This window comes from Pristis pectinata, chromosome 8 (genome assembly GCF_009764475.1).
Source record: "Pristis pectinata isolate sPriPec2 chromosome 8, sPriPec2.1.pri, whole genome shotgun sequence".
In the NCBI taxonomy this organism is placed as follows: Eukaryota; Metazoa; Chordata; class Chondrichthyes; order Rhinopristiformes; family Pristidae; genus Pristis; species Pristis pectinata.
The window spans coordinates 32,081,618-32,357,397 of NC_067412.1; the positions used below are offsets into that span (position 1 = coordinate 32,081,618).

Sequence of the window (275,780 nt, forward strand, 5' to 3'; positions counted from 1 at the left end):
GCTGAATATCCACCAATTGGGATGTTCCAAGTTTCAAATCCTGGGGTATATAATCAACGGTTTGAATCATTGAAGTGGTGGTAAAAGTACGCTTGACTGATTGGGAAGGAGATCCTATTGACACTAGTGTACCAAACTTTGCTGACAATAGGGGGTAGATAAAGGCAGAATTAGGGAGAGGACCCACTTGCACCAAGTTTCACCCTGCACTTATCTTGCATCTCATCTTTCCAGTGTGTCATCAGGAATGCAGTATTGCTTCAGGGGATCTGCCATACCATTTAAATCCTGCACTGAAGTGTCAATGCAGATCATGTATTCAAATCTTTGCCTGTGGGGCTTGAACCCACCTCTCTCTGACTGAGAGATAAGAAACCCACTAAAGCCATGAGTGTATCTTGGAGACCATGTGTTCCTATGCGGAGCTAATTAGATTTGAAGGAATACTTTCAGTACAATGCAGAAGGGGTTTCAGATGGAATCACTGTTGTCAACCACAATGCATCACAGTCCAGGAGCAGAGGGAGAAGTTGGGATTTTTGGCACTGGCAGAATCCCCACTGTTTTCTACTGGAGAGCAGGGCTTCTCTTTGTTTTATCTCAGATTAATACAGTAATTTTGTTGGGCTGAGTGGAATTCTTTGCTCTGCCATGGCCTGTATAAAAGGAAGGAAAGCTGCTGCTGGTTCCAAGATTGATGGCTGACCCTTAAAAGGAATTCAGATTTTAGCACCCGATCACCTGACCTAGATGTGCCAAATGCCATTATTCAATTAGCATCCTTGGCATCCAACACTACTGCAATGCTAGTGTTGGGAACCATATTATATCACCCTTCATTACAACTCAATATTTCTGCCTCCATGTAGTGGCTAAATTCATTGTCTGCCATTGCCAATATCACAAGCAGAAGCTGTTGGGGAACCACAGAACTATTCCCTGGGGTCTTTTTATCCTCAATTGCTGAGAGCAGGCAGACATGAAGTATTGTCCCTGAACATGTACTGTCACCAATGTACTGTCCTGCTCAATTAATTTCCATATGTATTTTTGGACTGGGGAGGTATTTCTCCTTGTACTATGAGAAGCAACATCAAAATATTTTCTGAATGCATTTGCACAGTCATCACACAAAGCCACCAGAGCAATCCCTCTCCTCTGCACTAAAAGGTATTGTTAGTTGTTTTTAATTGGTATTTAACTTCAGTTTAGCTTGATAAATGTTGTAAAAAGTGAATCTGCTCACTAAATTAAACACTCAATAACATATGCAATGGTGTAATTCGCATGCTGGTCAATTAAATCACATGAAACTTTGCTTGCCCAGTTTTAATCTATTCAGTGTGGTGCTGGTAGGAAGTTAATTCTCAACTGAAAGTGCTATGTGGGAAAAATATTGATTCTTGTAATTGCTTGAAATATTATAGACCTTACTGAATGTCCTATCATATAAAAGTAATGCTCCCTGTAAGGAACTATAATGAACTTTGGCTCAGATATTATCTCTATTGTTCCAATAGCATTTTATGGACATTTTGTTGAAACTTTATTCCAGTTTTATTTGAAATTTTATTTTCTATTAAACTAGTTAACAGTAAACTTGCTAACAATTAGAAGGAGATAAGAAGCCATCCTTAATCTGCCATAAGGTGCATACAATTACCATCAATTGAATCCATTTTTGAACTCCTCTGGAGTTGCAGATTATACAGACTGCCCAAACTAATTGAAATATTTCAAGGCACTCCTGCAGCGTACCTTTGGTGAGTGTTATGATATCAATATTTTAAATACCTCTCCCAACCTGGCATAAGCTTTTTTTTTGGTGGGGGGTGGGTTTGGACATGATGGTTAAAATTAGGGTTATATTGACAATAGCTTTATTAAGGGCAAATTGCACCCACTAGAAACTCAGATGAAATTGCTCAAAATATAGTTCACTCATAGCTTTTGAAAATGGCAAAAGGACAAGGATCTCAGCCACACCTTAGATCTGAAATAAACAATATAAAATCCAGCCTATTTTCATCTACCCCCTTTTCACTGGCAACAATCATCTTTTATTTAAAATTTTAAGTATATAACAATGCCAACATTTATAAGAAACAGATTTCAACCAAAATCATTGGAAGTCTTTATATATTTTAGATAAATCAAAAATAAATGAATAAAAATTACAGATATGACTGGCCACACCTTCTTACCTGTAAATCAATGTGGTCATCTATGAAGAGGGTCTTGAGTAACTCCATATTATGAGTAAGTTTATAGTTCAATGAAATATGATGTGCTTTGTGAACAAAAGTCAAATCTTCAATTATCTAATTGAAATATAATCATATTTGCAATGGATTAATGAAAGCTTTTTCTCTGGATATATTCAATGCATCATATTAACATTAGGGGCCTGTTGCACCTCTTATAATAATTGGATTTATACTCTATAATTCAGGTAAAAGTATGTTAAATTGCAACAGTTTCTCATGATACTTCAATGATGATGTTACTTTATTGTTGTCATTAATAGTAAGGCGCCCACAAATTTCAAACCTGCCACACGTGAAACAAGTCACAGGTGTTGCAAATGCATGATCCTCAAAGGATTCCTTCTTATTTTACCTTTGTCACGAACCAGCAACAAAAGAAACAAACTGAGCATGATTCAGTGTTAAAAACTATTTTATTAATCACTACTTATGATAATACGTAAAATAAAAGTAAAAATGTTAGTATGTTAGAATTCAAAAATGTTAAACCTTGAACGTTAACCCCAAAACTAAACTCGTCGTGTGTGTGTGTGGCAAAGTCCAAAAACTCCCAGTTCAGGAATGGTTCTTAAAGTTCAGTTCCGCAAGCCATAAGGTGAAACATGATCAACGGCTTCTTCAACAACCACCGTTGTCTGAAGATAAGACGTAGATGTAGAGAACATAGAGAGAGTAATTACGAAGTCCAAATGTTCCACGATGGAACCCAAACGACACTTCAGTGTTTACTCGGTAGTGACTTCCTCACCCCGAAAAGCATCCGAATCGTGGTCGTCCACACACAAATACCTGTTTCCTTCTACAGGTCAGCAACAAAGTGAACTCCACCGGATTACTTCCAACTTTCATACATGGATTTCTGTGGCAGACACAGTTATTGTTTCTCATCCATCGATAGAGAAAACTAGCAGGCTGGTGTCTCTCTCCCTTCTCTCTCTCTTCTCTTCTTCTTCTTCTTCTGCTTCTTCAACAACATCATTACGTCCTTTATCTTCTATTGACGTAAGCACGCCACACACACACACACACACACTCTATCTTAAAGGGACATTCACTGAGTCCGTAACACCTTACATACCTTCTCCCTCACAAAGTCCTGACCTTTGCTGATTTTTCTTTTGCCTTGTCAAATTCAAATCCAAATTGCCTCTCTATAAATTCTTCTACAGCCTCACTCTGCCTGCAGTCCACTCCAACTTTTCACCCTGTTCACACACTGGTTGCTGGTACAGCTTTTACATGCCTTGTGCTCGAGCCGGACTTCAGCACTACCTTGCTTCATTCCTGCTCATATTCAGCAATTTATAAAACCTGCTGCTCTACTACTCCTTCACTAATTGCCTTTTATTTCTCTCCACTTCCTTTTTGTGCAACCTCATTTGTGAAGCATTTGGAATATTTTTCTTTGGTAAAACCATCACGTGGCACCTGAGCAGAAAGTTATATTTGTATAACTATATGTTATAACTTGATGGGGCTGCAGAGCTAGGCTGATGGGGGATTGCTAGAGTTAGTAATGATCATGTGGGGCATTTCAGTATAAGGCAGCTGGAAAGGAATCAATAATTTTTCTGCCATTTAGGATAAGAACCTATGCAGAGTCAGGCATGAACAAAAACAATTTGGGAAAATGAGCTGATCTATAAAATAGGGAACCCTTTATCATGATACCTAATTATATTTTGAGTGACCACAATAATGTTTTCTCTGTTACTTTCCTAAATAAATAATGTCAAAGATTTATTATTGAGGGAAATCATTTTCCCAATAAATGTTCTAAATGCACTTTTCACTATTGCTGCTATTGATGTTTCAATTAGCTTTCTTGTCATAGTGCAAAGTAATTATCTGTCTCATACTGCAAACCACAGCACCAAATTAATGATAATTAACCTGTGGGATGATGTCATGGTAACCTTACTGAACGAATCATTGTACATTAATGAACACCGATAAACTTAGAAGAATTCAGAGCGGGCACTTTTGTTACAACTAGCATGTTCACCTTTGTTTTCTGAGATACTAAGGTTATACATTATTAATAAACAAACAAAATTTGGAATAGTTGGTACAGTTTTGCAACATTGAGTAGACTTCTTCTCCACTTGGAATCAGTGCTTAGAACTGTAATACCTTACCTGCTTGCTGTCAACAATAAATCGGACAGACCGCTTGTATGTGTCATCCTGTCTCTCAGCTGTTAATACGACAACTGTATTTCCTGGAATTCCAAGCTGTGTGGCTCCTTCAATGTTATGTAGCAAAGAGGCATCGATCTCATGTTTGTTCTTGATGGGGAGAAAGTGTCAAAATTACTATTAGTAATTGTACGCCTTAGTCATTATATATAGTTTTTGTAGAAGTCCAAAGAATTTAATAATGTTTCATAGCTATGATATGGCAAATGATTCAGTTTAATGTTATTAACTGCAAATTTCATTAGTGGATTTTATAATTGTGTTTTAGTTGCAGTACAATATAATGCCCAACATTTAAATATCCTCCCCCCACTGAACAATTATGTTTTTTCTCCCAACTCATTTTTTTATTTATTCAGTCCAGTTTAAATAAACGTGCCATCGAGAAGACATGATTAAAACTGTGTGGAGCACTTACAGCACCAACCATTAGAGTCAGTTGACCTTCTAGCTTGGTTTGATCAACATTTATCTGCATCTGGGACTCAAAGCTGACTCCATTTACAACAACATAAGCTGATCCATCGATCTTCAGTGGCGCTCCCAGTTCCTGAAACAGATAATGGTTACTAATTACTGATAATTACATAAAAGATATCCATGTGTAAATCAGACCACCAAATGAACCCAGAGGACTTTCCTCAACAAACAAGTCCTCAAGTGAACTCACAAAAAAGTCAGCCTAGACATTCTGTTGGTTTGCACACTTCTTACGCACTGTGCAATAGTATTTATCTAAATCCTGATCACTAAGCACTATCAGATACATTGTGTGTGCATTGAGAACTTCCATTAATTGGGATGCCTTCCTTCATGTACGTTACACGAGTTAATGCCCCCATCCCCACCAACCTTCCTTGATCTAACCAAATGCAGCCAGAGTCTTCCATGGCCCCTTGGATCACTCCTTCACACTTCTGACACCCACATTGATCCTCTCCCTAGTAATGCAGATCTGCTTGCTGAGTCCTTGATCTTCTTTTGATGCCTTCCCTGAATTTCTCCTCAGCCCCGTGATCTTGTCACTGTTTCCCAATTATCTTCCCACTTCTGTTCTTCCTGAGCATCTCCCTAGTCCACTCTAGTCCTCTCCCTGGCAACCACAGTCATTCCCTGCCCAAAACTTCCCACCATGGTGATATTCTCCCAACCCCCTTTGATCTAAGCCCAACCAACTCCCTCTATGACAGGGATTGCCGAGGAAAGGTCTAGTGCCTACAAGGCTCAGTTTAGCTGGCTCTGCTGCACACAACTCTTTAGCCATTGTGTGTGGCAGAATATGAGGCTTTCCCAGCATCCAGTGAAGGTGCTACCACATGAGACAGAAATCTGATGTACTGGGTCCTGGCTGCCAAAAGAAACTTGAAGTCAGCTCTTTAAGACTCTCTGCCCACTCTTACAAAGTCAGTGACAGCCGTCATTTGGAATCCAAAGTTAAGCCTGGTAAGACAAAAAGAATCACCAGGAGGTCAGGATCAGTCAATGAGCTCCAAAGCAGAAAAGTATTTCAAAGCAGATCCTTCCGCAAAAGGCATCCAGATCATTGTTGAATTCCCATTACTGCTGCCCTGCCCTAAACCCACAGCCTTAGTGGGATCGGAAGCAGAGTTAAGCAGCAGGTGCCAGTGTAGCAGACCAGATGGAATTATATCCTTAGCTTTGCAGTATAGATGTATAGTCATATTGTTAATTTTTAGTAAGTTGATCAAAGATAGGAACCCTCTGTATACTGAGGAATGGTCAGTTTTGTGGTTAAAGGAGTCCAGAAAAGGATGTGAACTTCCCTGAAGGTGGCCTGCAGAGTTTGCAGCAGAAGGTGCAGAAGCAGGAGATAACCATAGGAATGGAGAGGGCCAAAGAGGCAGAGCTGAGACACTTTCCTCCTGAGCCATTGGTGTGTCTGAAGGGTTGAAAGACTTCTGCCTGCTGTTGTTGCAGGGGCCCCACAACCAGGAGCTTTTTGTACTCTTTCACCCATGCAGCCACAGCTACCAACCTCTATAAGTTGAACACCATACCTAAATTCTCGCCAGAGGAAGATGTGCCGTCTCTGGGAATCATCAGACGAAAGCTAATAATCTGAACTTCGAAAAGCAGGTGGCTCTGGTCATACTGACTGACCAACACTCAGTAAGGGGTGGGAGAACACAGAAAAAAATTGGGGCCTACATATCAAAACTTTAAGTGAAGATGAATGTGAGTAATGAATACAAATTAGAACTGCTTTCAGTGTATGCACAAAGGAAATATATTTCATTTAAATTTTACAACTCTAATATTTGTAATGAATCTGCAGACAGGTTATTAAGGTAATAAATACATGATGACTTAGAAGCTATTCAAAATATGACAACATTTTAGGAGAAGTTGTCTGGGGCACACAACAGTTTTGTTTCAGACTCTGAAGCCGCAGTATTTTACATCTCATTCCAAGTCTCAAGGCATTTTGTGCCTTGGAATAGAATTGACATATCAGACGGAGCACAGACAACATTCCTGTCTGTCTGCTCCCATTGCACAGAGTGGAGATTATGAAGTAAGTGGGTTGGGGTGGGAGGGGAGATGACTTCAGGAAGGGCCGGTTAAGAGGGGATGAATAAAGTCACAAGGAGGAGAGGTATAGATTGGGTGGCAGGGGGAGGGGAAGTGGTTATGTTAACTCAGCATCAATTGTCAACTGTTTCTATTAAATACGTTCAATAGCCTCAAAGCACGTATATAATTGGCACAGAAGACTGACATCAATGTCTGAAATCGCCTTGCCCATGTACAAAATATGTGATCGGTTTCTGATAAAATTATCTCGCTTAGTACGCAAAAACACTGTGCTAATTTTCAGACCAACTTATTTCAGTGATGCAGCAGAGCGACCCTGCTTCCTGTTAGTAGTGCTGACCCTTGCTGGGAGTTGGAGATTTGCATAAGATTGGACTAAACAACGAGGCATATTTGCAGTTTCTTGTGGGGAGAACAATCTTCTGATGTAGTACTGAACAGGAATAGCTATAAAAGTAAACCTTAAACCCCAACAGCCTAACCTATGTGTAGAATTGTCTGGGGCTTCATTTCATTGATGGGACAGCACATGAATAGAAATTTCCAGTGGCACTGCCCTATGTTCTGTTCAAGGCCTGCTGGTACTATCACTTATTATAGTATTTTGTTAGACAAGAGCCAGAAGCTTAGATATCAACTCCCATGGAAAATTAAAATATCTCCCTGATTCAATATTGACAACTCATTTAACAGAATAGATTCTGTTTACTGTAAATGCAATAAAGCCTCATTAGAAATCCATTGCGTTCACAAATAAGCTTCTAACACTTAAACAATCAGGAAAAAAAAACATTAATCATACCTGCAGTTTTTTGCATTTATTATCCACCAAAAAGTTTATTTCTGTTTTATTTTTCACTTGAAGACCTCCACTTGCTAGAAGATGACAGGTGCCCAACTTCAAATCCAACTCAAACTCGGATTTTGAGCGTTTTTCTGCTGTAAACAAGAGCTTGTTGTGGGCTGGAATTCCCTCCAACACTGGCAAAGTGTGTTCAAAGGTGGCTTCTATGTTGACTTTTGGGTCACATTCTGACCTTAGCTCCAAGAAAGCACTGTTGCCTTCTAACTGGATGCTGGCCAGAAGTTCTCCTTTACAGCCATCAATCTGAATGGATCCATTACATTGTGAGTGGGCTGGAATCATGAAATTCTAAAAAAGACATCTTTGGTTATTACTGTCCTAAAGCTTGTTTGTTGTAGACATTTGTATGAAACAAAAGTCTTAAACTTTTTATGAAATGGATGATCACAGGGACATAAATTGCATCATGAGAGTAACTTATCCTAAAATCTTAAGTCTAGTATCATTCAATTATAAACAGTAAAACTTCTTGATCAAGCAACATTGGCTCCCGTTTTCCAATGTGAATACATGCAACACTTTGGGATTGGGTAAACCTTCTGTGATTAACAAATTCTACTGGAAAATATTAATGACTTTTAATAAATGTAATCAATGTATTTGATACGTGCCTTCAATGCCGCTTTCCTAAAATGTTAGGGTGTTACTTCCTATACTATTATTGTACCAGAAATAAAAATGACCTTCAATACATTCAATACATTATGGAATCATTAGGCACACAAGGATACTTTTCACCTATTTTGTGATATGCTGACTCTTCAGAAGAACTTCTCATTAGTCCTACAACCCAGCTCTTCACTCAAAGCCCCTTTAAAAGCTACCATTCAATCCACTTCTACCTCCTCTTTAGGTAGTGCATCCTAGATTGTAATACTTTCTAGATTGTGAATAACTATGTAATCATTGGAGACTGAAATATCATTGGATTATACCACAAATAAATACTTAGTTCCAACAGAAATTAAAGACTTTGCTATTAACTAACATTGTTCAAAGTTTGAAGGTTTTAGGTGTCTGGATTTAATAACATTTTTTTATAGCATTCATACACACATCTTTATTAGTTTTTTTTATATTGTTTTATTTTTCTCATACACTGAATTATGGTTCAGTGAATAATATGAGCCAATTGTTATACCCCAGGAGTGCTGTTCAGATCCAGGACAATCAGGCCATTAACAAGATCGCACCTCAGAGACACTATCAAATTGTTATAGTTTAATTTACCTGACATTTAGGATTCCTGTCAATGAGAGGGGACTTCTTGACCTGGCCTCAAATTGAATAGATGTACATGAGCATATGTTATAAAGACTTTACAAGCACTCGATAACTATGCTCAAACAATCTAATTTGCCTGACAACAACTAAGCTTCATGATACTCCAAAAGATGTTTTATGTAAGAAACTTCAAAGGCTTTCGTATGGTTATTTAATATTTCACTTTAACTGAGTTTTACCTGTAGAACTTGGCAATCTGTTTCTGTGACCCACATCCACTCTGCTTTTGCACCAGGACTCAAGTTACCATTGGCTCGGAACTTGCAATTTCCAGACTGCAGCAAGAAAGAACCATCCATTTTCGCTCCCTTTGCAGCAGACAGAAGAATTTGACTCTCGCTGGGAAGGCCTTGGCTACTCAGCTGTGGAATGGAGTGCCTTAGGAGGCCCTGCACTGTATACTTGGGATCACATGATGTTTCCAGATGTAACTCAGCTGTTTTATCATCATTGAGCATGTTTGCTTTTATTGCAACATTGCAGCTGTTGATATCCAAGGAGCCGTTAGTCTCCAGATTCAGCGGAACACCCACTCTCTGTGGGAAAATGAATTAAAGTGTTCATTTAGATATGCATAAATCATAAGATCAGAATCTACAATATAAAAAGTGGACAATCTATTCTGGCAGAACTCTGTTTTTATAATAGATTTTATGATGGTAGGAAAATGTTTCTTGCAGTTGCAAGTAACCTTTGGGGCCTAAATATCTTCACCGTTCTGGTAGATGTCCATCATAACTCTGGAGTGTTAAATGGCTGCAAAATTCATCAGTGCCTACATGTACTGGAAATTAGTTTGGAAGTTTGCTGCAGACTTGTTTAGGGGTGGAGCCTTTGCATTGTGAATGGGTGGGGTTTTTATGTCTTTAGGATTCCGACATCCTTAGATTAACAGGCCAGGTTGAAGGTTGGAATGCATGAGAAAAGCCCTCCAGAAGGCTACAACTGGGACCTATAAGGGAGGGAAGTACAAGTTGAGATCATGACCTGGACCCCCTCTATCCAGATTGGATAGTCTTGGAGAGTTTGGTCCTCCGGTAGCAGGGGTGCACATGCTTCTTGCAGATGAGATAGTTTATCACCAACCCTTAACTTCTCAACTAGAAAACACCAAGATTGGTTTGATAAGAATGACCAGGAGATTCAGGAGCTAATTAAGCACAAAGGCAAGAGATGTTTTCAGATTGGAAATTTTACCCTAGCTCAAGGAGAAAAAAGTTGAGAGGGAACTGAAGGCCAAGATCCAACAAACAAAAAAACTAGTCACCTAAAGAGAAGGCAGGAGGAAAGAATACAGACAATCCAGCCACTGTCTGAGAACACAACATGCATGGATTCTCCAGCATGATGAAGACCATCAATGGCCCAAGCACCCAAGGGTCTACTCCACTAAGATCGAAAAACGGAAGAAAGCTTACCACTGACAGACTGTTAACACTTGATGCAGACCCTCCCAAATAACCTACCCACCCAATCCATTTTTATTCCCCTCAAGCACTCACCTAATTCTTTTTGAATGTTACTATTGAAATGGCATCTACCAATGGTTCAAGCGGTGCACTCAGTATCAGACAAGACATTTGTGGAAAAAAATTAAGATTCGCATCACCTCTGATTCTTCAGTGAGTCACCTTAAATTCATAAATTCTGGGTCATTAACTCTTCTGTCACTGAATTCATTCCCTCCTTATTTAGTCTGTCAAAAATCTTCATGATCCTGAACACCTTTATCAAATTTCTTAGCCACAAATAAGTGCATTATATTAACCAAATGATTTGTAGAACTAGTTAAAAACATGGAAATGAAGTGTTGCCTGGGAAAAAAAAATGTTCTGCATTTAACTCTATTCTTCAAAATGAAAGTATCAACCATTTGGTAATTAATTTTAAGAGGGTCCCTTTTTCATTTAGAATGCAAATTAGCAATTCTCTGTTCCATACCTCAAGGGTGGGGCATCTGTTTATTAGAGAAGCCGACCAGTTGGTTTTTATTCCCTCCTTCCTCTCACCGGGGCCATTGAAGTCACCAACCGCTCTTAAGCTGCATTCCCCAAATGAAAACTCAAGAGATGCCTCATGCGTTATCTCACTGCTTGTTCGGATCAGTAGTCTGTTATCCACTGGGACACCCATGATGACTAGTGAAGGAAGAGAGTGCCTGAAACCAATGTCAATGCTGGGGTTCGATGTCCATATTGTTTGCATTTCAATTAGGGCAAATTTGTTGTCCATTTGGAGGTGGCCAATGAAATCTGCTTCCAAATGGTCTGTCCTCATTGTGCCATTCAGCGAGAATCTTGTTGGCATTGCATTCTAAAATATGAAATAAAGAAGTTAACTTTTCAAAAAAAAACATGCTTGTTTAATTGAAGTCTGAGTCAATATTTTGCAATGTTTTAAAGCTTCATTAAAATGCCAAAAGTTCAGCACTTGAAAATCATGAACTTCATGACTGGACATTAATTATGTCCAATTTTAGACTTTTTAAACAAGCAACCTTATTCTCACACTTTCCCAAAGGAAACAGTTGAGACTACTTTGACACATATCTTAATGGATTTGGGTAGCACTTATGACAACATAGATTTATGTTGTCCGTTGCCAAATCAAAATTTCTACAATTTGGTTGCTGTGGCTCAGAAATGTGAGAAACAGCAGAAACAGTGCTCGGATATGGCAAGCAATAGGCACATGTTAGTGGTTTGCATCAGTATCATTTTCAATACATGCACCTACATTAATGTTGGAAAGTGATTCCAATATATAAATGGAAAAATAATCTACTTATCCAACATATATACCAGTTCATTCATCAAGCATACCATACTTATGGCATTTGTTGGACATAGAAACATCAGAATTAGGAGGGATAGGCCTTCTAGCCCTTCAAGCCTGTTCCACTATTCATGAAAATTATGAGTGATCTTCTACCTCAGCTCCATTTTCCTGAACCTTTCCCATATCCCCAATTCTTTTAACATCCAGAAATCCATCAGTCTCTGTTTTCAAAGAACTTACTGACTGAGACTCCTATAGCCCAAGCAGGGTAGAGAATTCCAAAGATTCACCACCCTCTGAGTGAAGAACTTTATCCTCATCTCAGTCCGAAGTAGCCTACCTTTTATTCTGAGACTGTAACCCCTAGTTTTAGACTTGTCAGCCGGGGGAAACATTCTCCCTGCATCCACCTTATCCTGTGCTGTAAGAATCACTTCTCATTCTTCTAAATTCTAGAGAATGCAAGCCTAATCTACTCACTTTCTCCTCATACCATCCCAAGAACCAGGCTGTTGAATCATTGTTACACTCAGCCTATGACAAAGAGATAAGGAGACCAAAAATGTACAAAGTACTCCAGGTCTGGTCTTGCAGAAAGACTTCTTTACTTATGAACACCTAATAATTGTTAACATACCTTTTGCCTTCTTAATTGCTTGGTGCAGTTAATTTTCACTGACTTGCATACAAGAGCACCTAGGTCCCTTTTAAGATTAACATCTCCCAACCTGTAACCATTTAAAAAATAACCTGCATTTCTCTGTTTTCAGCACCAAAGTGAATGGCCTCACAATGTGCCACATTATGTATCAGCTGCAATGTTCTCACTCACTCAACTTGTCTATACTTCCTTGAAGCTTCTTTACATTGACCTTCCTACTTTCAATCCAAGCTATATCATCAGTAAATGGAAATGTGACATTTGGTCACCTCAGTCAAATACACATTGCGAATAGCTGCGACCCAAACACCAAATCCCTGCTACTCATAGTTTGCCAAGCTAAGAAAGATTAGTTTATTCCCACTCTTTGCTTTCTATCTGCTAACCAATTTTCAATCCATGCAATTATATTTCTGCCAAGTCCATTTGTCCAATCTTGTTGACCAACCTTCTGTGTGGGAACTTATCAAAATGTAAATGCACAACATCCACTGGTTCCCCCTGATCTATTCTACTAGTCACATCCTCAAAGAACTCCAACAGATTAGTCAAACATAATTTCCCTTTCATCAATCCATTCTGACTCAGACTATAGGAGCTCCCATAGTGCTAAAAGTTTGCACGTGACAGCATTTGAATCAGCCTGTGCTTTTACGTTAAGAAGGAAGATTTCTATAGTTGGAAAATCTAAACTAGTACCCAGTGGGAAACTTTCACCCAAATTCTTGAGAGCAATTTAGCAGCTTCAGCCGTTCAAATCTGATTTCTATCTAAGTTGGCAAAGATCAGGGAGGATCAGGTAAAATGGTAGCAGGAATGTAAATCAAAGCTGGCAGTCATCTCTGCCAGATAAGTACTGATGAAATGAATATGAAACATTAAAAGATTTAATTCTGATGTACATAAGTACAAATATTGCACGCAAAATTGTTTCATTCTGTGACCAAATGAAACCAGATGATCAAGTAGTGTTGGTGAGCTTCATGTTTAATTGCAGTACACACACACAGCCGCTTCAGTTTTAGCCTGTTAGTTTTTAATGTATGAACTGCCCGATCACAGCTTTGAATGTAGGCCAGAACAAAGGAGAAATGAAAATAATAAAAAAATATTGAAACAAGTGCATTCATTTGGGCACGTGTTTCCTTCTACCTCTAGGTAGGGGCACTGATTGTCAATTTCCAAGTTCCACTTTGTAAAGGTGCCCCTGGTAAGCTGGCCATTTGCAGTAACTCTGCAGGACCCTGCCATGGCTTCCAAACTGATGTCCATGTTGTTATCAAATGTAGCTGCTACTGCAATTATCCTGTTGCTGTCAGGTATTCCCAAGCTTCTCCAAGTCGGAACAGCATGTTGGAGGAACAAGTCCAATCTATTTCTTCTGCCCCAAATTGCCCTCAGTTTCAGTGCAAAAGGCTTTGCATCAAATATTACAGTTGTAACCATTCCAATGGAATTACTTCTGAAATGTGCCACACCCTCCAAGTGTATACTTTCAGGAATCTCCAAGGATTTCAATCGCCTCATTCTCTGCCGCATAGTCCAAGTTAATGTAGCTTTGTTCTTGAAGGCAAGGAGCTTCCCACTTGTATTGAAATAATTTTCATTGTCTTGCAGCTCCAAGCTACCCGTGTAGAGGTTCTCTTTAACCTCTCCACCTGCTTGGAAGGCAAACCTCTTTTCTCTTTTAGTTCTCCCACTCTTGACCTTGTGTTCCCATTTGATTTTGGCACCATAGGAATCAGTGCATTTTGTAGTAACAGTCAACATAATAAACATATTTTTAGACAATGCCCGAAGTGATCCTGTCGAATCACATCCTTTTGGTCTCACCAAACCTCTAATTTCCATAGAGTTATTCAGGGAGTTACTACCTGGCCTCAAGTAGGAGCCCATCCAGTACCACTTAAGATGTGGTTTATTTGAAAAAGTACCATCAGTTAAAATTTTATGCCCATCAGCTGTTAGTTCAAACATGGCCATTTGTTTACCTGCATCGTTATTGTAAAAGGTCATCACTTGTGTATCACTTGGGAATCCCAGAGACTGAAATAACTTGAAAGTATGACGAAGTCTTGCTCTTAACTCCTGTCTAGGTACTAAATTCATGCAACCTTCGAAACTAAGACCCTGCTTGCTGTGCCTAATTTCTAGGACTGAGCAATATTGGTGGCGTCGTTTTGTAAGAGAAATCTGTACCTCAAAAGGTTTAATGCCAACAGTTCCAGAACAGTGTCCCAAAAGCAGCTTATGGGAAGCTTCTCCACTGCAGTTTACCTGAAAAGAGAAAATATAATAAACAGATAGCTTATTAAAATGAGGAAGAAAGCATAACTCATTAATGAGAAAGTAGTCCTGAAGAACAAAGACACTCTGTTGTCTATTTGTTCTATCAAGTACGTTTTCTACAACTTGAGTTTTCTAACTGAAGTGTCCAACCTTGAGATGGTCCCCATGCGATCCCAGTCAATCTTGACTTTATCAAGTTCTCTACATTTCTATGTCTTCAAACTAACAAAAAAAGAACCTGCCTGATGGTACTTCGTTCTTTAGGTTAGTCAATACTGACAGGCTTGAAAAGAGTATGCTAACATTTCTTTTCTGCAAAAATCCAATTTGTTATCCCTTCTCTGCCTCCCCATCCTCAGGTACCTCTCCCACCCCAAATGTCTACACATAACCGTTTGGAAAGCACTGCACTATAGGACCTGCAATAACAAAGTCTCTAAAAAATACGCAGGATAGTTAAGTGCAGAGCTATGTTGCTCAAGACCTTTGCTGCTGACAATGCAGCTTACAACACACAGTCCTGATACATTTTACAAGTGCTATGATAGCATATAATCAATGGTAGTATATACTAGTGTTTTTCACTATTATTTCAGTAGTATTTCACTGTTGGGTGTGCATGCTACTATATTTCATAATTTCACCAACAGTATGAATTATAACTACAATTTACGATATTACCCTTGAGATCATGCACACCATTACCACTGTCCACTGATAGAAGCATGTTCTATCTTATTTCACTATACCAGTCCGCACTAGTTGCATTGAGAAAAAGTTTGCTGCTTCTGATTTGAGCCAGAAATGATTGAAGTGAATGTACACATTACCACAGAAAGGTTTGTACCATTTCTACTGAAAATGCCAATCAAAATGTTCCATTAAATTCTAAAATATACAAATAGTTTGGCCTCATAAATGAACAGCTGTGCTGGGGGTTCCTGAATTGGGCCCAACTTTTGCACAATTTTGGCAATAATTTCTTTTTATTTTTCAATGCTATTGGAAGCTTAATTGAAATGGGAATGAAAAAAACAATTCATAAAATGACACAAGAAAAAAATAGACGTTGTTTTTAGAAGTCAAAATAAATTTGATTAACATTTAGCACTTTATTACATGCATGGACCTGAATGTGTGTTGATGACACTTGAGATAAAAGATTCAAGAAGTGCAGTAGTCTGGTCTATTCCACATGATATTCACAGCCCTACCTGAATTGTTGCTGGTATTTGATCAGACAATGCTGTTACATCATGGTTAAATGACAAAAAGACCTCCCCTGTTCTCATGGTGCTCCTCTGCTCTATTTCTGCTCTGAGGTGCTGTTTCTCTAATCTCATATTTACATTGGCAATGTATCCATTTCTCAGATTCTGTTTAGGGAAAAAGACAGGCATTTAAGTTGAGGAATAAAGAATCTAAAACTCTTTCTTTAAAGACCAATACAAAATTGAATTGTGGACACAGAAGACATACAAGGTTAAAAGAATCAAGGTTTTTATAAAACAGAGGACAACATATATGGAGTGAACAAGGTGCCTCATAAACTAAGCTCGTAAATTCTCACCTTGGATCCCAATGTTTTGCAACTGAAGTAATAACTTTTTAAATTATTATTGCAGAGGGATCCAAGAATATTGCAGGCAGTTAATTATAGTTTGTATGCCTCCAATATATAAAACTAATAACTAAGAATAAGTCATAGACAAGGATCAACAATATTGCAGAACAGTTTCACACTTTTACCCACTGGATAATTTGCTTCTTTGTGGGAGCTGACAGTTTCCTAATGAATGTGCTGACATTCCATATATGGATGTAGTGAAGAGGTTCATGCCTATAAGGTCCCTTTAAGGAGGTTCATATTTCGGTGAAGTTATACAATTACTGACACATTACACTTGGCCCTTTATTTATACAGCTTCTAATTTGGACAGCAGCATTTCCCTAACAGCATACATATTTGTTCAGTTTAGCACCAGAAATACTGAGTTAAGAATCAACATCGAGACCAAATTATTGTTCTCAGGGTGGTTTGGACAGGAAGATATGGACCAGAGATTTATTTTGATTTTCTCCACTGAAAATATGTGTGTGAAGTACCAAATATAAACAATTACATTCCAATATAAATGGCACAATTAGTTAAGACAAAAAATAAAAGTTTCTACATTTATAGTCTGAAGTTATAATTATCTAACTATGCAGACATATTTATGAGTTGTAATATAAAGGCACATTATAACATGGCTCATTAATAATGTGCCCATTTGCTACACACCACAAAATTAAAAAAAAAAGAATAATTCTCTGAGAATATGTCAGAGAGATGCAACAACAAGTTCCTTGCAGTGTTCCTTGTGTGGAAGTGACACTAGAGTACTTCACAATAAGGAAGAAATGGACAATGAGTACGAGGAAGACGCAGAAACAGGGAGCTAATAAGATGGAAAACCAAAAGCATGGTCATGGAGGACAGAGTTGAAGAGGTTTGGAAAGAAGAAAGAGAGCTGGTAAGGTGGAAAAAACCTGGCAGGCAAACCCATATTAAAGAAGCACGGTCACCAAATTAACCACAGCAGATACCAAAGCAAAATGCAGCAGATACTGGAAAGCTGAAATAAAAAACAGGAAGTATTGGAAATACTCAGCAGGTCAGGCAGCATTTGTAGAGAGAGAATCAGAGTTAACCTTCCAAGTCCATGGCCCTTCACCAACAAGCTGATAATTGTACAGAAAGTGGGGAGGATGGAGGGAACAGAAAGGAAGATCTGTGATAGGGCAGAGAACAAGAGAGACTGAATGACACAGACGATAGTGGTGCTGGCTGAGAGGGGCTGATGAAGGCTGAAGTTAGTGTAAATAGGGGGAACCATAATTAAGTTTGTTGCATCTGCAGGGGTGGAGAGAGTGAGAGGCAAGGAAGGCTTGTGTTTGGTGAATTGAGGATGTATATGGGAAGGTTAGATAAGAGACGACAACTTGTATGGGTCAAGGCACAAAGTGGTTTCAAACAAGCCAGCATTCCGGAATCTGGAAAGCTCAATGGAACTGAGAGAATAATGTTGATAATGTGAACATGGGTCCTATTGGAGGTGAGGACATGGGCTGAAGCATTTTAGTGTTGAACAGTGTTAAAGGTTGATAGAGGAATTTAGACAGGAATAAATGGAGAAGCCTATTTTTGTATTTAGTAAATAACTACACACAAACTGGAGAAACAGACTTTGAAATTTACAGGAGGTAATATTTGCGCTCGATGAAAAACACGATGATGCTGGAGGAATTCAGCAGGCCGGGCAGTATCCATGAAGAAAAGCAGGCGGTCAACATTTCAGGTCAGGACCCTTCTTCAGGACTGAAGATAGGAAAAAGGGGAAGCCCAAAGTGTAGGAGGGAAAAGCAGAGCAGTGATGGGTGGACAAAAGAGGGGAGGCGGGGTGGGCACAAGGTGGTGATAGGTAGATGCAGGTAAGAGATAGTGATAGGCAGGTGCAGGGGAGGAGGGGAGAGCAGATCCACTGGGGGGTGGGTCAAAGGTTAGAAGAGAGGAAAAAAGGGGGATAGAAAAAAGTGAGAGAGGCTAGGAAAGGGAAGAGAAAAAGAAACATGTTTGGGGGGGGGGGATTGTGGGGACGGGGTGTGAGCATTACTTAAAGTGGGAGCATTCAATGTTCATGCTGTTAGGTTGCAAGGTTCCAAGATGGAAAATGGGGGTACTGTTCCTCCAGTTCGTGCTTGGAATTCTCCTGGCAGTTGAGGAGGACGAGGACTGACATATCAGTGATAGTGTGGGGGGGGGTGGGGGGGGAGTCGAAGTGACTGGCAATGGGGAGATGTAGATCACGGTTACAGACAGAGTGCAGATGTTCGGGGATCTGTCCATAACCGCGATCTGCATCTCCCCATTGCCAGTCACTTCAACTCTTCCTCCCACACTATCACAGATATGTCAGTCCTCGGCCTCCTGCCAAGAAGAATTCCAAGTGCAAACTGGAGGAACAGCACCTCATTTTCCATCTTGGAACCTTGCAGCCTAACGGCATGAACATTGAATTCTCCCACTTTAAGTAATCCCCACACTCCATCCCACAACCCCACCCCCTAACCACGCTTCTTCTTTTCTTCCCTTTCATAGCCTCTCTCTCTTTTTTCTACTCTTTTTTTTCCTCTCTCTCCTTACCTTTGACCCACCCCCAGTGGATCTGCTCTCCCCTCCTCCCCCGCACCTGCCTATCACTATCTCTTACCTGCATCTTCCTATCACCACCTCGTGCCCACCCTGCCTCCCCTCTTTTGTCCACCCATCACTGCTCTGCTTTTCCCTCCTATATACTGGGCTTCCCCTTTTCCTACCTTCAGTCCTGAAGAAGGGCCCTGACCCAAAACGCTGACTGCCTGCTTTTCTCCATGGATGCTGCCTGGCCTGCTGAGTTCCTCCAGCATCATAGTGTTTTTCATCTAGATTCCAGCATCTGCAGTCCTTTATTTCTCTAATATTTGTGCTCACCTGATAGTGGTAGCTGCCAATGGATGAGAATGGGAGACCAAGTTTTTCCAGTTCCTCCACACTGTGTAGAAGACAGGCAGTTAGCTGGTAAATGGGAGTACCAGTAAATGTTCTTTCCATCTCCATAGAAGCTTGGATGTGTTTACTGCCACTTTGTATTTCCACTTTAACTGCACGATTATTATTCACATGGTCATAACTGAGAGAGAGCTCTCCATCAGAAGGTAAACCTAATCATTAACACTCAGAATTAATCAGTTGGCCATATATGGTGACTTCTGTTGAGGCACAAGCACTTTTTAAAGCAAAGTCAGGATGCATGTGAAGGAACTTATTTGACCTAAGGGGGCTCACAGCTATATTTAATATGACATTAACATGTGAAGATTCTCTTTCTAAAGTCACTGTGGGAATCAGAACCACAAACTTCTCAGAGCCTCAGGACCCTGAGCCCAATTGCTGGCTACTTCTGCCCCAGGTAAAATCAGTTTATATATTGCAGAGTGGGATTGGAATAAGGGCTTCCTGGTCTGTATAGTTCATTGCTAAAAGGGGCAGTGCCATCACCAACTCAGGAGGGAATTCCAGCTCAGCTTGACAAGAGACAAAGGGCTGCTTGCTGATAATCTTGGAAGTGTTCCCAGCAAAAGTTTCAGCTTTCAGAGTGGGGGGAGAAAAGGAAAAGGAAATTAAAATGAATTAACAAAGTAACATGAACACACAACTGATTGTTCATAGCTGTAAATTCCAACACTTGAACTGACAGAGAGGAATTTGAAGGTCATTGATACATGCCCCTACTTATGGGGCCAAACAATAATATAGAACTTACTTTTTCACTTTTAAAAATCCATGGCGATCCCATTACAGGAATAAATAAAACTTGCAATCCTACTGTCATGTTGCTATGTTTTAATCTGGGGAGACCTTGTCTATTTTGAGATGGAAATTCTTCACTGTTATATCCAATGATAACCAACTGTAGGTGGGGCTGAAACAGGCTTGTTCCCAGCAGGGGTTTTCTACAGGCCACTAGTGACATCATTCTCATGACCCCAGCAGCTGAGCACAAAGGTACTCTGTGGAGCAGATGCAATTAGCATCTGGCCACTCAGCTCCACCCCAAACAGTAACACAACCCCATTCATTCAAATACAGTTACTAACATTGATTATAAAGGTGAATGCATGTAGATTCTTAATTTTTCTTTGTTTTTAATTATTTTCTAGCAGTTTAAGATATTTTCAAATAAACTCATTATTTCTTTTAATTATTTAAATCCATTTGAACTGCTTTTAGATGCCTCTAATGGTTGGAGACATTTAGCATTTATAAAAAGGATCTTGACAGCAATGAGGCACCAGGTAGTTCTGTGGGCAGGGGCTTGTGATCTGCCACCCATGGTCCATGTCACTTGGCCAGGTGTCATCATGGCAGAACAACCTCAAGGCCAATTATTACCACAGAGCCATGGAAGCCAAGTGTGGCTACAGGGAGAGCACAATGGGCAAACATAGGCTGGTGCTGCACCCAGCACATTGACTTCTAGCTTCATGACAGATGGCAACATGGTTTACAAGCAAAAATCATTGGCTTAACAACATCAAGTCAATAGAGTTCACAGGATTACATTATTTTACTAGCAATGGAAAATGTTGCTGCACAGTATCATAGAGTTGTACAGCACAGAAACAGACCCTCAGCCCAACGAATCCATAACGCATCAGGCACTGTTGTGAGAAATCCACATGGATGTCACGTGACAGTAACGACACTGACCCCCGCTGACCGGAGGACAGCATTGCTCCTCTGATCGGAAGTGATACTACTGTCAATCAAAGTGCGGCTCCACCCACCCCTCAGGTGTGAGAGTACCTTTTGCACCTGAACCTGCCTGACCAGTATCCTTTGTCTCTGAACCTGCTGACCATTGGCTGTGGCAGGAACCTTTGTCTTTGACTTCCACACCATTGGCTCGTTCAAATCATAACAGTGAGGGTCCACCCAGCCTCCTAGCACCATAAAAAGGGCTGTGTCCACTAGCCCTTTCTCTTTTGACGACCCCAGGAGTAGTGAGACAACGCTGCAGAGGTCATTGGTAAGAGTGCATCACCACATGGTCAGGGAGCGTTTCACTCAGACCCTGGGTAGTATTAGAGCCAATGCTAGTGTGGGACAGGCATTGAAGTGTTATATCCTGAGGTTGTACACTGTTACTGTGTGTGTGTGTGTGTGTGTGTGTGTGTGTGTGTGTGTGTGTGTGTGTGTGTGTGTGTGTGTGTGTGTGTGTGTGTGAGAGAGAGAGAGCGCGAGAGAGAGCGCGAGAGAGAGAGCGAGAGAGGGAATTTTACCCCAGATGCGCTTCCCCTCACATGTTCGTGGTATCCTGTGCATGAGTGAGCATGTGTCTGTTCCCATCCATTCTGTCCCACGTTTGCCTTTGTGATTAAACTAGTTTTGGTCTACAAAGCTCGTTTCCAGAGTCCTTGATCCTTAAGACAGTTAAAAGAACGATTTCACACAACAGGCACCCATTTATACTAATCCAACATTAATCCCATTTTTTATTCTCTTTGCATTCTCGTCAACTCCCCTCAGATTCTATCACTCACCTATACGGTAGGGGCAATTTTACAGCGGCCAATTAAACCACCAATCTGCACGTGTTTGGGATATGGGAGGTAACCAGAGCGCCCAAAGGAAACCTATGTGGTCATAGGGAGAACATACAATTTTCACACAGATAGAATTGGAGGTCAGGGTCGAACCCAGGTCACTGGAATTGCGAGGCAGCAGCTCTATTAGCTGCACCACCCTTGATCTCGTAAGGGTGGCAGACTAACAAAAAAGTTTCAGGTGAACTGCAATTTGAGAGACTCAACATAACTGAGGTGAGGTCCCAATCAATCTCCCCATAAGCATTTTGTGATGTTAGATCATTGATCTGTAGACTCACCTGGGGTATTACAAAAACACATATGGAAAGAAGACTTTCTCTGACCAATATTTCCGCCTGATATTTTCATTTCATTAATTGTGTGGGAAGAGAATGAACTTTTGCACACATATCAAAGCATATATGGACTGAGAAGTTTAGTAATTTGACAGTGTTATCTGTAGAACATTTGGCCGACAGTCCATTTAGTTGACATTTCGTCTGCTGGCTGGACTTCCAGAGGCAACCCTATCTGGAAGCAATAGCTAGAGAGTAATTGGAATCTTTAGGAAGACTGGCTTCAAAATTCTTGGCATCTGGAAAGCCACATTAAATTGACAATGTACAATGGGCCAAAGATGTTTTTAACAGTCTGCTGCTGCAAATTTATACAGCACAAGAGGCCCAAGGTTAATAAACGTCTCGTCATGTAATAAGGCATTATCTTTTGTATTTTATATAATAGGTTTAATGAACATTGAAAGCAGAGTTATATTTTGGGAACATGCACAAAGGTAGTTGGCTGTCAACTGCCTCTAAAATCACATACCTGTAGTTATCAGTTCTTCCAGGTTGTGAGTCACTTTGCCAGTGACCTTGGTCTGGTTTGCTTTGGTGACCTGTAAAAGCTGGAAACATATTGTTCTATCATCAGTTTGCCAACAGGCCTGGCCCAGTCTTGATTCTTGTCCCAGCTCCAGCTGTCCCTTAAACTCAATCATTGCTGGGATTGTTGTGCTACCATTTTGGGTCAATGTGAGAATCAATTCATGGGCAGCAGTGCTACTGAAGGTATTGATATTTTGAAGGTGCAGCCTGTACAGGATGCCTCCAATTTTAATTTTCAGGTCACCTGCAATGGGCCATAAAAACAAGATAAACAATTAAAGATAGTGTCGAAAACAAACAAACAAATAAATAAATATTCTTAACAATTGGGCTGAAACAAGATCATTGCGGCAAGGAGAAAGAATAGGGCAGATCTTTTCCTGCCCAGAGATTGCTGGTTGTCTGTCCTTGCACTGTAATGGTTTTTCTCGCTTAGTCCTTTATTGAGAGGTCAGGTCCCTGCAGAAGGGTGTAGCCCAGGGTACCATTCGTTGGTGGCTCTGCTGTGGCACCACGACCAGGTTTACCGGCTGTCAAAGCTGTCACTGAAATTGGATGTTTGTAAATGCCTTGACATTCACGCATATTCAAAACCAACCAGGAAATATCACAAAATAAAAATAGTAACAATTTGAAATTATTTTAAAAAAAGCACAAAAATTACACACTATAAATATTGAAATTCACTGAATAAAACAAATGAAAGATGCCCAAAAAAATTGACCTGGCAGTCAATTTCTCCCATCGATTTGAAAGGGACTGCTTTACGGTCATCAGGTTTAACTTTGCACAGGCAGACTTCCCAGAGTTTGCAGGGGTTCATGCTGCACTGCAGGGGTCCACGAGAAATTTGTTGGTGCAAGACAGGGCAGCCAGCAATACAGGTGGCAGGTCAGAAGATGCCACTTCCAGTTGAAGCCTGCACCAGCAATAAGACTTACATGGAGAAATGTAGCGAAGTCCGACTGAAGTGCCAGCAACTGAGCAGAAGACTGAGCTCAATATTTTTGTCCATGATTCCTTACTTACCCTTCAACTTGCTTACTGTAAAATTGGATTTAAAGCACCACATTCAGATAAGGGCAATATCCAACTGCTGAAGCTAATTTTCAAAAACAAGACTGTAGAGAGATCTGCATTCCTTTGAAGGGACCAATTACCTTTGGTACACAGTTCTGTTGAAAGGACATTGACCTCAATAGTAACTCTGATTCTCTCTCCATAATGGTTTTCCTACTTTTCTTATATTTCAGATATACAGCATTATCAGTATTTTGCTTTCATGTCCTCAAGATATATATAAATACATTTGATAGCTAAACTCATCAAGATTGAAAACACTTCCAGAAACAATTGTGGTATCCAAACAGAAAGATTGTTTTTGATCCAAATTGGTCAGGATAAAATAAGTGACAGCCAATGGGTTGAATGTCATAAGGAAATAGGAATGAAATAATAGGTATTATCAAATTGTATCTCTAAATTATACATATAGGCATACATTTCTTAAAAGGGTCTTATGATTTGCTTTTGGTGTAAATGGAGCTTCTATAAATCTCCAGACAATATTATTGCTCCAATCAGGGGAATCCATGGTAAAATTATCAACAATGGACTGAGTATATGTTCTCAAAGGGACCTAAGGTATTGCTCAGGGGTACTGTACTAACTCAATGTAACTGCACTGTGTAATAAATTGACCTGTACGATCGGTATGCAAGACAAGTTTTTCACTGTACCTCAGTACAAGTGACAATAATAAACCAATACCAATACTGGTGACCTTCTGCCAAAAGTTACAACTAGGATTTTGGAAACCCCAGTGCACACTCACTCCTGTATATTTACAGATTTATTGGTGACAACAACTTTAACTCATGGGTTATTCTTGAGCATCACTGACTGCTTCAGAATGGCTTTGTGTTCAAAGGAGCTTGCTGATATGTGGCTAGATGTTTTTGGTCTGGTTATGAGTTACATGCAAGTTAAAGAGGAGACGAAGAAAAATATTTTCACCCAGAGTAGTAGGGGGCTGGAACTCACTGCCTGAATGGTGAGGGGGGGGGGGGGTGCGTGGGAATGAGGCTGAAACTCTGGTCTGTAGTCTTGTAGGTTCTGGCACATCAAGTACTGATCTAAGTATCAGTTGACATGACAGAAGGATTTTTGTTTCTACCATGCTTTCACGCAAAGTTCCAGGCACCCAGCACTACAGGAATAGTTTATTTCCTCAACTTCCTTCTAATACTTCTAACCAATTACCTTAACTCAGTTCCTCCTAGTTATACACTACAGTGCTAAGAGAAATAGGTCCTCCTTACCCATTCTATCCAGATCTCTCACTTATCTTTATACACTAATTAAACCTCTCCACAGCCTCCTCTAACCAAAGTAAACAATTCAGCTTTGCCAACCTTTCCTCAGAATTGAATTTCTCCAGTACTTGTAAATATTCTGTCTCCTTTCCAATGCTTTTGCAACCTTCCTGCTACTTGATCAGAAAGACACCAGAGTCAGAAATCCCATTGGATGAACCTCACTTCAGAATGTTATGGACCTTGGGAATGGAGTTTCCTGTGGTATTGTTTTGTATGGATGCAGAGGACATAAAGTCAAGGTTGATGATTCCCTAACACCAGGTCTCTAAGCAACTAGGTACTAACTTGGAGACTTGTATTGGTGAGTTTCACAGGGAAGAGGGGAACATTCCAGGCTGGGATCTGGGCCCGGAAAATGTTTAAAACAGCCCACTGAAACAGGGCTTGCCAAGGTCAAAATCTGTAATTTTCAGGCTAGGAAACTGTGTTCCCAGGAGTCAACATCATCCTTTAATAAATATCAGGACCCCAAACCCCTCAGCAACCAAGATGTTCATGGCAAGCTGATTTAGCTATCTTGATTATTATATTTATTGAGTTTTCCAAACACATCCTACAGTGTAAACCATCACAACAAAATGATACAAATGAGAAAAATGTTTACAGATTTCATCAATACCATTACCACAAACATTTCACTAAATATCAAGACGAAAAAATAAAATAGAGCCAAAAATTGAAGCTACTCAAAATCAAATCACTTGTACAGATTCATACGGATTTCCTTTAAAATGAAAGAACTCTGTTCTAAAAGAAAATTGTAAGCAGGCAAACAATTTGAAGCTTATTCAAATTCCCACATAACTAATTGCATATGATGAAACTATTCAAATCTGGGATTGTTTGATGTGTGGAACCTAATATACAAACACAAAGTGTGCAAGCATGGGAAGTGAGATCAATTCATATTATTAGCTCGAGCTTTCATTTAACATGATATTATTTAATTCCAATCATTTATTAACCCAGATATTTGTGGTTAACTACAGCAGTAATCTTTAGGAATGAGGTGGTGATGTGAGCAATAATGAAGTCAATAGAAATTTTTTTAAAAATCAGGAAAGATGCTAAATGAGCAACCAACTGACAATCAACATTTACACTGTTCTATTCAGTCAAATTTAGACTTGCATTTGAATGAATTACAAGGAGTTACAATTAAACTAATCAATGGTATGTTACAATGCTTCTGACTTAGTACATTTTTATTAAAGTCTATTGCATAATGTTCTTATTTATATACCATGCATCACAGGAGCTCAACCCATCCATTCCATTGTTTGCCATGCTTCTATGGTAAAGCCATGGATAAGGCTGCAGCGTAACACAGTGTTGATGATAGGCAATATTGTGGTGGTAGACGTACTTGGTCTTAATGATGGATATGGTGTGGGGTGAGAATCATATATCTGAATTGAACTCAGCACAACAATTCTAAGTAAACAGATTCAGCCTTACTAAATTGCCAGTCATGGGGCAGGTTCTGTGAGAAGGCACAGACTTAATGGTCATGGATGAAAATAAGGTATTTTCTGAACACTTCTAAATATTTATCACTAACTCCTCATTATGACACAAAGGTTAGCCTTTTTCTTTGGTGTTTCTACATTGCTACCTTGTGTAAAATTGCTTTAATCATTTGTGTAGGTCATTGCCACAATGATCTTGTTTCATCCCAATTACGGAAGCCTGACCTAATTTCCACCTGGAATGGGCAAGTACGTGTTGGGTTCTAGATGTAGGAAGATGAAATTGGTTATATACAAAGGTCAGTATCTTGTACAAAGACACAAGATCTCCCTTTGTGAAATGTATGGCTATGCAAGTGACACTATTGTTAGCAATAAAGCACAATGTGTATCTGATGTCAGAGGTGAAGAATGAAACAACTGGCTGATATCCAAAATTACAGAAATCCAACCTGTGCAATATAAAGTACAAACATACAAGTCAAAACAGAAGAATCTTTAGGGCAGTAATAAATAGTGTAAACAACTGTTGACAAATTACCTTTATTGGTATTATTCTGTTGTTTTAGAACTGCATCCATGTGCAGGAATTGTGGGATTTTCAGCCCATTAATCATATTGTGCTGGACAGTTCCGGTCAATGACATGAGCAAACCTTCCTGGTACTCTTTCAAACCCATCACATCTACCTCAATAGCTTTCTCATCAAACTGTAGACTGGAAACTAGTAAGAATCTAAATTCAGGCAAAATTTGTGTGTTAGTCCATCAGTGACAGATAAAAAATTCAATAAATCTGCAAAATTTAACACGTTTGAGCAAAGTCTACACAAACATTTTTAAACAGGAGGTTGTGAAGAGTGATGATTTCTTTTTATGGATCTACCATAATAATTAATAACCTTTTCTTTACCAGGTAGAGGCTCGAAAGATGAGGAAAACGCTCACTTTCTTGTTTTGAACTTGCATCAATCTTTTTCTAAATATGATTCAGATTTTTTCCAAAGTTGGCATGTTTTATTAATATGCAAAATGCAACTGGCATAAGACTTGAAACAGATTTCCAGAAGGAGGCAAAATTTCAATATTTGCATTGGGAATTTCCCATAAGACTGCACTTAATCATGATTCCTAAATAAATGGCTCAAGATTTCTACACTAAGGACCAGAGGAAGAAGATTAGGACTTGGATAGGACAGCCTACAATTGAAGGTTGGTGGACATGCATAATGAGATGCTAGAGGCATTGTCTAGCCTACCTGAAGGCCTGATCCTCTTCCATCAGGCCGGCCTGCTTAGTGACCCCAACCCTTATTCTCTTTTTAAAAAAAAAGAAATGCTTTTGAGGATTAAGATCCTGAGGGATGATATGAAGAGGATGTTTCCTCTTGTAGGAGAATCTAGAACCAATTAAAAAGAAAGGGATCATCATCTTGTGTACCCTGTGCTCCATATCAAGTCAGAGATGAGGCAAATTGTGAGGATTGAGAGTCTTTGGAATCCTCTTCCTCAAAGGGCTGTGGAATCAGAGGCTTTGAGTATTTTTAAGGCAGACATAGATTCTCGATAAGCACTGGGGTGAAAGATTGTTGGAAGTAGACAAGAATGCAGAGTTGAGATTGCAATCAGATCAGCAATGATCTTATTGAATAGCGGAACAGACTTGAGGGGTAGAGTGGCCTACTCCTGCTCCCAATTCATATCTTCCTATTCCTCCTTATCAAATCAGAAGAACAGCCACCAATGCATCCATTTCTGCTGAATGCAATCTGCAACTTGGTCAAAGCACTCGCTGTGGAGTTCAGAGAAAGTTATTGGCTTACTCTAACCAATCATCATAGTTCCTTTAAACAAGCTTCATGGTAAATCAATCGCCAACAAACCTGAAAATCTTTGAGGACCCTTTCAAGCCATGTGGGACAAGTGGAGATTCTTTATGGGGTGAAAAGGTTAGGTTCCCCATCAGCGCATAAACTGGATTAGAACATAGAACACTACAGTACAGGCCCTTCAGCCCACAACGTTGTGCCAACATTTTATCCTGCTCTAAGATCTATCTAACCCTTCCCTCCCACACAGACCCCTCTTTTTCTATCATTCATGTGTATATCTAAGAGTCTCTTAAATGTCCCTAATGTACCTGCCCCCACAATCTCTGCAGGCAGTGCATTCCACGCACCTACCACTCTCTGTGTAAAAAAACTTACCCCCGATATCCCCCTTATACCTTCCTCCAATCACCTTAAAATTATGTCCCTTCGTGTTAGCCATTGTCGCACTGAGAAGGAGTCTCTGACTGTCCACTCGATCTATGCCTCTTATCATCTTGTACACTTCTATCAAGTCCCCTCTCATCCTCCTCCTCTCCAAAGAGAAAAACCCTAGCTCGCTCAACCTATCCTCATAAGACATGCTCTCCAATCCAGGCAACATCCTGGTAAATCTCCTTTGCACCCTCTCTAAAGCTTCCACATCCTTCCTATGATGAGGAACACAATACTCCAAGTGTGGTCTGATTAGAGTTCTATAGACATGCAACATCACCTCGCGGCTCTTGAACTCAATACCCTGACTAATGAAGGCTAACACTCCATATGCCTTCTTCACAACCCTATTGACCTGTGTGGCAACCTTGAGGGATCTATGGATGTGGACCCCAAGATCCCTCTGTTCCTCCACACTGCTAAGATTCTCATGGTCTACCAAATCACTGCTGCATAAGGAGTAGTATTACTAGCTCCCTATTCTGCATACTTCTGCATAATCATTGCAAGAGTTATCATGCTACCCAATTTGCTGAGTTGATTTATAGTTAAATGAACACTGGTGATTCTTAAAGTAAATTGGAAACAAATACCAACACCTATTGGTGCTATGGAGCCCATTCTCATGGGCAAACTCTTTAAACATCAGCACAGTTCTGAATCTTTTAACTGAAGTTCTGAAAAGCACATTGAAATTTCTATAGCATAGACCATGCACATTTTACCTTGACTTGTATGTCTCCACTGTTATCTGAAATTGGCTGTTCACAGGTCCAGCCAGCAAGCTCTGATGAAGAGCAGCTTTAATGCCCAGAATCCCGATGTTCCTTTTATTCTCATTCACAACATCAAACTCTGTTACCATTAGGTCTTTACCATTGGAGTGTAAATAGAATGTGCCATTGTAATTAGTCTCATCATAATTCTTTGCTGTTGCATAGGCCTGTGTTTATACAGAACATTTCCAGTGTTAAATTAGATTAAAATTAATTAAAAAAGGTTTGTAACAATTCATATTAAAGGAACTAACTCTTGTTTGTTTACTGCACAAACCTTAATTTTTGTAAATTGATCTGCAAAATATACTGCTCAATTATTTTGTTAGCTAGCTACTCACTTACAGGTTAAAGACCAACAGTATATGCAACCCCTTATCTATTTTTAAGAATTTTACTTGTTCTCACTCAAGTGTGCAACAGCAGACTTCCATCTCATTGCCATTATCAGACCTTGCTGTACTGCTGTGTGCTGATTAGCTCTTATACTGTATTTGCCTACAAAGAGTGAGTATATATCAGAAGTATTTATTATCCTTTACAGAAATCATAGTATATTCATTCCACAAAAATGAGTGGGAGGAAAAACAAGTTGGTTCTGTTTCTATCCTAGAATCTTACCTATTCCATTCGCCTTTCTGTGTGCTTCCCAAACAAAAGTCTACTCAGGGTATTTGATACAGGGCATGCAAGGTGGTTACCTGGAAAGTGTATGGTACTGCTGATCGGTAGGGGTGACTGAACTCGGAATAAACTCGTATCTCATTGGAAGAGCCATTCATCTGAACAGAGAACTAGTTGAATGAAAAAAAGTCAATAATAAATCACCTTTAACAAATTAACAAATAATTCTTAAAAGTGTATTTTACTATGCATTTTATTACTGAAGGTGTGTTTTAATGTTAAAGATTTCATAAAATAGATCAGATTCACTATTTATTATTCTAACAATTATAATTCCAGCAGTTAAAAATATTCTATATCTCAATAAATTATCCTGATAGAAAAGTCTTTTTGAAAGACATATTTTATGCAATAAAATATATTTTAACAAATCTTTTTTTTTGTAAGGTGTTTAAGATAATCAAAATTGGGGATGTGAATAAACTAAACTAGCAACTGAGAAACCCAATAAAGTGGTAGGATGTGTAAATGGATGGAAGGTAATTCTCTATGGCTTCAATTATGCTTTTAAATACTTTGCAGAAATTTGCCACAGAGCATTGTGGAGGAGATGGCAGGTTGAGTAATGACAGTGTTCTGATGTACCAAGTTAAGATTCAATCTTTGATTCAATAAAGGGTTGATGGTGAATGGAAGCTTAGCTATTCCACTCTGGGGGTAATAAAAGAAAGGGTTGTCTACATCAGTCTAATACATGCCTCTGTGGTAAAACCACAAGGTTAGGAACAGATATCCTGTCAAAGGAGTATGATTAGAGAAAGCAAATCAATGTAAAAAGTTACAGAAAAGAAAGAACGAGATAATCCTGTGGTGGGTTATCTTCACTGAACCAAATGATGTTGAAATATTACCCCGATGATTCATTCAGCGCTGAATGCACCATGTAATGTACTGAGCCATTCACATCAGGAAGATCCTTTGGTCTACGTGTAGTTTGCCATTCTCACAGTACTAGTACTAAAAGTGGCTTTGATGGATCTGGGCCGGGAAGCAAGGGGGCAGTTGCAGGGAGTGGGAATTATTATTCACTATGCAGTAAATTCATGCATATTTTTACAACGGAGAATATGAGAACTAGGAATGATCTTAAATAAAACATTCACAATTTTAAAGTGTACAAACATCATGATGCTTCACCCACTCATAAATATAATAGTAAATGGACAGTACCTCAAACTGACAGTGAGAATAAATAGGCAGTTGGGATTTAATCAGTTCACATAGTGGATGAGAGGTTGTTTTGGACTGTAAAAAGGAGCATTAGAGAAATGATTCTATCAGCATATTCGAGGGTGAATTGGATATGTTCCTGAAGTGGGACATGGTTGAGAATTATGTGAAGTATTGTTCCCTGACTATCCAGTTGAATCGCAATGGGCTTGCGCAGTCCTCATGCTCCTGTATTGGGCAAGTACAAGATGCAGTGTAATGAAATTATTCAGCAGCACTCATTCCCTAAACCCACATAACAGAAAAACAAAGATAAAAAGGCATGCTTGAGGCATGCATTGCCTAGAAATGGTCCACAAAAGATTCGATAGACTGAAAATATTGAGGGCACCATAGGTTGCAGGTTGCATAGTCTTGCATTCTTTCCAGGAAGCAGAGGGTTAATCAGCTACTGTAAAGATTTAGTTGCTACCAGGTTTTCTTATAGATATCTTATAGATATAAAAACATTCTAATGTTCAACCAACATTTTGCCTCTGACCTGCGAGGTATCCAGCTTATTGATGGCAAATTTGCAATTAGCTCCATAATTAAAACTCTCATTCTTGCTCTGCATCATGAACAATTCCCCATCCAGTATTAATGTATGTGGAACTCGTAGCTATACATCAGAAAGAAATCAGCAATTAGATACAAATAAAATTTTAACTATTTTGTCAATACTGCCATTCCTTGATGTAATCTCGAGAAAAATTATCAAAAGTGATATATTGAAAATGAAAAAGTGAGGCAAAATTCCTTGTGAGAATTTCGGCAAAATGTATGGAGTGTGTTGTACTATTTGTAATAGCAAAAGATAAAATTGTAAATCAAAGGCATGTACCCCAACGAATCAATGGTGCTACAATAAAAATTTGTAAGCTGAATGTTCATAAATTGGGGAACACTTACATCTGGCAGTGCCTTAACAAACCAAAATAACATTATTATAGGATCCCAGTATACCTGTAGACTATGGTCTGTGTCAAAGTGTACAAGATACCAAAAATCTGTGTCAGTTGATTTATTCTGATATTGTCCATGAAATGTCAGAGCATCTCTTTTGTTGATTTTCATTGTTGCTTCTGCCTCAAATGTTGCCTGTAGCACAGATCATTCCAGATATTAGTACTTTCATAAAGTAATAAATGCAAATCAAAAACAACATATAAAAGAAAAATGAAGAAAACTGAGATTTAACCCTCCGCTGTCAGTGACCCAACTAAATATCTTCCATGAGACTAATTTTAAATACTAATAAAAACAGTTACAGTGATAAAATTATTCAAACAGGACAATAAACATCTTACTCCACACAGTTAACATCATAGCTTAATTACCATCAGCAAATAGTAATTTGCACTTTCCTGCCACCATTATCTTGCTTGTTGTTCTAATTTAGCTGCCAACATATTTATTGAAAATGAATACTTCTGTTAAGATTGTAGACATAGGAACCTCATGTGAATGTTAACTATCTTTTCCATTTTTAATCAATTGTAATTTCCAGGCTCAGACTTAAAAAATGCAATTAACTGATTGCACTGTATTTGGAGTACTGTGCTTGGTTTTCATAGTCCTTTCATCTACCCTACCCCATCTGCCAGGTCTTAGAAAAGGCCCAAAGAAGATTCACAGTTTAAAGAACCTCAACTGCTCAGGATGGCTTGTGGATCGATATACTGTAACTATTAAATTTACAACAGACTGCTCTAAGTAGTCACTTCCTAGAGGTCTACAAAACAATGAAAGGTCTGGACAGGAGGTTAACTGAGAGATTAGTCCAGGTCACTGATTGGGAAGGAATATTGGAGATCTGCTCCATCAATCTCTTTCAACATCTTGTGAGCCTAGGCCAATCTTACCATAGAATCACAGTGTCACAGAAGGAAGCAATTCGGCCTATTGAGTCAATGCCATCTCCTTCCAGAAAAAGCCTATCAGTCCCTTTCTTATGTTCTTTCCTCAAAACCCTGCAAATTATTCACTCTTACATGTAAATCTAATTTCATTTTGAAGGTATCAGTATCCACCACCTACACAGGCAATGAATTCCAAACTATAAATACACTTGCTTTATAGTAAAAGTTCTTCCTCACGTCCCTCTTGCATCTTGTGCCCATAATTTTAAATTTGTGTCCCCTGATCTTTGAACCTTGCTCAATATTTGGTTATAGGACAGCCCCCTCATCTTACTTATCAAGCTAGTGAATCAACACTCCATCTTCCTTGGGTATAGAAATATAAACACAAGTGACACTTGCACAATCTCACTGAGATTTATGTAAGCACTCCAACCCCAATGTAATGAAGATGAACATCCTATTTCCTGATTGCTTGCTGTTCCTTCATGTCTACTTGCTGTATCCTATGAACCAAGCACAATATCCCTCTGTACATCAACATTTACTGGTATCTCACCAATCAAATTGTCTTCTGTTTTTCTATTCATCCCACCAAAGCATGTAATCTCACAGTTTACGGCATTATATTTCAGTAGCCACCTTTTTGCCCACTTGCTTAACCTGGTTGAAGTTTTTTTGAAGGTGCCGTGCCTCTTCACAAATCACCTAACTTGTCACAGTTCTGATGAAAGGTCATCAACTTGAAAATTTCAATAAAAACAAAAAGTACAGAAAAAACTCAACAGGTCAGGCAGCAGCTGTGGGCAGAGAAACAGAATTCAAAGACCGTTCATTAGAACCAGAAAGGTGAAAAAACAAGTGCATCTTAAGTTGTAAAGAGGGATAGGGTGGAGGGAACAAAGGCTGGTGATAGGGAGATCATGGTTGTCGAGGTGACACAACTGCTGTTTTATTGGTTTTCTCTTTTATTTCAGATTCCCAGCAATTTCAATACAGGTTGTCCCCAGGTTATGAATGCCCAACTTATGGACACCCCTGCACACAAACAAGCTCCCAAAACATTATTAAATTCAAAAATCCGACATACGCCCAAACGTTCGTTCCTACTAACAGCAGAACTAGTCTCCTCTCTCTCTCTCCACCTTTCGTAATTGTTCTTTCTGATCAATCTCATGTGCTTTTGATGCTGTTTGTTACAATACTGTGGCAGTATGGTTATCATGTCGAGAGAATTTATTGTGCTTTTTCCGACGTGGAAAAAAATCGATCTATGGATGTCTGTAAAAATGGAACCTGTTTGTTACCTGGGGATGGCCTGCATTCTGCATCTCACAGTTCCAGCATGTATTTTATCTTTCTACTGTCTTCATTTATCTTTATCTATTTACACCCCTCCAGACAGATCAACTACAAATAACAAGCATCCCTTTCTTTCTCTTAGAAATCCACCAAAAGCAATTGTATTACCTGGACAATTGTGATCTCTGCCCTATTGCAGACATTTCATTTCTTCTCTCCACCTGCAACTTAAAACACACTGGTTTTCTCAGTGCTGAAGAACAGCCTTAGAAATGAAATATTAAGTCTGTTTCTGTTTTTCCATAGATGCCGCTTGACCTACTGAGTATTTTCAGGATTTTGGTTTTTGGTTTATTTCTTCATTTTTTTGAAGCGAGTTTAATGACCAATTAATGCTGATATGCAATAACTTATGGGAATATGCTATATTCACTCAGCTCACATTGAAGATGCTTACCTTGTCCAGAATTCATGGTGATCCCTTCCTTGCCACAAGTTACTGGCTGGTTTGCACAATAACAAGTTCAAGCATTGTGCACACATTGCTAACATTTTTAGCAAATTCCAGGCCAGAATGTTTTAGAATTTCTATTTATAAGGCCATGAGGATACTTCGGTGGAACTGCAACCTTTGTAGATTCAGATACCCAGGAATTTACAACTTGTTACTTGCCTTGTTCAGTGCTATGTCACCTTTCAGTTTCTGTTTCAAAATCTAATTGGAAATGCATCATCTTAAAAAGGATCAGAAGCATCTTTACATTCCAAGGATAGTGGAAATTTAGAATCCTCTACCTCAAATGACTGTGGTTGTTTTCAAACCATTTATAGGTAAGGGTATCAAAATACATAGATGTACTGTAAGAGTGGTGGGGGTCTATGGAGTTGAGATTCAGACCAGCCACTATCTAGTTCAATAGTTGAAAGGCCTAATCCTGTTCCTATGTTTTGCAGCTGAGCATAGAGTTATCTGAGCCATACTCACAACATGGTCGGTCTTCGTTTTGACACAGACTTCCATGTTCTTTGGAATTACTTCACCACTATAAGGATGTGTTAAACCAACACAAACCTGAAGAATGAAGTATTGGAAATACTTTATCATACATTAATAATGCATTTAAAGAAATAGAACTAAATATCTTGTATTCCAAATATTATGCTACTAAAATGTTAGTGTTAAAAAGAACCCAAAAACTGTGTACATGTCCTGGGGCTAGAAATAGCAACTTGAAAGTGAAGAGTAGATTGAAATTAGTGAGAGATCCCCAAGATTTCTTACTGTGTCAGGCTCACAACACACAAACACAAAAAACACTATACAATGAGAAAGGAAAAATCCTTTCAACCAATCTCTATTCCACACTGCATTGACAAATCATATAACTATTCATACTAATTATACTTCCCACAATCTGCAGAAGCAAATGGCTGTTTAAAATTCTGAGCCAAAATAGTTCATCTCTGTGGCAGTACAACATAAGCACATTAAAAAAAGACACAATTAATTAAATTATAGGAAAAACTGATTTTGGCTAAGGAATATTAGTCCAGGCACTTAGTTAGTTGTGTTGATTTTATTTCTTACAAATGGTTTTTCAGGCTGGTATCCAAGGGTAAGTGTGTGAACAGTTTCCTCTTTCTCATTCACCAAGGCTTTTACTTCCAAAGCATAATGCATCTTCCGCTTATCCACAGTGAAAGTCTCCTGTAGGAGGGTGTTCTGCGGAATTGACAGCTTAAAAGGGTGTCTATAGAATGAAATAAAGCAACAAAGAATGAATAATTAGATATAAAAGAGAATGAATGTTGCATCAAAATTTGCCTTATAGACAACAGCAGTTTTAATGATCACTGTTTCATTAATTTGTAAACTGTCCATCAATTTGCAGGGAGGTAATATTCTGTGAATTATTGATCACCAGAAATTGCTGAATGATTTGAGCTGCCCTATGATGCCCTCATAAAACCTAGAGCTCCTTCCTAAACAGCTCAAGGGTAAGAAATTGCTACACTTACATGGTGATTTACATGTTAAATACTACAGGATGAGAGGGGCACAATTCAATTCTGTCAGGTCTCTTTTAGTAATGAGGTGCATGATCTTCTAAGGCCATGCAAGCTCTACGAATCATAATGGAAACAAACAGAAAATAAGGAATCACGTTCTTGTAATTAGTACATTGTTCCAAAAGAGTTAGAATAGTTTTAATGTTTAATTTCTTTTCCTTACTCCCCCATTCTGACTCTTTCTAAATCTCTCTCTTAGAACAATCCATTTTCTCCCTTTTTATTTCTCTATTACTTATATTCACACTGTTCCTCTACTTCTTTCCCCATTACTATACTTCCAAAGTATCTTCAGCTTTAAGGCACATTGGGATGTCCAGAGATTTTGAAAGGTGTTACTGAAAATAAATGAAAGCCACTTTGTTTTAATTCCTTAAAACGTCATTGGTTCTGGAGCTAGGCTGTTGGCCACTGAGGCTTTGGATGCCTGATATCTTCACCAAACCCTTAGGAGCTCAGTCCACTTGAGCACCTGGGTCAAATATTTTTTGAACTGACGGATGATCACTAGCTAATAAGCCAATAGCCCTTGTGAACAGCAATAGAGAACTTTGTGACTGAAAGCTAATTAGCTTGTAACTGTTATTTTATCTGCTTCTTTCAACCTTTAAAATCTCTGTCCTGGCAAACTTTAACCAGTCCTAGAATTATTTGACGGAATCTTATCTGACAGCAGAAGACTGAACCATCCTGCAGTATTTTAGTTCCATTTGGATGCTGACTGAGCAACATTGACAGTGTGGGCATTTCAGTGCCAGTCCATGGACCCTGTAGAAGCCTAATTGTCTACATATCACCACACTGGCAATTGTACTGCAAAATACAGTTGCTTAATTGACAATAGTAAATGATCCCAAAAATGTTCCCTGCAAAGCTTTCCCAAATGAATCCTATATAGATACCTCACTGACATTGTGAAACCAAATTCAGATCAGAACAGCTATCACCTAAATTGGATTGATGCACGGTTCTGGAATAACATCTTCTCCCTCTTCAGCTCCTCAGTCTGTCCGATCAACTGCATCAGCAAAGGTGGGCCCTTACTGGTGGTCCAAAGGGCTACCACTGATAGGATTTTTCTCTTCTTTGACTGTGAGTTGACAACAAATCACAAGATGGTTAAAGAGTAATGAGTTCTCTTAAAAATCTAGAGATCCAGATGTTTCCTGCAAATACTTCACGGACATAACTTGCCAAACCTCAAGTGATTCAAATGTTCTTGCCAAAGACACAAAACCAGTCGATTTGATTTTGCTTTTGACACAGGAAACCACTTCAGTGTTATTCTGTCAAAGTGCATCTAGCTTAATCCATTTGAGGTTGGAAACATCAATAATGGCAATGTACAACTAAGAAAAGGTACATTTGGACGAAACTGGTTTATGTAAGGAGTAAACTACTCCAGACTGATTGGATTTAATCAGAGAATTGGCTCTGAATCACTAACTTTACAGTGTGTTTTGAAGACACATTCCAAACAACATAAAGGTCAGAATTATTGATTATCAAAAATGATTTTCCTCAAGAAATTCCTGCCCTTTGACAATTCTGTTCTTGGTTGCATCTTTTCAGAAGGAAATGTAGGATAGACTGGGTCATTAACCTGCCCATGATTATTCAGCAAAATGATAAATGCGTCCACAAGAAATTTTGGATACCTCAAAAGTGACAAGTTAGGTTACAATCAAAAGTAAATGTGGAAGCTACTATCTTTGTATCAAATGGTTAAAATAGTATTTTGACGTTAATTTTAGCAAGAGATACAAACAATAGGAAAATGTTAATCCAAAACACCTGTATTATGCAGTTGGAATAAACCCATGAGGCACTGGTTTCAACCAGTGAAAAGTAAATTTATGGCTGACACCAGGTGTTATCCTTCATAAAGATGCTGATAAACAGGGAGTTTCCAGGGAAAGTGGTGCTAACTGACTCAATTGTAATGTCTATGATAGATAGGAAGAAATATTTTGGAAGTGACAGGACAACACTCCACACTCCCTGTCAAATACACTCCCTGCAAATACATTCTGCCCCATCTCAGCACGTAAAAACTCACCTCCTCTCTGCTCACATAGCTAGCTGTGAAATTAAGCATCTTCTTCTGATGCTTTATCCAAAACCAGAAGGTTTTGAGTTTTTCTTTACTTTCCAGAAGGATCTTATTCTTAACTGGCAGGTTCCAAAGTGTGACCACCTCACTGTGGCTCCTGAACAGACTCTCTGTGATGTATCCCACAGTAGATGCCTGAAAGAATGCAGAATGTTTTTAGTAAATGCACCTATTCATACCACAGCTAATAGTAAAGCTCAGTTTAATGGTCTTTTGGGTCCGATCAGTTCTGCAGTATAAATACCACTGTAAACAAAAAAGGACAGATTTATAGCTGGGGATAAAAAGAACAGTTTAGGAAAGTAAACTGGTTCAGTGAAATCTGAAAATTATGGACAGCTTAGATTAGTTGTCCTTCCTTCTGCAGTCTTTAATTTTAAAATATTCATTGTATACAAAACAGCCTTGGAGATGGAGAGACTTCAATCAGCACCAAATATATTTCAACAATGCCAAGAATTCAATTCCCACTTGCCAGCATTAAAATCTGTTCACTTAGAAGCACTGCAACTTCAGTAATGACCTCTGTTTCTTGGTTCTACTTGCTAGCAGAGCACATTAGGAGAATTTAAAAAAAAGACACATGTGATGATGGATATGTTTGAAATTTCTCAAGGGAAGTCCAGCAATGGTTTGAGAACCTTTGGAAGGGAAAAGGTGACAGGTCACAGTCTGTGCAGGAATGAAACTGCAGCTTTCTGGCTCCACAGAGTCTGCAGGTGGACTGAGTGAAACTGGGACCCTTGGGTCTGAAATTCACTCTGAAGAGCAGCAGAGGGGATGAAAGATCCTGGGCAGGCATCAAGCTTCATTTCCCAAAGCCAAAGTTCCATGTAAGGAACAGATGCAGCATGGTTTGTTCAGAGTCAGGAGAGAAGTAGTTATCATCTGTTACTGGGAAGATGCTGGAGTCTATAATCAAGGAAAAAATATTTGGTCATTCAGAAAAGCTTAATGCAATCAAACAAATTCAATATGGTTTTAAGAAAGAGTGATAATTGGAAGTTTGATCAATAACAGGTAAGTGGATTTGTTTCCCTCCTGCCTCTGCATACTTGGAAAATGACCACCCTGCTTTAGAACAAGGGGGGGGGGGGGGGCACAGGCTGTGGTCTGCAACATGAAGCATGGTAGTACAGGCCTCCTCTCTACTATCTCCTACCACTGCAGAGAGTGAAAGCTGCAGCAGAAGTGAATTGGGAAGAAGACAGTGCTGGGTGACCAGTCATGAGCAGTGAAGGAAAACTGAAGAAGGGCCTACTTGGAGGAAGGTGTACTCCTTGGCTGGAGACATTTAACTAATGCTGGATAAGCCCTCAGCATTCCAGCTAAGGCCTGCTTCAGTGTTCTTGTACACCTTGACTGTGTGGTAAACTTTTGCAAACAGTGCCAAGGAAGAATTTTACACCCTAGTGTTTGCTTGTTGGTCTCCGCATGCTCGCACGCCACATACGTGGAGAGCTTACAACACTCTGCCCTTTGGACTCGAAATTAGAGCTTCATAACCAAAGATAATCCTGCCTTAAAATGTGAACCTCTTTAAATGTGTGCCAACTCCATTAAGTTTCCTTCTAATTATATAAATCAAACTTCCTAATTGTATTCTATGTTGTCAACTTGCAAGCTAAAGTTCTTAATCTGAATCAGATTTATTATCACTGACATATGACATGAAATTTGTTGTTTTGCGGCAGCAGTACACTGCAAGATGTAAAATCTATAAATTACAGAAATAAATAAATAGTGCAAAAAATGATGAATGATGAGCTAGTGTTCATGGATCATTGAGTGCAGGTCTTCAGGCTCCTGTACCTCCTCCCTGACAGCAGTAATGAGAAGAGGCCATGTCCCGGATGGTGAGGGTCCTCAATGATAATAATACTTGCAGTGGGAAAATATAGCAACTCATGTTATTAATTCAGCATTTATGGCATACCGCCAATGTTTAACAGGAAAAAATGCAACTCTTTTTCTTTGTATACATCAGATCATTATGTCACAGGAGGCGCTTGATGTAATCTCAATGGTGAACACCTGAGATGATTATCTAGAGTTAAAGCTAGTTTAAACATAAATAAACAAAATTCAAGTGAAATTTTTCCACTTTTTTTTCCATTTTCAAACATTCACCTCTTATTAGATCCAATAACAAACCTCCATTCCTTGGGTGAGAACATGGACAAATAACCCTTTCAAGCTGTTCCTCATCTGGCCCCAAATGTATCAAGGTAGACTTTGATTTCATCAGGCTAGATTCTGAGTTTGGTGGCGATTGCATGCTACCGGTCATTTGCTATACTTGGCACTTGCTCTCAGACTTTTATCCAAATGCCAGAAATATCAGCCAAGTATCCAAAACATGCACCACTCTCCATAGGGCACCTGTGACCTATATGTACAGGACTGGCACTTCACCACATTATATTAAAGGAAGTTTAATACCCAGGAAAGTCAGAGGCAGAAACTGTCACTTTGAATGTTCAATTCAATGTTATATAGGGTATAGAAAACAAATCAAGAAAGGGAAAGAAAGATCAATTGAAAAAGAGAGGAAAATGGAAGGAAAAGTAATTCATGTCTGAAGGAATGATGCACCAAATTTGTGAAAGCTATTTTCAGATCAGAGAAGGTATTCGAGTATAATTCAGACAGAGCTTGCTATTAAATAGGCACTCACATTGGATGGACAACTCCTAAATATTTCTGGGATTTTTAGTCTGTACCTATTAAATAACTGCAACAGTGTGATGTTCCATGCACTGAAATGGTGAGGCAGCCAGAGAGATAACATTACACATAGTTATTGTAGGAGTGGGTCATCTTCCTTACTTAGATGCTTTATGGTGGTAGTCACTGGAAAAGGCTGCCTCATATCCATTATTATAATTATAATCCTCACCATTATTTCTATGCAAAACCTAGCCCACTATTTGCAAAGAAATCAGGGAGATATGAATCAACCATCAGATTAGTTTGACAACAGAGAACCATAGTACAAACCTCAAAGCAAAATGAGGCTCAGACACACTTGCATTCCAATAATAAACTGAAATCTGTAATACCGTGCATCCAAAGGATCAAGTTCAATATATGTACACAAATTGAGTAGTTCCTGAGTTTAATCGCTACCATAAATCATTCAGAAGGTACGTGCACAATAATATGCACATGTTGTGAGACTGTTATCTCAAGTGATCATGGACTTTAAAGAGGAGAGAATGGAAACGATAGCTAACCTTTAAGTAGGTGGTGCTGGGAGTATGAATATGGATTCTTCCTTCCCTTTTGTTGCCTTTGTTCTTGTAGTAGGTGTAGATTACCAAATTCTTCACAGATATAGCCTTGGCTGCTGTAATTTCTACACTTGATTGGTAAGCACGAACGTGAGGTTGGTTCAGCTTGTGTGAAGTATGGAGATAAAGCCAAGGAGTATCCAGCTTTAATGAACCTTACCAGAAAGTGGGGGAGAAAGAGATTTACATTTGAAGAAAATTGGAAATTACCAATGAATCCAAATGAGCCTGGCTGATGTTTAAAAGCTTGAGATTTTTCTTACTGTTGGTGCATTTATCTATATCGTTTCTGTAGTATTGCTGCATAGACAGATGCCATGAAGTACCGAAGACCTGTCTTAGAGCTACCAAGAGATAAGCTGACAACTCTAAACCAAATATAGAATTTTTTCTCCAGAAAATGTGTCCAGAAATTCTAGCGAGTCCTAAAAGGGAGGAGAAGGCAACAAAGGCCTGGAAAAAAGTTTCTGCTGATGAGCTGAGGCAAGACCAGAGTGGGATGATGTGACATGGCTGAAATAGGCAGTCTTAGAGATGACATGGTCAACCCAAGCCCAAAAATGACAGCAAAGTTTCCAGCCAGGGAGAACGAAGGTGATGGAAGCTAAAGAACAGAATTTTGTGATGAATGTGACGGCTTAAGTCTTGTCAATATTTAACTGAAGGGAAATTTGCCTCATTCAGCACTGGATGTTGGACAACAGTCTAGCAATTTGAGTCAAGAGTGAGGTGATGAGGCAGAGCTGTGTGTCATCAGCATACACATGGAAACATGCTGCTGAGGGGCCAGTATGTGGATAGGTAAATTGGAGGGAGCCAAGGATTGATCCTGGGGAGATAGCAGAGAGAACAGTGCATGCCTAGAAGAGAAGGCATTACTGACGATTCTTCAGCTTTGTATAAAATGATATGAATAAAATCCAGCCATTCTGCTGCGTGGTGTAAGAGGTGACAGAGAATTCCCTTTCCTCCTATCCTATCTACACCTCTCCTGAGTGGTGTAAACCTAATCCACAGCTTCTCCTGCTCCCTTACTGATTGAGCAGGAATGTGGCTCAAACCCTTTAATCATATTCTGTCATTAGACGGCAGGCCCGGTAGTGTAGTGGTTAGCGTAACGCTTTACAGTGCAAGCAACCCGGGTTCAGTTCCGGCCACTTGTCTGTAAGGAATTTGTACATTCTCCCTGTGTCTGCGTGGGTTTCCTCCGGATGCTCCGGTTTCCTCCCACATTCCAAAGAGTATGAGTTAAGAAGCTGTGGGTATGCTATGTTGGCGCAGGAAGCATGGCAACACTTGCGGGCTGCCCCCAGAACACTCTACGCAAAAGGTGAATTTCACTGTGTGTTTCGATGTACATGTGACTAATAAAGATATCTCATCTTAGCTCTACTTTCAGCTGTTTCTCACACACATGGTCCTTCCAGCCAACAAGGAGCCTTTACAACATTTTTAAGATTTCTATTTTCCCAGGCTTTCTGTCCCTGGGCCTTAGTTAAAATTGCTTGTGCATCCCAACGATGCCATCAGGAGGTGAGACCTCCATTTAAATTGGGACCACGTTCCAAACAAGTACAAGTCATTTGCTGGAGGTCAGGCCCCCCCAAAAAAGTGAAATACTGAAATGTGACAAAAACCACTTCACACTCTCTCTCCATCTCATTCTCAGTGACCCCAAACCCGTGTTTGTACTGCTCCTCCAGGCATCTGTGAGTGTAAAATCAACTCTTTATTATTCCAACCTGATATCAATACCTAAAAGGAAAATGTGCAATAATTTTGGCTAAAGTAAATTTAAAAATTACTCAATTTTTCTCAGAGAATTCATAAACTGAACTCCAGATCCAATGATTCTAAACTGAGTGATAATTTTGCATTTAGTGAAATTTCTAAATCTAAAAAAAGTGTCACAGGATAATACTTACATTTGATGCTGTTTGTTTTTTTTTTATTTTTGGTGCACTGACAGCTTCTGTTTTGGCTCAGGGTCAAACCAAACCTCTGCCTTGGACTAACTTCAAGTTCAAGCACATTTGAAGGTATCCATTCACACATCTCACTCATGGAATTGAACATGTTACTTCAAACATTTATCTGACTTGTCACACATTTCTCATAAATTATAGGACATTAATAGTGAGAAAGTATTCTGCATCAACATCTCTGCCAGAACCAGGCACAAAACTCATGATATAGGAAGAAGGTAGTTACCCCATCAATCACTGTTGACAATTAAGGCAAAATGTTTGCTTCACTTTAGCTAAAAAAGATTGATTAATTATTTTCTGACTGTAAATTGAATTATATCCTGTCAGTCGTCAGTTTATTATGTTCTCTGCTTGTAACCTACCAGCTTCTAATCTTCCTACCTTCCCACTTCCTTAAATTAGGTTTTGAGGTATCCTTCCACTGAAGTCCTGCCTGGAATGGGATCTTGTCGTTGTAGAGTACTTTGGCTTGTGTGTTGCTCTCAGCGTAACCCTGCAGCAAGTGGGAATGCTGCAGTTGTGTCTTGTAATTAATTTGTTTTTCTGGAATTTGCAAGGTGAACTAGATAACAACAAAAGAATTTGGAAGCCGTTAAAAAAAGTTAATGAAATGGAAACTTTGACATTCACAATGTATGTCAGCATTTTGTAACTTGTTCAGAAAGATCCAGTAGCCTAGAAGTTGTCCTTTGGCCCAAAAAGGAACGTTAAAAATCAATGATGCACAGTGGACTATATACATTGTGAATGTGGGGCCCCTAGCTGTACAATTCGATTGCACATGATGCCTAAAGAGCCAACCTTCCATGGTTAAATGTGTGCAAAGCCCTTCTCTCCACTAGCCCCAACATTGGGAGTAGGCTGAAATGGGGGGAGTGGAGTCAACAGGCCATGCACACACAGTTTATTTTGCAGAAATGACATCAAAATGAGCTTTGAGCACTGAATGACATCAGTGCACATGTTTGGACATTTCAAGGTGTAAGCCCTTCACTCACATAAAGGACCTGAACCAATATGACATGTTAAAGGGATGTACGAAAAGTGAACGCAATTAGATTAATGATCAAATTCCTTTGCATACAGGGAATCCTTTTACATAAATTATGATTTTAAAATTGTATCCACTACTTGGCCCAATTGATAATTCAAAAAAATACTTCAAGCATTGGATTACCGACAAGCTGGTGGCATTTCTGAAATTTCAACCGTTGGGACTGAATAATTGCAATGTAACCCTGATTCACCTCTGGGTTGATGCTCAGCTGGCAAGCAGGGAGGACTCATGGTGGAATTCCAAAGAGAAATACTCTGGCAGTGCTACAATGAGCGTTTTGCTACAGCAACCAAAAGAGAGAGAAAAATTTAAAGGGTAAGAAAAATTTCCACTTTGCAGCAAGGCTTAAAGGGTGAGAAAAGACCCCCTTCCTTTGAAAGGGGGACTGATGATTAACCTGGGATCTTTAGTACTGCTGAAAGCAGCAGGGGAAGGCAAGAAACGATGGTTTGTTGGGGCTATGACATAGTGGACATGCATTAAATACCTATCCCAGAATGTACAAAGGGTGGGGAAATTGAGACTGCGACAAGAATTTAGCGGTGAGCTTCAGCGTCTGGAACTGACCAAACATTGCTGCTTTTCTCCCCAATTTTAGTTGTAATAGTCAAAGAAAATCCAGTGCAGATATTTGGTTGTTAGGACTACACGATAGTGAGTTCCTAATCGGTGTCACATTACAGAAAAATCCAGTGAAAGGTTTGTAAACACCGAGAGAGAGATGGTTCTAATGAGGTACTTCATTTCATCAAGTCATGTATTATTTAAGAAAAAGCAGCAACTTAAATAAGAAAAATTAACTTGGGAACATTTCGACATGACATGAATACCATGAATTCTGAAGACATAAACTATTGCCTTGATAATGGAAAGTCTGGTGTTTCAGTATGAGCCAACCAACAATTCCACAAGGTGATAATGCTGTCCCTTTGTTCCTGTTCTTGCTTTCCTCCAGGATTAAAAAAAATTATACAAAATTTAGCACATAGACGTTGGAACGTCATGATATTTTGACAATGCATTTCTACATAGCAAACATTAACTTAGTTCTATTAAATAGAATGATTAATAAAAAGGAACATCTTAATTATTATATAGGAATCATGTCCCATCTGGTGTAAAACATTAAGATTTTGACCTTAGCTCATCACATTGGGAAGCTCCTGTTGTCAGGATTGGCTGAAGATGTGTAAGTTTAGAAGGAGAAGTAAGCTTTTTATTTGCCACATGGGCAGTTTCTAATTTTATTGATTCACCGGACTTTCTGGTTAGGAACGATTCAATTCAAACTACCGTGAACCAACTCACCTCCATGAAGTAATTGGTTAAGCTGAGACTGGAGTCATTTTTAAACACTTGAGTGATGAAAATCTTTTTCTTATTATTTATCTCATCCCAGTGCCTCCCATAATTGATTTCGAGCTGTGTGTGAGTCCGTGATTCATTTTCCTCGTGTTGGAGATGAAGCTGTTAGAGTGCACAGATACTCCTTAATTCATTATCATGCATCAAAAGCAAATGACAAATGAGACAGATTGTATATTACTGAAACAGGCCGTTTAGCCCATGCGTGACATGGGAAATGAACTTCTATAAGGCTATTAAGACTTCGATAAGACTATTGAACAGTTCCCTTATACAATGAGATGACTCTTGACCTCAAATCTACCTTGTTTGACCTTGCACCTTACTGTCTACCTGCAATGCACTTCCCTGTAGCTGTGATACTTTACCCTGTATTCACTTATTGTTTTTACCTTTACTACCTCAATGCACTCTGTACTAACTCAATGTAACTGCACTGTGTAATGAATTGATCTGTATGAACGGTATGCAAGACAAGTTTTTCACTGCACCTTGGTACAAGTGACAATAATAAACCAATACCAATATTTCAAAGCACACTGATGCAAAGTTGTGCTTTGTTCTCTCTTCCCAAGTTTAGAAGGAGACCAGTAGAACCTGAATGGAAGATTCATCAATGGCCAATTTTCCAGCTGGAGCCAATGAATTTTAGAACAAATGTAGATGGAGCAAATAGGTAAGGCATTCATCAACTGCCATACTTAAACACCATTGGTTTGGAGTTTGGGCTGTTATATTGGAGTTTAACTTTCAAGGAGAGGAGAGTCATTGGACTATTTCCCAAGACTGTTGATCAGGACAAGGTCCTTGGTATGGTCTCTGGGTCTCATTCAATTCTCATACGAGAGAGCGAGAGAGAGAGAGCGAGAGAGAGGTTATCTTAAAGCAACTAGTGATGCTGAAACCCAAAACAATCCAATCTAATAAAAAAAACACAAAATCATTCAACAAATCAGGCACTGTTTGGAGAGTTTGAAACAGAAAGGTCATATCACTGACCTTTCATCAGAAGTCATTCTTTGAGCACTGAAATAGAGTCATACAGCAATGTTTAATGGGCATTTAGTGCAGCTTCTGCACCTAATGCATGTCTAGGTGCAGTTTTTGTGAAGTTAACAGCGATGGCGTAAATCAACCAGTAAATCGTGACAACTCACAATGAATGGGGCATCTCTTTCTTCCCACAAAGAGCCGATTTGCACATTTATAACAGTGTGCATCGAATAACCATTATTATTTCTTCAACAGATTCTGGCTAAGTATAACAATGAAAACTTAATCTAATCAAGTTCAGAACAAAGCACCCAATTGAATCTTGAAATCATTTTGCTTCTTACACCAAGTGACTGCCACAAGGCAAATTTCTGCCTTCACCTGGTAATTATATAGCAGAATGAATGGCATGCCTCTTAAAATTAACAGGGTCTCGACCCAAAACATCAACCCCATAGATGCTGCTTGACCTGCTGAGTCCTTCGCTCCAGATTAATTCTTGCTCCACATTCCAGTATCTGCAGTCTCTTGTGTCTCCAGATTGAAAATCAAATGTATTGGTTATCAGTGTCAATGTATTAGCAATGTATTGGTTAATCAGTTCTGTCAAATAACTAACCATGCAACAGAGGTGAAAAGTTACCCTGTAACTTCCAGACTACAATTGCATTACTAATGATCATATGATGTCTTAACAATGTAATTTTTAGACCAGACTGAGTAGAATACCTTATGATTATAGGACGTGATCTGAGTGCAGTGAAATTCATGTTGCACTTGGAGTTTATAAGTTTCCATAGGGTTCGCCTCTCTCTTAATTTTCTCAGCCATGTTACATTCATGCTGAAGATTCAGGGCATCACCTTGTTTAAAGGGAGACAAAATAAATAATATGTATGCAAATTCAATGCAGAGAAAAAGTAGATTTCACAATTGACTGGATTGGTTGAGATTATAGGTCTTCCCCAGGTTATGATAAGCTTCTCTGTTCCTGACAACTGCTTGTAACATGAACAGTTCGTAAGTTGGAAATAAACAGTTCAGCCAGCCTCACTGACTCAGTGGGTGAGCAAACGTCTACTCAGAGCTCCCAAGCTCTGCTCAGCACGGTTGTTGCAGCGTGGTGTGGGGGTGGGGGAGACAAAGCACATGGAAATGTCCTGTTCCCACCCAAACGCTCATTTGTATGTATGGCCTGTACATAAATCAGGTGTCCGTAGCCTGAAAAGGACCTGTAGTTAGTACAAGCTCTCTTTTTACTTCTAAGTTTATTGCCACCTTTCCATTGTACACAAGTTCACAACAACAGAACTACATAAGGTGCAATCCCTGACTAAATTTTCTTTCACTGACTATTTCATCTCATTATGGCTCTCCTCCATGGTCAGAAGCAGAATAAAAACATTGAAAAATGACCAATGGAATTCAAATTGCATTCATCATCTAGTGATAGCAATAACCTTCAACATCTTGTTATTTTTTAAGTGAAATTTTGGCTTTAAAGGGATGTGGATTTCGATTAGGGAGCTCATTTTAAGGCTATCCAGTTTGTACCTTTTTGAACAGAAATGTTTAATTTGCGTTGATGTCAGGACTAACCTTTGCAGCCACCTTAAATGGAAATGCATGCAGAATATTGAGCATCTCAATAACATCATTCCTGCTTGCCTATCAGCTGCTGTGAACGACAGGGCGGGAATGGTGAACACTGGTTGTTGGTTTGCACTGGCTGAGTTTCCAGGATTACTGGAAGAGGTATTAAGCACAGAGTTGGAGGCAGGTGGAGTTGACAGAGAGGACATAGTATGGCTGGAGCGCCTGCAAAAATATTTTCCTTTTGGAATTGCAGTCTCCAGTTTACTGCTCATTCAAAATTAGCCTCTTAGGGGTGGGCACTGCTTAGAGTGAACAGCTACATTCTGGTGTAAGCATGCAAGTTAAATGAAAGTTGGAAGCTGCCTAATCACCCTAGTGTGCAGTGGCTCTCAGTTCTCTTTATGGCAGCTACATTATTGAGCAAGCTGTGGGCTTTAAAGCTCAATAGCTACTAATAAGTAAGGATATTCCAACGAGTGTATTTCCAACTTTGAGACACTTTGAATCTTAGGACCATCTCAGATCATAGAGTGATAAGCTCTCCAGTCTAAAGGAAACGTTTATGGTGCTTTGTTAAGAATAATGAAGATCAACGTGCTAGTGGCTCAGATAGTAGATGTATCAGTAAAGTTCATGTCAAAAATACTGACAAGAAAGATCCAAAGTTGATCCCATCCCTGAGGTAGACCAGCAGCTGGAGTTTTATAAAGGGAAAACTTAGCCAGCAAAGATGCTCATTCGTTATTGCTATTCAGCATCCTCTGCCAGAACTGTCTGTACAAGTACTGAGAGGGCACAAATCAAAAATACTTATTCCCCTCCCTTAAAATTGATCCATGACTAATGGTCAGTGTCTAGCTTTGAAGCCAGAGTCTCTGGAAGTTTTCCTCACCATGACTCAGCTTTCAGAAGAGGCAGGACACAGATGTGGAAAAAAAACAGATGGCAAAAGAGAATGAAGTAAAAACACACAAAGATTACACTGTTGCAAATTTTGACAGAAACATCTGATTTAAATCATAGAGTATGTTATAAGAAAAAATAAGCTAACAACAGCAGGAGGCTGTTAGTTATATTCTCTGCTGGAATTCACCGTAAAGGCAATGACATGCCTGATCCCATTGTAATCTCTTTCACTTCATGCCAAGAGACACACGAAGATAATTTAAACATGCCATCTCCAGCTTTGACAGGCATGCACTTTGCATCAATGTTACATTACTAAAAGTTGAGGTAAAGTTGAGGCAGCTTGCATCATTTGCGTCCCATGTAGGAGAAAGTCGTAGAAAAACTGGATCAGATTAAAATATGGACAGAGGAGGAACTTAAAGTTTGCCAGAACTCACAGCAGAAAAGTCATTTGCTCCAAAGGGAACAGCCACAGAAAGCTGAGGAGGCACTGCCTACAATCATCCAAGCCTTCTTGGGGTGGACTGAGAGTACAGAATAATTGAATATGTTACAAAAGCAATATATAAAAACCAGAAACCAGGGCCAGTCAGTCCAAGGGTGATGATGGGGAACTTTTAAAGACAATAATCCATTCAAAATTAAATAGAAATTGGAAATAAAGATACCAGTTAATAAATAAAACTAGCATTGATTTGTTAAAAGCAAATTAGGTTTGACTAATTTGAATAAGGCATTTGATGAAGGGACAGAGAGAACTGATGAAGGTAACAGAGTCATAGAGTACAGAAACAGAACCTTCGGCCCACCGTGGCTAAGCCGATCATCAAGTACCTATCTGCACTAATTCCATTTCCCAGCACTTTGTCCATAGCCTACTATGCCTTAACAATTCAAGTACTCGTTCAGATGTTCCTTAAATTTTGTGACAGTACCTGCCTCCACCACCTTCTCAGGCATGCACTCCAGATTGCAACCACTCCCTGAGCGAAAAAATTCTTCAGATCCTCATTAAACCTCTTACTTATCACCTTAAACCTATGCCATCCAGTCTTAGATACCTCTGTCATAGGGAAAAATTTCTTATTATCTCCCCTATTTATGCCTCTCATTATTCTGTACACCCCTGTCAGGTAGCTCTCCTCAGCCTCCTCTGCTCCAAGGAAAAGAAACCCAACCAATCTCTCTTGATAACAGAAACATTTCATCTCAGGCAACATTCTGGTAGATCTCCTCTGCACCCTCTCCAGTGTAATCATGTCCATCCAATACTATTGTGACCAGAACTACACACAATATTCCAACTGTGATCTCACTAATGTTTTATAAAGTTGTACTAAGACCTCCCTCCTGTTACACTCTATGCCCTGGCTAATGAGGGCCAGCATTCCTTATGCCTTCTTCACCACCCTATCTACTTCTGGTGCATTCTTCAGAAATTGTAAAACTTGACCATAGAGGTCCCTGTTTTTCAATACAGCTTAGGGCCCTTCCATACATGGTGTACGTACTACCCTTATTATACCCCCAAACCCCCCAACATACATAACCTCACACTTATCAGGATTAAATTCCATCTGCCATTGCTCTGCCCTACTTCCCAGCTGATCAATATCACTCTGTAGCCTAAGACTACCCGCCATGCTATCAACAACACCACCAATGTTCATATCATATGCAATAATGAAGTTGATATGGTGTGAATGGACAATCAAATCAACTTTAATAAATAAAATCCAATAATCTTGTTGATACAGCCCAATAGATTAAGGTCTATGTCACAACAAAATGGACTAGGGGACAGAATGCAGAAAATAGTGATGAAAAGTTGTTTTTCCAGATTACAGAATTATACTGGCTTCAGGAAGAGAGGCTTGATTAGACAAAATGCCTAAGTTTGCAGTATACACAAAACTCTGCAATAAAGAATTACTTCAGAAGCACACATGAAGTCAAATGAAATGGGCAGAAACACAGCAACTGTCACTTACTGCAGAGAAGTGCGAATGATTCATTTTGCCAGGAAGAATGAGGATAGGAACTATAAAATAATTGGTATGAATTTAAAGCAAGTTTAGAAAGGGAGAGATCAATGGGACGTGTTGTGAAGGCAATCATGCACAATGAGAAGACCATTAGAAAGAAAATGCTTCTATAAATAGAGGCAGGGAGGAAAAAGCAAGCAAGTTGGGGTAAGTGATTTTTTGAAACCGATTAAAGTTTCTGAGCACCAAAGTCTAAGTCATTTAGAGATTTAGAGAAGTTGCAGAGAAAAATTATCATAATGGAGATGGTGAAGAAAGACTCCAACTGGGTGGAGAATCTCAGCAAATTGATCTTGGTCTCCTTAGAGCACAGGAAGTTAAAGGGTGATTTGATTTCAAAGTTATGGTTATGACAGAGTAAATAAAGAGAAAGGTTTAGAAATTAGAACATTTGAAATGCAGCTTTGATGGAGTGAAACAACAATTTGGGGGCATTTCATGCAACTCAAGAAATTCCACCACACATCTCTTGGCATTAGTCATACCTGCGCATCTGACTGAATTACAGCATCAGATGTATATCAAACTGCATCATTCCTCCCATCTCAGGATGAAACCACCTCCCCCCCCTCCCCCCCCCATACACTGATCTCAGTTCCCAACCACTGTGGCCCTGATCTTTTGATGACCTCACATCCTTTCTCAACCCTAAATGAAGATTCAATCGTCCAATGCCTCAATGCTCCAGTTTTCCTGATGGAGTCCTTGGCAGGAAAAGAATAGGTGAGGCTAGTTCAGTGGCATGCAAGGGTTAGGGCCTTGAGTGTTACTAAACCTGCAGTGACCAGGATATGACTGAAACTGTCATCAGAGTGCTACACAACAAACTTACCACAATAGAGCTTCTGGGCCAAAACTGATAAACCCTTCAGCCAACCGATGGTTCTTTACTTATACCAGTTTACTTTAAGGTTCAGCAATCTGCCTGGGAGAACCTTGCACTTTGAAACAGCCTCAGCAGAAATTGGCTAGTGGGTTTATCAGCAAAGAAGACAAATTTAAGTTAATTGGCAAACAACATGAGGAAAACTTAATAGTGAATTGTTATGATCTCATGTGCAGTGCATTAAGGGTAGAAGAAGTTATCCCTTCTTCAATAGGGACCATACCTTGCAGGATTTTGCACACTGTACCATTTAGTTCTGTCTCTCAGGATGAGATTACAATGCCAGCAGTAAAATGAGATAGTGCTGACATAATACTGTAAAGCAGATCCTAAAGACATATCTAAAGCAAGGACAAAGTATCAATGCACTCATAATTATACTGGGTTCTGTTGTAGATCTGAGCTGTTCAGGATGGGCAATGATGACAATGAGTAGATCCAGGTAATGATCACTCATTTACCAACATGAGCAATATAATCCCCAATGTATTTAGCATTCTCCTTTCAAAATCTGCCATTTCACTTCCCACACTTCACCATATGCAGTTGTCAGCTTACCAAAGAGCCCGTATCTTGCTCGTAGTGTTGAAGACCAAGTGGTTCCCCTTTGCTGCAAGAAACCAATTATCTGGCACCCCAGAATGCGTGGAAGGTAGGTGTCAGCCTCTATTGTGTACTGCTTTTGTTTCTCATCAAGTCTTTGCTCCAAATGAACTGCACAAAGACAAAGGAACAGACAAAATGTTATTTTCTTCCCCATGCATGGAAGAGTCACAGATTAGACTGGGTTCCAGCTGAGTATCAAAACTTATGTTGTATTTGTTCCGACTAAGGGTCTTTGCTTTGAAACATTAGCTTTGTTTCTCTTTCCATGGATGATGCTTGACCTGCTGAGTGCTTCTGATGTTATGTTTTTATTTCAGATTTCCAGCATCTGCAGTATTTTGATTTGCAATTCACAGTGTACTTATTTGGGTTGTGGGGTGCAAAGGGTTACCAGTGTCCTCTAATAAGGCCACTGATATTCTCAGCAGGAATTGGCGTGGAGCCAGTGAGAACAGATGTGCTGATTCAGCCGATGTTGGTCACAGGCTCCATCTATGAAGCCAGACTGATCACCAAAGAAAAACAAGCATTTTTATTGCTGCAATTGTATGGGATGTTAATTCCTTGTCACATCCCTTTGCTTTCAGCCTCCAGCCTAGCACAATTCCACTGTAGCATTTAAATCTAAGGACCTCTTCCTAACCTGTAAGTGGAGGTGTGGGTAAGAGATGGATAACAGTGCACGGTTACTCCAAGAAGAACACTATTCCTACTCCCACTACAAGGAATTGCCCTTGGTTGTGGGTGACCCAAAGCCCTTCCACCCCCCACCCTGCCCAATGAGTAGCAGTGTCCATAGATTGAAGAGTCTGTGAAGTATAGTTACCAGCTCACAGACACCTCAGTCTTTACAAAGGCCTACCTGTGCCAATTTCTTTTTAAGAAAAATTTTGTAGGAAGATTTTAATGAATATGAAGACAATATTCCACATTGGAGGGAGGAGCGTGGTCACTTTCATTCACACATTGTTCACTAATTTCAGCATGATCAACTCCTCTTATTACGTCAATTACAAAACATCGTGCCCTTTTGGCCCAATTTCTTCTGTTAAGTAATTCAAAGAAATTATGCACATTGATAACCCCATCAAGTGTAAGAAATTCAATGGATAAAGATGTGAAGGTGATTGACACCTGGAAGGGCCCAGTCCAATTTCCCAACAGGTGGAACCTCCACCAGTAATAATATCCATTGATGATTGGCCAAATATAACTAATCTGGAAACGTTTGTACAACTCAGTGTTCCAGGTTTTTTATCTTCCATATCTGGTATAAAAATCACCAGACACTGGAGGAAGCAGACAGTGAAGCTTTGCAGTGGAAACCCTCGTCAACACAAGTCTCCAATAAATATTTCCATTCTAGTGATAAAAGTCAGAAATAAGGAAAAATAGCCCATTACTCATCCTCTATTTATATCACATCCTTTTTATTTTTAATGAGAAGATTATGGACATGAAAGGGACTTCAATATCCTTCACTGAGCCACACAGAACCAAGTTAACTCACTGCTAACAGTGTACAAACAGCTTTGCATTAGACCATGTTGGACTCAATGCTAGAGGAAAACTGAAAAACTACACCTGCTGGAGGTCTGAAATACAAGCAGAAAATGCTGGAAACACTCAGCAGGTCAGGCAGCATCTGTGGAAAGAGAAGCAGAGCTAATGTTTCAGGTCAAAAACTCTTGGCTCGTACTCAACATTATTCAGCTCCTCTGAAACAGTGTAAAACTTTTAATTAAGAAAATAAAGGAAAGTTCTGTAAGATGCAAGTCAGAAATGGAAATGGAAAACACAGGAAGTACTAAGTAGGTTTGTCAGCAGCTGGAATAAAATAGGTTAATGTTTTGCAAGGAATCCTTCATAGCCATAAGTCTGGCAGCAGTAATACAGCAGGTTTAATTGACTAGGCAGAAGACGTCCGAATAAGTTGTCTGCCTTGCGAATCAGGAAGAGCAGAAGTGCAATCCTAGTCCAACCAAGGGGTACGTTTCCCATCCTAGTCTCAATGTCACCCACTAATCTCTGGGGAATCCCCATCATGAAATTCCCTACACACTCTCTGCAAGACAAACCCCAGCCTGCTCCTCCCACTCCAGGGAATTCCCTTCAGTCTCCAGTGAGGAACTGCTCCCATGGGCTCCCTGCTACTAGTTTCCTATTGCCACTCACCGACCAGTTAATCAGTCAGACTGGGTGTCAGCAGTTAGTTACTGTATGATGGCTAATGGTAACTTTCAGGGAAAATCATGAGCAAAAGTTATTTGAAAATCACCACATGACATGCTAGTACCTACAAAACAACAGGAATTGCATTTCAAAATTGTATGGAGTACTTGAGGTGTTTTGATGTTGAAGGCACAGTATAACCAAGAATGTTGTTCACATTCTCAACAGTTCCACAGCTACTGTAGGAGCTGGGAGTGATACAATGCATCTGTTCCACTCCCTGGAGACTGGAAGCAGGCTGAATAGAAATCTATTATCATTTCCATAACTGAATAATGATGACTTCATAAATCTAAATATATAATTTATATTTCTATGCTTACGAGACTACTTGTAATATAATGCCTCCACTTATCAACATAATTTGTTGCTTTGATTGTTGATCTAGAACGGGACTACCTAAAAAGTCCTTAAAAAGGGTCATACAAAACATTATTTTTGTGTCTTTCATTTCATCGCATAAGCTGTAAAAATCAGTTTTGGTAATCATATTTCCAAGTCTTTGGCTGGGCCAGAGAGTGTTCCTGTAAATAAGCGATAGATTTTTCCAATTGTACTAACCTGACACAGTAGCTGTCTCTTTCATTACATTGTTAAGTGATATAAGAAATGCTATTTTCTGTCCAGGGACTCTGGTTACATTGCCAGACAGTATTATAGGACTCCCATGCTTTGTAAATTTGGCTTCTAACTGGGAAAAAAACATCTGCTCTCCATCAAGATTTTGCAAGTTGGTCCATCCCTAGAACAAAAGTCAGACATCAAAAGACTGGGATATTGAAACAATGAGCAAGGAATTCATAAGCCCATGAGACATACATTAAAATGGCATTGTAAAGAGGATCTGTGCCAGACTGCCCCAATACCAGTAATGCACTCTGCACCCAATTGCAATACTCTACCGATTAGTGCACATTAAGTGCGAGTAACTAGGTGGCGGTGAGTCACCTTCTCGAACTGCAGTAGGCCTTCTGGTAAAGGTACTCTCACAGGACTACTGGATGCACATCCAACAAAGAATGATTGATTATAAATTTCAAGTTAGTATGGTGGAGGTCTTTGAGGGGAGCTTACAAGCGGCAGCATTCCTATGAGTTTGCTACCCTTGTCCTTATTGGTGGAGATCTTGTGTTTGGGAATGCTGTCAGAGTAGCCTAGACGAGTAACTGCTGTGCATTTTGTAAATGATACACAGGGGAGGCACTGTGGGACTGGGTAGTGGATAGGGTGCCAATCAAGTGGGCAGCTTTGTCCTGGATGATGCTGACCTTCTCAACTGTTGTTGAAGCTGTATCATGCAAGCAACTGGGGAGTATTCCATCACGTTCCTGAATTGTGCCTGACAGTGGAAAGGCTTTGGAATCAGAAGATAAATCACTTACCACAGCCTCTGGCCTGTTCTTGTAGCTACGGTTTTAATGTCACTGGTCCAGTTAATTTCCTCATCAGTGGTGATCCCCAGGATGTTGAAGGTGAAGAGTTTGGTGATGGTAATGCTAGTGAAAGGATAGCTAGCTAGATGGTCATTGCCTAGCACATTTGTGGCTTGAAGTTACGTGACATGGGTGGCACATACAGTAGAGCCTATTTCTGGTGCGGTCTGTGTGGAGTTTACATGCTTGCCCTGTGACCACATGGGTTTCATCAGAGTGCTCCAGTTTCCTTCCACGTCCCTGAGACTTGTGAACTGGTGGGTCAATTGGCCACTATAAATTACCCTTAGTGTGTAGGTGACTGAGAGCATCTGGGGATAGTTGATGGGAACGTGGGGAGAAAATAGGATTAATGTAGAATTAGTGTAGGTGCTTGATGAGCAGCACACATCCACTGGGCAGAAGGGGCTGTTTCTGTGCTGTATGATTCTATGACACCTATCAGTCTGTACTTCTAAAGCTAACCATTGCTGCAAGTCACTGTGCTGGACGGGAACACTTCAAGAAGTCAAGGGATCAACAGGTTGGGCGCAGACACCTTAGTTTACTGAGGCAGACTTTGAAATGGTGCTGGAAGTGATGAACACATGCCAGGAGGTCCTGCAGGTAGGGGGAGCCCTGAGATCTAAGGACACAAATAACGTACCAGAGAAAGAGGGTGGTCAGGAACATAACTACTCATGGTTATGCCCAGTAATGACTCCACATACAGGCTCAATTAAATTACAGCAATTCCCATCTTCCAACACAACCATGACAATACTGACATACCTCTGTTCTAACACTCATTTCACAACCTAAACACATGCAGCTATTCAACCATTGGAGGCTATTATACACATAAGTTGTAATACAATAATGCTCTTCCCTCTCTCTTGCAGGGCTAGAGACTGCAAGGGGACCTACTCTATGATAGGTCATTTAGAAGAAAGGGCACTGGAAATCATAGGCTCGGTTATCCCAGAGACAAAGGCCAAAGGTTGCTCAAAGATCACTAGGTGTGTCAGCACATTCATATGCAACATCCCTCTCACCAGTTCGTGTGCCCTATAGTATCCTGAAGCTTGTACTGTTGCAAATTGTCAATAATTCAGGAATATTTTACTTAACAAAACTGAAGTAAAAAGTAGACAACATGGTGAATACATTTGTAGATATTAGCTGCACTTCACTACTTAATGAAATTCAGACATTTTGATGTAAGAACTTTGTGAACAAAGGCTAAACTTGTTGAGTTGTCAAGTGCTCATGTCACATGGGCTATCTGTGCACTAGCACTCAGCGGATCACCCAAAGGCATAAAACATGATTCGGATGTTTTCCTTGAAGCTTAAGGCAATAAATAGTACCCTGCACATTCTGAAGCTGCAAGACTTAAAAGTCAAAAGTAAGGATCTGCCTTGATAATTGCCTGAATCCTGTGAGTGATTGTGGATGTGTCACAATGTGCAAAATGGGTGATCAAGTCCTTTGGAAGCTTGATGTAAAACAAAATTGGGTTGGTTTAAAGTATGTTTTCTACTATTAGCTGAAGCAATCTCATCTTATCATTCCTAAGGGGCAAGTCAGGAAGTGGGTTAAGAGGAATATTTTGTCCCTGCACATTTCCAGCACAGAGGGAGTGCGGGTGCACAGTCCTCTGTTATTCATTTTTTAAAATGAGATTTATGTTAATGTACTGTATTCATCTCCAGGGTCAGATGAACACATTCCAATATCTAAATCAGGACCTGAATCTCTTCGTAATTGGCAGCAGTATTCAAGGACAGATTTATGTGACTGTGCCCAATCGATGAAGTTTTCCACTCGTGGATTTAGACCTCTAAGTTAAAAGGGACAATAACAAGAACCTACCTTAACACACCAGGAGAACACATGAGCTGCACACATATATTTAAAACAAGCATTCATGCAAGTAACCTGCCAATTGTACCTTAACATAATACAAGTCTCTGTCATCAATGAGAACTTCAAGCTTTCCCGAGCGAGTGTGTTTTATTTTTGTAATTTCTCCTGCAAAATCAAAATCAAGGGCATTAACTGTGTGCATAATACTTGCCAGTATTGTATTGTAAAATTTTCCAGAGCCTTTTGCCAATGAGGAAACAGAAAACTATTTTTTGTAATCTATTTAAAACGTTATTGCATAGGTGTAGAGCTGAATCCAGCCCCAAACATGGCAACTTCCCAAGAACACAATTGCAATAAAAAAGCAACAGGACAAAAAACTATTCATTATTATAACCCAACTTTTCATTCAAAGAAACTAATTTGCAGGAACATGATCTTGTTTTAGAAAGGAACTGGACAAATATTTTACTCAGTTAGTTAGCACTATTTAAAACAATCCCAAAACACTTAACAATTCTGTTATTGTAAAAATCTGACACCAAACCTCATAAGTATTAGGAAAAGTGAGCCTGGTCAAGATTACTCAGCAGAATACTGGTGATTACAAGGATGAGTAAAAATGTAAATAACTTTCCTGAACATTGAAGGAGTACATCTACTTCCTTTACATTTTGCTACTGAAGTCAAAAGCTTTAGCATTTCTTCCTTTTCCCTGCCCTCCACACTTTTATTTTTTAATAATTAAATGACAGAGGAGGAAAAAAGCTCGCAGTTCTAGCTGAATGGTGCTGAGACCAGTTGAGTCATCATCATCAGCTCCTTCAATGTGTATACTGGGGATTGAATATCACACCTTTCCCTTTGGTAGGATTCTTATCTGTTGGGTAACGTACTTAGGAGCCATCTAGACTACCTCTGAGGTCATGGTCTTCTAATATTGCTAATATATTGGCAAGGAGTAAACAATTAGGATTTTAGTTCTACTGAACTTGATTACTCATATCACTTACACAAAATTTTAAGAATTCAATACATTTGAAGTTACAGCCCAGCTCACCAACTATTTTTATCATCTTCTTTGGATGAACAATTTTGGCTGATAGTTTCCGCTTGGAGTAGTTCAACTGAAAATCAATGGCTATATCCCTTTTGACATCTGACTGTGGGGTTCCCATAAAAAAGTGCAGTACAGCCTCAGCAGGAAACCAGGTGTTCTTCTGGAAGAGAAAATGTATTTGTCAAATAATTGGAGTGTTCTGTCTGCTTAGGCCATACTTAGGAAAATGGAAACAAGCATAAGTCATAAGCATGTTTCATAAGCATAAGAAACAGCAGTCATTTTTCAGTTAGTACTAATATTTTTTCAGTAAAATACTCGCAGATATTATATATTATGCCATTATTTTTAAAATCTTATTTAAGTTAAGGCAATGTTTACAGGATCTAAAAATGACAAATTAGTACAAGGTTATGAACATAAAGAGCATTAAATTAGAAAATATTGCAAAATAGAAACAGAAAATGCTGGAAATACACAACATGTCATGCAGAATCTGAGGAGGCAGAAGCAACAGGTGTTTGCTTTTTGAGAGAATTTCTCACAACAATCATCTCTGTAAAACAAGTAGCAATAGGAATTTCATATCCAAATGATAAACTGCCAACTCAGAGAAACCAGCAAATTATTAACAGTAAAATGTAACAGGATGTGAGTCCCTTACAAGTGTCAAAGAAACTAGCACTGCTGCACAACAACCTTTAAAACATACAAAATAAAAAACGTTCATCAACAATTTTACTGTGTTTTGAAACAGATAGCTTTTTGTCTTCACTACTAACAATCCGACTTGAATACATCCCAGTTATACTGCAAGCTAGCTTCCAGGTCCCCGCCAAAGATTTCTGATTGCCATTTTGAAAATGCAGTCATGCTTGAGGTGATGGGCAGTTACAACACAAACAAGCAGACACTTTAATAGCTTTCCTGGTGTCAGTTTTATTTTCCAGCTGCTCTGCCTTCTTACTCTCATAGCATGAGTATACACAAACATTGCCAGGAGTGAAATACAGCACGTTGCACTGTCCACTGCTCAGGAGGTAACTGAGGAATTCACTTATTTCTCAAACCATCAGCTTATTTTACTAAGTCAGTGAGCCACAAGTTTCAGTCAGTTTCTAGCCAAGTGATAAAATAAACTGGAACACGAATTCTTTCTCTGAAGTTTGAGCAGGCTGGAAAACATGCTCATTCCCTGCATGAAAATAATTCAAGTGAAAAGATACCTATGAACACAGAATTCAGAGGAAAACTTCCCAAGGCAAGCTAGAAATGGGCAGAGGGGATAAACATTCTTATTAAACTCTCCTTAGTGATTCCATCTTTTGGAAAATCACGTACATATAATTGCATAAGAGACAGGGAGGGTGGAACTCAACTTTGGATGGACTTACTGATGAAAACATGTTTGCTACTCTGCCTGATACTCCTTCCATTAACTATAAGAGTGCTGTGGTATAAGAGGGGTAGCCTTACTGTTTTCAGCATGAAAGAACTATTCAAAAGTCACAGAAGCTAAATTGGATAGCTCAAGAAAGGTAGTTAAATAACTGGAGTATATTAATTATCAGACAGGCAGTATGCCAAGTTCTTGCCTGCTCATTTCATTTCAGCTCCCAGCCAATACCAACTGCACTGTTCACTCCCTGCAAGCATTAGCAGGAGACAATATTGTGAGTGAACAGCACCAGCTGAACCTAGCCCGCACCTCTTAAATCTAACTTGCACCGCTTAAAGTAGAATTGCAATGAGGTTGATGGAGCTGAAGCAAGTGCTGGCAGGAAGTGAATATGAGCAAGGAAGCAGTGAATAATGGTAGAACATGGGAGAGAGTAAACTTTTACTTAGTTTGCGGGAGGAGGTAGAAAGTAGGAATGTCCTGTATCTGCATGGTGTCATGCTGCCCTCCGATCAGACACGCTAAAGGCAGGGAATGAGATGGGTGTGAAAATCAATGTCAGCAGACAAGCTGTGGGTGCAGTGCTGGATGCCCAAGACCTCATATACATGGTCAAGGTCAGTGACAGCAGCTTTAAATGCCAAATCCTACCAACAGTACCACTAACCTGCCCTATTCGCCATCTCCCCTTCCCACACCTTCCAAAAATATCCATCAAACAGGACCTCATGCACATCACAGCATGCACCTCCACACCATTACAGTCATATTTCCTGATAGATTTCACGATAGATCTTCCCTCTCTTTTAGGACAAGGCGGTGTTTAACCAGAGCCAGGAAATAACCAGAGGAGATAAGGCACCACTGTAGGTCCAAACTCCCAGAGAGAAGATGGTTCTGGCCATTAGTGGAGTGACAATTGCTGAACCCCAGGCCAAAGGAGGGGCTGAATTGGTTTAGGGCGAGGCCAACCTCACACCTGACCCTCTGCTTCATCTCACATTTCTATCTTAACCATTCTGGTCTCACTCAGCAAGCAAGCAGCACATATCCTCCCACCACTGCCAGTGATCTCAGAGTCATAGAGAGATACAACACAGCAAAAGGCCCTTCCACCCACTGAGTCCACGTTGACCATTAAGCACCCATTTTTACACTAATTCCAGCCTAACCTATTTTATTCTTCCCACATTCCCATCAACTCCCCCCAGGTTCTACCATTCACCAACACAACAGGGGCAATTTACAGTTGCCAATTAACCTACCAACCTGCATGTCTTTGGAAAAATGATGAAAAACACGATGATGTTGGAGGAACTCAGCAGGCCAGGCAGCATCCGTGGAGAAAAGCAGGTGGTCAACGTTTCGGGTCTGGACCCTTCTTCAGGCCTGCTGAGTTTCTCCAGCATCATCGTGTTTTTCATCTAGATTCCAGCATCTGCAATCCTTTGCTTCTCTAGTCTTATTGCATGTCTTTGGGATGTGGGAGGAAACAGGAGCACCTGGAAGGAATCCATGTAGTCACAGGGAGAATGTGCAAACTCCACTCACAGACAGTACTGGAAGTCAGGATCAAATCAGGGTCTCTGGCACCTGTGAGGTCGCAGCTCTGCCAGCTGCAACTCTTGCTGATACCTGTCAGCCAACCCACCTGCTCTCAAGAAGCCAGATGGTCCAGACCCAGATCTGCTCCATGTCATTCCCCATGGTAGACCACAGTCTCCTCCATTGAAACGCAATAGCTGTTATATCTGCTATGTTGCAATGACTGGAACAGAACCAGGTTTGGCTGAGACACAAGGTTACTGGCTATTTAGGAAATGCACACAGTTAATAGGCTGTGTCTTGAACATGGCCTGATCTACATTACAATTTGTTTCTGTACTTCATGGCAGTTTATTTTTGGATTATGGCCAAGCAAACACCTTGACAGACAGATTCAGAGAGAGATAAAACTAATGGCAAAAGATGAATAGAGTGGCACCAGCAGCCCACATTCAATCCTGACAGTTGTGTCTGTATGGAGTTTGCCCATTTTCCCTTTGATTGTGTGGGTCTTTGCTGGATATTCCAGATTCTTCCCGCATTTCAAAGATATGTGGGTTAGTCGGTTAATTGGTCACTGTAAATTGTCCCTAGTGGTGGATGCTACAGTCTAGGGAGAGCTGATGGGAAACTGGGGAGAATTGGTTACAGGGAAAATTAGTGAGGGGATTGGACTGCTCTGTGAGCTGACATAGACACAATAGGTTGAATGATTTCCTTCTGTGTTGTGAGGAAAGATGGAAAAAACATCTGCAGCTTCAGGTTAGAAGGAGCCAGAAACAAAACAAGTTTGTTTCTGAAATCATCTTGATGGCCAGCAATATTTTTTTCTTTACCCTGCTCTGATCCTGCAGTTCCAGCTGCAACAGGCAGCAAATGTCAGTGAGGACATCATGCAGATGTCTCATATATTGCAATCATTGAATACCCTGAGTACTTATGGCCTCTTCTCCCTCTCTCTTCCTGCATATTGTCCTCCTCTACATGCCCACTGTTCATTCTCCCAGTCATATCGTACTATAAGGGAATGCCTACAAATGAACTCATGTCTGGTAAGATTAGGTTTCTATGGAAGCCTTGAAGATATGGTGAAATCCTTCATCAGCTGTTTACAAAATACCATGCACATTTTTGCAATGTTAAACAACACTGGAAAGCATCATGCACAGGTAGAATCATGGCAACAGCCCGAAATTAACCTGCGACTCACCTTTAAATAGGTGATCATGATGTAAGTAGGCATTTTTTATTGCAGCCTAACAGGTATTCAGCTTTGAGACAAGGAGAGGCTGTTGCTGGGATACTGGACATCAAAATGGCAGCACTGGCATCAAGTCAGTACTGCGATATTATTCACACATGTATTAATACCCTCCCCAATACAACATCCAATACAACTCACTCACGTGCCCTGGCACCACAAACACCATTATGGAGCACAACGAACACTCAAAACTGTTGCTAATATTTCCAGTTTACACCTGAATTTTCTCTGGATGGATTTTGCACATGGATTTATTCAACATAATCTGCAATATTAGCCTTTTGAGAACTTTTTCAGGCTTCCCAAATTTTACATAACTGAACTCTGACAATAAAAGAAGCATTCTATCTGAGCTCTGATTTGACTTTGGCTTTTTATTTTACACATGGTGTTTAAGGAATTAAAAACTAATTCATTCAAGAAAATAATGTTTTGATAATCCATCAGTTGGTCGTCAACAATTTCCAGCTTCTGCAGTTTTTTTACCCTTTTTCTGTTTAAATTTTGTTTGGCTCCAGCTATTGTTTTCCATGCAATTTAAAATTAAGTAATCTATCTGGATTATTGAAAGCAGAGGTTGGGTGTAGACGTGGATTTGCTGCTGTGGTATGCCTGATAAAGCGTTTGTGAATTGGTGCCTGGAATTATTGGACACTCATTCCTGGTCACAATTCCTAGGAGTAGAGGCCCATTCCCGGCCCAGGGATGAATCTCAAGGCAATTTTTCAATTCCCTATTTGCTACAATATTTTGTTCAGCTCCTTATCTTATTTTCAACTTTCCATTTGACAAAGGAAGAGGCCATTTGGCCCATTGAGACTATCCCAGCTCACAGAGCAATCCCATTCCCCCCATTAATTTTCCTGTAGCCTATTGTCCCCATATTACCATCAAATCCCCCAGATTCTACCAATTATCTGTACAGAAGCGACAATTTACAGTGGCCAATTAACGTACCAATCTTCATGCCTTTGGAATTGGAAAAGAAACTAAAGCACCCGGGGCTGGGGGAGCCCATGTTGTCACAGGGAGAGCATACAAACTCCACACAAACAGCAGTTAGAATTAAACCCGGATTGTTGGCCCTCTACCAACTGTGCCACCTTGCACTTTTGGGAGAAGTTGTTAGAGTTTCTGCTATACTTCCATTTCCTTCACTTTTATCTCTGTGAATGTCTGGAAAGACCTTTGGCAGTAGTCAACTTCACTGCCACTGATAATGAAGTGTGAATAATTGACTGCCCCTTCACGCTTGTGAGGAACAGAAGGCACATCAGTGCACATTTGCTGATTCTGATAGAACCCCTAATTATAAAATAAGAGCTCCAGGTTTATAGAATTATGAGAGGCATAGATAGAGTAGATAGTGTCTCTTTCCCAGGGTATAAACATCAAATACTAGAGGGCACAGCTTTATGATATGATATATGATATATCTTCATTAGTCACACGTACACCGAAACACACAGTGAAATGCATCTTTTGCGTAGAGTGTTCTGGGGGCAGCCCGCAAGTGTTGCCACACTTCCGGTGCCAACATAGCATGCCCACAGCTTCCTAACCTGTATGGAATGTGGGAGGAAACCAGAGCACCCGGAGGAAACCCAAGCAGACATGAGGAGAACGTACAAACTCCTTAAAGACAGCATCGGGAATTGAACCCGGGTCACTGGCACTGTAATAGTGTTACGCTAACTGCTACACTTTAAGGTGAGAGGGGGTAAGTTTAAGAAAGATGTGCAAGGCAAGTTTTTTTTCCCCCCACACAGAGAGTGGTAGGTGCCTGGAATGCACTGCCAGGGGAAGTGGTGGAAGCAGATACGATACTGGTGTTTAAGAGGTGTTTAGACAGACATGTGAACATGAAGGGAATGGAGGGATATCAATCCTGTACAGGCAGATGGGGTTAGTTTCTTTTGGCATCATGGTTGGCACAGATATTGTGGGCTGAAGGGCCTGTTCCTCTACTGTACTGTTCTATGGTCTACGTTCTATTCTGAGCTGAACCTAAGTCTGAACGTCCTTATGCACGTTTGTTCTGTGAGCTCCAATAAGCAGGATCAGGTCTGATAAGCCAGCTGCCTGCAGTGGTTGGTTCTGCAGAATGCACATGCTGTATTCAGGTGCTGGCTTTTCCTCAAACTCCTGAAGTACCAGGAGGCAGCAGCCACTGTTCCATGCAATGAAAATTTCTGCTCTGAAAGTAGAAACATTGTCCCTTCCTTGTCCAACTAATTCACAGTCTGCTGGTACTGAGGTCATTCATAACATTAATCCTGGTAAATACCTTTACCACTTTCCAGCAGTCTGGTTTACAAGCTTACTCAATTCTCCTTTATTTATAGGCGTCAGTACACTCAGGAAAGTACGGCCCCTTGTTCACAATTTACGGGCAATAATAGTTTTATTTTATAAAAGTGCTGAAAAAGCCTCTTCAACCATTCTGTGGTCTGAATCTTCTATGCTTGAACCATTTGCCCAATTTGAGTAGCTTCGACCTGAGCAACAGTGCAGGCAACAGACATGCACATCTCAATTTACAGCTTGATCTCATTTTTCCCCCACATATTCCAGAGGAGTAAAGGACAAGACACATGTTTCCTATGAAAATAATGCCCAATGTTAAGCCTTCCAGGAAAAGCCTATTAGTTAAGTAATAAAATTATTCTCATTGCTTCCCCTTCACATTTTTTAATCAGCCATGCAGGCTGTCCCAGGGTTACAGATGCCTGATTTATTGACATCCCTACATATGAAAGAGCTCCCATAATATTATTAAATTCAGAAGTCCAACATACATATGTACATTTGTTTTTATAAACTGCAGAACTAGTTTCCTCTCTTCCACTTCTAGTAATTGTTCTTTCTTATCAGTCTTGATGCCATGCATTACAATACTGTGGAATGGTTACCCTATTGAGTTATGGACATCTGTAAAAATAGAACTCATTTGTTACTCAGGAACAACCTAAACTATTAAGGTTCAAGCTATTGAAATGCTCCATACTAAATGGTAACTTAAACAATGGAATGTGTTGATACAAGAGAGAGCCCAAATTGACTGGAATAGGGCCATAGCGTCACTTTAGTCTCAATGTCATTTTAGTTTTCTTCTCCACATCAAAGAGAACATTCCTAAATTGGCAGCAATTCAATAACCAAATAATATGAATACTCGGAGTGAGTTAAGAGGCTGTAATCCTGTCCTAAGACCACAGATGATTACTTTTGACCATCAATGAATGGCATCTATCCATTTATAAGACATTTTAACAATATTGAACAGCAGTCTCATGATCTGCAAGCCTGCAAGTTGTCTGATGTAGTTTCTTTTGCAGTATCATTAGAAAGTAATTGTGGTGTTATAATGATCCTGATTTTAACTACCTCCATCTGTTGAAAATGGATGAGGAAATGGCTTTAATAATAACATGTGTTATTGTCCCATTCCATGGAGTCAAAGAGTTATACAGCACAGAAACAGGCCCATCAGCCCAATTTGTCCATGCTGACCAAGGTGCCTTCCTGAGTTGGTCTCATTGGCCCATATCCCTCTAAACCTCTCCTATCCATGTACCTGTCTAAATATCTTTTAAACATTCTAATTGTACCCACCTCTACCACTTCCTTCGGCAACTCATTCCTTTCTATCGGCTTCAGCTTCCTTTCAGTCATTCTCCCATTAATCTATTTGTTAACCAGGTTGGAAAGAGATTAACGATTAAATAGTAGGTTCTTTTTATAATATGAAAGTTGGGTCAAAAGATGCTGTTAAGAGGAACCAAAGTGTTGGGTAAGCAGTTTGGAGGCTGTGCAGGGGTGAGGCTATGATTAGAGTCAGGGCCTGGTTTGAAGGAGGGAGGAAACATGAAGGCGGTGAAGTGGCGAGGATAGGACGTAGGCCTGGTGAACGTGGAGGGGGGGGAATGAAGGGGAATCAGATTTGGGTCCTGAGCAAGTTTGGGGTAGGAGGGTCATGGCCTGAGGGAGATAAGGATGAGTTCGCTGTCAGGTTCTGTTGAGGATGCAGTGAGTGGGTGTCAACATGTGGATCTGAGCACGAGTTGAGTGATGGGGCAGGATCTGCCTCTGAGCAGTGGTGAGGTTTGAGCAGGAGTAGCGAATAGAATGATGGAGTCATTAAAGCACAGAAAGAGACTGCGTGGCCCAACATACTCCTGCACCCTGTCCAATGCCCTATTGCACACCTTGCAGGTTGTGGTGTTCTGAAGGGCATGGGAGGACGTTGACAGGGTGTGAATAAGTCAGGATGCAGGATCATGCTGAAGACTGAGTGGTGGGGCAGCGTTGAAATCTGAGTGGGTGGGGATGGAGGGCAGCATTGGAGTTTGGACAGATGTGGGTGAGGTGCACATATTGGGAGAGGGTGGGCAAGGTTTGGGGTGTCAGGGTCTGGGCAGTGGTCGAGGCATAGTGCAGTGCTGGCTTCTGGTGCTGAAGGTGTGGGGCAGAGTCGGGCTCTAGCCACATCCCAGTCTACTCAGAGGCAGACCCTGCCCCACAACACTGCTCCATATCCCAGACTGTGGCCAGCGGGCTGGTGGGTGGGAGTAAAGGGCAGGGTAGGGATTTGTTCCTGGGTTGGAAGCTGCACGGAAGGTAAAGCTCCTTTTCCAGGTTATTCTTTAAGCCGGGAAGGGAATAAGCATTCCCGCTGGCCTCAACAGGAAACTTTTGGCCTCTCTCGCACCGTTCTTCCCCTTGTCATAGACCCAACCCCACCTGACACGATTGTGCAATGACCCCTCCCTCTCAGCCTCTTGGCCTTCCCTCCCATTCCCCACTGAGTTCCAAGCTTCCCTCCCCACTGCCAGGGACACTCATTGTATGACCTCAACAGGCGACTCTTGCTGCTTATGGAGAACAGAGGACTGCAGATGCTGGAATCTAGATGAAAAACAGTATGATGCTGGAGCAACTCAGCAGGCCAGGCAGCATCCGTGGAGAAAAGCAGGCGGTCAACGTTCAGGTCAGGACCCTTCTTCAGGACTCTTGCTGCTTGCCGGTTCTTTTGCCCACTGGTCAGACTGTCAATCTATCCAGGAGATTACAGCAACTTATTTTAAATGTGCTTGCCCTTAACATCAACTTGGCTCCCACATCCCTGACCAGGCCAAGCTTTTGACCTGTTACTGTAGTCCCTTGCACCCTCCCCACTGCCCCAGTTATAATGGGACCATTATAAACAAAGCTCACATTATGTTGGATCTTAATAGCTCTCAGGACAAAATTGTGCAGTCTCAGTTTATGGTATTACTGCAAATGCAGTAAAATTTATCAGCTGGTTTAAAGCAAAATATTATTCTTAGATTTGTTCCTATTTTACTTAAATACAGACTACTTAACTGTTTCCTTCCAATTCTCTAGACATTTCTTCCCCTTGGAAACTACAATTCGGTGAACTCAGTAGTGGAGTGGACAGTAAAACACCAGGTCTATTTCACTTGCATCTTCAAGCAACAGGGAAATAATTCACTCCAGTTACTGCAGTGATTTGGTGTTGAGCTACCCATTTGTTCAATGCAGTCACCTTCAAAATAATGCAGAGTCAGATCTGGGGCATAAAACTGGTAGTTGCTTTGGTTGGCACTTCTTTTTTTGCCTAGTACAGAAGGAGAGAGTTACCTGTGTGACGTAGGAGTATGCTGCCTCCAGCAGATACTGCTGCAGTCCTTTGTCACGTTTTATTAGCATAACTGACGCTTCGGCAGGGCCAGACAGTGGAAATGCAGGACCAGTAGTTCCCGTGGGATATGACATTTCAGAACAAATCTGCCATCCAATTTGTCTGGAAACTGCATTGGAAAACAAAACATCAGTCATAAGCAACGTGTCGGCAAAGAAATAAAGTTTGGGAACTGAGCATTTCCATCGTGTTAACTTAAAAGTCCCAGAAAATGTATGCTTCAGCAAGGGCAATGCTAATGAAGAAAATGTTTTAGATGTTTTTGCCAAATAGGAAACCACAAAATGGCTGTTTTGCCTGAAACCACATAATAAAGTGAGTATGTTTCTTCGCCATCAATGGGAGGGAGAAACTCTGCTGAAATCTGGCAAGTGTTGGTGCTAACCAAGGGGTCAGCAGCAGGAGCAGTGTGCCACACTTATAGCCTTAGCACCATGAAGATGGCTGGCTTCTGGCCGACAGAAGAAGACCTCATCCCAAAATTCCTCAATGCTGGGAAAGTAGTTGAATATTTACCAACATCTTGCTGTTCATAAATCCAATCCTCTCCCTCTAGCTTTTCAAGCCTACTATATCCATTATCCTTCACCCCCATATCCACCCCAATCGTACTGATTCTCTTTCTGTGCAGACCCTCACATGCATCCACCATTGCCCCTCACCCTCACCCTTGAGCAATTTCAATGCCTCTACCTGACAATCACCATCATGCATCGAAACATAACAAAACAATCACTCTTGAGTGTCCCTTCCCTCCTCTGATATAGCAGGAGAGAGCACAGAATACAAGGAAAACAGACTGAACTGCGATAGTCCTCCACAGATGCTAGCCACCAGTTTTGGGATCCTTAGTCAGAGAACGTGAGGATCTCCCGGCTACACGATGACATAATGCCATATCAACCACCCACGCCCCACACCCCAGAGTTCTGAATCAATTTCAAAAGCAGGAGTGACATGGTCAGATCATAATGATGGTTCAACATGCATACTTCTCTAAAGGTAATTCAAACTTGTGGCCACTGCCAGGGAATTCACCATGCAGAAGTTCATGGATCTTGCTTACCACTGATCAAACATAACCTTCAGCAGTGTCCATACATGTGGAGGAACAGAGGAACTTTGAAATATATGTCCACAGATTCCTTCAAGGATGCAGGAGATAAGGTGTTTAAAAAGGCACATGGGGCGCTTTGCTTTATTAGTTGCAGCATGGAATAAAGAGCAAGGTGGTTATGCTAGAACTGTACAGATCATCGCCAGGTCCCGTTCGTGCGAACTGTTCAGAAACCAAACAGTTCACAAGTCCGAAATGTGGCCGCGAACCATGTTTACAGACGGTAAATCCATCCCGCCAGTCTCCCAAACACTTGTTTGTATGTAGGGGCAGTAAACAAGTAGGGCATTTATTTGTAAGCTGAGGAGGACCTTTATGCAACACAGGTTAGGCCACAACTTAAGTAACATGTACATTTTGGTCACCAGATTAGAAGAAAGATGTGGTTGTACTGTAAAGGGTACTGAGAAGATTGCTCCTACTACAGCACAGTCCAGATTTTCTTTTACAAATAAAATGAAAGGCTGAAATGCTCTTTTAATGGTCAAAAACCTTCCAATGCTTCACTGTACATTTCAATAAACTGTGTCAATGACTAGTTGGGCTGTGTTTTCTATGTAGTTCCAGTTAGAGACCCACAGGACATTCACCACCCTGCCTCAGCTCATCAGCTGAAACCCTCATCTTCTAGATTGGCCAGCCTACCTCATCCTGCCATTTGCAAACCTTAGGCTACTGAAAACCCTGAAATCCATTTCCTGAACAGCACTGAGTCATATTTACTCATCACCCATGTGCTAGCTGACCCTATTACAAATCCCAGTTAAGCATTACTTTAATTTTGAGCTTCTCATACAAACGTAGCATTCTGCAATTGCTGGAAATCTAAACTGAAACAGAAATTTCTCAAGAAAGCAAAACAGTTAATCTTTCACGCCATCAGACAGATCTGGTGAGAGGTCATCAGCATTAACTTTGATCACCTCTCTCCACGGATACTGCCTGGTCTGCTGAAATTTTCTCCAACATTTTCTGCTTTCACTTTAAATTTTCAACCTTGCTTGCAAATTGCTCCCTAGCTTTGTAATCTCTACCAGTTTACAAGTCTCCCCACATCCATCACTAAATAATTCCTGTCACAAAGAGTGATGATACAGTACGGAACCTAATGACCATCCCTAATTGGAAAAAAATAACAGAGCTGGGTATCAAGATGGGAAGCAGCAAAAAACAAAGATTTTCTCCGGACAATACTGTGCAGGATATACCTTAAGAAGGAGAATGAATAAGGAGGTTGAGAAAGTAGTAGGGATAGTTGTCCCATCCATTCATGCAAGAGAAAGTCTGTATATCGAGCCATCTAACTGACATCATTGCACTCTATTCAGGATAGTGAGCTGCGTAAATAACCAGAGAGCACCAGGAGTAGAATGGAACTGATGGTTTCCTCTGCATTTCATATAATTCTTTAATGCTATTGGCCTCAGGACAGAAGATGATCTGTGTTTTAGTCTCTTCTTCTGATCACTTATTGTTACCTAAAGAATTGCTTTCTTTGGAAGTAACAACTTTAGCTTCCTCTAATTGCCTGCTGCTGCACCAGAGGTGTGGCACAAACAGCATTTAGGCCACAAACAAGTTGTCCAGCAAAATTATGACACCAGGTTAGGAAAGGCTCCAAGCATATTCACTTCTCATTCTCAATTTAAACATTTCCAAAATATCTTAATTTATGAATTTCCTGCTTAGGAGTTTTCTTTTACTGGGAAACTGTGAGTAATCATTGTCAAAGTCAAGGGTTCATATACAGCACAGTGAGATGTACATGCACAGTTTTCTTTTACAGATGAAACTGGTGTGTACAGTCCTTCATGTTCCAAAATTTCATAAGCTAGGCCAGAAATCTCAAGCTAATTACAGTACTTTCTTCTATCTAATCCACATTCCATAATGAAACCCTAGCATACTCTAAACAAAAGTGACTGATTATTAGCAGAGCAGATTTGCTGATACAGTAAATAAACAATGTCATACATATAAAGTGAAAAAAAACACGTGTTTCTGGTTAAGTGTACGGTTAAGTCCTGCACTGAAATAAGGGACTGTTCTTCTGCCAGACTCCTGTTGTGACAGTTGGCATCTATCAAGATTAATTCTTATTATTTCCAGAAACACAGCTGCAAACCTGTTGCCATGTAGTTGGAATTACTGTTATATAAACTGAAGATGGTGGTAATGAAGGAACAACAAGATTCTAAATCACAGTGCGTTTATATTGTATACTGGAGACTTTTCACTGTCTAATACTCTTGGACTGCTCTAGTTCTAAGCACGGAAAGGAAACAAATTGTTTATCTCTGTGTTATTATATCAGAAATCTGTGATTTAAAAATAATATCAGCAACAGACGACTGAGAATGGACTATTTAATCCAATGATTAAGGAGGCATCTTACCTCACAAGTACACTTGATAGTCCAGACTAATTTGCAGCTTTTAATTAGGTTTGGCAGGGAATTATCTTTTATTGGTGAGCATTGATAAATATTAATTTTCCTTCCCACTCACAGGTAGAAAAATGTTTCCATTGTTAATATTCAGAATTCACCAATAAAATGACCACCATACACACACCCTTAAGGTGGACCAGAGAACCAAAAGAGATTATATTTGTATTTTTCAGTATTTTTCTTACAGCTGTAATGCAGCTGCTAAATGAGCACAATAATTCAAATATGTATAGTATACAATGCTTTTTAATAGTTAATTATATAAAGTTTTTAATGGTATGCCATTATTACCATGGAGACACAAGAGACTGCAGATGCTGGAAACATAAAAAAGCTGGAGAAACTCAGTGAATAAACGATGTAATACATATAGGTTTTGGGTGGAGGCCCTTCATCTGGGTTCAGGTGAAGAGTCTCGACCTGAAATGTCGACTGTTCATTTCCCTCTGTAGATGCTGCCTGAACAGCTGAGTTCCTCCAGCTTTTCTCAGGTGGCAATGAGGAGGCTTACAGGAGTGAGCTAGATCAGCTGGTTGAGTGGTATCACGACAACAACTTCGCACTCAACGTCTGCAAGACCAAGGAACTGACTGTGGACTTCAGGAAGGGGAAGTAGGGGGAACTCACACTAGGTCCTCATGGAGAGGTCAGCGGTGGAAAGGATGAGCAGCTTCAAGTTCCTGGGTGTCAACATCTCAGAGGATCTATCCTGGGTCCAACACATTGATGTAATCATGAAGAAGGCTCGCCAGCAGATCTACTTTGTTAGGAGTTTGAGGAGATTTGGTATGTCACCAAAGAGTCTTACAAATTTCTATAGATGTACGATGGAGAGCATTCTGACTGGTTACAACACAACCTGGTAAGGATGCTCCAATGCACGGGATTGCAAGAGGCTGCAGAGGGTTGTCAACTCAGCCAGCTCCATCACAGACACAACCTTCCCCACCGCCGAGGATATCTTTAAGAGGCGATGCCTCAAGAAGGCAGCATCCATCATTAAGGACCTTCACCATCTGGGACATGCCCTCTTCTCGTTACTACTATCAGCGAGGAGGTACAGAAGCCTGAAGAACCCAAACCCAGTGATTCAGGAACAGCATCTTCCCCTCCGCCATCAGATTTCTGAACAGTCCATGAACACTAGTTCATTAACCTTTTCTCTGCACTATTTATTTATTTTTGTAACTTATAGACTTCTATGTCTTTGCATTGTACTGCTGCTGCAAAACAACAATCTTCATGTCAGACGTCAGTGATAATAATTCTGATTTTTGTGTGTTGCTAACATTAATACCACATTCCTAGCATTAAACAATCCTGTAAATACAAATCAATGAAAATAAAAGTAAATACCTAAAAATGTTTTTTATTTGTCAAAATTATTGAATGAAATAGAAATAAAATTCTGCCAAGCCTACTTCGAACTCACTCTCTGCTCAGTGTCCCTTTCAGTAATATAAAATGAAGTAAATGTTTTTGCTTCACTAGGTGATCATGAAACAATGCCTGCACAGAGCACAGGATAGAAAACTGGCTGGGAGTTATGTAAACCCAAAACCAAACCCATTGGAATTTCATCCCATTCATTTCAATATTAGGAAGTTGGTGAGATCTGTAATCCTACTTGTTTTCTGCCTTATGATGTTTAAAACCCAGCCAGTAAAGGCTAAATCTACAACTATATTTGTGTGTATAAACTGTATGAGGAAATTTATAGTTAAACCATCACTGTTTTGGGTAAATTCCAGTGTTAAAGCTTTGCCAAGAACCATTCATAAAAGAGATTATGCTCTTTGCTGCTTTAGTTTCAACAGTTTCACAAAAAGTAACTCTTAGCATGTTAAAGAGGATTCCCAGACAGTATTTAAACAATACTTCTAATAGTCAATAATAAGTGCAAGAAATAAAGAATGTGCCTATAATTAGAACCTTGCCTGGCATCAGGACATTCTGAAGCATTTTAAAACCAATAAATTAGTACTTTCTATGTGTGTAATACTGAAAGAAGCAGCCAGTGCATTCGAAGCAAAATGAAATAAGACCATAAGACAAAGGAGCAGAATTAGGCCATTCAGCCCTTCGAGTCTGCTCTGCCATTCGATCATGGCTGATTTATTTTTCCCTCTCAACCTCATTTTCCTGCCTTCTCCCCGTAACCTTTGACACCCTTACTCATCGCTCCACTTTAAATATACCCAATGATTTGGCCTCCACAGCTGTCTATGGCAATGAATTCCACAGATTCACCACCCTCTGGCTAAAGAAATTCCTCTGTTCTAAAGGGACACCCTTCTATTCTGAGGCTGGGTCCTCTGGTCCTAGACTCTCCGACTATTGGAAACATCCTCTCCATGTCCACTCTATCCAGGCCTTTTCAATATTTGGTAGGTTTCAATGAGATCCCCCCCCCCCCCCCCATCATTCTAAACTCCAGCAAGGACAGGCCCAGAGTCATCAAACGCTCCTCACGTGTTAACCTTTCATTCCCGGGATCATTCTTGTAAACCTCCTCTGGACCCTCTCCGATGCCAGCACATCCTTCCTTACATATGGGGCCCAAAACTGCTCACAATACTCCAAATGTGACCTGACCAACACCTTATAAAGCCTCAGCATTAAATCCATGCTTTTGTATTCGAGTCCTCTCGAAATGAATGCTAACATTTCATTTGACTTCCTTACTACAGACTCAGCCTGCAAGTTATCCTTTAGGGAATCCTGCACTAGGAATCCCAAATCCCTTTGCACCTCCGATTTCTGAATTCGCTCCCCGTTTAGAAAATAGTCTACACCTTTATTCCTTCTACCAAAGTGCATGACCGTACACTTCCCTATGCTGTATTCCATCTGCCACTTCTTTGCCCATTGTCCCAACCTGTTCAAGTCCTTCTGCAGACTCCCTGCTTCCTCAACAGTACCTGCCCCTCCACTTATCTTTGTATCATCTGCAAACTTGGCCACAAAGCCATCAATTCCATCATCCAGATCATTAACATATAATGTGAAAAGTAGCGGACCCAACACCGACCCCTGCAGAACACCACTAGTCACTGGCAGCCAACCAGAAAAGGCCCCCTTTATTCCCACTCTTTGCCTTCAGCCAGTCAGCTAATCTTCTATCCATGCTAGTACCTTTCCTGTAATACCATGGGCTCCTATCTTGTTCAGCAGCATCATGTGCAGCACCTTGTCAAAAGCCTTCTGAAAATCCAAGTAAATAACATCCACTGACTATCACCTCCCTGTGCCCACCCTGCCTCCTCTGCTTTTCCCTGCTATATATTGGGCTTCCCCTTTCCCTATCTTCAGTTCTGAAGAAAGGTTCTGACCCAAAACATTGACCGCCTGCTTTTCTCCATGGATGCTGCCTGGTCTGCTGAGTTCCTCCAGCATCATAGTGTTTTTCATCTAGATCCAGCATCTGCAGTCCTTTGTTTCTCTTTATCCACTGACTCTCCCTTGTCTATCCTGCCTGTTACTTCCTCAAAGAATTGCAACAGATTTGTCAGGCAAGATTTCCCCTTAAGGAAACCATGCTGACTTCGGCCTATTTTATCATGTGCTTCCAAGTAACCCAAAACCACATCCTCAATGTTCCAGAAAAAGCAATATCAATAACTATAGGCATTTCAACACTCCATTCTGAGGCACTTCAGAGAAATGTTTTTCCACAAAATTTGAGACCATGCCACACAAGGTTTTATCAAGGACAGATGAGCAAAAGCTTGGCCAAAAATTTTGGCTTTAAGGAGCATCTTAAAGGAGGTAGTGATATGGGGAGATTTATGGAGAGTATTTCAGAACTCTGTACCTTGGTATCTGTGGTAGACCAAAAGAGTATGATATTCACTGGCTCTGTTAAATTCTCCTGTTGTAGCAAAAAAGGAATCTTAGTTTGCAACACTAGTTTCTTTCCTTTAGATGGTACTTGGAATTGATATCCAAGTGACTTGTCATGGTAAGCAGAGGGTGTTTTTGTTATATTGGTTTTAGTGCCTCTTTAATGAGTGCTAGCAGTTAGACAGCTGTTTAATGAATGTCTGGATGGGTTTTTTTCACATTGGCCTCAATTCATTCCCTTTAGCAAACCTGATTACTTAGTAACTTATCATAGCGTAGAAAAAGACCATTCAGCCCATTGGCTTTATTCCAGCTGCCAATTGAGCAATCCCATCAGTCCCATTCCCTTCAATTGTTCTGCAACTTAATTCTCTTTCAGATAGCCAACAACTCCCCTTTGATCCTTTTGCCACCTACCTACACCAGGATGTAATTTACAGCAGCTAATTACTCTACCAACACATCTTTGGGAAGTGGGGGAAAACTGGAACACCCAGAAGGAGACAGTAAAAATTCCACACACAGCACCCAATGCCAGGATCAAACCTGGTTTCCCACTGTACCACCAACTTATCTTTTTTAATTGACAAACATGAAAAGGTTTGTAATAAAAACAGACCATGCTGGAAACACTCAGTAGGTCAGGCAGCATTGCGGAAAGAGATATAGAGTTAATGTTTCAGGTCAAAAACACTTTGTCAGACACTTTGACCTGCTACGTTAATTCTGTTTCTCTTTCCACAGATACTGCCTGACCTGCTGAGCTTTTTTTTCTTTTATTTCAGTCTTCCAGATTTTTACAAATAGGAAAGTGATAGGTAGAAATCTGATGTGGTTTCAAAAGATTTTCATGCACCAGGAGTCTCCATTTATCTGGGATTGAGTTTGCTACATTATGCAAGCCTCGTGCTACTTCTAACATCAGGCTGATTGAGCTGGAGGTGTCCTGCGCCTACATTCATCCTCATACAGTCCTCTCAGTTGGGTCACTCCAGTACTGCACTGTAGAAAGGGCTGCACTGAATAATTCTGTTCCACAACACTCCCTCAAAGTGAAGTGGGCCACAAACGCCAACTAGGCCTCAGATCCTGTTTCAAGTGTCTCTAATTATTAAAAAATGTTTACAAGTAGTTGAAATGGATTTAAATAACAAAAAATGTGAAAATTTTAAATTAATTATAAATAGAAAAAAAACGTTTATGCTTTTAATGAATGAACAGTGGTGCATAGTGAAATGAAAAATAAACAGAAACTCAGATTTTTGATGAAGATTGGCCATTGCATTCAGGTGAATGAGGCTGCACAAGGTGTTCCAGCAATGGCTGGTGCAGAGCCAAGGGGCCAGATGTGAAGTGCATCAGGGTTCTTAGCTTAGCACTCTCTGAAGCTGCCAAAGGACTTGGTGCTGAGCTCAGCGGTGAAGTAGGAGGTCACATGCACTGGTCTCTGACTTCATGTAGATGTCCAGCTTCTACACTGCATGGCCCAGAAAGCAGAGGGTGCTGAACAGTGGGCAGGTAGTGGTTGCACAGAAACAGATAGAGACAAACAGACACAGACACGAGTATGAAGTACACAGAGGTAGCAGTAATCCTTGCATAATGCTCATTTAACACATTCCACCTATCACCTGCCACCAGCCTGTGTCTCAAAACTGCACCATCTGTCTCCCCCACCTGGATTCATCTATCCATCATCCCCAATTTCACCTGATTCCACCTATCACCTACAAGCCCCTATCTCGCATCTCTTTCTACTGGCTATCTTCCCTCTATACTCTCAGTCCTGATGCAGGGTCTCGACACTAAACATCCACCATCCCTTTGCCTCCATAGATGCTGCCCGACCTGCTGAGTTCCTCCAGCAGTTTTATGCACCATTTTGGCTTTAACCAGGATTTTTCATTTCGATTTTCAGAAGTATAGGCTGTTTTTGAATTATAATCACGAAGTGTGGTCAACCTTTCTGTAAGGTGTGCACTGGGTCAACTTACATTCTTCTTCACTACATGTTCTTGCTTCTGTCCGATCAAGAGATCCAATAATTTCCTCCTTTCCACCTGGGTTTGCAGTGTAAAGTCTTGAGCTGCAAATCAATAGACACGGGCACAAAAGAAAAGTTAGCTGCTTTGCCCATTATTTGCTGATATCCCCACAACTATGACATGCAATACAATTCATCACTTCCTTTACAGGTTACAAATAGTTTAAAATTCCCCTGGAGAGTCACATTTCAAAATAATATAAGTAATAAAACAAATGGGGATTGGCTGCAACAGAGGCTCAGATTTTCCTTGTAGGGCCTAAGTGAGCAGGACTGCACTACAGAAGGTTTCATTATACTGTAGCTAAACTTGAAAGGGGTATTATAGTGACCTCCACTTGCTTTGTAAACTGTAGGAAACATCTGTAGAAACCTGATTGGCACTTCAGCCCAACAGGAGTTCACTAGTTATAGCTATTTTTGTGTGTGCAGGAGGAACAAAACCACAGATCTCAGCTGCAACAAGAATCCACGCATCCAGCCACTCCCCCAGGGTCAGTCCCAGTGTCCATACTGTAATGATGTTGCAGAGAGCCAGGGTACTAGTTTTCCCTGTCCAGTTCACCATCTCCAAGGGGCTAAAATATTCGGTCTGTTCTTTTGAACAGGAAGATGCCAGAGAACTACCCAAACGTTATACAATATAAGGGATGTTAAGCTTCCTAGTGTATGTTCTGTTCATCGGCTACTCAATAACCAGAGCCTCGGGTTATCTAGATTTGACATATTAGAAAGGAATTATGCCTAGTGTTGGAAATATCCATTAAGAACTGAAAACAGTGGGAAAATACTTGCAGGCCAGTCAGACATGATACAATGGTTACTGGGGCATGTGATATGCTGCTAAGCAAAAACGTTTAGCACAGATGGGTCTCTGATAGGAAAATTAGATAGGTGCTTAAAGCAGATAAAGATATAGTCTACAACAATTTTACTGTTATGTTGCTCCAGCAAAAAGCCACTCAGATACAATGAGCCTAGGGACTACCTTCAGCAATGAAAATCCTTATGGTGTCTTTGAGGTGGCTTGCGAAGTAATGTATCCCTAAAATGTTGTAACCTGACTTTCTATTACAGATGCAGATGAACCTGTTCTGTACTTCCAGAACTTGTGTTCTTTTTTATTCACTGAAATAACAATGTAGAGTGTTTTAGTTTTACTCTGCAGGTCAGGATGATAGCTTTCTTTTTTGTGAAGTTATTTTATACTTTTAATTAATCAAGATCATTGTGCCAGTCAATACATCAACCATTCTCTGGTGATGTATGGAGATAAGGAAGAAAGGAATGTAATGGGAGTCATTCTGCCAGATCCCTGGCCTTCACAGCCACTTCTGAATTATCTGCTGGAGGTACTGAATGAAACTATCTGTATTTGAGCAGCCAAGTGAAATACAAAGGAAGGAAGATTTACTGTCTGAAATCTTCAGAGTCTAGTGCATATCGCCTATCATTAAAGTTTGTCAGTATTGATATTCATTGTTCTTCAGGCAAGAGTGGGCAGTCAAAGGCAGTAGAGCAATTGATTACATTAAGGGAGATTAATTTTCCCCTTCAGCCAGCCTCATCCACAGGAATTGCCCCTCTGAGCTATCTGCACCAAAGATAGCGGCCAAATGAACCAGGAGTCAGAGTGTGAGAGACAGGTTGCACAGCCATCAAGTCACATTGGGGATCCAGGCTCTGCATCTGAAGCATAACCAACAAGCTGCACATTTGGTGAAAGATTAGTCATGTCATTCAGGTGAAAATCATCTTTGTGCTATCACCTGATGTCGATGATCTCCATTGTTTCCTGTGGTGTGTTGAGGAAAACTTTCAAATCTTTTCCTTTCTTCATCTGGATTCCACCATCTAGGCTTGTCAGCGTCCTCATTCCAGCCACCCACTCCAAACCAGCTTTACCGATTGTCCCATCAAGTCCCATGTGGGCAGATACATGAATATGAGCACTAAAAACAGAACACTATGAATGCCTTGTTAAGACACATCCTCTGTTTGAATTTCAAACAAAAAAAAACTTACAAAGTAGAAGCACTTTTGATAATAAGGACTATTCAGCATTAACTAATTTTCTAGCAAGGGCAATTCTTGATCTGGGAGAAATTATAAAGAGAGGTAATTCTTATATTTCCTTACAAAATAGAAGGAAGCCATTTGTCCCACTGAGCCTATGTCAACTCTCAGATCATTCCCATGTGTCCCATTCCTCCAATTTTACCTTTTTGCATGCTGTGTCTGTTTTTAACTCATTTATTTATTACTGGAAATGTGGTAATTTAAAGACTCTTTGAGCTTGGAGGCCAAACAGATCAAACCCCAAAGAGCCAGTCTTTGACTTGCCCCTAATTCCTATTGTTTCTAGATTGACAGACCTGGCCTGAAGTCAAAGTCACATGTTTAACTGATATCTCCCGAACTATGAAGGGAACCCTCTTAGTTACTAGTTTCACTGGAATATAACTTTATTTTAAAAAAGCATTTGGAATATGTATTAAAACAGAGCAATTTAACAATGGCAGACAAGTCCAGGTGACCTGTTTTAAAAGTTGAATAATTCAAAATCAAAAAGAATCCAAATGCCAGAAATATTAAATAAAAGCAGTGAAAACAGTAAATACTTGACAAATCAGGTAGCATCAGTGGAAAAAGAAGCAGAGCTGACATTTCAGATCAATGACCTTTCAGTTCTCTCTTTAGCTGGGTATCTCTCTTCAGCTGGGTATCTCTCTTCACAGATACTATCTGACTTGCTGAGTATTTACAGCATTCTCTGCTTTAACCTAAGTGCAGTTTTATGTTATACATGCCCATATACAATGAGCACTTAAAACATGCTACTACCAAACTCCTCCCACCAAAATAAAGATCACAAAGCTGAAATCAAAATGGAATTCTCAGGAAAGCCTAGATTCACTGCACCATTTAGCAGAACAAAATGAATGTTCAGAAGAATGAGAAGGGATTTTATAGAAACATATAAAATTATGAAATGGATAGATGAGATAAAGGTAGGAAAGTTGTTTCCCCCGGGAGGTGGACTAAAACTAGGGGACATAACCTCAAGATTCGGGGGGATAGATTTAGGACGGAGATAAGGAGGAACTGTTTTTCCCCCAGAGTGTAGTGAATCTATGGAATTCTCTGCCCAGGGAAGCAGTAAAGGCTTACTCATTAAATATATTTAAGGCATAGTTAGGTAGATTTTTGCGTAGTAGGGGAATTAAGGGTTATGGGGAAAAGGCAAGTAGGTGAATCTGAGTCCACGGCCAGATAAGCCATGATCTATTGAATGACAGAGCAGGCTCGATGGGCCAGATGGACTCTACTGTTCCTATTTTGTATGTCCTTATGAATATGTTTAATTCCCATTCCAATTCATCTGGTGAGATTTCATTGGCATCCATACCTTGGCTTGATAAAACCAGTGATGACAAAGTCTGTCCATTGTTTAAGGTCCACATTTCCTCTAATTCTAATATTGATGGCAGCAGATGCATTTACAGCAAGTTTAATCGGGAGGCCTGAAATGGATGAAAATGTCATCTCCTCAGTGGCTAGACTTGTCCTTCTGTTAAACTGAACTTCTTGACCCTAAAGAGAAAAAAAATGAATGAATGAATGAAATCATTGCACAGTACTGATGAGACCAGCAAGGAGGGAAATTATTATCAAGAACTTCCTCATAGATTCTCTGAACAGCTGCCATAACTTTGGCAGATACCCTGTTTATGCCAAAGTTACAGTTGCCAATTGAGAATAGCCACAAGGAGATTAAATGTATTTTTTTTATAACTGAGGTAAAAAGTTGATTAATCTTTTAATCTTCAAATAATATTAACTGCACCACTTAAAATGAATAACCAAAAATGAAAGTCTTCATTTACCTTCAAGAGTCTTATTGCAATTTCTGCCATATCTAAAGAGTATTGCTTTATTTGCATCCTCAAATCACTGCAGTCAAAGAAACTCATTTCATTTCCAAATATCTTCATGCTCAGTCCACAACTCAGCTTCTTCTTCCTCTTTTCCATTCTTTTCGTAAACTAAATCAGCAAAACAAGATTAAGTTCTTAATGCAGTACTCAAGTTAGAAAAACAGCTTAATGAAAGGACCTTCCTTGCAGAGAGTTTATATTTACAGCACCTTGTATAACAGTTGTTCCAGAGGCCAAACTGAGCCAAAATTCGCCGACCTAGATTTAGATGATTAGCATATGCTAACTCATGATCAAAAATCACAAACACCACTTGTATACTTCAAGTACAACTAGCAGGGGTTTATCATTGGAACTCAAGAGGGAAATGGGAGAGGTTTGTGATGGCTTTGGTATGTGCTTGGCTAGAAATTCTACTGTGCATGAAATGCACACTAAAATGAGAGACCCATACCAGTCTCATTTGGGGCTGCAGGGAGTGATTGTCCTGCATGCACAACACAAGTTGTCATGTGCATATGTGGTACAATTCACAGGCATTTTGCACAGTTACACAGTTTCAGGAGTTGCATGCAAAGCACAAATTTATCTGCAGGATTCCCCACCATAGCTGGAACTCTCAAGGCAGTGATTCTCACTGCTGGAAGTGGTGGAGCACTTTCAGGGGATCAGATGTGATTAGTGTTGAGGTGGACATAGGAATGGGCATGCGTTTCTCCAACAATGACAGTTGAGAGGCCCTCTAAAATTAGAAGGCCTCACCTGCAAAATGCTGAGAAATCTGATCCATATGAGTTGAAGCCATCTTTACTTTTCGATGTATGCTCCCCAACAATAGTGAAGCTAAGGTCTGTCCCTTTAAGTAGTGTCCGAGCAGATCTTCTTCATTCCATTAGGGCCTGCTTTCCTCATCAATGCTCTAATGGCCATGTGGTTTCCTAGCCACATATCCAAAGCCCAAATGCGTTAGCAACAACTGCAGTGCAACCTCATTCACATGCAGGGACCACTGTGCACAGAATCACATCCTTTAATGTGACAGCAAACACTGTCCATGCCAACAAGTGCCGAGCACTTTTGGCAACTGATGACAACTGCACAATTAAATTTCTAAGCCAAGCCTTAATTTTGCCTCTAAAATGGCTTGGCAATATATTTCACAAGGTAAGCTTTAATGAAGTTATGGTAATACTTGATTTGTGGGCAGATTCACTGAATTCTGATCCCTTTGGTTATATTCATCAGTAGATGCCACTCCAGGGATACCACAAGTCTGCCAGCCCAGGCCTCGAAATTTTTGTGAGTACTTTTAGTCCGTGCATGAGTCTCATTTGATCACAACTGTAAGGTCCTTATGAAGTTCAGCTTCACAATCTCTGGTATTTTATTGTTCTTCTTTCTCAGGATTCTCATTTCAAAGCTGGGTTTGTTTTCCTTGGAGTGAAGGAGGCTGAGGGGGCAGCTGATAGAGGAATATAAGTTATAAGGGGCATAGTGAGGGCAGATAGTAGCAATCTACCCCATTTCAGAGCCACCTAAAGTTGAAAGCCATTTGATTTAAGTTCAGGGTTACAGGTTTAGAAGAGAACTGAGTATTTTTTTTACCCAGAGGGTAGCTGAGAGTACCTGACACAAGTGGGTGATGGAGGCAGGTACTCTCAGAGCATTTGAGTAGCATCTAGATGAGTACTTAAATCGCTGAGGTATACAACACCACGAACCACGTGCTGCAAAGTATAGGTGGGTGCTCGATGGTTGGCATGGACATGGTAGGTTAAAGGGCCTGTTTTTCTGCTGCATGACCATATAACTATCAATTTATAGCAGACTTTCAAGTAAGTATTTTGATAAGTGTGTCCTTACCTTGGTTTCTATTTCATTAATTCTGTTATAGTCAACATTTTGGCAGCTTTTTTTTATCCTTCGAGGCTTGAGTTTCTCCATCTGATGCTTTGCTGCCTCTGATCTACTGACAGTGTGCCTTGGCACAGCTCCCTTCTTATTGAGAGGCTGAACAGAAAATTTAGCTGAGCTTTTCTTCCTCCATTTTCTTCCTGAATTCTTCACATGCTTGGGACCATCCATAAAAGGGGGTTGCTTGTGACCAAATATTTTCTGTGCAAGATACTCAGCATTTTCTACTCGAATGCCAACCTGTACATAAACAGGCAGAGAAAAAGTATAATGAACACTACTAAGGACACAAATTTAATGCCACATTTAAGTCTTATCTTTAACTGTACAAATAGTGATCATTCTAAAATGTACAGCATCAGTTTTGGAATCATCACAGATACACAATAGATGGAAATAAGGGGCTAGAAATTCCTGACTGTTAAAATCACACTTGCAGTCCATGAATGACATTATCTGCTTTAATGTTGGTGTTATTCTATAAATCATATAACGGGTACATATCTGAATTAATCCACTTTAATTGCCAACAGATCGCACATCCCAAAACACAGGGCCTCATGTAATAAGAATTTTGCTCTTTACCCTTTGAGTTTAACTCCAACTAGAAAGGGATTAACCATAAAGGACCTTCCACTTCATGTTTAGGGAAAATCCTGCGGAAAGCATCTGAAAAGCTGAAATACAAGAGCTTGTGCAAGATTTAAAGATCTCATTGTTTCTGAGATTTCATAGTTACACATTTCTCTGTTGATTCAAGTTGCTCAGAAGTTTTGTCACCCAGCGGGTGTTCCATTTTGAGTGGTTGGCCCTGGAATTTTGAATGGAGGAAATTAGCTGCAGAGTTCAGTTTAAAGCAGATACCTGCAGGAAAAGAAAGCAGGAGTGGTGGGCAATGGCTGTCAGTATTTGAGCTAGCCCTCGGAAGCTCTTTCATCTCATCCCATGCCCTTAATTGCCCAGATGCTGCTCGCATTCATGGGTGGTCACAAGAGGAGCAGCAATAGAAACTGACCGAATCTGCTCTTGGTTTTAGGGCAGACAGTGGGCTAGAGGCTCCAACCACCCCTATACAACCATCAACAGAGGACAAACAACACACTTCCTCCACCACTGAACTAGGGTTGGGTTTCACACGGAGGCACGCACGTTTAACGAAGCAATATTGATTAAAATTGCCTACATCATGCTTCAAGGACTTTTCTCTTCGCAAACTTGGCATGTTACCATGGAGATGTGACTCCAAGTGAGATTTTCAGGTTAAAAGTCAAGCCACAAGTATACCAGGTGAAATTTTGCAATACGTTTGTAGCTAGTGGCACTGCGTAGCAACCATTTGACCTTTCATAAGGCTAAACATTCATAAAACTGTCACATCCATTCATTGTACCTCTACCCAATCATGAGAAATGAGATAAAATTGGTTCTTGAGCAAACTGGGTACCCTTGAAATGTATTATACATTTTTGTACTGCAAATTAACCAATGAGGGGGATGGATGTGGATGCCCGAGCTTGTTGCAACACTTACTGCCATTGGTAGTGCCACTTGTGTATGAGTTCATTTTCAGATCACTTTGCAGCAGATGGAACAACCTTTTCCAAAGTCCCCATTGCAAATTAATGTTCCTTCAAAGGCTGTAGGCAAGTAGGATCTTGTCTTTAAGAGCATTGCAGGATGCACGTTCCTAACAAATGATAGATAGTGGCATTCCCACTGTGGCAGCTTGCCAATTGTCAAAGCTATTGAACTCTCAAGTGAAAGCAGCAAAAAGTAGGCAAAATATGACCAGTTTACCTTTACACAGTTCAAGTACATTATAATTTCACAGCATTGCTGATGAGCAGCAACAGTGAACAAGTTCCTTTTCAGCACCACAGGCTTGCAAAGTTGCTACTATATATTCAAACCAAGAACACAAACCATCATACTATAAGCACAGATAGTTAAAAAACCTGCATGGAATAGCCAAGTATTTTTTTATTTCAAAATTTCAAACGTATTCAAATGTTCCTGTTTTCATGAGAATTTAGATTATTCCCATTACGCAATGTTAGCATGTCATCAGTTACCATTCAAGCACAACCCTTGATGAAATAGTTCACAGGGTTTTAACACAGATTGCAGCTAATTAGCGTGCAATAGCAGAAGGGCTCTAAGCTGTAGCACTTCCACATACAGCCCATACTGCGCAGATTCCTATGTTATGCAGCTATTTGGGACGACCTTGACAAATGCACTTGTATCTTACTTCAAACCTTCATGGCGCAGACACATTCTCAACAGAGACGGGCAATAGCCTCATTTCTAGTGCAGTTGTCATGAGGGCAACATGTCATGTGGCCAATATTCTGAATATATAGGAATGATCTGATGGGGCAGGTCCTTTCTTACCACAACCAAACAAGGTCCTCGTGCTTATTTGCGATTTCTGCTGATGAGGCACTCTGCCAAATGACATAGATTGTCTGCTCAGGGAGCCACCCCACAGGATCCACCATCTCCTTTTCCTACAGGGATCTGATGCCATTTAGTGCAGCCCACTGCCTAATTGTGTAGGATCAGGGCTGGTGCCTCAGTTAAAGGTCCAAGGTTCCAGTTATTGTCTCAGTTGGCTTTGGACTTGATTGCTGAACGTACTTTGACAATTCTCAGCGAGATGTATCCAGATCACTTCCCAACTGAGTAGTGTTCCACTTTGCTGAGGACAGGGTGGGGGTAACATTATAAGGGTAGAATCTCTTATTCTCCCCGAGAAGTACATCAAGTTACCAAAAAAAATTAAGCACACTATGTTGCAGATGACCTTGCCATAGAAATCTGTCATAAGAAAATAACAAACAGAAACAAGAGTCCCCATATGACTGCTCCCCCCATTCAATAAGGTCATGGCTAATGATTTACCTTAGCACCACTTTCTTGCACCAATCCCATATCCTTCAATTCACTTGATGTTCAAAAATCTATTGATATCTGCCTTCAATACATTGAGCGATTGAACTTCCAGTCATCTTGGGTAGAAAATGCCAAAGATTCACAACTCTCTAGGCGAAGAAATATCCTCTCTCCAACTCCTTATCCTGAGACTGTTATTCCCTGGTTCTAGACAACACCAGTGATTTGACATCATTGCAGTCAATGGAAATAGATATCTGTACTGCTGAGAATGGGAACCATTCTTATAATGCATGGTTTTAACCACCATCCAAAATTAACTGATTCTTCCAAAGTCTCCATGCACTTCTTATCGAGAAAATACTGTTCCCTACTGTCATGCTTATACCACATTTTTTCCATCATAAATTCCTAATGTCTACATTTACAAAGGAAACTTGTCACTTTGGAATCGCCAGTAGTAGTTTGTGGCATTTATTTTGTTTCATAGTTGTCTACCCTGCAGTGACTTCCTGCATTCCAACCAAATCTAGTTCCTGCTTTCCAAACTGCTGGAAGATTTGCCATTTAGATATCACAAGGGATCAACAAGTGAAATTTAAAAGTACAGACTTCACTTAATCCTTAGATTTGGAAACTATGCAATGGAAAGGATGATTAAGCATCTGAGTATGAAGGTATTTTACTCCATTCTGTAGTTTTTGATTGCAATAGTAACAGGAACCTCACTAAAATGAAAGGGTATCTGTCAAAGTTACAACTGGAAAACTGAAACCTGCATGCTTTGGTGCACCAGGGAATATTTTGGAATGTAGGTGCTAAAACAGAATCTGTAGGCCTTAGATAAACTCTCAATGCCTTCAGATGAGAAAATAAATTGTAATAAGTAATTAATGGTTCCACTCATCACTGGATTGCTTTGCCTTTAGGGTAATAACTTCCATGTTGAATATGGATGCAAGGCTGATAAACTAAGGTAAATGATTACAAGTGGATACAAGTGTCTTTCTTTCTTCAAGCCACTTTATAACTGTTAGTGAGAGAGACATAAGCATTATAACGGAGGCAGTGATGTGTGATAGCCAGCAAACAGAAACAGGGATGGACCATTTGCTTGCTTGAGTTAACCAAATGGAGCAAGGTTAATCTGCATCTTAACATTGACGTAACTATCCAGCCCTTGTTACCCTAGGGCAGGCATGGTAACGTAGCGGTTAGTGTAACAATACTACAGCGCCAGCAACCTGGGTTCAATTCCGGCCACTGTCTGTAAGGAGTTTGTACATTCTCCCCATGTTTGCATGGGTTTTCTCCGGGTGCTCTGGTTTCCTCCCACACTCCAAAGACGTATGGGTTAGGAAGTTGTGGGCATGCTACATTGGTGCCAGAAGCGTGGCGACACTTGCGGGCTTCCCCCAGAACACTCTACGCAAAAGATGCATTTCACTGTGTGTTTCAATGTACAGGTGACTAATTAAAAGGTTATCTCATTTTTTTAAATCACTGTTTTGACTTTTCAGTTAATCAAGCCTCAACAACTGTTGGGGGGAGCAGAATTCCAGAATCTCCATCACTCCTTGTGCAAAGAAACGTCTTGACGTCAATACCGAGTGGCCTAACTCTAAATTTCACGGGACACCTCCTTGTTCTAGACTCCCTCACCACAGAAAAGATTCTTTTTATCTACCACGTTACCTTAACATATCTCAATTTGATCACAGTTTTATCTTCTGTATTCAAATCTGTCCTCACAGTTTGACCCCTCTGGCTCCAATATCATTCTGGTGGGTCTATCCTAACTCACATAAAAAATAAATTATTTTACCTGAAAAGTGCAGCACAGAATGAAATACCATTTTATTCTATTCATTCTCAGGATCTGGGAATTGCTGGTAAGGGCAGCATATTTTGCCATTACTAATTGTCCTTGATAAGGTGGTGATGAGCCGTCTTCTTGAACTGCTACAATCCTGTAGATCAATGAACTTCAACAATGTTCTAGGGCAAGGAGTTCCAGGGTTTATACCTAGCGATGATGAAGGACTGGCAATATATTTCCACCAGGACAGTTTGCAGCTTGGGAGAGGAACTTGCAGGAGGTGCTGCTCCCATGCACTGATGTTCTTGCCCTTCTTCCTGGTAGAAATTGCTGGTTTGGGAGATGCTGTTACAGTTGCCTGCAAGAGTAATTGCAGTGCATTTTGTATTGGCTACAGCCACTGTACACCAGGGATGGAGAGGATCAATGTTTAGGCAGGTTGATGAAATGCCAATCAAGGGGGTTGCTTTGTTTTGGATGGTGTTGTCTTTTGTTGAGAGTTTTTGGAGGTGCACTCACAAAGGCAAGTTGAGAGCATTCCATCACACCCGACTTGTGCCTTGTAGATGCCTCCAACCTGCTCTGGCAATATCATTAATGTCAAGAGTAGAGGCTCAGACTCTCTCTTGCTGGAAATGGTTATTGCCTGGTTCTTTTGCAGTGTGAATGGTACTTGCTGTTTATCAGTACATGGTTGAATGTTGTCCAGGTCTTGCTACACACTGGCTTCATCTGCTGAGGAACTGCAAATGGAATTGAACATTATGCAATCATCAGAGAACATCCCCACTTCTAACCCGAAGGTCATTAATGAAACAGCTGAAGATAGTTGGGCCTGGGACACTGCGCTACAATGATGCCTGGGGGCTGATATGATTGACATCCTACAATCACAACTTTATGTGAGGTATGATTCCAACCACTGAAATATTTTCCTTTTGATGCCTGTTGACTTTAGTGGGATCTAACCCACTAAATGCTGTAAGACCACCTTCACCCTTTTTGTACTCTAGTCCCTTTGATATAAATTAATTTCATTAATCTTTTTATAATTTTTTGTGCCTGGATCTCTGAATCTCTCTACTTTGTCCGCAGTTCTGACCTTCTTGCCATTTAGAAAATCCTCCGCTTCCTCTCTTTCTCAAGATTACCTGGGGAAGAAACATTATTCCATTTGATCAAAGGTAACTTGCCTCCAGGAGATTGACAGCGTAGCCCATCGCAAACGTGGTGAGATTTGCCATTGCTGAACGAGGCAAAAAGGACTTCGGAGAGAAAACAAGGGCAGCTTCTGTGTTTGCCCCAACAGAAAATGGTTCTGTAACAAATGAAGTGCAACAGTAAATGTTGAAAGTAGTTTTTTTCAATAGCATGATGTAGTTCAAGCTCATTCATAATTTTGCAGCATAAACATAACGATCTGGCCTCAACATCAGCATACAGGAGTTCAGAAAGTTCCAATTCTTACCAATTTTGGCAGCAAAGGTTTGGAAACAACTGTATCAGCTTAATGATTGCAACACAGTTGCAAGCATATGGCTCTTGATTCCTATAATTCATTTCATCAAATACTAATCTTGCATAACACAAGAACAGAAAATGCTGAAAATACTCAGTAGGTCAGGTAGTTTCTGTGGACAGAGCAACAGAATTAACATTCTCAAGACAATGACCTTTTTTCGGGAAGTTCTGTTTCATCAGTTGTGATAAGAGGCCATTGACCTGAAACATTAACTTTCTCTCTCCACACATGCCACCTAATCTGGTGTTTTTACTTCAGATTTCTGGCAACCATGGTATTTTGCTGCTGTGAGGTGCGTTTATGATAGTCCTTCTAACCACTCAAATTATTATAGTGTATAGAAGCCTATAATCCAGGAGCCAAAGTCCAGAATGCAGGTAGGATAACATTTACATACAAAAATAATGTATTAGTTATAGCTTCTCAACTTCAGCTGTAACTTCTTCTGCCTAGTTTTACTCTTTCCCCATCACATCAACTCATCTGGGGTGTTGTTAATTCTGGAGTCTTCTATACAGATATCAGAGCACCTTTCAGTACGGGAGACCTTATTATGCGTGTGACTTGTCTTTTAGAAGAGCTATCCAATTATTTTCACTTTCCTGCAAATATAATCCACATAATTTCGACCTGTACAATACTCTAAGGTACTGTTCTCCCAGGTGTGTCTTGAGAGTTAACAGAAGGTTTATCATAAATGATAAAGTAAATAAGATTTTTTTTGCAATAGCTGGTTGCATAATGTTTTAATTTCTGGGAATTATAAATTCAACACACAGACAGTGCATCTGGTTTATTGGCAAATGTTTTTGCATTACAAAGGGTCCTTTTATAATGTTTCTTCCACTGGGACTGCGGTATCCAAAAAAAATCTTTTGACTTGGAAACATATATTCAAGCTACAATACGCAAATCCAACTTCACAGCTAATTCCAAAAATTGTTACACCATTTTTTTTCCAAACATTTGCCAAATATAAAAAGGACAAACTGCATTTACTTATTAACCACTTGTTATGATTCTAAAGCTACCCAAAGCAAACTTTTAAATCACTAATTAGCCAGCATGACCATTAATTCTGCATTACATTTTTATACTGTACAAAATGATGTCACAGGTTCTGTGACCTCTACAAGTGGGGATGATACTTGAGTTAAAGTTAACAGATATCCCCTTTTAAAGTAATTGACATACACAGATCAAACGCATTGTCATTATACCTGATAGAAAAGTGGCATCCGTATATGATGAATATTTCCAGTGCTCTAGGTCAAAGTCTTTGCTGATGATATAATTGGGAAGTGATTCCCTCAGCTGCTGTTTGAGGGGGTCATTGGTTTCCATGAGCTGGGATAAATGGGTCCACACAAACGAGCCCACTGAGAAAACAAAGTTAATTGGTTAAAGAATGATTCACATCACACCACAGTGTTCAAACACACAAGCCACAGCTCAAAGATATATGATTCATTTACAGCAAGTTTATTGCAGGAATGTTTCCTCCACTCTCTGTTCCTGCTTAACAGCAGAAATATTTCAAAACATATTGACAATTCTTCTTATTAAATGGAGAATGATGACTTTTCAGTGACAACAAAAGAAAATTGTCACCAAAAATAAATCGCAGAGGTTATGTTGCTATCAATTCCGGTTTCAGAAATAAATTTGAAGTCAGTGCATCTTGGATCAATTTGTGCTAGATAAATTGATATTAGTTGTAAAATTATTCTTATCTGCATTTCACCTGACTTTTTAGCCATCAATAATCCAACCATACTGTATCTGTCATCCATACTCAGTGAACAGCAGGTAAGAGGAGGTAAAATAGAATGTGATATTCATCCATTCCTCTCTCCCCCCCCCCCCCCCCCCCCCTCCGATCTGGCCAACATTAACCTTAAACTACATGGCAAGTGCAACCAGACCAAGGCCACCAGGGGTCTGGTTAAATCAGCTCTGATAACTGTCAGGGTCTGATCTGTCATTTAACTGAGAGGTCTGCTTTCTTAATAGTTGGAAACATCTTGTAACTTTTCCACAATCATACATTTAAAAACTAGAAATTTTAGTTACTTTTAAAACATTACATCAGGTGGACCAGAGGGGTTGCCCAGGCTGGCTGAACCTACTGTGAACAGCAAGCGCAGCCAGGAAGGAAAGTTGGGCCACCTCTGTCCCAAGAATTCTTCCAGCTCTAAAATTCCTGCCCCACCCTTCACAACAGGGGACCCACCTGGAGCTCTAGTGGCAGGGCACTAGTGACAGGGCACTGAACAGTGGCTGTTCAGTATAACAGGGCAGCACGGTAGTGTAGCGGTTAGCGTGACACTATTGCCGTGCCAGTGATCGGATTTCAGACCGCCGCTGTCTGTAAGGAGTTTGTACATTCTCCCCATGTCTGCGTGGGTTTCCTCCGGGTGCTCCGGTTTCCTCCCACATTCCAAAGACGTACAGGTAGATTATCATGGGTTTAAATGTGCAGTGGGTTTAAATGTGCAGTGTGGACTCACTGGGCCGGAAGGGCCTGTTACCATGTTGTATAAATAAAGTTTTAAAGTTTTAAGAGGAGTTAAGGCCTGTGGCAGATCAACCATGATCACACTGAATGGCAGGGCAGGCTTGAGGGACCAGATGACCAACTCTTGCTCTTAATTTTCTTGTGTTTTTATATGGCCTTAAACTGCTGCTATTGAACACTGACAAGGCAGTAATTCCTATAGGGACCAGGTCTAGTGTATGGAAAATACCTGGGAGCCAAGATCTTTCCCAGCTTCAGCACACAAGACTGCAATTTGCTCTAATCTACAACGCAAATTTAAAATCAGGACCAACACATCAGCAACAACGTGTTATAAAACCATGATCTATTTTCTTAACAGTTAGAAACATTGTGTAACTTTTCCACAATTATGTGTTTAAAAACTAGGATTTTCAGTTGCTTTTAATACATTATTTCAAGTTACAGCGTGAAAGTTTGTAGCATACTTTCAATAAACTTGCCAATTAAATGGCATTGTTGAGAAGTTTTGATTACATCACTCATTGTCACAAACATGTCATTCAGTATAACAAAAATGGCCACTAAATGTTACTCCACCTAACATTGAGCATAAATCAATATTGTGGCTATAAAAATAGTACTGTTTCCATTTGTAAAAACTGAATTAGTAATAAGACAGCGTAATAATGATTTAACTGATTAGTAGCTCTTTCCTGGAAGTCTCATCAGATATATGTATAATGCTCTATTCAAATGCTTAACAGCAAATATCAAAGTGTGTCAATATTCCAACCTTGACTGGATCTTTCTTTCCGTAGAGTGAGGCCCACGATTTCAAACAGCTGATCACTGGGACATTTCATTAATGTGTAGTAAGCAGCAATTCGGAGCTCCACATCTTCATCCACTGTCCGATACAGCTGAACTAACACAGAGCGCTGAAAGCACAAACAGCATCAGCAAGAATGAAGAACTACATTAGGCAAACAAGACAAAAGGTCTGGTCACTTCAAGTAGATTTTGCATCAAACTTTGAATCATTATCGTGCACATTTAAAAAATAAACAAAATTTAATCAGAGCAGGCAAATTCCTCAGTGTAGGGATCTATAGATAAAAAGCAACAAACAATCTACCGGAGGAAGTCAGTGGGTTGAGCAGCATCAGTAGGGGGAAAGGAATTGTTGACACTTCAGATCGAAACTCTGCATCAGACCTGATGCAGGTTTCGACCGAAACATCAACAATTCCCTTTTCCCCTTACAAATGCTGCTTCAACCATTGAGTTCTGCCAGCAAATTGTTTGTTGCTCCAGGTTCCAGCATCTGCAGTCTCCTGTGTCTCCATAGATAAATAATCTGTTGTGAATGTTATCTTACATCAGCTTCGCAGGGAATTCTCCGGAAAGCATAAATAGAAGCAAGTCGCACTTGTAGCGGATTAGTTTTAGACTGCACACACTTATTCAGTGTCGGGATCAGAGCACCAGCAGCAAGACCTGCATTTCCAATTGCTTTCAAGGACATCAGCACCTGGGATTGCACAAAATCAATATTCATATTATTTTTGGCTCAGGTAAGAAACAAATATTAAACAGCAAATACATTTACACCAAAACAGAAAATAAACTATTTCTTTTCAGTTACATAATAGTTCTTGGGCTGAGTTTCTGTTTGGGAGAATCAATATAGATCGGAAATTTGGTCACACAGCTCACAATTTTCTAACCACTAATTTGTGCAGTTGGAAAATCATGTCTGACTTTCCAAGGTGCCCCCAGTGAACAAGGCACCACACTGACAGCATGAACTCAGCAAGTTACCTATGCTGAACTGATGCAGGTAATAAGAGGTTAGCATAGATTCCTGGAAGAGTGCTACTGGTGCTTGAGGTAAATATTCACCTGGATGTGGATGTGCAAATTACACAAGTACAAGAACTGGAATTAGTTTCTATACTAGGCTCTACAAAGCACTCGTTTTCATACAAGTAATTCTATGAGACAAAAAGAACAAAATGTTGAGAAATAAGTGAAATCTGCTTCAAAAGATTTTATCACAACATTTATTTTAAAGCCATCTTAAAGAAAGGGCACACTGTCCATTCATTTCTAGTATTTAGTTTGAAGTTACTTAGATTGGAAATCTCTTCTGTGGATTTTAATAGTTGCAATGGTATCACACTTCTTATTTCAAAATTTTTCACAGCTTTTTTTGTTAAATAACTTTATACTGGATATTAAGTTGGCATTTTAAAACAAAATCTAACCTATTTTAAAAATGTTGCCAAGCTCCAGAAATAAATCTTGTCCTCCTAACCCAAAGGATATAATGAACAAATTAGCTAGTAATCACCCTTCTAAAAATAACACAGTTGGTGATTGTGGGCATTTTTTGACTTCTGACAGAATGATAGAATAGCACAAGTGCAGCCATTCAGCCCATATGATGTGTGCCAACCCCTGTGAAAACCAAACCACTTTCTTCCATTCCTCCAGTCTTTCCCATATCCCCACATTTATTATTCTCCTTCAAGTATATAAGCAATTCTGTTTTGAAGGCTATTTTTGAATGTGTACCCACCACCGCTCCTTAACAGTCACTCAGCTAACAACAGGAAAATTTTACCGTCACTATATAATGAGATCTCTTTCTCCCCATAGGTTAGTTGCTGATTAAATTCTTATGACTTTTGTTGCAATTTCAAATCCTAACAATTTGTTGCACAGAAAGGTATTTGTTCAAGTTGTCTCTGGTTCTTTTGTCTATAAGCTTAAATCTGTTGTCCCTCACAATCAACTAGTCAGCAGTTGGAAATACTGGTGAGAAATGAGGATCCTAAGAGTGTCAAGGCTTATTTATAAATAAGTGAGAGCTTTGTGGAGTCTGGTTTAGAAACTAATTCCAGTTCTTGTACTTGTCTAACTTACACATCCACGTTCAGGTCAACATTTACCTTAAACATCACTAGCACTTTTCCAGGAACCTATGCTAACCTCTTATTATCTGCATCAGTGTATTTACCTATTTGTGGGCTGAATTCCTCCAGAAACTATGATAGGAAGGGAGTTTGTACACATAGACTGAACGTCTGCCAGGAAATACACTGGGTAGGTGCATCATGACAATCCTGGTACTACCATTTTGGAGTGTGATGGCCTTCTCTTAACCTCACATGGTTAGCTCAACATTTAAGCTGCACTATTTGATGAGATGATTCACTTTTTACTGGTTAGTTGCTAGTTAACTGCTAATGGTTGTTGAGGTGATTGTATAAGCATCTGGTGCTTTCTGCAAATACTTCAAGTCTGCAGGGTGTGACGTGGCAGGTGCTGAAGAATGTTTAGTTTATTTCAAGTCTCTTCTACAAGCAAGTTGTCGAGTGCATTAGTGGACATTCCCGTGGAGTACTGCAGAACGAGGAGAATAAACAGAGAGCAACAAAATTCCTTCCACTGCTAGAAAAGGGAGGTAGAGGAGGAGGTGGGGTGGAGTGGAGTGGGGTAGGACATATATCTTGGTATGTCTGCCCAGTGTCTTCAAGGAACTATCCTCCTATCTGAAGCTTAGAGAAGAATACTGTACATGACTTCAGCAGTTCAGTAAGGATTTCCTCAAAGAAAACAAAAACATACTCTGCAGATGCAGTGTTTTGCTTTTCCAGTGAGTATCACTTTCAGATTTTTTCTTTCTCCTTTTGTTTCTTCTCTCTATTCAGGTTCAGTTGTGTTCTTCTACTTACATCTCCTTTAGTTAGATCACGTGATTAATGAGGCTTCACCACCTTCCCCCAGCCAACACCACGGCAACTTGTGTCATTCAGTCTCACCCCACCCCTATCACAGACATTTCCCTTGTTCCCTTCACTCCTCCCCATTCTTTCCAATCTGAAACATGTTTGCCCTCTAACTTTTCTCAGTTGTGATGAAATGATATTGAACTGAAACATGAACTCTTATCTCCATCCACAGATTATGCCTGACCTGCTGACAACAATTATCCTAAGGGAAATCTGTTTGTTGCCACAGCCCCAAGTACAACCAACAGAGCAGGACAAGGACTGTATTGTTAAAGTGACCACAGTGACAAACTTTTCTCAGTCATCTTTCTAGGCCGAAGGTGGAGATATTTGGAAAATCTGGAAGTTTGCCATCCAGTGTTGTGTAAGAGAAGTCACTGATGCTCTCCATTCAAAGAGAGCCATGTTTCGTTCTCTGTTTTTTGGAAACCAACAGGCAAAAAGAAAACAATGTTTTGCTGGGATTGCAAGTTTCCTCTCTGTACAGGAGACCATTGACTGCACACATATTGCTCTGCAGCTGCCACATATCAAATCCACCTGAGACTGGAACTAAACACATTCCCTTGATGCCTAGTTGTGGCGTGACCACAGGTAACAAATTATGCAGTTCAATGCTGAATACCCAACAACAGTCATTGTTCCTTCATTCAGTGGCAGTCTGCTGTGCCAGCTGCATTTAAGCTGCCAGTGTTAAGCCAAGGATGGCTACTGTGTGACAAGGGCTATCTGCTGATGGCTCCTATACACAATGCATGCATATCTGAGCAATGCACATTAAAAAAAATGCCATGCTGCCACATGAAAACTGATAAAGCAGACCGTCGTCTTGCTGAAACAAGGCTTCTGCTGCCTGGCCTGCTCTGAAGTAGCCCTACAGTACATAAGAAAAGGAGCAGGAGAAGGCCATTCGGCCCTTTGTGCCTCTTCTGTTATTCAATAAGATCATGGCCGATTTTCCACCTCAGTGCCACCTTCCCGCACTAAATCCAGATTCCTAGAACCCCTTAGTACCGGAAGATCTATCCATTTCTTGAATATACAACAACCTAGCTCTCGAGTAGATAATTCCAGAGATTCCTCAACCTCTGGGTGAAGAAATTTATTCTCATCACTGTCTTGAGTGACTGACCCTTATTTTAATACTCTGACCCCTAGTTCTAGATACACCAGCAAAGGGAAATATCAGCTTCACATCTGGAGTCTTGGAGAGATAAAGCATATAAACTGGCCCTTCGGCCCACTGAGTCCATGCCGACTATTAACCACCTATTTACACTAATCCTACATTAATCCCATTTTTTATTCTTCCCACATTCTCAAGTCTCTCCCAGATTCTACCACTCACCTACCTGCTAGGGACAATTTACAGTGGACAATTAACCTAACAATCCAAACGACTTTGGGATGTGGGAGGAAACCAGAGATGGGGGCCTCTGTCTGTCAAGACTTAACATCATGTCTTAACATCTATCCTGTCAGGCCCCTTAAGAATCTTGTATATTTCAACGAAATACCCCTCATTCTTCTTAATTCAACAATCCTTCCATAACTGAGCAATACGTGCCTTGACTTCACTGCAGAAATAAAAGCTACCCAAAGTAAGCATTTTGTGGGACAACTGCCAGCACCTGCTCCGGAGACAATGCACTTCTCTTTTATGAGGTGCAGGCTACTTTTAAACAGTGCAGGTCTGTCTTGGCAGATGCAAGCCACTCCTGACTTTGATCCAACAGCTGATGTAACCAACCAATCAAAGAGGCTGGCTAATGAACTCACTAAAGTGAACAGGTAGTGCAAAGTTATGTTGCCTGCATTTCAGTTTAACAGCAGGATAACTGAGCACTGTAACTCCTGTGCCCGCTTTTGGAGGGCTATTTAACCCTCGGTCTTTATTCTATTTACCCTATATGATTTCAAACACCTCAGTCAAATCTCCTCTTAACCTTCTCTGCTGCTTCTCCATTTTATCCTCAAATTTTTTTCTCAATAAAATGATAATGTTTATGAGATCTTGGAAGAACTGAGTCTGAAGAAGCTGCCTCAGTGTGCATATTTAAAAAGGCTAGTCAAGGAATATTTGCTACACTCATTTAATTCCAAAAACTTGGTAGAATAAATTTAGCCCATCTAACAGCTCAGCATTGAAGGTATTCTGAGGTTAGAAGACAAGAAGCTATTACACGACACCTTTAAGTAAACATCACTGGAATGTTTAGATTGTATTATTTAAATCAGAAAATGCCTTCACATTCTAAACATTCCATTATTTCCTCTACATAAGACATTGGCTTGGCCCACGTGTGCTTAGTAAGCATAAGCTTTTACAATTTCTATTTTTATCTACAAAGCAGTTTGGTTTCCCTGGCCTCTGAAATCTTGACAGCTAAAACCAGGAGAGGAGGGTTGTATCCACAAAGTTAATCCAAGTCAATCTAAACAAATTGCGAATTGATTTATGGAGCTGGCCTTTATGCAACTTTTGGGATTAGGCAAATTACACGATGCACTTATATATTTTTTTTGTCTTTCTTTATATATATATATATATATACACACACACACTTAAAAATTTTGAGCTATGGTAATTCTTCCGTTGGTAAGCACTGTTTTATCTGACTGCACTTGCTTATTATGACACAGGAAGAGGTAATTCGGCCCATTAGGTCCATACCAGTTTCCAGCAAAGGAATGCCATCAGTCCTGTTCCCCTTCTCCTTATTTCCCTGCAAACCTGTAATTTACTGTCTCTCACATGCCCAGCAACATGACCACTAATGAAGGTTAGATAAGAAAAAAATGATGGGCTGGTGCCTTACTAATATACTACCATTTTAATTTTTGTTGTACTTTACCATTTTGGTTGTAAATATGTACTCTGCATTTATTGAACATTGCAAATAATTCTTACATTTCTAAAATATATGCCTCTTAAAATTTGTTTCCTTAATGTGAAAGTCATGGAAAGCAACTCAAAGTAGTTTATTAGATTCTATTCTGTACACATGTACTTCAAATCCATGCATATATGGGAGCATTAATGGGTGAGGATTGCACATTGTAAAATATGAAGGCCTCCCTCCAACTGTTGAATGCAATATTTTCCTACCTCTAATAAAAAGAGAAAATGCTGGAAACACTCAGCAGGTCAGGCAGCATCTGTGGAAAGAGAAACAAAGTTAACATTTCAGGTCAAAGACCCTTTGTCTGACCCCTTTGTCAGAGTGTTTCCAGCATTTTCTGTTTTAATTTCAGATTTGCATTATTTGCAGTTTTTTAAAATTTTCATATTCCTACCTTTTCCCTTTTCTCAGACTCCCGTGCTTTACAGTTTCCTTGGACATAACTTTCCAGAATCTTCATAAACTCCTGTACCTCAGGTACTGCTTGACATCTTCTGTTTTTTGAACAAAAGTTATGAAGCAGTGAAGAAGTTCCAAGAAAGGTCTGCCTACTTGCATCTGGTGATTCCATCAGAGCCTGTAAATGAAAGTCCATCAGATTTGCAAGTCTAGGCACTTCACAGTAATTGAAGATTGATAGTCACACATACTATACTCATTCCTACTCTTCTTCCAAAAGAAACATACAGTTCAGTGCTATTCAGTCAATAATGCTGATTTGCTTATTTTAACTCGGTGCAATATAGTATGCATGTGATTAGTTTACTCTGTCAGAACATGCAAGCTAATTTTTCCAGTTCTGCACATTTGACTTTGTTCTATCTGTAATTCAACACACCCATTTGTTAAGTGCATGATGCTGTTGAGGCTAACAAAACATGTGTGAAATAAAGATTTAGAAGTTAGCACCAGGGAACATAACCATAAAATGACCGTGCATTATTGTGAAATTCCAAATGGCTTACTAACCACATTAATCCAAGAGAGTTTGTTAACCCTGTTTAGTCTGACCTACACACAGTACTTCAGCCCATTATATGGCTGTCTCTTCATGCCTCCATGATGGTCTAGCAAGTTGTAACAAGATATAAAATGATAATTAAGAGTGGGCAACTTTAATTGCCTTGATAGCATTGCTCCCATCTCATAAGGCAAATAAAAAACTATCGAATCTATCAAGCCCCAGACTACAGACTACTGCTTTCTCATGGCCACCTTTGAATTTAATCCAGTCACCCAGTGTTTTCTCACAAAACAATTTTAAACCATATTAAAAGTGTAAATCACTTTACAACTGAATTAAATAGAAAGCAACTTCTCACAGTAATTGTGGCGACCATCGATGCTGTAGGTTCTGGAATGAAAGCCAAGGACCACAGAAAGGTATCGGTTCTGTCTTTATCCAGCTCTTTAGACAGAATGATTTCTGTCAGGAAACTGATACATGCTTCGGTTCCACAAGCTGGTAAAGTGTCCACCAGAGGCTGCCTAAGAATGTACAAAGCACAGTATCAGTCAGTTAGACAAATTTTCCCTTCGTGGGCCCTATTACTGGGAATTTAGAAAGTATGTGTTTCAGACCAATCAGCCTTTGCTTTGGTAGAAAAGTACTCCAGTGACTTAATTCTTGTATCACACACCATTTCACTTAATTCTAGGTCTTTTTCTAAATGCTCTGAACCAGATGCTGAAAGAGCTACAGGTAACACTTCCTACAGCGCCACCACTTTATTATCAGCTTGGTCTTCTCCCACAATAGCACAGCTATGATTGGTTATGTTCTCATGTGGATCACTGTCAAACTAACCTGAAGGCACCAGTAATATTACTTTATAGAACCCAGTGTAAAAATGATTTGCAGGGTTTGCCCATCACCATGTAATGCTTTTCCAATCATTCATTTAATAGCTAAAAATCACAAACTGGGGATCATGGAAGCGGAAACCAAAACTTAAACTTCAGTTGCAGAAAATTTCCAATGGCATGGTACGGAATAGCTGACTCGGGTCAATTATTTGGTTTAATACCATGTAGCATATATTATTTAATTTCTGAAATGCAGCAATATTTTGTGTTTACCTCATCAAGATTGTACAGTCTAATTGAAATGAATTAGTAGATTAATTGCTGCTGGGAGGAATAAATTGCATATGAGGAGATGTTTGTAAATTCCAGGTTCAATGTCATAAGAAACCCACATAAACTGCCTGCCTCTCTTTCTTCTTTTCCCTTCCAGTCATAATATGGTAATCAAATACTATATTCACATATCTTTGCAGGGGCCAAAGAAAATAGAACAAGTGAAATTGATAAAATTAGTTAAACATAACTGTCCATACATCAGATAAGGCACAAAGTAAAGAAACTTTTCAGTAATAGTTCACACTCCCTGAGGAATCAAGTGCTATGGTTTGAATTATTCCCTCTTTGTCTCAGAGAAATTGTGGCATTGCTTTAACCTATATTACCTTGTTAATGCTGCACCTACACTGTAATTATCATGCATAACTTGTGAGTTTAATAATTAGTGCACAAATCCAGAAATTTCCTGTAAATAACATGGAGCCCAAGATTGTCTTAATGACAAAATATTTTTAAAAATATCAAGAGGCAAAAAATATCAAGGGGACCTTGCTGGAAAAATAACTGTAGCTAATGACGCATGATGTCACTAATATGCAAATTCAGGAAATTAAGGAGTATACATGAGTTTCAAATCTTCAGAATTTTCTTCTCAATTTTTACTCCACACTGCACAAACTCCATTCCATCCTTGGGCTCCATGTTACTTATAGGAAATTTCTGGATTTGTGCACTAATTATTAAACTTATAAGTTATGCATGATAATTACAGTGTAAGTGCTGCATTAATAAGGTAATATATGTTAAAGCAATCCACAGTTTATCTGAGACAAAGAAGGAATAATTCAAGCCATAGCACTTGATTCCTCAGGGAGTGTGAACTATTACTGAAAGGTTACTTTACCCTGTGCCTTATTTTTTCTCTCACCATCTGAAGAGCCTTTCCGTCTCATCTCAGATAAAGTTATCCTTTCAGTCTTAGAGTCATAGAGCAATACAGCATGGATACAGGCCCTTCGGCCCAATCAGTCCATGCTGACTATGGTGCCCACCCAGCTAGTCCCAATTTCCTGAGTTCAGCCCATATCCCTCCGAGCCGCGCACTCCATGTGCTTCTTAAATGATACTGTTGTACCTGTGTCAACCACTTCCTCTGGCAGCTCGTTCCATATACTCACCACCTTCTGTGTGAAAAAGTGGCCCCTCAGGTCCCTTTCAAATATTTCCCCTCTCACCCTAAACCTCTGCCCCCTAGCTTTGGACTCCCCTACCCTGGGGAAAAGACTGTTACCATCCACCTTGCCTATGCCTCTCATAATTTTAAACACTTCTATAAGTTGGCCCCTCATTCTCCTATGTCCCAAGGAATAAAGACCTAGCCTGGCCAACCTCTCCCTATAACTCAGGCCCTCTAGTCTCAGCAACATACTCGTAAATCTTTTTGATTGTAAAGGTGGCACTTTCCTGTAGCAACTCCCCATGTAACACTTTTAGCAGCTTTTATAAGACAAGATATTTATTCATTCGTCACATGTACATCAAAACACACAGTGAAGTGCGTTCCCCTTAGTGTCAAAATTGTAACTTTGCATTCCTCCAAGGCCTCTTATTACCTTTTTTTGATAATGTAGCGATAACAAGTATTGCAGTACTCCAAGTGAGGTGTCAGGTCCTGTACAGGTTTAACCTAAGTTTTCTGCTTTTCAAATTCTTGGAAATAAATCCCAGTGCTTAATTTGCTTCTTCCAAGGTTATAATAACCTATGTCTTTATCTTTACAGAGTTTTGTATCCTTATCACCTAGATCTCCTGGCTCACCTACCTGAGTCAGGCTCCTGTTATCCAATCAATGTGTGGTCTCTTCATTTTTCCTACCAAAATGCATCATCTCACATTCATATTGAAATCCATTTGCCAATTTCATGTCTGATCTGCAAATATTTAATATCTTCCCGTGTTTTGTTGCTTGTTCCTTTACATCAACAGTAGCTTCTATTTTGATGATATACATAACATTTTGAAATTATATTTGAATTTTAAGATTTGGTAAGAAATGAATAAGATAAACTTCCATGTACCCAATGTTTAATTGGAGGAAATTCTGGCATATTCCAAACTGGTATTGGATGAGTAATCTTCCAAAACAGAGGAGGCTCTGGCCAAAAAGGTGGTGGAGGCATAAAAACCACTGAAACCAGCTCTATGGGGGAACTGTCCATTTGCCTATGGACAGCACCACTAGAGGTTATTTATCCAGAAATTCAATCGCATATTGCTGTTTACTTTCAGTACTATGCAACTGAAAGTTAACATGGACAGAGGTGAAAGTAACTTAAAATTCATATCATTAACATTGTCACTTTAACTTATTTGTACTGAATGTGTTGGCCACTTTCTTGCTGGTACACCATGCCAGCCCACTTTTACCTCTGAACCTGGATTGAGTCACAATCTTGGCCGTCTTGTGTCATGAGTGTCATTCGGGAAGTTCTTCCTATTGTGAAACATCACTGCAACTTCAACACAATTTTGTCATCAGTACAGAGTCAGATATTCATGGAGGGATATGGCAGGGAAACAGGCCCTTCGGCCCACCAAATTCACGCTGACCATTGACTGCCCATTTATGCTAATTGCATATTAATCAGATTTTTTTATTCTCCCCACATTGACGCCTGTGTTTATGTCACTCCCTGTGTAATGTTCCTTTTAGAGCACAGCAAAGTGCATCTCCCAAACAGAAGACCTAAAACCCTTACCGTCCCTGCAGATGCCTGGGCCAGAGCACCTTGCTATCCACGAATGCCCATCTCTGAACACTCTTGGACAACGTGGTCTTGAAAATACAGTGAACTAAGGGACCTGCAAGGTGAGTAACACACTTACCTTTATCCTGGTCGGCATCGTTCCCCACCACCACCACACTTAAACAACTGGGGTCTCCAGAACCACTGATCTGCACCCCCATGCCCTAAAATTCCCCAGCCTTTGTTGCAGCTCCTCCACATCCAATAACTGCATTCCAGACTTAATTCCTGTTCTTCTACCAAATCATACCAACCTCTCCTATCTCATCACCCTCCTTTTCTTAAATGCCAAACCTCAGTCACCCTTCCCAAAACAAGAAGTCTGTATGATTCCACTCCCAGCTCCCAGCCACAAGAAGACTGGCCAAAAGCCCCTCCCATCCTCATACAAGTTGGTGCTGGAGCACCATCTATACCAGTAAGAACCCGATCCGAGGGTCCCCTAGTCACAGGCCCCCTCAGGTCACAACTAAATTTTGAACTGTTGTATCAACTATGAAAGAAGTTATTGTTTGACCTTATCTACACCATACTCATTCACTCTTGAGGTGGGAGGGTAGTGAACTTCTAGGTAAGTATCTATAGGCATGTGATCAATTTCCACACATCTGCTAATGGAAGTGAGAGGCAGAAGGTGGCAAAGGTATTCCAGAGAGGTCCTTGCCAGAATGACAATTGCTGAAGTGGTATGTCATACATTGGGACAAGAGGGGACAGAATCATTCTAGGGGCAATGATGGATGAGTGGATCATGGATGAGTGACAGTGGAAGACAGTTCAGTGATCAACTGCATTGAATACCGTGAAGCTGTGAAGGAGGATAACATATATTATAATGGATAATGTTGTTGTTCTCTGTACTTATAGTCTCAGAATTGCAGGCAGGACAGAAGCATAGCTAAAGAGGATTGTGGGAGAAATCAGTAAAAAGCTGGGTTCTAGTGATGCGTTCAAGGACTTTAGTGAGGAAAGAGAAGTTTGGAATCGGCAACAGTTGACAGAAATGAGTTTACCTGTAGAGATACGATTGGCTCTTGGGGACAGGGTTGGGAGTCACACTCTTAAAGATATCTGTTTGATACAAATATTTCTGGAGCAACACACAAATTGCTGGAGGACTCAGAGGGTCAAGCAGCATCTGTGGAGGCACTGGGATGGTCAACATTTCAGATTAAGACTATGCATCAGTCTTGATCCAGGGTCTCAACCTGAAACATCGACCCTCTGCCTCCACAGATGCTGCTTGACCTGTTGGATCCCACCAGTGGTTTTTTTTGCTCCAGATTCCAACATCTGCAGTTTCTTCCATCTCCTGAAATATTTCGGGGTTTGGCAAGTGTAAAGCATTGATACAGATATAACCAGGTCATACAAGGAAGGCTACTCATACACACAAGCCTGTTCCATAATTCAATTGATCATAGCTGATGTGGACCTCAACTCCAGTTACCCAACCTCAATAAAGTTGCTGCTTCATGTCTTGACAATCTGATTTAACCTGACATCCATAGGCTTTTTGGGGAATGAATTTCAGATTTCCATTTCATTTTGTTTCCTGCTTTTGCTTCTAGGTGAAAAGCAAAACACTTCAGGTGCCAGAAATCTAAAATAAATCCAGGAAAAAACAGTTGTTTGGGGCCCCAGTCAGGCACTGAAGATGACTTGGGTTCTGAGGCAACTGATGAGCCTTAATCTGCACTTGCAGACTCTGCCACAGTATGACGCTGCATTTTCTGTTATTATTTTACTTCTGGATGATCCAATTTTAATATCGCATTCCTCTTCCAGACTTCCTCCATCAGTGGAAATAGCTTCTCAGCATCTGCTACTTCTACTATTTTAAATAACTCAATCAAATCAACATTCTAAGATCAAGGGAATCCAACCTTTTAATCGTTCACATTATTCTGGTCCCAAGGTACCCTCCTATCTATGCCATCGAGTACCAGCTATCTGTAGATGCTGGTTAGGACTCATCAGCTGCCTCGGAACCCACAGAAATGGAGTGAGAGCATGTTGGCCTCAACCCTGAAACACGATCCAAGAAGAATGCTGGTGACTGGTTGGTTGAAAATTTGATGTTTTTGAGGCTGGTTGTCAGCCAATAATAGCCCATTTCTTTGAAACTGATGTGCCATAGAATCATGAAGTCATAAAGTTGTACAGCACAGAAACAGGCCCTTCAGCCCACCACATCCACACTGACCTTTTTCCCCCATCTACACTAATCCCATTTACTCTCAGTAGGACTCCATCCAAAATAAAGACTACAAGCCATGAAACAGCACCAGTTAGGAAAAGTATGCATTCCTGTGATTTTAAACAGTAAATGGAATCATACAACATAGGCAGAAAAAGAAAGTAATAAAAGTAGAGGAGAGTCAAGGAAAAGCAGCACAGAGGAAGGTACAGTGAGTAGTCACAGCTTATTTTTAATTTGGACTTGTAGTTTGATTTGTAATTTTTGGTCCTTTTCATTACTTCATTATCATTGTATGTAAGCTGTAAAATAAAACTGACTTCCCTAGACGGACTCACATTTCCTTGAACCTGCCAGCAGTTGAATGGGTAAAATTAGCTCAAAGTTGAAAATCAGTAGACTTTGCACACATTGTTTTCTAAATTCTTTGGATAAGCGCTAAGAACATGGTTGCACTTAACTACTTCATCTTGCGGTCTATGATGGCTGTACAACTGGTTGGTCCCTGGCCCATAACAATGCACTCTGCCAACAATAATGCACATGTTCCCAGATGAGTTCCAACTAGTCAGTGTTATCTATGAATGACTAACAGCAGAAAGTCTAAAACATAAGGGAAAGTCAAATAATTTTTAAGCGATGTCTCCTGGCCAGGATGGATTTTATGAATTAGTTGTCTTGGCACACACCTTCATGCAGTGTGACCATATATCAAAAAGTTGGATGCGTTGACCTCAGTGAATTAAACTATGTGTGCACACATAGTTCGAGCACGCATGCTCAAATTTCCATTAGGTTTTACTATGACAAGAAGATATGTGACTAGAATCCTACTACTCTACTCTGGTTACAGGTATCACTGACAATGATGAGCATTCACCAAAACTAAATGCCAGCATATTTTTTTAAGAGTCTAAATTTAGTTTATGAGGCTGGAATACACAGTTAGAACTGCTTTTTCTGAAAGACTGAACATTCTAGTCAGAATAGGTTTAGTTCAATGTAGGTCATACTTATCGCTGGCCTGGACAGTGAGAAATTTGATGAGGCTGTACACTGGGCTATACACTGGTATTATGTACAAAGATAAGAGTACTCAGCGATCCATCAAGTAGATGACTTCTTAAAAGTAAAACGACATTGGCCTAGATCTTCAAACAGCTGAGTTTATGGAGTAAAACAGTGCAGCGCAAACCACCAGCTCTTTGGCTGGGAAATCTGCCCAATGAACCAACACAAGTAATCCAGTCCTATTGAAATCGACAGGAGGGAACAACTGCTGGAGCGATGGCAAGGGGATCATTTTATTTTATGTAACAGCTGGTTTAGATGCATGTCATTGTGTTTTATTTAATGTTTTACTTGTTTTAAATTTTAAAAGGTCTTTTTTTAATAGTTCCTTGGTGTTTGTGAATGTCGAAGATAGCTCTTTGTTGCCTCCACCTGTCACCTCCCAGCCTCTGTTGCTATTTCCACTCTTTCCTCCTCAATTTGCCTGTCAGCCCTCCTCACCTGGATCCACCTATCATTTGCCAGAACTTGCTCCACCCCTTTCCCTCACCTCTTTATATTGGCTGTCTCCACTTTACTCTTTCAGCCCAGAAAAGGATCTCAACCCAAAATGTCAACTGTCCATTTCCCTCCACAGATGCTGCCTGACCCACTGAGTTTCTCCAGCAGCTTGTTTTTTTGCTCCAGATTCTGCAGTCTCTTGTGTCTTCAAAACATTCAATGTCAGTTCTAATAAAGGATCCTGGACCTGAAATGTGAACTGTTTCTCTTTCCACAGATGCTCCCTGACCTGCTGAGTGTTTCCAACATTGTCTGTTTTTATTTGAGGTTTCCAGCATCTTCAGTTATTGAGTTATAAAACATTCAATCTCAGTGACAGCTCTAATAGTTGGTGAGCCCAAGGACAGGACCTCACTGGCTGTCAAAGACATGGTGGGAGTGCAATGGACCACTTCTCGGAGAGTCCCTTGACTGCACCATGCTGTAAGGGGCCTCTCTAGTAAGCTTGGAGCCATGCTGCAAGGAATAGTGTGTTTCAAGGGATAGAAAACTAGCTTTCTCAGGTAAAAGAAACAAAGAAAGGACACATGACCACAGGACATCTAGAGGTACAACAGCCAATTAGTCTACAACAATGTTCCAGCAACAATTGTACACATGAAGAGTTAATCTCTTTTGCTGTCGGTTGAAAGGTAACTGTCAAAATGGTTCTGGTTGCAGGGTCATTAAGCATGTACGATTAAGGAGATTATCACAGAGAAGTTACTGGTGCAGATCGCATTTTCACTTCAGTCTTGACTTAACTGCTCATATCTCCCTGACAAGTGGCTTGGAACAACCACACAAATGCATGTACTCAGCGCCAGCAGGAAGAAATGGCTTTCCTTGAAAGGCCACAAACTTAAAAATATTTGGAAAACCTTGGACTGGATTTTCTGGTTAGCAATGAAGTAAGACTGTTGATCATGAAGAAAGGTGCCAATAAATATCTAAAGATCTAGGTGTGTGTGTTTCCTTTCCCAATGCCACTTCTTGTCAGCTACATGGAATTTTTGCCACAGAAACGTTGCCATATATGGCAGCTGATAGTCACAAAGAAGAAATGTCACCAACAACAAAAAGAATGTAAGAAGCGCAAAGTTTAACTCATTTTATACAGCTCAAAATAGAACTTGTTGGCATTGAACAGCTGGCTTTTGCCCCCCTATTAGAGACTCCAGTGCACACACAGAAATTCCAAATTTGTGGGCCACTCCACATTGCAGTTTCCTCAACTCTGCTCTGATGTTGGACTCCTTAACAGTCCAATATGTAGCCCAAGCCTGCTGTAATTTCCCAGTAGTTATACTGGGGAACCTGCACCAAGGTTGCAATCCATCTTTTGATGCTGAGACAAGTCCCTTCACCAGCTTTTACGCTCAATTCACTCTACCCAAACCCTCTATTGCACCTCCTGGCCAGACTACACACTCCCTAGCTGAGCGGACAGGCCAAGCTTTTCTTTCGCAGCCTCATCAAGTGAGAGAACAAAGTGAACCTTGTCAACTTCAGGAAGGCCCACCCCCTAAGCTAAGAGCACTCCTGCAGCTGCAATATGTGCCAGCACAATTCTGTTTGTGAACAGAGTTTGTTTATTTTAACCATGTATGCTTAGTCTTGTCTGCTGCCCAAGAACGGAAGGTACACCATTCTGAATCCATTTTATAAATGCAAGTCTCTCTTTCTTTCATAGTTTCTTAATGAATGATAAGTAGTCAAGTGAAAATTGACACAGGACATCTATCCAGCTTCATCTCTGCTATCAGTAACTTCCAGTGAAAATAAGAAACGTAGAATTGCAGGGAATATTCATACTCCACCCTCTGGTCAGTTGACCAGCTTGAATTCCCTGGGGATCGATCTTAGCTGAAAAATTGAACAGTTGCAGCTTGCTCAGTCAATTAAAAAAAAGGAAAAAGAAATTATTCAAAAGGTCAATTGTTAAATAATCTCTAACGTATCAAAAAATGTGTACCAGCTATAGAACCAATTTTCATCTTGCTGGGTTGAAAATATGGACATGTTTTAATGCACAGGCTGTGAGGTTTATATACCTAATTCTTCTTTATAAATCTTTAATTTTTTGCTTCAATCAGTGATACACTTGCCAGGAAATTATAAAGAATCCTTTATCATTTATAATTTGAGCCTTATGCCAAAGATTTGAATTCTTGGTCTGAGATAACAGTCCAATATTGAGCCAGTGCTGAGGAACTCTTGTATTTCCAGAGCTGTCGCCCTTCAGAAGAAATGTTAATTCATAAATTCTAGTATTTCAATGGCAGTATAGATCCAATTGTGTTAATTAAAGTGGAAATCACTAATATTTCTCCCCTAACCAATAGTGCCAAGAGCAAGTTAAATTGACTGCTTTTCCTATTGGGTTCTTGCTTTGTGACAATAAATAATTACTCTAAATAACTCTCTCCTTCTTACCTGTAACACAGTATCACTTAACTATTGGTTTAAATAACAATTGAAGCATTTCTTAAACAGAGTTAGAAGATAGTATAGTAAAAGTCAGGGACATGTGAGACTTTTCTGCTGCTGGACTGGCAGATTTTCTATAGTATTGGATGTTATTCCATTAATACCCCAACGCACTATAATTTCCCTTTTTTAATGTTGCACAGTATTACAATAAACTGTCCAATGAATCTGATAATTTTAAAAGGTGTGCAAGAATAAGGGTCCCGGTGAGCTTCAATGGACAGCAGGAACCAGGTCCCATATGAGTTTCAAGGGAGAGCGGAAAAGGGGCCCCAGGGACTTTCAGAGAAACACTGGAAATGTCACTTGTGAGCCAGACAATGGAGATTTCCAAATAGTCAAATAGTGGATTATTGGAGTTTTACTGTGTTGGTGATTTGAAAAGCAGACAGATGCAAAGAAACTTCGGTTCTCATCAGTAAATGACTCTGGGATTGCTTTTGTACTGATATCATCAGAATCCTTCCTATCAGGGTTATCATTGCAAGAAAGATGTCTATAGTGTTATCTTAACCATTAATGACTATAAATCGGGAAAAAATTGGCAATGCCTGATATTACAAATGTTTTTTCAAAATAAAAGGAGTATTAATGTTCTTATGTATTAAAGCTGCTGCAAACCATATGTTTATGAGAATGGAGAGGTGACCATCTTGGTTAGTTGCCATTTTCAACAAGCTTCCCATTTTTAAATACTGGAAAAGCATGTCTTGTAGTTAGACCTCCAGGTCTGATCCTCTGATATGCCTATCATGTCTGGTGTGTAGCTTCACTAAATATAACATGATGCCAAGAAAAGGAATCAGATGAAACAGAGACTAAATCACTGAGCCAAAGAGTCATAGAGAGATACAGTATAGTAGGAAACGGGTCCTTCAGCCCATTGAATACATGCCTCTCATTCTCATCAACTCCCTCACCAAATTCTATCACTCATCTACAATATACAGGGACCAAGTAACCTTTCAACCCTATCACTTGATCAATTGTTTATTTCTACTTATAGATCAAACATCTTTCTGCTACTACTAACTCAATCGTGCCTCCCCGTAGTCTTAGATTGAACAGGGCTTACCCAAGTTCAATTGAGGTTTCCTTGATGGTCCACCACTCCCTATACAGAAGAGGAAAAGTGATATAAATACTAATAGCTTCCAATGCACCCCGATGTGGACACAGCAGCAGAGCGGTAGCAATCATTCTGGTCAATGGCCCTCTCTTTGCAAACTCAGATCATGCCCAAGCCTTCAGTAGTCTGGTGGCTGGGAGAGAGCAAGTGAAATAGTCGCGGTACCAGCAGAGCTTTGGATGGTGGGGGTGTGGGGGCACATCAAGAATCAGGGCCTTGGATTCAGGGGATCATGAGGTAGCAGATTTGGGGTAAGAGGATGGGGTAAATGCTGTGTCGGGGGTGGGGGCCAGATGTTGAAGATAAATTGGATGGAATCCTGGTCCAGTGCTGTACTGGGAAGGCCACATTGTTCCTGAGAGTGCTCAGCGATGGGTGCTCCTGAGACAATCTTGTCCAAAGTTGCCTCCAATGCTCAGAAAGGAGCATTGCATGGGGAATGATGTCATCCCATAATCCTTTGAAAAGGAAATCACATCATGGGTTCAAGGGTGACTCACAGGCAAAAGGTCCCAGTCAAATTTCCATTGTGTGGAAAATTGACCTGAAATGGTAGTTACCGCCTTTCATTCCAGGATAAACATCTTCAATTGATTAATGCTGGAAAAGTACACCGCATTATGCAATTGAATGTCTAGACAATAACATTCCCGTTTTACCTTTTGGGTTTCCTCAGCTCCAGGTTTGTTCATTTCTTTCAATTGCTTTCCAGATTATAATCTTAAATATGGTTCTGTTGCTTCTATGTACACATGACCATAATACAGATTTGCAGATGTATACCACTATAAGCTCCCAAAAGAGCAATATCATCTCAAAAGCTTTCAGCTGACTGCCAAGACACAAAGCCAATAAGGCTGCATAATCATTTTTGTTTTTTCAATGCCAAACCAAAACTCCTCACTCCAAGAAATATAGACTGTTGCTGGTAGAATGTCTCAATGGCAGAGGAACAGCAGCTATGACAGCATACAACTATGAATACTGAATACCAGAAGTTAGGTCTCAGATAAGTCAAGTTGAACAGGGTGAAATGAATCACAGTAGTAAATTTGCTTGAGGAAAATCAATGGAAAAAATTGAAGGTAAGCACTTATAAGAAAGATATTTTGTCATTTAAAGGAAGTTATCTTTGAGCTGAGGATATTGTGCTGTAAATTTTCACAAAGACACTGCTTAATCTTCATTTCATTTTAATAATTTCAAAGAAATTTAAATTGCAATACTGACCCAGTGTCTAAACAGGGCAAAATAGGCTGAAAAGAACAAATGAGGAGATTGTTGTTTCAGCTGATCTGGCTCGGAGTTTACACTGAGAACCAGCTGACCTTCAACATTGATTATGCATTAATTAAAGCCTGTTAAATTGACAGGATTCCTCAATGGCTTTGCCAACTATGCCACCTTGTGAAACATGATGAACTCAGTCCAATTAATTGCATTAATGTATAAAATTATTTTATAACAAGATTTGACTCTTAATTTTTCAGCAGGATTTTCATTTCCCTGGCGTCTTATTCACAATACACCCAGGATTTAACTCTACTTCCTCTGAAAACAAACAACATTCAAACATTGCTTGTCCTCATTGAGATCTGTGATCTCCTGCAATCTCAAATATAGCCTCACATGTGTGTAGATTAATTAGCCGATGGAAGTCAGGATTGAGGCCACTCCCAGCTTCCTAGCCTTGGGATTCATTTCAGCCTCTGCTGCTGATCACTGCCACATCTCATAGTCTGTGTTAGGGAGGCTCCTCGCATTTTACATTACAGGAGGAAACTTCATCTACTTTTTCTTTGACCCGCAGGAGCAAGCAGAATGGGCACTGGGATTTGTCTGCATTTCAGACTTCTCAAAGCAGATAAACTGCATTCATGTTATTATCGAGCTGCCTAGCTGGAATTCTGAAGGGTCTTCATGATCCTCCTATGCAAAGAACATCCTTCCAGCCCACTGAGATCCCGTTGACTCCCTGTGATCACTTGTCCATCCATCCTGCCATTGTAGCATCCATTCATTCAGTTGCAACATCCCCTAGGGGCCAGAAGAGTGTTGCTTGTGCTGTGGTACATTCCTTTCAGAGATGGTTTCAGAGAAGGGGCCTGCATAACTAAGTGTCAACAGATCTAAGAACTTTCAACAGACCTATGGGGGACACCTCTCTGTAATTGACAATATTAGTTTCAATGTGGCATTGCATTGTTAGGCTTTAGTTCAGCACCTTCAGATCTACCAAATGAACCACTGAATAGTACTACACAGAAGGTCCATCGAGTCTGTACGAGTCCTTTTCAAGAACAGCTCAATAAGTTTCAGTCGCCATAATTCTTCAATTTCAAGCATTTGTGCAATCTACTTTGGAACTTTACAACTGAATGTGTATCCATCACCCTTTCAAGCATTAAAATCCACATCAGTTAACATTTCATGTGCAGATCCTTTGTCAGAAACCTGTGACTCTTACCAATCGTCTCTGCACTTGAACAATGCTCGCTGCCACAAGTCTCGAAGATCATCTATGGAAAGTCTCCGGAGGTCAAACACCAGCGACATGAAAAGATCTGCAGACTAAACAGATGAGAGAAACCAGGACTTTGAAATCTGAATCCATTAAATGTTTAATATTTCCATTAATGCCTGTGTGTGTATGACCTACTGTTAAAAGGATTGAATACAAAATGGAAATAAATAATTCCCAGTATAATTTGCCTGCTAATTTGGTACAATAGTGGAACAGGCAAATATACTGCAGAGAGAACTATACAGGCCAGGGTCTAGAAATCGCTTAGCTCCAGATCTCAGTGTCAAAATAGCATTGTGCAATTCTCAAAGCTTCAAAAAGATTGCAACATTCAACTGCATGGTTAAAGAAACTACATTGCTGGCCCTGCTAAAGAGCTCTAGTTGAACTTTTTGCAGCACTTAGTCATACAGCTGAGACCACTCTTGTGAGACCCTGATTCTTTTTTGACACTGGTCAGCACAGAGGGCAATGATACTCCTATTGGAATCCAGCTACCACTCCGCCAACCCCCACCCCACCGCCACAACTTCCTGCCAGCATTGTCTGTAAAAGGCCCCAGAGATTCTGCGTGCACTCCCGCCTCTTTAAAAGCACAGGCACATGCACACACATGTGCATGAATGTGCACAGACTCTGACACACACAGGACCATGCACCCTGTGTCTCCCTCCATTCCTCCCCATCAGTACTGCTTTGTCTATATTTCTTCTCCTCTTACTGCACTGACTGTGCCTCACCCCCATATCTATTCTCTCTCACTTTCACCTGCTCCCTCCCTCACCCTGGATCTCACCATGTCCCAATCACACATTGTCTCAATGTATTTGATCATGTTTCATCCACAGTGCAGGGATAATATTTAAAACATTATCCAAAATTAGGAGCTCAAATTGCCAATCACCTTTACTAATCAGACTGTAGGTGCTTTCCAGTTTAAATATTACTACTGTATAAATTCACAGAGGAATCACCCCCATCTGGTTAAATCTGGCACTGGGCATCTAAAACATTTTTGGCCTTGCCCAGCATTTGCCTAATGCCAGTGGGAACAAAGGCCAAATTGTCACCTTTCTATATCTCACCATTCTTGAGGGTATGAAACTGTTGGCTTTATACTGAGGCAGTATCAACTAGTAGGCAAACTGATGGAAATGGGAACGTGGTGAATAGGGCATAGGTGCCAATCTAGAATAGCTGAGCATAGACTGGAGATTGGATGTTATTATTTCACTTAATCTCAGAGGATCTCACCATCTCCTCCAGACCCTTCAGAAAGTCTCCCACAGCCTTTTCAAGTTGCTACCTGCTGGTTAGGCTGGTATTATGCCATCTGTAACTAAAAATTTCAAACAGGGGCCTGAAACAGGGTGTAAGATTGTTTGCACATTTAAAGTGCCCCTAAATAGTCAGGAAGGCTTCTCAGACCTGTCTGAGAATTGTATTGATTGGCCTCAGTTATCCAGAGCCCTAAGGCACCTCCCTTATTTTGGATCGGATGGTGGCAAAGTGGTAAAATTTATCTGACTAGCAATCTAGAGGCCAGAGTTCAAATCACTCCACAGAACACACCAAATTTGAATTCAGCTAAATGTACAGAATTTGGAAAAATTTGTGATAATAATTATGAAAAGTACAGAATTTTTGTAAAAAAATCCACCAGGCTCACTAATGTCCTCCAGGGAAGAAATCTGCCATCCTTATCCACTCTGGCCTTAACGCAACTCCAGACCCTCCTCAGGTGGTTGACTCTTAAATACGTGCCCTCTGAAATGGCCTACCAAGCCGATCAGTTGTTACTACCACTTTCTCAAGGAGCAAATAGGGATGAGCAATAAATGATGGCCTTTCCAGTGTTGCCCAGATCCAAATAATAAATAAATGAAAAAAAGCACCTTGGTTTTCTGATGATCAGGGAGGAACTGAGCATCTCCCTGAAAATCATCCCCATTTAAATTATATGAACATGTTACAGTTAGGTATTAATGCACCTTTATTTTATTATACAATTAATGTTACAATATGAAGCACATGCTTTGGTCAGAAACCAGCTTGAAGCTCATCAACACAGTTAAAATAACTCATTTAAGACTTTAAAAATCTTACCATGCATACAACAACACTGCTAAGAGTTAGTGACAATGTGTAGTGACAATCCTTTCATTTGTATAAAAAGGACATCTTAGTTCTGGGTGCTGATTGAACTCTCATACTAATTATTATAATATCGTATCTTTCATTTACTTACTTTTATTTACATGTGTACATTAAACAAGAGAATCATTGATTAGACTAAATTCAACCTGAACTTAATATATGTATCCATTAATATTAAAGTTCCACTTAAGCAGTACTGCTAATCCCATCTCCTCACCTTGTTCCCATATCACTTTAATCTCCATTTCCTTCACTGCCATTGTAACCTGGTACACTCTCTGCATCAACAATTAACTCTGGTAATATATTCTACAACCTTATAACTCCTGCGTAAAATAATTCCCTTGCTTTTTATCCTAAATTTTGTATATTTAATCTTTTATATATGTTACTTTGTTCTCAACCTATTAGATCAGTTGCCTTTGATCTATTCAGTCCCATCCCTTCATGATTTTAAATACCTTCATCAAATTACTTAAGTAGGTCACAGAGAAACTAGCTAGCAGGACCAGATTGTCGGGAAGGCTGGATTAATCCACAGATGTCACCATCAGATATGAATAATAACAAAATAGCTTAGCTTTTAAACTGTTTCACATTGGAAACTGATCATCTTTTATCCACCAGCTGCATTTAGTCCCAAGTCACCATTTTGCCAATTAACACATGCATCTCATAGAAACGATTTGAATTTTTTCTTTTAAAATTTCAAGCCATTGGGCAGAATATAACAATCTGTGGGCTTCTAAATAAAGAGATCCTTTATAGGAATACTTATTATCAATGGATTTTATTCCATTGGCCAGCCATGAATTTTAAAAACTGGATATACTGCACTAGAGTCAGAGTCATAGAGCACTACAGCACAGAAACAGGCCCTTTAGCCCACCTAGTCCATGGCAGCCTGGTTTTCTACCTAGTTCCATCTACCTGCACCCGGACCATAGCCCTCCATACCTCCTTCATTCATGTACCTATCCAAATTTCTCTTAAATGTTACAGTTGAACCTGCATGCACCACTTCCGCTGGCAGCTCGTTCCACACTTGCCCCACCATCTGAGTGAAGTAGTTCCCCCTTAGATTCCCCTTAAATATTTCACCCTAAACCTATAACCTCTAGTTCTAGTCTCACCCAACCTGAGGGGAAAAAGCCTGCATGCATTCACCCTACCTATATCCTTCATAATTTTGTATACTTCCGTAAGATCGCCCCTCATTCTCCTGTGCTTCAGGGAATAAAGTCCTAACCTATTCAACGTGTCCCTATAATTCTGGTCCTCAAGTCCCAGCAACATCTGTGTAAATTTTTTCTGCACTTTTTCAAGCTGATTGATATATTTCCTGTAGGTAGGTGACCAGAACTACACACAATACTCTAAATTTGGCCTCGCCAACATCTTATACAACTTCAGCATAACATCCCAACTCCTGTACTCAATGCCCTGATTTATGAATGCCAAAAGTTCTCTTTATGACCATATCTACCTGTGATGCCACTTGTAAGGAATTATGGATCTGTATTCCCTGGTCCCTTTGTTCTACCGCACACCTCAGTGCCCTACCATTCACTGTGTAAGTCTTACCCTGGTTTGTCCTTCCAAAGCACATCACCTTACACTTGTCTGCATTAAATTCCATCTGCCATTTTTCAGCCCATTTTCCCAGCTGGTCCAGATCACTTTTGCAAGCTTTGTAGCCTTCCTCGCTGTCCACTATGCCCACAATCTTGGTGTCATGCGCAAATTTGCTGATCCAATTTACCACATTATCATCTAAATCATTAATATTCTGTAGATAATAAACAACAATGGACCAGCACTGATCTCTGCAGCACACACTAGTCACAGGCCTCCAATCAGAGAGACAACCATCTACTACTGCTCTCTGGCTTCTCCCACTAAGCCAATGTTGAATCCAATTGACTACTTCATCCTGAATGCGAAGCGACTTAACCTTCTGGAGCAGCCTCCCATGCGGGAATTTGTCAAAGACCTTGCTAAAGTCCATGTGGACAATGTCCACCACCTTCCCTTCATCAACCTTCCTGGTAAACTCCTCGAAAAACTTTATTAGATTGGTTAGACATGACCTGCCATGCACAAAGCCATGTTGACTATCCCTAATCAGGCCCTGTCTATCCAAATACTTATATATCCCGTCCCTCAGAATACCTTCCAATAATTTACCCATGACTGACGTCAGGCTCACCGGCCTATAATTTCCCGGCTTATTCTTAGAGCCTTCCTTAAACAACGGAACAACATTAGCTATCCTCCAGCTCTCCGGCACCTCACCTGTGGCTAAGGACATTTTAAACATCTTTGCCAGGGCCCCTGTAATTTCTGCACTAGCCTCCCAAGGTCCAAGGGGACACCTCGTCAGGCCATGGGGATTTATCCACCTTAATTCGCCTCAAGACAACAAGCACCACCTCTTCCATAATCCAGATACGGTCCATGACCTCACTACTCTTTTTTCTCAGTTCTATAGACTCTGTGTCTGTCCCCAAGTAAACATACATGCAAAAAATCCATTTAAAATCTCCCCCATCTCTTTCGGCTCCACGCATAGATGACCATGCTGATCTTCAAGAGGACCAATTTTGTCTCTTGCTACCCTTTTGCTCTTAATATAGCTATAGAAACCCTTGGGATTCTCCTTCACCTTGTCTGCCAGAGCATGTCCTCTTTTAGCCCTCCTGATTTCTCTCTTAAGTGTTCTCTTGCATTTTTTATACTCCTCAAGTGCTTCATTTGATCCTAACTGCCTATGCCTGATATACACCTCTTTTTCTTTACCAGGGCCTCAATATCCCTCGTTAACCACGGTTCCTTAAACCTGTTAGCCTTGCCTTTTATCCTAACAGTAACATATAGATTCTGTACTCTCAATATTTCACTTTTGAAGGCATCTCTTTGCCGGAAAACAACCCATCCCAATCCACACCTGCCAGACCCCTTCTGATGCCATCAAAATTGGCCTTCCTCCAGTTTAGAATCTTAACCCTAGGACCAGTCTTATCCTTTTCCATAATTGTCTTGAAACTAATGGAATTATGATCACTAGATCCAAAGTGTTCCCCTGCACTCACTTCTGTCACCAGGTCTGTCTCGTTCCCTTACAGGAGATCCAGTATCGCATTTTCTCTAGTTGGGACCTCTACATATTGACTAAGGAAACTCTCCTGAACACATTTGACGAGCTCGATCCCATCCTGTCCTGTATTTGTATTTGAACGTATTGTATTTTAATGTTATTCATAGCAAAGTTCCTTTGCGGCAGCGTATGGATAATTCAGCAGCTGTACTGAGTTGTCAGCATTCAGTAATCAGGCATAAGACCTCTTCACGAATCCTAGTAAACCACAGTCTATCCAGAAAGCATGACTGTCATCAAATTACCCATGAGAAAACCTCTCCCCACGAGTAACACATCATAAGCGATGAGTAACTGAAATAATGTAGCTATTGTAGCGACTCACCGCACAGGCATCGAACCGGCTCCCGACATCGCAAACGTCGTCAGAGGCCCTGATCCATGATGGCGCGGGGCCTTCCTTCTTCCCCATCATCGGGCTAGGAAAACCCACGCGTGGGAAGGTCAGGTGACCTGCGCGTGACGTCAGCGCGGGAACTGTAGCGTGGGAAGTTTTCAGATATAAAAGGCGCACCGCGCCCCTGTCGTTCATTTGACTTCTAATTTCGAACCAGTGACTCTGTGTCTTCATTTCGTAGTGTGTAGCCAGCCACTACATTGGTGACCCCGACGGGCCCAAACATTTTTGGACCCACGATGTCTGCACAACAAGAGGTACAGGCAGTAGCCCTTAAACTGCCCACCTTTTGGACCCTCAGGCCCCGTGTCTGGTTCAACCAAGCTGAGGCCCAGTTCCAGATTCGTCAGATCACCAGGGACGACACCAAGTACTATGACGTGGTGAGCGCCCCTGACCAAGACACCGCAGCCCAGGTCGAGGACTTCATCCAGGCGCCCCCAGAGGAGGAGAAGTACGATAAGTTCAAGACCCTCCTTCTCGAGACTTTCGGCCTTTCCCGATGCGAATGGGCCTCTCACCTCCTCCACCTCGATGGGTTGGGCGACAGAACCCCCCTCTGCGCTCATGAACAAGATGTTGGCCCTGGCAGATGGGCACAAACCCTGCCTGATGTTTGAGCAGGCCTTCCTGGAGCAGTTACCCGTTGACATCCACCTGCTCCTGGCGGATGCCGATTTCAGCGACCCCCAGAAGGTGGCCGCCAGGCAGACGTCCTTTGACAGGCGAAAAAGGAGAGTGGGGCGTCCGTCGAGCACGTTGCCACGCCACGTACCCAGTGGACCAGCAGGCCAGACCTGGCAATCGAACGCACCCCACCCGCCACCAGGTCTGAGACACCGACCGACCAATGCTGTTTCTACCACCAGCGGTGGGACGTAGACGCCCGCAGGTGCCGACCACCATGCAGGTTTCCGGGAAACGCCAGAGCCAGCCACCGCTGATGGCTACGGCGGCTGGCCACCCGGATAGCCTCTTGCATGTGTGGGACAGGCATTCTGGACGTCGGTTCCTGGTGGACACCGGAGCCAAAGTCAGCATCGTGCTTCCCAACAGCCATGAGACTCGCAACTACACACCAGGACCCGCCCTCAGAGCCGCCGACGGCAGCGCCATTCGGACCTCTGGCACCCGTTTGGTACACCTCCAGTTCGGCACCTGCAACTTTACTTGGAAGTTCACCCTGGCCGCCGTTGCGCAACCACTCCTTGGGGCAGACTTCCTTTGCACCAACAGTCTGCTGGGTAAGCATTTGGTACATGCCAGGACCTTCCAAACGTTCTCGTTGGGTGAGGCCAAGCTACTGGCCCCACACCTCGACTCCGTCACCATGTCAACCAATGAGTTCGCCGGGGTCCTAGCAAAGTTCCCGTCCCTACTAACGCTCCAGTTCTCCACCACTTTGTCCAAGCACGGCGTCCAGCATCACATCCCCACCCAGGGCCGTCCCCTCCACGCCCACGCCCGGCGGCTACCCCCAGACAAGCTCCGCCTCACGAAAGAGGAATTCAAGAAAATGGAGGAGTTAGGGATATTGTGCAGGTCAGACAGCCCATGGGCCTCTCCGCTACACATGGTCCCCAAGGCAGCCAGAGGCTGGCGACCCTGTAGCGATTACCGACACCTCAACGACAATACTACCCCGGACCAGTACCCTATGCCATGCCGCATATTCAGGACTTCGCTGCCAACCTGCACGGGAGGTCCATTTTTACCAAGGTCGACCTTGTCCGCGGATATCACCAGATCCCGGTGCATCCGGACGACATTCCAAAGACGGCGCTGATCACACCTTTCGGCCTCTTTGAATTTGTCCGGATGCCCTTTGGTCTCAAGAACGCTGCTCAGTCCTTCCAACGACTGATGGACGCAGTCGGGCGTGACCTTGACTTCGCCTTCATATACCTCGACGACATCTTGATCGCCAGCAGCCGCCAGGAACATTTCACGCACCTCCGCCAACTCTTTTCTCACCTGAGGGATTTCGGCCTGACCATCAACCCAGCCAAATGCCAATTCGGGCTTGAGACAATCGATTTCCTGGGCCATCGGATCGACAAACACGGTGCCATGCCCCTGCCTATAAAGGTCAACGCCATCCGCCATTTCGCCAGACCCACCTCCATCAAGGGCCTGCAAGAATTCCTCGGTATGGTGAACTTCTATCACCGGTTCATACCATCCATGGCCTGCATCACGCGCCCGTTGTTTGCTCTCCTGTCAGGCGGAAGCAAGGACATTGCTTGGTCGGAAGAGGCTCACACCGTGTTCATCGAAACCAAGCAGGCCTTGGCAGACGCAGTCATGTTGGTGCATCCTCGCGCGGACATCACAACTGCTCTCATGGTCGACGCCTCCAGCACAGCGGTCAGAGGTGTTCTAGAGCAGCTTATCAAAGGGCGTTGGCAACCACTGGCGTTCTTCAGCAGACACCTTCGACCACCAGAGCTCAAATATAGTGCCTTCGACCGCGAGCTGTCGGCGTTGTACCTGGCCATCAGACACTTCCGATACTTCTTGGAGGGCAGGCCGTTTACAGCTTTCACCAACTACAAGCCGTTGACCTTTGCCTTCAACAAGGTCTCAGATCCCTGGTCAGCACGGCAGCAGTGGCACTTGTCATACATCTCGGAGTTCACCACTGACGTCCGCCATCTCTCTGGGAAAGAGAATGTGGTCACGGATGCACTGTCACGGCCCACCATCCAAGTTTTGTCCTGGGGGTGGATTTCGGCACCTTGGCGGAGGCACAGCGAACGGACATGGAGATGCTCAGCTATCGCACCGCAGTCTCAGGCCTGCAACTGCAAGACCTACTGGTAGGCCCCGGTGAGCGCACCCTGCTCTGCGATATCTCCACAGGTAGACCACGCCCCATCGTCCCAGCTGCCTGGTGCCGACGGGTGTTTGATGCCATCCACGGCCTTGCACACCCACCCATCCGGACAGTAGTCCGGATGGTGTCTGACAAGTTCGTCTGGCACGGCCTGCGTAAACAGGTTTCCGAATGGCCCAGTCCTGCACACACTGCCAGACCTCGAAAGTACAGCAGCATGTCAAGGCCCCCTTGCAGGATTTTCAACCTACCCGCCAGAAGTTCGACCATATCCATGTTGACCTGGTCAGCCCCCTCCCAGTCTCCCGAGGAGCGCTGTATCTCCTCACAATTGTCGACCATTTTACCCGCTAGCCTGAAGCCGTTCCCCTTGCAGACACCTCCACCCAGTCCTGCACACGGGCCCTTTTGTCAACTTGGGTGGCTCATTTCGGTGTCCCGGCACATATCACCTCAGACAGGGGAGCTTAATTCACCTCTGGTCTGTGGTCTGCTGTTGCCGACTTGTGGGGTTCCCGGATCCATCTCACCACCGCCTATCACCCATAATCCAATAGGCTGGTGGAGAGGTTCCATCGACACCTGAAGTTGGCACTCATGGCCCACCTTAAGGGGCCCAACTGGGTAGACGAACTCCCCTGTGTCCTGCTGGGGATATGCACCGTGCCAAAAGAGGACCTGCATGCCTCGTCCGCGGAGATGGTCTACAGAACGCCCTTAGTCGTCCCGGGCAAGTTCCTACCAGCCCCTCGGGGGCCAGAGGAAGAACCTGCCGCGGCGCTCGACCGGCTGTGCAAGCAGCTTGGAAACCTGGCCCTAATTCCCAACTCACAACATGGACAGGCCCTGATCTGTATGCCGACTTCCCTCCAAGACTGTAAGTTTGTCTTCATCAGGAGGGGCGCACACCAATCACCGCTGCAGTGGCCGTACGAAGGGCCATTCTGGGTTGTCAGGAACAATGGGTCTATGTCCGTGCTGGACATTGGGGGGCGCGAGGAGGTTTTTACAATTGACCGGCTAAAGCCGGTTCATTTAGACTTGCACCAACCTGTGGTGGTCCAGCGAGCGTGACGCAGGGGCAGACTACCCAAGTCATAGTTTACGTAATTCTGGTTTTCGCGACAGTATCGCCAGTTCTGGGGGGGGGGGGGGGGGGGGGCGGTGGAAGGTGGTTATGTAGCGACTCACCGCACTGGCATCAAACCGGCTCCTGACATTGCGAACGTCGTCGGAGGCCCTGATCCAAGATGGCGCGGGGCCCTCCTTCTTCCCCATCTTCGGGCTAGGAAAGCCTGTGCGTGGGAAGGTCAGGTGACCCGCACGTGACGTCAGTGCGGGAACTGTAGCGCGGGAAGTTTTCGGATATTAAAGGCGCACCACGCCCCTGTCATTCATTCAACTTCTGATTTCGAACCAGCGACTCTGTGTCTTCATTTCATAGTGTATAGCTAGCCGCTACACTATACAAATTTCCTTATTAGTTAAAACAAAGGGTGAACAAGGCCATTATCTAAATTTCTCAATTTAGCACTGTAATGTTGCAGGAAATAGATGAAAAGAAGGAATAGCCAAAGTCTGACAAGGGATAAAGTACAAGACAAACTATTAAATCAACAAAACCTACCTCGCCTGTATTTTCTGACTTAGAATTATACCCTAGTTGCTTGGAAACAGATTTTATCAAATATTTCTAAAAAGATTAACATTCATGTTTCTTTAATGCAATCTCAATCCATTCAGAAAGCATAAGTATGAGGGAGAAGGAATTTTCAGTCATCAGCTTGCTGCACATCTGAAAATATGGAACAGAACGCAAAAGGCAGAATGAGAGCCAAAATATCCCTGAGAAAAATATTCCTAAAAGTTGTAAAAGATTTGATAAAATGGATCATAAATGTGCACTAAATCGTATGTGCATTAAATCATGTATGTACAAATGGTTGTGTTCTGGGATTGTTTAAAATACAGTCTGCATTTAGGCATCTGAATTCAATCAGCCATGGTTGAAACAATTAATGTAGCACAATACAAAAACTATGGCCTGGATTTTGCAGTTGCAATGACAGCAAGGCTGTCAGTATTACACCAACCTCATTCACTGTGAAATTGACAGAAATTTCAGGAGTTTACACTTGTGCATCTAAATGCTTATTTTAGTTCTTAAACTTCCACAGGATCCATTGATTTGTAATCTTCTCCAGTGTAATCGTTTGAACTCAAAAAATGGGGTATTTAGTGTGAGAGGCCTTTAAATGCTTTGCCATGTAAGATGTTAAGTAGACTTCAATGGCATAATAAGCCACAATTCCTACCTAACAAACTCACTGGCCCTAAAGAACACTTTACACAACAAAGCATTTAAAAGATTCTACATTATCACCTCAACCATAACTAGAAAATGAGGTCTCAAAAGGCTGCTCCAGGCATCTGATTAGTTTTTGTTCCCCATTTCTATTGTCAATTACCAACAATTGTCTCATATTCTATGATGAACATTGGCCTTCTGTGTAAAACCATTGAAATAACTTACTATGAAAAAAATTTTGATCGAATTTTTTAAAACGAAGCTGTCAGTAGTTCTGATTTGAAGAGCATATTATTTAAGTAATTATTAATGCTACTTTTAGTGTTGAATAAAAAAAATGAAATGATTCCATTCAACTGAACACCAAGATGTTTAATACCAGCATTGGCTCTGAGAACTACTGTTGCTTTTATAGAATTTTAGTAGCTTTTTTTGGGTTACTGTTCATCATTTTAAAATAGTGATTATCATTAAACTGAACAATGTTCTAATGACAAAAGATAATAGATTTTATTGACTTAACTCGAAATTGTTGCTTCTTTGAATTTCTCAGGATTGCAATCAACCACGTTTGGCTGTTTGAGATGTTACCCAGCAGTGAGTAAAATCAGCATATGCCAATTTGAACTGGCAGCGTGCATGTATTTTTAATTTAATTGGCTCCCTGCTGTTCTAGTATTTCATCTAATGCCAGAGAGTGCCAGTAAGTACACTGGGTTTGATTTCATGTTTTTGTTACTTGTGATAGCCCCAATTATTTTCTTTATTTCTCCACCCCCTGTTCTTGGCCAAAGCTGCTTGCCACAGAATTCAGAATAAGACAGCAAGTTAATCCAGGCTGCTCCAATACTCTGAGTTGTACAGGCCAGGGTAGCTGCTGGAATACTTCAGGTAGAACAATTCTCTCAAGCTCCTTCCTGCTCAAGTAACTTGCCAATTTGGGGCTATAAGCTTATATCTTCCAAAAAGGCATTTAAAAATGTTAAATCTTACATTAAAATACATAATCTATAACAACTGTCCCCCATTTTGTCTGCAGTTTCTTTTTTGTTAAAATGGCAATCTAAATGAACTGGAATTTCTTATCAATGAAGGATCTTGACCTGAAACGGCAACCATCCCTTTGCCTCTACATACACTGCTTGACCTGCTGAAGTCTCCCAGCAGTTCATTTTTAATTCTACTTGTAGTCTTTTGTGTCTCTGGAATTTATTATCAATGGTTCTGGGACTAGGCAGAAGATCAGGTCAGCACGGACTAGACAGGCCAAAAGGCCTGTTTCTGCGCTGTAGACACTATGACTCCATGGTTCCATTAAAAAAATGTTCGAATTAAAATGCTTATTTACAAGGGATGACTTGGATCAAATTAAGAAACCATTCAAAGGCCATAGCCTAAACATACTTTAATTCTATGCATCCATAATCCCTACAGCTACTTCAAAAGGTAGTTTATAAATAGCTCAAATATGCACTATGTGACATTATTACTTAAATTTAAACCACGACTGAGCTGCTTTCACATCTTACGAACAGTGAATGTTCTGTCCAGGTTTTCTGAGCTATGGTAATCAAGGAGGAATAAACTGCCTTTTAAAATGCTTCGGATTACTTATGATTGAAATTACAATCCCAGAGTATCTTTCGATGACACTTAAGGAATTCTGTTAGTCATTTTCAAATATGGGTAAACTGAAATGGGCCAAAATAAAATTGCATGTAAATTCAAAAATGTCCCAAAATGATAATGCTCATTTTTCTGTTTTTCTATTTTCTGAAGTATGGACTGAAATGTAGACAAGTATATGAATAAATGTACACCCCAGTCTTGGAAAAATAATCTCAGTGCATTAACTGGCCTTGGCATTCCCAAAGGAGTGCTCCAGCTTAACTGGGTGTTTTGTTCAATTTACTGCAATGGCTAATTATAGCAAGGTTGCTTTTTCCATTGCGTTTTCTGTTTCATAGGTTGACTCGGAGGGTTGCAAGCTTGTAACAATCAGCACCTGTGTGATATTTTTACTGTCACTGGTAGTACTCGCAAGAATGCATTTCTGTTCTCATTAAATCTAAGGCAAGGCAATGTTAGAAATCAGTGCATGAATACAGTTTTATGATATTTCAAGAAATAAGAACTCACGAAAAGTACCTGTAGAAGGGACCCTGAAGATTTTAATATGTGCTGCCAAAACAGCATGGAACAATTTGTAGCATGGTCTTTAACAGGGCAGATCCTGTTCAAGACAATGAGAACTTACATTAAGCCAATAAGTTTGCTAATGATCCCCAGGGAAGGAAATCTGCCATACTTACTCCACATGAAGCCCAACAGCAGAACAAACTGACAGATTCGTCCTTCCGAATTTGTCAGCAAGTCCTGAATTTCATGGCACATATAACGGATTTACGTTCATTTTACTGGCTGAACACCAACAGTTCCAATCTGAGCTGCCGGACACACTCAGCATGATCTGGCCCAATATATTCCTTCTTTGTTTATAAGCTTTCTACAGCTAGGTTAATCAATCTTTCAACTTGAAATAAGAGTCAAATTCTAATCTTATTGCCTTTTATCTGCTCTGATCAATGTTCCAGTGTGAAGGCTCAATATCCTTTTAAAGTATATTCAAAGCCTTACCCACCAACACTGACGCAGTGGGAGTTCTGAGCATTACTTATTTTTCCCATTGATATTCTGAAACCCAGCCTGATGCCCACAAAAGAGATTGCAGCCTTTCAAGCTTTTTTCTCTATTGTATTGTGACTTTCTGGGACTGCTTGTCTGAAGAATGGCTATTCTGTTTGTTTTGCCTACTAACAACAGACCTCTGTTTTCCTTGTATCCACGAAAGAGTACCATGTCTACTCTCTGTCACGTACTCTGCCAATGACATAGCAACTTGTCCATCAATGCACAGTGCAATGGCTTAAAATATTGGCCTTTCACATCTCCCACTCAAGTGCAATTCACCAATGAATATCGAGGTAAAATCCCCTTTATCTCTTAACTGAAGCCAATGTTTCTCTATTTCTGAGTGTATTAAATGTCATGTCACAAATTTAACATCATTTGAAAACCTCACTATGGAAGGGCATAAACAACTTCAGAGTTAATTCAATTAGTATATCATAATGCTCTTCAGAAGCTGGAGCTTACTTCACTGTAAAAACAATAAGAGACTAATTAATTTACAAGTTCAAACTTTCATATAAAGCTCTGGAAATTGGAGTTCACCCTTTGTTCCTATGCTAAACAGGAGCTGCATTTACACTGTAGTCATCGAGTCATACATCATGAAACAGGCCCTTCAGCGCAATGAGTCTGTTATGATCATCAAGCACCATCCACACTAACCACACTTCACTCACCACACATTTCCATCAACTCCCACTAAATTCTACCACCACCTTACACGTAAGAGACAATTTACAGTGGGCAACTACTCTACCAACCTACATGTTGTTGGGACATGGGAGTATCCCGTAGCACCTGGAGGAAATCCTTGGAATTATGGGAAGAACGTGCAAACTCCACACAGATGACAGCAGAGGTGAAGATCAAACCCAGGTCACTGAAGCTGTGAGGCTGCAGCCCCACCACTATGCCACCCAATGCTAATGCCCAATTTCCCTGCAAATATTTGTGAAATTGGACAAAAAAGACACTAAAAGGAGTGTTATTGTGTTTTGCACATCAAATCACGACTAAATAGGATCTGTGCAGCCTACAATTAAGTGCAACTAGACACACTTTGCTGTGCGCCAATGACAGAAGGGTGAGTGTCAACCATTAAAAGCACCCTTCCCATGCCAGGCACACAGCAGCAGTGATGTCTGCCAGTGGGGAGAGAGGTTGCCAAGGAAGGAAGGAGCCTTCAGATTTTCAATGAAGGGCACTTAGGTCTGAGTGAGTGAAATAAGTGTCAAGAGGAGAGGGGGGCCATCATTATATACATATAATAATTTTAATTACAGCATATTTTGATTTTCTATTGTTGTGAAGTATTGTCATGACACCAGCATTATTGAAATATACAGTCTTAGTACCAACCACATATATAATATTGCAGAGATAAGACTCACAGGTGCAACAGCTACAACGCCATATGCCCTCACATACAAAGGTTGCTAATAACATGCATTTCACGTGAAGGGGCTTGATCTAAGCTTTAATTACATTCACACATTGAGTGAGACTTTCTCCTTAATAATCAACATGTCGCTACAGGAGATCAAATGCTTGCAAAAATGTTTTAAATCAATCTGCAGCTGCTGTGTTGTTCTAGCATTGATTGCATCTGGCCACCAGTATGAGATTTATTGCTGTCTCATGATTCATATATCTGCTTTTTATCACTGCCACCTCTGAGGAAGGGACTCGTACAAGAGGCAGGGAAATTGAATGCAGAGGTGACACATCTTCTCTATATTGCCCCTTCTCCAGCAACAGCCTTCCTCCAACGTGCTCCAGTGGTTCCTTGCAGCAGTTGAATAACTCACCATAATCCTCAGTTAGTGCGCCATCAGGAATTACCGAATGCACTTCACAAACTTGAAATGTTAGCCCATCAATGCATCTCACTACACACTGAAAGACAACCTGTTCATTAAGTAGTTACGTGTATTATTCACAGCTTCTGTAGCCTCAAAATGGATTCAGGAGAGACTGCAGATGCTAGAATCTGGAGTAAAAAACAAGCTGCTGCTGGAGGAACTCAGTGGATCAGGCAGCACCTGTGGAGGGTAGTGGAGAGTCTTTGCTTCAGGTCGAGTCTCTTTATCTGGACTTAACCTGGCTTGAGTTCAGATGAAGGGTCTCGACCCATAATAATGACTGACCATTTCCCTCCACAGATGCTACCTGACCCGCTGAGTTCCTCCAGCAGCTATAATGCTGACTAGCTACTTAGGATATTGAGCAGCAGTCCAAAGGGTCAATAGCTCAACCAAAGTTTACACCCAAAAGATCGAGCTGATCCAAGGAAAGTGTAGTGTGTGCAGTGGTTGCTGTTTCTCAAGCGAGGTGCCACTCCTCACAAAAAATACAGATCATTGGTCTCAAGCCAGTGACACAAGGTCAGAGAATCATTACTTACATGTGATATACAGTGCAGATGGTTCTAAATAGCAGAATGAAGGAAATCTTGTGTGTCATCTGGACTCCCTTAGCTGATTGTGGGCAATACAAGTTGGTACTGATCTTTTGGGACCTCTCCAGAATCCAGGGAACTTTCATAGAATAGAATCAACACATCCACTATCCCTGCAGCCACTTCTTTTAAGACCCCAGGATACAAGTCATCTGGTCCTGAGACATGTCAGCCATTAGCCGCATTGGTTTATCTGGTAGTTTTGTTGCAGTGATAGAGATAGTTTTACTTTCGTCTCCCTCTATAGTCCCTTGATTATCTCTTATTACGGGAATGCTAATAAATCCCTTCACTGTGGAGATTCTAATGTGTGTGTGGGGTGGGACATTTGGGGACTATACTTTTGTAAGCTGTTGAGGAGAGGCATCTCTCTATCAGGCTGTTGTTTATTTTCTGTGTAGTCAATCCCTCCTGTGATCATCTGGAAGATGGGTTGGTGGGGTTCTGCTGGAACTTTACACAGGCCTTCCTTGTCCTCCTGCTCCTCTTGACCCTGTTGTTCTTCAGACTGTCTCATGGAGGAGTGTGGGATGGGGGGATATGCGGGAGGAAGGGGTTAGGTAGTGTGAGGGTGGTTTGATGGACGGCACAACATGGTGGGCCGAAGGGCCTGTTTTGTGCTGTATGGTTCTATGGTTTTATAACCCTCGGGCTGTAGTTCCAAATGCTGCTCTTCTCTTCCTCTGGCATTAACTGCTGCCTTTGGATAGCAAGGTTGTCATGCATGCTTCACACCATGATGAAGTCTCCACCAATGTTGGGCATACACAGTGTGGTGCCCTGGACTAAGCCAGGCAATGAAATTGCATTTTCAAAATGCACTTGTATTCTCTATAATAATTTTCGTGCTTGTGTGACCCTCACTGTATGTCCTTCATCAGATGTCATGCAACCATGAGTAGGTGCGAGAAGCAGGAAAATAGGAGAGGGTGTCCTCCAGGAACCATCTGTCTGAACGATGCTGGCCGCAGAAACTGTTCGACAGTTTGGCCTCCCTGACAATGAAGGCATCGTGTGTGTGTCGCACAGATGCAGCATTGACCATCAGGAAATTTTCCTGCTGTCCCACAATAAAGTTTCCGTTGATGAAAAGGTCCTGATTATTAATGGGAACCCTTATGAGCAATGTACGTGCAGTCGATGGCTGCCTACACTTATGTGAAGCCAGTAATGCTGAGAATTCCCAGTGCATAGGATTCCACCTGATCTTCAGTGAAATCAAAGTAAAGGCCATCATTTCTGTGTGGAAGCAGTGCGTGGGTGATCTCTCTGATACAGCATGGAGGAGCACACTTTGAGAGATGGCAGTGAACTATTGCAGCCACTTGGAATAACCCTGTGGTGAGAAGCCAAGAGTAATGATGACCAAAGGTGAGAGACCATATTGAATGCAGGAACCATGAGCGGGGTAGGTCAATCAACTCCTTGAGCCCATGTTGCCATTTAATAAAATCATGGCTGATCCAGTCTTAGAGAAATAAGGACTGCAGATGCTGAAATCTAGATGAAAAACACGATGACGCTGGAGGAACTCAGCAGGCCAGGTAGCATCCATGGAGAAAAGCAGGAGGTCAATGTTTCAGGTCAGGAACCCTCAACATTACTTTCCCGCTCTCCCCATAGCCCCCATCTCCCTTGTGGTTCAAATTTCTGCCAACATATTCAATGGTTCTACACCCTGCACTGGGGTAGAGAACTCTGAGTGAAGAAATACCTGGTCATTTTCCCCTTAAGCTGGCTACCCCTTATTCTGAAACATCCTCTCAACATCCACCCGGTCAATCCTCCTCAGAATTTTGTAAAAGATATCAGGTTAGGTCTAACCTGCTCAGCTTTTCTTCATACACCAATCCCTTCATCCCAAGCATCAAAACAGTGAACTTTGTCAGCACTGCATCCAAACGCTTCCTTAATTCTGGATAAAAGTAAGTACTCCAGGTGAGATCATATCTGCGCTCTGTAAAGATGGATCAAGACTTCACTTAATAATGGATTCCAACAGTTTCCCCACTGACAGATGTTAGGCTAACTGCTTTTTAGTTTTGTGCATTCTGTCTCCTTCTTCTTTTGAATTAACATCTGTGATTTGCCAATCCTCTGGGACCTCTCCAAAATCCAAGGAATTTTCATAGAATAGAATCAAAACATCCAATGTCTCTGTAGCCACTTCTTTTAAGACCCCAGGATACAAGCTATCTGGTCTGGTCAGCTGTTAGCCCCATTGGTTTGCCTGGTCGTTTTGTTCCAGTGATAGAGATTGTTTTACTTTCCTCTCCCTCGATAATCCCTTGATTTTCTGTTATTACTAGAGTGCTACTGTGGAGACTAAGGCAAAATAATTATTTAGATTCTCTGCCATTTCTCTACTTAACATTATTAATTCTTCATTCTTATGCTCCAATGGACCAGTGTTTACTTTAGCTAAAATTCAGAAAAAGCTGGAAATACTCAGCAAGTCGGGCTGCATCTGTGGGAAGAGAAACAGAGTTATCATTTCAGGTCGAAGACTCTTCCTCAGAACTGGGAAGGAGGGAAAAGAACTTTACTTTATCTGGTCTCTTCACTTTTATATACTGTACTTATTGAACCTCTTACCATTGGTTTTAAGATTATTTGCAGATTTCCTCTTATGCTCGGCCTTCTCTTTGTTTATAAATTTTGCTGGTTTCTAAAAAACCTTTGACCTACCATTAATCTTGGCAACAGTGTATGCTTTTTTCTTGGAATTTAACATCACTTTAACTCCCTTTGTTAGCCACAGATGACACATCCTAGAGCCCTCCTTTTTCACTGGTATATACCTTTGCAGTTATTATGAACCATCTCCTTAAATTCTATAACTGCTGATATACCATTTTATCCTTTTATCTGTTTTCCCTGTCTACCCTAGCCAGCTCTGCCATTGAAATTGCATTTATTTAAGGACACTACTTTCAGACCCAAGTTTCTCATCCTCAGACCAAATTTAAAATTCCACCATGCAATGGTCACTCAAAGCAGTCCAAGTGTGAGAATGTGCCAAAGGTTTTCTTGCAGGATTGTCACAAAAGCTGAGAGAACTCCCTAGCCTTAGAAAACCTGCAAATACATTGTTCACCACAGGTAGGATGTGGTGTCACTGAAGAGTCTATAGAAAGAGTCTATTTGCAAATGGCATATCTGTGTTTCTGCCCTGAAGCCACCAGGCTATTCCGTATGGCTAGTTACTACCGAAATGACACCTGCAGTAATAGATTGCTGCCAGTAGTGTTACCAATGAGACACACATGCAATGAGCACCTCAGCAGCTAAATGCTGGAGAAGCCATTCCCTGTTATTTCTAATGCATTGTTATAAGGTGTATGAACAGCCTGCAGTGAGCTCTAAAACTGCCTAGTTCCAATCATAGAGAGTACCCTTATAATTATACTCAAATACAACAAAGCAGCACTGTGATTTCTAGTTGTGCTAAAACAGTGAACAACAAAGATCATACACTGTACACAAAACCTCCAACTTATGCTGTCCAAGGACAGATGTATATCTGGTGCTCTAGTGTGAAGAGCACCCCAACATACCTGCCCGGTTTCCCATTGGGCACTGTTTGTATCTGGAAATGATCATGAACCTAATCTAATCCAGGGAAAACTGTTTTTCCATGTGATTTGTGCAATAAAACCAGGCACAGAGGTGTCCGATTCTATGCAAATACTCCAACTCATTAGAAAAATCCAGCCTGTTGTACTTAAAAAGATTGTGGTATATTTATTACATAAAATAATCAAAACTATGAGATTAATAAATCATGTTGTGTTCCCAATGAAATACAAGGTGCTTGATCTCTTAATTGTTTATTTGTATCATTGATGGAATGGAGCAAGGAGTAGATTTCAAAGTCCACTGAAGTATTATACTCCAATCTCTCCCTGTAAAACTACTCCAACACAAAAGTTGGCCTCCACGTTGCCAGCCAATTTCATTGCAAATTTTCTCAGGATTCTCTTGATTGCCAACTGGGCCAGAAAAATCAGCTGAATCTCAAAAAGCATGTAAATTTGCTTGCAATCAAACTTCCAACAAAGCTCCAACAGATGCTCAGGAAATCTCCCAAGGAAATTTGCCTGTATGTAATAAATAAAGCTGAATTCCCATGAAATGGCAGAGAACCAACAGAAAATCTATCCACATGTGATCTTGCATCAAAGTCAAGCAAAGGAAAGGAAATGCATCCCCATAATATAAAATAACCGAATTCCTATCACATTCCTGGCCTTCAATGATTTCAAAAGCATGAAGTATATTGCACAACCTTCATGGGAGTGAACATTTGCACGAATGCAGACTGACAAGTGATGCATTAAAAATCTGTGTCAGTCTACAAGTCCTTGCTGCTTATTGTTGGTTTTTGCATCATTTTTTGCATCAATTTTCCATTCTTATGTATACATTTGAGGAAAATCTCAGTAATTGTATTACCTCCTCTCATGAGTGGTGGAACCATTACACCTTAATTTTGTAACTCAGCTCCTGTATTCCAACTCTACTTCCTCTATCTTAAATTCCTGCATGTTTTGCTATTTAACCTAAAAAAAAATCAAATCCCTGAAGAAAAATAATGGACTAAAATATATCACAAAGAGGAGGACAAAATTAAATCTGTGCACCCTGCTCAATAATTCCAAGATATGGAATGGAGCTTAGTTACCCCATCGCCCAAGCTCTTTCAAAGCCTTGAGAGATTCACTGTGTAATTTTAAATGTCTTCTATATTAAATTCACTTGCTGTTTATTGTCACATCCACTTCCTCCATTACTTGTCCATCCTATTTTCTCACTACAGTCATACAAGGCATTCTGTCCTTTTACTGACTAATGCCCCAGCTGATCTGTTTTATAGAGTCATAGAGAGATACAGCATGGAACAAGCCCTTTGGCCCTGAGTCTTCACCCGATCATCAACCATCCATTGAAATTAATAACATTATTTTTATTCTTTCCATCTTTCGTCAACTCTCCCCAATTCTACCACTTGCCTACACATTGAAGGCAATTTACAGTGGCCAATTAACCTACCAACTCACTCATCTTTGGGATGTGGGAGGAAACCAGTGCACCCGGAGGAAACCCACAGGGAGAACATGGAAGAACAGGATTGAACCCAGATCTCTGGCTGTGCGAGGCAGTGGCTCTACTAGCTGCAGCATCTCACTACCCTGATTAATATTATACATGAGATAGATGCAACACACAGTCGAGCAGAAGGACTTAAATATGAGTGTTTCTATTTGTTGAAAAGTTACTTGATTTGAAATACTGCGTTTTCAATGGCATCAATTAGCTTATTGTAGTCCCACTACTCAATTTGACTTACTGAATAATTAAATTTTCCTTCAACACAAAACTATTCTAAATTATCAAGATAAATTTAAAGGAACACAGCAGAAGAACAGGAGTATAGATCTTTTCCAGAATGAGCACAGACCCACTGGACTGAGTAGTATCTTTCTCCACTGTATGAATATAAAGCTTTACAGTATCATAGAAGTTCTCAGGGCAGGAACTATGCAAGCACTTCTTGGGAGGTTTCCACAGCAATTCCACACCATTTTAGTATGTGGTGATTTTTATACCTAAACTTGGCATCACTTAATCACTACATTCATTTGTTATTCATGTCCTGCTCTTTCTTATCCTCTTCAGACTTATTGCTATTCTACAACGTGGGCCCTGTTTTTTCCCTTAACCCAGCTTGGCAATTGTTAAAAAAGAACAACATTTTGTAAACACCAGTGCAATAGCACTTTCAAGGAAATGCTACAGAGCCTTAAAAGAATCTATAATTGTGAGATTTAGTCTTTGTGAATAAAGAATTTAAAAGCAATCTGTTAGTAAAATAATCCCATCCCTTACTCCATTTACAAGGAAGTAAAGATGGCTTACCTCCAAGGTCATGCCTTTGGCTAAGCAAAGTTGTCTCACTGCCTCTGCTACTCTTTCTGCACTTGCATATTGTTCCCTTTTCCCTTGTTCACTTTCTCTCTCAAACAGCAAAGTGCTGAGGCGGAATGGCTTCAGGTCCACTGCTAGGAAACAAACATGCTAGTTTACAGAATGCTAAAAATTAAACTACAGCTCACGAATCAGTGACAAATTCTGCATTTCCACTGAAGTGTCTACATCTTACATAGAAGATGAAAAGAATTTCTACTTGTGTGGCATCTTTCATAATTGCAGGGCATCCAAAAAACTTTACAACAGGAAAGTAAAGTAAAATGTTATAATGCGGGAATAGGGGCAGCCAATTTGCACACTAATGATAATGAAACAGATCATTTGTTTCAGTGATTCCAATTAAGGGAGAAATATTACTCAGCACATTAATATGGGATCTTTCTATCCTCCTAGGAGGAGAGCCAGTGCTTCATTTTAGTGTCTCCTACAAAATTTGAATCCTCTGACAGTGTAGTACTCCCTCCTTACTATTGGAGTGCCAGCCTAGATTTGGTGCATTAGTCAAGTGATGTCAGTGTGTTAATCCTTACATCTCCAACAACTCAAATAAACAAATATCATTTCTGACCAAATGCTAAGCAATCTACCTTGCTCTTCAAGTTGAAACCCTCTAACCTCCGACTGACTTGAACTTGCTTCTCATAGCTTTCCCCCTGAAGTTTGCTCTGAATCATCTCAATTTAAATTCAATTTCCTGTTTTGACTCTGTTCCCTATAAACTGCTGATTGTCCAGCTCTTCATCCATACTAAGCCAATATTATAACTTGCTAACCCTATACAATGAATCAAGCTGTCAGCCAGTATCCTGTATTAAAAATCAGGTCACACTTGACCAGCGTAAGAGAATCATTTTCAAAAATAGCAGAGGATAGGGACGAGTGTTTTGAAGGTATTTTTAGAGTGATTGAGAAGGCGCTTAATTTATATAGGTAAAAGCAACAGCTCATGGATTATATTAAATGGACCAATTGACCAGAAGCCTGAAGTCCCACACCACCAGTTTCAAGAACAGCTACTGCCTTTCAACCAACCGGCACAACACTAATCACTACAATTTAGCACTAAAATGGACTTCGTTTTGTTCTAATTCTTTCTTGTAAAAATTGTGTACAATTTATATTTATGTCTTTCTTGTGAATGCTGCTTATATGATGCTATGTGCCTGTGATGCTGCTGCAAGTAAGTGTTTCATTGCACCTGTGCTTACATGTACTTGTGTGCATGACAATAAATTCAACCTTGACTTTGAGATGCATTTCGTTTTTTTCCCTTCCAATGTAGCAGGAGTCCATTTGGCCTACTGACTCTATGCCAGCTCTCCAAGCAATCCCATCAGTTCAATTCCCCTATTTATTATGTAAACTCACCTACTGATTCTCATGCCACTCAACTGCACTAGGGGCAATTTAAGTTGCCAAGTAACCTACCAGCACATCTTTGCGGTGTTGGAAAAGCCCAGAGTGCCAAGAGGAACCCATGCAGTCGTAGTGAGTGAGCTCCACATGGACAGTACGTGACGTTAGGATAAAAACCCAGGTGACTGGGGCTGTGTGACAGCAGCACTAACTACTGCGCCACGTTAGCACTTGTGGGCCACGGATGGAAAAAGAGTAGGGTTGCAGGTTTCATAGGTTGGTAGATGGTGAGTGGTGTTAAACAAAGAGTTGCATGAGACTTAATGTATTTTTTGAGAAAATACCTATGGGAATCATCTTCATAATCAATAGTAGAGCATTGATTGTGAAGATGATTCCAGTGGGTATTGAACCATCAAAACATGGCTGTACTGTAGGAACTCATTGATCAATATGATTTTTTGTGTTTTGCCCTTTTTTCTAAAATTAAACCAGTTATTCATGCTACATATCTTTTTAAAAAGCCAACTTGCTCAAACAAAACTTGGTGATTCAACACAATCTGTCAGTATTAATGGTAACCGTTTGGTTTAGGACACACAAGCCAGTGTAACTCAGCCAAGGCTAGCCTTGGATACAGTTCATCTCAGAAGAAAATGTGTTGAATATTGTTTTAGCATTGGTATATTTGACTCACCTCTGGGCATGGATGTTACTTCTTCCTTTTTCAAGAGTTTCAGTGTCGTGAAGATCTCTGTCTTTGCACCCTTTCCTTCTTTGGAGAAAGGTCGAAAGACATTTGACTCACTACAAGTAGTAACTTCTATGACACCATCTTTGTAGCTCTGCACACATTCCAGCTGAGAATCCAGGATCTGTTGGTGAGACTAAAAGAGAACAAATAAAACAGATGCAGTCATCCCTTCTACTTTTTTCATACTCCAGTACCCTTGCTTTTAGAATAGTCATTTCTCTTTTAACCCCAAAATTATAAGGTGATTTAAGACGCCAGCAAAGATATTTTGCCAAGAGTTGGTTATAATTTGATGAATGGAAAGTTGATTAATTATATTACATTATTTCAGATAGTTTTTCTCTGCATTTTGGGATTCTCTTCAAAACTATATAGAAATAAATGTTTGTATATTATTCAATATTTTTTAACTATTTAATACTGTACGATAGGAAAAATATAGTGGTCTAGAACATGATCAGCTCATGTTAACAATCACTGTGTGGTAGACTGACAAATACTATTGTTAATGGCCTCCAAGGGAAAATTGATAATGTATGAAGTTTTACTTTCCTTTCTTAAGTTTCATCCTGGTATGGAGCGTGAAGGAAATTAGCTAAAGTGAGATTGTGAAACAGACCAGTAAGTAGATGGTAGAAACACACAAAGCACTGGAAGAGCTCAGCGGGTCAGGCAGCATCTATGGAGGGAAATGGACAGTCGACGTTTCAGGTCGAGATCCTTCATCTGGACTGAAAGAAAGAGGGAAGATGGCCAGTACGAAAAGGTGGAGGGAAGGAGTGGAACAAGAGACAGTAGAAGTTGACTGTACAGAGCAGAGGTTTGGTGATTGGTGGTAATCAAATCTGGGTGGGGACATGGGGGGCAGAAATCAGTGTTTGCGATTGGGTATTGGGGGTTGAAGGTCAAGAGATTGATGAACTGGGTGGGTGGTGTTCAGGCTGATCAGATAAGAATTGAGAGCTAGTGGTGTGTGCGATCTTGAGTTGTGGGAGTGGTGGGGTTGTAGTGTACCTGAAGGATAGTCAGGTTATTAAATTACTTCAAGAGAGCCTACTTCAATGACTCATGGAACCTGCTCAGGGAGGTCCCCTTTTAAGTCCTGTAGAAGCACACTGTACTGGCATGCCAAAAGCTTGCTTCTGAATGAGCAACTCCTACGATGCTGGATGGAACAACAAGAATCAAGGGTCTTCTGTGAATTCACAGCAAACATAAGTCAATCTTGGACAAAAATCTCAGACTTTACAAGTCCCCAATTTTCAATATACAGTAGTTTCTGTGACAAAAACACAGCACCAAGCAACAATTCCCATACAAAGGCTTTCATTTTTAAGATGATGGAAAGGGGTTGTGGGAATTGTGTCCATATATAGTGGATGATAATAAATCTCATGCTTACTGTAGGATCTGGTAGAACAACTGACTGCAGTGAAGTAACAGCCATACCACGTAGGGAACAACAGTTCAGGTCTTTGGACTTCACAAGAAGAGAACCTTGCACCTTATATGTAGATGGACACTTGCCCAAAATATCAACCTGTGTAAAACATTAAAAAGGAATTATAAATAGAAGCAGAATGATGTGTTAACTGAAAAGGACTTTATATTTTCCAGCTTGATGCTGAAAATAATTAAATTGATCCATCCTATTATTCATGATGTATCTCCCCAAAATTTGTGGTGAACTTACAGCAGCTTGATGGTGTTCTCTGGAACTCACTCATTGAACCTCCTCACTGCTCAAAACCTCATTGAGACCCATCCCTCAACCAAAATTTCAGCCTTACCTCTTATTTATTTTCTTTTCTAGCTGAACATTGGTTTCCCCATAAGGATTGACGAAGTAAGAGTGAAGAATTTTCTACTTGTTAAAGGCACAAAGGTATTGATGTTGTTGCTGCTGTTGACTCAGTTATGTGGGACTACTGTACATTTAGCTTCTTGCAGCAAACATGACTTCCCTATCCCTAATCCCAAAAATATTTAAGAAATAAAGATTGATTCAGATAATGTTTTTCACATTCTCTGGAAACCCCAAAACACTTGTAAGCCACCGAAGTAGTTTTGAAGGATGGTGGTCAGATTGAAATGTTGGAAATATGGCACTCACAACCAGCAAAGATAGACTCTTTTCAGTGAAGATGCTTGAGAGATAAATGTTAGCCAGGACACCATGGAGAACTCCCAAGTTCTTTTTTAGAGCAATGAAGTCTTATTGTTCAGACAGACAGATTATTTTAATTTCTTATCCTTGACAGTTCAGCACACCTTCAGTCCTGCATCTGTGAATGAGCCTGTATTTTGGTGCTCAGTTACTGGAATGAATCTTGATGCCTCTGACTCAGCTGCCAACTGCGACATTATTGACCTCTAAATTCACCTTGATCGTAATAACAAGCCAAAGGACAAAACAGGAATGCAACACAATTAATTTACTGACTTATTGAAGGATTTGATCACCGATAATGGAATCTTTCAAGTCATTGTTATTTTCCACTGGTAGTTAAATCAGAAACGACTTTCCTTTCATTACTTTGAATTTTAATGTGGCTTCCAGTCTAAATATCGGTTCTTAAGATGAGGACTATTAATATGAAGGCTCTTACCTCCTCGACAGTTTCCTTTTTATTCACTGTGTACGAATCTTGGAAAACACTGAGGATGCCGCGTTTAATGTTCAAAGACCAGGTTTCTTCACCCTCTGCAGGACAGATCTCAGGAATTATCCCATCTTGGAAAGAAAAATGAAGTGGATGTTTCTCAAGGGCAGCTCTGCAATAAAAGGCAATAATGCGAAGCCACGATGAATCATGTGATGTTTGTCTTGTTGATACATACGTATGATTGTATTCCCAATTCCTTAGAAACATACAAATTGCACTTCTCTGTTATTCAGGGGGTATATTTTTGCTAGTTTATATTCTTTCATTAATGGCACTCTTTAAGGTTACCCCACCCATCCACAGGTGTGTATTTTTATCTTGTTCTCGGTGGTGTAAGACACTGTCATTCACAGAATACTACTTTGGAACTTATCCTTTACAATGAGGGAGCATCAGTTGGTCATGTGATCCAGATATCCAAGAAAACAATTGCTCTATGTTGAATTTGGATCAAAACACAGCTGATAGTGTTTGCAACACAACAGGCTACGTCAAGGAAGCATATTATGCTTCAACATCAACAGGAATAACCGATTAAACCATTCAAACACAGATAAACTTTATCCAAGCTGACACTCTGGTGATAATGGTGCAAGCATACTATAACAGCTATGCTGCTCCCCAACTTCTTCACGTCCAATAGGTCATCCTCTTCCATCTGCTCAGTCATGAGGTAAATAAAAAAAAGATGCATATCAGCTGGAATGACATTATCTCACTTATTGCACAAACCCATTCCAATCAAGGCCCAATCCTCGAGACAGCAGCTCCCATTGAGGTGCACTGCTCCAGCAATTCCTCATCTCATAAAGGTAGGGGATCATACTCAAACTTCATACTTGAACTCCTGGTTACTTTGGGCAACTATGATGATTCTCCAAGAGTCCTGCTCCTTACACAACACACGTGCAAGTAAATAGCTCCCTTGATGTTTCACAAGAAAATGACATAGTTCCAATGCACCAAGCCATTTTAACAAGTGTTACACAATTTCCGATCCATCTTACCATACCTTTGCTCACTAGTTTGATCTTCTGCCAAATTGTATGGGCATTAGGAACTTGTGCAATAGTGCATTTGCACAATAGCCTGCCCTTCATTCAATGTGACAGTAAAGAATAAATCCAATCAAAGTGCTGTATTTTCAATCATTATGATTTGAAGTAAAATCAAAGTTTTCTGGAGATACATGGGAAGAATACATGGGAAGAGAAAGAGTTACTGTTTCAGAACAATAAAAGGCCAGTGACCTGAGACATTAAAGATTTCTCCCTCCACAGATGCTGCCTCATCCACCGAGTATTTTCAGCAGGATCTGTTCTTATTTCAGATTTCTAGAATCTTCAATTTTTTTGCCCCTCACCTAATATTGGATAAATTGGTGCTCTAATTCAAAGGAAGGTTATCTAAAACCACATGTAAATAAAATAACCTTGGATCCCATTTTCACTGTAATGACTTCCTAAAATTGAACAACTCTGGGGACACTACAAGGCAATACTGCCACAGCAAAGGTGACCACAGCAGATCATGGTCAAGGGAAGACCCTGCAAGGCACAGCATGGTGCTTTCAGTCCAACTGTCAAATTTCCACATCAATTTGAAACGTATAAACAAGCATAATCTGACAATTATTATCATACTGATTCAACAATTCCAGTTTAAAATCTGAGCTTTCAGTGTAACGTGGGTCGGTGAGTGACTAGTCTGTTTACATTGTTCCTGATTTGTTTCTCCATTGAAAAAACAAGCTTCAAACTCACTGTCACTTGGTTTACACCATCACTCACAGGCTGCAAAACTTATGACTTCGGACTCCGAATTTGGCACCCCACTACCAAACAGACAGGAAGAGTGTGGGGGCTTTGGAGAGGGTGCAGAACAGGTCTACCAGGATCCTTCCTGGATTAGAGGGTATGAGCTATAAGGAAAAGTTGGACAAACTTGGGTTGTTATCTCTGGCATGTCAGAGATTGAGGGGAGACCTGAAAGAAGTTTACAAAGTTATGAAAGGCATTGATAGGGTAGACAGACAGAATCTTTTTCCCAGGATAAAAATTTCAAGTACTAGAGGACATGTATTTAAGTTAGAGGGGGAAAGTTTAAAGGAAATATGGGGGCAGGTTTTTTTTACACACACAGAGTGGTAGGTGCCTGGAACGGGCTGCCAGGGGTGGTAGTGGGAGCAGATACAGCTGTGGCATTTAAGAGGCAGTTAGTTAGAGACATGAATATGTAGGGAAGGAAGGGGTATGGATCACATACAGGCAGAAGAGATTCAATTTAATTCGGCCGAGTTCGACACAGACATCGTGGGTCGAAGAGTCTACTCCTGTGCTGTACTGTTCTAGATTCTATGTTCAGTCAAAATTTCACTTTAATAAGCAGTAAGGTCTCTGCAGCCACCATCACAAATCCAATTGATCACTTCATAACCGAATGGCTTTAAAGAACCTGCAATAGATCTTCATTTCCCTGTTTGAACAACAAGTGGCAACATTACCTCTTTCCACAATCTTACTGCAACATTTGTAGAACAGTCAATTTCAACTAGCAAAGAATTATACGATCACTGTTTATTTGTTTTTTTTCCCAATTTGTAGTGGGCACAGAACAGTAATTTTAGTAGTCACTCTTTAATTTCCTCAATTAACTGAAATAGACAATTACATGGTGTCACTGCACTTAAATTCTGTGGCAATGTAAAAGGCTTGTGGGAAACCACCCAGTTTAGATAGTCGCTCTCCGTTAAGGCACTGCATGCCAGGCCAAGAAACTTTGTGCCAGTTGTCTCACACTAGAAGATATGATGGTCACACATTCTCTTGTTATGTTTGTCTTAAGAGGCTTTGAACTTCTAGTTCCTCTAATGAGTGCTTTTCACACAAGCCTGTCTCTATGTAAATGCCGTGCACTGCTAAAATCAAAATGTATTGTTTGGAAGAGAGTATACAGTCTTATTTATATTCTGCTGTGCTCTCTAAGTAAAGACAAATTAATGGTCTCCAAAAGAATCTTAGTGGATAGGACTGCCAAGTGTAAACCCAATTTACATACTTTCCACCAATGAACAGACTCAGCTAGGAAGATAAGAGTAGTAATCCAAATCAAGGATATCCTTGTTCAATAACCTGCTGTCAGGATTATTGTGAATCACTGAAAGAAGCAGCTTTAAAAAAACCCTCATACTTGATAAAAAGGATTTCAAGCCATGAAACTATTGTTTGCCCTTGTAACAGCCTTCTTGACTGCTATTGCAGTCAACAGTAGTCGCCCCTGATTTTGGGGAAAAAATGGAATTCTACCTTTAACCCAGCGGGAACTTGCAGAAAATGCTGGGGGAATTGTCCATGGTGAGGCCATGCTCAGTGCAAGGTCCTTGGGAGTAAAAAAAAGGGCATTGTGTGGAGTCTCTAAAACTAGTCCCGCACACAAAAGGAGAAAGAAGTTTTAAAGTTGACCAGATTAGAATCCAAGACTTAGCTGGAATTGTCAAAAATATATTTTTTTTAAACAATATCTGAACTTTAGTGTGTTGCCAAAACCAAATGTGACATGAAGATTTTTTTTTGGTTAAACAAAGTGAGTGGTTAGAATGCAATGCCAGGGAGAGTAATGGAAGTAGATCCAAGCACGTCATTCAAAGGGGAACTGAATGCATATGTGGAAAAAACTTGCAGGGTTATGGGGAGAGGGAGGGGAGTGGAATTTACTGGATTGCTTTTATATAGAGCTGGCACAGACTCAGCAGGCCGAGTGGCCTCCTTCCATGCTGTAATCTTCCTGTGAAATTTTTCAAAGATTGTTTAAACAAAATTAGCAAACTCAAGTAATCTTAAACCCTGAAGCATTTAAAAACTCCTTGGAAAAAACTTACATTATTAAGCCATTGGATATCTTAAAAAATCATGGCAAGGTTTAAGATTTTTTTAACAAATACCCTGTTTGAAAATCTTTTTTCAACTAATAAACTCCGAGCAGAAGTGAAATTTACTCTCTACTTTCTCACAGCCATTCCTTTCTGCTAAAACAAACAGAAGAGTCTAACAAAGGATCTTCAACCTAGACCATTAACTCTGATTTGCTTTCCATAGAAGCTGCCTGACCTGATGAGTGTTTCCAACATTTTCTGTTCTTATTATAAAAGAAAACCCCTTGTGCCTCTGTAAACCTAGGATTGTCAGCTGGGCAATTTATCCAAGTTCTTGCTCTCTCATTGGACTCTGGGTTGAGTCCAGTGTTGGAATGCAGTTCAGGATCACATCAGATCCCTGGCATCAACTTTGGGATTTCCAAATCCAAACAGAGATCCCCAAATTGCTGTCAGTTTTCCGAAAGACTGATAGCTTCACCATCATTCCTCCCACAGATTCCAATCCAATAATCGGCACCAGAATGAGTTTACAATTCACCAAAACCATTATTGTTCTATTGATATTAAGAACACTTATCAAGTCAATGTGGACTGTAATAATGTATTTAAATTAATCAATTGGCTTTGGATTTGCAACTAATTCCTGCAGCACCATTTTTCTTGCAATATTGTTGTAACTAGTATACTAATTAAATATGCCTGAAAGCATTCTCCATGCAGTTCTTTAGAAATGGAATTTGGTAATGGTTCAATATATGTGAGCCATGTATGTTTTTTTGTGGTTTGTAGGATAGTTGTGATATACCATTGGTGGCACAGCAGGTAATTTAGCACTGCTGCTAGCAGGCTCTCTAATACAGAAAAAGAATTGGGAGCAGTAATATTTGATATACAATCATTAGAGTGCAAAATAACTTGAAAATCATCCTTGGCCAGTCTACCAATTCCCTTTATGGCCAGTTATATAACAGTGTAAAGACTGTTGTTTTAGCCAAGGTACAGGACCAAGATGAGAATGAAATACAAAGAAGTGAGAAAATTAAAAAGGTTAACGAGTGAAGTTTCACTTGTATTTCAAATAGCACTGAGTAAAGCAGGACAGCAGTAATGATCTTCGATATCACAGTCCCGGTAATGATTCAGTTAACGTCCATAAAGCCAGTTACTGAGGTAATGCTGCGTAACATGCACTTTGTTCGCTAATCAGACAATAGCTGAGGGACTCCATTGAAGTTGCATCAATGAAGATGCAAGTTGGACACAGCAGTTGTAGGGAATGAGAGAAACAGACACATTCAGACCAAACATGAATGACAGACACACTCGCTTAGCGTAAAGAATGGAACTCCTGGACACGGGTTTCGTTACAGATTTTCCCCAGTCCAGCTTGTTCAATGTTCTACAGCATGGAAACCAGACCAAGATGAACAACTTACCATTCCAGAGAACAGCCATGAAAATTTCACTGAAACAAAGAGTTAGCAAATAGATCTTATATACTAAAAGTACTTCTGGTGTTACTTTCACAACGTTAGCTCTGATACGTGAGCATATTGGACCTAGACTGCCACCTCATTTTAATCTTCAGCAAAATATGCCATAATCATAATGGCAGTGACTTCAACAATAGCCTTTTTAAAGTCAAAGAATTATCCTTACTGTTAACATTTTGCTGTTTGTGCTACCCATTTTCATTGATTTGGTTTGTTATTTTCATTTCAATAGTGATTAGTGACTGCTCCATGACATCATCTGGGAAACAGTCTAGGAGGAGTTTCCATGCTTGACAGCGTGTGGGAACTGAACTAAAATCAGGCAAATTTGCATAATTTGCAGAGGGTTTTTCAGTCCTCTTGTCATTATAACTGTGTATTTTCATTTATCTCCTTCATAGCAGCAAGCTCTGTGACTCTCCTCACCCATGACCACCAGTGGGAATAGAAAACAGAGAAAGTTTGAAGACAAGATTCTTTCTTTAAATGAGTAAAGGAAAGTCACAAAAAGAATAGTAACTGTACATGTGATTTTTTTTCTCTCTTTAAATATATTAAACTTTCTGTCTGAATACATTAAAATTGGTTCCTGCTGTAATTTCAATAGAAGGTATCATCCCAAAGCAAAAACTAAAATTCTTATAAAAATATTTTATATTAATGAATGTCTACTTGTTTTTGAAACACAAAACTTTCAGATTGAATTTAGATTTTCACTAAACATCTTTCATAATCCATTTTTACCCAATTCCAGATGGCCACAAGGTTTATTTAATGTTAAGGCTGTGTGGAAACCAATGAGCTGCCTGAATTTAAACTTGGAACAACTCTGGAAATTATAGATTAGTTACACAGTTGGTCCTTTCCAGCTTCAATATACTGGGACAGAGCTGCATAAGCATTTTACAGAAGTTGAGGTTTGTCCAATTCTAATGCATATTAGAGGGCACGGTGAGGTGTTTGGAGATAATACAAAGATTGGCTGAATGGTTGACAGTGAAGAGGAAATCTTTAGACTGCAGGTGGTCTGGTCAGTAGGGCAGAAAAATGGCAACTTAATCCAGAGAAGTGTGAGGTAATGCATTTGGAGAGGTGCAAATGGGCTATGCAATATACAATAAATGGCAGAATATTGACTGGTGCGGAGAAACTAAGGGAATTGAATTGTACATCTACAGATCCTTAAAATAATAGCACTGGTCAATAAGTTGGTTAAAAAGGCATGCAGGATGATTTCTTTTAGTAGCTCTGGCTATAAGAGCAGGGAGGTTATGTTTTGATTGTATAGAATACTAGTTAGACCACAGCTTGAGTACAGCAGACAGTCACATACAAGAGGAAAGATGTTATAGCACCAGAGAGCAAATTTTCAAAGACATTTCCCGGACTGGAAAATTGTAGCTATGAGGAAAGGATAACATAGGGTTGTTTTCTTTGGAACAGAAGAGGCTGAGGGTAAATTTAATTGCGGTATATAAAATTATAAAGGGACTAGGTAAAGCAAATGGGAGAGACCCATTTATCTCGGAAGATGTGTAAAAAGCAAAACAGGCAAACATTTGAAGTAATCCGCAGAAGGATTAGAGAGGAGATGAAATTCTTTTTGCTAGAGAAGGTGATAGTGGTCTGGAACTCACTGTTTGAACAGGTGGCAGAGGCAGGAATCCTCATCACATTTAACCTGTACTTGGATGTGGACTTAGTCCTGGGAGGTGGAGTAATGCTGGATAGTTCTTTCTTGACTGTCAGAGAGAGGATGGGCTGAGTGGCCTCCTTCTGAGTCACAAACATTCTGTGATGCTGTGAAGGAGTGTGCAAATAAACACCAGTGCTGGAGATGGAGAGAATATGTAGAAGGAAAAATGTACAGAAAAAGTATTTAATCTGCAGAAAAAATCTTGAACAATACTCAAATTGGAACCAAGTCATTTACAGTCATGAGGCACTTTTCCCCTCTCCCCTCCCCTCCCTCCCATACACGGTAGTGGAAATCTGGAATTTTCTTCCCCAAAGGACTGAATGCAGGGGCAACTGAAACTTTCAAGTCCGAGGATATTTGTTGGGCAAAAATGCCAAGGGATTTGGAACAAAAGACCATACATGGAGCTTTGTATAGACACACTCACTCTTCTAAGTACCCATTAGATGAAGGACAATTTGCAGTGCTGGTTAACCAGGAGGGTGCTCAAAGCAGCCCAGTTCATAAATTCCAAAAAAAAAATCAAGAAAGACATAATTAAAAGCCAAGTAGCAGAAAAAACAAATCGTCATTTAGCTTTGCACTGCTTGCAATATCTGAAATGGGCTGTCAGGTTTAAACTGCAAGTCTTAACAATTAAGAAATGAACACAGCCCACCTGGTAATAGAAATTAAAAGTAGGTTTGAACTGTACCCCACCAGTAGGTTGAGGTTTGCATGTCAAGGAGGTGCAAAGGGCAAAATGGAGAGAGGCCAAGGGATGGAAAGGAAGGATTAGAGCATCAGCCACCAAGGGAGTTTGAGTGATTGAAACCTCAGGATGGGAGAAGCGGTGGAAGAAAGTTAGGTACAAGATATGGTGATGGAGAGTGGGAAAGATGGGGAAGAAGTTGAAATTAGGGTCATAATTTGGCTGGGATATGGTGGAAAGGAGCCTGTAAGGAAGCCCCATAAGGATGTGCAACTACTTAATTTGAAGGGGAACTACCTGCAGGTGTACCCAAAGCTAAAATTCATGGGCTCAGAGATAGTCAATCGGGTCCTCTTATTATCAAAGTACGTTCATTGTGAAAGTTTGATTCTGCATGAGCATCCTAGACAGCTCCAGGGAACATGGCTGTCTGTCTGGAGATGCACATTCTCCCTGTGACAGCATGGGTTTCCACCTAGTCCTCTGGTTTTCTCCCACATCCCAAAGGTGTATTGGTAGGTTAATTCACGACAGTAAAAAAATTACTCCTTGGTGCAGGTAAATGACAAACAAAAATTTAAAGGGGAGTTGATGGGCATGTGAGAGAATAAACTACAAGGAAATAAGGAGAGGGGAATGGGACTGATAGCTCTGTAGTTTTAGCTTTAACTTTAGTGTTGGGTACACCTGCAGGTAGTTCCCCTTTAAGTTAAGTATTTGCACACCTCTAAGGGGCTTCCTCACAGGCTCCATTTACTCTTTTGGGAACCACTATGGACCTGACGTACTGAATATTTTCATCTGTGTCTTCATAAGTACACCATCTGGAAGTCGCATTCAAATAAATGTTCTGTGCCTCTGTACATTTATGCATCATAAGAGGCATAGATCGAGTGGACATTCAGAGATTTTTTCCCAGGGCAACAATAGCTAACATGAAGGGCATAATTTTAAGGTGATTGAAGGAAGGTATGTTGGGGTAAGTATTTTTATACAGAGAGTGGTGGGTGCATAGAACGTACTGCCGGCAGAGGTTGTGGGGGCAGATACATTAGGGACATTTAAGAGACTCTTAGATAGCCAAATGAATGATAGAGAAATGGAGGGCTACATGGAAGGAAAGGGTTAGATAGATCTTAGAGCAGGATAAAATGTTGGCACAACATTGTGGGCCAAAGAGCTGTGCTGTAATGTTCTATGTTCATACACACAAGGGCCCAAAGCAGTTCAGTAAACTTTGCATGATAAAGGAGTAAGTATTGCAATCAATTTTTCAGTAAAATTCTAATATATAGCACAAATAAATGTTATACCAAACAATAAGGTTTCTTAGGCTATGAATTTTAGCAGCCCTAAGGATCTTCAGAACGAAGAGGCTTCTGTTTCTCCACAAATGCTTTTTTTCCCCAAACTTGTTTTTCATAGACATTCCACTAATGGGCTTGACGTGTGTAGCTTGAGAATTATTTCAACAAAGGAGATTGTCCAGAGAAATAATTAAAAGAATTAACAGTCTTTTCAGTGAGGGAAAATAATTTCAACAAATATTTTTGTTGCCATGAGAATCAGTGAAGCTGATTTGGGGATAGGGGTTGCTCGTTTGATTGTAGCAACTTCACTAGGATTGTACCTGACACTGAGTCCACTGGAGTTTGTAGCATCAGTGAAGGTGCATCACAAGTGTACTCCTCAATGGGCACCAGCAAAATTCCCAAATTCCAAACATCACAGCTTTTGGCTATTGACTGCCAGTTTATTCCTCTTCTTCCAGCAGACCAACAATAATAAAAATAAAATCCCAAAAAAATCCCAAACCCTTTTAAGAAGCCTCCATTGATCCTTCAAAAGAGTTGCCAGTAAAGCCAGTCAGCACCTCACACAAGCAGGTTGGATATGTTTGACGTCAGTTTATGTAGCTTTGCCTGTTCCGGACAGGCACTCCAAACATCTAGGTTACCTAAAATAGTATGATGTCCAGTGCAATTCAGATTTTTGAACAGAAGAGGATTGAAATGTTACCACCCATCCCAACAGTCTACAATGCACCTGAACCCACAGTCACAGTTGTGGATGTAAGATCAGTCTTCTGGAGAGTGAACCTGTGGAAAACATCTGGCCCGGATGGTGTCCCTGGCCGTGTCCTTAGATCCTGTGCAGACTAGCTGACGGGGGTATTTGCAGACATTTGTAACCTCCCCCTGCTTCAATCTGAGTTTCCCACCTGCTTTAAGAAGACCACTGTCATCCCAGCCAGTACCTAAGAAAATCAATGTGTCTTAATGACTACCACCCAGTGGCTCTGACATCCACCATCATGAAGTGCTTTGAGAGACTGGTCATGGTACGCATTAACTCCAGCCTCCCAGACAACCTTGATTCACTGCAATTCGCCTACCAACTAAACAGGTCTATGGCGGACGCCATCTCCCTAGCCCTATGCTCAACTCTGGAGCATCTGGACAGTAAAGACACCTACGTTAGACTATCGTTTAATACTATAATTCAAAGCAAATTCATCTCCAAACTCCGAGAGCTGTGACTCAACACCTCCCTTTGCAACTGGATCCTTGACTTCCCGACCAACAGACCACAATCAGTGAGGATAGGCAGCAACACCTCCAGCATGATTATTCTCAACACTAGTGCCCCTGGACCATATCTCAAATAACGATGAGTCAGAGTACAAGAAGGAGATAGAGAGCCTAGTGACATGGTGTCATGACAACAACCTTTCCCTCAATGTCATCAAAACAAAAGAGCTGGTCATTGACTTCAGGAAGGGAAGTGGTGCACATGCTTCTGTCTACATCAATGGCGCTGAAGTCAAGCAGGTTGAGAGCTTCAAGTTCCTAGGAGTGAACATAACCAGTAGCCTGTCCTGGTTCCACCACGTAGACACTACAGCATTGAAAGCTCACCAGTGCCTCTACTTCCTCAGAAGGCTAAAGAAATTTGACATGTGCCCTTTGACCCTCACCAATTTTTATTGATGCACCATAGAAAGCATCCTATCTGGATGTTTCACAGCTTGGTATGGCAACTGCCCTGCCTGTGACCACAAGAAACTGCAGAGAACTATGGACACAGCTCAGCACATCATGGAAGCCAGCCTCCCTTTCATGAACTCTATCCACACTTCTTGCTGCCTCGGTAAAGCAGCGAGCATAATCAAAGACACCAGCCGCTCCAAACATTTTCTCTTCTCCCCCCTCCCATTGGGCAGAAGATAGGAAAGCCTGAAATCGCATACCACCAGGCTCAAGGACAGCTTCTATTCTGCTGTTATAAGACTATTGAACAGTTCCCTTGTACAATAAGATGGACTCTTGACCTCACAATCCACCTTGTTATGCCCTTACACTTTATTGTCTACCTGCTCTGCACTTTCTCTGTAGCTGTTCCACTTTATTCTGCATTCTGTTATTGTTTTACCCTGTACTACCTCAATGCACTGTGTAATGAATTGATCTGTATGAACAATATGCAATACAAGTTTTTCACTGTACCTCGGTACATGTGACAATAATAAACCAATTTACCTATGTATCATTGGCTCATGAAGTGAAACTCTAACATCAATTCTCATGAAAAATTAGTGCCAGATTTCTCTCCATTACATCCATGTCCTGGACCATTTCTCTACCATTCCAGCTAACTCCCTTAGGGGTTAAAGTCTGCCCAAACAGGTTTCTAAATTTGACCCACAGGCTCAGAATTCTGTTAGCAATTCCTTCATAAATATGATATTTATCCTGCCCTAACTGGGCCAAAAAAAAAAGTCAATGCTCTGAAGGACAAACCCAGATGGTAACTTTCCTAATCACAATGTATATCCTCTTTCATACATTCCTCCTTTACACAAAATTTTTGAAGAATACCATATTTATTTTGCTCACAACTTGATCAAATCTCTATTACAGTTGTCGGCTTAGTTAAATTTATTTCATTTTTTAAAAAATATTTTCTTGACATTAGTAAAGGGAAAAAAAAATCTATCAAGGGTCCTGAATTAGGATTCCTTCCATATTTGTCTGTAAATGATTATATGCAACTTGAAGGAACGATATATTGAGGTACACAGAAGGCTAAATGATGGCTTTTATTTTGCATTGGCTAATGTTGCCATGCATTTTACAATTGTAATGACACCAAATCTCTCAACAGAATTTTAATTGAACTACTAAAGTAACAACATCTTTGGGATTTCCTTGCATGTTTGACTTAATGCGGAGAAACTTGAAGTTGCTGTCTGAGATCCTGTGCTCTTCCACAGACTGGACTGCTTTGCAGTCTATAATCTATTATAATCAAGGGAAACCTGTGATTTAATGAAAATTTCAGGTAACTGTGAACTACTCACATTAATACAACCTCAAGATGATATGCATTGATGCACCAGGTGCAACCGAGTTTTTTAATGATATGCTGAGATAAAAACAGCTTAGAAAACTCTCTTGTCTTAGGAACTAGCTTTATGGATATAATTTATGACTGCAATTTCCCTCAGTTGACATGTCAAAATAAAATTTAAATCTTTAGATTTATGATGTATCAGCTTTTACCTGAACCTTACATGCGATGTTGCAATCTTTATTGAGTGCTCTGTAAAATTAGCTATTTTTTCTCTCATTCCTGACTTTCCGCATTTGAAAATTATTAAATGCGATTGGCAGCTCAGTTAGTCAGAAGATATCATTAATGCTAGACTCCAGGGAGCCTGGTGAACTAATATCCAACAGCAACTGTTGTTGCAAAAAGGAAATCACAAGATATTTGTGGATATTATTCCCTGCAGTCACTGTCTTCACTACTGACAAATCCCGGTTGGAACAATCTAGTGAAGTCTCCCAAGGTAAATCCTCCGTAAGGCTATCACCACAATCCCCAGAAGGTTGAGTTCTTACGCTGCTCCCTGGGGAGACTAAACTTTTCCAGCAAGCTTTGCATTGTTTAGCATTTTTGATCACTGTCCAGAAATTGTTCCTGTGGACAACAGGAAGCAGAAGCAACTAGATATAAAAATTGATAATAAAATATTAAAATTCAACTTAAGTGTATCCAAAATATTAAAATCAGCCTTTTTGACTGCCACTGTCAACTCACTGCACAATTTTTATTCGCAACAGACAGAGCACTCACTTTAGAAACATGATACACCACTTACAACCTGCCTGTACAACATCTCTATCTGGCCTGCCTCAGAATTACAATTGTTTGCAAGCATTTTGTGATATCTGACACGAAAATGCTAATTTCGCTCAGGAGTAGACCTCTGACCTTGTCTGGCTGACATATCCTCCCCCCTCCCAACCTCCTTGCTCCAGACCATCCTGCCCTCTGCCCCTGTTGCTATGACAATGGCTCTGACCTATCACTTTGGGCCCAATGCATCACATGATTTCAACAAACCAAACCTCTTTTTAAAAAAAATCCTTGTTCAGCTGTGGTTCATTGACTCCATGTGGGTGGGGTTCTTAGACTGCCCCATGATCCTTAATCATGTAAGTCCAGGGCACAGCAGCCATTATTGTGCCTTTAGCCTTTATTGCACCAATCTCTTAATTTAATTATGGTTTGTGGTGTACCTCAGATTCTACTGATATACAAAAGATTTGTATGTAATGTATACCAGATGTTAAAGAAAACTGCTGCATTCTTATCACAGGCATGGACAGTAGGCTCTGCGTATCAAGGTAACAGGTCCCAATTTGTGAAATATGATAGAAAAACTGGTGAAGATTGTGGAATCCATTTAGCAAGTTGATTATTTTTATTCTATCGCTCTTTACAGTAATAGAATAGGTCCGATATAGCTACTTAAAGCCTTAGAACTATAGATGTAGGAGAAACGGGAGGTCAGCAATGAGCATTAGGTGTGGAAGTGACAAAGTCAGGCTGAGGGCTTTAGCAATAGAAAGGCTGAGATGGGGGACAGGGTACACATTGGACATGACAATTAAAGGTTGCAGACATTTGGAATTGAAATGCAGATGGGTGCTTGATGGTCGGTCTGGACTCAGTGGGCCTAAAGGCCTGTTTCCATACTCCGTGAATCTACGACTCTATGACAGATGAACACGTTATAATTGAAGGATGAAAGAGGCCTGACTGACTGGTCCTACATTACATAAGAGTGGAAAAAGGCAATCTTTTTATGGAGTGTCTGAAGCTCAGTTCAGCGTGGAATAATATACCAGGGTTGTGAGTGTCTGGTTCAGCTTGAGACAGTGGTCAGAAAAGGGAGTGGAATTCATGGCAAGGCTACCGCACTTGTGCCAGGAGCTGGGTGATTGCAGCTCTTCCGAGTCTAGACACACATCAAGAAATGCTGTATCATCAGTGGAGTGGTTTAACTTGGAAACTCTGAACAGTAACAAGGCTGTTAAACTCTGGCGTGTGAATTTGAAAACATAACTAAATATATTAGTAACTAGATAGGTATGGTTAGAATAAATAAGCACGCTTCAGGTAACTGGCCCTTGGAAATGATCACTATTGTCAATTTGGTCCTCCGACAAAGTACACCTTTGCTTCAGAAATACAACAGAAACTCCACTTCAGAAATACAACAGAAACTCCAAATCCTGCCATTCAGCGGCTCAGCTGTGTTTTTTTTGCCCATTCTCACAAGATCATAACGATGACAACACAGGTCTTAAGATCATCATAGACATGCCAGTTTCGTTGAAGTTACCATCCAATACCACCCTTTCAAAGTCTCCTTTTCACAAATATATCCAGATACCTTTTAAATAAATGGCTATGTTCATGCCTCCATACAAGTTATAACAAGCTGTGTAAAGAATGAATTTAACTTTTTATTTCAAACTTCTAATGCAGTCTGTGGTCTCCTGATGCTGTTTTCCAACTAAACCAACTGAGCATAAACTATTACCAGAGGGAACAACTGGGGTGGAAAATGCCACACATGCAAAGAGTTCAATTTTTCCTAGAGCTTCAAGTTCTGTCCCATATCATCCAGCCACAATATTGCTCCTAAAATGTCTACACACAGGAAACCCATTTCCAATAGGATTCCCACAGTGTGCAGGAAAATTACTTCTCAGGGCCAGATCAGACAATAGACTTATTAGTAGCAATTGGATGGATGGATGATATGGAATTAAACTTTGAAGAGAAAGTATCACAACAGTACTGACATATCTTTTTCCAAGTTTCATAAGATAATTTGTGAATCATTTAGTTAGAACAGCAATGCACCAGATCCATCTTCTACTTAATTTAAGGAGGAAGATTCTGGAAAATTAATAGAGTTTAGGTTTTAATTGCACCCACAGCTTCAATATGAGCAGAAGTTTAGTTATCTTGAATTACACTATTAAAAGTTGCTGTGATGTTACTAGTCTAGGCAGTCTAGTCTCACATAAACCAACAACGTCCTGTATTTAATCTCTCTCTCAGCACTTGATATCTTAAACCAAGATATCATACCACTCAAATGCCATCCAAAAACGACTAATGGGCATATGCCTCAAACCTACCTTCATACGTGTGAGTAATTTTAAAAGGCCAACAATTAAAACTAATGCAGTGATGACTATTAATAGTCCACATACCCAAGCTGCGATGGTTGTTGAATTAGATCTCCACTGGGCGTTACTAACATCAGTGCCGTATTTGAAACAAATCCAGATTACCCGTCCATTAAGATAAATTTTAGTGAAAACATTTCCAAATTGCCATTTATTTACAGCTGCAAATGTTAGTAGAGTTATTGGATGAACTAAATTAAAAGAATATCTAGCAAATGCAAGATAATTGATAAATTTCAGCTGAGTTGCCAGGACTCAATGTTAAGTGTTAGAAGCAAGAGAGTGGGACTTCCGTAAGGTAGGATGGAGTCTAGGCTAAAGCTACTAGGTAGTACCAGAACTTTTATTTAAATGTTGCTGAATTTAAAGTTTAAATTTAGAGTTGATTTCCTTTGGTTTAGTCACTCAATATGAGGAATTTCATTAGAGACTTAATCTAATGCTTTAATCTAATGCCACTGTTGTTGGCAGAATCTCAGGTGCTGATGTGGAGGCGTACAGGAGTGAGATAGCTGGCTGGCTGAGTGGTATCACAACAACAACCTCACACTCAACATCAGCAAGACCAAGGAGTTGATAGTGGACTTCAGGAAGGGGAAGTCAGGAGAACACACACCAGTCTTCACTGAGGGGTCAGTGGTGGGAAAGAGTGAGCAGCTTCAAGTTCCTGGATGTCAACATCTCAGAGGATCTATCTGGGCCTGACACATTGATACAATCACAAAGAAGGCACACCAGCATTTCATTAGGAGTTTGAGGAGATTTGGTATGCTACCAAGGACTCTTGCAAATTTCTACAGATGTACAGTGGAGAGCATTCTGACTGGCTGCATCACCACCTGTATGGTGGCTCCAATGTGCATGATCGAATGAGACTGCAGAGGATTGCAGACTTAGCCAGCTCTATCAGGGGTACAACCCTCCCCGCCATCAAGGGACACCTTCAAGAGGTGATACCTCAAGAATGCAGTATCCATCATTAAGGACCCTCACCTCCTGGACATGCCCTCTTTCACATTATTTATTTATTTATTTTAACGTGTGATTTTGTGTCTTGCACTGTACTGCTGCTGCAAAATAACAAATTTCACAACGTATGTCAGTGATAATACCTGATTCAGATTCTGATTAAAGATGAATTAATTAGAGATCATTATAGGCAATTAGTTGATAGCTCTTGTTGTCATCGGCTGATATTTCTGCAATGATTAGTAATTGTGTAAATTAACACAGTACGGAGCAACTGGACCTCAAAACAGCAAATTTCACAATTTAAGTTTGTGATAATAAACCTGATTCTGAATTTAAAAGGCACATACTAAAGGTTCAGAAAAGCAGAAGAACTGTGAAAATTGAGGTCAAGAAGAAACAGATGAGATAGTGGAATCAGCAAATATATGAGGATAAATGTAAGGTAATATTCTGAAAGAAGTACACCCAATATTAAAAGGTGTGAATGAAAAGGGAGTCCTTAAGGCTGAGATACTATTGGAAGCGTGACTGGATATAGCCAGTGAAAAGGTCAATAGAATTTTTGGTTTTACAAATACAAGAATGGAGTTCAGGGTAAGGAAGTAATTAGAAATCTATATGAACTATGGTTAGACCAGTTACAACAACGAATGGATTCTTGATCCTGATTAATCTTCTACACACAAGCTGTATCTGCTGAAAACACAAACAAGTTCCCCCTCCCCTTACTTATTTCTAACTAGAATTGTCTTGGATCCACGTGGTTTATTCTCTGGTCTCCTTTTCCAACTTGAGGCCTTCCACTGTGCACAAAATACTTGCAGTAAAGCCTCATTAATATTCCACAAAATAGACAGATTCCTGCCTTGGATCTATCCCCTGGACAGGGGAATGATATGTCTGCTATCACTTTGAGGATGGGCCATTGCACTTCTGGCAGTTGATGTGTACGAGAGTTTTCTTGTCATTATTGGATGCATAAATATGATTTAGCCTGTTGGGTTTCCTTTGTTTTTGTACTTCATCAATTATGGCAGGGCGGGCCTCAAGATAACCATCAAAGAAAAGTTGGAAACTATAGTGAAATGTGTTCTTTTTCTCCCTTTATATTTATTCACTTATGGAATTTGGGTATTGTTGGCAAGGCCAGCATTTAACGTCCATATTTTATTGGCCAAGAATCACCTGTTCCAGCAATCCTTGTGGTGTGGGTACTCCCATATTTCTGTTATGTAAAGGGTTCAAGAATTTTGACCAAGTAGCAATGGAGATGCAGAGATATATTTCCATATCAGTATATTGTTTGATTTTTTTAAAAAAGCAGGTTGTGGTGTTTCCAACTTGCTCTCCTTGTTCTTCTTGCAAGTGAAGGTTAAAATCTGTTAAAGATGCTGTTAAAGTCTTGGCAAGTTACAACACAGTGGGTAAAGCAACTACGGTGGGCCATTAGTGAAGGGAGTGAGTCACTCAGGTGGAATGTGGGAAGATGTTGAGCTTCTTGAACGTTATTGACTTCAAACTCATCCATGCACATGGAGACTATCCTATTCCTACTCATGACTCATGCCATGTAGATGTTGAAAAGATTCTGAGATTCAGATGGTGACTCACTTATCTCTGACCCAGCAATGTAGCCACAGCATTTATGAGAGTACTCAAGCTGTGCAGTGGTGAGCCCAAGAATGTTGGTGGTGGGAAAATTTGCTGAAGGCAATGGCATTTAGAAGGTAGTCACTTGTGTGGTATGAATGTTACTGTTCAACTCTTGTCCAGTTCTCATCAGATTTCACTGAATGCAGGAATAGTGTTTCATTCCCTGACAACCACCAATTTGATTCAAATTCCACTTCATTGTAAACAGCACTGACGGTCCTGTTGTGGAGGGGAAAAAGAGGGGGCTTCCCCCAAACAACATTTTTTCCTACCTTCATTTTCTCCACCACCCTCTCTTAGGGACTGAACCAGCATGATTGCTAGGTTACAGAAGATCTCTACAGGCTACAACAACTTGGGTGTCCTACTCCATGCCTTACTATGAAGTGCCTCCGTACCTGTTGAATTATTGCTCATGCAGCACAGCTTGAATGCCTAATCTACAGCTGTGTGCTGGCCTGATGTGAGAAGGCAGGTGGTGAATGGATATAACTTGTCCTTAAGTAGCCACTTTGTAGTCAGATATGGTGGCTGAATAGTTACAAGCACAATAATCCATCACATTCTAAAGCCTGCTCCCCTTCACTCCATCATTGTCTGGCCATGATCACAGACAAGTTGCCTTTCAATTCTTACATACACCAGAAGAATTCTGGTATAGAATCATCAATACAATATGGCTTGATGGCTCCTTCCAATTTTGGGAAGTCCCTATTATCGTGGAAAATCTGCACTTGGGCCACCAGCTGAATCTTGATTGGCCCTCCAGCTTCCAAAGGATCTGCTTATGGTGACTTGCAATATACCATCATTCAGGCCAGGCCTGTCCATTGGATCCAATCTAATGAAAGCCCCAGAGATTGGGAAGAAACAACTTCGCATGACACAAACCTCACTCTCTAATGAAACAGAAGATAGTGAAAATACTGAGCAGCTTCAGGAAGCATCTAAAGAAAGAAACAATTTCTGGTTGAGAAATTGCTTTTTGCAATTTTCACTGCCCAAAATAAATGCATTTATTGACCTGGTTCAGGTTAAGCCCATTTCTGGGCATCTTAGTGCCCATTAGGAAATTCTATTCCTGACTTTCATTTTGCTCCAGCTTCGTTTTAATGGCATGAAACTCTGCCAGATGTTGCCTAGTGGTACAGTACCACAAACAGAATGATATTCAACTCCACTAGTCCAAAAAACTTTTTTTAAAATTTACTCATTAGTACAGCCAGGTTTTTACTAACCCTGTTTCTGCTGAAACCAAGCTATCCAATGGGCCAACATTCAAGTTGCATGCTTTTTTGCTCAGTGAGCTCCGTGACACCCTGCCACCCTACGAAGGGATCACTTTTCAATTCATCCCAACATTTGCAGCATCCATTCATTAAGAGGAGCATGCTCCTGTAAATGGAAGTATATTGCTAAATTTTTTGTGTGGTAGACCCTTTAACTGCAGGCTGGGTTAAGTTTGCTGACATCACCAGGTGTGGACAGAGGTGCACCAGCTTTTCACCAAGGTGCCAATCATCTCGTGTCACTTGCAACAGCTCTGCATTTCTGAAGTCAATCTTAATGAGATTCTGTACACCCCCCAGCCAATGCTAAGCAGTGGTGGTGGTGTTAGAGTACTCTTCTCCAGGATCCACTGGTCTCTCATGGACCATCATTACAAATACATAACAAGACACTTGGAGAAAGTAACACAGTTCTGGAAATACTCAGCAGATTAGACAGCATCTGAGGGAGAAAGGCCAGTGATCTTTCAGCAGCATAACCCACCTGACCTGATATTTCCAGCATTCATGTTTTCAGTTCAGATTGCAGCATTTGTAGTTGTGTGTTTTGGAAACTGACAAAAGACTTTAAACACAACTGAGGGCAAGTACTGCATCAGTTAGTCTATCAGCAGTTGCATAATGTTAAATCAAATGCCCATACAAAGTCTCAGAGCTTCAGAACAACACTATGCTTTTGAAATTCCAAGCTTCTCTCTTCACATGATCTATCACCATTGGATCACCTCCAGTCCTTTCTTCTCCAATTATGTTGCCATTTCTTATCTGGAAGTTGGGCTGAAGGAGGATGAGTGGTGACTTGACAGAAGTGTACAAGATAAGAGGCATAGATCAAGAGGACAGACAGACACTTTTTCCCCCAGGGTGAAAATGGCTAACACGAGGGGGCATAATTTTAAGGTGATTGGAGGAAGGTGTGGTGGTGGTGGGATGGGGGGGGGCAGGGGGGGAGGAGAAGAGAAATGTCAGAAGCAAGTTTTTTTTGAAAAAAAAAAGTGGTGGGTGCATGGAACGCACTGCCAGAAGAGGTGGTGGAGGCAGATATATTAGGAACATTTAAGAGACGCTTAGATAGCCCTCCATTTTTCTATCATTCATGTGGCTATGTGGGAGGGAAGGGTTAGATAGATCTTAGAGCAGGATAAAATGTTGGCACAACATCATGGGCCAAAGGGCTTGTACTGTGCTGTAATGTTCTGTTCTATGTTCTTTCTCCAGTTATATTACAACACAGGCCAACCATGCTCACTGCTCTAAGTGGGGTGATGGTGATTATCAGCAATATATTGAGGCAAGACACTTGAAGTATGCAGAATATCTGATTGAGAGAATGTCAACAAATCATGAGGATGAAAACAAAAAATGCAGATGCTGGAATCTGGAGCAATACACAAGAAGTGCTGGAGGAACTCAGCAGATCAGGCATCATCTATTGGAGGGAAATAGACAGTCGACATTTCAGGCCGAGACCCTTCATCAGCACTGGAAAGGAAGGGGGCAGAAGCCGGAATAAGGTGGTGGTGAAGAAGAAATAGTTTGTGGCAAATTGGGATGGATCGACAACATAGATTTGATAATGTTCCAACATCAAAGAACGCAAGATGATATGGTTTCACAGTTATTAGATGCAGATCATTAAACAATGTGACCTTGCAACTCCTTATCTTGACTACTGATAACTTTGTTGAACTTCTCTTGAAACTAGCCAAGCCACAGCCATGAGTGAACCCTGCCCCTTGCAGTCAGTCTTCTCAATTTTGCCCTAGCACCTTACGATCTGGTTTGGAAACAGAACATAAATAGAAGCAGAAGTCAGCCATACAGTCCCGTAAGATGAAACTGCCATTAAGATAGTGGCTGATCTGATCTTTGGCCTCAACTCCATTTTCCTGCCCACTCCATCGATTCCCCTATGCCTGAAAATCCACCTCAGCCTCAATGACCAATGACTCATTATCCATAGCCCCCTGACATGCAGAATTCCAAAGTTTTAGGTATGTCCAGATATTCCTCTTCATCTAGATCACGCAGCCTAGACCATTCACTATTAAAGGAAACATCCTCACAGCATCCACCCCGTAAAGACCCCTCAGCACTTTGTATGTTTCACTGAGATTGCAGCTCATTTTTCCAAACTCCAGAGAGAAAAGCCCCATTCTAGTTCATAAGACAAGTCTCTCATCCCTGGAATCAATTTAATGAACCTTTTGTTGCACAGTCTCCTAGACAAATACAAGGAGTGTTCTCACAAAAGCCCTATACAGTTGCATTGAGACTTCCTTCCTTTTGCATCCATCCTTTCTGCAATAAAACAAGACTCTGGTGGCTTTCTGCCTACTGTACCTGCATGCCAACTCCTTGTAAAGACACTCAGATATCTCCAATCAGGATTTAATACCCTCTTGCCATGCAAATATTCTGCTTTTCTATTATTCCTACTAAAAGTGCAAGATCTCATTTCCCATCATTTTACTTTAATAGGCCATCCTTTGGCCCACACACCTAGATCATCTTTCTCACTCATCCTTGATCATCAGAAAACCTGGATACATTACACTTCATCCCTATACCCAAATCATTAAAATAGATTGTGAATAGCTGTGGCCCCAGCAGTTGCTTGAGGCACCATATTAAAATTGACTAATGTTTTATCATCAGACAAGGAAACCATTCAGTGCATCAAGTCTACACTGACTCAGAGCAGTCCCATTCTCCCTGATTATTTCACTGTAACAAATTCTTCCCCTCCCCCCCCCCCCCCCCCCACCCACCGACTCCCTCTCATGTCAACCACCTGCACTAGGAACAATTTACATATTAGCCATTCAACAACCTACCCAACTCATTTATCCCTATCCTGCATTTTCTATTTATTACCCGTCAGTATTACCACCAACAACTCATTGCTTTAGTAGTGCAGTAATCTTGTACGCTTCACCTCATTGAATGCCATTTGGAAATAGAAATACACTCCATCTCCCCTTTACCCATCCTACCAGTTAGAGCCTCAGAATTTGTCAAATTTATTTCCCCTCAAAATCCCAATGACTTTACCCAGTCATACCCTGCCTTTCCAAGTGTTCAGTCACCATTTCCTTATTTCCACCCCCACACCATGACTGATGTAAAGCTGTTTCATTCCCTCTTTTCTTGAACAGCGGTGTTGTATGTGCCATTTTTCAATCTGATGGGACTTCTCAGGTTCTACTTTCCATAGAACAGTACAGCACAATACAGGCCCTTCAGCCCACCATGTTGTGCCAACCTTTAAACCACGCCCAAGACTATCCAACCCCTTCCTCCCACATATCCCCCTATTTCAAATTCCTCCATATGCTTATCTAACAATCTCTTGAACTTGACCAACATACCTGCCTCCACCACTACCCCAGGCAGTGCACGCCATGCACCGACCACTCTGGGTGAAGAACTTCCCTCTGAGCGAAAAACTTCCCTCTGATATCTCCCTTGAACTTCCCACCCACTACTTTAAAGCCATGCCCTCTTGTATTGAGCGTTGGTGCCCTGGGAAAGAGGCGCTGGCTGTCTACTCTATCTATTCCTCATAATATTTTGTATACCTCTATCATGGCTCCCCTCATTCTCCTTCTCTCCAAAGAGTAAAGCCCTAGCTCTCTTAGTCTCTCCTCATAATCCATAGTCTCCAAACCAGGCAGCATCCTGGTAAATCTCCTCTGCACCCTTTCCAATGCTTCCACATCCTTCCTATAATGAGGCGACCAGAACTGGACACAGTATTCCAAGTGTGGTCTAACCAGAGTTTTGTAGAGCTGCGTCATTACCTCACGGCTCTTAAACTCGATCCCACGACTTATGAAAGCTAACATCCCACAAGCTTTATTAACTATCCTATCCACCTGTGAGGCAACTTTCAGGGATCTGTGGATATGAACCCCCAGATCCCTCTGCTCCTCCACTCTACACAGAATCCTGCCATTAACCTTGTACTCCACTTTGGAGTTAGTCCTTCCAAAGTGTACCACCTCACGCTTCTCTGGATTGAACTCCATCTGCCACTTCTCAGCCCAGCTCTGCATCCTATCAATATCCCTCTGTAAGCTTCAACAGCTCTCCACACTATCCACAACACCATCGATCTTTGTGTCGTCTGCAAACTTGTTAACCCACCCTTCTAACCCCTCATCCAAGTCATTAATAAATATTACAAAAAGTAGAGGTCCCAGAACTGATCCTTGTGGGACACCAATAGTCACAGCCCTCCAATCTGAATGCACTCCCTCCACCACAACGCTCTGCTTTCTACAGCAAGCCAATTCTGAATCCACACAGCCAAGCCTCCCTGGATCCCATGCCCTCTGACCTTCTGAAGAAGCCTACCATGTGGAACCTTGTCAAAAGCCTTACTAAAATCCATGTAGACCACATTTACAGCACTACCCTCAATCTTCCTGGTCACCTCCTCAAAGAGGCCTATCAGGCTTGAGAGACATGATTTTCCCTTCACAAAGCCATGCTGGCTGTCCCTAATCAGTCCATGATTCTCTAAATGCTCATAGATCCTTTCAACCCAAATAATTCAGAACTTCCATCCTAAAAGGATGGTGGCTGAGGGGGACACAGTCTATTTCTTCCTATATTGCACTACAGTCACAAAACTGCCCATCCAAAACATCCGCAATAATTAAGAAACTAAGGCAGAAATTCTCCACCATCTAAATCTGTATAAAAATGAAGCAAGATAGAAGAAATAAAAGGAGCTCTGCTTCTTGAATGCAATATACAGTATTCCTTTAAGGGCCTGCATTTGAACTGTCATTTCCTGGAGCAGTGTGTTCCCAAAGGTTGTACATGAAGGAATTGGTGGACATCAAATCCCAGATTAATCATGCAAAATTTATGGAAAATTAAATTTTAAGTCACATTGTACTCCTCCCACTGCTGACAGGAAATGGCAGAGTTACTCATCACATTAAAGAGCTTTCTTTTCACAAAAACTAATGAATTATTTCTGAAAATGTTAAGCTTATGGAATGATGAGAGTCAGCTGCATTTTGTCAATAGATGATAAATATTTATGTGATGGTAGCAATGGGAGAAATCTTGGGCTGAGCAGGAAAAGTGGAACCAGTAACAGAAACACACAAAGTGACAGTGAGAGCAGGTTGTGGAGAGGAGGGCAGAGAGAAGCAAGAGCAATGAGAGAAGAATGCTGCAGATGCAAAGAGAGGGAGAAATATGTAGATGACAGGTAGACAAAAACTGTGGAGTTTCTTCTTTCTAAAAAAACAAGTTTGGTGTATCAATTACATTCAGCAGCAAATTGCTTGACATCTCTCAGTGGTCCCGTTTATCTATCAGCCCTGCTGTCAGTACTACATATTACAAGGAGAAAGACAGGCATCCAGGAACTAATCACCAAGTATAATGGTTATAAGAGTTATAAAATTCATAAAAGTCAGTACTACCAGACCAGGTAGTTCATGTTAACACCATCAGACACAGGCCTTCTTTCTTTCCTTCATTGCTGACAGGCCCACAGAGGGCAGTGGGCCAAACACCACACGGCATTCCACAGCTCTGCCAAGCCTCAGCTTCCCCTCCACAGTAGTGTTGGGCCACAGGATCCCCTTCCAATCCGATCAGTCACACCCCACCCATGGCTGCCCATATCCAGAATCTTCTCCCATTGCTCTCATATCAGTCTCATCTACCACCAGAACCCAAAATCACCCCATTTATTCACCTTCAGCTATGGACCATCTGGGTACAAGTCATCAGCTTCAAAATTCACTTGTACAAGTTAGTATAGATAAAAAAAACTCCACTTTCAAGTTCTGCACTGAATACTACACAGTCTAGCAATTATGTTTCCAAAGTTTCCATAAAAATTTACAGACGGTAATAGTGCAGAGAAAAAAAAAACTATTGGACAGGTCGAGAAATGAAAAAGGTGGATGGGGTGGGGGGAGGTGGAAGGAACTATCAATGTTTGAGCATTTGTTTTTTTTTCTATTTTAAGCTAATTCTCATTTTCAACACATCTTAATGCCACTGGTGATAGCAAACAATTCCTTATGGGCAACACCACAGATCTGCTGTTAATACAATTTTATACATTGTCCGCACCATCACATATTCATATTTATGTTCAAGTAGTATGCATACAGGAGTTCAGAAAAGTGAGAGATGATATATATCAGCAATATACCAGTTAGTCAGGGGTCTCACGGAATGGAACCGAGTTCAGTTAAGATTACTAGAGAAGGTGCTAGGAAAACTAAATGGGCTAAAGACTGATAAGTCTCCCAGACCGGATGAGGTGCATCCCCAGGTTCTGAAGGAGGTGGCTTTAGAGATAGCGGAGGCATTGGTGATAATTTTCCAGGAATCAATAGACTCCGGCATGGTTCCAGAGGACTGGAGGGTCGCAAATGTAGTTCCGCTGTATAAGAAAGGTGGGAGGCAGTATAAAGGAAATTACAGACCTATTAGTCTGACGTCAGTGGTGGGAAAGTTTTGGAATCGATCCTCAAGGATGGGGTTATGGAATACCTAGAGGTGCAAGGCAAGATAGGTCCTAGCCAACATGGTTTTGTGAAGGGAAGATCCTGCCTGACCAACCTATTGGAGTTTTTTGAAGAAATCACAGGTAGGGTGGATAAGGGAGAGGCGGTAGATGTTGTGTATTTAGACTTTCAAAAGGCCTTCAACAAGGTGCCGCATAAAAGACTGATAAATAAGATGAGAGGTCATGGAATTACAGATAGGATAGCAGAATGGGTGGAGCATTGGCTGGTTGGCAGGAAGCAAAGGGTGGGAATAAAAGAATCTCGGTCTGGTTGGCTACTGGTTACTAGTGGTGTTCCTCAGAGGTCAGTGTTGGGGCCGCTTCTTTTTACCTTGCACATTAATGATTTGGATGATGGAGTAAATGGTTTTGTGGCTAAGCTTGCAGGTGATACCAAGATAGGTGGAGGAGTAGAGAGTATTGAGGAGACAGGAAGGTTGCAGAGAGACCTAGATAGTTTAGGAGAATGGGCAAGGAAATGGCAGATGAGATTCAATGTTGAGAAATGTGCAGTTGTACACTTTGGAAACAGAAATAAATGGGCAGATTATTACCTAGGAGAGAAAATTCAAAGTACAGAAGTACAAAGGGACCTGGGGGTACTCGTGCAGGATACCTTAAAGGTTAACCACCAGGTTGGATTGGTGGTAGAGAAAGCGAATGCTATGTTGGCATTCGTTTCAAGAGGTATAGTATATAAAAGTAAGGAAGTGTTGATGAGGCTCTATGGGGCACTAGTGAGGCTTCATTTGGAATACTGTGCACAGTTTTGGGCCCCATATCTTAGGAAAGATGTGCTGATGTTGGAGAGGGTTCAGAGGAGATTTACGAGGATGATTCCCGGAAATGAAAGGGCTTACGTATGATGAGCATTTGTCGGCTCTTGGGCTGTACTCACTGGAGTACAGAAGAATGAGAGGGGAGCTCAGAGACATTTAAAATGTTGAAAGGACTGGACAGAGTAGATGTGGTCAAACTGTACCTTGGTGGGTGAGTCCAGGACCAGAGGGTACAATCTTAGAATTAGAGGGTACAGGTTTAAAACAGATGAGGAGAAATTTCTTTAGCCAGAGGGTGGTGAATTTGTGGAATTCCTTGTCACGTACAGCAGTGGAGGCCAGATCATTGGAGGCGTTTAAGGAAGAGATAGATAGATATCTAAATAGTCAGGGTATCAAGGGATATGGGGATAAGGCTGGAAATTGGGCGGTTTTTTGCCCCCCTCTGCCCCCCCTCCACAATTTCTCAATTCTTTTTCCCTTTTCTTTGGAGCAGACTGGATGGGCCGAATGGCCTACTTCTGTTCCCTTGTCTTGTGATATCACAGAAGATGTTGGGAGGCGGTTTCCTTTAACTTGCATACGTAGAAGTGGTGTACATAGTCTCAAGTTAGGGGTTGCTACTTTAGGCCTGAGCAGTTCTTTACTCACATTATAAATCTTTAGAATTTTCCACTTCAGTAGAAATGCCGAGTATTTGTGAGGCTATACAGAACGATGTTTGGACACTCACAGGATATGGTGGTGACTCAGGGAAAAAACAGACATGAGGCACAGGATCCTATTGAACAGAAGATTGGGCTAAAGGATCTCTATGGTCTGCTCCTACTTTTCTTGTTCTTCAAGGGATCTGCATACACCTTAAAACTGGTTGCATGTTCAAAAGGCAGAATATAGTTCCTCACCCCACCCGCCCCCCCCCCCCCCCCCCCCCCCCCCCCCCCCCCCACTACCCACCCCAAGTAACAGGAATCAACTTTCCCTTGACCTCAAGAGATCCTTGAACAGTTGGTATGTACATGGGAAAGCTAGCAATTGATCTTTCTAGTCATTAACAGCATTCTATACATTACAGACAATAGTTATCCAGCATGTTCTGGACTTTGGTACTGCCAGACTAGGCAATTTTCCAGAATATTACATTTTATTCCTATTAATGCATCAGCACACTTTTAATTCACTTCCACGCCCCACCCCCCCCTCAAAGAATGTTACACAGTATTATAATAAATGTTCCAGTGGGCCCTGGAGAGGGGAAGGGAACACAGACTCCATCAGCAGCTGGTGAGCCAGATACCAAACCAGTGGGATTTCAAAATAGTCAGATGTTGGAGTTTTATTGTATTCTGTATATGATTCACTGTTATTTCAAAGTGCAAGACTCAATTTATTTTTAGTTATTTTGGTGTTTGACAAAATTCAGCTCTCCTGTGCTTTGAGAGAGGCTGCACTTTAATGGAATGAAGACCAGAGCTATAACAAGACTCTAAACCCCAGTTGTCCTCAGGATTTAATCTGGAATGAAAAGGGCAAATATCTCTTAGCATAGCAGGCTTGCAACAAACCAGTTTTTAAAAAAAGGCAAAACTGAAATGCTGATGTTAAAACAAAGCCTTTATTTATGTTTAAAAGAGGTACAGTACCTGAGCTTCTCATAACCTGGAACAAGCTCCTCCTTGTTTGACATCGATCCTTTAATCTGGGTTTGCCTGAGCTGAAAGCACAAATTGATCACTCACAGATGAAGTTCATGCAAACCCACCATCAATGTTTCTTCCCTCATTTCTGAAAACCCTTGTTGGTATAAAATTCCATGGGTCTTTGTTACTTCAGCCAAGTGAGGACCAACTTAGTATAAACTTTCCTTGGGAGTTTCATTAGCATATTCTAGCAAAGGGAATATCACATCTCTTTCAAATCCATAGTTACATGTGCACTCACAGCAAAAGTTGCAGAACAGTGATTGGAAGAGGGAGCCCTTGTCTATCACTCCCTCCATAAACCAGGATAGCTGAGATTAATGGCTACAGTTTAACCATCAGCTGTGATCAAGAAAATCAAGCAGTAAATGTTGATTGTTTGTTCATTTAAATAGGCAGAGCCATGTGCTGGCCTAGGAATGTGAAATTTATGTCAGAAGGTGATAGCAAGTATTATTAATTCACACAGAAGTAATTTGAACTAAGCACCCTGTAGAAAAATCAGAAGACATCAAATTTGCTCAATAATCAGAAATTCTAATATCCACCATCATCACACTCACCTTCTTGATAAAGAACAGTTTCTATGACACCATCACTACTAAGAACCACCCACTGCTAATCTAAAAGAAAAATAGTGTATATGAATCTCCAAGCAAAGCCTTTAGAGATTAGAATATGTAATATTCTTCAGAGAATTTGTTTAAAAATACTACAAAATACATAATTTTAAAATTTTCATTTATGTTTTATGTGGGACCATGTCATACAGAAATGGATAATAATTCATTTAGACACTTCATGATATTTGAAGACCAAAAGATATTTATTTATGCAAGAGCTTTAAGTATCTTTTTACAGATTGACATGATGAGTCAAACATATTGGCAGATGGAAACAAACAATAACCCTGGGATTAAACAGGAGCTGAGATCCAGTTAAAAAGAAATTAATTGGGGAAAACATGACAGAAGGGCAGTAAATGAATCTCCATCATATTCATGTGCTGTACAAAAGATAAACTAACAAACCAGTTGAATGCAAGAGCAGGAAATTAATGTTTTATTGAATAGGTCATAATCTGATGGCTGATGAGTGACTAGGTTGAATTAAACCCTATTGATCATCATTATCTACAGAAAAAAACAATGTTGATTATTCAGTCATATACAAATCACTCCAAGTGTTGTACTTAGGGTAACAGATGGCTGGCAGTGGTTTGCATAACATAATTTAATCAGACGTGCCTGACAAGGTTAAAAATGAACTAGAAAGTCCCAATAATGTCCAAAATGCAACTGTTTCAATTATAATCTTTGGTTGCAAAATATTCATTGTTTTCCAAATTGCATTATTCAACACTACTGGGGAAGTCTGGCCAACAGCAGGTGGTCAGTTCTTCAACGTTTTTGCAAAATACTGGCCTTGCAGAAAAGGAAGGTTGTCATGCTTAACCCCAAGTGACCTCTGACCACGAAACAAAAGTTCAGTCAAATGGAAGAATATCACCAAATAAAAAGGACAGGGCTGATGATGAGGCAAACTTGATGGCAGATGTTTGCCCACGAGTTATTTGCTCAGAATACTTAGGTTAAACAAATTAAAGCCAGATCCTGCTTGGTGCTCATCCACAAAGCAGAATCTTCATCAGATCATTGCAAAGGAAAAGAGCATTAGGAAGCAAGAGCAGAGACAGTCAAGACTTTGCTTTGTTGTTAAGAGAGCCGAGAAGCTGCTGAAAATATAAAATTTATAGTACAATACATCATGAAGCTAGGAGAGAGACAGATGAAGCATAGATTAGTGGCCACATGCCTATTCCAAGATCCTGCATTTGAAAAAAATCAAAACAATATCCCCCCTCTTCCCCCAAAGATCCAATAATCTCACGTCAATGATAAAGCATCATGCTAATGGTAACAAGTACTCTGGTCTTCAGCAAACCCATATTGCTTCTTTGAGTTGAGAATGTGCTATAAAGAATTCATGAATTGGCACATAAATCTTTCTGCAACAGTAAACAATTGTCTGCGTGTAGACTTATCAATCCACAATAAAGGAACAGAGACAGAAAACAATCAAAGAATCATGCTGGCATCAGTAGCTCTTCAGGGTTGTCACAAGATTTATTTGCTTAGAAATTCAGTCACATGCATTAAAAAATTAATTTTTCCATGAGTGAAGTGCAATAGCAACCATTTCCAGATAAATTTGCACCATTCAAAAAATTCAACTAAGCAAATCTTCCAGTGATTCAGGTGGAATTTCTACCCAAGGGCCATATGTCCTGACATCAGTCCCCATACAATGCTCTTTTTACAGCATCACCAGACAACTTATCCATATTGTTCTAGTGGTGTCCAACTTTGGGCACTCCTGGGACAACACTGTCCAATTCATGCAACACTGACTCAGAAAAGCAAGGGGGGTGAAATATTTACCCAAATCCACGTCATCCTGCATTAAAAGTACAATAGCCCCTGGGTCCCTTCCAACCCCATGAACCTTTCCTCATGCCCTCAAGACCCCACGATTCCTCACATCCAATCTCCTGGCCTTACCAGTCTCTAAATCACCCTTCCTCCTAAATCATCTGTCAGTGTTACAGTCCTCACCCTCCCTCAACAATGTCCCTGATCTTGATCTCAACAGCCCCCTCCCACTTCCCACCTCAGTTAGAAGAATGACTGCACATCCCTGATCCCTTCCCTCCAAGTCCCAGTCACCATGATTAACATCCAACCTCCTGAGCCCAGTCACAGGATAGTAATCAGGCAAGAACAACTTCAGCTATGAAAACATGTAAACATCCATTGCAAATATGGGCTTTGGTCTAGATTGTGACTGAAGTTTGTTGTAGTGGGTCAACAACTAAAACAGCCCACAATATCTGTACCATTTTACCACAATTGTTGGAGTGTACTAAACCTAAAAAAGTCCATAAAGCAAACGGAATTTAGTTCACTTGGAATATGCAAGTGTCAAAAGGGGTCAGACATTTTAAAGAGGTGAACAAAAGTACTTAATCTGCAACTTCCAGGCATCTGCAAGTAGGAGGTCACGAGCATGTTCCAAATACTGCTACAGCTTTTCTCAGTCTGGGCTTCCAGCCTTGTATCAAGCAAGAAACACAGACACACTAGAAGGACCATAAAAGCAATTTTGTAAAAGGAAACTGCAAAGTTTTGAACAAAATATGTCATAGCTCAGCACAGGAGATGCTTTTTGGCCCATTATGTCTGTTCCAGCTCTTTACAAATCTGGTTAATTAAACCCATTAACCCAAACCAAAGCCAATTTGGACACCAGTGAAATCACAAGTCACTCATGATACACTAAACAGAATTACAATTTAACTAGTAAGGCATATTATATACTGCCTGCATTGTATTACACTTGATAAATATTTGAAATTTTACAAAACATAAATACCTACCATTAAGATTAGGTGACACTTGTCAAGAACATCAATATTCACCAAACATTTTACTGTAAGCCCACTGCTCTCATGGGAATTTCCTTGTAAGAAGGTATGAACAACAGTTGTGTACTCGTAGGTATATCGGGACCCTTTCTGGTAATTCAGATAATTGGTACCTACAAGAAATAAAGTTTCAGTTAATTTTAAAATGTTTTAAAACTACACAATAATAGAAGGAACATAAGCAATGAATTTACAGATCCTTTATTTAAAAGTAACAAATTAGGACAAATCTTTTTGGGGCTTCAAAAAAAAAGCTATGAAGGGAATGCATCACTTCATTGGAAGTGATGACATGCAAGTATTTTAATGGAAATGTAAAACCATTGAAAGGAAAACATAAAATTTCACCTAAACAGCAGTTAGAGGAATGCATGTATCTGCATTACACATTTGTCTACCAGTACTGCTGGTTACTGGAAGTGGCCACTGGTCTTATCAGGCACATCAACTTCCCTTGAGAGAAAATGCCGGCCAGCTCTAAACTCTAACCAATGCTGACAATTCTGGGGAAGTGCAGAAAGTCTAATTCTAGGATAGGGTAGTGCTTCCCCTCCCTTCCAAAAAAAAAGGAAAATTAACTCACAGGGCACACAGCAAGTAGTTGCACCAGATTGAGAAATCAGTTAGAACATGGATCAGTACAGCACAGGGACAGGACCTTCAGCCCATGATGTTGGGCCAAACTAAATTCATAACTAAAAACCTCCTAAACTAGTCCCTTCAGCCTATGTGTCCATATCCCTCCATTCTCTGCATATTCATGTGCTTATTTAAGAGCCTCTTAAACACCTCTATATTATTTGCCTCCAGTACCACCCCTGGCAGTGCATTCCAGGCACCCACCACTGTGTAAAGAAAAACATCCCCTCTCACCTTAAATGCATGCCCTCTGGTATTAGACATTTCAATCCTGGGAAAAAGATACTGGCTGTCTACTCTATTTTCACCTCTCATAATTTTATAAACTTCTATCAGGTCTCCCCTCAGCCTCCACCACTCTAGACAAAACAACCCAAGTTTGTCCAACCTCCCCTGAAAGCATCTGCCCCCTAATCCAGGTAGCATCCTGGTAAACCTTTTCTGCACCCTCTGCAGAGCCTCCACATCCTTCCTATAATTGGGGGGGGGGGGGGGGGGGAAACCAGTCCCATGAAGTTTTTGTATTTCTGATCGAAGGCCACCACCATTCAACCATAATTAGTTTACAGAACAAGATTTAGTCGGGTGATCACATTAGATGCACACAGCTGTGCGGTGCATTAGGCTGAGCAAGCGATTGAAAGTCTTGCATTTTAGGAGTGCCTACAGAATGCTAACTAACTCGGTAAGAGCACATAAAATGAGGCCGTTGGAAAAGGGTGGCCACACAAGTATGATAAAGGAAATTTATTCCATTTATGTTTCAAGCAATGAAGCCCATTATATTATTCATAACAATATCATAGTCCTGATAGGAATTGCCGTACATAATACTGGGGGGTAATCAGGATGATGAATGGTAATCCAGGACAAGTACAAGCATACGTTTAGTCTTCATTAATAAATTCCCTTCACTTTGAAGTGCAGAACAGCTTGCCACACTGAATTCAATCTGTTTGGATTGTTACAGCGCCAAACTCCAGCAACACGAAGATAATTGTACACAAGCGGTTACAAAGTGACTAATGGTTTGGCCGTGGACCTTTTCCTCCTGCAAGACGAAATCCACACTGCTGCTCCGTCTGCACGGGCGGGCACTGGGGATCGAACCTGTGACCGCGCACAGAAACCCTGCGACGCTCAGGACTCATGCGGTGCCGCGTTTACAGCTGCACACAGTCCCAGCAACTGTCAACTCCGAAACACAAGGGGATTGCATAAAATTCACATGGAATCTTGCTTTGCAAATAGCACTTAGCAATTATTAAAACATCCCCACATGGTTTTCCAGTGTCGTCTGGGCTGTGCTGCCCAACCTTTGCACAAATTCGTGCAACTACTGCGATGCTGTCGTCAGACCGCGGTGGTACGTACCGATGCAGGCAGCCACACAGTTACCTGGGCGAGGCTTCGCTATGTTTCCTAGAAAGTAAAGGAGAGCGAGAGACAATCAGTCGCATCAAACCATGATAAAAGTTGGAAAGCCTAATCATTGTCTCTAGGCATTGCAGATCATCCCACTAAATAGGTAATGCGATGTCGGTGGGGTTAGAAGCAATGTTTGCGCCTTTTGATTGAAATGCTGTACAGGGAGGTATCAGTGTTTCAGAACCTAGACAACCTGCGCAGAAGAACTGACCTAAAGTTCGGGATCAATGACCGGTCGGTGGTCGGAGACTGGAGCCTTCAAGGTAAATGACCGGCTGCTAACTTGCTTTGGGTATCTTGGAGAAAGCGGTACTTCACCCTAACGGTGCCAGTGTGAATACTCACACGTAAAACAATTTATTGCGATGCATTGGTGATTTCCCCCGGTTTAGAATCTATTGTGTGTGTGTGTGTGTTGGAAATCTCCCAACATGCCTGCTTGTTAATTCCCAATTACTTACGTTACCAGAACTAATTGTACAACTTCCCAAAAATCCCTTTCCAGAGACGGGGTTTCTACCTTGTTGGCCGCTATTTATTGCAAATCATCAAACACACAAAAAGCTGCCTCTCGCAGAACAGCAATTCAATTGCCGTGTAACAAGTTACTGCACATACATTTCGTCGTTGGTTTATAGGCCAGTTCTGAAAAGTCACACAGACAAACACAGCGGGGTTACAGTTTATTTATTCAGAGGCCAAATTAGATTTACTTTTTAAGATCTGCTCCCGCTTGCTGTGAACTGCAACTTCTCGGACAATTAATGAAATGTTGAACTGGTATTGAATACAACTCTTAAAAGAATCGGCATGTGCAGGATGGAGGCTTCTCCCCCCCCCAACTACATAAACCATAGAGAAAGAAACACACACTTACTTCCGAACGTGCTCAGCACCGCGCAAAGAAACAGGACTAGCTGCAGCCTCATCATTGTCACCAGAGGAATCTCGGCCACACCAGCATGGAACAGAACAGTACCAGTCCCAGAGCAGGAAGAAGCTGCCCCTGGCAGCGTTAAACTCAGCCTTCAGCCGGCCAGATCAGGACATTTGACTCTTTCCAACACGCGTGAGAGCAGTGGGAACAGCTGAAAACTTTCGTCCAATCCTGGACCTCTGTCGGTTGGCTAGTAATTTGATTGGTTAAAAAGTTAACACTCGCCAAAAAACGTTCAGACAATATGACAAGAAAGAAATCACACCCAGTAAAAAAAGGAAACTTCAATGAAACCCCAACCACTAGAATTCCTTAAAACATTGATACAAATTAACTGATTAAAGGACTGAATTCTTCGTATATATGGCAGTTTCAGAATGTTACATTGCTGTTTACAAACAGTGTTCGTTGAAATCAGCACATGGTGTAAATCTCTCTGCAGGCTGAATCTACGCCAAAAATGTTAGATTGTCTCACTGTGCATTCCTTTCTTGACACATCTCCCTCCTCTTCCCTGCTTTACCCTGCTCCTTATTTCTCTGTTTGCTACCTAATTCACGTATGTCGTTTTTGCTGCTTATTTTTCTTGACATGAAAATACTTTGGGTAGAATTTGAGTTTAATCCGCCCGTCATGAACGAAAGAGTAGGAGGCTTAAACACGAGGGTTCAGCCTCACCGCACCTCACACAGGCTACATCAGTAGTGAGGCAGGTACAGTGCCAATTTACCAGCATGGTTACCTGACAAGTCAACCAAAAACATCTGAAATAAAAATAAAAAATGCTGGAAACAGTCAGCAGGTCAGGAAGGATCTTTGGAAAGGGGAACGGAATACATCTTTCAGGTCGAAGACCACCAGGACTCGACCTGAAATATTAACTCCTTTTCCCTTCTCACAGATGCTGCCTGACCTGTTGTCTTTCCAGTATATTTTCTGTTTTCCTTTTAAATTATGAGTCAGTGCGCACAGACTACGTTTTGGTTCCCTTGCAAATAAGATGATGAAAGTAAGTAGAGGAAACTATTTCTACCCTGAGAGACTCTCGACAAGAGTATATGATCTTAAAATCGCTGCCAGGTCAATCAGACGTGATTTCAGGAAGAACTTATTTCCACAAGAAGTTAGTGGTATTGTGGAAAGGGCAGAAATCGATCAGTTGTATGCGCCTAGTGGACAATGTAGTGACTGAATGGAACCATTTAATTACCATCAATCCATGTACATTACTATATAGCCCTTAGTGGATACAGCAGAGGAGAAGTTTCTATCCTGGACTTTCTTCCTCTGAGCTGCTGAAGCTATGTTGACAGAGAGGTTTAAATCTGGAGGTTGCAGATGTTTTTATGAGGCATTGATTTTAAATGTTATGGAAACAAGTCAAGCAAATGGAGCTAAGGTACAGATCAAAAAAACATACATAATGTGAAAACTGGTGGTGTTATTGTTAGAGAGGAGGATGGTCTCAGGGTACAGAACAATACTGATCAGCTGGTAAATTAGGTGGAGCAATAGCAGGTGGAATTTAATCCCAATAAGAGAGGAATAATACATTGTTGAAGGTCAAATAAACGTTGGACGTAGACCATGAGCAGCAGTGCCACAGGGGATATTGAGGAACAAACGACCTTGGCGTATGAGTCCATAGATCACTTAAGGTGGTAGCACTGGTAGATAAGGTGGTGAAGAAGGCATACAGGATGCTGGACTTCATTATCTGGGGCACAGAATATAAGACCATGGAAGTCATGGTACAATTTTATAAAACTTTGGTTAGGTCACAACTGGAGTATTGTGTTCAGTTGTAGTTATCACAACATAGGATGGATATGATTGTGCTGAAGAGGGTGGAGAGGAGATTTACCAAGATGTTGCCAGGGATGGAATGTTTCACCATGAGGAGCGACTGAATAGAATGAGTTTGATTTCCTTGGAGCAGAGGAAGCTGAGGGGGGACTTGATAGAGGCATATAACATTATGAGAGACATGGAGGGGTGGAGAGTAAGAAACTCATTGTTATAACAGAGATGTCTAAAACCAGAGATCATAAGTTTAAGATGATCAGTAAGAAGGTGGAGGGATCTGAGGAAAATATTTTTCATCCAGAAAAATCTGGAACACACCACCTGAAAGTGTGGTAGAGGCAGAGACTCTCACAACATTTAAAAAGTATCTGGGTGGGTACTAGAATCACCAAAGCATAGAAGATTATGGACTGGGTGCTGCTAAATGGGATTAGTATAGATAGGTATTTGATGGTTGGCATGGACATGTTGGGCTGAAAGTCCTCTTTCTGTGCTGTCTGATTCTGTGACTCTATCAGCCATGAGCTCATCAAATAGCAGAACAAATTCAACAGGGCTGAAGGATCCTGCTGCTCCAATGCTCCCAACCTCCTGTTCCCGCTGGAAACTATCTGATCATTTAATCTCTTACCGCAGGATTGAAAATGAAGAATATGCCTCAAAAACATATGATCATTGGCTTCCAATGAAAGACAGACTGCCCCCAAGCTAGGAAGTAACCTTGGCTTTTTTCTAGTCTGAAACAAGTCAATGTTTAAAAAGAAGATGAATAATCCCTCAATGTTAAGCACTTCCTTTGTGGTAATTGCTTCAGGTTCAGAAAAATAGTAATATCAACAGGTAACATAAAACCAAAATACTGCATTTGTTATCAATATGAAATAAAAGAGAAAATACTGGAAGAATTCAGCAGGTTATACAGCATCTCTGGAGAGCAAAACAAATCAACTTCAGGTCAATTCAGATCTTAGATGATTCTAAAGCAACCTGGTGGAAGAAAATTGTCATCTCGCAGTTTTGGGTATTTCATCAGAGTCAAGAAAGACTTGCTCCACTCAGGTTTTTGGGTTCCGAGGTGACCACTGAGGTCATAGGCTCTTCCACAGATGGAGCAGGAAGTGCCTGATGGGGAAGGTGGGTGGGTGGGTGGGTGGTCTGTGGGTTGGTGCGCTGCTTCCACCATTAATGTAGGGCTTCCATGTGCTCCTAATGCATGGACTTGAGGTTTTGAACACCATCCCAAATGCTCCTTCTCCCTCTTTGAGTAGTCATGGGCCAAAGATTCCCAGAAGTCAGTGAGAATGATGCATTTTTCAGGAACACTTTCAGCACAGCGTTGAACCTTTTCTTCTGTCACCTGGTAACCTCTTCCTGTGACAGAGATCAGAATAGATTGTCTGCATCTGGAAGTCCAGTGTCAGGCTTTCAAACATTGTGGCCCAGCCTTTGATGTCAACTGAGTATAATTAGGGTTCAGTGCTGGGACGTTGGCCTGGGAGAAGACATTGATGTTGATTCCTTATACTTCCAAGCCATTTGGAGGATTTTGATGGAGACAGCATTGGTGTATCTATCTAGTGTCTCGAGCTCCTGCTGCAGGTAGTCCAAGTGCCAGAAGCACATAGAAGGGCAGGGATCACTGGTCCCCAGCAGGCTATGAGTTGTGTGCTAGGTTCACTAACCCACATTGATTGAGGGCCACGGGTACCTTAATATTAAAACTTCATTCTCATGTTCACACTTATTTCTGTAACTCCTCCACATCTCCAAGAACTCAGTGTTCCGTCCATCAAGCCCTCTTCTATGTCCATTCTTCCCTTGCTTCTACCTTGCCAATTTGCTTTCATTTCCTGGTTCCCTCTTTAAACTTTGCTGCCTTTCTCTCCTTCTTTAACATCTCACATTCTTTAAAACCTCACATTTTGCCCAAGCTCTCAGGCACCTATTCTAAGATCTCCTTCTTTGGCACAATGTCTTTTATCTGATGTGCATTAGAATCTCTTTTATAATAAACAGATATAAATAATAAACTGATTTCATGCAACTCACCATAAAACTTTACTATTTTTCTAAATATCATTCTCCGTGTCACCATTATTTTTTGTTCAGACAGGTACAGATCCAAACCCATGCCAAAGTCAATTGACCAAATCTTATGCCTATTTTATACCAATCAAGGAGTCAGAAACACAAACTATGAAAAGAGTTATTTTTATTTTTCGTTAGTGCATCCCACAGCAATGGGATGCATTTCTATCCCTATGTATTTCAACATCCTCTGCAATCACCAGATCCTGAAAATATTTATCTGTCTATATTTAATAAAGCAAACACTTCCTTCTGTTCTATTAAACAAACACACTGCTGGTCAGTACAATGGGTGTTTTCAGAAGGTTAGAAGTACTCTGATTTTTTTTTTGCTATTTTGTGTCAAATCAATGGTGCACACATGTTAGGTAGCAAGAGTTATGTGAATGCAATCAGTAACAAAAAAATTAAACTACCAACCACTCTGTTCAAATTATGGGAACTAATTGTATAAAAGTGCAATTTGTCTCTTTTCTTTAGTGATGGACTGACTTGAGTGCCATCTGTCCCAGTCACATAGTGTTTCCCTGCTGTAAGCTTTCTGAAATGCAAACAAAAAATAAAGTTTCAAGCTACTTATTTTGTGATTGCAATTGATGATCATAAAAGATTGCAATAGGTAACACATTCCATAGTGAAATTTATACTGAAGAAATATTTAAACTAGTAATATCAATAATGAGTTAATGCACTGTAGAACAGGCTCTGCTAATCATCCATGTGCAGAGTACTGCTTCTGTTTTCACTCAGGTACTTTTGCAAAGGTTTAAAATTAGAATAAGTAAAATTAGATACCAACAGAATATCTGTTTTCCGAATTCTATTGTAAAATCAATTGACCAGTGATGTGCCCATTTGACAGTAACCAACAAAAGCTCAATTTTTCCGCACAGTTTCCATCAGAAGTTTGTCTGTACATCTTCAACCACATGGCTGCCTTGGAAATGATTCTGCATATGCACTTTAGCTGCTCAATCTTAGCCTAATGTGGGCAGATGTATTACAGTTGGAGACAAACAGCTGGCTGGAAACCACTCTGATAGCTGCACTGTACATAGTGCATAAAGTATCTGGTACATAAGATTAAGCAAAATAAAATTAAATTCAGACAGGCAAATATGAACCATATTGATTTTCTGCTCATTCTAAAGTACATTTAAAATGTTTAAACTTGTCTTTCATTAAATATGATCTGGAGCAGCAGAGGCTGAGAGAAGATCTGATAGAAGTTTATAAGATTATGAGAGGCATAGACAGAGTAGACAGCCGGTATCTTTTTCCCAGCATCAAATTGTCTAATACTAGATGGCATGCATTTAAGGTGAGAGGGGGTAAGTTCAAAGGTGATATGCGGGGCAAGTTTTTTACACACAGAGTGGTGGGTGCCTGAAATGCACTGCCAGGGGTGGTGGCGGAGGCAAATACGATAGAGGCGTTCAAGAGGGTCTTAGATAGGCACATGAATTGCAGAGAATGGAGGGATATGGACATTGTGTAGGCAGAAGGGATTAGTTTAGTTTGGCATTTAATTACTAGTTTAATTAGTTTGGCACAACATCATGGGCCGAAGGGCCTGTTCCTGTGCTGTGCTGTTCTATGTTCTATTTAACCACAGTTCACTCTCTCAAGGTGAACTAGAACGTCTGGTGATATTTTCCTTTCTAAATACAATTCAAAACAATATCCTATCTGTTTTTCCTTTACTTTGCTCTCGAGAACACCAGGCTTGGCTATTCCAATACACCCACTCCCCCTTCCCCCCATCCTGCTACCACCACCATGATAGCTTCCTAACTTCCATCCTTCAGAAAGTCCAACCTCCATTTTCTCTGAATTACATCCTATCACATGCTTGTTTTACAGATCGGAGACCTGTGACCAGCAGAGTGCCACAGGGATCAGTGTAGGGTCCACTGCTGTCCGTCGATCTACATTAACAATTTGGATGAGGATGTTGCCATGCTTGGTAAGTTTACAGATGACATCAAAGCTGGTGGTATAGTGAACAGTGAAGAAGGTTACTCAAGATCACAACAGGATCTAGAACAAATGGGGAAGTGGGCCCAGGAATGACAAATGGAATTTAGCTCGGACAAGTGCGAAGTGTTTCATTTTGGGAAGTTAAACCAGGGCAGGACTTACACAGTAAATGTAGAACAGAGAAACCTAAGGGTACAAGTATTTAATTCCCTGAGACCGTTGACACGGGTAGACGTGGTGGTGAAGAAGGCGCTTATCATGCTTGCCTTCACCAGTCAGGGCACTGAGTATAGGAGTTGAGACATCAAGTTACAACTGTACAAGATGTTGGTGAGACCACACTTGAAGTATTGTGTGCATTTCTGGTCGTTGAGCTAAAGGAAGGGTATCATTAGGCTGGAAAGGATACAGAAGGGATTTACAAGGATGTTGCAGGGACTGGAGGGCTTGATTTATAGAGTTAGGCTGGGTCTTTTTTCCCTAGAGCATAGGGTACTGAGTGGTGACCTTATAGTGATATATGAAATCGTGAGGGGCATTGATAAGGTGAGTGATCACAACCTTTTCCCTAGGGTAGAGGAGACTAAAACTAGAGGGCATAGATTTAAAGTGAGAGGGGAAACATTTAAAAGGAACCCGAGGGGCAATTTTTCGCACAGGGAGAGGTAGGTATGTGGAACAAACTGCCAGAGGAAATAGTAGAGGCAGTTACAATTACACTGTTTAAAAGGCATTTAGACAGATACATGGAGAGGAAAGGCTAGCATTTAAAATCATGAAAAATATGGACAGAGTGGATGAGGGAAACTGTTCCCATTGGTGGAAGGGTCAAGAACCAAGGGATAGAGAATGAAAATGATTGGCAACAACACTATAAGTGATATAAGGAAAAAACATTTTGATGCAGTGAATGATTAGGGTCGTAGTGAGACCACTTGTGGAATAATATATACAGTCTGGGCTCCCTACCTACAGAAGGATATACTTGTGGTTAAGGAAGCCAGCAAAGATTCATCAGGCTGATTCCCGAGATGGTGGGTTTATTGTTTAATGGGAGATTAAGCAGGCTGGGCCTACATTCACTTGAATTTAGAAGACCAAGAAGTGATCTCATTGAAATGCACAAAGTTCTTGTGGTGTTTGTAATGATTATTGCACAGTAAGTGTTTCCCCAGACTTAGATCTCCAGAACTAGAAGTCACAGTCTCAAAATAAGGGATCAACCATTCAGGATGGGGACAGGAAGATTTCTTAACTCAGAGTGTAATGAATCTTTGGAATTCTCTGCCCGTGAGGGCTGTGGAGGTTCTGCCACCGAGTATATTCAAGGCTTAGGTAAATAGATGTTTAGGCATCAAGGGAATCAAAGAATATAGGGTTAGTGCATTATGATATCCCTGAAGTAAAAGATTCATGGAGACCAAACAGCTTGCAGAGGGAGATTGATAGGATGCAGAGCTGGGCTGAGAAATGACAGATGGAGTTCAATCCGGAGAAGTGTGAGGTGGTACACTTTGGAAGGACAAACTCCAAGGCGGAGTACAAGGTTAATGGCAGGATTCTGGGTAGTGTGGAGGAGCAGAGGGATCTGGGGGTTCATATCCACAGATCCCTGAAAGTTGCCTCACAGGTGGATAGAGTAGTTAGGAAAGCTTATGGGATGTTAACTTTCATAAGTCGTGGGATCGAGTTTAAGAGCTGCGAGGTAATGATGCAGCTCTACAAAACTCTGGTTAGACCACACTTGGAGTACTGTGTCCAGTTCTGGTCGCCTCATTATAGGAAAGATGTGGAAGTGTTGGAAAGGGTGCAGAGGAGATTTACCAGGATGCTGCCTGGTTTGGAGACTATGGATTATGAGGAGAGACTAAGGGAGCTAGGGCTTTACTCTTTGGAGAGAAGGAGGATGAGGGGAGACATGATAGAGGTATACAAAATATTAAGAGGAATAGATAGAGTAGACAGCCAGCGCCTCTTTCCTGGGGCACCGACGCTCAATACAAGAGGGCATGGCTTTAAAGTAGTGGGTGGGAAGTTCAAGGGAGATATCAGAGGGAGGTTTTTCACCCAGAGAGTGGTTGGTGCATGGAATGTGCTGCCTAGGGTAGCGGTGGAGGCAGGTATGTTGGTCAAATTCAAGAGATTGTTAGGTAAGCATATGGAGGAATTTACAATAGGGGGATATGTGGGAGGAAGAGGTTAGGTAGTCTTAGGCGTGGTTTAAAGGTCGGCACAACATGGTGGGCCGAAGGGCCTGTATTGTGCTGCATTGTTCTATGGTTCTAAATGACAGAACAGGCACAATGGCTTCTATTTCTTAATATCTCATATCTGGGCTAGGTAGATTCTGTTGTAGCATTCAAGGGGGAATTGGATATATATCTGAAAGGAAAGAGTTTGCAGAGCTATGGGGAGGGTGGCTGAGTGGGACTAGCTGGGTTGCCCCGACAAAGGTCTGGTATGGACCTGACAGTTTGAATGGCCTCCTTCCAAAATGTGACCATTTTGGATTTTGGGATTAGGACTTATGTGGAGCTTTTCTTAATTACAAATCTAATCACTAGCTGCTTCAGTTTGATTTATAGATCAGTCACTAATTTTTATTTTGCAGTTCTCTTCCTTACTAATTTCCACGCAGATCACCATCATCTTCTCTACTGTTACCCCATTGTTTCACAGAATCATAGAATTCTAACACTACCAAAGGAGACCATTCAGCCTGTTGAGTCCGTGCCAGCTCCTTGAAGAGAAAACTGGTCAGCTTCAGTCCCCTGTTCTTTTCCCATCACCCTGCTACTTGATTTCCTCTTGCCTATTCAATTCCTTCTTCAAAGCTCTGATTCACTCCGTTTCTGCCACCCTTACCGGCAGTGACTTGTAGATCAAAACTACCCTGTGTGGAAAAAAGTTTTTCCTCACATCCACAAACCCTTACATCCTGTGTCCATTTTTTTTTCTTCTTGTGTTCCTTGGTCCTTGAACAATCTGCTAATATGAACAGATTCCCTCAACTTATTCTGCTTAAACCACTCACGATCTTGTATACCCTTTCAAATCTCTTCTCTCAATGTTCTTTGCTCTAAGAAGACCGACTTCTAACCTTACAGCTGAAATTCCCCATCCCTAGAACCCTTCTGGTGAATCTTTTCAGTACCCTCTGGAGGACTTTTGCACCTTCTCTAAAATGCAGTGAGCAGAATTGAATACAATACTCTGTAGTGGCTTTACCAGTGTTTTATACAAATGCTTGCTTTGGTATTCTGCCTCAGTTTATGAATCCCTGGATTCCATGAGCCCTCTGAGCTACTCTTTCAACATGCTCTGCTGCTTTGAAGGATTTATCCAGATATACACCCAGACCATTCTGTTCCTGCACCCCTTTCTGAACTATAACATGCCGTATATTTTTTTTCCTTATTCTTTTTGCTGAAGGATATCACATATCCCTGTCACGAACGTCATCTGCTATTTCTCCGCGCATACTGCCAGACTTTTGACATTTCTACATTTTATAGTCCACCACTCTCCTCCACACCGTTTACACACTTCCACATTGTGTGCCACCTACAAATATGGAAACTTTACCTTGCAGATTCACGACCAAGTCACTGAACAAATATTTTTAAAAAGCAAAGATCTCAGCACTGAACCCCCAAAAACACCACTGCCCACCATCCTCCAGTTTGAAAAACCAACAATCTATCATTGATCTCAGCTTTCTGCCTTTTAAGACAATAACTGTTGAGATTCCTTAGCATTAGGGACACCTAATTGTTAACCTAATTTTACCTAATTGTTAGAACCATGGTAAAGCACACTAACCTGATATTCTAGCAAGGCAATATAAAGTTTATAGAGTCAGGAGCTATTGTAATCTTGATACTAAAGCCTCATGATTCAATTAATCTTTGGTTAAATGAGTGAATTCCTTTTCTGCATTTGGTCCTAACCAACAGGTGGCAGCATTGTTCTACAAGCATTCAACATAACAAATTAAGCAGCATCTGTGGGGGGAAAGAAATTGTCGACATTTAGGGTTGAAATCCTGCATCAGGAGTTTCTCCAGCAGATTGTGTGTTTCTCCAGATTCCAGCATCTGCAGTCTCTTGTGTCTACATAAGGAATCATTTATTTGATACTGTGGCTATTTTGCAGGCATAAAACAGGCACTGCATTGGTTAAAGCTCCAGTGTAGGCACCTTGGACCTGCTGCTGAAACCGGGCAACCGTATCCTTTGTAAGATCAAATACCTGTACGAGGAGCCCTCCTGTATGTTCAAGATCCTGTTCACAAGCGGTCTAGACAACCATATAATAAAGGATGCCCGGAGGCCATTAGGAGCAAGGGATCTTATAAATCTAACTGAATGTAGAGTTGAAAGCAGCAGAAGGGCTTCTCCGGTCTCCATAGCAGTTGCAAAGATCTTCTAAAGTTGTCTAAATTCTGGAATTGTTCCTGTGGGTTGGAGGGTGGCTAATGTGACCCAACTGTTTGAGAAAGGAGCGAGCAAGAAAACAGGGAACTACCAATTTGTTGGCCCAATGCCTGTATTAGGGAAAATAATGGAATCTATAACGAACAGAATAATATGAGTGGACAGAACCAACATGGATTTATGAAAGAAAAACTCTGTTTGGTTAATCTGTTGGAGTTCTTTGAGGATGTGATGCGTGGAATAGGTAAAATGGGGAAATAATGGAATTGGTGCAGTAATACTTATGAAACAAAGGACTGCAGATGCTGGAACCCAGATGAAGAAACACGATGATGCTGGAGGAACTCAGTCCTGAAGAAGGGTTCTGACCCGAAACGTTGACCGCCTGCTTTTCTCCACGGATGCTGCCTGGCCTGCTGAGTTCCTCCAGCATCATCGTGTTTTTCAATGGAAGTGATGTATTTGGATTTTTGGAAAATGTTCAATAAAATCTCACACAGGAGTTTGATCAACAAAGTTAGGGCATATAGAATTAGAGGCAATGCACTGAGCTGGATGGAGAGTCGGTTATTGGGCAAAAAACAAAGAATGGTAATAAATGGATCTTTCTCATTTTGGTAGGCTGTGTCTAACAGGGTACTGAGGGATCAGTGCTTAAACACCAGCTTTTCACAATCTATATAACATTATGGATGGCCCAAGGCACCAAATGTTAGATTTCCAAGTTTGCTGAAGATACTCAGCTAGGTGGGATTGTGAGTACAGAGCAGGATGTGAAAATATGTCAAGGGGCATGGAAAAGCTGAGTGAGTGGGCGAGAACAGACAAAAGGGATACTGTGTGGAAAAATGTGAGGTTAACCACTTTGATGCACATGGCTGAAAAATGGTGTATTTGTTAAATGGTGGGAGACTGGGTAGTGTTAAAGTTCAGAGGTGCTCTTGTTGGTATTGAAGACCAAATTGCAGGTGCAGCAAGTGATCAAGGAGACAAATGATATGTTAATCTTTATTACAAAAAGATTTTAATACTAGAGTAAGGAAGGGCCTTGGTGAGAGTGCACCTGGAGTATTTGTACAGTTTTGTTCTCTTTACCTAAAGAAGGATGTCCTTGTATTGTGGGAGTGCAGCGAAGATTCACTAGATTGGTTCCAGGGATGGTAGATTTCCATTTAAGGAGACATTAAGTAGACTGGGACTGTATTCTCTAGGATTTAGAAGAATAAGAAGAGGTTTCATCAAAATATACAAAAATTCTTAAAGGGCTTGATAGGCTAGAGCTAGGGAGGATGTTTCCTGGCTGAGGAATTTAGGACCATGAAGGACAGTTTCAAAATAAGGGGAAGGCCATTTAGGGTATAGATGCAGAGAAAATCTTTCGCTCAGAAGATGGTACTTGACCGTGACTGTGACTAAATCATTTGAGATTGTAGCTGGTAGATGTGAAAGGTCTTTATTCATCATGGCAAGCAGGCATTCTCTTGGAGACGCACTCAGTAGCGTTTCCCCAAACTCAAAGTACGTCAAGTTTTTATACTCTTAAGAGTAAAGATAACAGCAGGTGGTTCAATACAATTCAATAGCTACAATGACATTGTTTACTTTGATAATTTGCATCTAACAAGTGGTTTCATTAAGTTATATACTAACAGTGGTAGCGCACTGTACCTGACAAGATGCCTCTGCTGGGACTAAGTAATTCAGATGGATGGTCTAAAAGCTTCTGAGGACAGAGAACCCAGCCACCCAAAATTGTGTTGTGAGGGCTGTTTCTCTGGGTACACTATTACTGATACAGCAAATATGCCTAAGACCATGTTTGATGTGCTAAGTGACAAAATAGGTCTGGTCTGGAAGCTTTTTTTGACCTCAGTCACAATGGTGCAAAATATCTGAAGGTGTCCGATGCCTGATTCAATGTAGGACAATTAACATAGTCCTGTTGTCTTACCTTTGGCTGATGCATACAAGAATGTCTCACACTCACTTTAGTTTGCAAACCATATCTCCTGATGAAGGGTCTCAGCCCGAAAAGTCGACTGTTTATTTCCCTCCATGGATGCTGCCTGACCTGCTGAGTCCCTCCAGCACTTTTTGTTTATTGCTCCAGATTCCAGTATCTGCAGAATTTCTTGTGTCTCTTGAGCACCTCCTGCAGTAAGCCAATAGCCTGTGCCCTGTAGACAGCATTGTTTGCTTATGAAGTTGTCATTTTAACTTCAAAACTGATTACTGCTTGTAATTTACATTTGAATAGGGTTTTTTAAAGACTTGTTCTCGTTTATATTAACGTCTGCTATCCACATAATTCCATGAATAATCCCTAATAGTAACCTTTGGAATTCTCTACCCTGGAGAACTGTGAAGGCTCAGTTGTTGAGTTTTTTCAAATCAAAGATGGATGGATTTCTGGACATGAAGAGAATCAGGGGGTATGGGGATGGTGCTAGAAAATGGTGCTGAGGTAGATCAGGTGTGACCTTCATGAATGGTAAAGCAGGCTGGAAGGGCCTATTCCTGCTCCTATTCTTGTGCTCTGGTGGAACAAGAGAGTGAGAATATGCTGTTGAGGTTGAAGATCAGCCAGGAGTCTACTGAGCAGCAGAGCAGGCTCGAAGAGCTGAACAGCCTACTCCTACTCTTATTTTCCATGTCCCCGCCCTTGCTCTTCTCCCTTATTTCCATATCACTGAAGAGTGCAATAAAACGGAAAATCGGTTCATTACACAGAACGCTTAGAGCACCTGACCTGGATGGCATCCCTGACCTTGTCCTTAGATCCTGCACGGATCAGCTAGAGTGGGTGCTAGCAGACATTTCTAACGTCTCCCTACTCCAATCTGAGGCTCCCCCCACCCCGCTTTAAGAAGACCACTACCATCCCGGTACCAAAGAAAAATAAGGTAATGTGCCTTAATAACTATTGCCTGGTGCCTCTGACATCCACCATCATGGAGTGCTACGAGAGGCTGGTCATGGCACACATCAACTCCAGCCTCCCAGACAACCTCAACCCACTGCAATTCGCCTACCGCTGTAACACATCCATAGTGGAAACCATCTCCCTGGCCCTACACTCAGCTCTGGAGCATCTGGATAACAAAGACACTGACATCAGACTACAATTTATTAACTACAGCTCTGCCTGCAATACCATAATACCAACTAAACTCATCTCCAAACTCCTAGACCTAGGACTCAACACCTTCCTTTGCAACTGGATCCTTGACTTCCTGACCAACAGACCGCAATCAGTGAGGATAGGCAGCAACACCCCCACCACAATTATTCTCAACAATGATGCCCCACAAGACTGCGTCCTCAGCCCCCTACTCTACTCCCTATACACTCACCACTGCATGGCCAAATTCTGCTCTAACTCCATCTACAAATTTGCAGATGACACCACCAGAGTGAGCCATATTTCAAATAATGATGAGTTGGAGTACAGGAAGGAGACAGGGAGCTCAGCAACATGGTGTCATGACAACAACCTTTCCCTCAATGTCAGGAAAACAAAAGAACTGGTCATTGACTTCAAGAAGCAGGGTGGAGTACATGCCTCTGTTTGCATCAGTGGTGCTGAGGTGGAGAAGGTTGAAAGCTTCAAGTTCCTTGGAGTGAACATCACCAATGGCTTGTCTTCGTCCAACCACATAGATGCCATGGTCAAGAAAGTGCACCAGAGCCTCTGCTTCATCAGAAGGCTAATGGAATTTGACGTGTCCCCATTGGCCCTCACTAACATTTATAGATGCACCATAGAAAGCATCCTATCTGGATGCATCATGGCTTGGTATGGCAATTGCTCTGCCCAAGATCACAAGAAACTGCAGAGAGTTGTGGACACAGCTCAGCACATGACGAAAACTAGTCTCCCCTCTACATTTCTCGCTGCCTCGGAAAAGCAGCCAACATAATCAAAGACTCCTCCAACTCTAGACATTCTCACTTCTCCCCCCTCCCACTGGGCACAAGATACAAATGCCTGAAGGCACATACCATCAGGCTCAAGGACAGCTTCTATTCCTCTGTTATAAGACTATTGAACAGACCTCTTGTAAGTGAGATGGACTCTTGACCTCACAATCCACCTCATCATGGCCTTGCACCTGATTGTCTTCCTGCACTGCACTTTCTCTGTAACTGTAACATTACATTCTGCATTCTGTTATTGCTTGTACTACATCAATATACTGTTGTTGTGAAACGATCTGTATGGATATCATGCAAAACAAGGTTTTCACTGTACCTCGGTACATGTGACAATAATAAACCGATCACCAATTACTATGTAGACACTGATTTTCAGCATCTGTATTCCAATAATGTACATAAGTTAGCAGATCTTTTAGGATTTTGCTCAGTTGTCGCTTGAATTTATTTGTTAAAAGGATGAGGACTTATACTACGAATGGTAGGACACAAGGTAATGTAAGGGAACAGAGGGACCTAGGAGTATAAGTGCATAGTTCATTGCAAGCACCGTCACAGGTAGACAAGGTGGTGAAAAAGACATTTAGCACACTGGTCTTCATCAGTCAGGGTACTGAGTATAGGAGTTGAGACATTATGTTGCAGTTGTATAAGTCGTTGGTGAGGCCGCACTTGGAGTACTGTGCACAGTTTTGGTCACCCTGTTATAGGAAAGATATAGCTAAGCTGGAAAGAGTGCAGAAAAGATTCACGAAGATGTTGCCAGGACTAGAGGGCCTGAGTTCTAGCGAGAGGTTGGCCAGGCTAAGTGTTTATTCCTTGGAATGTAGGAGAATGAGGGGGCAACCTTATAGAGATGTTTAAAATTATGAGAGGCACAGATAAGGTGGGTGGTAACAGTCTTTTCCCCAGGGTGGGGGAGTCCAAAACTAGGGGGCATAGGTTTAGGGTGAGAGGGGAAAGATTTGAAAGGGGCCTGAGGGGCAACTTTTTCACGCAGAGGGTGATGAGTATATGGAACAAACTGCCAGAGGAAGTGGTTGAGGCAGGTACATTTAAGAAGCACTGGGATAGGTGCATGGAGGGGCAGGGCTTAGACAGATATGGGTGGGAACACAGGAAATTGGGACTAGCTGGGTGGACACCATGGTTGATGTGGACTGGCTGGCTCGAAGGGCCTGTATCCGTGCTGTATTGCTCTCTGACTCTATGACTCTGTCAGCATTTACTATCCAACCCTGATAGGTCCCCTTTCAGAGGCAGTTAAGGATTTGTCAGGCAAGAGACCTATTTAATCTTTTCTGTAAGGACAGTAAATTGCCTTCTCTGAATATTAATGAACCAGTTACATTTAGCAATATTCTGGTGGTTTCATCATCACCAATACGGATAGTTACTAGCTTTTACAGTTCAGATTTATATAACTATTTTCACTTAAAGTCCCCAAATAAAATTCAAACTCATATATCTGGAACTATAGGCCAGAGAGGGTAACAGTCTACCACTATACTATGATTTCCCAATTATACAACTCATGCTGATTTAGTTCAATAGGAATGTTATTCACTTGGTATAATAAAGGAACTGTTGCAAGAAGGAACCATGTGACATTAAGAGGCAGTGAAGAACATATACCCAGAATTTTCAGATAATTGGCATATGTTCCATGTTTTTTCTTGTGGTGAATAATAAATAGGATTGCACAATATATTTCTGTGACTAACAGTTATATGGAAAGTGTTGCAAGCTAAATATGACGCATGCAGTAAGTGGGTTTCACAAGTAGGGTTCTTAAAATGTTACAGGAAGATTTCAGGATTCTAATGCAACTATAATAGACCATTATATCCTATTCCATTTTTTCCTTGAACAGTATATCAAAATGGGGAGGTTGGTGCTCAAAGAAAAGGTAAATTTAAATTTAACCTTTGTTAATATTTTAATAAAGAGCTGTAGAAGGAGCCTCCAAAAATATTGCTTCCTTGACAATGAGCTGCCAGAAGAAGTGGTTGAGGCAGGTACAATGGTATCATTTAAGAAGCACTTGTTGTTTGCGTACTCCTGCTCTGTGTACCACTTGATGCAACCACACAAGGGAGGCCATCAGCATGAGCACCACATTGGGTACATTTCTCCCCGCTTTCTCTATAGACCTATACATCATGACCCAATGGTTGTTATTCACCCGGGATCTCCAGATGAAACAGAAGATGACTTAGGTGACTGCGATGATGCAGAGATGGGGTATGGGCTACACCTGTATCACATACAGCAACATGGAGAGCACCTTGAACCTGATGATGATGTTCTTGTCTGTTGATCAGAGGGAGTGCTGCTCCCACATTCCCAACTTCTGTTTCACCTTGGCTATACATTCCAGTGCCACAAGCCCCGCTCCTTCAAACCAGATTCCCAGCACCTGACAGTGAAGGGAACGCAGGGCCAGTTGTCAAAGAGTATGGTCTCATTCTTGCTGCGATTCACCCTGCCCCCTGAAGCCAGTTCAAGCTGGTTGCATATACTGATCAATCTATGGACCAAGTGTGAGTAGAAGATGGTGAAGATGTCCTCTTTACAGTTTTATGTAGCTTATACTGAAGCAGGATGCAACAGCATTCGCTGTGGAAGGGCCATGAAACTCTTCATTTCCATCTTTAGCTGCATATGTTTATATTCAGAAGTTGCCATTTTACTCCACTATGAGTGCAGATAGCTTCAGTTTTACTTTACCAGGCTATTATGCTTGCTTGCCCTGATGTGGATATTGATGCCAATCTCCTGTCAGCGTAAGTACTTTCTTAAGCATCTGCGAAGATTTGGCTTGTCCACGAGGATTCTCTCAAACTTCTACAGATGCACTACAGAGAGTATCCTGATGGGTTGTATTTCGGCCTGGTGCGGTGACTGCTCAGCTCTGGACCAACAGAACCTGCAGAGAGTGGTAAACACTGCCCAGTCCCTCATAGGCTCCTTCCATCATCTTCACCATCTTCTGCTCACACTTGGTCCACAGGTTGATCAGCATATGCGACCAGCTTGAACTGGCCTCAGGGGGGCAGAGTGAATCGCAGCAAGAGTGAGGCCATGCTATTTGACAACCAGCCCTATGTTCCCTTCACCATCAGGTGCTGGGAATCTGGTTTGAAGCAGCGGGGTTTGTGGCACTGGAGTCTATAGCCAAGGTGAAACAGAAGTTGGGAATGTGGGAGTAGCACTCCCTCTGATCAACAGACAAGAACCTCATCATCAGTCACATCCTTCCATCCAGTCCATCTTCACGGTGCGTTGCCCCAGGAAGACTAAGGATGCCTGCCACCCTGACCACTCTCTTTTCTCTCTTCTACCTTCTAAGAGAAGATACAAGGGCTTGAGAGCCTGGACGACCAGGTTCAAGAACAGTTTCTTCCCTACTGCTATCAGGCTACTGAACCAATCACCTCTTTCACATCCCCCTTTCCGGTGGTGCTGCCACATTCTCGTACTCTTAGTTCTACCTCTTCTATTATTGTCAGTTTAGCATTTCTTTCAGCATTACCTCAGTTTGCAACACGGTACTTTGCACCATTCCATTGTTTTTACTCTCATCGCTGTACTGATTGTTGTATTTCCATGTATACCATTTACTCTTGTGAGCTTCACACAAGCAAGAAATTTCATTACACTATTGTGTATAAGACAATAAACTAATCTAATCTGAATCATTTTAATGACTTTCATGATTATGATTGGTCACAGCCACCTGACCTGCTGACGTTCCTCAGAAACTGTGAAGAGAGGGCATCTGTGCAGACACCTGGTATGGAAATATGCTTCAATTTTCTAATTCTATAAAATGGATAACGATGATGGAAAATAGTACAAACTTGGGGAAGAACCAGCAGGCTTGTGAAATCAGAAGACGGAAAGAACGAAGTATGGAAATGTTACTGGGAACGAGAGACTGCAGTGAGCTCCTGAATGGACAGTCACTCACTGGATCCCAGAGCAAGTAATTAACTGAAAAAACATCTCATGCCAAAAACAGTCGGTGCAAGCTAGAAATGAGACAAACAGAAAACTGAAAAGGGAAGGCAAGAAAAGCAAGAGAATGAACTTAAGGGAACAATCTTATCTCACCACATTTTGTAACATATTTCACGGGTGCGTAAAGCAGTGGGATGCAAGGAATCCATTGAGTAATGCAGAAATGCAATTTTCCTATTACTCAAGCTTTTACTCATTAACAGGCCTGCTGTTTCCTCATGGACAAATAATTCAGTTCTTCCTCTTATAAGAACACAAGAAATAGAAATAGGAGACTGCTGTTCTGTAATTGGTAATAGATTTATTATTATAACATGTACAGAGATACAGTGAAAAGCTTTTGTTTGCATACCATCCAAACAGACCATTCCATGCATTAGTATATCGAGGAAGTACAAAAGGGAAGAAGGTACAGTTGCAGAGAAAATGCGGTGTGGGGAGGCAAATAAAGTGCAGGGCCCAAGATGAGGTAGATTGTCTGCCCCTTGTACTTGCTCCATCATTCACTTAGATCATGGGTAATCTTTTACTTCAGCCCCATTTTTCTGCATTAATCCTATCCTTTGATTCCCTTAATATCTAAAGATCCACCAACCTCTATATTGAAAATACATAGGGACTGATGCTCTACAGCCCCCTTGTGTAAAGAATTCCAAAGATTCACCATGTCTGGGTGAAGAAATTTCACTAGAGATTGGGAAATGACATATTCTTTAAATATCTGGGAGAGGTGGCTAGACTCACTTTTTGCAGATTGTTATTGATCAGCACTGGGAGATTTACCCATCACATGCCGCCTATCAATCCATGCCTGTGTGTTCTCCCATCAGCGAGGATCCCTACTTCTGACATGATAGAGGAAAGGTAATTAGTGGAACCACTGAAGAATTTTGGGTTAGGACTCTCCACCAAGGAACTCCAGCAGTGATACCCCAGCCTACCAAATTGCACATCATAGGGATAAGATGCAAATCCGTACAGACACAGGATTGAAGCCAGATCACTACTAGCTGCAGCACAACTTTGATATTGAAGGCAGACACTCTCACATACCCTATGCAAGTAAGTTCTTTGTACATGTTTCTTCCATAAGGAAGGGGCAGGAGATTAAGGGAATCTCATTAGTGGGAAGGGAAGGGAAGGAGGTATGCACAATCAGTGAATTCAAAGAAATGGAGAATGACTGTGTGTTGGAGGGTTGGAGAAAAGAAACATAATTGCTTTAGGCATATTTATGAAAAAATCATGGATGTTAAGTTGAATGAGTTGAAGAAGGATGGGCAGTGAAGGTGAGGCTGGTGGGTAAATGGGACGGTGCAGATGGGAGATGTACAAGGAAGTTTAGGACAAACTGGAGTTTACAGATAATGGAGGAAAGGTGTTCCACAGCAGAGGGGATGAAGGTGAAAATAGGTAGACTTAGTGTTGGATAAGATATGGGTTCAAACCTGGGGAAAGTAGATTGGGAGCAGCTGCTAGAGGGAAAAACAACATCCCATAAGTGGGAGGCATTTAAAGGTGAGATAGTAAGAGCTTAGAGTCAGCATGTCCCTGTAAGGGTAAGAAGCAAAGATCGTAAGGTTAGGGACTTTCCTTAACCAAGGAAATTGAAGGTCTGATTGGAAATAAGAAGGAAGCATATGTCGGTTTAGGCATTTGATATCAAGTGAGGCAAAAAGAGGACATGAAATGACCTTGGCAAGCAGGATTAAGGAAAATCCCAAAGCCTTTTATAAACATATTAGAAGCAAGAGGGTAGCTAGGGAAAGAATAGGTTCCTTCAGGGACCGAAAGAGAAATCTAGGTGTATAGCCAGGGGACATGAGTGGGGTCATAAATGAATAATTCTCATTGGTATTCACTAGCAAGAAGGATGTGGAGGATAGACAGTAAGGGGAGGGGTATGCTGATATTCTGGAATATGTCTGTGTCAGGAAGGAGGAAGTGTTAGAGATATTGGCATACATTAAGGTGGATAAATTCCCAGGGGGAGAAGGGATTTATCCCAGAATGCAATGGAAAGTGAGGGAGAAGATTGCTGGGGCTCAAATAGAGATTTTTACATCTTTGTTAGTCATGGGCAAGGTACCAGAAGACTGTAGGATAGCTAATATTGTTCTCTTATTCCAAAAGGGCAGTAAGGATAAGCCAGGAAACTATGGGCTGGTGAGTCTTACATCAATAGTAGCAACATTATTGGAAAAAGTTCTAAGGGACAGGATTTATGTCCACTTGGAAAGGCAGGGACTGATTAGGAGTAGAGAACATGGTTTTGTGCAGGGAAAGTCCTGTCTCACAAATCTGATTAAGTTTTTTGAGGAGGTAACTAAGAACATTGATGAAGGCAGGGCAGTAGACATGGTTTATATGGACTTTAGTAAGGCTTTTTACAAAGTCCTGTACAGTAGACTGGTCCAGAAGATTAGGGCCCATGGTATCCATGGTGTGTTGGCAACTGGATCCAAAATTGTCTTGCGTGATGGGAGCTAGAGGGTAGTGTTTGAGGAATGCGTTTGTGACTGGATGACTGTAACCAGGGTTACTGCAGGGATCAGTGCTGGGATCTTTGTTGTTCATAAGTAATTTGGATGAGAATGTAGGTGGACTGATTAGTCAGTTGCTGACAATGCAAAGCTTTGTGTAGTAGTAGTAGTAGTGAACAGCAAAGAAGGTTGTCAGAGGATACAGAGGGACAAAGATCAGTTCGAAAGTTGGGTGGACCAGTGTCAGATAGAATTTAATTCAGACAAACGTGAGCTAAAGCATTTTGGGATGTTATATACTGGGCAGAGACCTCAGGAGTGTTGATGTACAGAGGAACCTTGGGGTGCAAGTTCATAGGTCCCTGAAAATGGCAACACAGTGTATAGGATAGCAAGGAAGGCATTCATCATGCTTGCCTTCACAGGCTGAGACATTGAGTATAACACTTGGAATGTTATGTTCATTCTAAACTAAGAGTATTGTATACGGTTCCGGTTGCCACACTGCAGGAAAGATGTAATAGCATTAGGAAGAGTACAAAAGAGATTCACCAGGATGGCGTCTGGATTGGAGGGCTTTACCTGTAAAAAAAGGATTGGATAGGCTGGGTTGAGTTTCACTGGAACGTATGTGAGGGGTGACTTTACAGAGGTTTATAAAATATTGGGGGGCATAGATAGCATAGATAATGAGTCTTTTTCCTCTGGTGGGGGAGTCTACTCTAGAGGGCATAGGTTTAATGAGAGAGGGGAGAAACTTAAAGAAGATCTGAGGGGTAAGTTTTTCACACAGAGGGTGGTGGTTATCTGGAATGAGCTACCAGAGAAAGTGGTAGGGGCAGATCCAAATACAATATTTAAAAGACATTTGGACAGGTACTTGGATAGGTGAGGAGTAGAGGGATATGGGCCTAATGCAGGCAAATGGGATTAGCGGAGATAGGCATCAGGGTCAGCATGGATGAGTTGGGCCGAAAGGCCTGTTTCGTGTTGTACGACTCAATGACTCTATGACATTTAGCAGATTAGGCAACATCTGTGGAAAGTGAAACAGAGTTAATGTTTCAGGTAAAGACTGAAAGCCGAAATGTCAATACAGTTTCTCATCCCACAGATTCTGCCTGACCTGCTGAGTGCTTCAGCAGTTTCTGTTTTTTCTTTATTTCAGATTTCTGGTATCTGCATTTTAAAAATTTTTTTAACCAAGGTTGTGAAAGCCTGGTTCACCCTAAGAGATTTGCCAGGGAGATATCCAGAGACAATGTAGCTGGGCAAAGACAATGGTTTTATTCTTCCCAATGGTGAACTGGTGGTGTTAAATTCATCCAGGATGATTTCAGAGAAACGATTATTCAGAATGGAGTCAGCTGAGATATGACAGAAGTCAGGATAGGTAGAATTGCATGTCATTCGTATAAGTGAAATTTACCCCTGTCCCTGTGGATGAAGTCACCAAGGAATAAAGTACTTCTTTTAATTTATTCATTCTTGGGGATCTGGGCATCTTAGAGAGGCCCAGCATTTATTACCCATTCCTAATCACCCTTGAGAAGAGGTGCTGAGACATCTTGAACCATTGTAGTCCTTCTGATGAAGGTGCTGCACAGTATACAGTATATAAAGCCCTGATCATAAAGTGCATTTAGGTGTTACAAGGAAAGAGAAAATGGAAATAATTCAAAAGGGTAAGTGCAATATCATTCATTAAAAACATTGAAACTGTTTCAAAAACCAAGACGCATCTTGAACAAGTTCGCACCACAAATTTTTTTTTCAGTTAAATAAGCAGGTTGACAGGTTAGCAGCATCTTACATTTACATAGTGTACTTATATAATACACACCAAGGCACTTCATGTGATAGCGATCGGACATAAATTGCATAAAAGCTTTGTCAATCAGTTAGATTTAAGGGAGTATCTTAAAGGAAGAAATAGAATTACAGAGGTGGAAATATTCAGGGGGAGAAATCCAGGGATCAGGATCTTGGAAGCTTTAGCAGCTAATGGTGGAATAATGGATGGGCAGGAGGCCAAAATGACAGAGTGGATTTCTCAGTAGGTTGCAGGGCTAGTGTGGTTACAGAGATAGAGAGGAATGAAGCAAATTGGGGTGTTGATAATTTGGCAACAATACAAGATAAGTAACTGTTATAACCACTCTGAAAGCTTTAGATATTTTACCTATTTCCTTGAGCATATAATTAACAAATTCCTAGAATCTGCTAAAGCTAAGTACTCCAGATGAAAGAACTTTAAAACATAAACAGGAAATACTGGAAACACTCAGCAGATCAGGCAGTTTCTATGAAGAGAAAATCAGGGTTAAAATTTCAGGTGGCTGGCATTTCATCAGAGCAGTTTTTCCGAACTTTCAGCATTTTCTGATGTTACTGCAGAATATTGTTCACTCTCTTGGTCTGATGAGAACCACTGGACAGTCTTTGAAAATGTTATGGAATTCATTGGTGGTGAGGTCACCATGTACTACAAATGCTGAAAATCCAAAAGTAAAAATATGTGAAGGGAGAAACAAAATTAACATTTTAGGTTGATGATGTAATTCCAGAACAGGGAGAAGCTTGGCAATCAGGTTTTAAGATGCCACGGGGCCTAAGACAGCTTTTATACTTGACATTTAGTACATGAATTTCAGAGAATCAGCATTTCCAGTATGTTTATTTCAGATTCCCAGTATTCACATTAATTTCCTCCAGTAATTTCAGTCAATGAATCTGCTTCCCCAAATTAGAGCTCATTGAGTTTGCTTTCCTTACTCATTCCATTACTGATCTCATTCACTTTTACTATCCTGTCTTCTGTTTAAACCTATTTTTTCACAGCCTTTCTTTTTGTTCTCTTCTCCCAGTCTTCTCCTTACTTAAGTCTGCCTCCAGTTTTCCCAGTTCTGATGGAAGGTCAGCACTCCAAAATGTTAAGGCAATTTGTCTCTCCACAGGTACAATCTATCATGCTGAATTTTTCCAACACTTTGTTTGCATTTCACCCATTGGTAAACCTACCTAAAAATATTTTCAAAGGTCAAGTCTATCTCTTCAATAGTTTTGAGTGTAAAGGCTTTCATAATGATTCTCATTTCAGCGTAAATCATGTTTGCTGCATATTTCCAGGGGATAAGCTGAGGTATCTATTATTTTATTTTATGGCTCAGTTACTGCTACCCAGAATCAATTTTAGAGGTGGTTTGACTTCCATTTTGAAATTTAGAGTAGAGTAGTACTATATATTGAACGGGCATTATGGTATATCACTGACGAAAGCAAATGTAGAATAGACATTTAACAGATCCTTGGAGAGACCACACTTGACTAGGCTCTACATGCCTAAAAAATAGATGTTCTTGCTTTGAAGGCAGTGATTCCTTGAATAGGAGTCATGGCGGGGGGGGTGGCGGGGGGAGGGGGGTAATGCATAGAGTGTTGGGGAAGGGATTGGCCTTTGGGAAGAGATTACGTAGACTAGATTCATGTTTTCTGGAGTTTGGAAGGTTAAGAGTTTATCTCTCTGGAACATATTTAATTCTTAACAGGTCTTGACAAGATGACAATTTATTTTAGCTAGAGAGTCTAGAACTAAAGGTCAGATTCAGAATATGGGGCCAACATTTAGGACTGGGATGAGAAGTTAACCAGGGAGTTATGAATCTATGGAATTGTCTCCCCCAGAGGGCTGCTTACTTGTTTAAATATATTCATGAATGCAATTGGTAGATTTTACAATTAATATATTTGGGGACTATGCTGGAAGAAAGGGCTAGTAGAGAATACAAGTCTTATATTTTGTTATATGGTAGAAAAAGATTTAAAGGCTAAACAGTCTACCCCTGCTCCTATACCTTCTATTCTCAAGATCATTTGATTTATAACTATGGAAGAGAAAAAAAAATCACCCATCCATTATTTATTAAACACCTTAACCTATTACACAACATTTTATTGCTCAAGCAAAGTATGCAGCTCATTTCAAAGGCCATACTTCCTGAGTGTATTTTAATTCTCACAGCACATTCAGAGACAATCTTTCTAATATAATCTTATCCTATTGCAAACTGTTCTAAAGGTGAGCAATTGTTTTCCATTTCTGATTATGTCAGTATGGTTGATGGATTTTCATTGTAACACAATCATCAGCACCTTTGTTACAGAAACTGCTCTTTGTTTTTCGGTTTAACCCGCTCTAATAATTTAAAAGAATCTGAATGATCTTTGATAATTAAATTCATGCTTGAACCATAGAACCATAGAATCATACAGCACAAAACAGGCCCTTCGGCCCACCACATTGTGCCGTCCATCAGACCACCCTCACACTACCTAACCCCTTCCTCCCGCATATCCCTCGATCTCACATTCCTCCATATGCCTATCCAACAAGCTCTTGAACCTGTTCAATGTATCTGCCTCCACCACCACCCCAGGCAGTGCATTCCATGCATCAACCACTCTCTGGGTGAAAAACCTCCCTCTGACATCTCCCCTGAACCTCCCACCCATAACCTTAAAGCCAGCATTGGTGCCCTGGGAAGGAGGCGCTGACTGTCTACTCTATCTATTCCTCTCAATATTTTATATACCTCTATCATGTCTCCTCTCATCCTCCTCCTTTCCAGTGAATAAAGCCCTAGCACCTTAAACCTCTCCTCATATTCAATACTCTCCAATCCAGGCAGCATCCTGGTAAATCTCCTCTGCACCCTCTCCAATGCCTCCACATCCTTCCTATAATGAGGCGACCAGAACTGAACACAGTACTCTAAGTGTGGCCTAACTAGAGTTTTGTAAAGCTGCATCATCACCTCGCGGCTCTTAAACTCAATCCCGCGACTTATGAAAGCCAACATCCCATTGGCCTTCTTAACTGCTCTTTCCACCTGTGAGGCAACTTTCAATGAACTGTGAATATGAACCCCCAGATCCCTCTGCTCCTCCACTCTGCCAAGTACCTTGCCATTCACCCAGTACTCTGCCCTGGAGTTTGTCCTTCCAAAGTGTACCGCCTCACAGTTCTCCGGATTGAACTCCATCTGCCACTTGTAAGCCCAGCTCAGCATCCTATCTGAATCCTTGCATTGAGTTCAGCTGAAATCTCAGTAGCTTTGTTGTCATTGCTGGCTGTTTTAGATATGTGAATTTTCCACAATGTTGGGGTTAGCGGATCAGTGGGAGAAGTGGCAAAACCATAATATAAATAGAGATGTCCTGGGGCAATAGATTTACCGCATGGATCTGGAAGATGTCACGATACTTGTACTGAAAGAAATTCAGCACAGAATTAAAGAATTCAAAAATGAGAACTCCAAAATGAATCAAAATCTTGAAATTAAGAAGACTTGACACTATCTTTCATGCTATTTTTCATTTGCATCCAAATTCTGAGAGGCTGCACCAACAACATGAACACCAGCTACTTAGAAGCACTGGTTGGTGATAAGGTTAACACTACAGGATTGATACTGTAGCTATGGCTCCCAGAGCCAAGTGCTGACAATAAAAAAAGATTGACCACAACATTAAGGCAATGTAGCCGATATTCCCTGGAGGAATCTGGATTGCTCTGACAGTGAAATCAGCCACAATAGGTCCCTTTCTCTGTTCCATTTTGAACACTGGTAAGATTCAATGTCTTATTGAATTTACCCTGTAAAACTTTCTCCAGAATTTAATAATGATGCACTTATACATTTTGCCTTGAGATAGTTTACAAAAGCATCCCTTAATACAATAATCCTGCTGGCACAGACTAGATGCAGCAGGTGTTCAGAGACTCAAAACAAAGGAAAAGTCTTGTCCTCTCCAACCCTACCCATGTCCATGGTAGTGTTGAAAAGAGTTACCATTAGCACAGTTCTCATCAAAATAACATCTTGTCATCATACTGACAAAACTCCCCATCATCCCCACCACAGTTCTCCTAAATGGAACAGATTAGGAAGTAATTTAACAGTTAAAATGTGGGCATCTATGAGACAATATGGGAAAACAGAACACCAAACTTGTGTTTCTGCACAATCCTTAATCTGACACCAACCTTACTCTCTCATTGCCATCAAGCCAGGGACACTTCTCACTGTCTCGGTAAGGCAGCCAATGTAATCAAAGACCCCACCCATCCCGGACATTCTCTCTTCTCCGTCCTCCCATCAGGCAGAAGATAAAAAAGCCTGAAAGCACGTACCACTTCTATCCTGCTGTTATAAGACGATTGAATGGTCCCCTTGTACAATAAGATGGACTCTTGACCTCACAATCTACATCATTTTGGCCTTGCACCTTATTGTCTGCCTGCACTGCACTCTCTGTAACTGTGACACTTTATTCTGCATTCCGTAATTGTTTTTCCTTGTACTACCTCAATGCAATGTTGTAATGAAATGATCTGTAAGGATGACATGCAAGACAAGTTTTTCACTGTACCTTGGTAGATGCGACAATAATAAACCAATTTACCAACCCCGTAGAGTACAGAAGAGCATGTCTGAAGCAGCACCTGGTATATTTAAAATGAAGCGGCAATGTGGTGAAGCTACAATACAGGACTGAAATCATGCCAAACAGCAGAAGCAGTGTGCTGTACACAGAGCTAACAGATCCCCTAATCAAAAGATTGCAATCCTGCCACATCAATGGTAATGGACAATTAAACAATAACTGAGAGGAGGCGGATCTGGGAAAATCCCCAGTAGAGCCTAACATATGGGTGCGGGAGACAATATTTAGGGAGAACTTCCAAGATGAAAAACACTTTGAATCTGGAGGAACTCAGCAGGCCAGGCAGCATCTGTGGAGAAAAGCATGTGGTCAACATTTCGGGTCAAGACCCTTCTTCAGAACTGAAGATAGGAAAAGGGGAAGCCCGATATATAGGAGGGAAAAGCAGAGCCCTGATAGGTGAACACAAGAGGGGAGGCGGGGTGGGTACAAGAAAAACAATAACAGAATGCAGAACCTTGTGCCCACCCCACCTCCCCTCTTTTGTCCACCTATCACTGCTCTACTTTTCCCTGCTATATATTGGGCGTCCCCTTTCCCTGTCTTCAGTTCTGAAGAAAGGTCCTGACCCAAAACATTAACTGCCTGCTTTTCTCCATGGATGCTGCCTGGTCTGCTGAGTTCCTCCAGCATCATTGTGTTTTTCATCTAGATCCCAGCATCTGCAGTTCTTTGTTCCTCTAGAATTTCCAAGAAATTGATTCATCTCTGTCTCCTCCTGAGAGGTCCACCATCACAGAAGCTCGTCCTCAATTCATTCTGGGTGTTACGGCTACAAAATCTACCATCTACAAGATGCATTGCAGCGGGTCAGCAGTGGCCTCTTCAACAGCACTTCCCATACATGCATCCTGTGCTATCCAAGGAAAGGGCAGCCAATGCATGGGAATGCCATCACCTCAACTTATCCTGCAAAGTCGTACACATCATTCCTGATTTTTCCTTCAATTATCCAGAGTTAATCTTTGCCAGCTCCAAATCCTGGAACCACTTGGAATATACTTGGATGATATTCTGGTTTTGGGAGCCTTAAGAAACAAGACTTGTGGAACCTGGAAGAAGTGTCAAGCAGACAGGAAAAGACTGCTCTATGTTTAAAAGGGAAGTAAGCATACTTTTTGATGAATTCCATGTTTCACCACATGGAATATAGGATTCAGCGTTCAGCTCAGTGTTATCTTCTCACAGGCAATTAAGAGGGAGCAACAAATGGGGGCCTTGTCAGCAATGCCACCTACATTGCATTGTTATACAATTGAAGGAAGTTTGGACTGTATCGGTATGGTAAACAGGCCTCCTCCCTCCTTTCAGTTTGGCACAGGAATAGACTTGTCCAAGTGATTTTGTTCCACAATAGGTGCTAATATACAAAGGATATGCCTACACCATCAAAAAACTGCCCATACCGGTCCATACATAGAAAATGCATTAGGTTTCATTTCTAAAGGCACAGAAATGAAAAGTTATTTTCTTCTTTGTCTCAGATCCTGGATTAAGTCATGCTTGGATCATTAATCACAGTCCCGATCACATCAAAAATATAAAAGAGGCACTGAGGGTGTGTTGTGAGAAAAGGTTCTTTGAGGTCTTAAAGGGCAAGGACTTGAGACACAGTCTTTGGAGTTTAAAAGTGGTTTATTCACAAAGACAAATGTGAGAACAGAATGAATGGGAACAGATGCACACTCGCACACACACACACACTCGCGCGCGCGCACACACACTCGCACACACACACACACACACACACACACACACACACACACACAATAAACTGGTTACAAGTGATCAAGGAATAAACAATACAATGCCTGAACACCTTGAATCTGGACAAACATTGGCTCTAACACTCACTGGGATCTTTAACTAACTACCCTGAAGTAGTGCATAGCTTTCCTCAACATCCTCGGAGAGAGAGAGGGTGAGAACCAAACATGCGGCACTTTTATACTGCTGGAGGGCTGGGTGGTCCAGCAAGGACAAAGGTGTTTAAACAGGCCAATGGTTAGGTGTGCCCAGGAACAAAGGTGCTTGCAAAGACCAATCCCTAGGTGTGTACCTAATGGGTGGGGTGGGGTGGAGCCAAACCTTGACTGACAGTGGTGTCGCTTCTGACCCAATGAGCAATGCTATCCTCTGACCAGAGGGGTCAATGTTGTCACATACAGCCATGTGCTTTCACAGTACATTCCACCCCTCAGAAGTTACAGCACATGAAGAAAACTATTTCTAAATCTACAATTATGTGGCAGTATATACAGGGCAGACATGCTCTTAATAATCTGACAAGCACAGCACAAAATACAAAAAACTATAACAACTAAAACGAGGGTAGTGGCCCAGTGGATGATAGTTACCCACCATCCCCCCAGAGACCCAAACGGCCACTAGCTTCCCCATGAGCTGTTTTGCTGGAGGAGCTGGTCCCTCGCTTTTTGAATTTTGGCCACCAAGTCCCTAATGCGAGCAGCCAGGTTGGTGGTGTTGCTGGACTTATCAGGAATAAAAGTGCAGTACTCCTTACTAATCACTGCACATGTACCACCATCCACAGTGAGTAGGTCATCCAGGGCCATCTGATTCTGCAGGGCTACCAGCCTGACAGCAGCTAGCTCCACTGCCGTCCTCGTTTCATCAGTCAGCGTCTGGAGCACGCTGGTCATTTGTATGACCTCACTGGACAGTTAGGCTATGCAATACATGGGGAAGACTATCATCCAGAACCTCTCCGCCTCCGTGATGGCCCTCCTGTCCCTGTAGCCGCCGTATGCTGGGTGCTTCCCAAGTTCATCGAGAGCGTGGATATAGGGCACCACAAACACTGGAAAGCAGCAGCCGTACCAGCTCGTGGGGAGCCCGTTCAAAGTCCAGGGAGCCCCCAGCTTAGCGGCACCATCGGCAGTGGTTAGTGAGGTACCTGGATACCAGTTTTGCTCATACTCACTATGGCCAACTGAAAAGGTGGAACCGTGCTCATTCTGAAGTCTACACCAGCATTCCCTTGGCTTACTCAGCAGCTGTGGGATGACTCTGAGGGTCGGGACTCGGGTGGAGGTCAAATTGGAGGGAGGGAAATACCAGTTGCCGAAACACCCACCCCATCACGAATCGCTGGAAGGAATGTGCCGTAGTGATGAGGGGAGTGGTGGGTAACTGCCATCCGGCCCCCCCAAAACCAATATACTGAACCTGATAGGCACAAAATGTCTGTGTAAATAGTTCATTCGAAGATCATCCAAGGGGATCTGTGTTAGTGGTAGAGCTTCACCGGCGTGTGCTGGGGTTCGGACGCAAGCCCAGCAGTCTGATTTATTGGAGGTACTGGCGAATTCATAAACGACTCAGTGCCATTGGGTCTTCTGCCAGAAGGTCCATTCGGCAACTGTCTCACTGGCCGAGACCTGCAATTCAAAAGGGACACCTGCCTGCCGGGGAGCAAGTGGCAGTGCTCGTTGCACAGCTTGCTTTGCTGTTTCAAAAGCAGCCTGTTGTTTGGGTCCCCATACGGATGTGGACTGTCGGCTACAACTTTGGAGGGAGGGGGACCAACAGCTGGTTCCTCTTTGGCTGCCCCAACCATGACTGTAGCCCGCGCGACACTAAAATGCACTCAGGCGAGTTTGCTATCAACACTGTTACTGGTCGAGGGGGTTGTTTCCTAATGGCCACGTGGACTCTGACCTCCTTCACGGGCAAAAGAGAACCCCCAGCCCCTCTATCTGCAACTGTGCCCCCGCCCACACAGCGGGGTTACCCGGGATGATGGTGTGTTGGGCACCTGTGTCGCTGAGTGCCACCCACCTCTGTATGTTCCCCCTTCCCCAATGTACAGTGATGGGTATATGTGGCCTCGGGTCTCCCGGGCAAGAGAGGGTGGTGGAACAAATATGCCGGGACCCCTGGCCTTCATCCGGGGGGGGTGGGGGTCTGCCACCCCGTGGGTAAAGGTTCCTGCTGGTGGAGATGGGCTATTTCCTGTCTCAGCAGGTCCCGGAGCTCAGCCTTGCGGGCAGGAGAGACTGTTTCAAGTGGGGGAGGGACAGAGGCAGTGTTGTCGGGGGCAGCACGCGTGGCCTGGAGGTTGGGGGCGCCCCCTGTGTCAGGCTTGATCCCAGGGTGGTTGTGGGTTTTCCCCTGGCCAGATGCCTCCTCCCCCCACAATGCACTTTCCAGAGCGCATAAATGGTGGAGGTCGGGATCCCATCTATGCTGTCACGGTCCACCCCTGCGCGCAGCAGATCCTGGACTAGCCGTTTGTGCGTAAAATGGGGGGTTGTGTCTCCTGCCCTCGTCTTTGCCCTACGGACCTGGGTGGGCTTCCCCCACTGCAAGAACTCTAGCCCTTCCAGGAGGGTGATGGCGTCCTGCATGGTCTTCCCATTAGCTGGTCCCATGAAGGGCAGGACCACTGGCTTCAAATCAGGGCGTGCAGCGGTGACCAGGTATCCCGTTAGCGAGTTGGTCACCATGGTGTTTTCTAACTACTCACAACCACCGGGCATCTCAGATGCCAGTCACCAGCGCCCGTCACCAGCACCCATTCACTAACAACCCTGGTGCCCTCACTGACCATGCTCCACTGCGGTCACCCATATAAGTTCCATTCAAGGAGGGTAGGGTACTGGACCCTCACTGCGGTCACTACATGATCCCACAGGGTAGTGTCGTTCCCAGCCCCTCCCAGTGGCGCCCACAGGGCATTGTTAATGCTCTGTTGGTCAGACAAGCTCCCTAGGGCCCCCTCATCCCACAGCCGGAGCAGCCATGTAGCCAGGTGCTCGCCCGACCGCTGGCAGTACCAATCCGCTAGCTGGGTGAGTTCCTTGATAGAGAAGTCCTGGGTCTCCGTAGTCTTGGAGGGACCACAGGCACTTCCCCCTGCGGGGGCCTCATCCTGACTCCCTTCTCCTCTGTGGCGGACCTGGGACCGCATGGTGATGGGTCAAGCATGCAGGGGTTCAGATGGGTAGGGGGTACAGGGGAGGGCAGGTGTGATGGTACCCAGGCTCTTCTGGCACCCCCTCCTCATCAGTATCCATCCATATATCCCCAACCCCCAGCCATGTGTCCAGCTTGTCGCCGCGCCGGACCAAGGCTCGAATTTTTAATGGGTCTAGCTGCCATCCAGACCAGCAGGCTGCCTGCACCTGCTGTAGCTGAATCAGCCTGCAGGCGACCTCAGGCCCTCTGGCCTCGAGGTCGTTGGCTCGGGTCTGGGCAGTCTGGACTGCCTGCTGCAACACACAGCAGTGTTGCTGGAGCTCCTTTATCTACATGCCTTTCTGGAGACATGTATTCTGCATCTGGCTAGTACTCCCAGCTTGGCATCTCAGGAGAGATGCAAGCAGCCAGAAGGCACCCCTTTGACTCCCTTTGGCCCTGGGGAACCCCGACTTCTGGAGGAGGGCGACCACATAGTGCCCCACTTTCTCACCACGTGGATCTAACTGCTCGGCCTAGTCCACTGGCTTACTGTGGTCTGCCAGCATGCTGGCCAAGCTCCCAAATCCCTCACTTTCATTAGTCCAACCAGGGATTCTCTTCTCAGTGCCTTCACTAGCCTTCTTCCCCCATTCCAAAACATCCTCCCCATGTCTGTGTCCAGCCAAGACCTTTAAGACCCTGCTCACAGCGCCAAATGTTGTGAGAAAAGGTTCTTTGAGGTCTTAAAGGGCAAGAACTCGAGACACAGTCTTTGGAGTTTAAAAGTGGTTTATTCACAAAGACAAACGCAGGAACAGAATGAATGGGAACGGATGCACACTTGCGCCCAATAAACTGGTTACAAATGATCAAGGAATAAACAATACAATGCCTGAACACCTTGAATCTGGACAAACATTGGCTCTAACACTCCCTGGGATCTTTAACTAACTACCCTAAAGTAGTGCACAGCTTTCTTCAACATCCTCGGAGAGAGAGAGGGTGAGAACCAAACATGCAGCACTTTTATACTGCTGGAGGGCTGGGTGGTCCAGCAAGGACTAAGGTGTTTAAACGGGCCAATGGTTAGGTGTGCCCAGGAACAAAGGTGCTCGCAAAGACCAATGCCTAGGTGTGTACCTAATGGGTGGGGTGGAGCCAAACCTTGATTGACAGTGGTGTCGTTTCCGACCCAATGAGCAATGCTATCCTCCGTCCAGAGGGGTCAGTATTGTCACTGTCACATACAGCCATTGCTTTCACAGTACAAGGTGGCACACCCAAGATTCACTAGAACTATCCCAGGACTGAGAGGATACTGACAAGGAAAGATTGCATGGCTGGGGCTGACTTCTCTCCAAAAAGGTTGGCCAATCTGACAGACCCCTAAAATTATGAAGGAATTTAAAAAGGAAGTTGTAAAGGAATTGTCAGTTGTGAAGTGGGAGGCCATATCTATTTGGTTCTGTTCAGTTCCTATCACATTTCACATGATGCGTTTCCAGGCCACTTGGAAGCAAGTAAAGATGGCAACCTGCCAAAACATTAACTAGCATGGCATCTATTGCTGAAAACGTTCCAACATGATAGATGCCATGGTTAAGCAAAACACAAGCTCTATATTGAACAATGATATCTGTAACTTGAACTGGATTCCACATTTTAATAGATTGCAGGCAAAGTCACCACCAAGCTGGGTGCTACACTTCTTATTTTCCAGTACAAGTCCATGTTAGAATTCACTGCAGCAGACAACCCAGCATCAAGTGATGCCCTTTCAGTATGTTCGAACATCTGCAAACTTTGACTGTTATGTAACAGTATTCACAAATGTCTCTCCTAAATGGTAGTTAGCTGTAAGAGGGAGACAAAAAAAGATTTGAACTTCTATTATAGGGCCAGTTTGCATTTCTTTAGCAAAGCAATCCCAAATTACAAAAATAATAAATATGAGCAGAATGAACCATTCCTATAACAGCACATTTCTTCCATAAAACATTCTATAAAATACACACATTAAAAGATCCTGTTCATTGGAAGTTCTTTGAAATGCTGCAAGTTAGAAATAATGTATGCAAGTCACAAATTCATACAAAATATATTTTTATTACCCATTAGAAGATGGTTACAAAAAGCTTTGGTAGCACTTAAAGTCATACGACAGACATTGTCAATCATAAAAGAGCACTGAAGAGACCTTTTCACATTTAGAAGAGCCTCGTGCCAATCTACTAAAACTTAATTCCATTAAATTCTTAGCGATATTTAAATAGCAATACAAGCTTAATCATTAAAATAAAGTAGATCAAATTGTCCAGAATCCATTTGCATAGGTAATACACCCTCTTACCCCAGTTAAATGAGATTTAAAAGGAAGTTATGACTTTGAGCTGTTTAAAGCAGACAAAAATCAGACTTGGGCTGTTTGTGTACAGCTTCTATATTTTCCTGAAAGAGCCTTGATTTGTCACCCCTTGTTCCTGTAATACAAGTCTATCATGTGCAAAGTAAACTTCAGTCTAGTTGGCAACTAGACTGAAGTTTAATTGAATAATAATTGAGGATTTTATTATTTTGCCTCCATTTGTATTCAACTTTATTACAATTATATACACTTTAGCAGCCAGTCAATATAGAAATGCAAACTTGTTGGAGTGCAATTCCTCCTCAAATTTTAAACAGTAGATCTTAATGGTACACCTTCCACTGAAGTTGCACTTTTATCTCATACCAGTGCAAATGAAGGTTTATTAAGCAGGTTTTGATATTTAAAAAAGAATGCATTTTGAAACAGTGCAAGTGTTTTCAATCTTCTGGATGGCAGCACCAAGTGTGAACTTGTCCTGCAAAACAGTTCCTTTATTCAAGTGAGCAAACAAAAGATAAAGGAAACAATCATACCCAAAGCTATGCAGTGGATCACAGGACAGGCTGCATTTAAAGGATAGAATATTTATTGTTAAAAAAGACCTTTGCTTAGCAAATTGTTATTTGGAATGAAAAAAAAGCTTACTTTACCATCAAAATTACCAGTTAAAGATATTATGTAAAGGAGTAATCCAAGTTCTTGGTGGGACATTTTCAGAAGCAATTTTAATCAAAAACTCATTCTCTCCCTAACAAAAAAACCCAGCATAAATAATTCAAAGAAAGATAAAATTATTAAGAATGAACTGCAAATTATCTTTCCATACATAAATGTCTATTAATAAAATCTGCAGGAGCACATATCTTCTATTAATATATTATAGAGACAGGCAGCAGGCTATTGAGGGAAAAGAAAAAGTCAAATGCTAATAGTTGTGAGCCTCCACCTTCAAGTAACACAAACCATCTCATTATGTAAGTACAAAAAAAGACTCGTCTAGATGCAGCAGCAAAACTTAATTTTTATAGGAGAACAGCCAAATATTGAGGCAAATATTTTACAGGCGTTTGTAGCTCCCAAGGTGCACGCCACAATTTGGACAGCTGTGTTCCACATCCTGAAGGGCATCAACACAAAATGGGATCAGGCAGCAGCCAAACACACACCTGGCAAAGGCAGAAATGTCAAACAATTAGAGCCAACCCAAAAATTAGGTTACATTTGATGAGCAGCTTCTGAAAAAGTTGGCAATATGGAAAATAGAGCATTTTATTTCAGTGTATTTATAGGGAGAAGTAGTATAGTGGTCATCTGAGCAAGAGTGCAAAACAGAATCCTACATTTGATTCCAACTTAAAAGATACACATGGCCATGATATGCAAGATGCACGTATGAGTGCATTTCACCTCAGCACTGGATTTCCAAGTGACGCCTGCCTTATATCCATTACACCTTTTCCACAATCCTATAGTACAGGAATAAAAAGAGCCCAACCCATCCAGTGATTACCTTTCACAAGGAAATAATAATCACATCTACCTGCCTTATTCCCAGATCCTATAATCTCCTTTCCTTTCATCCATCTATCCAATTTTTGGGTGCTCATTGTACTTCAATTACAGAAAGCACAGGAAGAGACAAATGGAAACGACCCAATCCATCAATCAAGAAGATTTCCTTTATGCTGTATGGAGTTTGCATGTTCTCCCTGTGACTGAGGGTTTCCTTCAGATGCCCTGGTTTCCCCAAAGACATGTAGATTGTTTGGTTGGTTGGCCGCTGTAAATTGCCCCTACTGGCTCAGTGTGTGGTAGAATCTGGGGAGTTGATGGGATTACAAGCAGAATAAAATGGGATTGGTGTAAATGGGAGTTTGTTGGTTGGCTTGGATTTGGAGCATTGAAGGGTCCATTTCTGTACAGTAAGACTTTATGATCAGTACAATACCAGGCAAGTGCTGTGTTACCAAATACAACAATAAACATAGACATTCCTAAAACAGTAGTATCCTCCACTGCCTGATCAATAAACCCAGTGAGATGGTTCTGCTATTCAGCAAGATCATGGCCAACCCACCACCTTTAGTCCAACCACTCGATCTCCATATAGTCTTGAATTCCCTCATTGTCAAAGCCTCCGTTCTGACTGTCCGCAATGACTGAACATTCAGAACCAAGATTTGTAACCTGTGTAAAGAAGTTTTTCCTCAACTCAGTTCTAAATGGCTGACCCTCTTATCCCGAGGCCAACTCTGAGATCTAGATGGTCTTAGATTTATCAACTTTCTGAAGATTTGGGGAAGGTGGGGGTGGAAGTGAAATGGCCATGGCTAATTCCTAAAATGTGCCAGGTGCTGACAACTGCTATAATCCTTGTAACTGTGGTGGTCTGTAACAGATATAAGTCAAAAGTGACTCACCTCCCGATTCCCAAACTTTCTCACCAGGTACAAAGCTCAGATTATGAACACAATATTCTCCTCCCGTCTGGGTGAGTAAAGCTCCAGCAAAACAAGCAGTTTGAAACATCCATGATTTGACACTGCATCCAGTATTCTATACATTCACTCCCTGTACCCCAAGTAGTAGTAGTGGAATCAGCCCAATATATCACTGGCACATCCCTCTCCACCATTGAAAATATCTACGAGGCGCTGCCTCAAGGTGGCCACATCCATCAAAGATCCCCACCATTCAGGCCATGCCATTTTCTCGTAGCTGCCATTGGGCAGGAGGTATTGAAGTCTGAAGTCCCACACCACCAGTTTCAAGAATAATTATTTCCCTTCAACCACTTGGTTCTTGAACCAACCTGCACAACCCTAATCACTCCCTCAATAATAGCAACACAATGAACACTTTGCACTACAGTAGACTTCATTTTTTTGTTCAGTTTGTGTTCTTGTATAATTATTTTTCTTGTCAATGTTGTGTCTAATGTTATGTGCCTGTGATGCTGCTGCATGTAAGTTTTTCACTGCAGCCATGCATACGTGTACTTGTGCATCTGACAAACTCGACTTTGAGGTACACCACCCACAAAATACATGTTATGCACCCATATCACTTCAACACCACCTTGCAAACCTGCGACCTCTACCACCAAGGACAAGGGCAGCAGTTGTATGGGAACACCAACATCGGCCAGTGCCCTCCAAGCCACATGGGCACCCAAAATGAAAAAACAATGGGGACAAAGCTAGTGCAGGAAGATGCTGGGGCTGTTGATAAGTTCACGCTTACATCAGGAGTAGCTTATATATAAAAGTGTTGTTCAAGGCATGGCCTCAATGGTCCTCCCAACAGAGGCTAGCAGAGTCCTCTTCATAAAGGGTATGGGCATCCAAGCACTCCTGCCATTCACTGGCTGGCTTCTGCTGTCTCCAGCTCTGCACTAACCTCAAGAGAAAGATAACGGCTGTACAATCCATTGGGTGAAATAGCTACTTTGGTTGAGTAGTGAAGTGAAAGCAAGTTGGAGGCAAGGGTGCAAAGCTTTCAACTGTACCCAAGACTTATTGATATGGTTAGGAATGGTGGCGTGCTAGGAAGCGTGGATTGGTGAGATGAACCATGCAAGGTTATTGAACTTTGAGCACAGCATCCAGGTCCATGTGGCTAAACTCCTGCGAAGTGACCTCAATTGCTCTTTATTTTCACTGCATTCCAAATGTATCTCTGGAGGATTGTGCCCCAGCCCCCTCTCAACCACCAAGGCTCCTGCATTGTCCAAAAACCTTGGAGTCTTTTCTACATCCTGTGGATCTCCCAGGTCTTTCTGCAGGACCACCAGCACATACCTCAGCCAGTATACACCTTCCCTTTAAGGGAGGTGCGCACAGAATTAGCAGGATCTCATCACACCAGAGGTGGCTTGCTGAAGTGAACAATCAATCAATAAATGCCACAAATGTTGAATGGACACACAGAAATCACTGAAATGACCAGGCAGCACAAAAACTGCATGCCATCTGTGTTGAAGTAAACAGGAACTGCCATCCATCCCACACTGGCTCGCTACAATCAAAATCAGCATTCCACAATAATTTAGACTTGGCCAGAGGCAGAGAGTTTCCAGTTCTTCCTTTTACCTTGCAAAGTTTTTGTTTTAAAGTATCATTTCTTGAAAACTTCTCCTGAATGCTGAACATAGATGATCTAACAATTTTCTGCTTGGTCATTGAGTAACCTTGAAGTATCAATTTTCATTTCATTTCAAATTCTAAAGTTTTTTTTTGTTTCCATGCATGTTCCAACCTTAAGCAATGACCCATTTATTTCCTCAAGGAGATAGACTACCTTGTATTTTTAGCATTTGTAGTTGTGTCAGAATAAGTCCTGATGAAGGGTCTCAGTCCAAAAAGTCGATTGTTTACTTCCCTCCATGAATGTAGCCTGACCTGCTGAGTTGCTCCAGCACTTTGTGTATTACATCATTTACATTTCTGCTTGTGTTGATGTACACTGAAAATGCATCATCTTATACAAAATTATATTGCAGCAAGAGGGACTACATCTCTTAAGTTCTTTAAGAAATTACTATGCACAGATAACTGCTGATGCACAAGTAATTTACATTGAATACTAATTGGACTACCTACCCAACTATGAAGAGACCGCCACAGCTAATCCATGTCAGCGCCCCTGGTACATGGCGAATACGTGTCAACACCACCTGCTGACAGGATGGACAGGTCATCTGTATTGGCTGTGAACTGAAGTTCTGAGATGGCTGCACGTACACAGTCTGCACTACTGAAGGAAGCAGAGGAAGATTTTGTCAGAATATCCTGTAGAGGAAGAAAATACTTAGCAAATACAAGAATCAGAAGCAGGACAAGACCATCCGGCCCTTTGAACCTGCTGCATCATTCAGCGGATGTGGCTGACCTTCTACCTTATCTACCTGCACTATTCCTCATCCAGACAGTTATCAGTGAATGAACTAAACAACTAAGCCTCCATTGCCATCCAGGAGAGTAAAAGCCAGAGCTTCACTATCCAATGCACGAAGACATTTCTCATCTCAGTCTTAAATGGATTGCTCCTCATTCTGACACAGTGAGCCCCTGGCTCTTCAGCAACTCAGCCAGGGAAAACTGCCTCCCTGCATCCAGCTGGTCAATCCCTGCAAGGATTTTGTAAGATTGCCTCTCATCATCAGTCACTTGTAAGAAAGAGATCAGAGGAAACAATCTCGTTTCCTCGGAGATCTCATTCTTATAAAACTTCAAGAATACAGGGCTGGTCTATTTAATCTCTCCTTGTACAGCAAACCAGCCATCCCAGGAACCAGTCTGGCAAATCTTTGTTATGCTATTGCTGTTGGAAGCTGATTCATTTTTAAGGTGAGGAGAACAAAATCGTATACAATACTCCAGGTGCAGTCTTAGCAAGGCCTTCTAACAGCAGCAATTCCTTACTCCACAAGTCAAATCCTCTTGCAGTAAAAGCCAATGCAAAGCACAGGATGACATTTTCTATGAGACTCCCCCATTTGAAAAGCCAGCTGGCTATAATATTAAGACCAAGGGAAGGGAGTAATCTGATATGGCTAAGTTATCATTTTCCCTTTCTATTCTCCTTCCACATTCCCAATCTCCACAGTCACAAACCCCTTCCTTGAAGGCATATTTCTACTCTCGTTTGATCATAGTGTGCTGCAACCTTTGACGGGGACCTCAGTCTCTTGTTGGTGCACACTACAAGTACACATCTAAACCCAAACATTCACAAACCCTAAACAAACATTTAGTTCATTCATTGGTTAGTCAGTACCTGAGTAAATTGTGGTGGATCCAGCTGCACTCTTCTCCACCCACAGCCCCCTTACCCAGGAAGAGTCAACTCTCTGCTTCTGGGTGTTGGGCAGTGAGGCATAGCAAGGCTTTAGCAACAGCTTTGGCAGGTGGCAAGGCTGTGCACTGAATCAAGCCTCCTGTCAAAACTTGGAGACATTTTAAATAAAATCTCATATCAAAACAATTCAATTACAGCAAAACTTCAATAATCCTCTAACATAAGCTTTGGAAATCTCAATCGTTTGGCATCTGGCTCAACTGGCTTTGAATTCACTGGGGCCCTGTTCCCTATGCTCCCCTTGAACTTGCCTAGAAATTTTATTATGCTACTGTGTGACATTAAAATTAAAACTGTTAGTGTATTATAGGAGTAATATTCAACAGTGCAGAAAATCTGCCAGTCTGGCACCAAAGTCTTGAGTGTGCCAGATTAGCTGAGTTTTAATGTGATTATTTTTAAATTAAGAATGGTAATACTTTTAATAAATAACTTCTTTCGTCCAAATCTCCAGGTCAAAATTCCCATTCAAATGAATGGAGATTCCAATCCAATGGAAAGTCAGTGATAATTACTCCAGCAACCATTACATAGCTCATCATGGATGTACACCAGGTTTGCTCAAGTATGGGGTGTGCTGACCCAGAAGCTTTAAACTACAGTAGGGCCCCTCAGAACCATCATCCTCAGACAGTTAAAGGTGAGCCATGAAGAGGAGGAGTTCACTTCAGGAGTACTGACACACTCACCTATGGGAGGTTGAGCAGGCTGGACAGGATATGAAGATGCCATAGGATCTCCCATTGGAGGCCCTGCAGGATAAGGAGCACTCGCCGGGTAGCCTGGTGGCTGCATTGAATCAGCGTAGGCAGGGGGTGCACTACCAGGTAACTTTGACTCCATTGACTCGGATCACCTAGAACAAAGAAAAGTTGCTCAAACTTCTGGTCAAGAATCAGATATGAAACCAGTTTAAATTGTAATGAATTTTCTTGCTGGACAACAGAGGAGGATTTTTTTGTAGATGCTGGCCACCCAAATCATATTCTCATACGACAGAGCCATTTGACCAATCAAATCTATGCTGGCTCTCAAGGCAATCTCATCCTCCTACTTCTTTCCCTATAACCCCATTTTACCTCACATGCTCATCAATTAAACACCAATTTGCCCATCATTCACTTACATTTGGGGCAATTTACAGTAGTCAATTAACCCAACAACTGGCATGTCTTTGGAATATGGGAGGAAACCCATGCAGTCACAGGCAGAATATGCAAATCGCACAGACAGCACCAGAGGTCAGGATTGAACCCAGGTCAATGGAGCCATGAGGTATTACATGCTCCTGTGCCACCTACAAATCCCAACTTAGCCTCAGGCTGGATTCTTGGCCAGAACATAGTTGTTTAAAATTGTGCCTGCAATTGAATGGGTGTTGCACAACTGACATCTCCCACGAGAACCTCACAACTGAAATCATTGACCCCTTGCTTCAATACACTAGGCGTTTGGCCCTCCAAAAAGCCCAAACCTGGGATGCCTTTCTTTTCTCTCCCTTCCTAAGAAGCCTTGTTATCCAATTAGCGTTTTGTCTACTAGCTTTTTTTTAAAATTACAATTCATATTGACCACATCCTTTATCAACATGTTGGTTCTATTCACCTCCAGCCATCAACCTTTAACCACTGAATGCATCATGGCCTTTCCCATAACCATTCTAAACATCAAAAGGTCAGTTGCTCCATTACACTGCACCACTGGGTCTCTCTCTACAACCAATGCTTGAAAGCCAAATCAAACAAAGATAAGCTGACACAATGATCCAGAACATTATTGTGGCATTAGTACTCCTGATAACCATAAATGTGTGGGAAGATGTATAGCAGAAAACATTCAAAACCAAACGAGTGAGCACGTTAAATTAGTACGCTCTGCAAACACACAAGAAGAGGAAAGGAAATGGATAGATTTTTTAAGGAAAATTGTGTAGCATTAAAGAAAATCCACAACAACACTTCAGTTTTCAAACAGAAGAGATCCCTAAAATAAAAAAAAGTCCTATAAACACAAACTAATGGAAAAGCTCAGCAGGCAAGGCAGCAGATGTGAAGTTTTAGTAAACTTTTAATACATCCCTTCACATATCCCAGCTCCTGGTATTTTTCAGTTGTTTTTCTTTATATCATTATTTCCATTTAAAAGGGATCATGTTCAAAAAAAAAACAAACGGTATCTGGTTCAACTGGCCGTCAGTAGAACACAAGACATAGGAGCAGAAATAAGCCATTCGGCCCTTCAAGTCTGCTCCGCCATTTGATCATGGCCGATTTATTTATCCCTCTCAACCCTTTCTCCTACCTTCTCCCCGTAACCTTTGACGGCCTTACTAATGAAGAACCTATCAACCTCCACTTTAAATATACCCAATGACTTGGCCTCCACAGCCGTCTGTGGCAATGAATTCCACAGATTCACCACCCCCTGGCTAAAGAAATTCCTCCTCATCTCTGTTCTAAAGGGATGTCCTTTTATTCTGAGGCTGTGTCCTCTGGTCCTAAACTCTCCCACTACTGGAAACATCCTCTCCATGTCCACTCTATCCAGGCCTTTCAATATTCAGTAAGTTTCAATGAGCTCCTCCCTCATCCTTCTAAATTCAAGTGAGTACAGGCCCAGAGCCATCAAACGCTCCTCATACATTAACCCTTTCATTCCTGGGATCATTCCTGTCAACCTCCTCTGGACCCTCTCCAATGCGAGCACATCCTTCCTTAGCTATGGGGCCCAAACTGCTCACAATATTCCAAATGTGATCTGGCCAACACCTTATAAAGCCTCAGTATTACATCCTTGCTTTTATATTCGAGTCCTCTTGAAATGAATGCTAACACTGCATTTGCCTTCCTTACTACCGACTCAACCTGCAAGTTAACCTTTAGGGAATCCTGTACTAGGACTCCCAAGTCCCTTTGCATCTCTGATTTCCAAATTTGCTTCCCATTTAGAAAATAGTCTACGCCTTTATTCCTTCTACCAAAGTGCATGACCGTACACTTCCCTATGCTGTATTCCATCTGCCACTTCTTTGAACATTCTTCCAACTTGTCCAAGTCCTTCTGCAGACTCCCTGCTTCCTCAACACTACCTGCCCCTCCACCTATCTTTTTATCATCCGTAGACTTGGCCACAAAGCTATTAGTTCCGTCATTCAGATCATTAACATATGTAATGAAAATATTTTAAAATTCATTCCTTGTTCTTACCTGATTCAGCAGCATGAGGTATCTACAAACAAAGGAAGCACTTACACGTGTTTAAGGTTATAGAAACTACCTTATTAGTTATATAAAGAATAAAATACAGATAGGAAGAATACTTCAAATACATAAGGAAGCAAAATAACATTTATCAACCAATCAATGAACTGATCTACATAATGCCGGAGGGAAGCTCAGGTGTCCGACAGCCTTTCACGCAGCCTTCTCCTTATATCTTAGCACCAGTTGCGACCCAGACCAAGGGAAGATTCTGATTTGCACAAAGTAGGTTCCCCCTTTAGACACCCCTCAAAAAAACAACACAACTCTCATCCCAGTACTTTTCCCATTTCTTAGCGGTACCAGCCTGTACCTCCTTATCACTCGCAACCTTCGGCCTAGACACACAACTTAGACACAGAGACAACAGGTCTGCAAAGAAGAAAACATTCTTCACCGGTATCTAATCTCAAGGATGTGCATCAGTATTCCTGTAAGTTCTCAAAACATTTCCTGCATTCTGAGTTGACACCATTTTGTCTTACAACCACCATTTTGTGTTACCCACTAGTGCACATAGTAAGGAGGAATCAGAAATGACTTTTGGCTAATTTAACTCTTTCCTTACAAGATATAACATGAAAAGTAGCGGACCCAACACCGATCCCTGTGGAACACCACTAGTCACTGGCAGCCAGCCAAAAGGCCCCCTTTATTTCCACTTTTTGCCTTCTGCCAGTCAGCCAATCTTCTATCTACGCTAGTACCTTTCCTGTAATACCATGGGCTCTTATCTTGTTTAGCAGCTTCATGTGCTGCACCTTGTCAAAGGCCTTCTGAAAATCCAAGTAAACAACATCCACTGACTCTCCTTTGTCTATTCTGCCTGTTACTTCCTCGAAGAATTCCAACAGATTTGTCAGGCAAGATCTCCCTTTAAAGAAACCATGCTGACTTCAGCCTATTTTATCATGAGCTTCCAAGTACCCTGGAATCTAATCCTTAATAATGGAGTCTAACCAGTGAAGTCAGGCTAACCGGCCTATAATTTCCTGTCTTTTGCCTCCCTCCCTTCTTAAAGAGTGGAGTGACATTTGCAATTTTCCAGTTCTCCAGAACCATTCCTGACTCTAGTGATTCTTGAAAGATCACTACTACTGCCTCCACAATCTCCTCAGCTACCTCTTTCAGAACCCTGGGGTGTAGTCCATCTGGTCCAGGTGACTCATCTGCCTTCAGACCTTTCCATTTCTTAAGCACCTTCTCCTTAGTAATAGTGACTACACTCACTTCAGCATCCTGACTTGCAGCTCACACCTTTGTGGTAGCATTCACATCTCCTAGTCAAAAGATGGTGGGTTCAAGTCCCACTCCAGACACTTAAACACCAAATCCGGAATGAAATTCGAAGGGTACACAGAACAGTGTTACATTCAATCAGATGAGATAATAAAATTCCCTCAGACTATTTGGCTATTGTCACAATTCTTTGAGCGATCTTATTGTGTGCACATTGGTTGCTGCATTCCTTCCAGGAGTGACTATAGTCCCTAATTAAATAAGACAAGTTCTTCTTCCTTCAGAAGAAGTGTTCCCTCCGTCTTCCATTTTTGTACCAACGTAGAAAACAGGATTAAATGACGCAAGGTAGCTCAAAGTTAGAGGGCTAATATTACAGTAGCTGAACAGGAAAAGTACAACTTGCATACCAAGGTCATTCAGTTTACACTATACTCAGTACTAAAGATGTTTGGATTTTGAAATGCCTGGCAGCAGTGCAGATAAAGAATTATTCTTGTCAATCATGCTTGGTAAACACACTACTGCAAGCAAACCAAGATTGAACTTGTACAAATTTATATGTACACTCTCCTCCACTCACTGCTTTTTTTTTTAAGTAGAAGTGGTAGAAATTGGTACTTATTTAAAGAGCAAAGAGTTTTACATATTGGCCCATCTTCAACTCATGGACAGCACTGTTAGCCTAAAACTCTTGATAGTTTATAGGATAACTACCTGCACAGAACATGCTTGGTGTCATTATGCAAAGGAAAAGCAGAGGGAGTTCAAAGCAGACTACCTTGCGGACTGGGGCCAAGAGGAAGGGTTGCAGTTTACAGGGAGAAAACATTTAAGATGTTCAAATACCTGTGTGTTTACACAGCACCTGATCACAAACATTTCAAAGCACTAAACAAACTACTTTTGAGTTACAAGTATGCAGAAGGATGGGTCGAAGAGATTCCATGCCCAATTGCTCAAGACCACCCCTTCCCTCCACCTCTTCATATTATTTATCTCTCCTCTTTCAGTAAAGATGAAGAGACCCAACCCAAAATGTTTTTCCCTCCATAGATGCTGCCTGATCCACTGAGTTCCCCCAGTGCTTTGTGTGTTGCTCCAGGTTCCAGCATCTGCAGTCTCATGCGTCTCCCTGCTCATTAATTGTTGTCTACCTTTTCAATGGAAAGATGGAAGGCTCTCATTCCGCAACCCACCCTTGTACTGCAACCCTTTCTCCGTGACTAAGCTTTTCCTCAAAAAGGACAAAATCAGGAGCAATGAAACAACAGCTGGAATACACCTTGTGCATGTGTGAAGACATTGACCGCAAAGTGCCTCCAGCTATTTTCTCCCATTTTAAAGTTGAACTTACAGAAAATGTTGTTTGCAGACCCACAATCATTAACACTGACAAACTCCAGGTATTTGTGAACTACTCCCATTCTAAAATATGCCAGTCTAAATGAGTTTAAAATAGTCTACTACGTTACAATTAGTCTTTATGAAACCATCTGCTTCTTCCACCCAACAAATGTATTATGAATTTTAGAATATTAAAATTGCCATTGTAGTCAGTGGCAAAGCAATGATAGGATGGTATTCTATCAACCACTAACCCAGTACAGTGACAGAACAATATCTTTGAGGGACCACTACTTTCTTGCAGTGTCCTGTCAATAGCTGTGATACAAAATAAGAAGTCATTACAATGGTTTCCCAGAACAATTCAGAATTTTGCATTACAAACAGGAAAAAAAATGGAATGCAATTCCTATCCCTCTATCATTCAGGCAGTATTGAAGTTCAGGCAGTTTTTGCACACCAATTGTGTTGAACACAGTTCACTAAAGCAAAATACAATAAGTCACCTGTATTAAATGACCATCTAGGAATTCACAAATTTGGGAAAATAGAGATATGGTGCATGAAATAAAATATTCTCAGTACTGAGGTGTTTTAAGTGTTTAAAGCTGTTAAAACTCACATCCTTTTCAGCCACAGTTTACAAAAATAAATTTCTTGATTTTGATGAATGTACCCAACTTAGGGATGGCTTGTTCCAACTCCCCACTCCAGATGTATAACCACTAAAAATATCCAACATTTTGTTTTTATAGCTTAGAAAGAAAAGCACGTTTGGATAAAACCAGTACAGCCACATTTATTGCTCACAACTGGCAACTCCTCAGAGATGGGCCTTGCTGTGAGGTGATGAGCTTTGTCCTCAAGACACTTTGTGCTCAAGAACAGAAGTGGTATATTGAAGCCATGTTTATCCCACCATAACTGGATTCGTAACTTGTTCAAATTACAACCTCTGCCCAATAAAAGTCTCAGGTTTAATAAAGTTTGGTTGTCCAAGTCTTTTGGGAATTAAGTTTCCATTGCACTGGTGTGAAGAAGCATTTTTTGACATCACCCCTGAATAAGGTAGCTCAAAAATGAAAGCTTGATTTCACCACGGCAGATTGGCCCTATCAAATCAGGTCATTATCTTGGAGCAACTGAATTAGATAGCAACTTAATCTTGTATACTCTGCAACTTGTAATTGTATGTTCTTTATCATTTAACCCTTTTAACTTCATTATCATTACAACCAACCCACACTCAACTGCCTCAAAGCCAATATGTACTTAGAAATCCAGTGCCAGAAATGAGCAATACACTTGAGCTGGCATACAACAAGAATTCTACATTGCAGTACCACAACTTTGATGTTCAGTCCTCAAGATAAAAGGGTCAATTCCATTAGCCTTGATTTTTTTTGCACCTGCTCATTAGCTTCTGACAATCTTAAACCTCACTTCTCTCTACAAACCTTAATTTCTCATGTGCTGGAAAAGAAAAGTTCTTAAGTCCTAAAGTGAGAAAATCAACATTGGTGGATTCAAATACGGTAGGTGGATAAATAAATGAGAACTAGGCCACTCAGCTACTCAAACCTGCTTTACCATTTAATAAGATGATGTCTGATTTGACTAACCTCAGAGATCAGTGTAGCTCATGTTCCATTCAGTTATGAATGGGCCCAAGTCTCCCACAGAAATGCCATCAAATGTGAGGGATTGCTGATATTTACGTCAATAACTGTGTAGAAAGTGAGAATACCTGCCTGAAGGCAGAAGTCCCATCCAGCTGACTGCCAATGGCTTCCCTAATTGCACTCGTCATTGTTTGCACCTTCTTGAACTCTACTGGGAGTCCAAGCATTCACATTTCCCAACATTCACATTGGGAAGTCTGCCCCCGAACGTTGGTTCAAGTCTAATGAGGAAGCAAGAGGGAAGGGCAAGTACACTTTACATTTTTTTTAAGTTGAATTAATTTCAGTGTTTTTATTATTCTTGTAACTGTTTTACTTACTATTTTCACAAATGCTTTTTTAAAGAAACCAATTATAGTTTAGAAAGACAACAAACCATAGTATGTCATAGAGTAATACAATATGGAAACAGGCCCTTCAGCCCAACTCATCCATGCTGACAAAGTTGCCCATTTTAGCTAGTCCCATTTGCCCTTGTTTGGCCCATATTCCTGTAAACCTTTCCTATCCATGTACCTGTCCAAATGTCTTTTAAATGTTGTCATTGTACCTGCCTTAATCACTCACTCCAAATATGCACTACCCTCTACGTGAAGTTGCCGCCCCTCAGGTCCCTTTTAAATGTTTCTCCTCTCACCTTAAACCTATGCCCTCTAGTTTTTGATTCCCTTTCCCTGGGGAAAAAAAAACTTTGCATTCACCCTCTATATGCCCCTCATGATTTTATAGACCTCTACAAGGTCACCTACCCTCCAATGAATAAAGTCCCAGCCTGCCCAAACCCTCCCTCTAACTCAGGCCCTAGAGACCTAGCAACATTCTCGTAAAGCTTTCAACTGTGCAACAGTGTATAAACCACAAACCTACCATTCTAACATTCAAGCATTTAAAAAGAGTGCCCAAAATAAGAATGGAAGAATTCAAAATTTACTTCTACATCTCTTATCTAGCTAATTTGAGGTAATCCATCTAAGATGCAGGCAAGGAGGTTGTAAAACTTTTGAAACCTGTACCCAAAAGGAGACACAAACATTGAATGCATAAGAACACAGGAAAGCAGGTGTAGGACACCTAGTCCCTCAAGCCTGCCCCACCACTCAATATGATCATGGCTGGGCTACTTCCAGCCTCAATGTGAATGTGTTCAAGCACAAGACAGACATTTCTGGCGCTTGGAATTTTCAAGGGTTATGGGGAACAGAAAGTGGAGCTTAAGGTCAATGTCAGATAAGCTTTGGTCTTACTGAATAGCAGCTCAAGGCTGCCACTTCTGTTCACATTCTTGGAATTGTGAAGTGAATGAAAGCTACAATCTTCATCATCTCCTCCCTCTCATTACCTTCTCCAACCACAGGCTGAGCCTGCATCATCCAGTGTAATGGTTGCCTCCAATTAACTTGGTTTCTTACAGGTCTCTTTGATTTTCCTAATACATTTCGGGCATTAAGGTAGTAGCACAGCACAAATCTGACATCCCAGCTACAGTGCTCTCTTTAGGCTCAATTCCACCTCGATTCTTAACAATCCAGTATAAAAACCACCAATGTGATAGTGCCATACCCTTAAATGGGATGTACAGAAAGGATACCCATGGACTGAAAATGTAATATTTGAACATTGATCTATTATAATCTTCTTAAGCTCTTCCCACCCCTCCCAAGTTTTAAGTGTAGAAATACTTGCTCCCATTTGTTCTTAAAATGTTTAAACACTCACAGTACTCCAATTCTTTCCCACAGTCTCCTTTAGTCTCTGCCTCCTTCTTCAGCCTTCTATATCAGCAAATGAAATAATATTTAACATCAGAAAATCATGACTTCAATTTTCATGGACTGCACTATTCTTTTGAGCTAAATGGTGTCAGAACAAATGCCACAGTCTCCAAGATCTTCACCCACTGTCCTGAATAGATGAGGCAGCAAACCAAAGCAGATAAAGGCAGTAAAACACAATAAATGGGCAAGTCTTCCACTTTTCACTGAAGGATCACCATGAAAAATAATGAAATAATGAGATCATTTATCCTCTATACATAAAAATATAAACAAAAATTAAAATACTGCAGATGGTGGAAATTCTGCCTTGCCACTGAGTATTTTCAGCATTTCCTATTACACATTTTATTTTAACTCTTTACAAAGTTGCAATTTGTACAAAATTCCACAGCTGTAAAAAGTTCCCACAACTAGATCCAGAGCATCTCAAAACAAAAACCTATTTTGGTGATAAATTCAGCTGGACTATGCACGGTGGTTTTCCAATGAAGTAGACTGGAACAGGTCAACAGCAGATGCAATTTCTCTAGCTCTTCTCTCTGCTCTGGACTACAGGAACTCATATGTCAGGCTGCTGTTCATCAGCTACGGCTAGGCGTTCAACACAATCATCCTATCCAAACTTGTCATCAAGCTTCAAGATCTGGGCCTCCGTACTTCCCTCTGCAACCGGATACTCAATTTCCTTATCGGTAGACCTCAGAGAGGATTGGTGACATCTCCTCTTCCTTGCTAACCATCAACACAGGTGCACCTCAAGGCTGCATGCTTAGCCCCCTGCTCTACTCTCTATACACACAACTTTGTGGCTAAGCACAGCTCCAATGCCACATACAAATTTGCCGATGACACCACTGTCATTGGATGAATCACAGGTGGTGAGGAATCAGCTTACCAGACTGAGATAGGTCACCTGGTTGAGTGGTGCCACAACAACCACCTCTCGTTCAATTGAAACTAAAGAGCTGGTTGTGGACTTCAAAGGGGAAGGAGGGCGAGTATACACCAGTCTACATTGGGGAAACGGTGGTGGAGAGAATCAGCAGCTTTAAATTCCTGTGTGTTAACATATCAGATGACCTATCCTGGGACTAGCACATAGATGCAATCACAAGGCGCGCCAGCATCTTTCTTCAGAGATTAGGGAGATTTGGCTTGTCACTGAACATTCTAATAAGCTTCCACAGATGTACTGCTGAAAGTATCCTGACTGGTTGCATCATGGTCTGGTACAGCAATTAGAATGTGCAGGAATGCAAGCAACTGCAGAGAGTAGTGGACTCTGCCCAATACATCACAGGCACATCCCTCCCCACTATCGGTAGTATCTACAGGAGGTGCTGCCTCAAGGCGGCAACATTCATTATCAAGATCCCCACCATCCGGGCCATGCCATCTTCTCACAGCTACCCTCAGGCAGGAGATACAGAAGCCTGAAGTTTCACATCAACAGGTTCAAGAACAGCTACTTCCCTTCAACCATTCGGTTCTTCAACCAACCTGCACAACCCTAATCACTACAGTTTAGCAACACTACGACCACTTTGCACTAAAATGGACTTTGTATTTTTTGATCTAATTGTGTTCTTTCTTGTAAAAATTGTGTACAATTTATTTTTCTTGTGAATGCTGCTCATATGATGCTATGTACCTGTGATGCTGCTGCAAGTAAGTTTTTCATTGTATCTGTGCGTACATGTACTTGTGCACGTGACAATAAACTCTACTTTGAACTACCCAAATTCATTGCAGATTTTATTCTTCCTTGTAAAAAGTGTGGTCTTATTTCAAACATAAAAATCAGTGAAGTGAGCAATGTAAAAAAAAATTGCAAGAAAAGGAACATTAAGCATAAAAGTTATAATCATAAATAAGTTTCCCCTCTCTACCAAATCCAAAGCGATTCCATTGGGTCTCCTGTTGGTGATTTTAACGATAAAAACAGATTGAACACAAGCATTGTAATAGAAAAATCATCCAGCACAGCATTAAGCTACATCCTCCATCAGCTCTGTAGCCAGGATGTCATATTCATGTTGTCCTTCAACTTTATTTGCCCAAAATGTATTTAGAGGTAGAGTTCTCTGAGGCACCAAGTCAAAATTGTGGTTTCTCTCTCTCTCTCCCCTCAACAAGCTCAGTCCTGGGACACAAGGTAGAAATTTTCTACTGCTAAACATTAGACAGTTCAGTTACAGCTAGACACTTTATCTCCATCTTTGAGTGACTGCTATTTCAAAGTATCAGCCTCTCATGTCATTTATTGGACTACCACTTCCTATTAAGGTCACCCAATATTCCCAATTGAAAGGAAGTTCAAAAGTACAGATATAATGTTCTAAAATCTAATACCATTGAAATTCACTCTGCCAAATGAGAATAAAAATGCTACTTTAAAGAGTTAACACTAACAACTTTTTTTAAAAAATCAATAAAATTACATTTTCCATCAAGAATGCAATAATCACCAGTCATTCAAGTGTAGCTTTTGGACTTCCTCTTCTAGTCTGGATTTTGACAACTGTATGCCATAAATACCAAAGTGCATGACCTTTCAAAGTACAGGCACTATTCAACATTACTGAATACAAATGGTCAACAGTTATCTCTAATTGATACCAATTAACCTTTAATCATCTCAAAATGTCAGGTGTCAAATCAGAAAGCTCGTACTTGTATCAGAACATGAAAATAAATTTTTTGGTGTTGTGTCACATAGAAATTGCTGATTTGATCTCCTGGAAACAAGATTCAAGAAGTCTGGCTAAGCAACAGAACACAAACTAATACCATTCTCTCTGAATAAGCAATACTGCTGTGTCCCAGTAATATTGCCCAATCAAAATGTCATGCCTCAAATTTTCTTAATACCAACCTCCCAAACAAAAAATGGAAAAAGGCCACACAAACTCACTTGTAATTTAATGGTAAACAACATTCTAGATCTAAATAAAAATCTCAAATCCATATACTAATTTACTCAACTACATAATTCAGCTTCTTTGAAGGAAGGAGTGCTATAGATGGTGAACTGGCAAGTGTACTATAAGATGCTGCAACGGTTATCATAGAAACTAAATGCTAATGGTTTAGGAAGTCACATTTTAGCACAGATGAAATATTAGCTGATTAACAGGAAACAAAAAGCTAAAACCAAATGGTTCTTTTCCTGTTTGCATGACGTAACAAATGGTGTTACACTGAGATAGTGCCAGGACTGAACTTTTTAACAACTGGATGAAAACTATGGTTGTTAAGTTTGCGAACGTCATGAAGGTAGCTAGTTTGTGAAGAGGATGAAGAGGCCACAAAGGGACAGGCAGGTTGAGCAAATAGGCGAAGATCAGCAGATTGGAGTTTAAATATAGCAAAATATGAAGTTGTTTAGTTTAGTAGGAAAAGGAGTCTTAAAAACGACAGCATCCTATCCAAGTAATGAAAGTTTGCAGAGCTTCAAGGTGCAGAAGGATCTGGGTATCTTGGTGCATGAATTGCAAAAGGTTAGTATGTTAAAAGGCTATTATGTTGGTATAGCAAGAAATTAGGAAAGCTAGCAATGTCACTTATTTCTTGGGGAAATGAAGACACAAGGTTATGTTTCAGTTAAACAGGGCAACGGGGAGCCCATATCTGGAGGACCATGCAGTGTCAGTCTCAAGGAAGGATGCTTACACATTGGAAGTGGTTCAGAAGGTTTACTGGAATGGGTAGGTTGTCTTACGAGGAGGTTGGACAGCCTAGGTTTGTAACCATTGGAATCCAGGAGAGCAAGAAAGGACTCAATTTAAACATACAATGTCCCAAGGAGTCTAGGCAGGGTGATTATGGAGAGGATGCTTCCTTTTATGGATCAAATAGGGGTATCCCACAAAAGACATGATATGAATTTTTCTCCTCTCAGAAGGTTCATGAGTCTTTGGAACCTTCTTCCTTAAAAGGATGCTAAAAGGCAAATCTTTGTTTTGCCTCTTTTTTTTAAAAAAGATAGAAAACTTCTTGATAAGCAAGGGGATGAAAGGGTACATAGGGAGAAAGAGTTGGAGTTCAAATCAGATCAGACCTTATTGAAAGGCAGGGTGGTCAACTCCTAATTTGTACGATTGTATGCAAAAACATCTTCATTAAAGTTTACACCCTTACCAAGGCAAGGAGAACCTGCTTAGTAGCTTTAGTCTGAGCACCTCAGAGAGACACCAAGGGCTTTTCAATGTTATGTTGAGAACTTAGAACTATTGATACACATCTTGTATGCCATCGGCATTACATCCATTTGAGCCTTGTAATCAATAGATTCTGTCTTTTCATAGAAAGGTGGTTAGAACTGATCAGAACCTTGACAAACAAGACATGCAGGGCAGTTGCTTCTTACAACTTCTATCAATGTCTTATGATCCTCACTTGAGCATGGAGGTATAATATTGAACTTGGGACATCCATCACATATGGTAACAGTGCAGTAGATCTGCAAGAGAGTCAACCAACAGCTCTCATTTTGCCAAGCAGCTGTCCAATGATGACAACTGCTGGTTAAAATAATATTTAAAATAAAATTTAAGCTTAAGTTAAGGCTTGGAGTTGGAATGTTCCCTAGCTTTATGTTTATATGCAAAAATTATCCACAATATAGTAAAACATTTGCACAAAATGATCAAGTAATAGACAATGAATATCCCAGTGTCCCTTTAATTTTCAACAGACTGATGCAGTAGATTTTTTAATTCCGCTGCAGTTCTCCTTGAAGATTCTTTTTCAGCTACTGAGAAAGCCAATTTAATATAGTCATCGTACATTTCTTAAAGGTCAAATACAAGCCTGAAGAACACATGCAAGATGAAAGATGATTTTTCTGACAATTCATATAGAACCTGGAATATTATCCATTCTAATTTAGAGATATGATAGTCAGGGGGTTAAACAGATTAATGAAGAAGTATGGATTAATACTTAAATAGCAACATTAAAAAATAGATTAGAACGTGATTTTTTAAATAAAAGTCCACAAATTTCTTTAGTCACGTAAAAATTCTTAGAAAAGATAAAACAGATTAATCTACAAAGTATTCCACATAAATTTAGTAATAGGAAAACTATGAGCAAACTTCATTCGGATGCTCAGGGATTAAACATCACTGGAGTTATGGAGGTGGGATAAAATGCTGGCAATCTCTCCACTGAAGAGAAAGTTGCAAGATTTGATTAAAAGGGTGGGTTCTGAAATGGTGAGTTGGGAAAAGATAACTTTGGGAACCAGTGTCAAGAGAAACATTTAATTAAGTGATCACAGAGGAAGGCAAGGAGAAGGATTTAGGGAGAAATGTCTTATTCTGGAGACTAATGGAAGCTTTGCCACAGGAAATAAATTTAGGCAGAGGTCATAGCAGACTGAGGCAATTGGATACATATGTGACATTCACAAGAAAATAGAAGGAGTTGGTCACTTGGTCCCTCAAGCCTTACCTACCATTTAACATGATAATGACTGATCTGCGCTTGCCTCAACTCCTCCTCTGTGCCAGTTCCCCATAAACGCTCAATCTTTCAAATATCTATTGCCACATTAAATATATGTAAAGATCTAGCCTCCATTTCTCTCGAGAGCAGAGAATTCCAGAGATTTGCTATCCTCCAAGAAGAATTTTTTTTGCACCTGTTTTAAGTGACCTCTTATTTTGTAGCTTTGTTTTGGACTACCTCAAACTTCCCCACATTAAACTGCATTCACTCATCCATATCCCGTTTCAGAATCACAATGTTCTCATCACACTTATACTTGTATTTTCCACCAACTGTTTCCATATCATCAACAACTTGGAAACCTTGCATTTCATTCCCTCCTCCAGGTCACTATACAGAAGTTTGAGAGCACATACCACCAAGCTCAAGGACAGCGTCTATCCTGCCGATATCAGGCTCTTGAACGGACCTCTCATAGATTGGGAGTTCATCTTTTAGTCTATCTTGCTGTGGCCCTTGCACTTTATTTATCTACCTGCACTGCATTTTCTCTGTAACTGTAACACTATACTCTGTATTCCATTTTCCTTTCTACTACCTCAATATACTGATGTATGACAAGATCTGGCTGGATGGCATGCAAACAAAAGCTTTTCACTGTATCTCGGTACATATAATAAACTAATACCAAAATCAAGGGTCAAGAATCAATCCCTGCAGTACTCCACTTGTTACTTTCCAGCCTGAAAAGGACTCTTTTATTCCAACTCTGTGACTGCCAGTTTTCATTCGATGCTAACACACTTCCTCCAATACCTTGGGCTCTTAATTTATGTGCCAACCCCTTATGTGGAATCTTATGAAATGCCTTTTGGAAATCTAAATATACTACATCTATCAGGTTCCCCTCTCAACTCACCCCATCACATCCTCCAAAAAAAATTGACAAAATTTGTCAAACTCAATTCAGAAAAAAGCTGGGATGTAATAAGACTACAGAAAGAGACTTGTTTTTGGTTGCCCCACCAAAGTACATAGTTGAAGAGCTTTATTCTGCATAATAACTTATTTGTGCTTTAGTGAAATGCATCCATATAACAAAGTTACTTGCAAGTTTGCACTGAAATGTCAAATTACAACACCTCACCTTAAATCTGACACCAGAGAACTGAACTATGGACAAAGCAATATAATGTAACTGAACTTAGTTTAAAAAAGTGCCTAAAAGGTGCTGCACAGGATATTGGCAAACATAATTTAACACCAGCCCACATTAGGAGATAGTACATACTGGAAGAGATCCTCTTCAAGATGCTTTAAAAGGTTAAGAATTTTGCAAATTAGTGGTCTTGTCTAATTGGGGTGATTAAAAAAAATTAAATAATTCAAAATTCATGGAGAACATCTGGTTTGGGTTGTGTAGTTGCTAGTACAGTAGTTGAACACGAGTGCAAAATATTATCACTGGATGAGCACATAAACTCATCAGTGATGCTGAAGCAGTTTACCCTTGAATGGATAATCAGAAGATGCAAAGAGTCATTTTCCTGTAGCATTTGCAGATACATCAAGTATGAGACTGATATTTGGGACCCAATGAGAGATAGTTATTACTGTTACCAGACCTATGGGACTTCATTTAAATCTTAAGCACTGCACTCATCTCATAACATTGCTAATGGACCCAATAGATGATCACGCAGTTTTGAAAATAACATTTGCTTCAGCTAATTGACAGAAGCAAAACACTATGTCCTAGTCAGAAGGACATGACTTAGCGGTATCTTTAGAACTAGAAATAGACCATTCAGTCCCACTCGACTGACACCCCAATCACTTCTCTAAACATTCATTCTGTCCACCAATGCACAGTGATTGTGACGCATGCCATTTACAAAAGGGACTGCAGTTACTCGCCTAGGCTACTCCGACAGCACCTCCCAAACCCACAGCCTTTACCACCAAGGGCAGGGGTGGCAGGTGCTGGTTCCCCTCCAAGTCACACACCACCTTCATTGGAAATGTATTGCTGGACCTTCATTGTTAATAAGTCTAAATTCTGGAACTTCCTAGCTAACAGCACCAGGGCTGTACCTTCAGCAGAAAGGCCACAGTAGTTTGAGGCAGTGGTTCCCTGAACCACCACCTCCAGAGTAATTAAGGATAGACAATAAAAGTTGATGTCGCCAGTGAAACCCAGATTACAAAAATTATTTCTTTAAAAAAAAATTCAAACAACAAGGGCATTCAGTTGCTACAGATCAATACCTGATAACATACAGCAAGTGAGACAGGCAAATAATTACAGGGGGCCAAGTGAAGGAGACAATGCCACACTGTCCCAATGTCAACAGGGCTGGGTGATTGAGGGAGTGCCACACCATCCCAGGGCTGCCCTGTGAAATTTTAATCCAGGCCCTCATCTGTTATGACCTTGCATCACTTCAAACTCAATTACAGCAAGGGAAAAAGTTTTAGGCATTCTTTGTCTAAAATGGACCCATTTAGTTTTACACATTAAGGGTAATTAATTGAAGTCCATGACAATTACATAGAAATGAAATACAATGTCCTCACCGGAAGCACACAATGTGGTGATAGCTATAAGAAACAGAAGCAGGCCGTTCAGCTTCTTGAACCAGACCTGCCAATCAACTTTGCGGCTGTTTTGTACTTCAAACCCATCCACCCACTTTGGTTCCATATCTCTTACTTTTCTTGAGTAGCAAAAATCTACTGAGTTCAGATTTGAAGTAATTAAGTAGCACAGCATCCACTGTTTTCCTTTGAAGAAGATCCAAGACTAACACCAACACCCTTTGAGTAAAAAGGGCATCGGGACCTTTCCTTCCCCTGAATGTTTATTGTTCTCTCCACTCCTGAACAAGTTTCTCTATCCTATCAATTTCTTTCAAAACCCTAAATTAAATCAACCTTAACCTTTCATGTGTCAGGAAGTACAAACTCAGTTTGTATAATTTGGCACCATGGCAACATTTTGGCAGTACTCCTTCTAAGCCCAACTTAAGAGACCTGCACAGTATTGTAGATACAGTCTAACCAGAGCTATATTTAACACAACATTTCCAATCACATGTTGAGTTCTGTTATAAAATCAAGAGGCTTTAAAATCTTATTTTTCCTTATGATTCTTTTGTTACAGTTCCCCATTCAAATACACCATGTGATTGACTGAATGGATGAATATTGCAAAGTATCAGCTTCAAAATTGTTGCACAAAAACTTATGGATATCCTTGGGAAACACAAAAGCATTTCCTCTGAATGACTCACCTGCCCATGTACTAATGCCCAAACCCTGCTCATTGCCCAAGGGCTCATGGCTCTGCATTGGATACCCATCTGGTAGCTGTTTTAGTGTACATATTCTCATTTCAAATTCCCTCGTGTCCTTCCCCATTTTGCAACTTCCTCCAATTCAACAAGGAACCTGTGCTCTCCAATTCTGACCTATTGCAATTCCAATATTGTAGATAGCAGGACTTACTGAAACAGGCCATTCAGCCCAACTAGTCCATGTCAGCATTTTTACTCCAGTTGAGCCTGCTAACTTTTCTCAGCTAAATCCATCAGCATCAACCCCTGTTCCTTTCTCCTTCATGTGTCTCCTGCATCCCATCAAGTGCATCTCACTTCTACCACTCTTGTGAGAGTGGGTTCCACATTCTCACAACTCGTAAGGTAAAAGATGTTTCTTCTGAATTCCCAAGTGGATTTCCTAGCAATTATCTTGTATTGGTGGCCTTTTGTTACGTTCTTCCCTATGTGGAAAAAATCTCTCCTCTTCCTCATGACTGGTGATGCACAATTCAAGAACATTCCCTTTCTCAACAAGGCCAGGGCCCTGCATGCAAGCATCAAAGACAAACCAAATCTTCCACAACTATGTTCTGAAAGAAGTGCCTGGCGGATGATCCGTCTCAGCTTCTTCCTGACCATCAGAAACCAGTCTTAAGCCAACTTGATACACTTCACATGATCAAGGAATGGTTAGGTATAATAAAGACTACAAGATCAGCTATTGGACTAGAAACACCTCCAGCCAAGTTGCTCCTGTGCAGTTATATTACTACCAGACAATGCAGAAAATTACCAAGATATGTACAGTTTGAGTGAACAGGACAAATCAAATCCAGTTAATTACTGCCCAGTCTATTCTCAAACCAATGGAAGACATCAATAACAGTACTTTCAATGGGGGGATATGACCAATAATTTGCTCATCAATGCCTAACTTGCATTTCATCAGGACCAGCGGCACCAGAGGGTGGCTGAACTCTGGAATCAACTGCCTGAGAAGTGGTGGAGCCAAGTACTCTTAACATTTAAGTAGCATCTGGACAAACTAGAATAGCCAAGGCATAAAAGGTATAGACTGTGCTTAATGGCACCAGTAGAGATGGGTACTTGATGGTCAGCATAGACATGATGGGCCATAGGGCCCATTTCTGTGCTGAATGTCTCTATTTGGCTCCAAATCTCATTGCTGGGGAGATTCAAGTTGTCAGAAGACCTGGAGTGGATGCTTCCTACTTTTGCAGAGGCCAGAAAAATGGGAAGATTGTATTGATTATTGGTGGTCAATAGTCCTTGCAACAAAATTTCATAGCAGGGTTTCTCAGGACACTGTCCCAAGGCAAGTTATTTTCAGCTGCATCAGTGATTTTTATTTCATAAAGATCAAGCAAGGATTGGCAGGGGAAAAATGTTCATGATGATTGCATAACACTCCACTCTGTTCCATTCACCACTTCTCGTTAAATGAAGCAATCCACGCCAGCCTGCAGGAAGTCCTAGGTAACATACAGGTATGGACGGAGGTGGCAAGTCATGGTACAAAAGTGCTGGGCAACAGCTTTCTCAAAGAAACTCTAATCATCTGCTCTTGACACTTAATGACATTACCATTGGCAAGGTCCATTGTTAACATCCTGACCTATCAGAGTTGGTCAGAGGCTGGGAACCCTGCAGCAAATGACTCATATCCTGACAATGCCTCATATTCTCCCTGTAGTCTACAGCCTAATCGCATGAACATTGAATTTTCCAATTTCAGGTAACCCAGTCTTACCCCAACATGTTCCTTTCCCACTCCTGCCAGTCCACCCTGGTCCCCTCTCCCTTTGTCCCCCCTCTCCCACCTGCCCATCACCCACATACCTGTCCCCCCGGGTTCCTTCTCCTTGGTTCACCTTTCCCATCCCCTGCCCCTCATTACTCCCTGATCTAGTCCCACCTATCACCCACCAGTTTGTCTCTATCCCACCCCTCTCCTCCCGCACCCAGCTCCATCTGCCTAAGCTTCAGCATCCCCCACCCTACCACCCACCAGTTTCTGTTTCACCCCTGCCTCTCATTCTACATACGGCCCACCTTTCCCCTACACTCTCGGTCCTGATGCAGGGTCTCAACCCAAAACGTCGACCATCTTGCTACCACCACAGATGTTGCTTCACCCACTGGATTCTTGCAGCAGATTATTCTTGGCGCCAGAACCAAATGTCATGCCAACTGTGGCCTACCAAAGTTTCACAATTTTGACATAACTTCCCTTACTATTCAATTCTGTTCCTCTAGCGACAAACCTCAGTACCTTTTTTTTTTGTAATACCTGACTAACTTATGACAAAAACTTTTAGAGATGGCGTATTTATCGTCCCACCATTCCACAAAGAGTCACACTCAAGTGATTCTATATTCCTACTTCACATTTGTGGTGAAATAATGTGGACCACTGTAACGCTGATTGGAGGACATTAAAGTGGAAAAATAGGCAAGCAATTGGCAAATGAAGATCAACACAAATGTGAAGTAGTACATCCTGATTGGAAGGAAGAGCGAATTTGAGATCACCTGCTAATTTAGAACTGCGAAGGCGAGGTCCCAGCATTGAGAGCGCCAGCATAGACCTCAAACTCTGACCAGCTACCATTTACCCCACTCTTTGTCATGAACCCAGCTACCAATGCATTCTCTTAGCTCCCCCAACTCCGACTCTGTTCATTTGTCTGCTATGGAGTACCCTGGTGAAAATCTGGATAAACTATTTGCTGCAGTACCACGGTCTATTCTCTGTTCCCTCGACAAAATTGCTTTCCCGGTGGTAACGGTGCCAGGTCTATAAACTCTGGAGTTTCCGTCTTGATTCTCTCCGCTCACCTCCTTCTCGCGAAACCTTACTGACCAAGCCTTTGATTCATAAAACAGTCTCAGGAACAAGTTTCAACATTTTAATGACGCACCTTCCACAAATGCAAACCGAGAGTTACTCTTCCGATGATTCGTGAATTTTGCCACACCAACTAGCCGAGAAATGTTTAAACATATCAGCGAAGATTTTTGACCGAAATAAATTAAGCACTTTCCACCAACTCGACATGATATGTAATTTATAATCACACTTCATTAACCTTTGCTGATTTGCATGCAGATTCCACTAAACAGAAAACAAAATTCCTCGATTCTCCAGGCAATGTGTGCTGGTGGAAAGTAACCTGCCGCGTTCTTCAGCTCACTGTGGGCGCGGTACGGATAAATACTGAACTACTATTTCCATTTTAAACCCACACGAGTCTTTAGACTCACAAGAGTCTGGGAAACAGTTACCGAGTTCCACAACTATCGTTAACTCGCCAAGAGAACAGACCAAACCCCAAAAAGTTTAGAACACGTTCTAAGTCGTTTTGAAAGGGAACAAAATATTCTATTTGTCCCCAGGTAATTAACCTGTAACGATTGTAATTTAAGTTACACCTCAATATGTATTTATAACTTTAAATACTGCACCTTTATCTTAATTCCGCTTCGATCGCTTCCACTGAAAACCAACTCCAAACTGAAAATGACAGCCGTTTCCTCCAACAAGCTCCTCCTGCTATATTTCTGTCCTCACTGTAACATACGACTATTCAGAAGTCGGTAACGCTAGTTGGTTTTATTGCTCGTGATCAAGTCCACTTTACTTACTTCTATGTATTAAGACCCGAGGGCAGTAAACAGATCCCCCTTGTTATTCGGAGGAAGAGAAACGTCAAAGAAATCGCAATCTCGTGGTGTGGTACTAACTCTTACAGATTGCTACATATATATTCATCACGTGGTACTTTAACATGATTTGCTTGAAGCACCAAGGTCCGTATTTACTTGGAACCTTTTCAGAACAAATTTAGCTAATATAAGGCGTGTGGTTGGCCCTTCAAGCAAATCATGATAAAGTACCACGTGATGATTATATACGTAGCAATAAAATCCCATTTGATATCAGCAGCTGCAAGCAGAATGTGTATTTCCGAGAAAAACAGATTGTAGGGTGAAAGTGATTCAACAGCAATCGGCAAAGGTACCTACGGAAAATAGGAAATGGTAGGGGAGACAGTAATATTATGGAAAGAAAGACTTGTGTTTATTTAGCATCTTTCATGCCACTTTTAGAAATTCACAAAGCACTTTACAGCCAATTAAGTACATTTTTAATGTGTATCCACCGTTGTGATTTAGGAAACTTTATTTGTTCAGAGCATTGTTCCAAAGAACAGTAGGAAAAAGGTTCATAGATACTGGCTAGGACGGCAGAGATAGATCTCCGACTCGTCTTTGAAACGTCATGTGATCCATTACGTCCACCCATGAAAGCAGACAGTGCCTTCCTTTCAGATCCTATTTTAATAATGCCACCTCCAGCAGTGTAGGGGTCCCTCAGAACCGCATTAAAATGCCAGGCTCGATTCATGAGCAGGAATAGGACTCGAACTTGGAACCATTACAAATGTTTTGTCTGTTTTTAAGAGAGAAATAAATAAAGCCTGCTTTGTGAAATAGTCTTGTGAAAGTGAGGTCCTGGAGCAAATCGCTGTGGATCAAAAAATAGTGCTAGAGACGTTGGTGAGTTTGAAAACAGATAAATCCCAAGGATCTAATAATCTACATCTCAGGGTTTGAAAGAAGTGGCTTTGGAGATAGTGGATGATATTTTCAAAAGCTCTGTAGTTTCTGGAATTGGAGGGAAGCAAAAGTGATCCCACTATTTCAGAAAAGGACAGAGAAAACAGGGAACTATTGACTTCCAGCCTAATGAAGGGAAATGCTGGAATCTCTAACGAAAGAATGTAATAACAGTCTATCATGAAACGAAAAATGGGACTGAGAAAGGTCAACATGGATTAATGAAGGGAAAGTCATGTTTGTCTAAACTGGTTTCACTTCTTTGTGGATGTGACTAGCAAAATAGATAATGGAGAACTAGTGCAACACACACAAAATGCTAGAGGAACTCAGCAGGTCAGGCAGCATCTGTGGAGAGAAATAAACAGTCAACATTTTGGGTTGAGACCCTTCATCAGGACTGGAAAGGAAGAGGGCAGAAGCCAGGATAAGAAGGTTGGGGGAGGGGGAGGAGCACACACAGGCAGGGGATAGGCAAGTTCAGGTGACAGGTGAGTCCAGATGAGAGGGCGGAAGGTAAGTGGGTGGGGGAGGGAGAAGATGTAAGAAGCTGAGAGGTAATAGATAGAAGAGGCAAGGGACTGAAGAAGAAGGAATCTGGTAGGAGAGGGCAGTGGACCATGGAATAAAGGGAAGGAGGAGGGGACCATGGAATATAGAGAACTAGTGGATGTGATGTATTTGGATTTCTGGGAGGTTTTTGATAAGGTCTTGCACAGGAGTTGGTTAAGATGGGTAGAGTACATTGAATTAGGGGTAATGTAATATGTTTTGAGAATTGGTTCTTGACAGAGAGCAGAGTGGGAACAAGTGGATTCTTCTCAAGTTGGTGGGCTGTGACTCATGAAGTAGCACAAGGATCAATGCTGGCGTCCCTGCTATTCACAATCTGTGTCAACAATTTGGCTGAGGAGATGAAATATTATATTTTTGAGTTTGCTGATGATACCAAACTAAGTGGGACTGTTGATAAGTAAAGAGGCTTCATGGGGATATGGACAAGCTGAATATGTGGGCAAGAACATGGCAGATGGAATATAATGTGGAAAAATATAAGGTCATCCACTTTGGTTCACATAGCAGAAAAGCAGAGTATTTGTTAAATGGATAGGGAATGAGCTGTACTAATGTTCAAAGGGACCTAGGTGTGCTTGTACACAAATCACAGTAAGCAATTGAGAAGGTAAATGATAAGTTAGCCTTTCTTATGATTGGAATACATGAGTAAGGAAGACTTTTTGCTATTATATATATAGCCTTAGTAAGGCAGCACCTTGAGCATTATGCACACTTTCAGCCTCCTTGCCTAATAACGGATGTTTTTGCTATAGAGGGATTGTGGCAAAAATTCACTGACTGGTTCCAGAAGTGACAAGTTTCCCACAAGGGGACATAGTTTAGGAATAAAGACCATTTTGGCCTGAAGTGAGGAGAAAGTTGTTCACCAAGAGGGTGGTGAACAATTGGAACTCTCTACCCCAGAGGATTGTGGAGGGTAGTGATTATGTTCATTCAAAACAAAGATTGACAGATTTCTAAACATCAAGGAAATCAAGGGATATAGGGACAGTGCTGGAAAATGGTGCTGAGGCAGATGATCAGCCATGATCTTAGTGAGTAGCTGAGCATGTTTGAAGTACCAGAAGGCCTATTCCTGCTCCTTCGCCACTGACTCCTGGGAATCTCTGGCCCATGACCACTCACAGTGGAGAAGGATCATTCAGGGTGGTATTGAGAACCTTGAGGCCAGTCATTGGGAATACCCAGAAGTCCTGTTTAATCATCAAAGTGTGATTAAATCAAGAGAATGGGAATAAAAAAGACTATTCAAGGATATAGTATTCTTAAACACTGTCTAGACAAAGAAATACTGATGCAGATTATACATCTTGTGACAATGCCATGATTAAAAAGGTCACGTTAAACAAACAAAGTCTAAGCACAAAAGCAAATTTTCTGGATACATGAAAAAAGTAAAAAGTGTTGGAAAAACTCAACAACTCAGGTAGAACCTGTGCTGGGTGAGATAGAGAGGGAAAGTGAGAGAGAGAGAGAGAAATTGAAAGTTTCAGATCATTGACCTTTCATCAGACAAATTTTGTTGAAGGGTATTGAACTGAAATATTAATTTTCATACTCACCCCACAGACGCTCCCAGTCTCTAAAAAGTTTAACAAGCACTATACTAGAGACTGCTGTATAAATTCTACAGGGAGTAAGGATAAAGCATTCACTGTGACAAATCTAAGAAAATGAAAAAAGCTCAATGGAAGTTGATCAGAGAAACAGAAAAAGATTTTTAAAATGATAGCATTAACACATAAGGATATCAAAAAAATTGTAACAACAGCAATGAAGAAGTAATGCATAAAGACAAGGCTAATCAGTGTACTACCAATAGAAACAAGTGTTAAAGAGCCGATGTTTTAATTGAAAAGCAAAAAAAAACTGCAGATGCTGAAAAACTGAAATAAAAACAGGAAGCATTGGAAATACTCAGCAAGTTAGACAACATCTACGGGGAGAGAAACAGGATTAACATTTCAGGTTAATGACCTTTCTTCAGAAAGAAGAAAAATTTCAGAGAAGGGGAAGGGATGGAGGGAATAAAGGGAACATCTATGATAGGGTGGCGATCAAGAGAAAATAAATGACACAGATTGGAGCCAGATGAGAGAGGGTGGTGAAGGCTTGTCAATGGTTGCTGATCTTTTTGGATGACATCTAAATAGAGAGAGATGAATGACAATAGAGGATAGGGAAAGAAAAACAATTGCTGGAAGTGTGAGATACAGAACACAGTAATTACTGGAAATCTGAAATAAAAGAGAATGCTGAAAAATTCCAACATGTCAGACAGCATCTGGGGAGAGAGAAATACTGAATTAATCTTACAGGTTGATGACCTTAATTGGAATCTCCCAGTTCTGAAACAAATTAGAAAGGCTTGTTATTTGAAAGAGTTTAATTAAGTGTTGACCCCCAGAGGCTGTAACATGCCCAGACTGAAGATGAAATGCTGTTCTCTGAGCTCACACCAGGCTTTGTTGGAACAGTATGAATCCAAAGGTAAAGAAGTCACAGCAGTGGGAGTGGGATGGAGAACTAAAGTGACAGACATCTGGAAACTCAGAGCCACCTCTAATAATGTTTCTCTTGACGTGCTGAAGAAAGTTGTATTATTGAAAGCACATTCAGGAGCTTTACACATGTGTACAGAAATTCCTGTTGACAGTTTGATGCTGTCATGATTGTGCAACCAAAATTGATGCAAAATCCAGGCTTGTGTCTCACTTTTCACCAATGTTTCATAACCTTTTGAATATTTCCAACTTTTCTGCCTATGCTTCAAATTTCCAGTCTTTTGTATTAGTTAAGACAGTATTGATCTGCTATTTGAATATTTCTAGCAGTACAACTTCAGTTTGGCTGTCCCCCTTCAGAAATATATTTCCTTACATGTTTTCCAGTTAGTTGCAACAAAAATCTGAACCCCAATTGATAAAGCAGCCTGGTATTTGCTCCTCTTTATCTGTGAGATGCAAACACTAAGGTACCTGCTTGAGGAAGGTTGTTCTTAGAGAATCACAGAACCAGTGAACAGGAGTAGCTGATAGTGAAAAGTCAGGAGGCATCAAGGTCAGGAGCTGCAGCTGGTCTCACTCAGGAGTATCCGTGATGCTGAGAGCATCATAGAGAGGAGCTTTAGTGAGGTTGTCACACCAAGGGTGCGGGCAGCAGGTAGTTAGGTGACCAAAAAGGGAGTTGGTGGGGGTAGGCAGAGAGTGCAGGATTCCCCTGTGACTGTTCCCCTTAGTAACATATATAACTTTTTGGATACCTTTGGGGAGGGTGGCCTTTCAGAGGAGAGCAGCAGCAGCAGCCAGGTCTGTGGCATCACAAATGGCTCTGATGCACAGAAGGACAGGGTGTAGACAGGGAGAACTGTTGTGTTAGGAGATGCAATAGTTAGGGGGACAGACAGGAAGTTCTGTGGCCACAAAAAAGATACCAGGATGGTGTGTTGCCTCCTGAGTGCCAGGGTCCAGGACATCTCTGAGCAGTTGCAGAAAATTCTCAAGGGGGAGCGTAAGTAGCCAGAGGTCATTTTACATATTGGTATCAATGACATAGATAGTAAAAGGAATGAAGTCCTGCAGAATGAATATAGGGAGTTAGGCAGGAGGTTATAAAGCAGGACCTCAAGGATACTAATCTCTGGATTATTCCCAGTGCCACATGCCAGTGAGAGTAGGCATAGGAGGATGGCTGAGGAACTGGTGTAGGGGGAAGGTATTCAGATTTTTAGACCATTAGGATCTCTTCTGGGGCAGAGGTGACTGGTGCAAGAGGGATGGGTTCCACCTCAGCTGGAAGGGGTCCAATATTTTGGTGGGGAAATTTTCTAGATCTACCTAGAAGGGTTTAACCTAGTCTGGCAGAGGGGTGGGACCCAAAGCAGTAGTGAGGTAGGTGAGAATGTTGAATAAAATACAGAAATTAAAGAGAGCCAATTCAGTAGGAAGGATAGGCAGAAGCACAGCCGAGAGTGAGGGAAGATTGATGGATTAAACTGCACATTTCAATGCAAGAGGCCTGACAGGTAAGGCAGCTGAGCTTAGGGCACGGATGGGTACATGGAACTGGGATATTGTAACTATTACAAAAACGTGGCTGTGGTGGGAGGCAACAGGACTGGCAGCTCAATGTTCTGGGTTACAGGTGCTCCAGGAAGGTCAGAGTTGGAGGCAAGAGAGGAGGGGAAGTTGCATTTTTGACTAGAGAAAACATCATGGCAGTACTTAGAAAGGATTTTCCTGGGGGATCACCCAGTGAGGATGTTAGAGTGGAACTGAGAAATAAGAAGAGGGTGATCACTTTGGTGGGATTGTACGATAGACCCACTCCCCCCCACCCCCCCCCCCCCCCCAGTAGTCGGTGGGAAGTAGAGGAGCAAATATGTAGGGAGCTCGCAGATAGCTGTAAGAGTAATAGAGTTGTAATAGTAGGGAATGCTAACTTTCCATAAATCGACTGGGAATGCCATAGTGTTAAGGGCTTGGATGGTGAGGAATTTGTTAAGAGTGTTCAAGAAACCTTTCTCAATCAAGATGTAGGTGGCCCTACTACAGAAGGGGCAAAACCTCTTCCTCTTGGGAAATAAGGGAGGGCAAATGACTGTAGTGTTATTGGAGGAGCACTTTGGGACCAGTAAACATAATTCTATTAGTTTTAAAATAGTTATGCAAAAGGATAGGACTTGTCCACAAGTTAAAGTCCTAAATTGGGGCAAGGCCAGTTTAGATGGTATTAGACAGGAACTTTCAAAAGTTGATTGGGCGAGGCTGTTTGCAGGTAAAGGGATGTCTGGCAAGTGGGAGGCTTTTAAAAGTGAGATAGCGAGAGCTCAGGGACAGCATGTTCCTGTTAGAGTGAAGAGCAAGGCTGGCAGGAGTAGGGAACCCTGTATGACAAGAGATATTAAGGCCTTGGTGAAGAAAAAGAAGGAGGCATACGTTAGGTTTTGGCAGCTGGGGTCAAGTGAATCCCTTGAGAAGCATAAGGGGTGTAGGAGTACACTTAAGAGGGAAATCAGGAGGGCAAAAAGGGGACATGAAATAACTTTGACAAATAAGGTAAAGGAGAATTCAAAGAGATTCTACGAATATATTAAGGGTAATTAGGGAGAGAATAGGGCCCTTAAAAATCAACGAGGTCGGCTATGCTTGGAACCACAGGAGATGGGCGTAGTCCTGAACATATATTTTTTGTCTATATTTACCATGGACAAGGGAATTCAGGGAAGTTAAGAGTGATGTCTTGAAGACAGTTCACATAACAGAAGAGGAGGTGCTGGAGGTCTTAAAACATATAAAGGTAGATAAATCCCTGGGACCTAATCAAGTGTATCCTAGGACATTGTGGGAAGTTGGGGAAGAAATTGAGGGGTCCCTTGTGAAGATATTTGTATTGTTGGTAGCCATGGATGAGGTGCTGGAAGACAGGAGGGTGGCTAATATTGTGCCTATATTTAAGGAGGCTGCAAGGAATACCCTGGGATCTATAGACCGGTGAGCCTAACATCAGTGGTGGGTAAGTTATTGGAGGGGATTCTGAGAAACAGGATCTACATGCATTTGGAAAGGCAAGGACTGATTACGGATAGTCAGCATGGCTTTGTGCATGGGAAATCATACCTCACGAATTTGGTTGAGTTTTTAGAAGAGGTGACCAAGAAGATAGATGAGGGAAGTGCCGTGGTTGTTGTCCACATGGACTTTAGCAAGATCTTTGATAAGGTATCGCATGGTAGGCTAGTCTGGAAAGTTAGATCACATAGGATCCAGGGTAAGCTAGCTAATATGATACAAAATTGGCTTGATGGTAGGAGAGACAGGGATGTGGCAGAACATTATTTTTCAGGTTAGAGGTCTGTGACCAGTGGTGTGCCGCAGGGATCAGTGCTGGATCCACTGTTGTTCTTCACTTATATTAACGATTTGATTGGGAATGTAGGTTACATGGTAAGTAAGTTTGTAGATGACACTAAAATTGGCGGTGTAGTGGACAATGAAGAAGGTTGTCTAAGGTTATAATGGGATCTTGATCAACTCAACCAGGGGGCTAAGGATTGGCAGATGGAGTTTAATTCAGTTAAATGAAAGGCATTGCATTTTGGTTAGACAAACCAGGGCAAAACTTGCACAGTAAATGGTAGGGCCCTGAAGATCGTTGTAGAACAGGGAGACCTAGGGGTGCAGGTATATAGTTCCTTGAAAGTGGTGACACAGGTAGAAAGGGTGGTGAAGAAGGCATTTGGCATGCTTGCCTTCATCAGTCAGAATACTGAGTACAAGAGTTGAGATGTTATGTTACAGCTGTACTAGATGTGGGTAAGACCACATTTGGAGTTCTGATCCCCCTGCTATAGGAAGGACGTCATTAAACAGGAGAGGGTGAAAAAAAGATTTACGAGGATGTTACCGGGACTGAAGAAGTTACAAGGAGAGGCTGGATAGGCTTTGACTTTCTTTCCCCTGGTGCATAGTGAGGGGTGACCTTATACAGGTTTAAAAAATCATGAGGGCCATAGGAAAGGTGAATAGCCAAAGCCTTTTACCCACGGTAGGAGAGTCTAAAACTAGAGGGCATAGGTTTAAAGTGAGTGGGGAAGGATTTAAAAGGAACCTGAGGGGCAACTTTTTCATACAGAATGTGGTGAGTATATGGAACAAACTGCCAGAGGAAGTGGTAGAGGAGGGTACAATTAAGACATTTATAAGGCATTTGGACAATTACATGGATAGGAAATGCTTAGGAGGAAATGGACCTAACACGGGCAAAGCTCAGTGAGGCAACCTGGTCAGCACAGAGGGCCTGTTTCTGTGCTGTATTGCTCTATGACTCTATGACTCTATCCCTCTGCTTAGAAGGGGGAGCAATGACTGCCTCTGGCTGAGGAATGTTGAAAAGAGAGTTCAATACCCAAGTCTTCAACTGAAAATGAGGATAGAACTTACATCCAGGGAATTAAGGCATTTTCCATGAACGTGCTGCAGATGATGAATAAATTCTTGGTGAAAAATCCTTGACGGGGATCCGAGACTGAATTGGGGCCAGTCATAATGGTATCTTACCAATTGTAAGTCCAATTGAGTCTGTTCTGTAGATGGATGCTACTGGATGTGATAAGAGATTATTACTGATAATTATACTGACGTGTCATTGTATTGTTCATCATTCCTTCCTTTAAGGCCCATTTAATGCCATTAAACACCAGGGAACTTTTTGGCAATAAAATATAGAACACTGTGTAGCGGTTGCTACCACGGAATGAACACAAGATGCTAGTCGTAGGGTTTCAGAACAGAACTGGTTTATTTTCCCGCCTTGCGCGGGCCTTTTAAGAGAGACTGTTCCCGCCCAATCCCAACGGCAATGACATATGTGCTACGTCATCAAGTCTTTCCCGCTCACGGGTTCTCCCCGTCACTCGGGGAAGATGAAGGCCCACCGCCATCTTGGGCCTCGCCGCTCCGACGTCATGCGACCTGACTGCCGAGCTGGTTCGCTTGCCCAGACGGTGAGTCGCTACACAACCCCCCCCCCCCCCCCGAGAACCGGCGAGACGGTCCCCAAGGTCCGCGGGCTGCGTTAGCTGCCGCTTAGGAGGTCGGCCTCTGCGTCGCGGTGCTGAAACCTCGACCGGTTGTTGCAGATCTAAATGGGCCGGTTTGAGACGGTCCGTCGTGAAGACCTGTTCCCTGCCCCCAACGTCCAAAATAAAGGTGGACCCATTATTCCTGATGACTCGGAACGGCCCCTCATATGGTCGTTGCAACGGTGCCCGAGGTGTGCCCCTGCGAACGAAAACAAACCGACAGTCTCGTAGTTCTTTGGGTTTACAGGACGGGGCTTGGCCGTGCCGTGAAGTGGGAATCGGGGCCAAGTTGCCGAGCCTCTCGCGCAGTCTTTGCAGGACTGCCGTGGGTTGTTCCCCTTGGTCCCTAAAGGAGGGTATGAAATCCCCTGGGACAACCAGGGGCGCTCTGTACACGAGTTCAGCTGACGAAGCGTGGAGGTCTTCTTTGGGGGCAGTGCGTATGCCGAGCAGAATCCAAGGCAGTTCGTCAACCCAGTTAGGACCCTGCAGGCGGGCCATCAGGGCTGATTTCAGATGGCGGTGGAAACGTTCCACTAACCCGTTTGATTGAGGGTGGTAGGACGTGGTGGTGTGCAGCTGCATCCCCAGCATGTTCGTTAATGCAGACCAGAGGCTGGAGGTAAATTGTGTGCCTCTGTCTGAAATGATGTGAGCTGGAACACCAAAACGTGAGATCCAAGTTGTGAGCAGCGCCCAGGCACAGGAATTAGTCGTGATGTCAGATAGAGGGGTTGCCTCTGGCCACCTCGTGAACCGGTCCACGATGGTAAGGAGGTACCGAGCTCCTCTTGAAACCGGCAGAGGGCCTACGAGGTCGACGTGGATGTGGTTGAACCTTCTACGGGTAGGCTCGAATTGCTGTGGCGGAACCTTGGTGTGTCGTTGGATTTTCGATGTCTGGCAGTGCGGACAATTCCTGGCCCACTCTCTGACCTGTTTGCGCAGGCCATGCCAGATGAACTTGCTGGCGACCAGCCGGACAGTGGATCTGATGGACGGGTGCGCCAACCCATGTATCGAATCGAAAACGCGTTTCCGCCAGGCTGCAGGAACTATAGGGCGGGGTTGACCTGTTGCGATGTCGCAAAGGAGGGTCTGCTGACCAGGACCAACCAAGAAATCTCGGAGCTGCAGGCCCGAGATTGCAGTTTTGTAGCTGGGCAGTTCGTCGTCAGCTTGCTATGCGGCAGCCAGGGCCTTGTAGTCGATACCCAGGGACAAGCTGTGGATGGTTGGTCTGGAAAGTGTGTCAGCAACAACATTGTCCTTCCCAGAGACATGTTGGACATCCGTTGTGAATTCGGAAATATAGGAGAAATGTCTCTGCTGACGAGCTGACCAGGGATCAGAGGCTTTAGAGAAGGCGAAGGACAAAGGCTTATGGTCAGTGAAGGCGGTGAAAGGCCTGCCTTCCAAAAAGTACCGGAAATGCCAGACCACCAGGTACAGCGCTAGAAGTTCCCGATCAAAAGCGCTGTATTTCAGTTCGGGTGGTCTAAGGTGCTAAGGGTTGCCAACTGCCTTCGATTAGTTGTTCCAGTAGCCCACCAACCGCGGTGTTGGATGCGTCCACCGTGAGGGTGGTTGGGACATCTGTCCTAGGGTGTACAAGCATTGTGGCATCTGCCAGGGCATCCTTGGCCTCAATGAAGGCAGCTGCAGCCTCGTTGTTCCAGGCGATGTCCTTGCCCTTACCAGCCATCAGCGAGAACAAAGGGCGCAGGATACGGGCTGCTGCAAGGATGAACCGATGGTAAAAGTTGACCATCCCCAGGAATTCCTGTAGGCCTTTGACCGTGCTGGGGCGGGCAAAATGGCGGATAGCGTCCACCTTGGCAGGTAGGGGTGTTGCTCCGTCGCTGGTGATTCTATGGCCGAGGAAATCGATAGAGTCAAGCCCGAATTGGCACTTGGCCGGGTTGATTGTGAGGCCGAAATCACGGAGACGGGAATACAGCTGGCGGAGGTGGGAAAGGTGTTCTTGGCGGTTGCGGCTGGCGATTAGTATGTCATCTAAGTAAATGAACACGAAGTCCAGGTCTCGGCCTACCGCATTCGTCAGCCACTGGAAGGTCTGCGCGGTGTTCTTAAGGCCGAATGGCATTCGAAGGAATTCGAAAAAGCCGAATGGGGTGATAATCGCAGTTTTGGGGACATCATCTGGATGGACCGGGATTTGGTGGTATCCCTGAACGAGGTCCACTTTGGAAAAGATGCGGGGCCCATGTAGGTTCACTGCGAAGTCCTGGGTGTGAGGGATGGGATAGCGGCCTGGGGTGGTGGCGTCATTCAGCCTGCGGTAGTCGCCACAGGGCCTCCACCCGCCAATGGCTTTGGGGACCATGTGCAGGGGGGAGGCCCAGGGGCTGTCCGACCTGCGAACAATCCCCAGCTCCTCCATGCGACAGAACTCTTCCTTTGCCAGGCGGAGCTTGTCTGGAGGTAGTCGTCGAGCTCGGGCACGAAGTGGTGGCCCTGTGGTAATGATGTGCTGTTGGACCCCGTGTTTGGGCATAGAATTCGTAAACTGAGGTGCCAAAACTGATGGGAATTCGGCTAGGAGCTTGGTGAACTCATTGCCGGACAGGAAAATGGAGTACAAGCGCGGGGCTGGTAGGCTGGTTTCTCCCAGGGGGTAGGTCTGGAAGGTTGCGGAGTGGACTAGCCATTTCCCTCGCAGGTTGACTAACAGGTTGTGGGCCCGAAGGAAATCGGCTCCTAGGAGTGGTCGGGCAACGGTGGCAAGGGTGAAGGTCCAGGTGAAAGGGCTGCCGCCGAATTGTAACTGAACTGTACGGGTACCGAAGGTCCGTATCGTTGTGCTGTTTGCAGCATTGAGTACTGGACCTTGTTGCCTGTTACGAGTGTCACGGCCGGTCGGGGGCAAAATACTGACCTCTGCTCCAGTATCGACGAGGAAACGCCGCCCGGACTGCTTGTCCCGAACAAATAGGAGGCTTTGTCGGTGGCCAGCCACCGTAGCTGTTAGTGGCGGCTGGCGCTGGCGTTTCCCTGACTTGCAGGGTGGGCGGCATCGACGGGCCTCCACGCCCCACCTCTGATGGTAGAAACACAGTTGGTTGGCAGTGTCATCGTCTGTGTTTCTGGGGTGTGGTCGCCCGGTTGCTGGGACTGGTTCAGGCGGGCGTTGGGCTCGCTGCCTGGCGATTTGGCCGACGGACGAACCGCGCTCGCGTTTGACCTTCCACAGGACGTCTGCCCGGGCAGCCACCTCACGAGGGTTGCTGAAATCAGCGTCGGCCAACAGCAGGTGAATGTCATCGGGTAGTCGTTTGAGGAAGGCCTGTTCGAACATTAGGCAGGGCTTGTGCCCCTCGGCCAATGCCAGCATCTCATTCATTAGTGCGGTTGGGGATCTGTCCCCCAGGCCATCGAGATGAAGCAGGCGGGTGGCGTGCTCACGACGGGAGAGGCCGAAGGTCTGAATCAGAAGGTCTTTGAAAGCCGGGTACTTATGTTCCTCCGGAGGGGACTGGATGAAATCACTGACCTGGGCGGCTGTCTCCTGGTCCAGAGAGCTGACCACATGGTAGTATTTTGTGGAGTCGGAGGTGATCCGCCGAAGGTGGAATTGCGCTTCGGCCTGGTGAAACCAGACGCTGGGACGAAGCGTCCAAAAGGTGGGCAGCTTGAGTGCCACTGCATTGGATGCTGCGTTGCCGTCCATTGTGCAGGTCCAAAATCCGTTTGGACCGTCGGGGTCACCAATGTAGCGGTTGCTACCGCGGAATGAACACAAGACGCTAGTCATGGAGTTTCAGAACAGAACTGGTTTATTTTCCCGCCTTGCGCGGGCCTTTTAAGAGAGACTGTTCCCGCCCAATCCCAACGGCAATGGCGTATGTGCTACGTCATCAAGTCTTTACCGCGCACGGGTTCTCCCCGTCGCTCGGGGAAGACGAAGGCCCACCGCCATCTTGGGCCTTGCCACTCCGAAGCCGTGCGACCCGACCGCCGAGCCGGTTTGCCTGCCTGGACAGTGAGTCGCTACAACTGGAAGAACTCAGCAGGACAAGCAACAAAAGGTGTAAGTCAACATTTTGGGTCGAGGCCTTGCATCAGGATGGTGACAAAGACCAGGAAGCCAATAAGCGAAACTGTGAAGCAGCTAAAAAGAAGTCAATGCAAGAAAGAAGTGGAGAAAAATGGTTTGTGTTTATTTAACACCTATATGACATAGAGACTTCCCAGAGTGCTTCAGAACTAATGAAATTATTTCTGAAGCATAATCACTTTTGTGATGTGGGGAAAAGCAGTTGCCACCACTTTCAATGTGTCCTGCAAGTTATAAGGAAAATCTTACGACACGTTGCACGTATATAGAACGGCATTACTATCGATGACCTTTAAATCCATTTTCTTCTGCTTAAATATGAGATTGCTGATTCCGATCACTTATAAAACCCTGTGATCTGATCCACTGGGCAATTCAGCCAGGAGTGGTTGTTCCTCTATCCTCAATGGAAAGACATCATTAACTAAATTGGGTGAAAAGGTTCACCAGAAGTGGCTATAGCATGTGTATTTTTACCCTGTTGATATGCAAATTGATGCAAAAACATAAATCTTTCAGATTTAGGATTTGGAATCTTCACCAAAAGCTTGGGATTATCACCACATTTGTTTTGGTGCTACAGACACTCATGCAGTTTTAGAACGGCATTAGTGACACACATATATACCTGTAAGATGCCTTATATGCACCTCACTCTGGGCATCATGCTCTTGCGGCTGTTCGTTCGTAGGCAGAGGGTGTCTGCTGGAAGTATGGAATAAGCAGACCAGACCGGAAAATACATTCACTGACCTTGTGTGTGGTCATGAACCTGCAGTATTGTATGGAAGCCTGCTGGAATTACTCCTGCCATTTGTTTTTGTTATAAACGTTTATTCACTAAAAGCACTACAAAAAGACAACCAGTGTCAATACACTACATCTAATACAGAAAAGAAGAAACTAAGCAACGACACACTACAGTAGAGAATGCAAACTAATACTAACAAAACACAGACGCAACGCTACACTCGTTAACGCGACACGTGACACTTCAAATAAGAATCGCGTTCGTACCGTCCACGACACACGTGATCCCCTGAGGGGTCCACCGAGCGCGGAACTCAGCTAGGGTGCCCGCGGAAACTGCGTGCTCCCTCTCTAAACACACCCGCACGCGCACGTAAGCACAGAAGACGGGCAGGCAGGCAGACCTGCCAGTACCCTTGGCCGCCCGCCGCCACGTCCCGTGGATGGCCAGCTTGGCCAGGCCCAGCAAGAGACCCATGAGGAGATCCGCCGCGCGTCCCTCCCCGCGCTGCACCGGGTGCCCGTAAGCCAACAGCGCCGGGCTGAAGTGCAACCAGAACTTAAGCAGCAGCCCCCACAGATACTCAAAGAGGGGCTGCAACTTCTCGCACTCCGCGTACGCGTGGTACACCGTCTCCTCCCGGCCGCAGAAGTGACAGGCGGCAATAACTCCTGCCATTAAGCACCATAACAATCCACACTAGGACCTTATGAAATAGTCGACATTTCAGGTCAAGACCCTTCATCTGGACTGCAGGAGATCCTGCAGTGCTTTGAGTGTTGCTCCAGATTCCACCATCTGCAGTCTCTTGTGTCTCAATCTTCTGGAGGCTACCTGGTTTTCTGCAGACACAGGACAGCTTTCCTCTTTCTCATCTCATTTAGTGAGGCATCTGGTCCAGTGTCTGTAAAGCAAGGAGCCCACAAACCCTCCCATGTTGTTCATTCTCATTGTTTCACAAGACAGTCACTTTCACTATAACTGTAATTCCAGCCACAATGTCCCTCCTCTTTAGGTGATGACTTTTACTTCTTGTTTTCAATACTTTTCCCACAATATGCATTAGTTTTTCTGAATTTTGTAACATAGCGATCTTTGGAAAATCAGTCCCAAAGTATCACCTTAATACTCGACCTGGTAACAATGGAAAATATCTCAGAGAACAAAAATGAGCATATCACAAAATGAAATATGCTGCTTCTGTACAACATTCAAGAAACTCACATCAGAAATAACATTGTTTAAAATTGAGATTAAAGTTACTTCTACAACACAGTTCATTTATAATCGTAAACGCCACGTCAAAGAGAAAACTCAAAATCTTTGTTTCCAAATGTCAGAACTAACTATCCTGGTTACAAGGACCTTGAGATTCTAATAAGCAAGACTACTTCATTTCATTCCCACAGCAGTAATATTATATACCAATGGAGGAGTCAGTTTATCTGAATATGCAAAATGTTAAGAATTGTTCCCTAGTGAATAATGAGACAATAAGGACAACTCAAAATATTATGGCAAGAAGAAGTTTTATTTCTGTGTAACTGTTAGGATCTGCTTCCCATTATCTCTTCTTCTTCTGCCTTTAAGATGACTGGGTGCCTGTGCAACTACAGCACATCTTGGATACTTGTCATTGGGATGGGGTCAAGTAATGGGACAGAGAGCTTGATAAAGGTCTGTTAGGAAAGGGTTGGTTGCTGGTATCCCCTTCCTCAATACAAAGGGTATATACTAAAGTTTTAAACTGCCAGACCTTTGTAGTTTTGGATATAACACCTTTCAAACGGGGGAAGTTAGAATATGCATTAGTTGGCAGGTGTATATTTGGAAAGGCCATGGTATTCATTGCACAAAAATACTAGTTATGTAATGTAATGGTCAAGATAGTGTAGTCAGTGAGGTTACACAGGAAAAGACAAACAGGAAGGATGATGAGACAACATTCTGTCAAAGCTTCAATGTTTCTTTAGGAGAGCTCTAAAATCAACAATTTATGTTCATGGTGTTCAGGTAAGGGTAGGTCACATTCTTCTGAGAAATAAAGGGACATGTCATATTAGTTTTATTACTGATACCAGGGAGACCATACCAGGGATATCCATCAGATGGATGAAACAGTTGTGTTAGTTATGCTGATGATCAAAATGGGCCTATCTGAAATAGTTGTCCAAACAGAATACACCAAAACCACATGAATGAAGCCAGAGATAAGGAAGGGTCAGAATTATGTTACCTGACTAAAGAACAGTTGGTTAGAGTATCTAATTGTTTGTAATTTGTTCATTAAAGGACTGAGGTAATTAGGATAGTGTTGGACAAGAAGTATTACCAACCCCTTGGAATAGGATGTTTAGATTCATGTGCAATAATTGATCAACTAACTGATGGCTCTTCAAGTTGGATCCATCGTGCTAGCCTTGGCTTAATACTTGAGTCACCTAAGAAGAAAAAGACAGAGTAAAAGGAGACTGTTGTTGCTGATGGCTGATACTGAGACACCTCATCAATTACTATTTGACTGATCAGGCCAGTGGATCAATGCATCCATACATTTGTTTTGTAATATTATAATGAGTTAATTGTCGTGACTTTCATTTCATTGTCAACCAATAAAATCACTCTATTCCTAGACTGTTAAGGTAACTTGTGATCTCTGGAAAAGTTGAAATCAAGGCCTAGGCTTTCCAAACCAGGTGGCTCTCGCTGCAAAGTGGCCTCCCAGTTCATTAGCCCCACTTCATCCCACTGGCAAAGTTCATACTCAATGCACAGGAATTCACACCAATTTTGAGACATAAGCAATAGTACAAACGGAGCAAAGTAATAATTTTGAGACCTCACTCAGTTTATCACAGAAACATTTTAACTTAAAATGTAAGGACTTTCCATGGGAAATGCACTGCATTTTGTAATAGCGTATATTTTGATTTAAGTATTATCACTGTTATTGATTAAAAAAATCAGTCACTTCACCAGAAACAATTCCATTTACTTCATGCTACAGCTTCTTATTATTGCACAATAACAATGAATAAAACATGAGCAACAGATCAATAACTCATAAGTCTAATGTTTTTTGGCTTTCATCAGTCTGAGACTTATATTTACATTTTCAAGATATGCTTATTACAATAAACATTTTGCACAGTAAAACCTATACTAACAAGAAGCACACCATATATTACTGACAGCATCCTTTCCCTCAACTTAGAAACTCTTCCTTGATCTATTCTGTAAGACTTCCCTCACTTTCAAAATGCATTCTTTGCAAATAGAACTTGTAAATAGAAATAGAAGAACCTGCCAGAAGTGGCACCAGGTGCAGTGAATTGCGAAAACAATGTGCAGTAGACAGAGCTAAACAATTTCATAATCCAATGGATCAAATCACTACTTCGCTGCTGCATCCAGTCATAAGTAGTGATGGCAATTAATAATTAACAGTAGCAAAATGTTTCAACAACAAACATTTGAACAATGGCAGATCTCAACATATAAGTGTCAAAGACAAGACGAAAGCATTTGCAACAGACCTCAGCCAGAGGAGCTGAGTGGACGATCCATTCTGGGTTCCTCTTTAGGCTTCTGCCATTACAGAAGACCATAAGATATAGGAGCAGAATTACGCCATTTGGCCCTTTGAGTCTGCTCTGCCATTCGATTATGGCCGATTTATTTTTCCCTCTCAACCCCATTCACCTGCCTTCTCCCCGTAACCTTTGATACTCTTACTAATCAAGAACCTATTAACCTCCACTTTAAATATACCCAATGACTTGGCCTCCACAGCCATCTGTGGCAATGAATTCCACAGATTCACCACCATCTGGCTAAAGAAATTCCTCCTCATCTCTGTTCTAAAGGAACATCCTTCTATTCTGAGGCTTTGTCCTCTGGTGCTAAACTCTCCCACTACTGGAAACATCCTCTCCACGTCCACTCTATCCAGGCCCTTCAATATTCAGTAGGTTTCAATGAGATCCCCCCTCATCCTTCTAAACTCCATTCAGTACAGGCCCAGAGCTATCAAATGTGCCTCATACATTAACCCTTTTATTCCTGGGATCATTCCTGTAAACCTCCTCTGGACCCTCTCCAATGCCAGCATATCCTTCCTTAGCTATGGGACCCAAAACTGCGCACAATACTCCAAATTTGGTCTGACCAATGCCTTATAAAGCCTCAGCATTACATCCTTGCTTTTATATTCTGGCCCACTTGAAATGAATGCTAACGTTGCATTTCCCTTCCTTGCTACTGACTCAACCTACTAGTTAACCTTTAGGGAATCCTGCACTAGGACTCCCAAGTCCTTCTGCACCTTCAAATTCTGAATTCGCTCCCCATTTAGAAAATAGTCCACACCTTTATTCCTTCTACCAAAGTGCATGACCATACACTTCCCAACACTGTATTCTATCTGCCACTTCTTTGCCCATTCTCCCAACTTGTCTAAGTCCTTCTGTAGACTCCCTGCTTCCTCAACACTACCTGCCTCTCCGCCTATCTTTGTATATCTGCAAACTTGGACACAAAGCCATCAATTCCATCATCAACATTAACATATAACGTGAAAAGTAGTGGACCCAACACTGACCCCTGCGGAATACTGCTAGTCACTGGCAGCCAACCAGAAAAGGACGCTCAGTCTTTAGCAGAAGCTTAAATGTGGTTTAAGTGTTCTGCCTTGCAAATCAACCATCATGTCTTTTGGATGTACACATATTATACATTTATTTATCAGTCACATGTATATTGAGACACACAGTGAAGTGCATCTTTTTGCGTTAACAACCAACACAGTCTGGCAGCATGCTGGGGGCAGCCCGCAAGTGTTGCCATGCTTCCGGCGCCAACATAGCATGCCCACAACTTCCTAATCCATACGTCTTTGGAATGTGGGTGGAAACACATGCAGTCATGGGGAGGACGTACAAACTCCTTACAGACAGTGATGGAATTGAACCCAGGTCACTGGCGCTGTAATAGAGTTATGCTAACCGCAGCATACTGGGCCTCAATAAAATTTTGAAGGAATTACAAGGGAGTAATACAGTAACATAACTGGGAAATTTTTGAGTTCCATTCTTTGCCTTCTACCAGTCAGCCAATCTTCTATCCATGCTGGTACCTTTCCTATAATACCATGGGCTCCTATCTTGTTTAGCAGCTTCATGTGCAGCACCTTGTCAAAGGCCTTCTGAAAATCCAAGTAAACAACATCTACTGACTCTCCTTTGTCTATCCTGCCTGTTACTTCCTCAAAGAATTCCAACAGATTTGTCAGGCAAGGTCTCCCCTTAAGGAAACCATGCTGACCTCGGCCTATATTATCAGGTGCTTCCAAGTACCCTGATACCTCATCCTTAATAATGGGCTCTAACATCTTACCAACCAGTGAAGTCAGGCTAACCACCCTATAATTTCCTGTCTTTTGCCTCCCTCCCTTCTTAAAGAGTGGATTGACATTTGCAATTTTCCAGTCCTCCAGAACCATTCTTGAGTGATTCTTGAAAGATCACTACTAATGCCTCCACAATCTCTTGAGCTACCTCTTTCATAATCCTAGGATGTAGTCCATCTGGTCCTGGTGACTTATCTACCTTCAGAACTTTCCGTTTCCCAAGCACCTTCTCCTTAGTAATAGTGACTACACTCACTTCTGCCCCCTGACTCTCTCGAATTTCTGGCATATTGCTGGTGTCTTCCATAGTGAAGACTGACACAAAATACTTATTCAGTTCATCTGCCGTCTCTTTGTTCCCTGCCTGCCTTCAACCAGTTCACTTCACTTCATAAGATATCAATGTACTAGAAACATCAACAGCTATAGAACCCAAAAGTTTCCCAGCTATGTACTGTATTACCCCCTTGTAATTCCTTCACAATTTTATTGAGACCCAGTATGCAGCGGTTAGCGTAACGGTATTACAGCATCAGCGACCTGGGTTAAATTCCGTCACTGTCTGTAATGAGTTTGTATGTCCTCCCCATGACTGCATGGGTTTCCTCCGGTTGCTCCGGTTTCCTCCCACATTCCAAAAGACGTATGGGTTAGGAAGTTGTGGGCATGCTATGTTGGTGCCGGAAGTGTGGCGACACTTGCTGGCTGTCCCCAGCACGTTCCCAGACTGTGTTGGTTGTTAATGCAAGAAGATGCATTTCACTGTGTGTTTCGAAGTACATGTGACTAATAAATAAATGTATAAATATATGTGTATATCTAAAAGACAATGGTTGATTTGGAAGGCAGAACACTTAAACCACATATACATAAGCTTCTGCTAAAGACTGAGTGTCCTGCTCAGTAAAACAATGATTATCCTGTCCAAGGGAATCACAGTATGTCTACAGTTGTAGATACACAGATAGATAGTTACACAGCTCCCACTTTTTAAGAATAAAAGGATATTATGTTTATATTCTTTTTACACTTAGAACAGGAAGAAAAAATATAGCTAGTCAATATAATTATTTCATATAACTACAGTAAACCTATCTTTTAAATAAACTACAACTATAAATCCAGTTGAGATCTATCCTGATCTCTTTACAAGCTTTAATTATAAACTTTTGGACTGGTTTTGGACTTGAATTTAAAGGGACTTTCTTGGTCTTGTCTGTGATTTCTTCACTGCAAACCCGTCATCAACAGCATTTAATGCATGGATCTCATTTTCGTTTCCAACATCAAAGTTCTTGTGCTGTAGCAGCAATGAAACATTCACAACGTTGTTTTGCCTAGAACTCCAGTATTCAGTTGTTTAGTCTTACTGCATAGAACATAGAACAGTACAGCACAGGAACAGGCCCTTTTGCCCACGATGTCTGGGACAGATCTCTGTTTGGCATTCACAAACAGATTTGCCGTCTAGATATCACAGTTATCCATAATCACTGTCCTGACTGAGATGAACCATATTATTTTATGAACATTTTTGGGATCTGCCATGATGTCTGTGCCAAGCACAATGCCAAAGTAAACTAATCCCTTCCGCCTACACATGATCCATATTCCTCCATGTGTGTGTGCTTACCTAAAAGCTTCTTGAATACCACTATCATACCTGTTTCCTGGCAGCTCCTTGCAGCGCATTCCAGGCATCTACCATTCTCTGTGTAAAAAAAGTTGCCCCACACATCCGCTTTCAACTTTCCCCTTCTCACCTTAAAGCTATGCCCTTAAGTATTCGACATTTCTACCCTGGGAAAAAGATTCTGACTGTCTACCCTATATGCCTCTCATAATTTTATAAACTTTTATAAGGTTACCCCCTCAGCCTCCAATGCTCCAGAGAAAATGACACAAGATTGTCCAACCTCTCCTTATAGATCATACCCTCTAATTCAGGCAGCATCCTGGTAAACCTCTTCCACACCCTCTCCAAAGCCTCCACATCCTTCCTGTATTGAGGCAGCTAGAATTACACACGATACTCTTAAGTATGGCCTAACCAAAGTTTTATACAACTGCATTATGACTTCCTGACACTTATACTCTATCCCCCAACCAATGAAGGCAAGCATGCCATATGCCTTCATTACCACTCTGTCTACATGCGTTGCCACCTTCAGTGAGGTATGGACCTGGACCCCATCCCTCCTTACATCAATATCATTAAAGGTCCTGCAATTAACTGTATACTTTCCCCTTACATTTGACCTCCCAAAGTGCGACACCTCACACTTGTCTGAATTAAACTTCATCTGTCATTTCTCCACCCATAACTGCAACTGATCCTGCTGTATCCTTTGATGACCTTCTTCACTGTCTGCAACTCCATCAATAACAGAATTGCCTGTTCTTAAATAGGGTTGCCTGTTCTTGAATCCTTGATGTAGTATTGCTGATTTGCACTTAACTAAAGGAATGGTGAACAAATTTGCAAAGATAGGTAGGAAAGTGTGTTGTGAAGAGGATAAAAGGAGGCTACACAGGGAGAGAGGTAGATTGAGTGGACAAAGAGCTGGCAAATGGAACGTAATTTGGGAAAATTGAACTTGTCCATTTCGGGAGGAAAGTAAAATAGCAGTTTGTGATACAAATAGCGAGAGATAATAGAGGTCCAAAGTGCTTGGGGATCTTGGTGCCCCAGTGCATGTTATCCAAAAGGCTAATAGGCAAGTACAGCAAGTAATTCAGAAAGCTAAGAGAGTGGTATTGCTAATTGCTAGGTGAATTGAACACACTTTCCTTCCTACCTTTGCAAATTTGGCAACCGTTCCTTTGGTGCGTTCACCCAAGTCATTAGTATAAATTGGAAAAGCTGAGACCCTGGTACTGATCCCAGTGGCACACCACTCATTATATCTTGAAAACCAGAAAAAGATCCACGTGTGCCTACCCTGTTTCTTGTTAACCAGCCAATCTATTCATTGCCAATATGTTACATCCTATACATGGGCTTTTATTCTCCACAATAACTTTCGATGCAATGCCTTATCAAAATCTGTTGTGCTTCGGTTATATAGAGTCTTTGTGAGACCACATCTGGACCATTGTGCACGGTGTTGATCTCCTTATTTGCAGAAGAATGTAATGCATTGGAATCAGTTCAGTGAAGGCTTACTCAACTAATAGCTGGAATGGGTGGATGTCTGCTGTGGAAATGTTGGTCAGACCAATACCAATATCAATAGTTTAGAGTGAGAGGGGACTTAATTGAAACTTATAATATCCTATTGGCTCGTGACAGGGTAGATGTGGAGAGGATGTTTCCTCTTATGGGAGAATCTAAAACCAGGGGTTACTGTCAAAAAGAACATGGTCACGCATTTGAAGCAAAGATGAGTTGATTTTTTTTCTCTCTCAGATATTCACAAGTATCTGGCAGTCTTCCTGAAAAGATGCTGAAGCAAAGTCTTTGGATATTTTTAAGGCAGAGATTGGTGAATACTTGATAAGCAAGGAGGTGAAAGCTTAGCACGGGCATGAGGAGTTAAGGTGACTCAGAATCCAATTTATTATCACTGACTTATATGACATGAAATTTGTTGTTTTGCAGCAGCAGAATTATGAAATTAGCCATGATCTTGTTGAATGATAGAGTAGCTTGAGGTACCAAATAGCCCACCTTTGCTTGCAATTTATATGTTTGTATGTTGAACTATTCCAGATATTCCAGATAGGGCAGGCACAGTAGTGTAACTGTTAGTGTTACGCTATTTCAGCGCCAGTGACCCGGGTTCAATTCCATCGCTGTCTGTAAGGAGTTTGTATGTTCTCCTCATGACTGCATGGGTTTCCTCTGGGTGCTCTGGTTTCCTCCCACATTCTAAAAACGTACGGGTTAGGAAGTTGTGGGCATGCTATGCTGTTGCCAGAAGCGTGGCGACATTTGCGGTCTGCCCCCAGAACACTCTATGCAAAAGATGCATTTCATTGTCTGTTTTGAAGTACATGTGACTAATAAAGATATCATATCACATCATATATCATATCAACATATCATCATTTCTTGTTTATGTTGGATGTAAGGTGAACTCAGTTTTTTTCCCTCTCTACAGATGTTATCTGATCTGGTGGATATTTCCATCATTCTCTTTTATTTCCAGCAGCTGCTGTGCTCTGCTTCTCACGTTTCTAGCATGGTTTTTCTCTCTCTACTGCCCTTATTTATCTTTCTTGATTTACAAACATCCAGACAGATCAATTATGAGTGATAGTATTCTCTCCCTCTCTTCAATAGCACCAATAAGTAAATGCATTATGTGGTCAATTTGATCTCCACCCTATTGGAAACATTTCCTTTTGTTCTCTCCATCCCTCACCCTCTTTGCAACTTATTGCACTGGTTTACATCCTTTCTGTCTGTTGAAGAGTCATCAACTTGAAACTTTGTCTCCTTCTCTCTCCACAGATGTACTGAGTATCCCCAACCTTTTCTATTTTATTTACGATTTCTTGATTTGCAGATTTTTTCTTGCTTTTCAATGGGCATAGATCAGCTTAGCTATCTTATGGAAATATTACATATCAGTCACTTCTTCTGGCAATGTCTGCAAAGGCTACGTCTTTGTTTGGAGACCAAAAGAGTGAATTGAACTTGCCTTATGGTTTTTCACCATTGATTGCAAACTCTTGTCTTTGGGTCTGAAGCTGATGGTAGCTTTGAATGTTTGAGTATTTTTATGTTTCTAGTGGCCTCCATGATATGAGTCAGCTCAGTCAGTTTATACAGTTTATTATTTTTCGTAATTCCACATTACAGATGCACCATAGAAGGCATCCTATCCGGATCCATCACAGCTTGGTATGGCAACTGCTCTGCTCAAGATTGCAAGAAATTGCAGAGAGTTGTGAACACAGCCCAATCCATCACACAAACCACCCTTCCCTCCGTTGACTCTGTCTACACTTCCCGCTGCCTCAGGAAAGCAGCCAACATAATCAAGGACCTGTCTCACCCTGGTTATTGTCTCTTCTCCCCTCTCCCATCAGGTAAAAGATACAAAAACATGAGAGGATATACCACCCATCTCAAGGACAGCTTCTATCTCGCTGTTATCAGACTCTTGAACAGACGTCTTATACACTGAAAGATGAGCTCTTGCCCTCTGATCTCCCAATCTACCACATTGTGGCCCTTGCACTTTATTTGTCTACCTGCACTGCACTTTTTCTGTAACACAGGTTTAAGGTGAGAGGGGAACCATTTAAAGGGGATCTGAAAGGCAAGTTTTTCACACACAGAGTGGTGGGTATATGGAACGAGCTGCCAGAGGAGGTGGAAGAAGCAGGTAGAATTACAAAATTTTAAAAAACATTTGGACAGGTACATGGAAAGGAAATGTTTAGAGGGATATGGGCCAAACACAGACAAGTGGGATTAGCTTAGATAGGCATCTTGGTTGGCATGAACGAGTTAGGCCGAAGGACCTGTTTCCTTGCTATTTAACTCCATGAATCTTTGATATATGCCATTTTGGTAAGGTCTGCTTGAATGCTCAGCAGCCTTGAAGAAAATAAATGGATTTCCTAAAGGACAAAACTCATCCTCCACCTTGTTTCTGTGTTAAGAGATAACATTGGCAATGAGGAAAATTGTTCCCAAAGTGAGAAAGAATTGAAGAAAAATGCTTCAAAAAAAAAGGTGAGAAAAGGAAGGTCCAATAACCTTCTGCTTTAAAAAATAATAATGGACGGAAAATGGCCACAATAGTAGACTTGACTATAGCATTTGACTCTTAAACCCAGACACAGGTAGAATATTGTGAGATACTGTCACACTTTGAGGCAAATGACATCAATGATGAAATTACAGGGAGGTCTATCCTAATTAGTCTAGTGAGAATTCATACATAAAGTTTCATGAGAAACCTGCTAAGCCCAGAGAAACCTGATAATATAAGATATAATCAAAGCCAAGTGAGATCATACAAAGGATTAAGTTTGATTCACAGTTGAGAAAATTGATGAAACAGTGGCTGAATTTGTATCTGTGTTGAGGAAGTTATTGTAAGACTAACAATGACAGCACACGCTCGCAGATCAGAAGCAAGGGGACTGGCTAGTGTGTGGAATCAATGATGACAAAATACCAAGGCAGTTGATAGCTCAGCTGTTCCATGTAACAGCATACAATGGGGGCAAGAGGCAAAGGGACCAGCTAGTGTGTGGAATCACTGATGACCAGACTGATATCCCAAGTGTTCCATGTAACAGTGTACAACGGGGGGGGGGGGGGGGGGGGGGGGGAGGAGGGGGGGCGCGCGGGGGCAAGCAGCAAAACAAGCATCGATTTAAACAAAGGCTGTAGCCAAAGTGGAAGGAAACGTGTTATTTGAATGCTGGTTCAGGCAAGATAAAGATCACAAATGTGGTTTCAAAGGCCACATTGCCAGAACTTGTAAGAAAGCCAAGAAAATCAAATGATAGTAAGAGAAAAAGGAAGCTGATAGAAACTTCTTGACTTAACCACAAAAAGAAAACATGATGATTCTAATACAGATGTATTTACAATTTTGAATGACAAGGAAATGGCTTAACAGAAGTAGAACAGTTGTGTGTTGTCATGAAAGTGAGTGATAAGGATGTGACATTTGAGCTTGACCCTGGGTGCAGTTTTACACTGGTGAACCAGACTGAGTATGCAGCTGGGTAGTCAAAAAACACTAAACATGAACTTGAAAAGGCACAGCTAAATCTGAAAACCTGTACAAATGAAAGTATTGGAACTGCTGAGGTGACAATGGAATACCAACAGCAAGTTAAAACCTTACCACTTGTGGTTGTTGCAGGTTCCAGACCAAACCTTTGGGGAAGAATCAGAATCAGAACCAGAATCAGGTTTATTATCACTGACATATATCGTGAAATTTGTTGTTTTGTGGCAGCAGTACAATGCAAGACATAAAGACATAAAAATTACTATAAGTTACAAAAATAAATAATTATCGCAAAAGAAGAATAATGAGGTAATGTTCATGGACTGTACAGAAATCTGATGGTGGAGGGGAAGAAGCTGTTCCTGAAACATTGAGTGCGGTTCTTCAGGCTCCTGTACCTCCTCCCTGATGTTAGTAATGCAAAGAGGGCATGTCCCAAGTCCTTCATGATGGATGCCACCTTCTCGAGGTACCTCCTCTTGAAGATGTCTTCAGTGGCGGGGAAGATTGTGCCCATGATGGAGCTGGCTGAGTCTATAACCCTCTGCAGCCTCTTTTGATCCTGCACATTGGAGCTTCCATTCCAGATGGTGATGCAACCAGTCAGAATGCTCTCCACCGTACAGCTGTAGAAATTTTCATGAGTCTTTGATGACATATCTCCTCAAACACCTGATGAAGTAGAGCTGCTGGCATGCCTTCTTCATGATTGGACCCAGGATAGATCCTCTGAGATGTTGACGCCCAGGAACTAGAAGCTGTTCACCCTTTCCACCATTGACCCCTCAACAAAGACTGGTGTGTCTTCTTCCAACTTCCCCTTCCTGAAGTCCACAATCAGTTCCTTGGTCTTGCTGATGATGAATGCGAGGTTGTTGCTCCGACACCACTCAACCAGCCAATCGATCTCACTCCTGTACGCCTCCTCGTCGCCATCTGAGATTCTGCCAACAACATCAGTGTCATCAGTGAATTTATAGATGGCGTTTGAGCTGTGTCTAGCCACACAGTCCTGAGTGTAGAAAGAGTAGAGCAGTGGGCTAAGCACACATCCTTGAGGTGTGCCTGGTTGATTGTCGGTGAGGAGGAGATGTTACTACCAATCCACACTGACTGGGTCTCCCGATAAGGAAATCAAGGATCCAGTTGCAGAGGGAGGTACAGAGGCCCAGGTTTAGAAACTTGTTGATTAGTACTGAGGGGATGATGGCATTGAACACCAAGTTGTAATCGATAAACAGCAGCCTGATGTATGTTTTGCTGTTGTCCAGGAAGAGTCTTGTTGAAAGAAATTCCTTGGAGGAACATTCATTGCATTAGGAGAGGTGATACTGTAATATTTTGGGTGCTGGGGAGAAATGAAGCTGTTTTCAAAGATGGGCCTGACACATTAAAGGGCACCCAAACTGAAATTCATGTTGTTCCTGACATTCCACCACAGTTCTTCAAACCAAGGTCATTGCCTTATGCAATGCAACCAGAATTGACAGACTTCACAGAGACAGTATTGAAATTGTTCAGTACTCTGAATGGGCAGCAGCCATTGTGCTAACATTAAAGCATGATTTTCATTAATGGAATATCATCCCTGGAACAGTATTCCATTCCTGGAATAGAAATCTTACTTGCATTTTTGTCTGAGGCAGCAGCTCACTATGTTTGATATCAGTCATGCATAGCATTAGAAGAACAATCTAACATCAACATTCACGGGATTTGCTAACATATAAATGACCACTCTTCATAGTTTCATCTGCAGTGCTATCTTTCAAAGAACCTCAGAGGGGTTGCTGCAGGGCATTCCCAGAGTTACAGTCTACTTGGATGTTATCCTGGTTACGGGAGCCTTGCGAGATGAACACTTATGGAATCTGGAGGAAGTGTTGAACAGATTGCAAAAGGTAAATCTATGTTTAAAGAAGTAAGTGTACTTTCTTGCAAATGGCACACAGTCCTAAAAATGATGTGACATGGAGGTGGACTGAAGCTCAAGAAAAGATCTCTCTGCATTCCAAAGAATCTTTAGTTTGTTGATTGCTAGTCCACTACTCTGCAATGACTTTATCTCATTTTGTGACTCATCACCAGACAGTGTTGGTGCTGCGTTGTCCCACTGAATGGAAAATAATTTTGAAAAGCTAATAGGATTTATGTCCAGATGGCTTCCTGCAGCGAAGAGATAGTCTGTCAGCTGGATAAAGGAGGTTTAGCACCATGTTGGAGTGCATATGAAAATATTATTGTTTTCAAAGCAAGAAGATATGGAAATGCAGTTGTCATTCCAGTGCCAGAGGCCACTGCTGATGAAGGCATACTGGACACCTTGCCTGTGAATGCTCTGCAAATCACGCAGTAGAAGTCAAATATTCTACCAGAGGCAAGGGGTCTCTAGTGTATTTGAAAGGTATTGTTAAATAATGTTTAATTAGCTTTGGGATGGGGAATGTAGTAATGTATTTTAAAAAATATATACATAGTTGGTTGATATTCTTCTCCAAGCCAGCAGAGCTCTTGGTGAGGGCTTATCTTTCATCACTGTTTTAATATTTGGCAGATGCCATTTTTGGCTGTTCTCTGTAAGGGCTGCGTTTGCGGACATGTGCACTCAGCAGGCTTGAAGAAAATAAACTTGCTGGAGGTTAAAATTCAGCCTCCGCCTTTGTTGTACATTAAGATGTAACATTGACATTACTGGTGATGAAACAGGTTATATTCCCATCTTGCTTTTTTATATAGTGTACTTCCATATGTAATCATACAAGTATGGCTGCTACATTGTACAATACAAACACTGGCCAATCCTCTTGGAACCATCCTATTACCCAGACTTGCTGCTCATCTGTGCTCACATTCTGTGAGTGCAGAGACCCAGACAAAGGACACTCCCATTTGACGGGCATCCAGCGAGGTCAACTGGGCTCTGTATTGCAAGCAAGCCTCAGACAGTGTATCCTTATCACATGAATGCATTTCTGTTCCTAAACCAATCTTTCCTGAAGGCCAGATGCAGTGAACCCTCATCTGGGAGTCACTGCTCTGCTTCTGGACAATATGCACTGATGCCCGACCTTCAAAAAGTCTTCAATTTCCACGTTTGATTGGGCCTGCTAGCCATCAGACAACACACCATCCACTGTAGTGCAATAACAATTTTTTCCATATTAGTGCACATATTAATAATGCTCTGTGTATGAAACTGAATAGTAAATAGATAAAATAATAAATCCAATTAATTAATGATAAACTTACATTTTACATGTTTCAGAATTCATGCTCAATCAGAAACCACAGAAGTGTCAAAGTACTGACAACAAATTTCACGCAAATCATCACAATATAATATCCACCATATTTGATTTTGCTAAGTGTTATAAAACCTTTAAGCCCTTCATATGGTTTGTAGTCATTTATAGATGGGTCAGCATTCTAATTCCTATTCCATATTTAATCTTGGATCTGGATACCCAACAGTCCAGCTAGTCAAAGTAATGGTCCCCCCATAATCACTAGTTCTATAAAATCTAACTGCCTAACATGTCTAAGTATTGGCCAATACATTTCGGTGAGTTCTCTGATTATAGTTATAAAATTCCTAAAATCAACCAAAATTCCCAGAGTTTCCCGAAAAGAAGCTACTAAATTTTTAATAACAAGCCATTTTAATTAATCAGAAAGTGATTAGTTATCAAGTCATTACATTTTGGTCCTTTAGTAGTATATTGCCTACAAGTAACTGAAAATAGACTATAACAGTAATCCACAATTACTCTGGTTCTCTTAGTAAATGAAATAGATCAGAAAAGTAAATACAGTATTTTTGATTTCCTGCAATACGTTTATATAATGGCAAGATCCATACATCACATCCACTAAGCAGAATTGATTGAGGTCTTTTTGGATGTCTCATCACTATGGATACCACTGTAATGGGAGCTGAATCCAGGACTAGCAAGACAAACTTAGTGCCGATAGCAATTAGCACTGATCACTTCTCTATTAGAGGATGGGAAACAGCTTCCTCTGAGACAATAAATGTAAGTGAACAGTTCCATTATCATGCAGTCTGACTGAGGGATCATCTGACCTAAAACACTTAAGAGATCTCATAATCCACAGACCACCTTCAAATAAACAACAGAAAAAATCCAGAGACACAAGAGACTGCATCCATTCCAGTCCTTCCTTTTTCCTAGCTCTGTTCTTGCTTAGAAACTGCAATTTCCAGTTCTGAGGCAAAATCATTTGAGCTGAATTGAACTGGAATTTTTTACACCCAAAAATGTATAATAGGATTTGGCAGTATGCTCAAATTTTAAAAAATCTCAAATCTATACCAAACCGATCTCAAACCTTCCCACTTTCAGGAGAGCAGGATAGCTGTGGGCAACCAATCTACACCCTAGAGACTGATTGCCTATTCATTTGTTGTGAGGTCACTTGCCTTCCTTCTAAGGGTTCAAGAAACCCGACTGCTCAAGGGTGATAGGGGTAGCTGTGTGGAGGAGGTAAGCACTAGCAGCTCTGCTTGTGTGGTGGAAGGAGCAGGAATAGCTCCTTCCTTTCCACAAAGCTAATTTTTTTTTACTTTAGTATTGGGCACCCCCAGCCCCTTGAATGCCAGCTCCCCTGCGTATTCATGGACCTCATTCCATCCCACTTGAAACCACTCCTACAATTACTGAACCCCGCACTTTCTTCGAGTACTTCCACCACCCCTCATTATTGAACAACATCCCACAATCACAAAACCCCCTCAATGTCACTGACTCCCCTCCACAATCACAGATCCCCTTTGCTAGAATTACCATAACTAAGGCCTGTCACCATCACTGACTGTATCTCCTATAACCTGACATATCCATGGTCACTACCCTCCAGTCTCAATCCTCAATCTAACTTCCCACTGTGATTGCCCCCACCTCTGCACCATGCTATCACTTCCACCCCTGTCCCACCCCTCCCTGTTGATCTCTACCCAAGTATCAGGAAATCTATCTACTCTCTTCTCCACCTGAAGAGGAGACAATCCTGGTAACAAAAATGGCTTTCAGGCAGGGATACTACTGGGAAAAAAAATGCAACGTATTCAGACCAGAACTCCTCCCCATTCCCATGCTCTGTTTGGTAATCTTACCCTAGTGAAGAATGAGGCCTTGGAGTAATTTCAAAAGTGTGAAAAAGCAAATATGTTAAATGCTTACATAATCCCATTTTCTAGCAAGATGAGCATTATGCAAATTACTGCAGGTGAAAATTTATGTGCCTTTGGAGATTTGTTTTCAAACTAGGTCCCAGTTGACAAAAAACTCAAGAGTACTTGTAGAACTCTGCCTTTGTATCCAACTCAAATTTTTTTAAATTTTTTAAATTTTTTAAATTTTAAGTTTTAGTTACAGCGTGGTAACAGGCCCTTCCGGCCCAATGAGTCAGCACCGCCCATTTTAAACCCATATTAACCTACCTGTACGTCTTTGGAATGTGGGAGGAAACCGAAGCACCCGGAGGAAACCCACGCAGACATGGGAGAACATACAAACTCCTTACAGACAGCGACGGGAATCGAACCCCGATTGCTGGCGCTGTAACAGCATCGCGCTAACTGCTACGCTACCGTGCCGCCTTCTGTTGACCTTCCTAGCCAATCATAAGAATCTTCAAATCTCCAAAAATATGCAGATTTGTAGATATCCCCGCAGCATCTAGGAACTGATTCCTTGTCCAAGACCCAACCAAAGCAGTCCTGGAGTTTGACCTGCAATGTGCAGCTTGGATAATCTTGAATTGTATTCACAATGAGCAGCATGATGCTGCATAATGGCATATAAAGGATATGCCCTCCCCCCCCCCGTGACTGTGAATGTCGAAACTAAACATCAACCACGTTATACATTCCTGTCCTAAAAGCTTTTTTCCAATGATGACAACACCATTTGCGCAGTAATGAAAGTAATGGCAAGAGACATCAGGCTGTAAGCTGTAAATTTATAATGGTTGGAATTACCTGGCTGTGTGTAGTAGCTGGTGTTGTAATTTTCATTATAAGTAGATTGAGAAATATAGTTCTGACATGGTGCCAGCTGAAATGTTGCTTCTGATGTACCATGTACAATTCTGCCCTAATAAGTTAGCAGCATGACATAATAGACATGATTTTGTTGCAGCAGGGCACATAATGGTATCTGGTATTAGTTAGATTTGTTCCTGTAGGGAAACCAAAAGTATATCTCCTCAGCTCAGACCTATCAGGGGATAGGATGAGTGAGCTAGGGCTTTTTTCTTTGGAGAGAAGGAGGATGAAAGGTGACTTGATGGAGGTGTACAAGATAATAAGAGGCATAGATCGAGTGGACAGTCAGACACATTTTCCTAGGGTGAAAATGGCTAACACGAGGGGGCATAATTTTAAGGTGATTGGAGGAAGGTATAAGGGGGATGTCAGAGGTAAGTTTTTTACACAGAGGGTGGTGGGTGTGTGGAATGCACTGCTGGCGGAGGTTGTGGGGGCAGATACATTAGGGACATTTAAGAGATTCTTAGAGAGCCACACGAATGATAGAGAAATAGAGGGCTATGTGGGAGGGAAGGGTTAGATAGATATTAGAAAAGGATAAAATGTTGGCACAACATCGTGGGCCGAAGGGGCTGTACTGTGCTGTAGTGTTCTATGTTCTACGTTAATGGGGTTTAAGGGTTTGGAACTAAACAGCAGGAGGACCAAGAAGGACAGTGCACTAGCGTGGATCAATTCAATTCCATATCAGATTGATTGACAGAAATTAAGGCCTAACATGTCTTTATTATTGTTAGCCCTAAATATCTGCATCAGGTTTAATTTATACTAACCTTGCAATAAACAGCTTTGTGATTTTTCATGCATTTCAATTGTGAAGCAGAATGATGATGCCTGGTTTTACTTGTTTTCTGGGCCTGATTACTGTCTGCACCAGCATTTATTGCCCATCTCAGAAAAATGGTTGAGAAGGTGGTGGTGTGCTGCCTTCAGATGGTACCATGGACAACAACTTTTAGTTATCTGCATCTAACTAGAATCTACCTGCCCTTCACCTGAAGATTCTGCAACTTATGCATCCCTGGAAACAGCTCTTAGAGCACAGAGTCCTGTGTTATCAAGTCGTGTACAAAGGCAAACACACATTGGTTCCAGGACTGCTACCAATGCATCCCTCTTCACACATTTTCTAGTAAATACACATTCAAGCGAGGGGGGGTGGTGTGACAGTCCCAGCAATGAGGCTCAGTCGCTGAGTACTATAAGCACTGCACCAGGATGGCCTACCTCACATCCATCTAGCTACAACCTAATGCTTGTTGGATGGTTCTAAAGATAAGACTTTTTGCCAAGTGACATTGACCGTCTTGTCACAGGGCAACATGATTGGTTCCACTCATTCCTGTACTCTTTGGACTTTTAAGCAAATCTGGGCCGATCAATGCCAAAAAGTTCTGTGCTTCAAAAAATTCCATTTTAGAAATTGCCCACCTGGGAGAAGTGAAGGGGGCTAGGGGTTGTCCAGCCTGCCTGTGTTGCTAGGTTAGCAAGGTCAGATCCAGCCTTTGTGTTTACATACTGGAGTTCTACACAGAAGGGGGGCCATATGTTGCGCAACTTTCTTGTCTGGAGCCTTCAGCATGGCATTCCTGTGGCAATTTTTAATGTAGATTTCTAGATAAAGTGAAAAATAGCTTGGATGATTGGCATAGTGATGTTGAAATGGGTGAGACTGACACCATGTAGAGCAAAACTATTTTGCACCTTATCACTGTTGGTTATGGCAAGGGAGAACACACCCAACTAACCAGCTTCAATGTGGGCATGGTGGCTCATTTCTACCTGTCTTTAACACATACTTAGCAACTCACCCCCACCCCCACCCCCCCACTGCCAACTAGCCCGATCCAGATTCCAGACACCTTCCACCAGTCAGACTAAAGGTAAAGGGTAGAGAAGGATCGGGTCAAAGAACAGAGCTTTGCTTTTGCATCAGTTCACTCCAGCTTTTGTCATTTCCAAAGTCTATGAACTATTTACAAATATAACAATCAATTGAAATGTTTACTTTATTTCTCTCTCTATTGATGCTGTCTGAACTGCTGAGTATTTCTGGCATTTTGTTGTTTTATTTCAGATTTCCAGCAACTGCCATTATTTTTTTTTATCTTCATTCATTTACAGACAAACCAAATCTTCCCTGATGATGAAGTCAGTAAATAGATAAAGGAAATTAGGAAGTCTTTGGAAATAAAAAAACTCCAGATGCTGAAAATCTAAAACAAGAAACAGAAAATTCTGGAAATACTCAGCAGGTCAGGTCACATCTGTGGGGGGAGAAATCAACTCAATGTTTCAAGTTGGACACTATTCATCAGAGGACTTGCTTAGTACTTCTGTTTTCTTTTTGATGTTATTTGTGGAAGTTTTTGGTTTTGATTCTCAGTCTGTGAGTTTTCAACCATAAATGGTATGGTCCTGAGTGACCCTGGTTAGAAAGGTAGCCAGACTAACTCTTGATCAACATCTGGAAACCAGTGCCAGAGCACAGAGGTGCTGCAGTTAGTGCAGCTGTCTCACAAATCCACTGACCCGGGTTCAATCCTGCTCTGCGGTGCCGTGTAGAGTTTGCACATTCTCCCCGTCACTGTGTGGGTTTCCCTCAGATGCTCTAATTTCCTCCCACAGCCTAAAGACATACTGGTTAGTAGGTTAATTAACTACTGTGAATTACCTCTCGTGAAGGTAGCTGGTTGGAGAATCACGGGGTTGTTAACAGGCATGTTAGAGAATAGGCTATAGAAGGTATTGGGGGAATGGAATTAATGAGAATGATCTGAGAGCTGGCATAGACACGAAGGGCCAAATGGCCTCCTTCTGTTTTAAAGAAATATGAGAAAATATGAGAATATCATATAAGACCCAGATTGGTTTTCGTGCCCCTGCCAATAGTTAAATAAGCTACTGACAATCACTGTTTATCTCACATATGAAGAAAGGCACTGACAAAGAGAACTATTTCAGGAAACAGTTCCAGCATTTACTCAAAGGACTGCAGATGCTGTAACCTGGAGCAAAGAGCGAACTACTGGAGGAACTCAGCAGATCAGGCAGCATCTGTGGAGGCAAAGGGATAGTCAACGTTTCTAACTGATACAAACCCAAAATGTCAACTATCCCTTCACCTCCACAGATGTTGCCTGACCCGCTGATTTCCTCCAGCAGTTCGCTTTTTGCTCCAGTATTTACTGAGTAGCTTCAGCTTCAAAGCAGAAGGTGAGCAAATAGGAAGGAATTTCTAAAGCAATAATCCCCTATTTTTCAGTTAACTCTGCATGTCACCAAGGTTTTCCACAACCTTTCATTACCAGCAAAACAAACTTCAGACCTGAAACCACTGCCTGCTTTGGACTTGGTTGAAGCATGACAGTGCTGGTGATGTTCATCCCCTTCAATGGAAAGGATGGAGCTGGGCATTAGGTCTGCTCCTGCAGTAGAACAGAAAACTGGGAAAATATAGAGGTCTGAAATAAAAAATGGGAAGAGAAAGGAGAATGAGAGTCAGATTGCAACTCGTGATATAGAAAGCATGAATCATAAGTTAACAGAAGGAAACTGAGGTGAGACACAAGACCAAAGCTGGTGCACTGACATTTATTAAACAGAGTATTTATTTATCAGTGCTACTTATGTCAATGAGCTGGTGGGATGAGGTGTATGACTCACAGCAAACAGTCCATTGTACAGAAAACAAAGTCAATATACTCAGGAAGTAGAATATGAAGAAAAATTACAATATCTCCTCCCAATAAAAATGGGAATCTCTTTGGGAAATTTCTTTGTAAAGGATAGATGTATATAAATTAAACACATAAAACCAATCTCACCTTATAGCTGTGTGGTCACCAAAGTTGATTGGCATGGGATTCGCCCAATTATCTAGACACTGGCTGTCTGTAGCATTGGATTGCATTTTTAGTCTAACAAGCAATTGTCAGTTCTAATGGGGAGAGTATAAAATGGGAGGTAACAGTTTACCCATCCATGATACTTCCATCCCTATTTCCACTTCTATCAACATTAAATAGGAGTCGTATAATCAAAAGCCTAATTGAAACACAGTTGCTGCATCACAGGTCCAGCAATCCAGGTTCAAACATGACCTTGGGTGCTGTGCATGTTGGAGTTTGCACATTTTC

At 41.4% G+C, this 275,780-nt stretch overlaps 2 protein-coding genes across 5 annotated transcripts; both read right to left on the bottom strand.

Moving 5' to 3' along the window:
* Positions 1-16,146: 16,146 nt before the first annotated feature.
* Positions 16,147-176,129, bottom strand: LOC127573285 (apolipophorins-like). Its single transcript, XM_052021337.1, has 40 exons — positions 176,021-176,129; positions 174,292-174,452; positions 170,799-170,869; positions 142,546-142,711; positions 141,339-141,476; positions 139,880-140,069; positions 137,755-137,897; positions 115,775-115,878; positions 102,371-102,536; positions 101,443-101,625; positions 95,727-95,879; positions 95,142-95,286; positions 93,069-93,227; positions 91,520-91,644; positions 85,562-85,852; positions 83,648-83,806; positions 83,170-83,354; positions 81,530-81,712; positions 79,711-79,802; positions 70,247-70,416; positions 60,393-60,552; positions 59,418-59,497; positions 56,613-56,793; positions 53,772-53,927; positions 48,507-48,640; positions 46,728-46,886; positions 44,744-44,924; positions 42,318-42,529; positions 39,028-39,216; positions 37,916-38,058; positions 36,487-36,649; positions 35,884-35,970; positions 32,701-32,835; positions 32,237-32,356; positions 30,543-30,635; positions 29,791-30,008; positions 27,344-27,537; positions 22,897-23,199; positions 19,412-19,472; positions 16,147-16,274 (listed from the first exon to the last, which is right to left on the bottom strand). The coding sequence occupies exons 1-40, from the start codon at positions 176,127-176,129 to the stop codon at positions 16,268-16,270; spliced, it is 6,069 nt and encodes a 2,022-aa protein (XP_051877297.1). The 3' UTR covers positions 16,147-16,267.
* Positions 176,130-210,296: 34,167 nt separating this feature from the next.
* LOC127573728 (lipopolysaccharide-induced tumor necrosis factor-alpha factor homolog) lies at positions 210,297-239,730 on the bottom strand. Of its 4 annotated transcripts, none has more exons than XM_052022199.1 (4): positions 239,496-239,730; positions 218,442-218,608; positions 216,495-216,648; positions 210,297-213,059 (listed from the first exon to the last, which is right to left on the bottom strand). In XM_052022199.1, the coding sequence occupies exons 2-4, from the start codon at positions 218,593-218,595 to the stop codon at positions 212,951-212,953; spliced, it is 417 nt and encodes a 138-aa protein (XP_051878159.1). In that variant the 5' UTR covers positions 218,596-218,608; positions 239,496-239,730; the 3' UTR covers positions 210,297-212,950. The 4 variants fall into 4 exon arrangements, with proteins under 4 accessions (XP_051878159.1, XP_051878161.1, XP_051878158.1 ...); XM_052022201.1 differs by having other exon boundaries at positions 216,495-216,645; positions 239,316-239,612; XM_052022198.1 differs by having other exon boundaries at positions 239,316-239,589.
* Between the last annotated feature and the right edge of the window lie 36,050 nt (positions 239,731-275,780).

What these genes read in the sequence shown, in the direction of transcription:
- LOC127573285 (XM_052021337.1), bottom strand. Translation starts at nt 176,129, where the DNA reads ATGAGTCCTGAGCGTCGCAGGGTTTCTGTGCGCGGTCACAGGTTCGAT. An exon ending in GAGACTTGTATTATGTTAAG is followed by an intron (nt 56,794 to 59,417) that starts GTACAATTGGCA and finishes CTTTTGTTCTAG; the next exon opens with GGATGGACCAACTTGCAAAA. An exon ending in GTGGAGACATACAAGTCAAG is followed by an intron (nt 27,538 to 29,790) that starts GTAAAATGTGCA and finishes GCCTGAATTTAG; the next exon opens with ATTCTTACTAGTTTCCAGTC.
- LOC127573728 (XM_052022199.1), bottom strand. Translation starts at nt 218,595, where the DNA reads ATGGAGTCAAAGTTACCTGGTAGTGCACCCCCTGCCTACGCTGATTCA. An exon ending in GCCTGCTCAACCTCCCATAG is followed by an intron (nt 216,649 to 218,441) that starts GTGAGTGTGTCA and finishes TGCTTCCTTCAG; the next exon opens with TAGTGCAGACTGTGTACGTG. An exon ending in GGCGGTCTCTTCATAGTTGG is followed by an intron (nt 213,060 to 216,494) that starts GTAGGTAGTCCA and finishes TGCCTTTGCCAG; the next exon opens with GTGTGTGTTTGGCTGCTGCC.